The sequence below is a fragment of the Corvus hawaiiensis genome, chromosome 20, assembly GCF_020740725.1.
Source record: "Corvus hawaiiensis isolate bCorHaw1 chromosome 20, bCorHaw1.pri.cur, whole genome shotgun sequence".
Lineage (NCBI taxonomy): Eukaryota > Metazoa > Chordata > Aves > Passeriformes > Corvidae > Corvus > Corvus hawaiiensis.
In genome coordinates this window covers 10972333-11249262 of record NC_063232.1, presented here as the reverse complement: position 1 = coordinate 11249262, position 276930 = coordinate 10972333, and the positions used below count along the sequence as shown (strand labels likewise).

At 52.9% G+C, this 276930-nt stretch overlaps 12 protein-coding genes, 4 long non-coding RNA genes and 2 pseudogenes across 28 annotated transcripts; 6 read left to right on the top strand and 12 right to left on the bottom strand.

Moving 5' to 3' along the window:
- Positions 1–21448: 21448 nt before the first annotated feature.
- On the bottom strand, positions 21449–25440 carry LOC125336482. Its single transcript, XR_007207772.1, has 8 exons — positions 25379–25440; positions 24958–25283; positions 24169–24880; positions 23910–24090; positions 23763–23806; positions 23522–23562; positions 22108–23417; positions 21449–21949 (listed from the first exon to the last, which is right to left on the bottom strand). It is a non-coding gene; the product is annotated as an uncharacterized LOC125336482 (long non-coding RNA).
- A 6482-nt stretch (positions 25441–31922) lies between these two features.
- LOC125336132 lies at positions 31923–32530 on the bottom strand. Its single transcript, XR_007207674.1, has 3 exons — positions 32415–32530; positions 32256–32335; positions 31923–32178 (listed from the first exon to the last, which is right to left on the bottom strand). It is a non-coding gene; the product is annotated as an uncharacterized LOC125336132 (long non-coding RNA).
- Positions 32531–37596: 5066 nt separating this feature from the next.
- LOC125336228 lies at positions 37597–44731 on the top strand. Its single transcript, XR_007207706.1, has 2 exons — positions 37597–37675; positions 42345–44731. It is a non-coding gene; the product is annotated as an uncharacterized LOC125336228 (long non-coding RNA).
- Positions 44732–44881: 150 nt separating this feature from the next.
- Positions 44882–49909, bottom strand: LOC125336497 (annotated as a pseudogene).
- On the bottom strand, positions 49328–54015 carry BCL7B (BAF chromatin remodeling complex subunit BCL7B). 3 transcript variants are annotated; one of them, XM_048324555.1, is made up of 6 exons: positions 53869–54015; positions 53478–53553; positions 52692–52788; positions 51626–51811; positions 51341–51420; positions 49328–50965 (listed from the first exon to the last, which is right to left on the bottom strand). In XM_048324555.1, exons 1-6 carry the CDS (start codon positions 53958–53960, stop codon positions 50873–50875), a joined length of 624 nt encoding a protein of 207 aa, XP_048180512.1. In that variant the 5' UTR covers positions 53961–54015; the 3' UTR covers positions 49328–50872. The 3 variants fall into 3 exon arrangements, with proteins under 3 accessions (XP_048180512.1, XP_048180513.1, XP_048180514.1); XM_048324556.1 differs by having other exon boundaries at positions 51626–51796; XM_048324557.1 differs by having other exon boundaries at positions 53901–54002.
- Positions 54016–54547: 532 nt separating this feature from the next.
- Positions 54548–59749, bottom strand: TBL2 (transducin beta like 2). Of its 3 annotated transcripts, XM_048324887.1 has the most exons (8): positions 59539–59738; positions 59328–59452; positions 58855–59039; positions 58318–58359; positions 58075–58226; positions 56862–56988; positions 56067–56219; positions 54548–55096 (listed from the first exon to the last, which is right to left on the bottom strand). In XM_048324887.1, the coding sequence occupies exons 1-8, from the start codon at positions 59675–59677 to the stop codon at positions 54640–54642; spliced, it is 1380 nt and encodes a 459-aa protein (XP_048180844.1). In that variant the 5' UTR covers positions 59678–59738; the 3' UTR covers positions 54548–54639. The 3 variants fall into 3 exon arrangements, with proteins under 3 accessions (XP_048180844.1, XP_048180845.1, XP_048180846.1); XM_048324888.1 differs by lacking the exon at positions 58318–58359 and having other exon boundaries at positions 59539–59749; XM_048324889.1 differs by lacking the exons at positions 58318–58359; positions 58855–59039; positions 59328–59452; positions 59539–59738 and adding an exon at positions 58621–58848.
- A 313-nt stretch (positions 59750–60062) lies between these two features.
- MLXIPL (MLX interacting protein like) lies at positions 60063–79117 on the bottom strand. Of its 3 annotated transcripts, none has more exons than XM_048324966.1 (17): positions 78538–79105; positions 71649–71755; positions 71425–71507; positions 71145–71234; positions 70874–70918; positions 70377–70578; positions 69638–69715; positions 65623–65837; positions 64949–65543; positions 64269–64342; positions 63710–63884; positions 62961–63073; positions 62679–62798; positions 62348–62475; positions 61934–62057; positions 60689–60818; positions 60063–60301 (listed from the first exon to the last, which is right to left on the bottom strand). In XM_048324966.1, exons 1-17 carry the CDS (start codon positions 78831–78833, stop codon positions 60165–60167), a joined length of 2712 nt encoding a protein of 903 aa, XP_048180923.1. In that variant the 5' UTR covers positions 78834–79105; the 3' UTR covers positions 60063–60164. The 3 variants fall into 3 exon arrangements, with proteins under 3 accessions (XP_048180923.1, XP_048180924.1, XP_048180925.1); XM_048324967.1 differs by having other exon boundaries at positions 63710–63881; positions 65623–65795; positions 78538–79104; XM_048324968.1 differs by lacking the exons at positions 60063–60301; positions 60689–60818; positions 61934–62057; positions 62348–62475; positions 62679–62798 and having other exon boundaries at positions 63026–63543; positions 63710–63840; positions 78538–79117.
- A 5332-nt stretch (positions 79118–84449) lies between these two features.
- Positions 84450–101172, bottom strand: LOC125336204 (fibrinogen-like protein 1-like protein). Of its 4 annotated transcripts, none has more exons than XM_048324509.1 (5): positions 100996–101172; positions 88478–88616; positions 88106–88249; positions 86573–86638; positions 84450–85971 (listed from the first exon to the last, which is right to left on the bottom strand). In XM_048324509.1, the coding sequence occupies exons 2-5, from the start codon at positions 88479–88481 to the stop codon at positions 85343–85345; spliced, it is 843 nt and encodes a 280-aa protein (XP_048180466.1). In that variant the 5' UTR covers positions 88482–88616; positions 100996–101172; the 3' UTR covers positions 84450–85342. The 4 variants fall into 4 exon arrangements, with proteins under 4 accessions (XP_048180466.1, XP_048180465.1, XP_048180468.1 ...); XM_048324508.1 differs by lacking the exon at positions 100996–101172 and adding an exon at positions 93617–100443; XM_048324511.1 differs by lacking the exons at positions 88478–88616; positions 100996–101172 and adding an exon at positions 100865–100989.
- On the bottom strand, positions 91972–93125 carry LOC125336496 (annotated as a pseudogene).
- Positions 101173–101525: 353 nt separating the features above from the next.
- Positions 101526–145699, top strand: BAZ1B (bromodomain adjacent to zinc finger domain 1B). The gene is made up of 19 exons (XM_048324405.1): positions 101526–101747; positions 108212–108328; positions 110413–110557; positions 111343–111541; positions 115376–115497; positions 116294–116491; positions 117639–119334; positions 120703–120841; positions 121320–121450; positions 122752–122863; positions 129321–129419; positions 129836–130013; positions 130461–130646; positions 134762–134909; positions 136448–136595; positions 138771–138889; positions 141169–141317; positions 142984–143087; positions 143619–145699. The coding sequence occupies exons 1-19, from the start codon at positions 101635–101637 to the stop codon at positions 143983–143985; spliced, it is 4470 nt and encodes a 1489-aa protein (XP_048180362.1). The 5' UTR covers positions 101526–101634; the 3' UTR covers positions 143986–145699.
- A 3647-nt stretch (positions 145700–149346) lies between these two features.
- FZD9 (frizzled class receptor 9) lies at positions 149347–151569 on the bottom strand. The gene has a single exon (XM_048324912.1). The coding sequence runs from the start codon at positions 151456–151458 to the stop codon at positions 149704–149706; it is 1755 nt and encodes a 584-aa protein (XP_048180869.1). The 5' UTR covers positions 151459–151569; the 3' UTR covers positions 149347–149703.
- Positions 151570–166401: 14832 nt separating this feature from the next.
- On the bottom strand, positions 166402–186349 carry FKBP6 (FKBP prolyl isomerase family member 6 (inactive)). 2 transcript variants are annotated; one of them, XM_048324527.1, is made up of 8 exons: positions 186034–186349; positions 184655–184744; positions 183918–184120; positions 182644–182763; positions 181617–181811; positions 181219–181328; positions 177904–177989; positions 166402–166820 (listed from the first exon to the last, which is right to left on the bottom strand). In XM_048324527.1, exons 1-7 carry the CDS (start codon positions 186287–186289, stop codon positions 177938–177940), a joined length of 1026 nt encoding a protein of 341 aa, XP_048180484.1. In that variant the 5' UTR covers positions 186290–186349; the 3' UTR covers positions 166402–166820; positions 177904–177937. The 2 variants fall into 2 exon arrangements, with proteins under 2 accessions (XP_048180484.1, XP_048180485.1); XM_048324528.1 differs by lacking the exon at positions 182644–182763.
- A 4734-nt stretch (positions 186350–191083) lies between these two features.
- On the top strand, positions 191084–194434 carry NSUN5 (NOP2/Sun RNA methyltransferase 5). The gene is made up of 10 exons (XM_048324525.1): positions 191084–191201; positions 191321–191443; positions 191554–191728; positions 191807–191915; positions 192183–192321; positions 192696–192811; positions 193146–193324; positions 193405–193609; positions 193682–193834; positions 193985–194434. The coding sequence occupies exons 1-10, from the start codon at positions 191109–191111 to the stop codon at positions 194088–194090; spliced, it is 1398 nt and encodes a 465-aa protein (XP_048180482.1). The 5' UTR covers positions 191084–191108; the 3' UTR covers positions 194091–194434.
- A 224-nt stretch (positions 194435–194658) lies between these two features.
- POM121C (POM121 transmembrane nucleoporin C) lies at positions 194659–207312 on the bottom strand. The gene is made up of 12 exons (XM_048324520.1): positions 207041–207312; positions 206612–206776; positions 204401–204481; positions 203929–204100; positions 202891–202982; positions 202055–202125; positions 201221–201345; positions 200718–200820; positions 200275–200445; positions 198199–199959; positions 197229–197357; positions 194659–197016 (listed from the first exon to the last, which is right to left on the bottom strand). The coding sequence occupies exons 1-12, from the start codon at positions 207310–207312 to the stop codon at positions 196922–196924; spliced, it is 3237 nt and encodes a 1078-aa protein (XP_048180477.1). The 3' UTR covers positions 194659–196921.
- A 3710-nt stretch (positions 207313–211022) lies between these two features.
- Positions 211023–253410, bottom strand: HIP1 (huntingtin interacting protein 1). 3 transcript variants are annotated; one of them, XM_048324523.1, is made up of 31 exons: positions 253265–253410; positions 224602–224665; positions 223892–224034; positions 223255–223311; positions 222729–222809; positions 221977–222053; positions 221663–221724; positions 220289–220429; positions 219847–219904; positions 218971–219046; positions 218380–218511; positions 217653–217750; positions 217433–217505; positions 216894–217077; positions 216711–216799; positions 216504–216620; positions 216315–216416; positions 215415–215609; positions 215146–215293; positions 214968–215054; positions 214754–214861; positions 214153–214289; positions 213936–214046; positions 213760–213818; positions 213557–213650; positions 213098–213198; positions 212880–212985; positions 212628–212751; positions 212081–212142; positions 211461–211572; positions 211023–211161 (listed from the first exon to the last, which is right to left on the bottom strand). In XM_048324523.1, the coding sequence occupies exons 1-31, from the start codon at positions 253379–253381 to the stop codon at positions 211151–211153; spliced, it is 3126 nt and encodes a 1041-aa protein (XP_048180480.1). In that variant the 5' UTR covers positions 253382–253410; the 3' UTR covers positions 211023–211150. The 3 variants fall into 3 exon arrangements, with proteins under 3 accessions (XP_048180480.1, XP_048180478.1, XP_048180481.1); XM_048324521.1 differs by lacking the exon at positions 253265–253410 and adding an exon at positions 244005–244697; XM_048324524.1 differs by lacking the exon at positions 253265–253410 and adding an exon at positions 231621–231721.
- Positions 230423–237069, top strand: LOC125336216. The gene is made up of 2 exons (XR_007207702.1): positions 230423–231237; positions 235863–237069. It is a non-coding gene; the product is annotated as an uncharacterized LOC125336216 (long non-coding RNA).
- An 8768-nt stretch (positions 253411–262178) lies between the features above and the next one.
- LOC125336215 (C-C motif chemokine 5-like) lies at positions 262179–264997 on the top strand. Its single transcript, XM_048324529.1, has 3 exons — positions 262179–263786; positions 264057–264171; positions 264646–264997. Exons 1-3 carry the CDS (start codon positions 263714–263716, stop codon positions 264743–264745), a joined length of 288 nt encoding a protein of 95 aa, XP_048180486.1. The 5' UTR covers positions 262179–263713; the 3' UTR covers positions 264746–264997.
- A 482-nt stretch (positions 264998–265479) lies between these two features.
- LOC125336213 (E3 ubiquitin-protein ligase TRIM39-like) lies at positions 265480–271154 on the top strand. Its single transcript, XM_048324526.1, has 6 exons — positions 265480–266150; positions 266788–266883; positions 268692–268922; positions 269026–269048; positions 269592–269704; positions 270205–271154. Exons 1-6 carry the CDS (start codon positions 265713–265715, stop codon positions 270774–270776), a joined length of 1473 nt encoding a protein of 490 aa, XP_048180483.1. The 5' UTR covers positions 265480–265712; the 3' UTR covers positions 270777–271154.
- The last annotated feature ends 5776 nt before the right edge of the window (positions 271155–276930 follow it).

Genomic DNA, 276930 nt, shown 5'->3' with positions numbered 1-276930 from the left:
TGATGCCAGGTGCAGGTCAGGGTTGGTTTGAAATATTTTTTTAAACTATAAAGTATTCCATAAGTATGCATGTGATTTTTGAGATTTGATATATGAGACATGTTGAGCTTTTGACGGGGTACCCTTCCTTCTCGGACCAGGGTAATGGAGCAGAGGAGGCTGCCGTTCTGCTAAGTTCTTTATTTCATAGTCTCATAGTTTTCTTGAAGGCAGAGTTCAAAGGGGGTTACATGATAAAGCCAAGCAGCAACAGCAGGCAAAACCAGCTTCTTCTGTATGTTCTATATGCTCCATATACTCTATACTCTGTATGCTTTACACACACTATACACACTATACATTATACACTCTATACTATATACTATACACTCTATATTTTTTCTTACAGAAGTGTGGATTATATTTGTTAACTGACCAATAAGATTAATACACAATTCTAGTTTTTCTTTTCTTAACCTATCCTGGTCTAATTCTAACAGTCGTAAGCCTTTCTCAAGTACTACATAGGTATTACACAGATTTGTGTATGCAGTTTCTATTGGCTCTTATTGTTGAGTTGGTAGTCAAGAGACAGACACTGGAGAAATTGCAGCTTCGGAAGGATCTGCTGGAGCAAGAGAAGGATGAGTTTGCTGTGGCTCTGGAGAAGGTATGGACACCTAGGCAGCACCTGTGGGAGAGGGAGTTGTGCCAGGCAGATAAGCCCGGATGCTGTTTCTGGCAGTAGAAGAGAGGGACACTGTTGTTGTTCTTGGAAAATGGTAATCCAACCAGACAGGCTCTTTAGGGTCATTGGTCCCCATGAGCTTATTGGGAGCTTTGCCCTGGCAGTAAGTCAGAGACAGGGGAGGTGGAGTTGCTGCTTGCAGTCTGGGATTTTGCTGCTCTTGTTGTCCCATCGTTCTTTTGCCTCTCCAGGCAGAGCGGTCAGTGGCAGAGCTGACAGGGGCTCAGAACAAGCTGAATGCTGAAAGAACTGATCTACAGGCTGCAGCAGCAAAGATGAGCAGCATCAATGAAGCTCTTGCATTGGACAAAGTGCAGCTGAACAAACGTGTGGCAGGTGAGCAGAGTTGCCAGAGATACTGCCAGGTGTTCGTCTCCAGCTGCAGCTGCTTCTCAGCCTTCTTGCCTGAGGGGACAGTCTGACCAACTGACTGTGGCAGTGTTCCTTTTGTGTCTGAGCCAATCTTTCATAGTAATTCTCCCTGTACTTTATTTCCTCTATGCTTCTGTGACTGTAGCTGGAGCAAGAGAAGGAAGTTTTGTCTGCTAAAGTGGACGAGATGGAGAGAGAAAAGATCTCTGAGCAGGAGAAGCTGAACTTCTGTGAAAGAGCAAACGAAGAGCTCTGCGTAGAGAAAGCCCGCCTAGAGCAGCTGCTGAAGGAAGCAGAGGAGCAACAGGAGCAGTTGTGGATGGAGCTGAGGACACTGGGAGAAGAGAAAGCAGAAACCCAGGAGAAATTCTGTCAGGTGAGACCAAAAATGTAGTCCATCCATGTGGACATTTAGCTGCTTGGATGAGGAAAGCTTTACCTGTTGGATTCTGCAGTGGTTTTGTTGAGAGGACACATGGTAGTACTAGAGGTCACTTTGTTTGCTCCTTTTTGGAAATGTGTGTGTGCCTTGCAGAGCTGTTCTGCAGTTCTCAGAGTTGTCCTCTGCTTCTACAGAGTCTTCTAGTTCACCTTTGTTGGCCTCTTTTTTGGCTCTTGATCAGCTGCAAAGAGATGATTGTGTTGTCCGTGAATCTGAGTGCGTGACAAAAGATGTGGCAAAAGAATCAAACTGTGGCAAAAGAATCAAACTGTGTAGCTCTGAATCCTTTTTCTGAAACAAAAAACAGGTCTCCATGTTTCTGTTGATGCTTTTTGTCATGAAGTTGGAGCATGTCCAGAGAAGGGAACGGAGCTGGGGAAGGGTCTGGAGCACAGGTGTGACAAGGAGCGGCTGAGGGAGCTGGGGGTGGCTGAGCCTGGAGAAAAGGAGGCTCAGGGGGCACCTTCTCACTCTCTCCAACTCCCAGCCTTCCTATTGTTTATGTGAATACTATCTAAAAAATGTGAACAGTGTAATTCTATCTATATATTGTCTAAAGTAAGGAATTCTGTGAAAAGGTAACACTGCTGCAGCAAGAACTGTGTTTAAGGTCTCTGCTACAGCTTTTTAATGTTTAAGGCACTTAGCATATATTTCTATGGAAGTTAAAAATCTATATTTCTATTTCACTTTGCTGTGGCTTCATGTATCTCGGCTTGTCCAAAGGTTTTAATTCAATCCCTGTGCTTTGGCTTCCCTCTGGGCCTGAGTCCAGAGGAGCTTTCGCTCCAACAGAGACTAAATCTCTCGCCGGTTTTAGAGTACTGCATTGAAAGTCTGTGTGCTTTCTCTTCTTTCCCTGTTCCGAGAGAGTTCTTTGGAAACTTGTGTTAATCTGTGAGAAGGTTGTAACATCGGAACTACTGATTTCAGTGCCTTTATCTGAACTTGATATATTGTTATCTCTATTATTATTTAGATGCATTGTTTTAGACAGAACTAGGGGGCTGGAAGAGAAAAGTGAAGGAAAAAGTTGTAGAGAAGGGGCAGAGAAACTAGAGAACCTAATTTAGGATTGAAATCCATCGGTCTGCCGGTTCAGGCTCCTCGAGGAGGTGGTGAAGGAGGTCGGTAAGGAACTTCCACGTAAGCGGTAGTGTAGGTTTGCGGAGGGGTTTGGCAACACCTGTCCCGTGGACTATTTGTTTTAGCAGAGGATTAAAGATACCGGGAATGTGAAGAAGAATACTATTTTGTGTAGTTCAGTGCCAGCATTAAAGCGTGTCTTGGCCCGAGGAATGTGCCACAGCGTTTCGCGCCCCCGCATTGCTCGGTGGAGGGACCGGAAAGGGGAATCGGTTTTCGAGGAAGCCCCGGACCGCGTGTTAGGGCGGGATGTCCCCGAGCTGGCAGGAGAATGGGCAGCTGCCGTCCCGTGCTGGTGGTGTGCCCCAGGTCTCCGAGCTACGGCCGTGCTGGGCGGGGGTGATGCTGTAGCAGGGAAAGGAAGGGCCTGTGCTTTCCAAGGTGGGGTAGGAGCGGCGAGGTGCTTCGTGCTGGCAGCTCAGTTTGGTGTTGCTGATGTTTTCAGAGCTGAAGCAGATCGATTGGCCTCTGGTGCACTAGAACAGGATCCAAACCTTAAAATTTATTTCTCACTGCTGGTTACTGGGGAGTTGTGCTGATCAAGTCTGGATTTGATCTTTTGAACAGTAAAGCATACAAAAAAGCTGAATCTAAGATACAATTCAGTTTGTCCTTGCTCTACAGGATTGAAAAGGCATAGGAGAAAGTTTCACGAAGGATGTCCGGATTTCAGGCGGCTCTCTCGAAAGCTGTTTATTGCATAGGCGAGGTTACAGCATTTCAGGGAGTGGGTATCAAGAGCCAGCCCTACAGCTGCCAGCTCCGGCTGTAGGCATACCTGAAGCCGCTTTCTGTTCAAGTTACAAAGCATTAGATACTTTTCTTTGCAGAGTATCTTAATACATAACAACCAGTAAGCACCATACACAATACCTTTATATTTATAAATATTTTATATTTATATGTAGTGGTTTGGTCTAAAATACTCATTACTGTTTATCTTCTGTGAGATAAGAATTAGGAGAAATGCAAAGCAGGCACCAAACTTGAAAGAATATAAAGAAGTTTATTAACAGACCTAAAAGAGGAAAAAAAAATTATGCCACCTTCAGAACTCTCCTCCTCCCCCCACCTTCCTCCCTTCTCCCACTGACAATGTAAAAAGACAACCCTTAAGATGTTCAGTCTGTTTACCACTTCCATAATAACCTTGTTCAGTCCATTTAGAAAGAGAAGTCTCTTCTTGCTCATGCTATGAAAACATTATCACAACGAGACAGCCGCCCACTTCCAAATATTGTTCAGTCCGTTTAGGAAGAGGAGTCTCTCTGCCTGCATGTGAGTCCCTTCCCCCGACTTGCAGCTTTTCCCGCAACTGCTTTCGAGGGCCCACTCTTGAAGTTTTTTGGGGTACAATTTTAAGGTTGAGCCGTTCAGAAACAAAACCAGAGGCCCTTCTCCTTCCCTGGGAGCAAAGGGTCTTCATCATCTTCATCGTTAGGACTATCTCTGGGAGCATCTCTAGGAACTGAGGTTTCTCCTTTCCCATTTGGAGCAAAAGTCCTCATCTGGTCCATCTCTCCCTGTCCAAACTTCTCATGAAATTACAGCTGTGTCAGCATCTGCCTATCTCAGCGCAGGTGCTTTTGCTTACAAGTTGAACACTCCACCCCCCATATCTTCATGAAATGACAACGGGATACTCTGACGTATCATAGCTTCACAACAGAATTTCAGCTTTAAGCATCTCCTCTCTCTCTTCCCTCAGGTTTTCAGCTCTTCACAGCAATAAAAGGGTTAATCTCACCTCAGCCTTGCAGCTTTGCAGCTGGAATGTTGAATTTTTCTTATTGCAGGGGAGAGGGGGGAGAGCCAAGCCGCTCTGGCTGCCCACGGCAAGGCGGTGGGGGGGGTTCCATGGCTGGAACAGGTCCACGGCTTCAGGATGGCCATGGCCCGGCCTGGCCTGGCCCAAGCAGGGCCTGGCTGGGCCCGCTGGCCCCCACACGGGCCCTGCAGCCACCTGTGCCAGCACCGGAAACGAGAGAGAGCTTGGGGAGGGAGTTTGTCTATTCTTAAGTGTGGATCACAGAGGCGGTCACAATTTTAAGTGGCTTAAAGAATTGTCCATATTCAAACTGGCCAGCTGATAGGTTCTATCAGGTCCCAGAGGAAACTGTAAGCACCCCTCAGCAAGGACATCCCTTCCAGGACTATGCTTGCTAACCTATGACAGCCTATAGCCTCTCATAACTACTACCATCACCATATTATAGTCATGATTATCCAATCACAAGAGTAAGTATGTTACAATTTAAGCTTACAATTGAAAATCCCAGACCTCTCTTCCTCTTGCTACATCGACATTTCTTGTTTGCCTGTGATATCTCTCTTTTTTGGTAAAGACGTTTTCTATTTACTTATGCTCTTCTTGAGAGTTATTTACTTGGTGAAAAACATCTTTGTTTGTAGTCACGTACCTTTGTCCTCATCCTAAAAATCTCCTTCCAACTCATCTCCAACCTTTGCCTTCTCAGTTATTCAGCAATCAGTGTTTCAGCAAAACGTCTTTTACTCTATATCAAAACTTGATTCCATTTCCACCTCATCCTCAGTTTCTACATTCAGAGATCTTTCTGCCAAGCCTACATATCTGTGAAACTTTCTTGCCAAACTTTCATCCTTCCCAACAAAAAGGAAAGGGAAAGAAAGCTCTATTTGTTGGGGAGGTACTCGGGGGGTTGCATCTCGATGCATATGACCTGGACGTGTGCACCTAAGGATCCTTAAAATAAATACCAAGGTAAAATCCCTTTTCCCCTTCTAACCGTGTTTGACTCTTGATTTTAAGACCAGGAAAAGGCATCAACAGGAGTAAAGGATTAAAAGAGGTATTTGTTTGAAAGGTCTTCAAAGGCACTGGGACCTGAAGCAATTCTCAAAATGGACCCTGAGACAGACCCCAGGTCACGAGTTCTTCACTCTTTCATAGGTTTGGTTTGTTGGCATAGCAGGGTTAATTCTTCAAATTCAAAGCTTTTTCCTTCGGCTCGTTTCCCCCTTTGCGGCTCTTTGGTTTATACTTTTGGCCTAGGATGGTCTCAGTGTCCTTGGAAAGCGGGGCCAGAGAGGCTTTGTTATGTCTGCTTAGCACGAGAGAGCAGAAATTAACAGGCTACAAGAAACTTCAGAGTCACGCACCGAGCAGTACAGAATTTGAAAAATACAAAAGTGAAAACCTAAGGCATCAGACCCATGAGATAAATTGGACAATACATTACAGTTGAAATGCACGACCCCAAAGCGCTACACAATTTTTTCTGCACTGTAGAGCTGAGCTAGTGCCAAAGACAGGCCCGGCCAACGGACAGACTTCCTTTGCTGCATTAAAAACAACCTGACTTAATAGTCCGGGAAATCTTTCCGCTTTTCAAGCGCGCTAACGATCTCCAGCTTTGCGTCTCAAGTATTTTCCATGCTAAGATTGCTAACGATGCGCTCGAGGATGCTCCGTACGCCAGGCGAGCAATGGACCGGTGCCAAATTGGAGGAATCGCGTTGTGAATTCTCCCAGGCGCATTGCTTTGCCGAGACGGATGTAACGATGCGCACGCTCGTCGTAATCCAAAGCCGTAAGAAGTAAAAGTTTTTCTTTATTCTCTGCTGCTGCTCTTATACCTCTTCACAATTACGGTGGCTTATTAAGATTGGCTGTTAACAAACAATGACAAAGCTATCTAACAAGCAATGACCATTCAAGCAGTAATACAATTAGCTATACAAGCGAAAGTATAGTTGGTGACATATCATATGCACATTCCTTCTTATACGCGCTTAATGTTCCGTAACAAGAACATCTACTCCTTGTGTCCAGAACGTCTTCTTTCATCAGTTATGTTCTTGGCTTTCACTGTGACTGCAAAGTCTCATGAGTCAATTCTGACCATCTCTAGGTCTGACTCTGCGAGGCTTTCAGACCGGCCGTCAGCCTCGTCATGGGCGTGCTGGTATGCGAGAGGATACGGCAACTTCAGAAAGCCAAGATACGGCGGGAATAGGAAATGCGTACATATACCTAAACGGCTGCGAGAACCTTTAAACTTCCTGTCTTGGGGTGACCTTATGATGTGTATCCCATATTGCTGCTTATGCCCAGAAATTAATTTTTGTGCTTTTCTGTGCCTCTAAACTGAGCCTGAGAGGGGGAAGGAAAAACTGAGCAAAACTTTTTCAAAGCAGTTTGCGGCTTGTTCAAGGTCAAGTAGAGATAGTGACTTTTCCCCCCCCCAGCTGCGGCAGGGGAGCAAGGAAGCCCCAGCTCCAAGGAGACCAAAGGGAGGACTCCAATACTTTCCCAGGTTTTTCCTCCACAGCGAAACATTTTATTATTTAGCCTTATTTTCCTTTTCCCGTGTGTTTGGTAAATAAATAGTTTTATCTCCTTCACTTTCCTTCGAGGAAAATTTATTTTTTCCCGAACCTGGGGGGGGGGGAAGGGGTTTGTACCTTCTCTCAGAGGTATATTTCTAAATTTGGCCAAACCGGAACAAATTTAGTGGCGCCCAATGTGGGGCTCGAAGGAAAGTGAAAAAAAAAAACCTGTGCTAATTCCATTTTGTTTGAATTTACTTATTCTGTGTTGGAGTAAAGTAATCACCATGTTGGTTGAGTTCATAATGTCTCTCTGTCTTGATGTACTCATGTCTTTTTGGTCCTTAGGCTTCATTGAGGTACTGATTTTTTTTTGGTCCCTAGGGTTGTTTGCCTATCCACAACTTGCTCCAATCTTGTCCCTGATATGTAAATTTTACAGAGCAGGGAGACGAATCAGGATTTCTATCTTCTTGTGCTCGGTGATAATGATTTATAAGAAGTTGACAGAGGTACAGGCAGCTGTTCGAAGTGTGTATGATAAGTGGTTTCTCCGTCCTAACCCCAGTCCTAGCTTCAGTAGCCTGTTTTGGGAATTTATTAGTAATTGCACCCAGATTGTTAGAGGAGGAGGAGATGGGGTTTCCCTTCCCTTTAAATTTGATAGGTCATCTTTTGAGAATGTTCAGTTTCCCCTGGATGTTAAAGAGACCACCCTCCTGGTATTTAATCTGGTAAGCTTCCTCTATGTGCTCTGTATGTCTCGCAGCTTGTCTAGAATAAGAGCTCAGATTTCCAGGGTGACTGATGAGACACCTGACCCAGAGGTGGAACATCCTGAGTGGTGTGGGGAATGGGAGGATATGGGCCAAATCTTGAAGAAATTCTCTGACCCAATGGTTTGCAAGTTTCCCCCTGAAAAAGTTCAGAAACCAGCTGAGGTGGCAAAATATCTGAAAGAGAAATACAATGACAATTCCAATGAGAACAAGCTCCTTGCAATATGTTGGGCTTTGGCATATGCCTATCGCACATTGCAGCAGGTAATGGTAGAGAGGCAGGAAGATCAATCAGCAAAGCCTGCAGATACCCCAGTCACTCAGGCTGCAGATAAACCAGACAGCAAGCCCAAACCAGATGGAGAGTCTAAGCCACTGACAGTGGCTCCTGTCACAAGGAAAAAGCACACAACCAAAACTGATCGCCCAGTGAAAGATGATGATGATGCAGGGGAAGGGACCTCAAAAGATGCAGGGGAAGGAACCTCAAAACCACCAACGGACTCAGGCACAGAAACCATTACTGAGTCCATGTCCATAAAGGACCTTCACAGCCTAAGAAAGGATTACACCCGACGGTCCGATGAATCTATAATAAGTTGGATGGTCCGTATTTGGGATGCGGCAGGTGATGATGTGATGCTGGACGGTGCTGAAGCGAGGCATTTGGGATCCCTGTCACATGATCCAGTGATCGACCAAGTGATGAAAAGGGGGGCTGACTCTACCAGTCTTTGGAGGCGGGTTTTGACAGGCGTGGCCGAAAGATATATGTGCGGAGATGATCTCTACATGCAGCAAACCCAGTGGAAGACCATAGAACAAGGGATCCAGCGCCTGAGAGAACTAGGGGTGGTAGAGGTTATCTTCGCAAATGACCCAGGATTGAGAAGTCCAGACCGGGCCAGAGTTATTCCATACATCTTGGGCCACCAGAATACGCTTCTGCTTTAGCAATAATGAAACCGGACTACGGTGCAAATGAGACCGTGCAGGATATGGCAGTGAAGCTCCGAGCATATGCAGACTCTGTGCATGGCCCAACACATGCAAGAATCGCAGCTGTGGAAACACGTATGCAGAAAATGGAAGATAAGATGGAAAGGAATCACCAGGAGATTAAAGAGTGCCTTCTCCGTGGACGTTCCCCAGAGAGAAGGTACATCCCATGAAGTGAGCTGTGGAATTTCCTGTGTGACAGTGGGGAAAACATGAGGAAGTGGGGTGGACAACCCACTTCTGCTCTGGCAGCACGAGTGAGTGAATTGAAGGAGCGCAAGTCTCAGAAAGGAGGATCTACCAAAAAGGAAGTAGCTCCAGTTGCCTGCAGCCAAACTGCCGGAAATGATGGAAAAGACGATGGCATGTCCAATTCCCATGAAGGAACCTCTAAGATACAGGCCCAGGGAAAGAAGGATAACCAGGCATAGAGGGGCCCTGCCTCTAGCCAGGTAGAGGTCAGGGAAAACCATGTTTTTTGGACTGTGTGGATTCGTTGGCCTGGTACATCAGAACCACAAAGATATGATGCCTTGGTTGACACTGGTGCGCAGTGTACAATAATTCCATCACAGCATGTGGGGGTAGAATCTATTTCTGGTATAACAGGTGGATCACAAAACTTGACCTTGGTGGAAGCTGAGGTGAGCCTGACTGGAAATGAGTGGAAGAGACATCTCATTGTGACTGGCCCAGAGGCCCCGTGCATTTTGGGCATAGACTTCCTCCGGAACGGGTATTTTAGAGACCCAAAGGGACTCAGGTGGGCTTTTGGAATAGCTGCTGTGGAGGCAGAGGGCATTAAGCAATTGAACACTTTGCCTGGGCTATCAGAGAACCCGTCTGCAGTCAGCCTTCTGAAGGTGGAAGAACAAAGAGTACCAATTGCTACCTCAACAGTGCATCGCCGGCAGTACCGGACAACTCGAGATGCTGTGATTCCCATCCACAAGATGATCCGTGAGCTGGAGAGCCAAGGGGTGGTCAGCAAGACCCACTCACCCTTCAACAGCCCCATTTGGCCTGTGTGCAAATCTGAAGGAGAATGGAGATTGACTGTGGACTATCGTGCCCTGAATGAAGTGACTCCACCACTGAGCGCTGCTGTGCCGGACATGTTGGAGCTCCAGTACGAGCTGGAGTCCAAAGCAGCGAAGTGGTATGCCACTATTGACATTGCCAATGCATTTTTCTCCATTCCTCTGGCAGCAGAGTGCAGGCCCCAGTTTGCTTTCACCTGGAGGGGTGTGCAGTACACCTGGAACCGACTGCCCCAGGGGTGGAAGCACAGTCCCACCATCTGCCATGGACTGATCCAGACTGCACTACAAAAGGGTGAGGCTCCAGAACATTTGCAGTACATTGATGACATCATTGTGGGGGGGAACACCGCAACAGAAGTGTTTGAGAAAGGAGAGAAAGTTATCCGGATTCTCCTGGAAGCTGGTTTCGCCATTAAGAAGAGCAAAGTCAAGGGACCTGCCCGAGAGATCCAGTTCCTGGGAATGAAATGGCAAGATGGACGGCGTCAGATTCCCACTGAGGTCATCAATAAGATCACAGCAATGTCACCACCAACCAACAAGAAGGAAACACAAGCTTTCCTAGGTGCCATAGGCTTTTGGAGGATGCATATTCCTGAGTACAGCCAGATTGTGAGTCCTCTTTACCTGGTTACCCGCAAGAAGAACGATTTCCATTGGGGCCCTGAACAGCAACAAGCTTTCGCCCAAATCAAGCAGGAAATCGCTCATGCAGTAGCCCTTGGCCCAGTCAGGACAGGACCAGAGGTGAAGAACGTGCTCTACTCTGCAGCCGGGAGCCATGGCCTGTCCTGGAGCCTTTGGCAGAAGGTGTCTGGTGAGACTCGAGGTCAACCACTGGGATTTTGGAGCCGAAGCTACAGAGGGTCTGAAGCCAACTACACCCCAACAGAGAAGGAAATCTTGGCAGCCTGTGAAGGAATCCAAGCCGTCTCAGAGGTAATTGGCACTGAGGCACAACTCCTCCTGGCACCTCGACTACCAGTGCTGGGGTGGATGTTCAAAGCAGAGGTTCCCTCTACCCACCACACCACCACTGCCACATGGAGCAAATGGATTGCTCTTATCACACAGCGCACCCGTATCGGAAAACTGAACCGCCCTGGGATTTTGGAAATAATTACAAACTGGCCTGAAGGTGAAAACTTTGGTCTCACTGATGAAGAAGAACAAGTGATACGTGCTGAAGAAGCTCCACCGTACAACCAACTGCCATCAGAAGACACACGCTACGCTCTTTTCACCGACGGTTCTTGTCGCATCGTAGGGATGAAACGAAAGTGGAAAGCAGCCCTATGGAATCCCACACGACAGGTTGCAGAAGCTACTGAAGGAGAAGGTGGATCAAGCCAACTCGCTGAACTCAAAGCTGTTCAACTAGCCCTGGACATTGCTGAAAGAGAGAAGTGGCCAAAGCTCTACCTCTACACTGATTCATGGATGGTAGCCAATGCTCTGTGGGGATGGTTAGAAAAGTGGGAAAAAGCTAATTGGCAGCATAGGGGAAAACCAATCTGGGCTGCTGAAGAGTGGAAAAACATCGCTGCCCGAGTAAGAAAGCTGGTTGTGAAAGTCCGCCATGTAGATGCCCATGTCCCCAAGAGTAGGGCTAGTGAAGAACACCAAAACAACGAGCAAGTAGATCAGGATGCAAAGATAGAAGTGTCACAGATAGACTTGGACTGGAAACACAAGGGAGAGTTGTTCCTAGCTCGATGGGCCCATGATGCCTCAGGCCATCAGGGCAGAGATGCCACCTATAAGTGGGCACGAGATCGAGGGGTGGATCTGACCATGGACAGTATCTCCCAGGTTATCCATGATTGTGAGACATGCGCTGCGATCAAGCAGGCCAAGCGGGTGAAGCCTCTGTGGTATGGTGGGCAATGGTCCAAATACAAGTATGGGGAGGCCTGGCAGATTGATTACATCACACTGCCTCAAACCCGCCAAGGCAAGCGCTATGTGCTCACAATGGTAGAAGCCACCACTGGGTGGCTGGAGACCTACCCTGTGCCTCATGCTACTGCCCGGAACACCATCCTGGGCCTTGAAAAGCAAGTCCTTTGGAGGCATGGCACCCCTGAGAGAATCGAGTCTGACAATGGGACTCATTTTAAGAATAGCCTTATAAACACCTGGGCTAGAGAACATGGCATTGAGTGGGTGTACCACATCCCTTACCATGCACCAGCTGCAGGCAAAGTGGAACGGTGCAATGGATTGTTGAAAACCACTTTGAAGGCACTGGGTGGGGGAACTTTCAAAAATTGGGACCAGCATCTAGCAAAGGCCACCTGGTTAGTTAACACCCGAGGTTCCACCAATAGAGCGGGTCCAGCCCAATCTGAATCCCTGCATACAGCAGATGGAGATAAGGTCCCAGTAGTGCATGTCAGAGGTCTGTTAGGAAAGACTGTGTGGATAAATTCTGCCTCAAGTACAGACCAACCCATCCGTGGGGTTGTCTTTGCTCAGGGACCTGGTTGCACATGGTGGGTAATGCAGAAAGATGGAATGTTGGAGAAGATGAAACAGGAAAGCCTTATAAATATGATTGCCTGACAAAAGATTTTGGGAATATGAAAACTACAGGCAACATCGACATGAAAGCCACTTTTGAAATACCAAGTCTTAGTTACTGAACAACTAGAAAACAATGGTATGGCCAACTGAAGGTAATCCCCTCTTGATGGAACAATACCCTCTGCTTGCAAACAGGTCCAAGGGTCAGAGCAGACCCTACTAGCTCAGCAGAAGGGGTCCAAAGAGTAGTTTTTAGAAGTTAAGATGTAACACTCTATGGTAATATAAGAACTCTTATAGGCTGTATGTAAATGCTATAGGATTTGTATCTTGTATTAGATTGGTTAGTGACAATTAGAATATTCAGTACAGAAGATGATTTATTGTATTGTAACCAGGACTTCAGACATTCCTTTCCTTACTACTACTTCCATTCCTTACTACCTCTTCCACTCCTGCTCTTACTTCCACTCTTGCTCTTACACTCTCTCTCTCTCTCACCCGTTTACTCTCTTGCTCTCTTGGGCCTGCTCAGAGCTGAGTCTGGCAGCTCTGAGCAGTGCCCCTATACCCACGCCTTTTACAATAAACCGCCTGTGTCCCAAGACCTGCCTATAGAGATCTCTCCGTCACCGTCCCGTCTACGCCCGGTCCAGACTGAACCAGGTAACCTACAGTCTGGCGCCCACCGTGATTGCCGAGCCCACACCCAGCACCTGCAGTCTGGCGCACAACGTGATTGAACGCCCGGTTCAGCTTTCTCCATCTGTGGGACTCTTCTCCATGGACGGTAACTAAAAGACCAGTTATACCACCTAGAACGTGTCGTGAGCACTGCATACCGTTGCTGCGCATCGTAGTAGCTGGAGCTCTATAATTCTGGTGAGGCAGCCTTCGAGCACGGGGATTACCTGGAGCTCTTGGAGGGAATTGCCTGGCAGTCCTCGAGCACGGGCGGCCACTGCTGCGCAGCGGCTCCCTGGAGCTCTTTGAGGAGGTCTGCCGTATCACCCCTCGAGCACGGACACGCTGCTAAGCAGTGCTGACTGGAGCTCTGCGGAGGGAAACCTGCCGCACGCCCCGAGCACAGGCGAGTAGTGCTGAGCACCGCCCGTGCTGGAGCTCTCAGTGCGGACCCACCCGTGAGGTCCTGAGCACGGAAAGCCGTTGCCAAGCGACGCCTGAAATCGGAGCTCTGGGAAAGGACCGAAAAGCGGCGTCCTGACTGCTGAGTGGAGTGCCTGCCAGCCCCCCACGACGTACCTTTGACTAAGGACGCTGCTCCTGCGACATCATCTAAGTGAGTATCATACTGGTCTAAAAAATGGGACAAACCCACTCTGCCCATGACAGAGATCTCTATAAGCAACTTAAGCATTTACTTATAAGCTCTGGTCCAAGTCAGTTGCCTAAACACGAGCTAAAAAATCTTTTAGAATGGACCCGACTTAATTTCCCAAATGCTGACCGTTCAGCCGTCTTTACAAGAGACTTTTGGGACACAGTTGGGGTTAAGCTCTTTAATAATATCTCCTACCAGGATATGGCTGCCGCGCAGCTGCTCCCAGCTTGCAGAGCGCTGGTAGAGCTGTTTGCTGCGATGGCGCCGCCCGCAGCAGTCACCCCGCCGAGCCCGGCTCCTGCTGCGAGTCCGCCCCTTGCCGCCGCGAGCCCGCAGCAGAGCACGGCCCCGCCCCTCCGCCGGACCCCGCGGCTCCGGTACCTGCGGTCCGGCTGACTCGCGCCGCCCCGCCCCCCCGCTCTCGCGGTCCCCGCACCCGTTACCCCCGGCCCCAGCCACCCCACCGGACCCTACGGCCCCTCCCGCCGCTCCCGCCATCCCCACCCCCGCCATCCCGCTCGTCCCCCGCTGCCCCATCCCCCGCGGTCCCCGCCCTCAGTGCCAGCGTCTCCGCGGCCCCGCCCCTTGCCCCTGCCCCCCCGTGCCCCCCCCCCGTTCCCGTCATCGCGGCTCCACCCCCCCCGCTGCCGTCATTCTTACCCCACCCCCCGCTGCTGACATCATGGTGGCCCCGCCCCCCGGCAGTACCCCTGCGGGACCAGCGCCTATCCCCCTGCTACCTACGGGTGTTACCCCTCCCCCAGCCGCGCCGGTTATGGCCATGGCTGCCATTATAGCCGGCCCCCCCCAAAGCCAAGTCGCGACCCTTCTTCCAGCCCCCCAGGTCCCCCCCCCCGACACGGCGCCGATGGTAGCCATTGGTCCATCCCAGTCCGTCGCTGCTGCGTCTTCACAGTCTCCTACCGCTCCCGAACCACTGGTGCCTACAGCGCCGGCCACGGCCGCCCTGCTGTCCCCGGCACCCCCTGTGCACGTTACCGCAGGAACCCTACCCCCCCACCCTGCCGTTCAAGCGCACACAGCACGCCCCGAGTGGTCCCCCGGCCCCGCAGCACCACAGACACCTATGTCTACTCCCGTCCCTGCTACCGTTCCTCTGCAATCCCCCGATCCCGGCACCGCCGCTCCGCCAGCGCCGTTTCTGCCCGCGGCACCACCACCCACCCCAGCCCAGCCTACAAGCTCCCAGCAGCAGCACGCCACGATCCAGCCACCAGCCCTCCTGCCTCCCGCGGCCGCAGCCCCAGCCCCTGGTTCTGCAGTCCTGCCATCTCCCGCTCTGCCCGAACCATCTGCCACACAGACTAACGCCATTACAGCCTGCCGCGCGGACCTGATGACGCAACCCACGCATGCGCAATTGCTGCAACCTGCGCATGCGCAATTGCTGCAACCCACGCATGCGCAATTGCTGCAGCTCCCGGATCAACCGTATCACTCCGCTCAGACTCCTCCAACCACAGCACCGCTCCCGGGACCAGCCGCGCATCCTCCCGCGACTCCGCCGCGCAGCTCCGCCCCGCCTCCTCACCCGCCGCCACCGAGATCGGCTGTGCCACTCCCGAGCTCTGCCGTGCCATCGCTGCCCCTGCCGGGTCCCATCCCCGCGCCGCAGCCGCCCCTGCCGGGGTCCCCTGACACCATACAGCCGTATCCCTCCGCCGCCCAGCCGTATCCCTCCGCGCAGCGCAGCCTCGCCTCAGAAGCCGCGAGCAGGGGGGGAACAGAGGGCAATGATGCAGCTCCAGTGGCAGGGGAGACGGAGAGCCCCTCTGCCGGAGCTGATGCTTTAACACAAGTAAACTCTGAAAAGCAGCCAGATTTGTTTGCAATGAGCCCCAGAGTCCCGCCGGCGAGCGACGGGGATCTTGCGACCCAGAAAGAGAAAACGAGTTCTGAGAGTTTGTCAGCGCTACCTTCTGAATCAAAAAATCCTCCAAAGTGCTCAGATTATTCTAAATTAACAGATTGCCATGAAATAAGACCCCAAATCTATAAAGATGAAAGTCTTAGTCTATTAACTAAGCCTGTGATAGCTAGCCAACAGCCTGACAGTCCTAAAACGTGGGCTCCCATCCCCACTCTCGAAATTAAAGAACTAAAAAGTGCTGTAAGATACAGTGGCATTTGCTCACCGTATCTTAAGCAACTGCTAAAAAGTACCCTAAAAGGAACACATCAAACTTTAAAACGCATTTTAAATCAACAGAAAGGGGAAGAAGCCCAGGATACACCTCAAAGAAGGTTGAATAAAGCCTTGTATGTTTTTAATTTCTTGAACAGCTCTGCAGAAGAGCCTGAACCCTGCATTTATAGACATTTCTTAAACAACAAAAAAGCAAAACTGAAGGAGCACCCCCTAGTTTTAATTAAGAATCTAGCATCAGGAAAAATAGGAAGACCATATGATCTTATAATGTGGGGAAAGGGATTTGCATGTCTCTCCACAGGTGAAGGAACCAAGTGGATTCCAGCAAAGAACGTGAAGCTGTACCACGCATCAAAGCCCACTGTCAGTTCCACTTCAGCCAGTGACCCCACGAGTGGAAGCCGAGAAGCCGGCACTGAAATGTGAACCAGGCAGAACCACTGAGAGAAGATTGTCTGCCAGAAACAGATCAAGAAAAGAATGGAGTTTTAGCATTATTTGTGTAGATGCATATTGCTTTTAACCTTTTGTTTTAGTTTTTGTAGTGAAGCTTTACCTGTAAATCAACCAAAGACAAATGTTTGGGTTGCTTTAGCCAAATCTGCAGGCTCCGATACCATCTGTCTATCTGACACAAGCCCTGACAAACCTTTTTCAACCTGTTTAGTTGGAATGCCTTTTCCAGAAGGTTTTGGTAATGTTACTTTTGATAAGTATTGGCCATATGATAATCATCACATTTCTCCAACTCCCAGCCATAGACACCAAACTTACATTGATTATCTTTTATTAGCACATGGGCATGGCTGTGAAGATTTTGAAGGATTATGCTGTATGAACTTATCCGATCATTCTGTTTCCATTCACAAACAATTACAAAACCTAAGGGACCTAGCTAACCAAATTACAACAGATAACTCGTCTTGGCTAGACAGTTTGTTTGATGGCTGGAGCTTTGCACCTTGGCTAAGGGAACTCTGTAAAATAGGCTTGATTATTCTAGTAGTAATAATTATAGTTTTAGTAGCAGTACCTTGTATACTTCAGTGTGTGCAAAAAATGACGAGTAGGACTATGTCTAATATCTTAATTGTTCATCGGAAAGGGGGAATGTTGGGGAAGATGAAACAGGAAAGCCTTATAAATATGATTGCCTGACAAAAGATTTTGGGAATATGAAAACTACAGGCAACATCGACATGAAAGCCACTTTTGAAATACCAAGTCTTAGTTACTGAACAACTAGAAAACAATGGTATGGCCAACTGAAGGTAATCCCCTCTTGATGGAACAATACCCTCTGCTTGCAAACAGGTCCAAGGGTCAGAGCAGACCCTACTAGCTCAGCAGAAGGGGTCCAAAGAGTAGTTTTTAGAAGTTAAGATGTAACACTCTATGGTAATATAAGAACTCTTATAGGCTGTATGTAAATGCTATAGGATTTGTATCTTGTATTAGATTGGTTAGTGACAATTAGAATATTCAGTACAGAAGATGATTTATTGTATTGTAACCAGGACTTCAGACATTCCTTTCCTTACTACTACTTCCATTCCTTACTACCTCTTCCACTCCTGCTCTTACTTCCACTCTTGCTCTTACACTCTCTCTCTCTCTCACCCGTTTACTCTCTTGCTCTCTTGGGCCTGCTCAGAGCTGAGTCTGGCAGCTCTGAGCAGTGCCCCTATACCCACGCCTTTTACAATAAACCGCCTGTGTCCCAAGACCTGCCTATAGAGATCTCTCCGTCACCGTCCCGTCTACGCCCGGTCCAGACTGAACCAGGTAACCTACAATGGAACAACACGTTGTGTACCACAGGGAGATCTGATTGTTGGGTGAAAACCACCTGTAGTGTGAAATGCCTGTGTACCACTGCTTGCTGAGTGTCACTGTCACTGTTCGTACATAGCTGTGTGTATATATATATATATATATATATATGTATTAATGTGTGTGTAGAATTAGAATATATTAGTTTGGGCATTGAGTCAACAATATGGCATAAGGGGTGGAATGTCTTGGGGTGACCTTATGATGTGTATCCCATATTGCTGCTTATGCCCAGAAATTAATTTTTGTGCTTTTCTGTGCCTCTAAACTAAGCCTGAGAGGGGGAAGGAAAAACTGAGCAAAACTTTTTCAAAGCAGTTTGCGGCTTGTTCAAGGTCAAGTAGAGATAGTGACTTTTCCCCCCCCAGCTGTGGCAGGGGAGCAAGGAAGCACCCGGCTTGCTGCTTTCGAGTCAGCTTTTGGCCAGTTGTTTTTCAGTTTCTTGTTCTCCGGAGAGAGACTGAGAGTTGGATTTTGCTTTTCCTTCTCTGGAATTCTGGATTTTCTCCCTTTTCTACTGGACTGCTTTCAACCTCAGAGCACATCGGGAGGACTTTCCATCGGGCACAGAGGGCCTGGCCCTGGCCCAAGCCCCAGCTCCGAGGAGACCAAAGGGAGGACTTTAACACTTTCCCAGGTTTTTCCTCCACAGCGAAACATTTTATTATTTAGCCTTATTTTCCTTTTCCCGTGTGTTTGGTAAATAGTTTTATCTCCTTCACTTTCCTTCGAGGAAAATTTATTTTTTCCCGAACCTGGGGGGGGGGAAGGGGTTTGTACCTTCTCTCAGAGGTATATTTCTAAATTTGGCCAAACCGGAACACTTCCCCATAAACGTTTTAGATTCTGGGGCCTACCGGAGCCTTGCAGAAAACTTCTTCGTTAAAAATGCTACCATGGAAACAGTGAGGAGGCAGATTTCCTTGCCTCTAGCAGACTTAAGCCCTCGTGCAAGAAATGCCGCAAGAAATATATTCCTAGGGCTCATGAAAATGCTTTGTGAGAAGCAAATATTAGGAAGAAGCAAAGATCATTAAAAGAGGACAATATTCTCAAAAAGCACTTCCCCAGAGGTGCAAAGAAGTCCCCCAAAAGTTTTCACACAGCACCTAACCCATGTCTCTTTATGTGCCTCACAATTAGCTGAGTGCTGCTGCCCCAGAAATACTCTCAGGAAATTTTCAGGCACAAAAGGCTAAGGCCGTTCGGCACCTGCACGGAGCACATGTTTGCCTGCTCGGTCAAAACCGGTCGGAAACTACATATTTGCTCATAAAGCGATGCACAGCAGCGCATATTTGGGCCGCTGGGGCTTCTGCTCTGCAAGCTATCCAGCAGTGGAAATGCTCATGACATTCGCCTGCTACACTACCAACATCACTGTCATTAGGTCTCCCCCTCCTAGGATTTCTACTCAAATGGGGGGAAGAGCAACTGTGCTATGAGGAAGAACGCCCCCTCGCTAGTCCTTCAGGCACTTCTAGTTAAAAAAAAAAAAAACAGATGACCTTCTCCACGCAGCAAGGATGGATCCAGCAACTCCATCATGTATTCGATTGCAGTCTCCAGCTCTGGCGTATCACACTGGGCTAGCACATATGTCAACACAGGCAGGAAGTCATCGGCTCCATACGGCCTCCCTGGGTTGAAGGGAACACAGGCAGTGAGAGACAAAACACGCTTTTTTACTGGTTCCTGTGTTTGAAAGGAAAGCGCTCTTTTGTGCCTCCTCTAGCCAGCATGTCTGTATTACTCCAGAATCCCCTGGAGTCACCGATGTGCGGCAAAGAGAACGTCGCCTGATGCTCGCCGCATGGGAGACCGGCTCAATCCTGTCCATTGAACGAGTGCAAATCTTACGAGGCATGCCTTGAGGCATGCAAGGGAAATTTAGGGACTGGGCTCGCCTTGGCACCAGCTCAACCAGTGAACTGGTGAAGAGGCTGCCACGCCGGTCTGGCCTGACGTTTGCCTCTCATTGCCTAAGAGGTGATGAATAGGCATTTTCTTTATACGTCCAGGGATTACATTCACTTTCTGGAATTGTCCAGACACAAACACCGGTCTCTGAGTGCAGTTTCCTGCAGCAGAGAAGCCTGAATATTAAAGCCTATTGGATTTGAGAAGGAAATTCAACTCATTTCCTTAACAGAGAAGAGCCAAAACCACCAGTGAGCAAGGCCTCTTGTACCTGAAGGGAGCCTACGAGAAAGATGGGGAGAGACCGTAAGGGCCTGGTGTGACAGTGACCCGCAAAGGCCATGCTGTACCCAGGCCTGTTTGCAGTTCTGGTGCTTTTCCTGCATTTTGACTTTCTGTTAAGAAATAGAAAGTTAGACACATGCAAAGTTTGAAAGGTAGAAAGTAAGAAAGGTAGGAAGTTAGAAACAAACTGATTTAGAAGAGAACAAAGTTAGAGAGGTAGAAAGTTAAAACCAAAGTTAGACAGCTAGAAAGTTCAAAACATAGTGTCTTGGGGTGACTTTGTGATGTGTATCCCCTATCGCCACCCCATGCCCAGAAATTAATTTAGTGCCTTTCTGTGCCATTAAACTGAGCCTGAGAGGGGGGGAAGGAAAACCTGAGCAAAACTTCTTCAAAGGAGTTTGCAGCTTGTTTAAGGTCACACAGAGGTAGAGACATTTTTTTCAGCTGCGGCAGGAGAGCGAGAGTGGGGAAAGCACCCTGCTTGCTTTCGGCCAGTTTTTTATCACCTTTTTCTTTCTCCAGAGAGAGACAGACAGTTGCACTTTTGGTTTCCTGGGATTTTTTTTTTTTTTTTTCCCCCTCTGCTGGACCGTTTCAACACCAGAATACAGCAGGAGGAATGTCCACTGAGGCCTTGGCCCTGGAGGTGGGCCCAATGCCCCATCCCAGCTCCAAGGAGGGGGAAGAGAGAGATCTATGGAAAGATTCTGAAATTTTCCCAGGTTTCTCTCAGCAGAGCAAGAGGTGCTAGTATTTAGCATCATTATCCTTTTTCTGTGTGTTTGAAAGAAATAAAAACTATTTATTTAACACTTTCCTTTGAGGAAAATTTATTTTTTCCCAAACCTGGTGGGGGAGGGCTGGTTTGTGGCCTGCCTTGTCTCAGAGGATATACACATACTAATTTTCTAATTGACTAAGATAGAAACAAGGTTAGGAGCACAGAAAGGTAGAAACAAAGAAAATTCAAAAAAAAGAAAGTTAGAAACCAACAAAGGTAGAAAGAACTTTTGAAAGTTAGAAAGATATTTAGGAAGAAACATAGAAAGCCGCTAGAAAGTCAGTCAGAAATAAAGAAAGTCAGAAAGAAGGTTAAAGTGAGAGAGAAAACAAAAAGAAATAGAGAAAGAAAAATAGATTTAGAGACAAAAAGGAATAGAGAAAAATAGGGCTTGAGAGAAAAAGAAACCAAGTTTAAAAGAGAATTAGTGTTGAAGAGAAAAAACAAAAAATAGAAAGAGCTGAGGAGAACTAGAGCTAGAGAAAGACAGAGAAACAGAAACAGAGAAACAGTGAGAAAAAGAGCGAAAGAGTTAGAGAGACAGAAACAAAGTTAGAAAAAGTAAAGTGAGGAATAGACTGAAAAGTAAAGCAAAACCGAGGAGCAAAGGAAGAAATACAGCGAAAAAACTACTAAATCAAAGAAGGACAGGAAGCAAAACGGGGGGGGGGGGGGGGGGAAGGGGAGGGGAGAAGAGGGTATCTTCATTCATCTTCATTGACTTTTTTTATTTACACTTCAGCAAAACATGTGGAAATAACATATACAAACACAAGTACAAATACAATCCGTATACATGCTGGTAAAAGTCCAATTTACATACAGAGCAATACATGGAAATTCAGTGGCAAACACAAATACAGAACAATACAGGGCAATGCAAGCCAAATACATATCAATACAATAAAACAATTTTTCTATTTCTGGAAAGTTTATTACATTTTCTTTTATTGTTATAGGAAACCCAAAACAACAGCAACATGTGGAGAACATAACACTCATCCACCACCCACACCTCCTTTAGCTTACACACAGGCCCACCCTCGTTCTCATCTCAACCGCTCCATGGGATTGTGGTTCCCGGGAGCCTCCAAGTTGTCCTGCCTGACGAAACCCCGGTGTCGGCACAGTCCACACCCAAACCTTGGCGATGAACATCGCCTCGCAAACTGGCCGGGACCAAAGGAAAAAAGCCCAGGCGGAGGGGAAAATAAACCAGAACAACCCAGCTGGGGTTTTTTATTCTAAGTTTAAAAATGTGTTGAAAAACCTGAAAGGCAAAAAAATCACACACACAACGCTAGAACCAGTCAACACACACACTCACAGGCAGACAGAAGCAGAAAGACAGACACAAACTCTCACAGACAGACACAGACAGTCACACACTACACACTCTTCAGCTTACACACTGACTGCTGCCCTTACTCAAAACACTCTACTGATGAAGATGCTTCAACCCATCTTCCAGCTGCTGCTCATCAGCATCAAATGGTAGATTCTGGGAAAATCGGTAGCGTCTGTGGCTGTGGAGAGCCAAAGCCGCCTTGGAGACCTGCGAGACGATGTGAGGCAGTCAGTGAGGGGCCAAGGGCTAGGAGTTATCCCCATGCTGGACCCATAAATTTTTTACCCAAAATCCCATAGAAAAGATATGAACCTTTAAGTTTTTTAACTGTTCTTCTTAACCATAACCCTGCTGGGGCAGGGCAGCTCCAACCATAAATAGCACATGGACAAGGTGGTGCGCTGAATATAAGCAAAGATGACGCGAGGGCTTGAGATAACTCTCCAGAGGATTAATTCTCGAGCCCAATACGCTTTAAGGCGACGGAACCTACGGCACTACCGCGGTCATGTGAGGAGGGTCTAATACACTCCTTATAGAAGTCCAAGGGAATGGGACATGAAAAGAAGGCACTACCAAGAGTGAGAAGGAAGATGGATGAGAACATCTCCTGTACTTCCTCTGGTCTCAAAAAGTAAAAATGTAAAGATGCCAGCATAAGCCCGATCTGAGAAAGTACCCAAGCAGAGACCCCCTGCTGCCAATACAGCCCAGAACAATCCCCATAAAGCATCAAGACATAACAAAGCCCTATGACACAGAAGAGGATGGACACAAACTACATAACAGACACAAACTACATAACACAGAGAGAAGTTAAAACTGCCCAGTAGTTTCACCTGACGGACCCAAGATTCCTGCTGCAAGATGACCCAGAAAGCGATGACGCCAAAGGAAAGAAGGCTCTATGGCAATAGCACATGACAGTGAAACATAACTCCTTACGAGAAGTTAGTGCCAAAGCTGTTAAGAGGATGCTCGAGAAGCTCAGTAGGCCTAGAGAAAGAGGCGATGACTGCCAGGCAACCGCTCCGGACCCGAAGGCGGGCTCCTCAGGCGGAAAAGATCCACGATGACATCGAGACTCAAAGAGGGCAGATGATACAAAGCTCGCAAAAACGCGAGTATGGAACTGCTCTGCCCAGCAAAGGGTCGGGTAATGCTGAGGAGAAACCCTCTCCCTTTACTTCCAAGGGGCCCGTCCCACTACAGCCCTCTCCTCTAAGCTGACTTCAAATTGTCTCCTGTGACTCCAAAGGTTTTTCCCTTCTCCAGACCACCAGTCCCAACACTTAGCTTTCAGAGATAAGTGGACAAAATCCATCCTTGACAGAAAAGAACACGTGGGCACTGTGGACATTGGTACATTCCCTGTAGTCCGCTTTGGAGGCTGCGAAAATTAAGAAAGAAAATTCAGACTGCGATGAGACGTCCCAAAAGTGACTCCTTCTGCAACGCCCCCCTCCCTTGTAACTGCCGAGGCTCATTGCTTACTGGCTCTTTCCAAACTTCGGCTCCACACCGGCTCACGGTACCTAAGATGACAAAACAGAAAACATGACTATCGCCCTCCAGAATATTAATCCCCAGGGCTCCTCCACACTGCTGCCCCAGCTCACCTCAAATCTTCATGTGACTCTGGAGGTGACCTGGACGATACCCGCAAAGTGAACATGCTTGGCATGCTGCCGCATACCGCTCGCCTATTAGTCACCCCCCCTAAATGCCAACTCACCTGCTCGCCTCTGTTCCTTGGCACACCTAGGGCAGCGGCAGCACCTGCAAAGAAATGAAGCAAAAAAACATGCCAAGAGACGCTGAAATCACAACCTTCCCGCTCCAACTGAAGTATGCCACACCTATACCTTAAGCTTGCACCCACCTGACCTCTGGCACTCTGGGCCAGGACATCTTACGAGTGGACGGCTGAAAAGGAACAAACAACAGTGAATGCTAACAGCTGAACCAGACATTGATACTGGAGCAATACCAACTCATTCTGTCCATCAGTCACCATTCACCTCGCTCCATCGACCTTGAACATCAATATCTGGCTTTACCTCCTAAAAATAAAGACAGAGAACAATGCTGGAACATTGTCACCATTTATGCTTGCCCCACAAAGACAAATGGCAACTGACCTTCCTGTGGGAACCCCCTCACCCAGTATGGGGTGCTCTGCCACAGATTTAATCTGTCTGCATCTGAAAGAAAGTTATGACAAAAGCCAAAGTGCTGCATGATAACTTAATGGCTCCAGACATCTTGTGTCAATCTAGGAATACCATTTAGAGTCCAGCTACACCCTACATTACAAATTACAAGTCCCCACACTTTGCCCTATCACATCTATACACCAGACTATGCGGCAGGGCAGAGCAGCTCTGGACCAAACCCATGCAGGCCCCTGTGACACAGGAGATGACAAACAAGGGGGTGCAACAAAGAGAGAAAACACTCTGCAAGAAGAATGACTGCAAGCACTTCAAAGGGCTAAGGCAAAAGACGTGCAATGTAAAATGCCCAAAAGACACAGAATGCAGCATAGACAAGTGATGCAACACACACTGGGACTGCTTGGCACTGCACACCTCAGCATTGTGATCAGAAGTGAGACTTTCCCATTTTTTGGCCTAAGGGGCCCTTTCTTGGACATCCCCATCTCCAGAGCTAATTCAAAAATCCCTACTGGTGAGTCTTGACCCGGCACCTCGCTCACATCCCCTCTGTGAGGCGTAGCCCTCGACTTATCTCTCGGACATCCAGGGATGCAAATCTGTGTCAGGTGAGAAAGAAGGCCACCATGCCATCTGAGAAGTTCCGGCAGTTGCTGGGCTGTTATCTCTTAGATGGCTACAATAATCAAAACCAAACATCAAGGTGTGAACTTAGTGCCACGTGGGCCAAAACCCAACAGTTCCACTACTGACCGTCTCCTAAGAGGGCCGGGGTCCTTGGGGCGCACGCTTCGGCCGCGCTTCAAGGCTGACGCTGCCATCACAGTGCATACCTGGGTTAAGAGGAGACAAGGCGATGCAGCATTGCTGAAACTTAAGCGGGCCCTGGCTCCTCCTCTTTCCCTGACTTGCCGCAACTCCTCGGTCATTGCCGAAGGCTACCCAGACGGTACCTTCACGTGGAAAAGGTACGGGCTTCATCGCAGAGTCCCGTGATACTTGCAGAGGGCTCACGAGGACGGTGAGCCGGGTCCATCGGCTGGTTGGGGAGGGGGTTCGGTGTAATACAAGGGGACCGCCTAAAACACACAAATGACAATGTGATGTTATGAGCTGCACCAGAACTTGGCACCCAAGCAATAACAACTTTTTCTTTCCACTGGTCACCGCTTACCTCACTCACTTCACCTTGACTGCTGCTGATATCCAGCTTTACCTCCTAAAAACAAAGACAAAGAATAATGCTGTGACAGAGCCACCATTTACACTTGCCCAGAAAAGACAAACGGTGACTGACCTTCCTGCAGGAACCCCCTCACCCAGTATGGGGCGCTCTGCCACAGATTTAATCCGTCTGCATCTGAAAGAAAGTGATGACAAAAGTCAAAGTGCTGCATGAGAACAGCTCCAGCCATCCTGTGTCAATCTAGGAATACCATCTAGAGGCTAAACTACACCCTACACTAGAAATTTCAAGTCCCCAGGCCCTGTCCTATCATACCCATAAGCCAGAGTGTGCAGCAGGGCAGAGCAGCTCCAAGCCAAACCCATGCAGGCACCCATGATGCGGGAGATCACAAATGAGGGGACCCAACAAAAAGAGAGAAAACTCTGGGCTAGATAATCACAGGGACCGAGAGAATGAGGAATGAGATGACCTAGGCAAGAGTGACGGTGAGCCAATGAGGCTCCAAGAACCCTGGCAGACGAAGATGCTAACAGAAGGACTTATTCCAAGAACTGCAAAGATGGACGCCCAAGAATTGCATGGGCAGAATCCTCTAGCTATCTTCACATTCTTACAAGTCCTTATCACCTATAATGGATTGTTGCAGTGCACAGCTGTCAATGCAGCTCAGAACAAGACCTGAAAAGACATCCGACTCAACGTCGCTAAAGAGAGATGCAATTCTGATGCGCCTCCAGGCTGACAAGTCAAAGGATTGATGGTATCAGCACCACACTGAGGAACACCAAGAGGAGAGATGCTAAGTATAATGCTCAGCATTTGTGATAAGCATCTCCAAGGGCTAAGGCAAACGACCTGCGACACAAGATGCCCAAAAGACAGAGAACGGACAATAGACAAGTGACATGCATCAGGACTGCTCAGCCCTGCGCACCTCGGCCTTGTGATCAAAAGCAAGACTTTCCCTTTCTGGGGCCTAAGGGGCCCCTTCTTGGGTATCCCCACCTCCAAATCTGACTCAAAAATCATAACTCCACACCCAGCTTTCACCCCCTCTGTGGGTCGCAGCCCTCAACTTATCTCTTGGATGTCTGGGGATGTGAATCTGCCTCGGGTGCAAAAGAAGGCCGCCTCACCGTGCGGGAAGCTCCTGCCATCGCTGAGCTGTTCTCTCTTAGTCTGCTACAATAAAGAAAACCAAACAAACATCAGTGCATAAACTTTTTGGCACCTTGACCAAAACCCAACAAATCTGCCACTCACCATCTCCTAAGAAGGCCAGGGTCCTCAGGCCAAACACTTTGGCCGTGCTCCGAGGCTGACGCTGTTGTTGCAGGGTATACCTGGATTAAGAGGAGACAAGGGGATGTGGCATTGCTGAAACTTGAGTGGATCCTCACTCCTCCTCCCTCCCCAACTTGCCGCAACTCCTCGGCCGTTGCCGAAGGCTGCCCAGACAGGATCTTCAAATGGAAAAGGTGAAGGCTTCATCACATAGTCCCATAATACTTTCAGAGGGCTCACAAGGGTGGTGAGCTGGGCCCGTCAGCGAGGGGGTGCGGAGAATAAAAGCAGACCACCTAAAACACACAAATGACAATGGATGCTTAGAACTGTACCAGAACTTGGCACCCAAGCAATAACAACTTTTTCTTTCCAACGGTCACCGCTTACCTTGCTCACCTCACCTTAACTGCCAAGATCCAGCTTTACCTCCTAAAACCAAAGAACAATACTACAACATAACCATCATTTACGCTTGCCCTGCAAACACAAATGGTGACTGACCTTCCTGCAGGGACCCCCCTCACCCGGTATGGTGCACTCTGCCATGGATTTAATCCGTCTGCATCTGAAAGAAAGTGATGACAAAAGTCAAAGTGCTGCATGAGAACAGCTCCAGCCATCCTGTGTCCATCTTGATATACCATCTAGAGGCCAAACTAGACCCTACACTACAAATTTCAAGTCCGCAGGCCTTGTTCTATTACACCTATATGCCAGACTGTGCAGCAGGGCAGAGCACCTCTGGGCCAAACCCATGCAGGCACCTGTGACACGGAAGATGACAAACAATGGGATGCAACAAGGAGAGAAAACTCTCAGCAAGAGGAATGACCTCAAGCACATCAAAGGGCTAAGGAAAAAGACCTGCGACACAAGAGACCCAAAAGACACGGAACGCACGATAGACAAGTGACACAACATGCAACAGGACTGCTCTGCCCTGCACACCGCAGCATTGTGATCAAAAGCGAGACTTTGCCTTTATGTGGGCTAAGGGGCCCCTTCTTGGGTACCCGCACCTCCAAAGCGGACTCAAAAATCCCTCCCAGCAAGTCCTGACCCGACAGCCTGCTTTCATCCCCTCTCTGGATCACAGCCCTCAACTTCTCTCAGATGTCTGGGGATGTGAATCTGCCTGGGGCGCAGAAGACGACCAGCTTGCCATCTGGGAAGCTCCTGCCGTCGCCAGGCTGTTGTCTCTTAGTTGGCTACAATAAAGAAAACCAAACAAACTTCAGCACATGAACTAAGTGGTACCTCGGCCAAAACCCAAGAATTCTGCAGCTCACCGTCACCTAAGGCCAGGGTCCTCAGGCTGCACGCTTTGGCCGCGCTCCGAGGCCAATGCTGTCGTCGCAGGGTATACCTGGGTTAAGAGGAGACAAGGTGATGCAGCATTGCCAAAACTCGAGCGGACCCTTGCTCCTCTCTCCCTCCCCAACTCACCGCAAATACTAGGCCGTTGCCCGCGGCAACCCAGACAGTACCTTCCCATGGAAAAGGTAAAGGCTTCGTCACAGAGTCCCGTAACACTTCCAGAGGGCTCACAAGGGTGGCGAGCCAGGTCCGTCGGCCAGCTGGCAAGGGGGTTAGGCGTAATACAAGCGGACCACCTAAAACACACAAATGACAATGGATGCTTAGAGCTGTACCAGAATTTGACATCCAAGCAATGACAACTTTTTCTTTCCACCAGTCACAGCTCACCTCAAGCACTTCACCTTGACTGCCGCTATCCGGCTTTACCTCCTAAAAACAAAGACAGAGAATAATGCTGTAACGTAGCCACCATTTACGCTCACCCTGCAAAGACAAATGGCAACTGACCTTCCTGTGGGAACCCCCTCACCTGGTGTGGGGCGGTCTGCCACAGATTTAATCTGTCTGCATCTGACAGAAAGTGATGACAAAAGTCAAAGTGCTGCATGAGAACTTAACAGCTCCAGCCATCCTGTGTCAATCTAGGAATATCACCTAGAGCCCAAACTACACCCTACATTACCAATTTCAAGTCCCCAGGCCTTGTTCTATTATACCTATATGCCAGACTATGCAGCAGGGCAGAGCAGCTCCAAGCCAAACCCATGCAGGCACCCGTGACAAAGCAGATGACAAATGAGGGGATGCAACAACAAGAGAAAACTCTCAATGAAAAACATGACTGCAAGCACATCCAAGAGCTAAGGCAAAAGACATAAGACACGAGATGCCCAAAAGACACAGAACATACAATAGACAATTGACACGACATGCACTGGGACTGCTCTGCCGTGCGTACCTCGGCATTGTGATCAAATGTGAGACTTCCCCTTTATGTGGCCTGAGGGGCCGCTTCTTGGGTATCCCCATCTCCAAAGCTGACTCAAAAATCCCTCCCAGCGAGTCCTGACTCGATACCCTGCTTCCATCCCCTTGACTCATCTCTCACACATCCTGGGATGTGAATCCGTCTGGGGCACAAAAGAAGGCTACCTTACTGTCCGGGAAGCTCTGGCCGTCGTCGGGCTGTTGTCTCTTAGTCGGCTACAATAAAGAAAACCAAACCTCACTACAGGAACTTATTGGCACATCGGCCAAACCCCAACAATTCCGCCACTCACCGTTTCCTAAGAAGGCTGTGGTCCTTTGGCCGCACGCTTCAGCCATACTCAGAGGCTGAGACCATCATTGCAGGGTATACCTGGGTTAAGAGGTAAAGCGGCATTGCCAAAACTTGAGCAGACCCTCGCTCCTCCTCCCTCCCTCCCCAACTCGCCGCAATTGCTCAGTTGTTGCTGAAGGCTACCCGGATGGTACCTTCGAATAGAAAAATGTAAAGACCTCACTGCAGAGTCCTGTGATCCTTCCAGAGGACTCACAAGGGCAGAGAGCTAGGTCTGTCAGCCGGTTGGCAAGGGGGCTCAGTGTAATAAAGTGGAGCCCCTAAAAAACACAAATGACAATAGATGCACCAGAAATTGATACCCGAGCAATAACACCTCATTCTGTCCACCAATCACCACTTACCTCGTTCACTTCACCTTGACTGCTGCTATCCGGCTTTACCTCCTAAGAATAAAGACAAAGAACAATGCGGTAACATAGCCACCATTTACACTTGCCCTGCAAACACAAATGGTGATTGACCTTCCTACAGGAACCCCATCACCCCGTATGGGGCGCTCTGCCACAGACTTAATCCATCTGTATCTGAAAGAAAGTGATGACAAAAGTCAAAGTGCTGCCTGATAACAGCTCCAGCCATCCTGTGTCAATTTAGGAATACCATCTAGAGGCCAAACTACACCCTACATTACAAATTTCAAGGCCCTGGGGCTTGTCCTATTACACCTATACACCAGACGGTGCAGCAGGGCAGAGCAGCTCCAGGCCAAATACATGCAGGCACCCATGATACAGGAGATGACAAAGGAGGGGATGCAATGGAGAGAGAAAACTCTCAGCAAGAAGAATGACCACAAGGACTGAGAGAATGCGGAGTGAGATGACCTAGGTGAGACTGACGGTGAGCCAACGAGGCTCGAAGAAGATGCTAACAGAAGGACTTCTTCCGAGAACCGCAAAGATGGGTGCCTGAGAATCTTATGGTCAGAATCCTCTACTGCTCTTTGCATTCTGACAAATCCTGATCGGCTATAATGGATCATTGTGGTGCACAGCTGTGAATACAGCTCAGAACAAGACCATAAAAGACCTCTGACTGAATGCTTCTAAAGAGATGTGATTCTGATGCACATCTGAGCTTGTCAGTAAAAGGTCTGATGGTATCAGCACCCAGCTGGGGAATGCAAAGATGCTAAGGATGGTGCCCGGCATTTCTGGTAAGCCGGCCCCTCAAAGGGCTAAGGAAAAAGACACAAGATGCCTAAAAGACACAGAACATACAATAGGCAAGTGAGACAACATGCACCAGGACTGCTCTGCCCGCCTCAGCATTGTGATCAAAAGTGAGACTTTCCCTTTAGGTGGGCTAAGGGGCCCTTGCTTGGACATCCCCACCTCCAAAGCTGACTCAAAAATCCCTTCCAGTGAGTTCTGACCTGGCAACCTGCTTTCATCCCCTCTGTGGGTCATAACCCTCGACTTATCTCTCAGATGCTCGGGATGTGAATCTGCCTTGGGTGTAAAAGAAGGCTGCCTCGCTGTCTGGGAAGTTCCTGCTGTCTCTTAGTTGGATACAATAAAGAAAACCAAACATCAGTACAGGAACTTAGTGGCACGTCTGCCAAACCCCAGCAAGTCCGCTACTCACCGTCTCCTAAGAAGGCCGGGGTCTTCGGGCTGCACGCTTCGGCCACGCTCAGAGGCCAACGCAGTCATCACAGGGTATGCCTGGGTTCAGAGGAGACAAGGTGATGCAGCACTGCTGAAACTTGAGTGGACTCTCGCTCTTCCTCCCTCCCTCCCCAGCTCACCGCAACTACTCGGCCATTGCCAAATGTTACCTAGACAGCACCCTCGAAAGGAAAAGGTAAAGGCTTCATCACAGAGTCCCATAATACTTCCAGAGGGCTCATGAGGGCAGCGAGTCAGGTCTGTCAGCCAGTCGGCGGGGAGGTTCAGCATAATACAAGTGGACTGTCTAAAACGCACAAATGACAATGGATGCTTAGAGCACCAGAACTTGGCATCCAATCAGTAACAACTGGTGCAGTCCACCGGTCACTGCTTACCTCGTTCACTTGACCTTGACTGCTGCTATCCAGCTTTACCTCCTAAAAATAAAGACAAGGAGCAATGCTGTAACGTAGCCACCATTTACACTTGCCCTGCAAACACAAATGGTGACTGATCTTCCTGCGGGAACCCCCTCACCCAGTATGGGGTGCTCTGCCACAGATTTAATCCATCTGCATCTGAAAGAAAGTAATGACAAAAGTCAAAGTGCTGCATGAGAACAGCTCTAGCCATCTTGTGTCAATCTAAGAATATACCATCTAGAGACCAAACTATGCCCTACATTACCAATTTCAAGCCCCCGGGCCTTGTTCTATTATACCTATATGCCAGAGTGTGCAGCAGGGCAGAGCAGCTCCGAGCCAAACCCATGCAGGCACCCATGATACAGCAGATGACAAATGAGGGGATGCAACAACAAGAGAAAACTCTCAACGAAAAACATGACTGCAAGCACATCAAAGGGCTAAGGCAAAACACCTGCAACACAAGATGCCCAAAAGACACGGAACACACGATAGACAAGTGACACAACATGCACCGGAACTGCTCTGCCCTGCGCACCTCGGCATTGTGATCAAATGTGAGACTTTCCCTTTATGTGGCCTATGGGGCCCCTTCCTGGACATACCCGCCTCCAAAGCTGACTCAAAAATCCCTCCCGGTGAGCCCCGACAGCTTGCTTTCATTCCCTCTGTGGATCATAGCCCTCAACTTATCTTTCAGACATCTGGGGACGCAAATCCTCCTTGGGCGCAACAGAAGGCCAGCTCACTGTCCAGGAGGCTCCTCCTGTCACCAGGCTGTTGTCTCTTAGTCGGCTACAACAATGAAAACCAAACATCACTACAGGAACTTAGTGGCACGTTGGCCAAAACCTGACAATTCCACTACTCACCGTCTCCTAAGAAGGCCGGGGTCCTCGGGCTGCACGCTTCAGCCACGCTCCAAGGCTGACGAGGTCATCGCGGGGTATACCTGGGTTAAAAGGAGACGAGGTGATGTGGCATTGCTGAAACTTGAGCAGACCCTGGTTCCTCCTCCCTCCCCAACTCACCACAACTCCTCAGCCATTGCCGAAGGCTACCCAGACAGCACCTTCGAATGAAAAAGGTAAAGGCTTCATCGCAGAGTCCCATAATACTTCCAGAGGGCTCACGAGGGTGGTGAACCGGATCTGTTGGAGAGGGGGCTCAGCATAATAAAGAGAACCCCCTAAAACACACAAATGACAATGGATGCCTAGAGCTTTACCAGAATTTGGCACTCAAGGAATCAGTCTACCGGTCACGGCTCACCTTGCTCCATCGACCGTGACTGCTGCTATCCGGCTTTACTTCCTAAAAATAAGGACACGGAACAATGCTGTAACATAGCCACCATTTACACCTCCCCTGAAAAGCCAAACGATGACCGACCTTCCCGGGCGAGAAGGGGCAAAACAAAAAGGAAAGGCACATACCCACATAGGGTCCAAAAGTGTCGCATTAGCGTGGTAGTTTTCATCTGAGACCACTTGACCGTGACCTCTTTCTGCAAGGGTCTCTATCATATTGGAATAGTGATTTGAATGCTGCGGACCACCTGTAAAACACAAAAAAACAAAGGATGCTTACAGTTTTATCACTAATACAACATCTCTGGTAGCATCTAGTTCTGTGCAGGAATCAATAGTTATCTCGGTCTCCGGTACTCGGCTAGCTCACGGTCTCCCAGGTGCCGAGCGCTTCGTGTCTTCAAAATGAAACGAAGAGCCGAACTATGAGGTAAACATGGAGCCGAAAGTCAGGCCATTGCTGGAGCTCAGGTGCCGACCCACCTCCTCACCATGCTCTCCTGGCCTCCTCCGTTCCTATTGGGTTTACATCCTATCCCTCTGCGAAAAAAATTATTTGTCAAAGTCACTCAGACACAGGGAAAGCTTAACCTTTCCCAAGTTCTCATTTGTCAAAGCAAACCACCTAGGATCCAACAACAGCGTGCTATAAGACGAATAGCTAGAAAACTGCGAGACGCCGCCGTACCGCTCTCGCCAAACCGGCACAGTTGCTCCGTCCAAAGTGTGACTCGGGTGGCTAAGCAAAGCTAAAGCTTACCTGTAAAGTCTTCTTTCTATTCCTCCTACTCCCCCGCTCTATTCCACAGGGCGGAGCAGTTCCAGGCTAAACACAAACAACACATTATGCCACAAACAGCATGACACAAGAATGATTAAAAAAACTCTCGGGGAGAAGAATGACAGCAAGGACCGAGACAATGCCAAAAGAGACAACCGATGGCATGGCAACGTGGATGCAGGAGGCTCTAAGGAGCAGAGGACAAGATTGTAACAGAGTGACCTGTTATAAGAACGTCAGTCACGATGATCAAGATGACTGCAAGACAATGTGACGTTCAGAATGCTCCCCATATCCTTACAAGCCCCAGGACACTACAACTCACGGCTGGAAAGGATGGATGGCAATAGAGCTGGGAACAAGGCCTCAAAAGACATCCGACTCAACGTTTCTGAGATGCGATTCCAAGACATGGCCAAGCCCGCCAGTAAGAGAACAAACTATATTGGCATTGTGCCAAAAAGCGTGAACTTTTGAGAATCTAGAGATGATGGCCGACACTCACAATAAGGCCCTCCAGGGGAAAAGGCAGAGATATCTGATCCAAGGGATCCCAAAGGCACGCTAGACAACACAAGACACTAGACAACACAAGACAAACTGGAACTGCTCTGCACACCCTACGGTTGTGATCAGAAGCAGAGCCACTCCCTTTAGCTGTCCTAAGAGGCCCCTTAGAGGACATCCCTTTCCCCTCTGCTAATTTTTAAATCTCTCCCGGGAATCTCCAACCCGCTACCCTGCTATCAGCCCAGCTCCGGGCCATGGCCCCTGACTCATCTTTTGGATGACTGGCAACATGAATCCACACTGAACATGAAATGAGTCTGCCTCAGCCGGCCCCGTAACTGCTGGTTAGCCTCTTAGTCAGCTACAATAAAGAAAACCAAAATCAAAGAATGGGTTTAGTGGCACATGGGCCAAATCCCAACAAGTTGGCCACTCGCCCTCTCCTAAGTGCACCTAGGTCCTTGAGTCTGCAGCTTCATCCCTAGTCTAAGGCCGTGGCCGTTATTGTGAAGGGTACCTGGGTTAGCGAGAGACAAAGTTACATAGCATTTTTGTGAGTGCAGTGGATGCATTTGCATGCCATAAGACATGTAAATGCAGCTGCTGTGGTTGTGGAAAAACCTTAAGGGGCTCCTGAATGACTGCCATTTCCCACTGTGCTGCTTTCAAAAACCACCTCCACAGTAACTCCTAACCTGGTACCCTGCTCCCCCTCCCTCTCCCAGGGACAGTCCTCAAATTACCTATCAGAAGCCTCGATATCAGACATCATCTTTGACACTGGGCAGGTCGCTTTTGTGAGACAATGAATCTGCTGAAAAAATTTGAAGTGCCATACTTGACACAAGCCAGAATTGCAGTAAGGTGCACTGCTCCTAAAAAAAAAAAAAAAAAAAAAAAAAAAAAAAATTAAAAAAAAAAAAATTATAAAACCACCTTACCACCCCTAAACACACAAGCCAAAACTGTGAACTTAAATACTCCTTGTATTCAATGCTATCTTCTTTGTGGTGTCTTCAAAGCCTCTGTTGCTTTAGAGGCCAAAAGTAGCTACTGAAAACAAGCTGAAATAAACAGAAAGAGCCCCATCATTGAAATAAGAGAAGACCTCTTGCCCTCTTCAATCCCAGAGAGAGAATGAAGCCCCTTACAAAAGGCTGGGGTTAATATACCCCTGGCCGGGCCAGCCTCTCGTTCCCATGATGCCTGGGGAAAAGGGAAGAGGCAAATACTGCAAGGTATAAAAGCCCTCAGAGGAGCTAGCACTGTTTGGCTCCTCTGACTTAAATTCGAGGTGAGTAAAGGGCTTGATAGAGAAGAAAAATCTTCAGGGAATGACACTTTCTTTTTTGCTATAACTACATCAAGTAAAAGGACAGGAAACTGGTAAGAAATAAAACTTTGTGTTTCAGTAGTATAGCTAGATAAGTTAGATAATTTGTTGTTAACTTGCATAATTATTCCTTAGTGATTACTAAATAGTACTCTACATATGGCTAAGTAGGGTGGAGAAGAATAGTAATGATATGAGTGGTGTAACTCTCACTGGGAGCTCTAATTAGGGCTGTATACATTATAAATAAAAATAAGAAAAAATTAATAGACTCTTGGGTGGTATTAGGGTTCTGTATGTGCTGGGCTTGCTCCTGTACAAGGTATTTGGTACCAGGGCCCAGGTAAAAGCACCCTGAAATGCAGATTTAAACCCTTAAAATGCTGAAAAGAGGAGAGATTCCTTCAACTGAACCCCTTAAAAGGAGGTAACAGTAGGTGTTTGCCTCCCTTTGAACCAATACAATAGCAAATAAATGGCTTCTCCTCTTTAATTTAATCCCCTAAAATATTGGGAAAAGAGGGATTTTTCTCACTTTAAATTTCTCAAATGATGGGAAAAGGGGGATCTTCTCCTCAATTAAACCCTTAAAAAGGAAGGACAACTGAGCTTCCCCCTCAATTTAAACCTTAGGATGATGAAGATGGGAGAGTTAGCCATAATTTAAACCCATAAAATAGTATTTTCAAAGTTTTCCCCTTCTATTTAAACTGTAAAACAATGGAAAATGGGGATTCCCTGTCAGTCCATTCCCTAAAAGCATAGAAAAGGCAGGGTTTCCTTTAACTGATAGCATTGAAATTGTAAGGCAAGGGCATTCTGCATCAATTTGAACACAGACAATTATGGAAAAGGAATTCTTCCCCCTGAATTTAAACCCCTTTTCTCCTAATAACCCCTCTCTTGTCTGGCGGCACTGTGAAGGGACTGACAGAATGAAAGGAGAAAGGTGAAAGTTTCCCCCTGGCACCCCACATGCTGCCCCACCTGCTCAGGTGCTGCCCCTTGGCACGAGGGCTTTTCCCTCGGCATTTTCTTGAAGCAATGCTCCGTGCCCAGATGCATCTGGCTGCTCCCCAGCCCCTGCTGGATGCTCCAACTATCGTTCCTGGAGGGACGCTTGGGATATCCCCATTGGCCTCTCTGGACTAGCAGCTTCCTGCACAGGTGTCCCCGGGTAACCCTCTGAAAGCAGCTGGCCACATCTGGAGCTGCTGCACCTTGGAGCGGGGCGTGAGGTGGAGAACGGTCCTGTTTGTTGTTCGTTCCCTTACACAGCCCATATTCTGCCCCTGAAACAGAAGTGGTGGAACTGTGGGGATGATGGAGCGGGAGCTGCGGGCGGTACCCGCAGGGGCGGGGTCCCGGGACAGGTGCAGCACCGGGGGCTGCGGCTCCGCCCCTGCCCTCCCCCGTGTCCGCCAGAGCGCGCCCCGAGGCGCAGAACATGGGGGTCGCTCTCCTTTGGCTGTCCTGTTCCTGCCGTGCCAGGGGCAGCTGCGCCAGGAATGAGCTGTCCTGAGTGAGTGATGGGGAAAATCCTCTTGGCTCGGGCAGCTGTGGAGTCTGCGTCCGAAACTTCGCACTCTTCGCTAAGACCATGCTGAGCCACACGAGCGGTTCAGGGTACTGGGCTTGTTCAGGTGGGTAAGAGATTGAGCAGAGAACTCTTTAGGGTCTGCAACTTCCTCCCGAGGGGCAGCTCTGATCTCTGCTCTAAGTGACCAGTGATAGGACCCTATGGAACAGCTGGAGCTGTGCCAGGGGAGGTTTAGATTGAATATCAAGGAAAGGCTCTTCCCACAGACGGTGGTGGGGTACTGAACAGGCTCCCCGGGGAGCGGTCACGGCCCCAAGGCTGCCCGAGCTCCAGGAGCGTTTGGACAGCACTCTCGGGGTGCACAGGGTGGATTTGTTGGAGTGTTTGTGCAGGGCCAGGAGTTGGACTCGATGATCCTTGTGGGTACCTCCCATCTCGGGATATTCCACGGTTCTATTCCATGACTGTTGTCGGGAAGAGGCCGGCTTTAGCCGGGATTCTGTGCCCCCACGCGACCCGAGACTGTGAGTATCGCAGTCCTTTGCCCAGCGCGCTGACTCAGTGGTGGCTCAGTCTGCACGGCTGTTCCTGAGCCTGTCCCTTGGGTTTTGCTCCTCGTAATCATCCCGCACCGGGGCTTGGGGATCGCCGTGTTCAACGCACGACTCTGTTTGTTTGAACCACAGCTCCGTCCCACCGTGGCCCCAGTGCCCGCCCCCGTCCCCTCCCTTCCGGGGCGGGCGGCGCAGTGCGGAAGGACGCGGGACGGAGGAAGCGGATCCCGCCGGCTCCGCGGCCCCGGGCGGGGCGGGCGGACGGTGAGCGGGGCGGTACCGCGGCACCGGGACGGGGGTTGATGGGGGGGGGGAATGGCTCGTACGGGCTCGGGTGCCAGGGGCGATGGAGCGGGCGCTGCCAGGCGTGTCCCGCTGCGCTGTGTGGGCAGTGCCGGCCCGGCGGTGGGAGCCCCGCGGCTTGGCCGTGCCCTGAGCCCGCCCGGGCGCGGAGCGGTCGGGGAGAGGCCGGAGCGGGAAGTGCGTGTCCGCTCTGGAGGTCAGGGAGGGCAGAAAGCCCCGCTCCAGGCGCTCCGGAGTAATCCTCCTTCGCTGAGTTTTCCCGAGCCTTAGCACGGAAAACTTGGCTGCTCTCGCATTTGTTTATGGTTTGTTACAATGTGCGCGTTTTGTGGGTTTTTATTAAGATCTCGCTTGTGTGTGGCTGGCGGGCAGCGTCACCAGTACGACACCGCGATGTTTCAGCCGCCGCAGGGCAGGGTTTAAATCCAAACCAAACCCTGCTTTGGTTTAAAAAAGGGGAAAAAAAAAAAAAAAAGCCGAAAATATGTTGACATTTTTGTACGATCCTTTAAAATATATTGACGGCTTCAGTGTTTAAAATATAGTCCTTTTGTACAAGGTCAGAATCAGTAAAATATATCTACAAATTGAAGGCTGCCCCTCTGCTTTTGGCAGTAGTTTGCCATTAAGCTGGTTGCTACTCTTCCATATTGCTGGTAGTGGAAAAACCTTCTTTTCTTCCCCCCCCGAAGAAATCTGATTTATTGAGTACTGGGAAAGAAATTGCTTTAAACTAAAAGAGAGTAGGATTAGATTTAGGTATGTTCCCCGAGAAGGTGGTGAGGCCCTGGCATAGGCTGCCCAGAGAAGCTGTGGCTGCCCCATCCCTGGAAGTATCCAAACCCAGGTTGAATGGGGCTTGGAGCAACCTGGGACAGTGGAAGGTGTCTCTGCCCGTAGCAGGGGGTGGAATGAGATGACTTTTAAGGTGTCCCTTCCAACCCACCCATTCGATGAACTGCAGCAAAGGGTTGATTCAAAGAGATAAAGTTTAAATAACAGATATGGTGATGTTTTGGACATTTATGAGGAAATTGGGGAATTTCCCTTGTTTGTAGGGCCTTAAGGATGAGTCAGACAAGCACCTGCCAGGAATGACCTGGAAAGAATCACTTCTGCTTTGGAAGAAAATGTAAATCTGTAGTTCAATGTAAATCTGTGGGGATCAATAGACCACACAGATTTATTAGTAGATATATCTGTAGATCACCATGCATCTGCATCAATAGATCTGTAGGTCACTAAATGTGAATCAGTATATCTGTAACTCATTATAAATCTGTCTGGATCAATAGATCTGTACCTCACTGTGAATCTGCTTGGATCAATTGATGTGTAGATCACTATAGATCTGTCGGGATCAATAGATCTGTGGCCCAGCTGTGCAAGCTACTCTGGTTTCACAAAGACACATCTCCAGTGTCTCCTGGTGGCACTTGCACCTTCTATTTCTCCCCTTTCACTCCTAATGCGCTGAACCAACAAAGCAAGACCCACCCACAGAGCTGCACATTCCAAACATGAGCTCCGGAGTCAGACCAGTGGATCCGAGTCCATGGCAGGGGCTGGAATGAGATGGTCTTTATGGTCCCTTCCAATCCTGTTGCCTGGGAGAAGAGACTGACTCCCACCTGGCTACAGCCTCCTTTCAGGTAGTTGTAGAGTGATAAGGTCACCCCTGAGCCTTCTCTTCTCCAGGCTAAACAAACCCAGTTCCCTCAGCCGCTCTTCGCAGGGCTTGTGTTCCAGACCCTTCACCAGCCTTGCTGCCCTTCTCACCCAGTCCAACTCCTGGCCCTGCACAGACACCCCAACAATCCCACCCTGTGCCTCAGAGCGTTGTCCAAATGCTCCTGGAGCTCTGGCAGCCTTGGTGCCGTGACCGTTTCCTGGGGAGCCTGTTCAGTACCTGACCACACTCTGGGGGAAGAACCTTTTCCCCTAACACACAGCGCCAGCTGTTCCCTGGGTCCTGCCACTGGTCACAGAGCAGAGGTCAATGTGTGTCCCTCCCCACACTCCAATCTATAACCTCCCTGTACAAATCTCTTCCTTGACTTTCCTCTGCCTCAGGTACTTCTGTCACCAGTCCAGGGATTTTCTCTCTCCCAAGGCTCATTTGCTAGCTGGAGGCTTTTCTGATCCTCCCCTGACTTGTGTTCTGGAGAGACAACCTGTTACCCAGGTGTGGGACATCCCCTCCCAGAGTGGGGTTCCCAGAAGATCCCCACAGTGAGGGATGGTGTCCATGGGGTGCTGACTGCTGTGACCCACCTGGGGACAGTGGCTGCTGAAGGCACCTTCTGGAACACGCAGAGATGATGTCACAGTCCTGTGCAGAGCTTTATCAGGCAATAAACATTAACATTCCTCAGCCCCAGCTGCCAGAGTGTTGCTGGAATGGATTTGTTGCTTTTATGAAGGAGAAGATGAAAGACTGGTGGGAGAGAAGGCCCCAATAACCTGGATACCACCTGACTGAACACTCACATCCTCCCATAAAACTTCACCTCAAATGAGAGTGTTTTATACCCAGCCCTTTGTTGGTTTTGTGTGATCCAGCCTCAGGAACCAGGATCTGCAGTTGCCCCTATTTCACACAGAACAAACATTATTCCTGCCATAAACTCTTCGAGGCAGGGCTTGTGTTTTATTTGCATTCATTTGTCCAGCCTCTTTTCCAAGCCAGCTGTCTCCTGACATCATGTACTCACAAACCCCACAAGTGCCTCTCAGAGATGCCAGTCCCTGACTGATTTAACTGATAGCTTTTTTGATGCTGCTCCTCATAGGGAGGTGCAGAATCTGGGACCGCAGCAGAGGCAAGGCTGCCACAGGCCCACCAGGCTCAGCAACACTGTGTATCTCCAGTAGCTGCACATCAGCCCAGTAGCTGCTCCTGGATCTTCCCCATTAGCCTCTCCAGACTCCAAGATCTTTCCAGCAATTGGCCAGGCCCCTCTGAGCCTCTGGCAGTCAAATCCTCTGGTTTTCACATCCTTGTGCACATGCAGACTCCTGGTTCCCAAGGCTCTTACCAAGCTGGTCAGCTCCTCTGGCTGGACACTCCCTGTAATCACATCCCCACACACCCACGCAGATCCGGCCCCTGGTACGCGAGCTGTTCGCCTACAGTCCCACACTGAGGGGGGAGGGGGAGGCTCTCAGACTTCCCTTCAGAGGGAATAAACAGTCTCTGACCCAGGAAAAGATTTAGGAGTGGAGGTTAATGAGAAGCCAGGTCACAGTGTGTTGATCAGGATCACGCTACCCAGTGAGCTCTTTACATGGCCCTGGCCACTCTTGTCCCCTGGGCCTTATTTTTATCCTGTGTTTGTTCCTCTCCAAATTCCATCAACCCCTCCATTTCTCCACCTTTGGTTCTTCTCCTAAGCTTCCTATAGTAAGTGTAATGGGATCCTGAACTTCCCTTCCCCTACACTTCAGAATGTTTCCTATAAACCTATGCAGGGAGAAAGGGAGAAGAGAGAGGTTGATTGGAGAGACCTTAAAGGTCATCCAGTCCCACCCCCTGCCATGGGCAGGGACACCTTCCACTATCCCAGGTTGCTCCAAGCCCCATCCAGCCTGGGCTTGGACACTTCCAGGGATCCAGGGGCAGCCACAGCTTCCCTGGGCACCCTGTTCCAGGGCCTCACCACCCTCACAGCCAAGGATTCCTTCCCAATATTCCATCTAACCCTGCCCTCTGGCAGTGGGAAGCCATTCCCCCTTGTCCTGTCACTCCAGCCCTTGTCCAAAGTCCCTCTCCAACTCTTCTGGAGCCCCTTTAGGCACTACAAGGGGCTCTGAGCTCTCCCTGGAGCCTTCTCCAGATGAACACCCCCAGCTCTCCCAGCCTGGCTCCAGAGGGGCTCCAGCCCTTGAAGCATCTCCATGTCCCTCAGAGGCCTTTGTTGACTGGCAATGACAAAGTTTAGGTCACATCTTCAATGTGCATGAGATGTCCAGAGTTACCGAAGGACACTCCCGAGGCACAATCTATTTTGCTCCTGGAATGCAACAGGAAGAGAATCCTTTGTGTGATGTTCTGTGAATTCCCCTCTCTCTGGTGATGAGTTATCTCAGCTGTTGACTTACCAGGGTTCAGACCTTCCGCCCTTCCCAAAAACAATCTGTTTAACAGATGGATTGCCAGAGTGGCACCCTTTGTTATTCCTGCAAGTCCCTGTTGTTCTCTGTGCCTTTGTGTGCTCACTCACCCACATCTGCTGACTTCATTCAGAGCTATCACAAGAGCTCTGCTGAATGTCTGAGTCAACAAGAGATCAAAGATAAGGAGCGGTTTTAGAGCACAAAAAGCCAAATGGTATCAGACAAGGGGAATTTAGCTAAATGATCAGGCAGTGGGTTCAGACTAATCTTAAATATTTCTTTTTCACCAACAAATATGCACCACACTTGGTACAAGCTTCCAAAATAATAAAAAACTCTTCAGAGCTATTAAAACCCAATGTGGTTTATGAGGAAACAGACATGGATCCTTGGAAGTGTCACAGAAGTGTCACTGGATGTGCCTTTCTGAAGGATCTGGAAATAAGAGACTCTCCCATGATTAACCTGTTTCTCACAATTGCCCCCTTCACCCTTTTCCTCTCCTCTTCCCCAGATTAAAGAAGTTCATCTCCCCCCACCTGATGTGCCACAGACCCTTCACCACCTCCATCACCCTGCATTGGATTTTCCAGTTTTTTTCACAGGTATCTCCCAGGAGAGGGGTTGGACATCTACCAGAAGATATCAAAAAGTCAGAGTTGTCTGGGCTAAGTCACCTGACTGACTATTCCCAGCTGGGAGACACCAAACTGGGGGGTATTTGCTATTTAAAGCAGACGAATGCTAACAGGGATATTGGGATTCACTGTGTCACCTCATCCACTGAAACGGCAAAGCAGAATATTTACTGATCTGGTCAAAAAGTGTCTCACCATGACAGGAATGAAAACAGCAATAAAATACTTTTATCAGCAATTCTGATTCCAGTGCCTGATAGTGCAAATATCCCAGGCAGAGGAGAACATGGGATTTGTCTTTCAGATTCCTGGGAAAAAAAAAAAAAAACAAGTTAAGATCCTGGAAAGATCTAAAGATCTAAGAGTGTTTCTATCTCGACCCTGATATTTTTTATCAGAACATGCAAAATATTTAATGCAGATTCTCCTTGGCTGTGCCATTGCTTTTACAGGCTTTTTATTGCTTATAAACCAAATCATGTCATCGCTGATACTTTCTCTGACCCTTTAGTTAAAATGTTACCCCAAGGACAATCATATCTTTCTGTGCTCAGTTTTTGCTGAGTACTCCAGGATCCTTGGATTTGCATGGGGTGGGAGCAGAGGCCCACCCAGGGATAAGACCAACTCCATCAACACTGCCTGCAATCATTCTGCATTTTTGCCACGAAAAGCATTGACATTTCCTCCAAAAAAGCTTCATTTGAAATTAGCAAAAACTTCTGTTCTCGTCTTTCCTAGGTGGGGGGAAGTCAGAAATTCACTGATATTAAACAGACAAAAAGAAGGGTGACTGAGCACTGGAATGGACTGCTCAGGCTGTGGAGTCTCCATCCTTGGACACATCCAAAAGTCATCTGGAAATGGTCCTGGGCACTCAGGTCCCAGGGAGGTGGGACTGGATGACCACCAGCATCCCTTTCAACCTCAACCACTCCAGGATTCTGTGAAGAAATGGGTTTGAGCCGTCATATTTTTGTACATTTGAAAGGAAGAAAATTTTTTTGCTGCAAAAACAACTTCTTTTCCTGCTCACCTCAAATGCTGTCTGGATTTATCCCTTTATGGAAAATCAAAAAAAAAAAAAGGGGGAGGAAAAAGCAAGGGTTAACAAACGCTCTGAAATACAGGAAGAATATGGGCAAACCAGGACGTGATAATCGCTGGATGGGTGGGAAGACACAGGTTAATGGGAACAGAAGCAGATAAACACACCATTTCTGGATAGAAGGGATACAGGAGAGGGACTAGACGGTAATGTGGGTGGGAATTGGAAAGAAATGATGGGATTAGTATTTTAACAGGATCTAAAGCTGGTTGGTTGAGAACACTGGTGGCTAGCCTGCCCACCCTAACCCTAACCCCTAACCTTAACTTCTGCCCTCCTCCATTGCCACTGCTCTACCACTATTGTCTCCATCCTAGGAAGCACCACGGTGAGATTGCACTGCAAGCAGGAGGTCGAGGTCAAGGTCATGCTCAGGCAGGCTGGAGAACACCTTTCTGAGGAGAGAGGTCTTACCACAATGCAATTTTGCATTCTTTCCCAAACTGCATTTGTGGCCTGTCACCATCTTTGGAAGGACAGCTTGACTCGCATGCCCTTGCTGCCCTCTTGAGTGTATCTGTAGGTACTTCTGGCCATGACTGCCATTTTGAGTGTGGCATGATGCAATTTCTGGTAAACACTTGCCATCTTGAGAGTGGCACTATGAGTTTGTTCCAGGTCCACCATCTTGAGTGTTATGGCACATGGCTTCCTGTCACAGTCGCCATCTTGAGAGTGGACTGATGCCAATTCTTGGCTCCTCTACTGTCTTGAGCATATTGCCACGTGACTTGCTGCAGCCCAAACCCAATGGCACTTGGCAACAACCCTGCTCCTCCTTTGGCTCACTGCAACCCTCGTCCGCCACTGTCACTGCAACTGGGTCCTGCGCTTGGTGCTCCTGCATGCTCCAGGGCCAGCAGGAGGCTGCGGCAGGCATAGAAAGCGCCACAGTAACACTCCGAAAGATCACTGTGCGTGCCCACATTTTTTAGTTGCAGTACTTGTTTTTAGCTGCAGGTGGCATCAGCAAGTCGTTTAAGTCATGGTACATATGCCCGTTTGTCGTGGGTTGACACTGGTTAGGCACCAGCACCACAAAAAACCTATTCACTTACTTGCCCCTACTGTAGCTAAGCAGAGAAGGGGAAATTGAAACTTCATTTTTATGAGGTGAAATAAGGATTATTGAGGAAAACGGAAAACCTTCAAGGCGAAACAGGCTCAAACATACAGTAGAATAAAGAATATTTATTACTAACAGAATCAAAAGTGTAATAAATGGTTAAAAGTTTTTCTTTTGGTTAAAAAGAAGTTAATAGTTACTTGTTATACACAGTTAATAAGTTGATTATTATTGGAGTGTACGGGTGTAATGCTGCTATGTGATCGCTAGATGGTGACACCAAATGAGGGAAGAGTGGTAGGCCTACAGAAAAGTGGGGAATGTTCTGGAATGTTCTTAAGATGACTTAATGATTTATGATGTAAACATCTTGAAGGATTATTGGTTAGAGGGCAAACCAATCACTCGACGCCCCAGAGATTGATGGAGCTGAACGCCAATGAGGACCCTGGCAACGAGCCACCAGAGGGAGGATCGGAGCTCCACCAATCATAACATCAGAGGGACTATAAAACAGCCCCGGGGGCTGAGCCCCCGCGCGGCGGAGTCTTCCTGAGGAACCTGAGTCCGAAGGAACGCCCTGTGCGCCGTACTGTTGGTTTTTTTTCTGGGTTGCCGAGTGGGACTCGGGCTTATCTCAAGTCTCCGCTTCTGGTTTTTCTTTTTAAATAAACGAGCAGACTTCTGTTTCACCCAAAAAGTCCAGGCTCCGTTTATAACAAAAGTGAAAAGAATAATGAGAAACCAAAGCAAGCTTCCAGAACACCTTTCTCTTCCAGTACCTTCCTCTTTCCACCAAACTGCACAAGGGAAAAAAACATGGGGTTTTGGTCAGTGTTTCACTTCTTAAGAGTCTTTATGTTTAAGGAAAAGAGTTTCTCCTGCTGTGCTGTGGGATTCTTCCCACAGAAGATAGTTCTCTGTGAACTTCTCCAGCGTGGTGTCAAAACTTTGTGACAACAGTCCGCCCGAATCTGCTGCAGTGAAAAATATCCCTCCCGTGAATCTTGCACTCTTCCCACACTGCCTTCATGGGTCATAACAGTCATGGGGTTTTAAAGGATGAGCTATTCCAGCCTGAAAAAAAAGGCTATCTTCTTCAATCTCTAAAAGCCTTTCACGGCATCTATAAGCTATGGCACCTTCTTTTCACGAGCTGCACGTGGATTTCTGCATCCCCCATGTCCTTCATCTCATGAATTATAGGGGAAACAAATTACTGTATTATAGTCCTCACCACAGCTTGTAAGGAGAATTTCAGCTCCAGTGCTGGGGGTGCCTCCTGTGCCTTCCCCCACTGATCGTGGCGTGGCCATGTTGGCCTCTTCTCACATGATCTCACTTTTCCTTTCTCTCTGACTTGGAAGAAAGTTGGTATCAGTTAAGTTGCAGCTGAGAAGTTGACCTTGTCTGGGCTCTGCATCAGGAAAGACTTGTCCTGTCTCTCATTGTCGGCTGCATGGGTTGGTTTTTTTTTCTGATTCAGCGTGAGCCACGCCGGCTGCGGGGAGAGGCCCACCGGCCCTGCGTGGGCTGCGCCAGCTGCAGAGATTCGGGCTGCGCGGCTGCTCAGGGCTGTTCTTGGCTGCTTGCAGCTCCGGGGTGGTTTTCTCCCGGCAGCCCGGCCCCGAACCGCAGGGCCGGGTGGGGGGGGCGGCCCAGGCCTGCTCCGGGATGGGGCTCGGGGCCCCCTCCCCCGCCACCCCTCGACGGGGGAGCAGGAAAACGGAACTTCTCGCGTTTCCTCGTCTTTAAATAGGTACGTCACGGAGGCATTACCAGCTTATTTAACTGGTCTAACGACCTGTCTATCAACCACAGGCTCTGTGCCGGTCACAGAAGGTTTTTCCAAACGGCTAAACCACCGCACCATTTCTTAGTTGCAGTACCGCTTTTAGTCTGCAGGTGACACTACTGAGTGATTGAATAGCGTATATGCGCAGTATCTCGTGCTTATCACCAGGTGGCAGCAGCGATTTAAGTGCCAACCAAGAGCTCAGCCTTTGTCTTAGAGTGACACACAAAAAAGCTCTGAATACGCAGAGCTATTTTCTATTGCCTTCATAGAGATCATCTTTTCACCCGTTCTCAAGCCCTTTATTGTTTAATTTACATATACAAAAGTTACATTTGTATTTTCGAACCCTAAATATCTTGATTTTCTTTTTGAATTTTGAATTTCTTATACTCTAAGATCCTGCATATAAAACGGTAGATACAGGGTTGTATTTGGAAATCAATTTTTATAAAAGTTTATATATATAAATAAAAATTACCATTTTTAACTACCCTAACTACTGCCCTAACAATTTCCCCTTACAAACTACACCTAACCTAGCAATTCAGTGTCTCAGGGGCAGTTCAGAGGCAGCTCCCAGAAGTCCAAAGCCAGCCAGAGCCATAGCTACTGGCAGCTTTCATCTTGTAACAATCCTCCGACATTCACAATTTTAGGAGGCAGAATCCCACTTTTAGCCCCAGGAGCATGACAGCTCTTTTCCACAGGAAGGAAAGCCATGCAACGCACTATCTCAGGGGCAGTTGAGACACAGTCCCTGGGAGTCCAAGGCCAGGCAGATCCTGGCAGCTTTCATCTGGGAGTAATCCTCCAATGTTCACAAATTTAGGAGGCAGAATCCCACTTTGGGACCAGGACGCCTGACCACAAATGATGGCCCTTTTCCAGAGGAAGGAAAGCCTGGCAATCCAGTATCTCATGGGCAATTGAGTTCCAACCCAAACCACTCCATGATTCTATGATTGGTAGTGCTTCAAGAAGTCCTGTTGAACAGGTTCAGGGATAGAGGTGCCACTGCAGGCCAGTAACTGCACCATCATCCCAGTTCCTGTGGCTGGGCATGGGTCAAAGGGCCCTTCCTAGGTTTGGTGAGAACACCCAGAAAACAAGTTGATCTTTCCTCCTGAACATTCACAGCACAATACAGAAATGAAGTTGACACTAACATAAATGAAGGTTTTATCTGGGTCTACAGCTGTCATGAGCTCCACCCATTTCCTGATGCTCAGTCTTTTGGTCAGTGCCCGGCCCCAGTCCCCCACACTCTCCTCCCTGCCCACACCCAGCACCATCCAGGATTGAGGGTCACCACTGAACACAGGGCAGCAGGGCAGTTCAATGTGCACAGCATGGGCATAGCCCTGCGAAAAGCCTGCTTGGTCATAAACACCCAGGATGTGTATCTGGAACTGCACACCAGACCCAGAGCCACAGACGTGATGGGCAGACATTGAGCCAATGGTATTGGCCACTGTTTGTTCTAAGGCTACTTTCACCACGTTAGTGTGGGCTCTGGTGACTTTACCATCGTCATCCACACCAAAAACTAAATATCCACTCTCAGTGTTTGCAAAGGCAGAGACATATTTAGGAAGGTTTTTTCTTATTTATTACAAGGTACTCTTTGTACTGTATTCCTTAAATTCAATATGTGTTGCCTCTGTGAAAGCCAGGACCTCCCCAAACAGCACTTCATCTCTCTTTCTAAACCTGGCCACGGCCTCTTGGGTGTTGTGCTCCTGGATGTTCAGAGGAGTCTCTTTTGCTCCCCCATCAAAACTCAGCTGAGCTCTCTTGGGGCTCAGTCCATTCTCATTGCGGCACTTGGCAGAGTCTTTCCTCCTCAGGAATTCAGGGGCTTCTCTGGAAGTCACAGGATAAACCAAAGTGCCGGACCTATAAAACAAATCAGTGCTCGAGCTGCAGAGGTGCAGCTTTGTGGCTGCAGCTCCCTGTTCCGGGCTCCACAGCTCCATGTTTTAACAAAAAACAGCAGGTGACTCCCCTGCTGCATCCATGCAAAGTATTCAGAGGCCTTTGTTGCTGCCAATGCAACCCTGAGGCTCGTCTCTTATGTTAGTGTCACAAATGCCATGCTCCCAGAAGCAGTAATTCCTGTCCTCACTCTCCATCCTCACTATTCGTCCTCCTGAATTCAGCAATGCACACACTGCTATGGAAAAGACCTTTTGTTCTGTTTTCTGATTGCTATACTTCTTCCTTCTGGAACTCTTTCCTAAAAGAGTTAACTACAATCAATAACCAATAACTACATCACATCAGGATAGCTTGTGTTCAAATCAATCAGCAGCTGCCCCTCCTGGCTGGCCATCCTGATCCTGAAAGGATACATTATTAAAAACACTTCATGATTATCAGAGAATCGTTGGGGTTAGGAAAGCCCTTTGAGACCATCAAGTCCAACTGTTCCCACAGCACTGCCAAGGCCACCACTAACTCATGTCCCCAAGTGCCACATCTACATATCTGTTAAATCCCTCCACAGATGGTGATTCCACCACTGGCCTTGCAGCCAGAGCTGGACAGCCCTTCCACTGAAGAAACTTTTCCCCAGTATTCAACCTAAACCTCTCCTGGGACAACTCGAGACTGTTTCCCCTCATGTCACTCCTTGTTCTGTGGGAGCAGAGCCCAACCCCCACCTTGCTGCACCCTCCTGTCAGGGAGTTGTGCTGAGCGAGAAAGTCCCCCTTGAGCTCCTTTTCTCCAGACTGAGTTCCCCCAGCTTCCTCAGCCGCTCTTTATCAAACGTGCTTCGGACCATTCCCCAGCTCCGTTACCCTTCACTGGACATGCAAAGAAGGGGACAGGCACGGTATCGGGACCAAGAAAACCTGGGAAAAAAGGAAACATTGGAAAATGAAAGTGAAAATGAAAATCATTTATTGCAAGGGCAGTCAGGTCCGAGCGGGCTGGTGCGGAGGCCGCGGGTTAATGATGGGAATTGCTGGGGCGCTCTGGCACTGCCCTGAAGTCACGTCCAAAGCACAGCCCCGATCCCCGCAGCCGCGGCCGATTCCTCCCGGCCCCCGCGGCCCCTGCGGACGAGGAGCCCCGCGCCGCGGGCAGAGCCGCCCGGGTGGGCGGGGACGGCTGCGGAGCGGGCAGAGCCCGGGGCCGGGGCCGCGGTGGGAGCCGCTGCACAGGGCGGAGGGGCCGCCCCGCGCTCCCTTCCCACCCGCCCCGAGCCGGCCCCGCCGGGCGCTGCTGCCGCCTCGGCTCGGGGCCGCCCCCGCCCGCTCCGGACAGCGCCGAGCACCGGCAGGGAGGAGAGGGTGGGGAACCGGGACCGGACGCTGACCGAACTTCCCGGGGGATCGGGCTCCGGGCCGGCTCCGAGTGGCGGCACCGGGCCCCGTTTAGCAGAAACTTCCCTTGCCTTCCCTTCCCTTCTCTTCCCGCACCGCACAGCCCTTCCCCACGCCACCCGGCCCTGCCCGGCCGACATCGTGCTCTGCATCTGTATTTCAAATAGTTTAATTTTAAAAATATTCTATTCAGTGCTAAAATAACTTTCCACTTCCACGCGCGGCCGCGCCTTCGGCTTCACCAGGCTCGATCACGGACTCGGCGGGACATGCAGTGGCGGCGGGGGGAGAGTGGGGCTGGGGGGGGCAGCGGGTATTGGGGGGCGGCAGAGCCCCAGGGCGGGAGCACTTCCCGGGGTTCCTTCCCCTCCTACCCTGCCGCTTCCTTCCCCGTCCCGGGGATAGCGGGTAACTAGGCCGGGACAAGGACCCCCAGCACAGGGCAGCGGCTCCCCCTGCTCTGCCGGCTCCTGGGGGACTGCAGAACCCACGCGGCTGGAGCTGTGCCCTGTGGCAGAGCCGAGGCCAGCCAGTACCTGCCCTCCGGGAGGGGAAAGCGCTCCCCTCTCTCCCAGCATGAATGGCTTAAACTAGCAGCTTATTGCACAGCGTCCCAGTGGGTCCCTGCTGGCCTCCCCTCACTGCCCCCCACACCCACCACCACCTGCTCCCACAACCGAGTGGACACATCACCTGGAGCAGGTGGAAGGTGGCTCTCCTGTTCCCAGCACCCAGGGGAAGGGCAGGCACGGGAGCCACAAGCAGGCAAACAGCATCTGCCAGTGTCCTGGGGATGCATGGAGGACCATGGAGAGCAGGGAGCCCTGTGGAGAACCCCCCCACGCATGCAGCCCACCCAGCGGAGAACCCCCAGCTCTAGGGCAGGGAGCAGGGAGAGAGGGAGCCAATAAATAGAGGCAAATTTGCAGGTACTGGCAGCAGCCCCATCCGTCGGGCAGGGCAGGGCAGGGCAGGGAAGGGCGCACTGGATGCAAGTGGTGGGAGCCCCAACGCTGGGGAAGGGGCAGGCTGGAAGGAAGCGCCGGTCCTGGGAGGTCCAGGCGGCTCTGCAAGGGGCTGGCGAAGGTGCCGGGCCAGGCAGGTTAGCTCTCCGAGGCCGTGTGGCACACAGAGTTCTGGTCAGCACAAAATCTCTTCAGAGGCGGCGCACCGGAGTCCTCCTCCTCTTCAGTTACCTGCAAGAGCCAGAGGTCACAGGCAGTGACACTGAGCGACGCACACCTAGACAAGGCTGTGACACACCATGGGGACACCCCAGGCTGTCACCTGTGCACAGACCCCAGGGCACCAGGATCGGGAACCCACTCCAGCCCTGGAGCCTGCCAGAATTGTTAACTTTCCCACAGCCTCACATCATTCCCTCACACTTCAACACTTGATCTGAACCAGGGAATAGCTCAGGAAACCAGGAGGTTCCAGGAGCTCCCAGGGGGCACTTCGGGACTGCAGAGCAAGTCCATCCACCAAGACGTTTCTGCTACAAGGAGCAGCAACAAGGGTAAAAGGGCCAAGGGCACATTTAGAAGTGGTTTCAATTCCCCTCCCCTTACCTGAGTCTCAAGGGGGACTGGCTCTTCCTTTGTGAGAGTGGGAGGCTCATCTGCCACTTCCGAGGAAGGCAGGGAGGGCTCTGGGGAAAACAGGTGGGTCAACAAAAATGCAGACCCAGCACCCAGCTCAGTGCTAAGTGAGGACAGAATGTCCAGCAAAAGAAGTCCCCACTGCCCTGTCAGCTTCCAGCAGTGCCAAGTCCACCCACCAGACCACCAAGAGCCCTGCAAGAGCCTTTCCTGAACCCATAAATATACGTCCTCCCTTCCCAGCCCAGCACCCACCTTCCAGAGTCTCCTGCCCCAGGGTGGGAGGCTGCGAGTCGTCCGTGCGGAAGTCAGACGTGTGGGCAGGACTCATGGACTCGCTCTGCTGGGGACTGGGGCTGGAGTTGGGGCTGCTGTCCACCTTGAGCTGGTACACATCAGACAGGGAGCTCTGGTTGCTGTTCTCATCTGCAGAAACAGCACCTGGTGAAGAAGAGCACCTTGACCCAGGGGCACAAGCAGCTGAGGGCAGCACTGCAAGATGGGGTCTTGCCGTGAAGGCAGAGCACAGTCAGAGAGTCAAACAGGGAATTCACTGTTCCACATCAGCCCAAGGGCTGTCAGGCACAGGACCGCCCTCCAGAACACAGTGGGAATCACATACACAACTGGCCATGGGAGAGGGAATGCTCCTGCCCTGGGAATGAGAATGAGCACTGCCAAATCGCACATGTGCAGCTTGGGAGGGCCCTGGGCATCCAAGGGCAGGAATCTCCTGCCATGTACCAGGGTTTTGTTCCTCCTCTGTGAAGCAACACCAGGATCAGTGCTCAGCACCTGTCTCCCAATGAGGAGGCAGGCCTGCCACACGCCTTTCCAAACTGCAGACCTGCAACATAACCTCACCGCATCTCCTGGAAATGCCGGCACACTCCCGATTTTCCTTAGCCACACGAAGAGCAGAGGCTGGGCAGAAGTGTACAATCTGCTCCAGCAGTGAGTCCGGCGCTGCCGGAACCTCTCCTGACTGTACAGCGCCTGGACCAAGAGCAAGGCCAGGGACATCCTTTGCCCCTTCACACTAAGGTCCATGGAGGTTAACTGCTGGAAAAGCAAGCTTGGCTGCAGGTGGCTACTGGCCTCTCCCCAGCAGAGACTGGAAAGGGGGGAGCAGGAAACCCCACTCCTTCAGTTGGCTGTGAAGCTTCCCACAGAAGATACCAGAAACAGCCCGTTAAGACTCTCTGATAACAAAAATGAACAGTTTGGGCAGGGACAATCCAGAAGTGGATCAGCCCAACTCCCAGCTGCTGTACAGCCTCGGAGTCTTTCCCCACACTGAAGGCAGCTCAGCCAGACCCACCTTGGAATTCCAGAAGGAGGGAGGAGTTGGCAGAGGTGTCAGCTGGGAAGCCATTGGGTTCTCGGACGGTGCTGCTACTTGATTTGGATTTCTCTTTCTTGAGGACAGAAAGAAAAGCACAAACACAAGGTCAGAGGAACACAGGCTGCTCCAGAGGAGCCATTCCCCTTTCTGTCTCCAGAAGCCCAGAGGGATGTGCTCAAGCTGGCCTTTTCCCTTGGCTTTGGGGGCACATTTCTAAGTGAGAGGCAAAACTCCATCTGTAAAGAGACTGGGAATCAGGAAAGAGAGGAGGAGCTGATGCCCAGGGGGCTCAGCAGGGGCTTTGTAGTTCTGGGGGCCTCAAGTCGGCTGAAGGGGCTCGTTGGGGCTGGGGGGGGGGAAGGAGGGGGGGCCAAAAAAGCCTTGACAGGGGCTCCTGGGGCTTCAGAAGGGGCTAGGTGGAGCTTGGGTGGGCTCGGGGGGGCTCAGGGCACCTCGATAGGGCAGGGGGAGCTCGGTGGGGCCTTAAGGGTGCTCAGCAGGGCTGGGAGGGCTCAGCAGGGGCTCGGTGGCTGGCTCGGGGAGGCCTCAGCAGTCGACCTGGAGGGGACTCAGGAGGGTTTGGAGGCGTTCAGCGGAGCTGGGGGGCTTGGAGGTGGCTCGGGGGGCTTCGGTGGTCGGTGGGGCTGGGGGGACTCGGCAGAGCTGGGGGAGGCTCAGGGGTCAGCTTAAGGGGAGTTGTTAAAGGGGCTAGGCTGGGCTGTGAGCGGTGGCTCCCGGCTCGTCTCCACGAGCGGTACCCACCTCCTTACTGTCCGCCACCGGCACCCACTTGAATATCCGCAGGGACGTATCGCCCACCGTCACCCACTTCTTCTCCCTGCGAGACACAACGCTGACAGGCCAAGCCGGGCCTGCGGCACCGTGGCAACAAACCCCGCCACCCCGCCACGTTCCGGTTGGCCCAGAGGAGCATCAATTCAGCAGCCCGCAGCATCGCCCCGCCCGCCGCGCTGTGACGGGCCGCACCACCCGCCCATCACGGCCACTTCCGCCCCCCCGCCCCGCTCCCATTGGCCGCCGCCCCCCCGCCCCCGCCCGCTGGTTGGGCCCGCACTCCCGGGTCGCACCCCGCGGCGCGGTGATTGGCTGCGCGCGGGCTGCGGGGCCCTCCCCCCCGCGGGCCCGCCCTCACCATCTGCGGACGCGCTCGATGGCTGCCATCACCTTCTTGATGTCATCCTTGGCGCGGCTGCGGGTCTCGGCCCGCACCGAGCGCCCCGACATGGCGCGCGCAGCCCCGCAGCACCGGCCCCGCTGCACCCGCTGCCGCACCCGGCCCCGCGCACGCGCCCTGCGCGGCCCGCCCGCGCGCTGCGCGTCCTGCGTCACCACGCCGGACACGCCCCGGCTGCTGCGCCTGCGCAGGCGTACCCGCCCCTCCGCGGGCACGGAAACGACGCGCAGGCGAGGCGACGGTGCGCCGCCATCTTCCTTTGGGGCAAGTCCCGCTCCACGCCCCACTGAGACCACCCTGAGACCCCGGGCCGGGGGAATGGGGCCACCTTGGGTCCGCTGCACCGTTACGGCACTGCCCCGTCCCCTGCAGCAAAAACCCCAGCATTTAGCATCAAAGATTGAGCTTAGGCAGCGCCCCTGGAAAAAAACCTACCCAACCAAAAAACCTACCCTAAATCCACAAAAATCCCATTTCTAAGCTCAGGAAAACTCGTAGGCGCTGCCTTAGCAATCACTCCCATGGGATATTGATGATCCAAGCCCGTGGGAGAAAACAACACAGGACTGTGATACTGTGAGTCCCCACTGTCCCCAGCCCGGCCCTGCCCCGCCCATCACAAGAGCACACAAGGAAGGACCGGGCACTCTTTTATTACTGCTATTCACAGTTATTAAAAAAAACCATCCCCAAATGCAGAGCACAGCTGCTTCCTGCTGTACGGATAGCTTAGTGCTTCTTGCCATAGATGGCAGCCAGCGCTTTGCGAGCGCTGGAGATCTGCTGCTCCAGCCTCTCCCGCGTGGCTTTGTTCCCAGTTTTTTTCAGGATGGCCTCCATCTCCTCCACCACAGCGCGGTGCCCGGCAGTGTTGTGGAAGACACAGATAGCACGGTCCCCACAGGACACGAGATAGCGGCCGGTCGTGTCAAAGGCAAGGTCAGCGATACGGTGGCTGTGCACGCCAAGAAAACGCTCCTCCTCCTCGCCGTGCCGTGTGTTGTACACCACGATGTCTGTGCCGCCTGCCACAGCAACCGTGCGGCTGTCAGGGGACAGGGCAATGCGGCACGGCTCCAGCACTGCACACTGCCCTGTCAGAAGCAGGTATGGGTCCTGCTGCTTCTTGTACTCCACATCTGTGTCCCAGAATTTCCACGTGCCATCCTTTGACACGGTCGCCATCCTGCAGCCACAAGAGAGCACGGTGAGTGCATGGAAAAGGGGCAGCACCTCTTACCCTGCCCCACCCATGAACCAGGAATACTCTGTGGAGAGAGATCTGTTCAGAAGGGTGAGTCTGTACACACGTACAGTCCGCGTTCTCTTCCCAAAGCAAAAAAGCCTTCCACTAGACCAGGCTGCTCCAAGCCCCTTCCAGCCTGGCCTTGAGCACTTCCAGGGATGGGGCAGCCACATCTTCTCTGGACAACCTGTGTCAGGGCCTCACCACCCTCACAACCAAGGCTTTCTTCCCAATATCCCATTTAACCCACCCTCTGTCAGCCTGAAACCATTCCCTTATCTTGTCACTCCAGGCCCTTGTAAATAGTCTCTTTCCCATCTTTCTTGTCAGCTCCCTTCAGGTCTTGGAAAGCCACAATTACATCACCTGAAGCCTTTTTTTTTTCCAGGCTGAGCAATCCCAACTCTCTCAGCCTTTCCTCACAGCAGAGCTGCTCCATCCCTCTGATCATCTTGGTGCCTCCTCTAGACTCATTCCAGCAGCTCTGTGTCCTTCCTGTGCTGGGACCCAGAGCTGGAGGCAGCTCTGCAGGTGGGGTCTCACCTGAGCGGGGCAGAATTCCCCTCTCCCCTGCTGCCCACGCTGTGGGATCAACCCAGGGCACGGGGAGTTTCTGGGCTGGGTCATGTCCAGCCCTCACCCACTAGCACCCCCAGGCTGCTCTCCATCTGTTCATCCCCAACCTGGATTGATACTCGCGGTTGCCCTGGTCCAGGTACAGCATCAGCATTTGGTCTTGTTAAACCACATGAGATTCCTATGAGCAGGGAATATACAGGTGGCACGAGCCAGATTTGGTTCCCCAGGGTGGTGTTTTACTCCCCACAGCTCAGTGATACAGCTGGTACACCCTGAAAGAGATGAGCTTACATGTCCTGAGGGTAACTCAGAACAGGTAACACACACGTACCTCCTTGAGTCGTTGGAGAAGGAAAAGGATTGTACACCAGCAGTGTGGCCTTTCAACTCAAAAGCCCTGGTCACCTCCCTGAAGTCTCCGTTCTTGCCAAAACACACCTCCCACACCTTCACATCGGGGGTAAAGCCACAGGATGCCACAAACCTGCATGAAGGAACAAGCAGAGACTCTTGAACAAGGAGCTGCCTCTTACACAGGACCTGAGCAAGGCAGGGCTGCAGCTCTGCAAACCTGTCCTGACTCCTGCACTCAAGTCTGGTCAGCTGAATTTCCACTTTTCCCTGAAACCTGGCTGGTAAAGGGAACACTAAGGAAGGGCACCAGAACAACTCAGGAATGAGAAACTCTCTGGTCAAAGTAAAGGAGCTAAATGCTTTTGATCCCCAAACTCCTCACACCAGGAGCAAGGCAAATCATCCTGTAGCTGCAAGTGATTTTCCCGATAAACAGATCTCCCAGAAATAAAACCTTTAATTTTATAATTAACCTTTAAGAGGTCACAGACAAGTTCAAAGTGCTGTTTTCTTTGCATAGGCCATTTGCTCTGTCCCACCTCTGCTACCTGAGGCCAAAGCTGTTCTCAGGTTACCAGAACAGCAGCACTGAGGCAGGATGGCAACACAGGAGTGCTTGAGCCCACATCAGCTCCATCTCCCAGGGGGACAAAATACCTTTTTAAACTGTGGAACCCTCAGAAAATTGCATTACAATAAAACTAACTGCCGATGGTCTGAACTGATGCTATCTTGTGCAAAGGAGCAGCCTGGAATCCTGCCTGTCACTCACCTTCCACAGGGTGAAACTGTGGCATAGGCATTGTTCATCTGGTTTGTGTTAATGCTGGCCAGGACTTCTCCCTTTGGGCTCCAGATCAGGATGGTGGTGTCACTGGAAGCTGTCATGATAAACTTCCCTGGGGAAAAAAGGCAAAGATGAGGAGAGCCCCCAGACCTAACACTGCCATAGTCTTAACGAAGCCCCAGGACAACCTCTCCCTGCAGCTGGAGAAAACCAACGGCAGCACCAAAATCCAAGGAGTGTCAGTCTCCTGGGACAGAGTAAAGAGCAGTATCAGAAGACTCAGTTCCTGGTTATGCCTCAGTACTCCCCTGGCTCCCGAGTAGACAGCAGGCACTGAGCCCACGTGTGCCCTGTGCTCAGGACCCTGAGCCCCACGTGCAGAACTCAGCACTGGGCTGTTCCATAAACAGGCACAAAGCACACTCCACCTGACCTGCATGCCCAAAATCAGCTCGAGAATAAGCACCTTTCAAGCTGTGGATTGCAGGCAGGCAACTGAATCCCAGTCACACCACCATGATCCACGGTTGCTGGTTGTGCCCATGCTGGACTCCTGCTTGTTCCCACTTCCCCTTTGCCATCTCAGCCCAGGCAGGGAGTCGCCTGTTTACCTTCCAGCTAAAGGCAAACCTTGTTGCAGGTTTAAGTTTTCACTTTCACAGCTCCAGTCTCAGTTAACATCTTCCCTGCTCTCCTATTACAGAGGTGAACTCGTATCCACCTGCTTCCAACTGCCCAGTGGCACATACCTGACAAATTAATCCATCAAGCCCTCACCGCTAACACATAATTTCCACCCACCCACCCCCACCTCTCTTCTAGATGATCCCAGAAGTTCAAGATAGACCATTTGAACTCACTAGAGAGATTTCTGACTGGTTAAAGAGAGACTGGCGGCCCAGAGAACAGCGATCCTCTCAATATTGAGACCAGACCTCTTTGCAACAGCATCCCTGAAAATGTAAATTAAGAAACTGTGCATATCGGGGAGCTGGTTACAGGGACATTATCGGTGTGAAAATGACACCTTTTGGTTCAGTCAGTAGTAAATTAAGTAAAAAAAACCTAAGAGACTACAGAGTTCAGCAGTGGTGCTGTACACAGCCTTGAGAATGCCAGGAACTCCAACACTTTGAATCCAGTAGCTTCACAAGGAAATCAAAGCTGATCTGGAGAGGTGAGCAGCTCATTTCCATACCTGTCTCTGCAATCCCTATGTTAATGACAGGAGCCTTGTGCTTCTTTGGGAAGTCCCCAGAAGTTGCAGTGAAGGTGAAGCTGCCATCATCCTTCTTGGTCATCTTGTAGACACGAATAGTCTCAGCATTGGCCAGCCAGACAATGAAAGCCCTGTGGAGGGACAGGCTCTGAGCCTCAGCTCAGCCCAGGTCACTCAGGGGCACCTGGGAAGAGGGATATGCTGGCAGGTAAAAATATTTACAAGGGCACCAAGTTCTCTCCCTGTGTTGGCTCGACTGCAACACTGAATGAAAAAGAACAGAATTTATTACCCACACCAGGAAACGAGATCACTTCCTCTCTTTCTAAAAGAGGCCACTTCAAAAAGTCAAAACACACTTTTCCACCAAATTTCCCACCCAGTGAGAGCTCCCCCCGACCACTGGAGAGGCTCAGCAGCACATTCCAGCTGCAAAGTCAGCTGGCAGGGACCTCAATAGACACCTTCCATGGGTGCAGCAAGCTCGGGACTGGGATATTTGCCCTGAAAACCATATTAACCCACCAGGAGCTGGACTAGATGATCTCCAGAAGTCCCTTCCAACTTGAACTACTGTGATTCTGTGATTAAGTGCCATCTGCTTTCAGGAAAGGCCACGGATCAGTGATACCGTGATGACCCAGTGAGAGATGCTGCCTGCACCCGTGCCAGAGCAACACCACCGATCCCACCGCAGCTTGGCCGTGAGACTGGTGGCTCTGCAGGACATCCCGGTGCCGGTACAAGGTCCGGCCGTACCGTGAGTCGGGGCTGAGGCGGACGAGCTCGGCGTGGTCCAGCCCCACGTTGGCGCGCAGGCAGCGGTGCTCCCGCCCCGCCAGGTCCCGGGTGCTCCACAGCCGCACCGTGCGGTCCTCAGAGCATGACGCCAGGTACTTGCCGTTGCTGCTGAAGTCCAGGCAGGTGACCGGGCTGCTGTGGCCCTGCGGACAGAGAGTGGTCACGGAGGATGAGGGAGGAGGAGAGGGAGAGAGTGGGGTGGGAGGGGGGCGCGGTGGGACACCAGTACGGGGGTAGGAGGCGGACACCGGCACCGGAGGGAGAAGGGGAACACCGGCACAGGCGGGACACCAGTATCGAGAGGGACACCTGCACCGGCCCCGGCAGGACAGCGGCACCGGAGGGGACACGGTCACCGGGGAGACACCAGCCCGGGCATCGAGGGGGACACGGGCATCGAGGGGGACACCGGCCCCGGGCAAACGCGGTACCTTTAGGGCAGCTACCAGCAGCCGGTGTGCGAAGCTGTGCTGCCGCTGCTTCTCCCTGCGAGCCCTCGCCGCCGGCTTCGCCTTCCGAGGCTCCTCCGGCCTAGCATGCCCGTTCGCCCTGGGCCCTGCGGGAGTGGAGGGGCCGGTGGATCCGGTTCAGCTACGCTCCGCTCCGCGCTGCCCGGCGCCCCACCGTCCGCACGGTACTCACCGTCCTGCGGGGCGACGGGGGTCTCCCGCGGAGCGGAGCGATGCAGCACGGCCGCCAGCAGCAGGACAAGGACGAGGAGGATGAGGACGATAAGGGCGCCCGGCAGCCCCGACCCACCCAGCGCCGCCGCTGCCTCCATGTTCCCGCCGCCGCGTCAGCGACCGGCTCCAGGAGGGGGGGAATTTTCGTGTGCGCATGAGCGGCCCCAGTGATCCACGTAGGGCGGCCCCTAGTGGTGGTACTGCACCCCCCCCGCCTCGGCCGTCCCCCTTTCCAGCCACGGACACGCCCCAGCTCCCACCTCCCTTCACACATTCCCCTCCCCAGCCCCGGACCACCCCCTCCCCCCAGCCTCTCCCCTCACTTGCCCCCAACCCCGGTTTCCCTCATCCCCCCCCAGCCCCTGGCCCCCTCCCAGTCCCGGCTCTCACCCCTTCCGGTCTCAATCCCCCTCACGTCCTCGTCCCCTTCCGCCCTTCCCGGCCGTGCCCAGAGCGGCCCCGGGGCTGAAGAACCACGAGGGGTCCGTGGGACAGCAAGTTCTTTATTGCAGGGGGACGGGGGAGGGACAGCCCTCGCGCAGCCCGGGCTCCCCACGCGGGTGCCCGTAGGACACCCTGGAGCAGTCAGGAGGAGGAGGAGGAGGAGGAGGCGCCGGGGCGTCCCAGCGCCGCCACCGCCTGCGCCGCCTGCTCGGGGACACGGGCCGGGTCGCTGAGGATGGAGGTGGAGATGCTCAGCTGCCGCAGGGAGCTCAGGACGGCTGCGGGGACAGGAGACAGGGCTGGAAGGCGTGACCCATTCTGAGGAAGACGGTGCTGCCCGGCCCCGCTCCAGCCCCCGGAAATGTGGGACTGTGCGCTCCCGTAGCCCCAGTAGACGAGGTGAAGGGAAACCCACCCTGAGGGGCTTTGGGGAACGCTGAGCCTGCCCTGCCAGGACACGGGGTTAGGGTAGGGCACTGCCGGCTCAACTGGGGCGTGGGTGTGACAGGAGCACGGAAAAGCACTGAGCACGAGCCCCAGGACATTCCACAGATCAGCCCTGCCATCCATCAGGACACCCCTGTCCTTTTCCCCTGTGCCTTTCCCTCAGTCAATGGCCAACCCAACATGCACGGAGTGCCACAGCCAGGCACAGGGCCACCTACTTGGCCGAAGCGCTGGAAGGGAGCAGTGCTGGTCCAGCCAGGCGAGGGATGTTTGGGTGAGGCTCTCCATGCTGGCTGTGGACACCATGCCATTGAAAGACTCAAAGAGGGGCCGGATGATGATACTGAACTGGTGGGATCAGAGGAATTAAGGACCAGCTTTGCCATGACGATGGTCTCACTCCTCCCAGGTGTGGGCATCACCCTCCTATGGCAGCAGGACAGACTTTCTTGTCTGGACATGGAGCAGAACTGCTGGGGCTGCAGGACGGGCCATGGAACAGACCTGCTGGGTGCCTTCCCAGCACAGCACACCTGGCACTAGCCCCAACTGCTGGGATGATGGCATGAGTGTCACCTGGGTAGTCGGTGGAAGAGATGCAAAACCCCTGTCATGGCTGGGGCTGCCAGAAAAGGTTGCCGAGACAGAAGACATCTCTTCCAGAGCAGGTCAGGGAACCAGCTAGCAAAGTGCTCAGGGGCAAGGCAGGACACCAGTGTGTCCTATAATCTACCAGCCTGCAGGGACCAGCCTGGTGATTTTATGCAGGCAGTAATCCACACAGATATCTCCACCACAAGCATGTCCTGGAGCCCATGTTGGCTTTATGATACCCCATGTCTTGAGGAAGGAGCTCCCCAGCTCTGTGTCGGAAGTCACCTCTGCCAGACGTCCTGTGCCGGATGGGACCATGGGCAGCAGTGCCTTTCATCCCTCTGCCACGTGCACTCACAGACCTCACAGGCTCTGCCAGTGAGTCCCAGTATGTCTAATCCCTGCTCACAGAGGAGCAGATCCAGCCCTTTACCCACAGGTTCCTTGGCCCTTGATCCTCTCCATCCCTGTGTTTCCAGGGTATGCCATGCAATCACCAAGACCAAGCCATCATGTCCCTAGCTTTTGTCTGGACCTTTCCTAATCCATGGCTACTGCCTCTCAGAGCCAGTTCCCATGTCATCAGGGGCAATTCCCTCTGTAAGCTTAGCTCCACTTCCCTTCTCCCTGAGGACCATTTATCCAACTGGTTTTGATCCTTTGTAGCAGAATATCCCTCCTAACCACAGCACCTCAGTGTGTTCCTACCATGTGACCTTGGCTGGGAAACATCTCCCTGTGGTCTCCAAAGCCCTCAAGTCCTCCCGATCTTGAGGGACCCCAAAGACCCAGTAGCAGCATATGAATCAGAGCACCTTGTGTCTGGTGGAGGGTCAGAGGGAGCAGCGGGCACAGGCCCCAAAGGATACGATCCAGAACTTCCAGTTCTGCAGTGTGGACGAGCGAACGTACTCGTCGAACATTCTGCGCATGTGGTCAAAGCGCTGGCGCGTGATGGGCACCCCTGTGGCCGGCAGCTGCTCCTGGCACAGGCTGTGGGGCACAACCAGTGTTGTGGGGCTGTGTTTGGGAGGCTGGGAGCCACGGAGGCTCAGCAGGAGTTGCCAGCCAATGTCCCCCTCCCAGCGCAGGTATTGGGACCTGGCCCCACTCCAGGGGCATCAGCCCTCCCGCAGAGAGGGTTTGAGGAGGGACAGTCAGCTGGGAGGTGCTCCAGGGAGACCTGCTGTGTCCTGCTGCTGTCCTGGCACTGCTGCTTGCCATGCCTGGCAACCCCAAAGCAGGCAGTGCTCCCCTATCTCCCCCCACCACAGCCCCCTTACTTGATGGAGCCATTGAGCTCCTCGATCTGCTCCCGCAGATGCTGCGCTTCATCCTGCAGAGCTGCCCGCTCCTGCTGCAGCTTGCAGATGTACTCGGCTGTCTTCTGCAGGGTGGTGGCCTTGCTGACCTGGAGGGCCATGGAGTGAGAGAGGAAGGGGGCCCAGACCACCCCGGCACAGCCGCACTGTGCGCCTGCTGTGTGCTCCAGCCTCCCACACCACAGGCTGGGGTGCAGGAGAGGAGCCCTGTGCTGTGGGTCACAGCAGGGATGCAGTGTCTCCGGGTGATACCCATGTCCCTGCATGCCCAGGGCTGGCTGTGGGTGCTCACCTTGATGCTGGGCTGAGCACTCAGTGTGCTCACCAGGCTGTGCAGCATGGTGAAGCCCAGCTTGATGTTGAAGCGTCTCTTCTGCTCAGCAGAGATGTGTGTGATGCGGCGGCTCTCCAGCTGCAGGTCAGCACCGTCAGGCACCTCCCAGCAGTGGGGACAGCCATGGGCCACCAGCCCCACTGAGGACAGGCTGGCCCAAAGCTTTCAGTGAGGGTGGATGGTGTCTTGGGGGCAAGGAGGAAAGGGGGGTGCATATGGAGCTGGCAGGTCCTGCCATACCTTGCTGGACTCGGGCCTCCCTGGATGGGACATGGGGTGGTGCAGTGAGATGCTAGTGCCCAGCCTTGCAGTGGGTCCCGGGGAAGCCTGGCTGGGCTTGGGCCAGTCACTGCCTGAAAAAGGGAAGGTGCTGCTATGAAGAGAGGGATAGCAACAGTACTCATGACAAGGTGACACCAGGGTCCTGCACTGGGATGGGCAGAGAGGGGCATCCCACAGTGCTGCCCTCACCCCAGGACAAGCCACCCCACTCAGCTGATGGGGATGCTCCACTTCAGCCTCCAACCACACATTATCCCAAATCCCACTCATTTTACAGCTGCTCAGAAATGGGAAAATCTGGGATTTGACATTTTAAATTCCCATCATTTCTTGGGCTGCAAATCTCCTGGAAAGAGTCATGAGGGTTGTGGTGTTCAGTTCCCAACTGAACTGGGAACACCACCAGAGCCTGGTTTCCAGCAGCCACGCTGGTTTCTGCGGGTGAAAGCGGATGCTTCTTGCTCCAAAACCAGGCTCCGGGGTTTCAAAACCACAGTCTGACATTTTGCTCCATTTTTGTCTTTTCCTGTTCCTGCTTTTGCTGCTGGAGAAAGAGGCAGGTGAAGGGGCACAGAAGGAACCCTCCGTGCTCAACTGCATAAATGGAAATAGCCGGGATTGAAATGAAAATTCCCACAATGTTTGGTCCGAGCTCTCTGCAGGAACCCCAGTGCCCTGTGGAGCTCCTTGGGGTGCTCCAGACTCACCACAAGCTGAGGTGGGGGACAGCTGCTCTGCCTTGGGGACTCGCAGGGGGCCCGGCTGCGTGCCCACTGTGTGCAGCACCACTTGGGAAGGGCTGGAGCCAGGAGCCAGTCCTGGGCTCATCTGGGCCATTCTGGAGAAGAAGGTGGCAGGGACTTTGGGGACAGTGCTTTGCTGCTGGGAGAAGGCAGAGGGAAAGGGATTTGGGGGATGAGCAACCAGGTCGGCCATTGCCCAGGCACTGGCAGCCAAACCCCCACGAGGGGAGGGGGAAGGGGGATGTGCAGCCCCATGCCACCATCTGCAGGGGCAGCCCCAGCCCCAGGGCCCCAGGAAAGGGGCGTTGCAAGCAGGATGTCACTCACCTCTGCCTTGGTTCTTTTACAGGAGAAAAAACTCAGGCAACTCCTGCCACCCCCAGCCACCCAGCCACGTGCCCCCTCCTTCCCTCCATATCTGTCCAGCCCACAGCAAAGTGTGACCCCCAGAGCCCATCTCCATCCCTTCCCCAGCAGCAAGGAGAAGGCAATTCCCAACCCAGGGGGGTGGTTGAGTGCTTACCGGGGAGACAGGGGCTGGAGGCATGAGTCCTGCATCCATCGGGCGAGGGGTATCCAGTGCCAGGTCCTGCTTGGCTGAGGGGGCAGGGAGCAGATGGGTGCTGCTGCATGGGGCTCTTGGGGCTGGGGTGGCCTTTCCTGCCCCAGGGGACAGCCAGCCCCTCCCTGCACCAGAACTGCTGGATTGCCCCAGAGAACAGGGATGCACCTCTGGAGGGAGGAGGTGCCTGTTCTCTTCACAACAGGGATGTTCTCAGGAGCCTCGTGCAGGCAGGGAGCCCCAGCCCCTCCTCAAGCAAGCAGAGGGACATGACCGTGCCCAAGGGACCTGTCCCATCACACACCCATGGGCAGCATATCAGGCAGGACACCAGTGACCCTCTAACCCATTGTGCCAACAGGGCCATAGAGACCAGACTGGGGACACAGGAACTTCCCATCTGTGCCAAGTCCTGGGGCTGGGCCTCATCTCCCTCTGAGGCCACTGAAGCCAGGGCGATCCCTCAGGCACGGCTTCACCCCTGGGTTTGGAACTACCCCACTATGGGGACCTCCATGTGCCCTGCCCAGTATTCCCTGTGTCCCAGCCCCAGGGAGAAATGGGGTCCCTGCTCTGATCCCCACAATAGCATGCCCCCCACTTCACCCCTGTGTCCCCTCACAACCCCCCAACCCCGTTACCTGCGGTCAGCAGCTGGCTCGGGCAGGGGTTGGGCTCGGGCAGGTGGGACAGGGGGTGTCCTGGCAGCCTCCTTGCCTTGGTGCCACTGGGCTTCGCCTTGGGCCACCCACCCCCAGCCTGGGGCAGCCCCTTGTGGGGGGCAAACCTGGGGTTGCCCAGCAGGGCAGGGGGCAGGAGCTGGGAGGCAGCAGGGCTGGGGTACCCCTGGGTTCCCATGCCTGTGGCACAGCCCAGCCCTGGGATGTAGGGGGTGAAGCAAGGGCTTGAGAGAGGGGAGGCAGGGTGGGTGACAAGCGAGGGGTCAGGTGAACTGGCGTAGGGGAACTTAGAGCGGGGGGCGGAGGCAGGAGAGAAGGGGGGTTCCGGGCTCAGCAGTGGCGCCCGGGGGCATTGGATGGGAGGGACATAGTGGGGTACTGGCGGCTCCAGGCTGAGGCACTTGCCAGGGAGGTCGTACTGCAGTGTGGGCTTGTGTCGGAGCTGGGGGCTGAGGCTGCTGGGTGCCATGTCAGGGGGTTCGGGGGGCAAGGGGGCCAGGGGCCGCTCAGAGCCCAGGAAGGCGCTGTGGAGGCTGAGCTGGGAGGCACCACTGGGCTGCAGAAGACATGGCAGGGTCAGGGCAGGTGACTGGGACACCAGTTAGCCGTGGGCTACAGGCTGGGATCCCACTCACCTGGAGAAGGGTGCCAGGTAGGAGTTGGGCCTCAGGGCTCGCAGGCAGACCCTGAGCACCCATCAGGGATGCCCCACTGCTGAACAGGGGCTCGGCCGTGGGCAAGAAGCAGGATGGATCCTGGTAGCCTGGTTGTGTCTGAGATGGGGGTGGCCGGTGGCCGGTGAACATTTCTGCAGGACCAAGTGGAGACACAGTGACCGGCATAAGCAGACCTGCCCAGAGAGGAGGGGGACACCCTGGGGCACGAGGGGTGGAACCATACCCTGTTACTGGCACTCTGCACTTTTTGAGGCCAGGGCAGCTCCAGCAGATTTGCACCCAGGGCCGGCGTTGCCACATGCACAGGGGCAGGAAAACCCACCTGGAATGCCACCCGAATGTGGGGACCCCATCTCTGACACCCAGCTGAACTCCACGTGCTCCAGCCCCAGAGCTGTTCCCAGGGGTATGTGTTGCTGTATCAGCCCCAGGCTGGGGCAGGGACTATGACACCCTGGCTGGAGGGGCAGCCACAGCGGAGGGGCCGGACAATCAGGTCACGGCATTCCCAGGCCACGGGGATGGTCCCCTGGAGTGGTGGCAAGTTCTGTGCTGCCCGCTCCAGAGCTGCAGTGCGTGCAGCCTGTGGCTAACCACATCCCATGGCCTTCCCGAAGGCGAGCCGCGTGACCCTGCTGTGACTCCCGCTCCCTTCCTCTCTCCTTCCCACAACCCTGATCCTTCCGCAGGCCCAGACACCACAGCACAAAGGGCTGGCAGCTGTCTCCCTGTGCACATCAGCCCCATGAATGCCTTGGTGCAGTCCCTGCATCAGTGCCGGCTCTGGCATCGCCATAGGGAGGGTTTTTCATGGAGAGGATGACTGTGGGACAAGGATGGCACTGCCAGATGCTTCCCTGTAGGATGGATTCACTGGGTTTGCTGCCTGGCAGCTCCTGGCACAGGCTCAGTGCCTGAGCAGCCACTGGGCACAGGCACTCGCATCTCCTCTGGGAAGCACCCAGCTGTGCTCTCTCCAGCCCTTGGCTGGCACTGGCAGTGCCACCTCCAGGCCCTACTGCCAGTTCTGCCTGTTCTGCCTGCCTGGTGTGCACAGCCATGCTCAGAGCACTATCTGTGGTCCAGGCTCCAGCACCTGGGGTACCCTGGCTGGGACCCACAAAGGCCTGAGACCCTGCTGAATCTACACCAGAGGAGCAAACATGCCAGCACTGTGGGATGCCATGGGACTGGGCACAGTGATGATTCCAGCATGCCATGCGCTGCCATCTGAGGGGAACACTGATGTGAGACAGGACAGGGCCACTGCTGAGATGTCCCAGTCAGCCCTCAGACTGCCCCTTACCCCTGCCACAGCCATGGTGAATCCCTGACAGCATGGCAGGGCCATCCCTGCCCCTCCACAGGCCAGCACTCTGTGTGTGCTGCAGTACTGCCAGGCAGGAGCTTGGCCTTCCTGGGATGCAGTCCAGCCCCACATTGCCCCCACCTCAGCCATACCCACACCAGGATGTCCCTGCCACCAGCACTGAAGCTCTGCAGGTATTTATAGGCATTTGTGGTACCTAGCCTGTCAGATTTGATTGTGCCTCCCACTGTGCCTGTCAGACCCTCTTGTGCCTCTCACTGTGTAGCAGGGATGGAAGGTGGCCGGCAGTCCCTGGGAGCCCTGTCCTCCTCCCTTTCTCCTGCCCCTTCCTCAGCCCGTAGCTCTTGCTCATGCTTCTCCTCACTGTCGTATCGCCCTGTTTCGCTCCAGGCAGTGTGGCATGGCCAGGGCACAGCCCTGCTCAAGGGAGAAGAGCCTCTGCATGGTCTGCAAACCACACCTTTGGTGTCCTGTTCAAACCTGGGCGTGCTCTCCAATGTGATTGGGCTTTCCCAACCCAAGGACCCTCCAGCACTGGTCCCAGGCTTTGGGGAGAGCCCTGCAGCGCAGCAGGGCATTGCCACCCCACGGGACGGACAGCCCAGCCCCAGTGCCCAGCACAGATCCTACCTGGAGCATGGTGGCAGCAGGGCACAGGGTCGAGCTGCTCCCTCGCCTCTGCCATCAGGACTTCTCCATCTGCCTCATACCACACTCCAGTACCCGCTACAGACACGAGATGCTTCCTCATTTGGGGATTGGTTTGCAGGCGCTGACTGACAGGCACCGAGCTCTGCCGCACCACCCGACACAATGACAGCCCTGTGACCCCATGGTGCCCACCCCGCATGCCTGCCCTGTGTAGCTCTGCACGAGGCTGCTGGGCGATCCTTGCTCCCAAGCCATGAAAAGCCATTGCCTGCCCTGCTTGTGTGTGACAAAAGTGACTTTTTGGGACATAATTGGGTTGGCTGGCACCCAGCATTCCAGTCTCCTCTCCCCACAGCCCCAGGGGTACATGACGCGCACAGTGCTCAGATGTAACACATCGCCCAGGGAGCTGCTCCGTCCAGGACAAAACTCACACCGACAGGTCTCCAAGCACCCCACGGGATGCTGCTCTGTCCCAGGACACGCCAGCCTGGCAGACCAGGAGCCACAGCTGGACTTGGGACCCTCCCCAGCTCCAGTAGTGTCCCCTGGCTGAGGCACTGGATGTGGTCAGAGCAGGAAGGGACGTCTCCTTTGGATACTGTAGTCTGCAGTAAAATCCATCCCATTGCCAAGAAGCACCCTGGAGCAAAACGCAGGCCTTTTCCCAGGAAAAAAGCCAGCCTGACTGATGTATGGGTTCAGAGAGGCACCACCGTGCTCCTGCCATCTCCTGCTGAGCATGAGGCCATGCTGGGCCCTCAGAGAGGTGCTGGAACTGCTGCTGTGACACCATACAGGACCTCTTGGGGTAAGAGACACTTATCAAGTATCAGTTTGACCCACTCGGAGCTGTCACACCTTCCAGCAACCGATGCCCGCTTAGGGCACCAGGGGACAGAAAGTGAAGCACCAGCCATGGCAACAGACCCTCTTCCCAGCACGGCTCACCCTGATGGGGTCTCTGGTTGGAATGAGTTGAGAGGGTGCTGGCAGGAGTCTTCCCACCTCATCCATCCCAAGGGCATCCATGCCACCACCTGCCCTGGCACACAGCGTGCCCAGCCTGCTCCCCCCGCCAGCATCTGGTCTTGCAACACCCTGCAGCTGGTGTGGCGCAAGTACCCTTTTTTCCTCCTCCTGGAGGAAGTGGAGACGGGCCATGGAGCTCCAGGGTGCTCACAGAGGGGTCTGGAGATGCTGGTGCTGCCCGAGGCCACTAGCTATAGCTGGGTAGCCACCAACCCCCACCGGCTCCCACCCTGCACAATGTGCACAGGCCACCAGCTCTGGCATGTTTGAGGGCAAAGCTGGTCCCCAACAGTGCCTTACCCTGGCATATGGGGACACTGCTGGGACCAGGACATGTCCCAGCTGACTGCATGGACACTCACAGCTCAGAGCCTGGCATGGCAGCACGGGGGAGTTTGCCACCGCCCACTTGCTGGTGTTCCCTCAGCAGCCCCCTGCCCTCCAGCTGGACACCTGTGCCAGGTTTGTCTCTGGGCAGCCTGGCAGGGACAGTGACTTGTCCCCACGGGATGTAGCACAGCCCAGTGCAGGGTCCCAGCTCCAAACCTACTGCCCAGGCCGTCTGGGCAGTGGGGTGAGGAGGGGACTCAGCAGAACCTACTCTCTAGAGGTTTCCTCTTCCTCTGGGGGACAATTGTCCTTCCTCTGTCTGCAGCCAAAAAGAGGGGCTTTGGCACTCCTGGAAATACCCTCTTTTTGTAGAGCTCCCCTCCCACAGCTCCTGGCCAAGCCCTTTCTGACCTTCTGTGGCTCTGTCCAGGGGCAGGCAGGCACACCAAGGCTCTGCCCTCAGCCCCTGCCCATCCACGCTGCTTTGCCCATGCCATCAGATGTCAGTTCTTTCTGCCTGCCTCAGCAGCTCCCACTGCTGCCAGGCCAAATCTGTGACCCCCCCATTTTAGGCAGTCACAGGGTGCAGGGCTGGGTGGGATGTGGTATTGTATCCAGGCTGCCTCTTACCTGATATGTCCATGTCGTCTAGGCTGGGCTGCAGGGGTGCCAAATCTGGCTGTATCATGTCAGCATTCCCAACATACACTGGAAGAGGGCAGAGCTGGAACATCACGGCCCAGCCACAGCATCCCCGAGACCCACCTTGAGTGCTGCTCCCACCACTGCCCTGACACCTGGCTGGCTGCCACACCTCTGTGTCACCCCAGAGTCACCCTGTATCACTGGGCAGGGAGATAAGTGCCTACCCTGTGGAGAGCCAGGGCCATCCCATCCCACCACTCTGTCTATCAGCACCTCAAGGGCCTCATCCAGTTCCCAGGAACCCCAGTGAAAGTCTGATCCTTGGCACAGGACCTGGCTGGAGCTGCAGATGCCCCAGGGACATGGCCAGGTAGGGAGAGCAAAGAGTGGTCATGGAAGCAGGATCTGCCCTGGGGGCTGGGGCAAAGTCCTTCATGATGCCGGTAGTCCCTGGGGAGCTCGGCCCTGGGACAGCGTATGCTGATGCATAGGGAGCCACAGGAGAGGGGGATGATCCCACCCTGCCCAAACACCCCTTAAGCATCCCCTCCTCTGGTGGCTCCTGCTTGGAGCAGGACAGGAACATCTACTCCCCCTGCTCCAGCAGGGCAGATGCCAGGAGACCCTGCCTGCCCAAAAGCTCAGGGCTCTCAGGGGCTCAGCCAAGAGGCAGAATCCAGATTCCTCCTCCACATCCTGCTGAAGCATGGTCTGGGGCACCTACCATCCTCGGGGAGTGCCTGGTGAGTGCTGGGCATCTGTGTCATGGTGAAGAGGGTGTCAGATATGTCTGAGAGGAAGGCGTCCAAATCAAAATGCTGCCTGCTCCTGCGCTCCTCCTCCTCCTCATTGCCAAGCAGCATGGGCACTACGTTGCAGAAGAGCTGGTTGCACCATTTCTCCGTTGGCCTCCAGACATCCTCGTCCTGCATGAGGCAGAGCAAAGGAGCTGAGTGGACACCTTTCCGGGGTAGGGTCCATGTCTGGCTCCCCGGCTGCTCCCCCTGGCAGCTCCCATGCTCCCTGCAGTGTTTGCTCCCTCCAAACCTGAACACCTGGCACATTGCTGCTTCCAGAGGGTGAATCCAGCATCCCAGATGCTCAGCATCCCATTCCAGTGGGCTTATCATGCCCTGGGGCTTTTCTTTGCCCTTCTGCCCAGTGCAGGGGTCCAAACTGCGCTCTTTTCTCCCATTTCCCACCCTTTCTCAGCAGACTCACCTGCTTTGGACTGGAGATCTCTCCCTCCCGAGTGGACTTCCGGAGCTGGAAGGAGAAGACAGCCTATGTCACCCCCCAGGCAGGGTGGGCCTGGTCTGGGGAAGGGCAAAGGGGGCAGAGCCCAGGGGGTGAGCTAGCATCCCCCTCCCATGCTGGCAAGAGCCTGTCACGTCCTGCCCTGTCAGCCACGGCTCCAGGTTGGGCACACTGTGTTCCATCCCACTGCTGGCACTGCCACAGGATGGGGAGCAGCACGGGCAGAGCCACTCACCCGCTTCTTATAGTAGATCCTCCACTTGTGGTACTCCCTCATCACCACCTCGATGCGGCGTTTCCAGTAGTTTCCCTCCAGCACGACAGCCTGGGGGGCAGGACAGGGGGTCATGGCTGAGCTCCCCGGCCCCAGCACCCCACAGCCAGGGCTGCTTTCCTTGTACCATATCAGAAACACCTTTTCCAGCAAATCTGTGAAATGCAACATGTCCCCAGGTCCCCCCTGTGCCACACGGACCTGCTGCTGCCCCAGAGAGCTGCAAGGGACCCTGCCCTACCTCTGGTTTTCGGTGCTCATCAGCCTCCATGCCCTCCAGAGGGGTGATGAAGCCACACACAGGGTTCTTCCTCCGCTCCACATCTGCACAGGGGAGAACACAGCTGGCTGTATCCATGTCCCATCCCTATCTCTGCACCTGTACACGGTCATTCCACTGCCAGCCCCATCTCACTGGCACAGCCTGGCATCTGGCAGACAGAGTGGGGTCTGACCCATACTCACACTGGATGTACCATGCTCTCCATATCACGTTGTTGAGTCGAATTTTATCCCAGCAAAGCAGCCGCAGCCCCTTGAAATTCTTCCACTTTGGAGACACTAGCTTCCCACTGAAACACGAAGCAAAGGGGAAGCTGAGGAGCACCACCTTGAAAGATGCCCAGGGGCCACCAGCCTGGTGGCAAGTCAAGAGCAGGTACAGCCACGTGGCTCCGCTGCAGGTGCTTGCCAGGCTCCTGGGGGAGCACCCGCAGGAGCATTCCAAACTCCTGCACACCCTGGGAGCAGCACAGACCTAAACCCTGAGCTTCACAGACCCACAGGAGGCTTCTCAAACCCCTGGATTAAAGCACAGTGCACTGAGGCATTGATTCCTTGATGTTTGAACCCCAGCTCTGAGGTGGGATCCCGCTGCCCCCACCAAGCCAGCTGTGTCCTGCCCCTGGGGGACAGGAAGGCAAGTCTCCTGACCAGGTGAGATGTGTGGTGACACATGCTGTAGTGGCTCTTGCCTCATCACAGTGTTTGGGCAGCTAATTTTGACCCTCCCTTTAATGCCAGGCAAGGCTTGGAAATGCTGCCTTCAGCTGGGGCAGTCAGGGGCAGCCATCGTGGTGGGTCTGGGAAGGCAGGACAACAGTGGAGGATGTTCAGGATGTTAAGGGACATTTGCCTGTGCCCCAAGACAGACAGAGAGTGACACCAGCCCTGCCCTCAGCCAGAGCTTCCCTGGCGTCTTCTCAACACCCATCCCTGCAAACCTGCCCCCCCCAGCCCAAGCTGGGCTCCCTTCTTCTCACTTCCCGGTTCCCAGAGGCAGCTGTGTTTGTTCTGCAGCTCATCATGGTGGTGCTGGTGGTGATGCCCCTGATGGGACCTGCAGTGCAGGTAGCCTCATTTCACTCCTTGTCTTGTTTCTGTCCAGCCAGGGGACACAACACCTCATATGCAGCCCCCTAGGAGGTCCTGAGGGTCCTGCTGCCCCAGGAGCTCTGTGGGGGAGGCCAGGGTCCCCTGCCTTACTTTGGGGTCCATTTTACCTCTCTGGCTCTCCCAACAACATGGCATGGCCTCAGGGCAATGCCAACTGCTCCAGGGGTACCATTGAAAGCCAGCTGCAGGCTGCATGGCCTGGAAGGCCATGTCCCTCTCCAGCAGAGAGTTTGTACCCTAAAGATCTAAGTGCTACTTTGACTCCAAATTTTCCTTGGTACATGCATGGAGCAGGAAAGGTGGAGGCTGAGCTGGTGTCAGGGTGCTGTATCCTCTCTTCCCAGCCCCTCCAGGTGCCACCAGGCCGTGTCCCCAGGGAGGTGCTGGGGATGAGAGCTTGTGAAACCTCTAAGTGCTCTCAAATAATGATTTTGGTGGGTTCTGTTTTGACCTGCCTTGAAATCTGCCTGTGGCAGAGGGGGAGAACTGGGGACCCCTCCAACTCCAGAGCCTGATGCAGGGATGTGTCTGGGAGCAGGTGCAGGAGTGGATGGGGATGATCTCCCGAGGGAGACCTAGCCTGACACACAGCCCCAGGAGCTGGGGAAGGACCTGTGACTCCAGCCTGCAGAGAGTTAAGCCTGACACTGACCACTCCACTATCACCAGGATTTTGAACTTTCCCCAGGTGCACAAGGCAAACAGCAAGATGGTGCCAGGTGGAGGAGCCAATGGAAGGGACAGGATTCCTGGGCACATGGCCAGATCTTGCTGGTCAAGGCCACGTTCCTCACTCACAGCCAGCTGAGAGGAGCAGCCTGAGCCTGTGGGACACAGGAAGACACCTTGGCCACACATGAGGCCAGTGGGCCATGGCTAGGAGTTGCTGTGGGGCCTGGAGGCAGCAGGGAGATGCCTTTTGGCTTTACCACCAAATGCCTTTTTTCCCCCCTTAATGATCCTTTCAGTTTTGGGGCTTAACAGGCTGATCTTTGTTCCCTGTTTTGCCTTGAAAAGGGCCCCACCCTTCCCTGGGAAGACGGATGCAAACTCCACATTGAACCATGGGAAGGGTATAGGGTGCCCCAAACAGGTTTGGGGTCCTGCTGCCCTACCCTGTCACAAGGAGGGGGACACAGATCCTGCCACTGGCTACAGGGTGTTTGTGGGATGGGGTGAGGTGGCAACAGGGCCCAGCCTGGGTCCAACACCGGCATGGGTCCAGCAGCACCTTGTTTGGTCTGTGACTCATTTACCCATCCAGCAGTTTCACGTGTTGCAGTCCCTGATTTCATGGCAACACGGGTACTTTACTCTTCATCAGCAGCAAGAGGAGCAGGGAAGAGAGGAGTGATCTGGAGAGATGCAGGGTTGCACAAAGAGAAATGAGCAGCAGCTGGAGGGGAACAGCTGAGCCGAGGGTCTCCTGGCAGGGGTAACCCTGATCATCCCTTCCAAGGAGCAGCATCCCCATGAGGCCATCAGAACCCCGCTTTGTTTCCTGGGCTGTGGGACATGGCTGGCAGAAGAACAATGTTCCCTGCAAGTCCTGAACACTCATCTTCCATTTCTCAGAAATTTTACTATCAAAAGCATGCCTTTTCTTGAATTTTTATGTTTTGAAATCCAGAGTCCAGCAAAGAAAGTTAAAAATCTCACCACAGTTTTCCTTTAAACTGTCCCTTAAGTGAAAAATGGCTCTCTTCAAATCCACCTTCAAACTCTGCCATCTAAATGAGCTGGATTTTCACCGTGGATGAAACAGCCACTGCTGCAGCTCGGCTGCCTCCTGCGGGAGTTAGCTCAGTCCCAGGGTGATTTGGGGATAGTGTTGAACAAAGGTGTTGATAGACTGTGCTGGGAGCGGGACCTGCTCTGTATGTGTACTCCCAGCAGGAATGCTCTGCCTCTGGGACAGACATTTATCTACCTCCATGCAAAGACAGCATGAAGTGCCCCAGCTGAGAAGGGAAGGCATTGAAATCCTCTTGTAGAGTTGCCTGGGAAGCCAGAGAGAGCTGCAAGCCAAGCCCCACCTCTACAGCCAGTTATTTTGGTGGTGTCCGGAGGTATGACCCCTCTGTGCATGGGAACACCAGCACACCAGCCCAGCCCCTCTGCACAATCCTTGAACAGGATCAGCCCCAAAACCTTGGAGAATGACAGAAGAAAGGAGCGCAACTCCCTGCCACTAGTGACAGCAGAGCCACAGTGCAGCGTCGGTGGGTTTAGCCTGAGCATGAGCCTTTCCCACTCACCAGACCCCCCTAGAACGGAGGTCTTCTGCCAGAAAAAATGAACCGGGTTGGATGATGAACTCCAGTGAGTGCGTCCCTGGAGTCTCTGCCTAGTGTTCTCTGCCCCGTGTGCATTTAAGGCACCGTGAATTAGAGAATCAATAGCAGCAATTCCACCTCTCCCAGGGGAGACAGAGGCTGCCAAGAGGATGAATTAGTATGGAATTGGCACATGAGATGCCTTGTTTTAAATCACAAGAGGGGCTGAGTGGATACTCCAAGTCACTTCCCAGTCTGAAGAGGAGGTTAATCTCCATCACACTCTGGGAACAGCTTTGGGAAGCTGCTTCTGGAGCACGAGACAGATGTTGCCAGGTAAGATCACGAGTGACTGCAGTTTGCATTTGCCAATCTGCTCCCAGTTTTCCTTCCTTCAGGAGGAGGTTCCCCAGGTCAGTGATTCCCAACAATAAGTCACAGGAAGGGGTGTGAGCCCACCCAGGACACTGTGCAGGTCACACTGTGGTGATGGAGAGGATGAGCCTTCTCGTGCTAAGGCCAAAGTATGAGCAGCTACTGAAGAAGCTCAGCTCCACCCTCAGCTTTTTTGGGTAATGAGACACAGTCAGGTGGGCTGCAGGCAGAAACAACATTCTAGGGAAGGATTCAAGGAATGCAGGATGTTGCAGGAGAAGGAGTGGAAAAGGATCATTAAGCAGGAAGCTGCTGTAAATTACCTGGAAAATAGGTAGAAAGGAACTGCTTCATCCTAGCCTTAGGAGGAAGACCTCAGAGAGAAGAGTTGCCTCTCTTTGGGGGGTCTGAGGGAACAAGTTATTGCTGGAAGCAAACCTTGATGTGGAGGGAGTATTTCTTTAGCAGCGAGAGGTGATGCCCAGTCCTGACTATGGACGGAAGATAAGTCATATCCCCAGGATGATTGCTCAGGCTGAGACAAGACTGCTACAATGTCTGTGAAATGCACAGCAGGAATGCTGGAGAGGGGAGGAATTCCAGTTATAGCCATTGAAAGATATTTAGGGAAAGTTTAGTGAGTTGCTTTTGAAATGGTGTGAGCCCAGACAGCAAAGGATGGGTGGCTGCAGTAGTCACAGTTCACCAGGAGACAGGATAGTTTTCTGCTCTTCTCCACACTGTTATGGCCAAGTCTGGACACTGTGTCCAACGGACAAAGAGGGAGGTTCACAAACTGGAGTGATCCTGGAGGAGGATATCGAGGTGGTTGGGGACTAATATACATGACAGAAGAGGAGTGTGAGGGATGGGTTTGTTCAGCCTGAAGAAGGCGAAGAGGGAATTACTACCATCAGCTGTCCAAAGGAGGAGATGGAGCCAGGCAGTTCTCAAACATGCACTGAGAAAGGCCAAGGGGAAATGGACATGAGAGTCCGAACAGGTAAACTCCAAACTAGAGCCATGGAAGGCTGTGGGAGAGGGGCAGCCCTGGGCAGGCTGGGCAGGTGATGGGCTCACTTCTTAGGGCTCCATCCGTAGGAGTGATGGCCCTGAGCAACCTGACCTGGCTTTGGATCTAGCCCTGACCTGCATGAGGGTTGGACGAGGAACTCCACAGGTGCCCCCCTTACCACACCTTACAGTGTTTTCTCCTTGGTTAGGAAGTTAGTCTGAACTTAACTGTGGGTGCTCTCCTGAGGGCTGGAAAGTATTGGGCTGGTGACCCCAACTGAGGCTGTGCTGCCTCTGGAAACCTGGCTGGGAGGGGAGGTGTGAAATGATAGGTGGTGCAGAGAAGTATCAAATCAGATGTAGAAGTGCACCAAGAGCCTTTAAACTCCATTTTCCCACCCTGATACCTTTGTCCAGCTGCTACCTACAAGTGTGTCAAAAATGTATTAGCAAAGGAAAGGCTGAGAGAGCTGGGGTTGTCCAGCCTGGAGAAGAGAAGACTCATGGGAGACCTTAGAGCCTCTTCCAGTGCTTAAAGAGGGTCCGAGAGAGCTGAAGAAGGACTTTGGTCACAGGCCTGGAGTGACAGGACAAGGGAGAATGATTTCACAGTGCCAGAGGGCAGGCCTAGATGGGATACTGGGAAGAAATTCTTCCCTGTGAGGATGGGCAGGCCCTGGCACAGGTTGCCCAGAGAAGCTGTGGCTGCCCCATCCCTGGAGGTGTCCAAGGCCAGGCTGGACAAGGCTTGGGTAAGTGTCCCACTACATAGGAGCCAGTGTCTGCACTGCCATGCTCAGTGCAGGAAGGAAATGAGCCATTGAGAGTCCAAGGGGTAGGGAGAACTGGAGCAATGGAGCCCTGACTGCAGTGGAATGGCCAGTCCCCAGTCACACACTGTACTCCAACTGCCAGAGCCCTTGTACCCTGTCTGTTTCCACTCTGCCTGGGAGCTCCAGGGCCCAGGGGGGCACTGAAGCTGGCCTGCACCTCAGGAGTCAGAGCACTCTGGTGTGACAGTGTCTGCTCCTCGAGCCTCAAAGATGCAGGGCTCAGGTATGGAGAGAATGGGGCTGGGAGAGGAAAAGAGAGCGAGGCCACCAGTGTCTCTGTGTCCCCTGTTTGTGGCACTCAGGGGTGCCCTGCCTGACCAGGAAGCATGATCCTCACCTGGGTCACCCCACACTGAGGCTCCCTGTGCTCCCACAGAGCACTGCCTTCCCCAGCCCCTTGGAGCAGAGCTGTGCTATGCTGGCTGCTGGCAAACTGGGATGATCCCAACCACCACCTGGGATATGGTGACAGGTCAGATGTATACAACTATGTGGGAACAGGTACCCTTGGAGTGCTGTTTCTATGTCCAGCATCCCCAAGCATGTCCCGGCAGTGACCATGTTCCCTATTGCATCGAGCGTTCAAGGACTTCAAGGCAAACCTGAGAGATTCTGGATGAGGCAACCTCTTCAAGGCTGCTTTTCCGAGGATTTGCTTTCACATGGTAGGACATCATCATTCTAGGTTTTCACATTTGGACGTTTTGGGAAAGCTATGCAAGCAGTTTGGCACTCCAGCAGAGAGCAAGTCATGCTGATGCCATGCTGGAGAGAACTCAAAACCTTGGGGCTTGGCAAAGGAGAGGAGCTGCCTCCAAGAATGTGGACCATGACTGTAGGGGACACGTTGCAGTCTGTCCTGTTGTCACTAAAGAGCTGTTACTGGTCTTAGGCAATTTGGGTGGCAGGGGAACAATGCAGTCACCCATCTGATTTTGCAGGAGAGAAGGAGAAAAGCTTTCGGGAGACCTTGGACAAAACCCATGCAGTCATCCAGTCCCAAGTGCTGCTGCATGCCATGGAATAACCTCAGGACATGGGGACAGAGTCAAGGACAGAAAGCAGGACTCCTGCTCTGGGCTGGATTGCCAAAGAACTGAGTGTTAGCTGTCCACAGGGTCACTGCTGCTCTACAGAGTGTGCTAGGTCTGGCCATGGGGGAAATACAGCCAGGCACAGTGACACCAGATCTCATGGGAAAATGGAGGAGAGTCAAGCTACGTGTGAACAGAGGAGAAACTTCTTACCTGGTTCCATAGCCAGCAACCCAACATCAGCTCTTTTTCCCTGAAACTTTCCAGGATGGCAATTTCTGAGCATATGGCACATCACAGCCCATGGAGAAGAGGAGGAGGATGTCAGATGGAAACAAATTCCTGGCTGGGCAACAGGGCTCAGCTAGCCTCCTGCCTTCAGCTAGCTGGGGGTCCGTAAGACACATGCAAGGGCTCTGAGACTCACCTGTACTCCAGGCTCATGCACTCAAAGAGCCGCGTGAGGGTCGGGTCGATACTCCGGGGATCAGCAGGCTCGGGCTCAGCACGGTGGTGCCGCCGCCGGGGCAGTGAGTCGCTGTGCGGGGATGACACCATGAAGTGGCCACTGTGGATGACCTGGGAGGAGTTCTGTGCCCCAGCGCTGGGTCCTGTGCCACCCACAGCTGCGTCCTCTGAGTCAGAGTCAGAGTCAGAGACGGGGCAAGGCCCAACGGGAGGCTCCAGGAAAGGTCCTGGTAGTCCCACCTGAGCTCCTGCCATTCCTAGTGCCTACTGGGGAGCCCTTATGGATCTGACCCAGCACTGTGATCCACGTCCCAGCTGAGCCGAAGCCCTACAGGCACTGCGTTGGCATCGAGCACATGCTGTAGTACAGTACAGGAGCACAGTACAGGACACCGGCACCACACCTCCTCCTGGGCGCCTCCTCCACCCAGCCCACGCCGTCTGCTCCGGGCTTCAGTGGTTGGTTTCCCAGGGCGGATTTGCTGCCAGCCCTATTTATAGTGCTGGTGGTTGATCCCGCCCACGGCACACCATCAGCAGGACACGTCCAATGGCCATCAGGCACCAGGCACCAGCCACCAGCCACCTGAGCTTCAGCTCCAGGCCACCGTCCTGCTCCAGTAGTGTCCTGACAACTCCAGCTTTTAAGTGCCCCACACACCTGGGGAGGAGCACTGCGGGTCCCCTGTTCCCCCTTGCTGTGGCCAAGGGTTGGCTGGCAGTCGGCTCTGTTTACCCAGAGTTAATCGCTGATCCCGGGTGCCGGTGGAGTGAGGAGCAGGCAGTATTTACCCAGTGCCTCTGCTTTAATGGATCTCCCTGCACTTTCAAGGGAACAAATACAGATTAAGGGACACAAACAGGTAAAATTATAGCAACGGGCACTCAGCTCAGCACAAAGCAGGCCAAGGCACTGAGCCAAATGCTGAGCTGAGAAACAGCCCCAGGAAAACCTGCTCCAAGGTGTGACCCAGCAGGAGATGGGATGCAAACAGCAAATGTGAGAGAGAACAACTATGAGCTTGGGTATGGTGGGATTTACACACCTTGTGGTCATGCAGTCCTTAAAATCACAGAATCATAAAATTTTACAATGGTTTGGGTTGGAAGGGACCTTTAAACTCACCTCATTTCACTCCTCTTCCACTAGACCTGGGACCCCTTCCACTAGAACAAGTTGCTTAAAGCCCTGTCCAACCTGGCCCGGAATACTTCCAGGGATGGGGAAAACACAGCTTTTCTGGGCAACCAGTGTCACAAGTATTTGCTCACTGACCTGAGCCACAGAGGGACCCAGCGGATATAATTTCAGACTTAAACCACTTTTTTTCTCTCTAGTTCCTGGCAACTTCTTCCCCAGCCCCACATCCTGGATGGAGCACATATGCCTGGAGAGCACCCAGGCACAGATCTTAGGTACCTCCAATGGAGATACAGTATAAATGGATGGGATAAACCCGACATAGATAGCTGCAGGCACTGGAACCCTAATCCAGTTTGTAGATGGAGCTGGATACTTTCCATACCACCTAGGTGGGTCCAAGAAGGGTCAGCAGCTATCCAGGTTGTTTTCCAGAGCTGAAAGAAGAATATGCACAAAAAGCTGTTTTGTACAGCTTCTACACTGGTTGTTGCAAACCTCCCTTTGGAACCGTTTCTTCATTTAAGAACCATTTATTCATTTTCCAGCCAGATTTCTGTGGGTCTGTAGCTTTTTTTCCCCCCCCATCTGTGATTCCTTACAACCACCTCAGCCTGTCCCAAGCTGTCTGTCAAGATGTTGAAGAGAGAAGTAATTTTAAAAGTACTGTCTGCATACATTTTAAAGCAGTAATGGGCATGTGAGTGTCCTGGGAAACTAATAATTAGGCAAGGCACAAGGAAACAAACATGTCAGAGATAAAGATACGGGATGCTCCTGGGGACAGGGTGGGATTTTGGGGGTGTCCTGTGCAGGGCCATGAGTTGGACTTCGATGATCCTTGTGGGTGCCTTCCAACTCGGGATATTCCATGAATCTGTGATTCTATAAATACAATAAACTGAGGAAGAGTCAACACAGTTTTTAGAGGAATGTTATGACTCAGACATCTGTTCCAGCTGTTGCAAGAAGCGGTGGTGTGTGTGGACAACAGTAACCTGGTCAATATAATGTCATCCAAAAACACTTTGAAGAAGGTCTGTCATAGAATTTTCAGAGACACTGAGCTGTAACAGATCAACAGCTTGCAAAGATAAGACAAATTGGTAAAAATGCAGAGATTTCCTGTCGGATGCTACAAGCATCTCCACTGGGGCTGGAATTTTCAGCATATTCATGATATGGAGAAAAGGCTGCAAATTGGATGGTGACAGTGTTTCTGCTACAGAAAATAGTTTAGAACTGACACAGGTAAAGGTGGCTAGAGAGCACTGCAGAAGTATTTCAGGCTACAGAGCAGGTGGGTGATAACATCAGAAATTAGAATCAATGTTGAGAAGGATAAAGTGAAGCACATCCCTCACTGTACATCGGGGGACTCTAAATTAGATGAATGCCAGTCAAGAGCTAAAGGTGACTGTAAGCAGCTCCCTGAAAACATCAGCTGAAGGCTCAGGAGTGACTAAAAAGTAAAAAAGGCTCCAGATATTGCAAGGAAAATATCGCTTGCCCCAGTATAAAGCAAGCTCACAAGTGTGTGTGGCTTTGGTGCCTGGCTCAGAAAAGATGGAGAAAAACTGGAAAAGGTCACCGTCCTGGTTTGAGACCAAGTCGGAAGAACATCCAAAATGAACATCCTCTGATGGAAGGCAGGTTTCAGCCACTCCTCCCCCACCAGGTTCGGGAAAAAAGTTTTTCCTCGGGGGAGAGTGAAAGGAAAAAAACTATTTATTTAATAGACACAATGCACAACGGGAAAGGAATAATACTGGAAAATAAAACCTCTCGCTGTGGAGAGAACCTGGTAAATTTCCAGAGTCCTTTGTGGGTGTGGCTTTCTCCTCTTCGGAGCTGGGTTGGCTTGGGCCCCTCCGGGCCGAGTTGTAAGGTCTCCCGGTGTGTTCTGGTATTGCTGAACAGTCCAGCAGAGAAAAAGAAGAAACCAAAGCCCCAGGACAACAAAGGAGCTTAACTCTCCATCTCTCTCTTCCAAGAAAAGGAGCCAAGAGCCAGGAAAAGCAGGAAGGTGCTTCCCTCTGCTCTGCACCAGCAGCAGCAGCTGTCTCTGTGTCCTTGGAGCACAAACTGCTTTGAAAAATTTGTCTGGCTTTTTTTTTTATCTCTCACACCCAGTTTTAAAGGCACAGAAAAGCACAGGAATCATGTCTGGGCATAGAGCGGCGATAAGGGATACACATCGTAGAGTAATCCCAAAAGAGTCACAGAGATGAAGAAAATGGATGGTCAGAAGTGGGAATGGCACCCCTGCAAGAAAAGGGATCAGGACTGTGTTAGGAAAGAGATGAATGAGGTGACAGGCACTAGCAGTGTAGACATGGATGCAGTAGGAACAGGGAATGGTTAGAGGTGGTCATTCAGCACTTTTCAGAGCTGGAGGTTGGAGTGGATGATCTCCAGAGGTGCCTTTCAACCCTAACTGTTCTGTGATTCTGTGTTTCCAGAGGCAGCAGGCAAAGGAAGGGCTGGCATGGCATGTTCATCTCAGGATGCTGTGAAACCAGAAGTCTAATCGGTCTTAATAAGGAATTGGATAAACTGATGGAGGACTGGAACTATTAAAATTCTTTGTGTGTCCAAAGCAAAGCTGACTGATGGGAGCTCAGGACACAGGCACAAATTCACCGTTGGCCTCCCATTGCTCAGGTGGGTGTTGTTGGGCACGGAGTGAGATCTTCCAGACCCTCAGGGTGAGAGACATCCCCAGTTTGTCAGAGCCACCTAGGCATCTGTTCCTCAGGCCCATGCAAGAATGGGCAGAGAAAGTCTTTGTACTTTCCATCTTTCACTGCAGATGAATAAAAGATAAGAAAAAAAGAGCAAATTATACCTTGTGCAAGCTCACCATGTTCCCTAGGAAACAATTCTGAAGTGCTTATTAAATCCTTTTGAGAAAGGTTGAAAAATCCTAGTTTAAGGAAACATGTTGTATTCTCTCTGCCTGGAAGGAAATTTTCTGCTGTGTATTTTCTGCTTGCCCAGAGAAGATGTGGCTGCTGCATGTCTGGAAATGTTCAAGGCCAGGTTGGATGGGGTTTGGAGCAACCTGGCCTAGTGGAAGGTGTTCCTGCCCATGGCAGAGGGGTGGAACCAGATGAGCTTTAAGATCCCAAACCATTCTGTGAGTCCATGATTCTATATCTATGCAATGAGTTTCTTGGTGCTTTTTTCCTTGGATGGCCTGGCTCTCATTCCCTGTTTGAGCAGCTGGTGCTGGCAGGATCTCAGCACTCCATGCAGTAGCAGGACAAAGAAACATGGAGAAGAAAACTGCAGCCTGCAGCTAGACTCCTTATAGAATATTTCTGGGCTCTTGTTGTCTGCCAAACTTCCTTTCCATAGGAAGCTGCCTGGCAAACCCTGGGCAAGAGCACCCTCTGGGGACCAGCAGAAATGTAATGGTGAGATTACACTTCTCAAATCCCTTCTTTTCACATTGACGTTGCATTTTAAGTGGGTTTCACGATGGTGATGTGTGCTCAGTGGTTTGCCAAGAAAGCTGGGGAGGGCTGGCTCACCACACCCCGTCTCTGTTACTGTGGGACAAGCTGAGCCTCCCTGGAGAGAGCAAGAGAGGCCTGAGGACACACAGCAGCCTTGGAGCTTGTAGGATAAGTGAGGTATCACTTCAAAAATCACAGAATGGTTTGGGTTGGAAGGGACTTTAAAGATATTTCATTCCAACCCTACTGCCATGGGCAGGGACACCTTCCACTAGACCAGGTTGCTCCAAGCCCTGTCCAGCCTGGCCTGGAACACTTCCCTGGGCAACCTGTGCCAGGGCCTCATCACCCTCACAGGGAATAATTTCTTCTCAATATCCCATCTAGCCCTGCCCTCTGGCACTGGGAAGCCATTCCCCCTTGTCCTGTTACCCTAGGCCCTTGTCCAAAGTCCCTCTCCAGCTCTTCTGGAGCCCCTTTAGGCACTGGAAGGGGCTCTAAGGTCTCCCCGGAGCCTTCTCTTCTCCAGGCTGGACACCTCCAGCTCTCCCAGCCTGTCTCCAGAGCAGAGGGGCTCCAGCCCTTGGAGCATCTCAGTGGCCGCCTCTGGACTTGCTTCAACAGCTCCACATCTTTCCTGTGGTCAGGACCCCAGAGCTGGAGGCAGCTCTGCAGGTGGGGTCTCACAAGGGCAGATGGGGACAATCTCTTCCACTCAACAAAAGTCACACTGGTTAAAGATAACGAGGGGACATGGTGCAAAAGAGATTTTTCTGCATCATAAGGAGACTCACCATGAGGATGCAATATCCAATGGAATTGTCTTTCCTGTCATGGAAGGGAATGCTGTGCTGGGAGCCCAGCACAGGTGGGTGGTGCTGCCCCTGAGCTGCCTCTCACACTACCTGGATGCATGGTGGGTGCCCAACCTGGAGGGGAGGCATTAGCAGAGGGTCCCTTTAATGATACATGTCCATGTGTATCCTCAAGGCAAGAGTGTTAGCCAAGAAAAAAACCCAAATGTTTTCTAAATGCAACAAGAAATTCCCAAGTTTGAGAGCCAAGAACATTTTATTTAGGTTATTGTCTCCTACACTGGGTTTAGTCTCCGTTCTGAGCTGACAGATGCCTATTCCTCCTGTCACACACCTCATGACTCACTGCAGAGGGGCAGGAGGCAGTAGGAGGCAGGAGAGAAATCCCATGTTTCAAGGCAGACATGCAGTAAAACCATGGTATAAAAAATTGCACACAAGCATGACAAAGTAATAGAAGAATTGTTTTCAATGATTTTTATTTGCTAGCTCATGCCTCTGTATTGATGAGGAAACAGCTCTCATCTCCCTGAGCCAAAGGCACTCCAGGACTCACATGCCACTGGAGGCAATTTTAGTACATAAATACCGTGGAGGTTGGAAGCTGGAATGGGTGGCATCTGCTGAAGGGTTCTGCCTTCAAAGATGAGGATGTATCATAGAATCATGAGGGTTGGAAAAGCCCTCTAAGATCATCAAGTCCAACTGTTCTACCAGCACTGACTCTGGGAAGTAATCATGGCCCTGGCTCAGGGAAAAGCTGAGCTGCAGTGGTGTAAACCCTCTAATGCATTAACCTCTTTGAGCACTTCAAAGGTCTGAAATAGACTTTCACAATTCAGACAGTTCTTTGAATACCAATTTATTTGACTATTTCACATCTATTAAGCCTTACATGCAGGAGGTTCAGAGTGAGAGGCTGACTGTGCACTTTAGTATCTTAGCAAGATCTTCAGCAAAAATTAGGTAGTTTTCCTGAAATTAAGGATGTAATTTAACTTACAAAGCCACAGAAGTCTACTGGGTTGACCATTTCACATGTTATGTGAAGCCCACTACTGATCTGGAAACTTCTGAGTTTCCAAGAGACTGTTTCTATTATTAATGTAATTTAAATGATCTGACTCTGAACTAGAGGACACAGGCACAGCTGAGAAGTAGGGGAAATCTACAGGAGGAAGAAAAAGTGGAAAATGCCTTATTTTCTTCAGTAGCTACATATGACCAACCTCTGCAAAGACCCCCATGCACATTCCCATGACATACCTGGTTTGGTTTTGCTTTGTTTGAATTCTTTGGAGAGCAAGAATTAGCCCCAGGTTGGACAGCAAAGAAATGAAAATGCAACTAGCAGTAGGTGGTGGGTTTGATGAGGATGGCCGAGGCTCTGCAGTTCCCCTGGCACAGGCTGCCCCATGTCATGCCCCCTTTGAAGTTCAGACGCACAGAATAACACGCCGAGTACCACCACCCACCCCCGGAGCTAGTGGCACAGTTCCCGCTAGAAGTGTCCTGATCCCGATCTTTAGCAGAGAACTTCATGTTGTCGTGCATGGTCGTGGTGCCCTTGGAGGCCATGGCATCCTCTGCTGTCCCCGAGTGCGCTCCCAGCCTCAGCTGGTAGCCCTGGGACTCATCACCCAGGCTGAACAGGTTGTAGTCTGCGAACTTCATGTTATTTGAAGCATCCCAGATGGCAAACCTGACCTGGTAGACCTTCTGTCTGGTGATCTGGTGGATGTACTCAGTGCCCAGCCAGAACTCAGTGTGCACATTCCCAAAGCCGTGTTTGTAGGTGCTCCAGGACTCGTCCCAGCTGACTGGTGTATCTCTGTGGTTCCTCTGGATGACGGTCCAGCCTCCATTCTCTCTGCTCATTTCACAGTAGACCACGATGGTTTGCATTCCTGTGGGCTGGATGATGTAGATGCCACTGGAGCTGCTGGCAGGGAGCTCGCTGCAGTCCTTGGGCCAACCTGGGACATGAGAGAATGTTGGAGGACCAACAGGCACAACACTCCAGTCTGCTGTCCCTGCAACCTGGCATCCACTGCATCCCTGGGGTCAGGAAGGAGGAAATCTCATTCCCTTAGCATTGGACCCTGTGGACGGCTGTGAAAGCCCAGCTTTGCTCGGAAGGGATATCCTCTGTGGACTTGTGGCTTTTAAGTAACGGCCGCAGAGTCCTCTGAGATCACAGAATCCCAGAATGGGTTGGCTTGGAAGTAATCTTAAAGCCCATCTTGTTCCACCCCCCTGCCACGGGCAGGGACACCTTCCACTAGACCAGGTTGCTCCAAGCCCTGTCCAACCTGGCCTTGGACACTTCCTGGGATGGGGCAGCCACAGCTTCTCTGGGCAACCTATGCCAGATCCTCACCACCCTCATTGTCTGACATTTCTTTCCCATGTCCAAACTGACCCCACCCTCATTCAGTGGCCTTCATGTTTGGAGTAGCACATGGAGTTCTGCTGAGGCGCTGGGCTGGCTGCTCCCCAGGCTGATAGCCAACCTGCCACCACTCTGCCCTCATTCCCTACACCCCTCCCTGTTCCCTGGGGGATGTGGGTACTTACTTCTGTGGCTCTGTGCCTGCCGAGGGTCAGCTGCCTGGTTCTGCTGGATGATCCCTCCAGCTTCATCTGCATCAAGAAAACAAGGAATGAGAAGAGCAGCCCTGTGCCACAGCACAGAGGTAAGTCCAGCCCTCACAGGCTATTATTTCCAGCACTGAGTTTTTTGTAGGACATTTCAATGATGACACTTGGCTCATTTTTCTTTCTGTGTGATAGTTTTTGGTTGGAAAATCTTCAAAAGGATCAGAGACTAGGAACAGGAATTCTGCAGCCATCAAGCAGCTGCGTATTTGCTCCTCTCAGCAAGGAGCAGACGGCATACCTGAGTAGAACCACAGAATTGTGAATGATTTAGGTTGGAAGGGACCTTTAAAAGACCACCTAGCCCAATCCCCCTGCTATAAGCAGGGACACTAGAACAAGTTGCTCAGGGTAGTAGTGATGAGTACAAGGATGTACCAGAGAGAGAAGGATCAGGAGGATATAGACCATGGGTGCTCTCAGACCAAGATCAGACTGCTGAGAGCTGTTGCTGTTGAACCTGCTTTTCAGTGATGAAGGATTCATATGTTCATTCAATCCATAAAGAGCTCCAGAAACCTTCAGAGTGTGAAGGTGATGCCATGAAGATTTTTGCCTTTTCTTTTATACCCCTGTTATACCTTTTTACAATTTCTGTATTCCCAGTGCTTTTTCCCTACATTCTTGGACTTGTTTGTCAAGCTAAGAGACTAAACATTTTAGAAGCTTTGTAGTTAGGGATCAGTGTGCCCCAGACCCCAAGGTCCTCTCCAGAACACATTCTGTAAACTAAAATAGAACCATCCAGGGAAAGGCTCCTTGGGGACGGGGGCTCACTTGAGCCTCTCATTAAGGAATCTTTAATAGATATGCTAATTAGTAACACTTATAATGTTATACCCGATCTTTTAAGGGGTATTCAGCAGGGTGCATTTCAATGCACATCCTTAAAATAAATACCAAGATAAAATCCCTTTTCCCATTCTAACCATGTATGACTCTTGATTTTAGGACCAAGAAAAGGCATCAAAGGAGCTCACAGCTATGAGAGAACGATTCTCTGTTTAAGAGAAATCCCAGCACCCATCTCAGTAAGAATAGTTCCCTGAGAGCTTCTAGAATTGTGACCTCCATCAGTGGTTTGATGAGGTTTTGGGACTGTTTAGCCATGTGCAAGCTTCAGAAAGCATTCTGGTTAGTCACTTATACAAAGTCTCTCTGAAGTTTCAGGCCTGTGAATGGACTATACAAATATATGTGGGAAGAGAATAGATAAAGGAAGAGAAACAGTCTGTCTAGAAAAAGCTGCCACATGCAATCTTGTCAATAACAAAGAAGGTTGAATTACCAAATCTGGTGATGTTTGGTTAAGATATTAAATTAGAGGAAGATTTGATCAGGATCCTTTTATTTCCACAAGAGTATTTTCCACACCTCCCTTTCTGTGCAGAGGAGAGGGCTCCTGATGTTTGGATGAACAAAGTTTAGGGATGCAAGACAGAAAACACATACCAGGAAGAGGCCCATCAGAATGGATATTAATGATTTCATCCAAATCTGCTTTCAATCTTTCCAGGTTTTCGATGTGGAGAGCAAGAAGCGGGGATACAAGGGCCAGCATGGAGGTGAAGAACAGAGGACTGTAGTGACGAGCAGCTGGAGAAAGAACATACACAGTGAATCCGGGAATGTGAATCCTCTGGAGGAGAACTGATGTGTTGGGTTGTAGGTATCACTGGTACATAAAGATACTCAGGAGCTAGTACAAGAGGGATAAACAAAGCACAGGGACCTAAGACCTTGGAAAGAAAGGCAGGGATGCCCAGCTGCACACAAAATTCACCCCATCCCATCCCATCCCATCCCATCCCATCCCACACTCACCCATGCTGTCTCTGTTGGGATCCTGTGGAGTGGGGGAGCTGAGTAGATCTGGTCTGGTGGCAGCATGGCCAACCCTGATGTTATATAGAGCTCATCAGTGAGGTGAAGCAGCTGATCAAATAGCAGTACTCACCCATTCCTGGAAATTTATGGTCTGTTTGTCCTCTGCAGGTACCTCTCATGCACCATCTGTCGTGTTTCTGTGGTAAGGGTTCCTAGCAAATAGCTGCTGGGGTTCACAACAGGATTCCACAACAGGATTCCACAAAACCAAGAAAAGTTCCTGGTAACGGTCCTACCAGGGCCATGGGAGGGGCCCCTGGGGTCAGCCAGCAGGTCAGGGGGAGGACCTGCTGGTGCCACTGAAGCACTGGATGAAAATGGGGACCGAAAGCAGAGGGAAAGAAAGAAGAGACTCCAGCCTGGTGCTGGGGATTTACCAAAACACCCTGCACAGATGTGACCCAACAGCTGCAGCTGCTGCCTGATGCACTGGCTTTCTCTCTCTCAGAAAGCATCCGGGCTGGGGTGATGCCCACACACACACACCATGGGGGAGAGTAGGTGAGCAGGTAAGCAGAGCCCTCCTGAGCCTGTTTCTCCCCCTCAGGACATAGGGGATAAGGGCAGGGAGTGTAGGGGAAGGGGCACTGCATGACCACCAGGTTTTTGCTCAGAGCTGCCACAAAGCATCCAGGGGTCAGGAATGACCCCTGGGAAAGGTTGTTGACCTTTGCCGCAGCCTTTGCTGATGGAGGGCACAAGGTATCTGTGTCTGCAGTCCAGCTCTGTTTATCAGTGAGGTGAGATAGTCAATCCAAACAGCAGAACTCGCCCATTCCTGGAAATTCATGGTTTGTTTGCCTCCTTCCCCACACACCTTTTCTCACGTGCCAGCTGTTCTGCTTCTGTGATAAGAGTTCTCAGCTGCTGATGTTCACACAGAATTCCACAAAACCGACAAAAGCTACTGATAAGAGTTTTTCTTGGGGTTGTTAATACTTATGGGGTTTGAAGCCAAGCCATGTAGGGACATTCTGTCACCTGGCCAGGCCAGAAATCTCTGTTAGACACCCTCCAGGTCTGTCCACCTCACCTGGTGCATCACTCGAGGGGAAACTGTGCTCTGACATTACACATGGGATTCCACACACACAGAGAGCAGCAAAAGGGCCTTGTCCCCAGCCCTGACCCCTGCTTCCAGTGCCATATATAACCTGGGACTGTAGCATTTGTCTTAGACACATTTCTGGCAGCCCAATTTCAAAACAGATGAGAAAGGTCTCCCTAGCCCTTCCAGCAGCCCCCGCCCTATGCTACACAGGAGCAGGGCTGGCTCTCTGCACTCACCTGGGCACCAAGTGCGGCCCCAAAGCCGAGGTGCCAAGCTGTGCCTGACATCCCAAACTGTTGGCCCTGACTGCTGTTATCCCTCAGTGACATCTTCATCCTACAGCTATAAGGGAGGTCCCTGCAGCTGGGACCGCATGGTGGTCCCCCCCCAAACACTGCTGGCCCTTGAAGAAGCAGTGACAAGGCATGGATGGTCTTGGAAGTGCGAGCCCAGCCAGGGTATCTGGAGGTCATAAGGAGAGCTGAATTATGGAAGGAGGAAGAAGAAGGGACCGAGCCTCCCCCAGATGGTGACCTGCATCTGTCCCTTGCTCCTACCCTGCCCTCACTGTGGGACCTGCTGCCCAGGGAACCATCATCTCCCAGCACAGGGAGTGCACTGGAGCCAGATGGACACCCAGCGCTGGTGATGGACACCCAGTTCCACCAGGACCACAGCAGGAGCTGGAGGTCAGACGGCAGCTCAGGGGGGAGGACCTGCTGGTGCCGCCCAAGCACTGGATGAAAATGGGGACTGAAAGCAGAAGGGAAGAAGGAGGAGACAGAGGCTCAGTGCTGAGGATTTACCAGAACACCTTGCACAGATGTGACCCAATAGCTGCTGCCTGATGCACTGGCCACGAGAGAATGGAGACGTTCTCTCAGAGAGTACCTGGGCTGGGGTGATGCCCACCCACACACAATGGGGGAGAGCAGGTTGGCAGAGCCCTCCTGAGACTGTTGTGGAAGGGGTACTGTATAACACATCCCGGCAGAGAGCTCAGAGCTGCCACAATGCATCTAGGGATTAGGGATGGCCCCTGGGAAAGGTTGTTGACCTCAACCCCAGCCTTTGCTGATGGAGAGCACAAGGCATCTGTGTCTGGAGCCCAGCTCTGGAGCTGATGTCTGGGCAGCTCTGCAGGGAGGAGGCTGAGACAGATCCAGCTGTCACAGAGGTGTTGTGTCATGCCGGGAGCCGGGGACTTTTGACAAACCACTTCCCATAGGTGTTATTCTCTTTGATCTCCAGATGACCCTAGTCTTCCTTCCAGTTCATGCTCCAGCCCATCTGTTTGCCTTTCCCCCTCCTTCAGCGATTTTATTGACCTGCAGCAGTTGGTACATCTCCAGGAAGATTTTAACTCCTGGGCAGGTCAAATGAATTGCAGGTGATAAACGCCCCGCAGCTGGGAGATTTGGATTACTTTATTTTTCCTCAAGATAAAATCTTGAGGCCTCTTAGTATAATCTTGAGCAAAGACAAGCCACCAGATGGGCACACAATGATTAATGATGTGAGACAATGTGCTCACACAGAGGAGGTGTGTGTAGGGACAGACTTGGGAGTGAAGGGGCCCAGCATGGACACGGGAGCAGCAGGACTGGCCAGCAGCACGGTGGTGATGGATGAGTCCTCCTCCTCTTTCTCATGGCTCCTTTCCTGCAGGACTTGCAGCTCCAGGGGATACAAGCAGAAATCCAAGCTGGGGGACAGCCGTGGAGACCAAGGGAGTGGGAACGGATGAATGTGTCCAGCATCCATCCCACTCCTTTCCACCCTGCCATTTCTTTCCGGTTTGCTGCTGCTGCTGGGCTGCTTCCTGCATTCCTGTGAGCTGCATCTTCTGCACCTGGAGCACCAGGTCTTACACAACAAGCTCAAGTGCAGGGCTTTGAACTATTTGCTCTGGATGTCCTTACACAGATTTACTTCTTTCCCATAAAAACATCCTTTTGCCTCTAGACCTATAGAAAAAAAACCCCCCCAAACCACTTTTAGGAGAAACATGAGAAAATGTAAGCACAGGCTGTCCCAAAGCTGCAGCTCCCACTACCCTGGGAGCCCCCTGCTCCTGACTGTGCCCTGGCTCTGCCTTTCCTGCTCAGGCATCCCAAGGGCTGCCCAGGGATCTTGATGGTGATGGGCACTTTCCTCCCCAGGGTTCCAGGCTGGGGCACCCTGGCTTCACCAGGACCTTGTCCTCCTGCCCACCGTGGTGGGTGCCTGGGCCCAGTATGTGCGACCAGTTCCTAGGGTGGTGAGTGTGGGCACTGGGGAACAGCCAGGTTGGGGTGCAGCTACAGGGAGTGGTGGTACAACAGGTGTGAGAACGTCCTGCTCAATGCTGTACGGAAAATCACGCTATGCAAAGCCAATGTCCATAAAGGAGACAGAGGAGTCCTGCAACTTTATTTGAATAAAGGGAGGGAGTCCACTGGGGCACATGCCCACAGGGTTTTCCCTCTCAAGGTTTTGGAGGACGCAGCCTCCTTCAGTCCTAAACTCCCGGCCGCATGTTGCTGTTGCCTGAATGATTTTTGCTTTTATATATTCTCTATATTCTTTACATATATATTCTAGTTCTATTGTTGTATAGTTACACAGTTCCTAGCTAGCCCCAGTACGTTTCCCCACCCTGATAGGCAGAAAGACAAAACACATTCCAAGGCCCCTATCCTATCTTGGTTCTTCCTGGGAACCAAGGTTGAGACCAGCTCTTTGAGACACATTTTCATAAACAACGTTTAGTTCCCATCTGCGGGGGGGGATTTGGAAAGGGGTTGAACTGGGAAGAAATTGCCTCACCACTTACGCTCCTAGTTGGTGATTTTCGTCAGTTATGCTAATTTGCCCCGGAGCTGGTGGCACAGTTCCCGCTAGAAGTGTCCTGACCCCGATCTTTAGCAGAGAACTTCACGTTGTCGTGCATGGTCGTGGTGCCCTTGGAGGCCATGGCATCCTCTGCTGTCCCCGAGTGCGCTCCCAGCCACAGCTGGTAGCCCTGGGACTCATCACCCAGGCTGAACAGGTTGTAGTCTGCGAACTTCATGTCATTTGAAGCATCCCAGATGGCAAACCTGACCTAGATGGTAGACCTTCTGCCTGGTGATCTGGTGGATGTACTTGGTGCCCAGCCAAACTCGGTGTGCCCGTTCCCAAAGCTGTACTTGTAGGTGCTCCAAGACTCATTCCAGAGGATTGCTGAGCTCTGATGGTTCCTCTGGATAACAGCCCTGTCTGCCCCATTCATTTCAGAGTACACCATGATGGGAGGCAGTCCTGTGGGTTGGATGATGTAGATGCCACTGGGGCTGCCAGCAGGGAGCTTGCTGCAGTCTCTGGGCCAGCCTGGGGCAGGACAGAGGAGGATTGAACAAGCCCAAGGCACAGACAGACCTGTGGCTGACTCTGCAAGACCAAGACATCACCAAGCCCTGCCTGCCCAAAGAGCACAGATCAAGCAAACCCCATCCTCACCTGAGCATAAAACGCCCGCGTCGTCATCGTGCCCACAGTTGCACTCTTCCCCATGCCCGCAATGAGCACTCACTGAGGACTCTCTCCAGCCCATTGCAGTTAATGTCGTCCAGCCAGAGTCCCAGATCCTCTCCCAAACTAAACGCTGCCCAGGGCTGATACTGCGTTCCCCCAGCCAAGCTGCCTACACACCACAGAAGCATCCGTCATGTCCCAGGAGTCATCACACACCGTTGCCCACATGCTGCTGTACCAAACCTCTATCTGTCCCAAGTACTGGTTGGAGCCATTCACCAATCCTGCAAGTCCTCGGAGAAAAAGGCTTCAAGGAGCTGTCAGTGTGCGGACACAGACACCATGAACGGGCTTGAGCAGAGGCAGGTCTGAACACGACTTTAGAAAGACAGAGTCAGCACCAGATTGAGTGTGACAAAGCGGATCAAGGAGGGATTTAACAGGAGTTAAATGAAAAATGTTAGCCAAGTTCTCCATCCTTTTTTCTCCCTTATATCCATGTAAGTATGGTGATGAGCTTTGGTACTTACCTTCCTGGTGTCATCAACATCTGCACATCATTGTTCTCCACCTGCACCTGGCCAGGTTTGTGATGTCACCCCTTGGCACAGAAAGCACAAGGTCACTGCAGGGACACAAGGACATTTGAGTTTGCCAGTATTAGTTGTAAAATCCAGTTCTCCAGATGAATCCTTGTTATTCCAAACCCAAGGATGGAAAAAATGAGATGACACAGATGTCTTCCCATCATCCTGGAGTCATCTTCCAAATAGGTACTTCTAACACCCTTTAAAGCCAGGGAGTTTTTCATACGCACTCACAGCGAGTGAAGCCCCACGGCAATGCGGATGCCAGGACTCATCAGTTCAGCAGAACAGCACTTGGTTTGTGGTGCTGCAACACTCGACAACAGCATCTTCTTCCCTCTGCCCATAGCTTGGAAATATTTTGAGGTCAAGGCTACTCGTCTCATGAAGTACCTTCCCAGGTGTTAGGCAGCAAAGTGACTTTTCTTCCTACCCTGTCCTAGTAATTTTTCTGTGGCTACAGGCTTGGCAGGTCTCAAACAGCCCCAATGACAGCAATTACTGCCCCTTCCAGTTTCCCACACCACAGGGAAAAGCCTGCAGGTCCTCTCTAAACTTTCCTCAGGAGGAATTCAGCAGTGTCGTGGTCTAGCCCCATGGCCCCACAGTGGCAAGAAGTGATGGGTGGCCTAGGAGAGGCTCTAGTGCCTGGGGAACCTGAAGCAATTCTTCAGCAGCAACCTGGACCCCATGCCAGGAGGATGGGGTCACCAAGCTTCCCCAAAAAGGGAAAACTGATGGAATCGCAGCTTGACACTGTCTCCCCTTGGCCAGCATGGAGTGCTGCAGGGAGAGCTGTGGGATTGGGCCCTTGGATGGGCGTCTCCGGCTTCTCCCAGTTCCCCAGTCACAGAAACACAGCGCATGTGAAGGAGCTTCCCTGCCCATTCCCCAGCCTAAAATAAAATCCTGGTTTTAGGCCAGAGCAACTTCTTACCATGTAGGGGACAGCAAAGAGAGGGGAGAGGACCCTTTCCCAAAGGGATCCTTGGGTACCAAAGGAAAGGTGGTCTGGTCAGATGCAAAGGCCACCTCTAGGCCCAGAAGTGCCCACAGCACCCTACTTGTTGCCCATATGGGTACAAAGGAGCTCCCAGCAGATGGGAGGATGCCCCGTGGCTGTGTCTGACCCAAGGCAGGATTTCCCCTTGAAGACACACAACTGCAAGCAAGTGTTTCCTACCAGGAATTTGGGAAGATTGGAGTTGAGCTGCTGAATAGGGTTTGGCTGTTGCACACTCTTGGTGCAGCTGCCTGTGCTGCAGTGCCAGTCCCAAACCCTTGACTCAGGAGCTACCAAAATGTGCTAACAGGGATGGCATTACTGTCTCTGATAGTGAAACTGTGACCGAGAATATATAAGGATGTATATTTACATCTGGGATGGCCATGTACTGCCCGAGCAAAACCACCAGCCCAAAAACATGCTTCAGGCTCACAGGTATGGAGTAAAGCTAGAGCCTTTTGGTCCAGTTCAAGTGCTCACTGATGTTGGAAAGAAACAAGATTCCATCCGGCATCTGGATTAACTTCAGGCTGGAGCTGGAGAGCTGACTTGGAGTCACCTGGGGATGTCATCACCCGCAGCAAAGAGCATCTACAGGTGTCCCATGGAATCTGCACCTGTTGTGTGTGCTATGAGCCAGGAGCTGGACAGTGCTCACTACCTCACTGGGAGAGGGTCAGTGATGCTGGGGATGTTTGGGCACATTCCCTGGAAGCCTGTTGTTTTCCCACCCCTGAGAGCTCCTCAGGTGCTGCTCTGCCCACCCCACCAGGGCCTGCCTGGCAGGGACACGATGTCACCTGCAGGCAGCCAGTTCCACTGGAGTGATTGACTGAAATCAGTTAGGGAAAACAGTGACAGAAATTTTATCATAGTCTCCTTGGAATATATCGAAGCAGCATCAGGCTTCTAACAGGGTAAGTACCGTAAGCTGTCCTGCACAGGGGAGCAGTAATGGGATATGGCTTTATGCAGAAGATGGTTTGATGTATCTGGGCCACTGCTAACTAAATCCTCCCAGAAGTCCCCTCTCTGTGGCTCTTCCAGATCCTCCAGCATTAATCAGCTCTCCTTTTTCTCTGAAAGACACAAGGCAATAGGCTGCTTGCAGCTCCAAATGCAAAGCCCTGCGGGAGCTCCCCTCTGGGGAGCATCAGTGGGGACAGCAGGGTGGCAGCCTCAGCCACCCACCCACAGCTGTGTCCTGCTCCCAAGTCCTGTGTTATTTATGGAGGCCCTTGCCAGCACAATGCCCAGACAGCTGGCACAAAGTCTAGCACTGTGTGGTCCGGCAGGCATTGGGATGAGGGCAATCCCTGGTTTTGGATCCTGGCAGCTACCTTGGGTGAGGGGAGAGGCATGTTATGACCCGCATGGTCAAAGTCACATTTATGATCAAACTGACCTTGGAGCACGTGGGGCAGAGTTGGCTTCTGCTTGTTCACTAGCCCAGAGGAGCAGCATGGGGTAACTGGGAAGTCTGGATTGCCATGGGAAGGATGGGGAAACTGAGAAATTGCTTTAAGGTGTAGGAACACATGAGGAAACAGTTTTCAAGCACAGATCCCAAGAACAGCTGACAGATCAGCAGGACGCTGTGCCCAGAGATTGGGCACACTGACTCCCTCCTGTGTAAGTACAGAGAGAGTCAATGACCCAGAGAAGGGCTTTGCAAACCACCAGGTCAAACACCTCCAAGTGTGTTCGGAAGCTGCTGAGAAAATCATCAATGCAGCACTTCCTCAGGTGCCCTCAGGCCAGGCAAGCCGGGGCAGGAGCCAGACCAGCAGCATGGCCAGCCTGAACAGACCCATGTGTCACCTCTCCCACCACTCCCCATCTCCTCACTCCTCTGGGTCACCAACTCCTCAGTCTTGCTCTCTAAACACGCATGTACCAGACTTGCAAATCTGCTTGTCTCTGAAGAGGGAAAATCTGGGAACATCCCCAGGGACGCAGCTTCATCTCCTACCTGTATTCAATTCATTTGCTCAGATAAATCCCCTTAGCTCCACCAGGGTTTAACAGAAGTGGAAGGTTATTTCAACTGAGTCCAAATGCTTCTCTTTTTCCTCTATGTACATCTTTCAACTTTAGAACAGCTCTTTTAAGTCCCAGTTCTTCTTAACCAGCCTTCAGCCAGAGCCAGGCATCAAAGGAAAGACTGTCCAGCCAGGAGAGCAGGCCACCTTTTCGTCTGTAAGTTTGCAAAAGCATCACAAGACAACAAATTAAATCTCCAACTAATGCAAATATTTCATGCTGAAAGGGTTTTTCTACAGCATCCAGTCTGAGGAAGGTCTCGGGTGTGTGCCTGTACATGGGTTTATCTCTTTGTTCATACTCAGATGGCATCTGGCAGCTGTGATGTAAAGGCACAGGTCTTTTTTATCCACAAAGAAGTACTTGGAAAGAAGTTCTTAAGGTTGCAAACATTTGAAGAACAACAAAGTTTTCCATCCTTAAGTGACCAAGAAATAACTGACAACTTCAGTTCAGCCTTATACAACCATAAGCATTTGCAAAGTTAAAGATCACAAAGCATATACTAAGGAACAGAATTTCAAGAGGGGCATTTTTAGAATTGCTTATGTGGTTTTAAAGAGAAAAGAGGTTCATTCCCCAAAGGAGTTTATGGCTTTACAGCATGACTACAACCATCAGTTTTTGGAGTGCTGAACAGAGCATTGTGACAGCACTTTTCACTGTGGGACTCTGCTTCTACACTAAAAATAATCCCGAGAAGTTTGCTTTCCTGCTTTTAAGGTCAGACCTTTCCCTAGAAGATTCCCCACTCCAGGGATGTTCTTATTTAAGATGGTCTTTCTGGTTGGATCTCTTTGGGCCCAGCTATCTCCAGATTTAGAAGCTCTGTTAAAGTATATCTAAGACCTGAAGCCTCTCTGCAGGTGCTCTCTGCAGCACCACTTTCCTAACACCAACACTGATGATCATCTTCTGAGTAGAACAGTAAAGGGAAGAACTTTGAAGCTGCAGCCCCAGACGGACACCTGGGAGCTGAGGTACATCAGCTTGTGCTCAAGGAGGTGACATTGACTGATGTGTTTGTTTATGCCTTGTGGAGAGACACCTGAGATGGGTTTAACAATGGATTTCCTTGATGGGTTGAACATTTTGCTTAGCAAACAGATCGTTTCCCAATCATCCCAAGAGTGAAAGCCATTCTAAGTGTCTCCTGCTCTGTAATGGCACAGCCAAGTTTGCAGTAACCCAGATTTAGATCCCAAGTTCTTGCTGATTATCTCCAGTGACCTCTGTGAAGGGCTGAGTATTGCAGATGGCTCCAAGCACCCTTCCAGGAGCTGTGCCCCTTCCTCAGCTCCACTGTTCCTTCTTCAAGCAGAAAAATGTGCCCACTGAGAACATTACCTCCAAAAGACCGAAGGCAAATGAGTGTGGGATGGGAGACGGAGACAGGGCACTGCCCCTGAGCTGGGCCGGGAAGAGGCCAGAGAGCCCCAGGCAGGACAATGATGACTTGGGGAGGCTGGTGAAGGCAAGGGAGGATGGGAGGGGAAGGAAAAGAGCAGTTGACGGCTGTAAGTGAGGAGCAGGGGGTCCAACGGTGATTTCCATCATGCCCTCCCTGCTGGAATGCTAAAGGCACCAGCCACGGCTGGGAAGAGGCAGCCAGTGGTAAGGTTTCATGACAGTGGGCTCCATCCTCACAAAGACCTTTTCACCTGGCTGTGATTAAAGCCTTCACACCTGGAGGAGCTGAAGCTGCATGGACCTTGCATCTCCAGGTCCTCTGTGGTGATAACTCCTTGACAGTGACACCAACCCATTACTGGAGTTTGCGCCATCAATACGCACCCAGGAACACCTGCCTGCTGAGCAGATACTGTTCTCACAGCTCACCACTCCAGCTTTAGTATCTCCCAGAACAGGACAGACCACCAGACCCTGCAAACATGGCCATTTCCCTCCCCAGCAGGGCCAAACAAGCAGCCCATGATGGGATTTTCCTCTTCAGCCAATCTCTGGTGCATCTGGAGAACAGCTGCACACACTGTCCAAATGCAGGACTGCCATCTCCTGGGCACTGGGAGACAGTATGCAACAGCCTTGGAAAATCATCCTGGAGTAACTCAGAGATCTTGAGGCTGAGAAGCCGCTGTGACGGGCAGGTACTGCCCATGAAGAGAAACCTAACCTTTGGGTGCCTCAGCAGCTGCAGGGTCAATGAAAAGCTCTCTGGTCAGTGTATGTTTAACCTGTGCCAGGAATTACACACAATTTCCCAGCCTGAAAAATGACTGGGGGACACCAGACCTTCACCAGTCCTGCACCGACACTGGAAGGTTGCCATACCTCAGATCCCAATGGTTTGCCAAGGAGGAACAGGCACATGGCTCCATGGTGGATGTGCAGGGACAGGCAGCTCACCCTTCCATCCCTCCCTTTGGTCCTGCCTCCCTCAAGTCCCTGCCCTCCCTCCAGCTCCCCGAAGGCTGTTTCCTGCCCAAGGACTAGCCCTGTGCCTGCCACTCCCCAGGGTCAGACCCCTGATGTGTCCCCACAGTGTTGGAGCTGCAGAGGGGCCATATTCACTCAACACTGCCTTTCAGCTGAGCATGCTCTTCTCAAATTATACTGCTCCCCAAATTCTCCCTCAGTTCATTACTCCAGTTTTCCTTCTCCTGCCCCCTTTGCCCTGCAGCCCAGAGAGGCAGACATACACCACGTAGAATTTCAGCTCAGATACTCTAATTTCTGACAAAATGACATGGAATGAAGCCAAGCTCTATGTGAAGTACCACAAGAACCTGTTTCACTGGCTGTGAGCTAACTGTGCTTTCAAGCTACTCCTACAGCACCTTACAGGGGTAATGGCAATCCTCAACAACCATTCTTACACTCACTGATGGATTTATGGCACTAAATATCTGTTCTATCTGTTATCTGGGTACTAAACAGAATCCCAGAATCATGGTATGAGATGGGTTGTGTTGGAAGGGACTTTAAAGATCATCTTGTTCCATCCCCTGTCACTACACCAGTTTGCTCCAAGCCCTGTCCAGCCTAGCCTTGGACACTTCCAGGGATGGGGCATAACTTCACTGGGAACATGTTCCATTGCAGCAAAATACTACTACTACTACTACTACTACTACTACTACCACCACCACCAACAGCATGAGTGGACACTTACGTTACAGCATTACCATTCTTTCCTGCCTGTTTACAATGCTATGGAAAATACAGTGGATTTTTGACTCCAGCAGACACTGTGCTCTGTGCTCCGTTATGCAACTGGTGTGTTCCAGGGATACTCACAGCACAAACTTCTTCTCAAGATTACACAACACCTCAAATGAGTGTGCACCCAGGGAAGTTAACTGCTTTTAATACTTCACCAGCAGAAATGATGGGATCCTCATTCCCATAAAGCAATCTGGTAAACACACAATAATAATCTGATGATTACATCTACAATCTAGAGAATATTGTGCGAGATCCAGTTACTCTCCTATCTGCTAGGGAAACGAATAACACCATTAATTTTGTTGTTCCAAAGCATAACTGGTCCCGTTCATACATCCCCTCGGGTCAAATCACCCAGCATAAACAGCCCTCCCCATGCAGGGGGGAATCTGAGCATCCATCTGCCTGACACAGGGCACGGTTAGACTGGGTATTGGGAAAAATTCTTCCTTGTGAGAATGGTGAGGCCTTGGCACAGGTTGCCCAGAAAAGCTGTGGCTGACCCATCCCTGGAAGTATCCAAGGCAAGGCTGAATGGGACTTGGTGCAACTTGGTCTAGTGGAAGGCATCCCTGCCCATGGCAGGGGTTGGAACAAGATATCTTTAACCTCCCTTCCAACCCAAACCATTCTGGGATTCTATGATTCTAAGCAGTTTGCCAGGGCTGCTGCTTCTCATCCCGAAGCAGCCACAACAGGGCTGTAAAAAGCAGACCTAGTCCTCAGGGCCATGAACAGCAGAAACTCAGGATCCCTGGAACACATTTGCACATTAAACACAAATCCGCTTTCACAATCCCTGGGAAAGAAGTATGAGGTCACAGCTTCTGCTCTGACTGCTTTAGGCAGGCAGTGCTCGAGCTGCTGCCCCTCCAATCCCCGGTAAACGTTCATGCCACAAAAAACTCCCCAGACAACATTTCTTATAAAGAAAAAAAAAAACCACATAAACTCACAAAACCCACTCCACAACTCTCGAATTTTTGTCTTCCCTCCAATCCCAGAAGCAGCACCCACGGCGTGGCTGGGCCTCCCTCCCCACTACCCTACAGTCCCCAGGCCGCGGTTCCCGCCTCCTCCTCCTCACCCGCCCCGGAGGCCGGCCCGCCAGAGCCGCCGCTCCACTTCCCCGCACAGCGGAGAGACCCGGCGCCAAGGGGGCACCGAGGAGACGGTGAAAGGCCGCGCCGGCGGGCCCGGCCCGGGGCTTCCGGAGAGGGAGGCGGCAGCCGCCACACAAACCCCCACAATGCCCCGCGCCAGGCGCGGAGGACAAAGCCCGGCGGGCGGCCCCGCCGCGGTACCCGGATGGGCGCGAGGAGGGGCGGGGGCCGGGACGCACTCTGATTGGCGACCGCGGGGCTGGGGGGGCCGGGGTGCGGTTTGATTGGCCGCCGCGCGGCAGGGGGGGAGGGCGGATAACGGGGGGCCACAAAATGGAGCCGCGCGCTGCGCCGCCACTTACATAACGCGACCTCTCACCCCGCCGCGCCGGCGGGGCGGGGCTAGGCGGTACGATTGACAGGCCGTGCGGCCAATCCGCAGCCGGCGGAGCGGGCGCCCAGCCAATAGACTCCCGGCGCCGCGGCGCGGAGGGTGGGCGCTGCGGGGCGGGGCGGCACGGCCGGGGCGCGCGCGCGGGGCCGGTCCCGCCGCCCGCCGTGAGGGGGAGCGGAATCTCCCGCCATTTTTCAACCGTCCCGCCCGGGCCCCGCCGGGTCTTACCATGGCGCCGCTACTCGGCCGCAAGCCGTTCCCCCTGGCTAAGCCACTGCCGCCGGGGGAGCCGGGCGAGCGGTTCGTCATCCCCCACACGCAGGAGGCCTTCCGCACCCGCGAGTATCCGCTGCACCGGGGGGGCCGGGGCGGGTCCCGGGCCGGTGGGGCCGAACAAAGCGGTGGTGGGGCCGGGCGGGGAGTGGGACCGTAACGGGAGCGCCGCGGGCGCTGCACCGGGCTCGGCGGGGTCGTTGTTCCCTGAGGATCTCCGGAGCAGGTTCCAGGCGGACGGGGGAAGCGGGACAGCAGCTCCGCGGGCTGGAGCGGACGGGGAGTGGAGCTAACGGGGACCGGGGACCGTCAGAGCGGGCTGTGAGAGCGATTCAGGCACTCCTGGAGCGGGTGCGGACATTGGGGTCCCGAGGGTCAGGAGGACACTGGCACTGGAGGCTTCCGTAGTCCTTAATTTCTAGACAATTAAACAGTGGCAGGAGCTCTCCTTGTGTACATCCCAGGATTTCATTCTGAGCATATCTCTTCCTCGGCTGCTTTTGCATGAAAACCACTTTTCTCTCTTTTTTTTTTTTTATTTCTGCGTGTGACAGCCGTTGATCGCAGGAAGTGGCCGTGGGCCAGGCAGGTGACTGTCACGGAGCTGCGCGGCAGCAGAGCCGCTGTCCGGGTCCCCAGCAGGGCTGAAGGGACAGGACCTCGGCGCTGTAACCTGCAGACTTGCTGCTTCAGAGGCTGGGTTGGTGTTTTCTGTTACAAAGATCAGGATCTGAGTTGAGAACTAAGGAGAGGGAATGCATGGATATAGGAAGGAGGTGTTGGCAGTGTGGAAGACAAAGGGGCTCCAGAACTTCCACAGTCCCTGTGTTGAAGAGTGTCTTGTTTCTGCAGTGAGCAGAACAGGCAGAGAAAGCCCCTAGGAAGGATTAAGTGGCTTTTGAAGAAGAAATGCATCTCTCGAGTGCAGATAGGCATTGTTAATGCAGTCAGCCCAGTAAAACAAGGTTAGGTGGAGTGTTGGAGACTTGCTTTTTAACTGTGTTTCAAATTAAAGCATTCAGTCTGTGATGCCAACCTGCTCTTTTTGGTGTATGCAAACTGAAAGTAGCTCAGTCATCCACCTGACCAGGCAGTTCTTTCCCTGTGAGGAAGAGTTGAAGCCTAAATACTACTTTTGCAAAAGAAGATGTGTCTTTAAGGGTCATCTGCCTTGTCGGAACAGCACAGGGGAGTTCTGGGGTTCCTTCTGAGAGCACCGGTTTTTTGGGTGGCTCCTGTGGATCTTGTGAGTAAGTGGAGGACATGTTTCTGCAAACACTTGGGTGGTATTAAAATTAAGGGGAAAAAAGGATAGTTTCTCATCCTGAGGGGGGGGGTGTTAGCTGTATGATCAGAAGGAAAGAAAAAACAAAGGCAAGCACTGAGGTTCTGGAGAGATGCTCTTCTCTTGGAGGAAGTACTTCATGGGGTGCTGTGGGAGGCAGCCTGGCATGTTCTAGAAAGTTCATCTTGGCAGACAGACGTCATGAAGCTAAAAAGAGAAACCAAGCAATGCTGGGTTTCTGTCTTGCCTTGTTGACTGTGTATAATATATGCTAGGCCAAAAGTGGAACAGAAAATTGCAAATGAGCCAGTAAGCTGGAAGGAGATGTTACCCAAGGAACACTTGGAGGGTTTTTTTGGTCACTTCTATTTCTCCTACATAGTGTTGGGGAGGAGTGCCTCTGGAATATGGGAAGGGCCTACTGAGAGTGTGCCAGGAGGTACCTGAGTCTTCACCCAGTGTTACTTATGCCAAGACCTGGCAGAATATATTCTCCTGAATTTTTTTCTATCTTGTGAAATTATTGATCAGCCCCTCCCCTAAAGACTGTGCAGGTTCTTATAACTGCACAACTACAAGCGAGGCATTTGAAAGACACCAAAAGTTCTTAAAGCTTTTTTTTGTCGTTACAATTTGCAGTTCCTGCAGACTGGGTCGCACAAAAAATGGAGACTATGGTGGTGTGCATGAGGAGAGACATCTGCCCCTTGGGTGTGTGTTATGGAAGTGTCTGGCAGCAGTAGGAGTGGAATAAGCTCTGGTCAGCAGAGCTCAGGTGTTTATTTGAGTCTTTTTTTCCTTCATAGCTTTATGTGGCTTCCTTTGACTGCCAAATCCTGCAAAAACCTTCTCAGAGAAGCCCTGCTGTGTAGAGCACTTTGCATCCTGGCAAAGCCTAGGGCCCTGCTAATCGTGTGGGTGTGGGGATGGCGATTGCTGGGCAGCCAGAGATAGACTCATCCTTGCAAGAGCTCAGTGGGATCTGCTCCGAGCTACCTCAGGTGTCAGGAAAGTGCTTTGCATGTGTACGGTCCTGTCACCAGTGCAGCTGGTGCTGCAGGCTCCCAAATACCCAGTGTGTACCCTAGTGAACAGGTACAGCCCATGCTCAGCTGTGGGCATGTAGGTCTGCTGCAGCATGGTTTGGAAAACTGCTGCTGGATCAGGAGAGATGCTGGGTTCAGAGAGCTCAGCCAGCCTGGGCTGTTCCAGCCAAAGTTTTGCCTTAGCTTCCAGCGCATGGTTTTGGGAAGCTGTATTGTCTCCTCTCCAGATAAAAGCCTGCTGTCTCTCTTTAGCTAATACTTCTGTATGGTGTCAGTGCAGGGAAGAAGAGGGATTGGGCCGGGTTTGGCAGGTTAAAGGCTGCTGCTCACATCCTCACATGTGTTACTGGCCAGACAAACTCTGCCTGGAAGGTGGCAGCACCAAGGCACTGTTCTGTCACGCTCTCCAGTTGCAGAAGAACTTTGCTGCACATCCAGGGAGTAGTACCTTATAAATGTACCCACCTTTCTGGCAAGTTTACCTTCCTGGCTAATACGAGTGCAGACAATTCAGATACGAGTAAAACTTTTTTGGAGTTGATATTAATGCTCTCCCAGAAATTACTAACTGAGGAAGAAGTAAACTTTTTATTTCCTTAGCTGCTCTTTTGTGCAGTGGATAACTTGGTTACTTTTAAACATCTTTCTTTAAAAGGGTCCCTTGTTTCTACTGTAATTTTGTTTGTACTTTAATTTTGCTGCCTTTCAGCATTAAGTGATCTGCAGTGGGATGCAAACAGATGTGATGTATTAACAGCTATGCAGTGGGTAGTCAGCAGTTTCATTTAAAATACACGTTATTCATAGGTTTTTGGGGAATGTTCACAAGTAGCTGGTGTCCAGGGGTTTTTTTATTTATTCCTGTGTTGGGAATTTTTGGCAATGGCAGCTCCAGCTGTGTAGAGGGATGGGTTGGTTATAGCATACCAGGGGCGTGATGACTTGCAGTCCTGGATCAGACCTGCTTAACAATCGGAAATTTTTTGGGTTTGTTTCCAGTCTGAGTGGAGAAGACAAACAGCGTATATGTAGTGGAAAGTTTGAGCTATAGTAAACTTTGCAAAAACATCCTCCTGCATTTTGGCTTTGTGCTGGCCCCAGGAATTCAAAGCAGGACCTGACCTGGAGGTTCTGGCAGAGCACAAAGGCAGGGTCAGCGCTGTGGGACGAGTCTGGAGCCCTGGGTAAGGAGTGTGTCCAGGGTCAGTGTTAGATGAGCTGACCAGCTGGAGGTGGAATTAAATTGCATGGAAGAGGCAGATCTGAGCTGAACAGGGAATTGCCATTATCTGTTGCTTCTAAATTCCAGGCTGGTCTGGGAAATTTGAGTCCTGATATGGTGAGGTTAAGCCTGTTCTCATAGATGTGTAGAAGGAGGGGAGCATTCATAGGGAAGAGTCTCTTGGATCTCCCGTATCTACTGATATGGGAAATGATGTTAGGGGAAAAAAATGTGTCATTCAATTATGTTTCAACTGGAGATCAGCATTTATTTGCTCTCCTTGCTGGAAGGAAGGGAATCTCTTCACAGGTTTAGATAAGAGGAACTTGATAAATGTCGGGGGGAAGTAGACCTTAATTTTATTTTCCAACTGTATATTAAATGTTTGATTGTAGTTAGGTTTTTTCTAAGGCCATGCTTTGAACCCTTAAGAAGTGTGTCTTTCCTTTAGTACTCATATTGTGGCTACTTAAGTCCTGCATGTCTAGGTGGTGTCCACAGATGCATGGAAGGAAACCGAGGGGGAAATGCAGAGGGATTGTTGGATGAAGCTGGAGATGACTGCCACTCCTGCATTTAAGCTTCTGTCTGCTGTGAGGATTGGATTTGGTTTTAATGCTGCTCTTTGTGGGAGAGGCACAGGAATAAATAGTATTACGGTTGCAACTTAGTCATTATTAAAATGATTAATTGAATCATAGAATCTCAGAATGGTTTGGGTTGGAAGGGACCTTAAAGCTCATCTTGTTCCACTCCCTGCCATGGGCAGGGACACCTTTCACTCGACCAGGTTGCTCCAAGACCTGTCTAACCTGGCCCCAGGGATGGGGCAGCCGCAGCTACTTGGGCAATCTGTGCCAGTCCCAAGTTGCTGTAAATTCAAAGAGGATTCCTAGTTTCTTGTTTGATTTTATTTTTTACAGTTTTTTTCTCTCCTAGCTCAGCATCACTACAACAGGCATCAGAGTGACACTCCTGGGCTGGTCAGTGTGGCTTTGCAGATGAGCTCCCTGTGAGCTGTGGTTTTTCCTTGGCTCTGCTCCACCACCGTGATTACACTTCCTCCCCCCTGCCCCACAGCACCTCTTTTTTATTTGGAAAATTTAGCATCTTTTAAACCCCAAGGAGGGTAGGAATGGACCAGAGAGCTCAAATCATAGTGGGGTGATGACTTGTCAGGTCTGTTCTGCTGAGGAGCAGGAGACTCCACAAGTAGGATGAGCTGGGACACCATGGGATTTCTGCTGGATTTTGCAGTGTGCTTCAGGAAAAGGGAGTACTGTGACAGACTCTTCTGGAGTTGGCTCTGTTCCTGGTTAATATCCTTGCATAATGCTACTTGCTGTGGCTGCAAGTTACTTGTACATCAACATCCATAATGCAGCTGCTGTACCTCATTGTGCTTTACCTTGGGGCTGTGAGGAAGCATCTAAGGAAATTTGCTTTGCTGGAGTTGTAATTCCTAATAGGAATCTTAAAAAAAGGAAAAAACCAGGTTGGTAGCACTAAAACGTTCTTGAAAGACAAAACACGTGTGAGACGTGCTGAGCGCTTTGCTGTGGCTTGTGGCTCTGCTGTGCAAGAGTGTAGAGCAATCTGCTGTTCCCACAAGACTCTGAGAATCGCTGCTGGTGTGGCAGTGGGCTGAGCTGTGGCTGTACCCAGCGTGCCTTATGCTTCATGCTGGCTTTGCCACTGTAGCGCATATGCAGGAGGAGCAAAAGGTGCTTTTCTTGCTTCTCTTAGAATTTCTCCTCTTAACTTCCCATTGGAAGGCATATGGCAACTTGATCACAGGGCAGTTGGTGTGGATTTACACCACACTGATAATTGTGCCTGTGCATCTTCTGTCCATAGGGAGTGTGAAGTAGCTGCTCTCTGTTTACCTTGACCGTTAATCACCACTCAGGTGGAGCAGGGAGAACAGCCAAAGATGCTCACAGCAGAGTGGCTAACCCCTGTGATTTGCCCAGGCACCCTTTAATCATGTAATTCCACCTGGAATAACATAACCTTGAGGCAGGTTGTGGCACAGGAGTGTCAGCACCTGAAGGGAGCCAACAAGAAAGACAGGGACTTTTTACAAGAGCATGAAGTGACAGAACAAGTGGGAATGGATTCAAATTAAAAGAGAGTAGATTTGGATTAGGTATTAGGGAGAAGCTGTTTGCCGTGAAGAGGGTGAGCCCCTGGTACAGGTTGTCTAGAGAAGCTGTGGAAGTGTTCAAGGCCGGGTTGGACAGGGCTTGGAGTAACCTAGTCTAGTCCCTGCCCATGACAGGGGGTATGGAACAAGATGGACTTGTAACGTCCCTTCTGACCCAAGCTATCCTGGGATTCTGTAATTCTATGAAACAGGTGATGGAGTTGGTGAGGGAGATCCTCACGTTGGAATGCAGAAGGCTGCTCTTGTCGGAAACCAAAGGGAAAAATGGCCGTTCCAGGAGTTCCAGTTTCAAATGGTTTAGGTTTTTTTCTTCGAAAGATCGGGGGTAATGGGTAGCCTGGTAATTTGCGTCTGGATTTTGTAACACCACCATAAGGCATTGGTAGTAGCAGTGCCCCAACAGTTATTGTCAGGGATTTAGTAGCAATCCCTGCTGTATGTCCTGCATGTGCCTGTGACATTGATTGTACTGTTTTCCAGTGTATCAGACTGGAAAAGCTGAAAAGTAAGTTAGCAATGCCGTGAAACCTTCAGCCATCTGTGTTCCCCTTGTGCAGTGCAGCTGAGCTATTGGTGGTGTGGAACCTCCTGTGCCAGGATGAGCAGGACAGGCATTTTGGCCTCAGAAAGCACCGGTGCACTGGATTTAGCGCAGCATCCTCATGGTAGTCATAGGGTCAGACTGTACTAAAGCTGTCCTTAGCCTTTGTGCACTCCAGTCATAAGAGTTTAATTAAATATTACTGGTTTGTGCTATGGTGATTGTGCTCTCCACTGCATAAATCCTGTTTTCCTGAGCTGCCACTCTTTCAGAGAGTACGAAGCACGTTTAGAGCGATACAGCGAACGGATCTGGACGTGCAAGAGCACAGGAAGCAGCCAGCTGACACACAAAGAGGCATGGGAGGAGGAGCAGGAGGTTGCTGAGCTGTAAGTACCAGTGGAATCATGGGTTTGTGCCTGTTTTTAGGTGTTGGGCATAAGAGTGGGCTTGGGAATGTGTGTGGCTAGTTTGTGAGGTGAGGTAAGGAGCTGTAAGGAGATCTGGGGATTCTGGAGTTGAAATAGAGTCCAAATTTTATGCCATCACTAATGCAGTTGGGTAATTTACTTATTTAGTGCTGTATCTTGGTATTACTTGAACCAAAATAGTTCAGCATATGGCTCTTGGCATATTTTAAAGCCCCTTGAGTAATGGGAATATTTCAGAGGGGAAAATAACAAATCTTGAACAATGTAAAGTAAAAATAGAGTAAAAATAGTCTGTTGAAGTGTTTGAGATCAGCCAGGTCCGCACCTGTAATTATTTTCTCCAGATCTGCTTTAGAGTTATTGCACTAAATAAAAAAAAGCTATAGTGAGACTTTGGAGAATCTGCTCTACTTGAAACAACAAGAGTCCTTGCTCTGTGCAGATTGTGTTCCTCTGGGCTGCTGTGGCCCTGACCACCTCCTCTAGCCCACAGGAATCCTCGGATGAGATCCAGCATGGCCCTTGTCATGGAAGTGAATTTTCTGTAAAAGTGCAAGTCCTTGTCTCAACCAACACATAAAATTTACTGTGTGATTACCAAGTTGCAGGAATTATGCCAAACAAGTGACGTATTTCTCCATTCTGTCAACTGATGACTTGGACTTCTGTGACTTTTTTTCTCCTGGATTTAAACTGCAGAGAGTGTCAGGAGTACCATCTAAGAGGTGGAACTTTCTGCTGCTTCTCTTCTCGTTTCTGATAATTGGTAAAGAGTTCACAGCCTTCTCCTAAGGAGAAATTCACCATCATTTGTGATTACTCACGACCTTAAAGTCAACAAATAAGAAACCCATTTGCTAATAGTCCTAATTTCTTTGAGGGGTGACACACTACTGCCTTCAGGCTTTGCTCCCCGGTGTTCTTGTTTGAGAGGGCAGTGCTGAGCCAGCTCCATAAACTTACAATCCTGAGTCAAAACCCAGTGGTCTAGTGCTACTTTCTTTTGGTTATCCATGTTGGATTGATTGACCACTTCTGCAAACCTTAAGAAATGTCAAAGAAATAGAAATGGGAGATTGCTCAATAACAAATTTAGCTATAGTCTCTCTGGCGGGCGGGGGGAGAGCAGGGAAAGATTCTGTGCAATGAGATTTTGGTCTTGTCTCTTTGAAAGAGGATGAAAAGCTTCCCAGGCAGTTTGTCTGCTTTAGTACCTGACACTAAGCTGGATAAAAAAGTTCATTTAGACAGGTTGCTGAAGGAATACATTTGCTTATGGCAGTTGTAACACAGCACATGTAGCTGAGGGTTCTCAGCCACGGATCCAGGAATCTGGGAAACTGAAAGTGCTTTGGAAAAATGGAGTATTTTGTTCCTCCTTACGGTAATTTGAAACGGACTTCACTTTTTAGCCACGAGGCTTTATGCAACATATTTCTTAGTACCCCTGTCAGCTACCTGACGTCAGCTTTTAGAAGGGAAAGAAGGGAAGTAATTCCGTCACAGTCCTTTCTCTTCTTGGAATGAAAAAAGTTTGAAGATCATGATGTCGTGAAACACATATGATATTTTTCTCTGGCGAGATAATTCAATTGTGTAAACCTGCCCCTGTCTTTACTGTGCTGGCAGTCTTGTTGGGGAAAGAAGGAAATGCTTAATCTTCATCAGAATCATGGTGTTATTGGAAACAAACATTTTGAAGGAACAAGCCTCAGGATAATTGCATCATCTTGGTCTATATTTAATATCTAACAGAGAAGCAGTAATAACCATCATGAAAGGGTTCACACTCAGTGCTGCTCTTCCTGAGTGTTTACAGTATTCCTTCTGGGAAGGACCAGGACAATTGGGATTTTCATGCCAGCTAACACCTGGGGGAAGGGAGGGCAGCAAAAAGCCCTTGGATGTTTCCATGCTAATGGGGCATCTGCCTCAAACATTGTTCTGGCTGTTAACAGGAATTCCTGGAACTGGGAAATGGGAGGCTACTTTGCATTTGGGCTTTTATTCCCTGAATAATGAAAATTTCTGTGCTTGCTCAGCTTAAAGGAGGAGTTCCCTATCTGGTATGAGAAACTGGTCCTGGAAATAGTCCACCACAACACTGTGTCATTGGAAAAGTTGGTGGATGCAGCTTGGTTGGAGATCATGACCAAATTTGCAGTGGGAGAAGAGTGTGACTTTGAGGTAAGAATATGTTTTCTATTTTATCCCATGCTTCTGCACAGGGCTAATTCCAGATAGCTAAAGGCAGGAGATGGGAAGAGTATGTTGACCACTCAAGTTATTAGAAGGGTGTGAAAATTTATTCTCTATAGAACCCCAATGATAGCACCTGCTTTTGGATGGAAAATGGTTCTGTAAGCCATACTTCTAGTGGAAGGTGTCCCTGTCCATGGCAGGGATTTGGAACTGGATTATCTTTTAAGGACTCTCCAACTCAAGCCATTCCAGGATCCTGGAATATTACCAAGAGAAAAATGACTGTGTGCATGGGAAATAGATAAAATGGTTATGCTGCTTAAATATGTGATGGTCTGTGTATATATAAATACATAATTAAATTCAAAGAAATTAAAAATTATCTGTCATAATCTTTTTACCTGACACATAGCCAGAAGGAGCAGTAGTCCGAAACAAATGGAGCTTGAAGTCAAAGCCTAAAAATCTCTAAGAAGGCTCTGATTTGAAAATTCCCTCCAAAACTGGGAATGTTGATGAAAACTCAAACTTTTTTTTTTTTTTAGTGTTGTGTGTGAGCAATGTTTAGGGCATAGTCTCTAAACTGGGGTTGCTGTGAAACACACTTGCACCTTGTGCACATACTGTGTCCTTAGGCTGAGAAAGCAGCATTGGAAAACCCTGTGGGTTGGGAGTTTTGCTTTGAGGTCATCTTAGCTCATATTTTTCTCTTAAGCCCATTAGCTCACCTGTCTTGTTCAGGTTCAGTCTTCACCAATATTTCCATGCAGGTTGGTAAGGAGAAAATGTTGCCTGTAAAAGTTGTGAAAATACATCCCCTGGAGAAAGTTGACGAAGAGGCCTCGGAAAAGAAGTCTGAGGAAGCCTGTGATTCTCCGTCCAGTGACAAGGAGAACTCCAGCCAGGCAGCCCAGGACAACCAGAAGGAAGCTATGCTGAAGGAGGATGACAACAGGAGGGACAGTATGAGTAAGTAGTGAGCAGCTTGGCAGTAGGTAGCACCTGGCAGTGAGTATTGGAGTTTATGTGCATGTTGGGGCTGGGCTGTGAATGTTTAAACAGTCTTGTGTGGTAAAAATCCAGAAGTTGTCCTTGTTAGTGGTGAATTTTTGGGGCATCACTGCTGTTGGCTTTCAGCTGTTCTTGCCTGTTCTAAAGCAGAAAATGTGCTGTCATTCTAAGGTGTAATACCAAAAGCAGTGCATGAAATGTGTAAACTTCTAAAGTATAGCAAGTGTATTTTAAAAAAAATGAGGGGAACAGCAAAGGTTCATTCAGAATTACAAAGTTCTGCTGCAATGTTCATCCTCAGAGGAAGCCTCCCTAGTTCTAAAGTGTGTTTTTTGGAGTCAGAGACAAGCTCTAATTCTCTTTGTCCCCAGTAGTTACAAAAAATAAGAGACTTATTTTCATTTTTAGTTTATTCTCTTTCCAGTTTTCATATGGCAAGACAAAATATTTTTTTTTGGTAAGAGTTCAAAATAAAGCATCATTTGAAACCTTGTTCCCCTTTCACATGTTCCTCCTTGCTGCAGAGCTAAGTAGTGGTGTCCAAGGCTTTTCTTGACTCTGAGAAGATGTTGTTGAAAGAAAAAAAAAAACCACCAAGCAAACACTATAAGCTTGTCCTGTGCAACTTCTTAAAATGGAATTATAAGATTCTTTAAAACAGATTACAAAAAGTGTTTTCAAACAAACCAACCCCAATCCCACGATATAGTTCTAACCTGGAGAGCTTTATTTTAAAGTCTCATAAATGAATAAACTGTTGGCATTTGTAAATAGTGACTCCAGCATATGGGAAAGTGTGTGTAATCTCCTCTGATGTGGGGAAGAGGAAACTTGGAAAATAGCCCAGCAAGCAAATAGCAAAGTCAGGAGTAGAAAAGAGGTTCTACTAAGGTCTAGTACTGAGCTTAATAATTCAGCTCTTTCTGATGGGTACTGGGAAAAGTTATGAGCTGTTCTGATTTCATTGCAGTGCTCTGTATAATCAGGAAGCAAAAGAAAGGTGTTTCAGAAACAATCTGGCCTTATACACATCATTTTTGAAGCAGCGGTTGTGCTTGGAGAGGGGCTAATGATGCTTTATTTATTTATACATGTATTTTTTATTGAGTGGTGGTTATCTCAAGATGCCGCATAAGAGGCATGGGAAGTACCTTTTACTTAAAAATGCTCAGTGACCAAATTTACAGCAGCAGTTTTAGATCTGGGTGTTTGAAAAAGATTTACCACGATCCTTTGTGCATTGGTGTGCGGTATTCCAGCAGCTGTGGGCATTGCCAGTGCAGCACTCCATGATTGGGTACTGCGGGAATGAGGGTTCCTGCTCCTGTTTCAGTCTCTGACTCAGTTGGTTCTGGCCCGTGTGTAGTCAGCTCTGTAAGCTGGGACTGTTCTGCTCTTTCTGGAAAAGATGAACCTCAACATTTTCCAGCTCAAGATGCTGGCAGAGTCATAACCTAAGCAGTAAACACTCATTCTTTTAACTCTTCTACTTATACATATGCTGTTACTAAAACTATATTTTATTGCTAATGCTTTTATATTCTGGGTTATAAGAGAACATAGGCTCACAGTAACATCACTGAAACGAATTATTCCAGAGTGCGCTAATATAGTTACATAGCATTTCTTACAGTTACACAGCAGACTACAGAAGTAGGAAATGCTGGCTTGCTGACTTGCATCCACAGAGGCTGGGGGTTCCCAGCCACACTGACCTGGACTTTTTCTCTCTAATAATGTTCACACGTGGCCACGTGATGTGGGTTGAAGTCACTACACTAGAGTGAGTAACTGAAAGCAGTAACAAGCTCTGTATAACCGTGATGTAAGAGCTGTGTGTGCCTGTGTGCACACGAGGGGGCAGAGCAAACCTTGGCAGTTCTGTTAATACTTGTGTCAAACCTGCTGGTTTTGTTGGAGGAGAAATGGGGCAGAGAAAGATGGTTTCAGTCTCTCTGCTTAGGAGTCTACTCTCCTTCAGAAGCTGAAAAAAAGGCTTTATACCAGCTCTGTTGCATCATTTGTGCAGTCCGAAGTGACTTTATATTTTTAGTTGCTTAGGGAATGAACTCTGGATAATCTGCAGGAGCAAGAGGAAAGGCTAGATTGTCCTGAAAATTGATGGTGAACTGAAGGCAGGTTCTGTAGCTTGAGCTGGACTTGAAACCAGTACTGCTCTGGAAAATCCGAAATAAAGTCAATTCAGGAGACAACACAATATAGATGCTTTAGAAACACAGAATCAACTGTGTTGGAAGGGGCCTTAAAGACCCTCTCATTCCAACCCCCTGCCATGGACAGGGACACCTTTCAGTAGACCATTTTCCTAGGAGCTCCATTCGCCTGGCTTTGAACGCTTCCAGGGGTAAACGTATGTTTTATTACAATACAAGGCACCAACAAATTGAGTTGGCTTTTTAAAATTAACTTTAGGATGGAATGGATAGTAATTTCTTCTTCCTCACCCAAATATCCACGTGGTGTTTGATGGAATTCCATATAGTCATCCCTATTTGTGGAATCTAGAAAGTAAATCACAAAAGAAGAGGTCTTGGGTTTATACCATGTTAGCTGTAATGGTGCTGGAGCTTCAGTGCTCTATTATGTGATGCTGAGATCTATATATTTAAGTTTTATTTAGGTTTAACATCTGTAGAGGAATTCCTTGTGGAGCGGGGGCATAGGATACCCCAGGAGAGCTTGGGCATCCCAGGGCTGTTGCAGAAGTACCCCTGACGGGGCCTCAGGCTGAAGATAGGCTTGCAAGGCACCTGCTAGCCAGCAGCCTTGAACAGCCTTGGGAAGAGGTATACACTGGTCAGCTCCCCCGCTGCTTAGAGGCTTTCTCATGGGAAAGAGGCGTGAATTTTGCAAAGTATAACTTGGTGAAGGTAAACAATAAAACTGGAGCACGATGCTCAAATCGTATCGGTGTTCGTGTCGTGAGTCCGGCTGGCTCTCCTGCACCTGGGACACCCCCCCTGCTAAAAACATCTGCTTCTATTCTCTGTATATTTAGTAGATAATTACTCTTATCCCTCATCCTCGCTGTATTGTTTTCTTTGAATCCTAGGAAGAAATTCTTCCCTTGGAGAGTGGTGAGGCTCTGGCACAGGTTGCCCAGAGAAGCTGTGGCTGCCCCATCCCTGGAAGTGTTAAGGCCAGGTTGGACAGGGCTTGGAGTGCACTGGTCTAGTGGAAGGTGTCTCTGGTCTAGTGAAGGGGGGTGGAGTGAGATGAGCTTTAAGGTCCCTTCCAACTCAAACTATTCCATGATTCTATGGTAGCCACAAACGTAAAACATTTGGAGATTGCTTTCTTCTTAAGACAAAATTGAGTCAGCGATTCCTGACATGGAATTATTTCAAAGAAGGCATGGCAGAGGCAGCCTGGGCTGTTGGCAGGAGTTCCCTAACCAGGTTTACTGGTTGGTTTATGGAACCTGTCTCCCCTTCATAAATCTTACAGATATTTTCTACCTTTGCACAGGTGGTTGCAGCTTACTGTCTGCAGAGAGATGAGTTTAAATGAAGATGGTCCTTTGTACTCCCTGAAGACAGGTGTTACCTCCTTAGTTCAGAGCTGGTCAGGGCCTCCATTTCCAGCCTGTATCTTCCAGCTATTTCTAAAACCCAGTTTGGGTTATTTTCCTAATGTTCTAGTTCAACCAAACACTGTGCAGATAGCGAGAAGTAGGATGCCCAGTCCAGTGGTGGTCTGGATTTTTGAACTTTTTTTTTTTTTTTTTTTTTTACTGTAACAATAAGACAGTGTCTTGCCTTCCTTTTTCAGATGATCGAGCACGTAGGTCTCCTCGGAAGCTTCCCGCTTCATTGAAGAAGGAAGAAAGGAAGTGGGTTCCACCTAAATTCCTGCCACACAAATATGATGTCAAACTGAAAAATGAAGATAAGGTAAGTCGTCTGCTTGAGTTCTTTCTCTTACAACATGAATATGGAAGTTTAATTAATCACTGTTGGTGATTATACAGCACAATGTAGTACTTTCTTGCTGGAGTCATGGTGCTGGATGTGGGATAGTTGTCTGAGGCTGAGCAGCCTGGCTGTTTCTATCTGTAATTAGGTTTTGTGCATGGAAACACTTGGTACCATACACACTGAGTCACAGATCTTTAGTGTGGTTGCTGTTAAGTGCCTCGCCTCTGGTCATGCAGTTAATGAGACCAGTGAAATCATGAGTGGCAGTTGTTGCTCTTGTCCTAACCAAGCTGCTCTGAGCTGGAGGTGGCAGTGCTTTGGGAAGCTCTGGGTAGCTGCAGCACTGCTCTATACTTTTTGTCTGCTCTTCGCTAATTTGACACGTGAGGCAGTGCTGACCTCAGTGAGTACCATGTGCAGAGCTGCTCCTCTGGTCTCAGGAAAAAAATCAAGCACAAATACGTGAAAGCTTTAAAGTCAGTAGCAAGCACAAGCTGGAGGAAGGTCAGAGATAAAACAGTGGGTTTTGGCAAAAAATCTGCATGATACACCCATGGTTTTTACTGTTTTGACTGTCTTATTCTCCTACCAATCTCTGTGTGTCTCAGTTCTGCAAGTTCTGTTCGGTTTGGGTCTTTCCAAGAGAGCTTTGAATGAGCTTAGAGTTTTTGGACATGAAGAAGTACAATGATCCTGGTTCCTTTTAGCCATATGATCTGTATTTATATGTGGGTAGAAGTTAATCATTAACAGTGTGTCTGTTATCTCCAAGATCATCAGCAACGTTCCAGCAGATAGCTTAGTCCGTACAGAGCGTCCTCCCAACAAGGAGATCCTGAGGTACTTCATCCGTCACAATGCGCTACGTGCTGGCACGTGTGAGAATGCCCCATGGGTTGTGGAGGATGAGTTAGTGAAGAAGTACTCTCTCCCCAGTAAATTCAGTGACTTCTTGCTTGACCCACATAAGGTAAGAACTCCTAAAAGTACCTGGTTTGCTTTCTCACCCGTTCCTTGGGTCTTGGCGGAGACCTCAGTGTGCTGGTTGGGTTTTAGAACCACAAAATCATTGGGGTTGGAAAAGCCCCCAAAGATCATCAAGCCTGTTACCCAGCACCACCAAGGCCACCACTAAACTGTGTCCCCAAGTGCCACTTCCACATATCTGTTAAATCCAGAGGGAAGCAGAACAGGAAAACCTACTCTTTTGAAGGTTGACCTTTTGAGAGGTGACATGGCTTGAACATCTGAAACAGTGGTCTGCTCTGAAAATTTGAGATGCAACTGCCTTTTAGTTTTTCCAGTAGTTTGCATTGCTTGTCTACAAGTAAAGATGTGATTTCCTGGTGTAACAGAAATGGGAGAGCCACAGTCCTTATGTGGTAATGTCAGGTATTGGGCACAAGAGCTGGATGCATGTGACTTCATGAGGCCTGGTTCGTGTACAGGGCTGCTTTGAGTGATGCCAGATACTACAAATTTAGTATTGAGTACGTACGCAGCAGGAATGGGTTCTTCCAGCCTTTTGTGCTAACCAGCCAAATATAATATTAACCAACTAAATGCTGTACTGTGAGATACAGGGTTTTAAAATACATCTTTTGGTGTAGAAAGCACTATTTTATTCATTTAGTAAGCTCATTTTTTCATAGACTCTGTCAAGTGTTGTTCTAAAACTAGAAGATAAATATTTGTTCAGGACAAGGGGGAATGACTTCAAACTCACACAGAGTAGGTTTAAGTTGAATATTGAGAAAAAATTCTTCCCTGTGAGGGTGGTGGGGCCCTGGCACAGGTTGCACAGAGAAGCTGTTGCTGCCCCATCTCTGGAAGTGTCCAAGGCCAGGTTGGACAGGGCTTGGAGCAACCTGGTCTAGAGTGAAAGGTGTCCCTGCCCATGGCAGAGGCTGGAACAAGATGGTCTTTATGGTGCCTTTCAACCCAGGCCATTCTCTGACTCTGATTATGATTGCAGAAGCCTATTACCCTTAATGCAATGAGCAATTTCATTAGAAAAAACATTAAAACATGGGCAAAAATAATTGATAGAAAGAGAGCTAGATAACCTTTATTTACCTTTCAATAGTAATACAAAATCATTCTTTCTTTAATTTTAGTATATGGCTCTCAACCCCTCAACCAAGAGGAAGAGCTCTCGGTCACCTGACAGAAAGCTTCCTAAGAAATCCAAAGCAGATGGGCCTTCCCTGGGACAGCCACTGAGTCCAACCCTGTGGTGCCATGTGCATTTGGAAAAATCTATAATTGGCTCTCCGCTGAAGGTGAAAAACTCTAAGAACTCAAAATGTCCCAAAGAGGAGCTGGAAGAGGTGATGAAAATTGTGTCACCTGCTAAACTTGGTTCTAACTTTCACATTCCAAAGAGGAACCGACTAGGAAAGGGCAACAACAAATCCTTGGACAAAAAGCAAAGAGGCAAAAGGGTTCTGAATGGGCAGAAGTCATCGGGGAAAGCAAAGTCTCCCAGGAAAGGCTTGAAGACCCCGAAGATGAAAATGAAACAAATGACGCTGCTGGACATGGCTAAAGGTACCACTAAGGTGTCCAGGGCTCCCAGGAATTCTGGAGGCACCCCTGGATCTTCCAGGAAACCCCAGAAACACCTGCCTCCTGCAGCGCTCCATCTCATTGCCTATTACAAAGAAAACAAAGACCGGGAAGACAAAAAAAGTGCTCTTTCCTGCATCATCTCCAAAACAGCTCGGCTGCTCTCCAGTGAGGACCGTGCCCGTCTCCCCGAGGATTTGCGGGGCTTGGTACAGAAACGCTATGAGCTCCTGGAGCACAGGAAGAGATGGGCCACCATGACTGAGGAACAGCGGAAGGAGTACATGAAGAAGAAAAGGGAAAAGCTGAAGGAGAAACTGAAGGAAAGAGCCAAGGAGCGGAAGGAGAAGGAGATGAAGGAAAAACTGGAAAAACAGAGGAGATTTGAGGACCAAGATCTGAAAGGGAAGACATTGCCTACTTTTAAACTGGTTGATACTCCAGAGGGACTTCCTAACACACTTTTTGGGGATGTGGCCATGGTGGTGGAGTTCCTGAGCTGTTACTCAGGGTTATTGATGCCAGATGCTCAGTATCCCATCACAGCAGTGTCCCTAATGGAAGCCCTTTGTGCAGAAAAGGGAGGCTTCCTGTACTTGAACAGAGTACTGGTCATTCTCTTGCAGACCCTGCTGCAGGATGAAATTGCTGAGGATTATGCTGAGCTGGGAATGAAACTTTCTGAAATCCCACTTACTCTGCATTCCGCTTCTGAGTTGGTTCGCCTGTGCCTGCGCAAGTCAGATGTGCAAGAGGAAAGTGAGGTCTCTGATAATGTAGATGAAAGTAAGGATTCAGCAGCTTTTGAGGATAATGAGGTACAGGATGAGTTTTTGGAGAAACTGGAGACATCAGAGTTCTTTGAGCTGACTCCTGAAGAGAAATTGCAGATCCTTGGAGCACTGTGTCACCGGATCCTAATGACGTACTCGGTGCAGGACCACGTAGAGGCCAAGCAGCAGGCCTCAGCTGAGCTGTGGAAAGAGCGCCTGGCTGTCCTGAAGGAGGAGAACGACAAGAAGAGGGCAGAGAAACAGAAGCGAAAAGAAATGGTGGCCAAGATCAAGGAAAACGGGAAAGAAGAGCATATGATGGGAAGAAATGAAAAGAAAAAGCACGAGATGATGAAAATAGAGCACCGGGTGGAAATCGAAGCTGATGATATGATCAGTGCTGTGAAGAGCAGGCGCCTTCTTGCCATCCAAGCCAAGAAAGAGAGGGAGCAACAAGAAATACAAATGAGAGGTAAGAAAAATTACCTGGTGAGTAGAGTGTTTGTGTGTTGTGGAATAACTTCATGGCAAAAATGACAGCCTGTTTTCAGAAGCATTTTCTGGTTTTAAGGGATTTGCTCACTGGAGATTTATAATTCAGCTGCTGCGGTTCCTACGGCAGCTTAAAATTAGTACATTTAAGAAAAAAGAATACCTACTTCTAGTTTTCTATCTGTGGGTGTCTTTTGTTCAGTACCTTTCTAACTATGGCAGGCCCACAGAGGTTGGACAACACTATCTGTTTTGGTACAGAAAACAACCAAGAATTTCTTATGTCCAAACATCATCTCGTTCTTGGGTACAGAGGAGATATTCCTGCCTAAAAGCAGTTCCTATTGCTGCTGCTGGCTCTGCTGCTGTGCCCATGGTCAGGTTGTTGCCAGCAGCCCTTCTCCCAGACCAGGATGTGGGCAGTAAATCTCAGTTTACTGTTTCTTGCTTTAAAGAATTAGTTATGGAGCTGTATAAACTGTCCACTCAAACCTCTCCAAATCATGAATTGCAACACCAGACTTTAAGTAGTGCTGTTTGAGGAGTATGGATGTAAAGAGAGAACGCTTCAGAATTACAGTTAAGGGGGTTTATTGGTTGTAAATGTGGGTACTGGGCAGACAGAAGTAGACAGTGTAGCTCATCTAGGTTGTTATTTCCCTTCTGAAACAAGTGAGGGATGAGCATCCCTCGTGAAGCCTGGCTTTTGCACCTTAGCTGGAATGTGGGAGTATCTGTTCTGGGAGACCAAGAATCACAGAATGGTTTGGGTTGGAAGGGACCTTAAAGTTGATCGCGTTCCAACCCCCCCTTCATGGACAAGGACACCTTCCACTAGACCAGGTTGCTCCAAGCCCCGTCCAGCCTGGCCTGGCACAGGTTGCCCAGAGAACCTGTGGCTGCCCCATCCCTGGAAGTGTCCAAGGCCAGGTTGGACAAGGCTTGGAGCAACCTGGTCTAGTGGAAGGCATCCCTGACCATGGCAGTAGGGTTGGAACAAGATGATCTTTAAGGTCTCTTCCACCCCAAACCATTCCGTGATTCTGTGATATGACGGTTTTTATCCAGGATTTCTTCAGCCCTGTTCGTCCTTGCACCTTGAGTTCTTCATTCTTTTTATTTATATATATATATATATATATATATTTTTTTTTTTTTTTTTTTTTTTTTTTTTAAAGAATGGTGGGCAGAAGGTAAACTGAAGAGTGTAAGGTTGTAAAGAATGTTAACTAAAATCCCTGATAAAACTATTTTTTTTTTACTCCCGTGGTCTAGTAAAATAAAAGACAATATTGATATCTGGATGCAATAAAGGAAAGCTAATGCTACTCTGTGCTGATTCCAACAGTGAGGATGGAGAAAGAAGCAGAGGAAGAAAGAATTCGGAGGCATAAAGCTGCTGCTGAGAAAACTTTCCAGGATGGAATTGCCAAAGCCAAGCTGGTGATGCGCAGGACCCCAATTGGCACTGATAGGAATCATAACAGGTGGGAAAGGAAATGACCGTGGGCTTTCATCTCTGCCCTGAGAGAGGCACTGTGTCAGATATGATCCCCCAGGAAGGGATTGATAGGGAGGGTGCATGGAATTGCGGAGGAGAGAGAAGGGGAAGGTGTTTGTGTATATGGAGTGTAGTGGCTGGTTACATGCCCGGCTTTTTGAGGCCTTCCCATGGAGGTCAGGACCAGTGGAGGTTCAGGTGCTGGCATTGGGTGCTCAGGAACCTCGTTAGCATTTTTTCTTTTTTTTTTCATGTTTGTTGCACAGGAATGCTCTTGGAATGGATTCTAAGCAAAGCTTTTCCTCTTTCTCAGCTGTGCTAATATAAAGATATGCATGCATTCAGCTTTTAGTGAGTTGAGCACACACAAGCTTCTCCCCTTGATGCAAAAAAAATGTGTGTGTATGTGTGTGTAACTAGCCAGAAAAGGAGACAAGATACCTATTAACACACATTTCTTACAGGTACTGGCTGTTTTCAGATGAGGTTCCTGGCTTGTTTATTGAGAAAGGCTGGGTACATGACAGTATAGACTACAGATTTACCCTTCCCCACCAGAAAAAGGAAGATTCGAAGAAGGACTGCAGCCCTGGAGGTATGGTCTCTTGAGGGTATTTCCTCTGCTCTATCTGATTGTTCAAATGGAGTCATGAGTGTGAAAGAACTGTCTAGTCCAAGTGTCCTCATGGGGATACTCTGATTTAAGCCTTCTTTTAACTCTAGAAGCCTGCACACAGGAGGTGCTGGTGATACTTCCCTTCTGCTGCTGCAGGTCTGGAGACTTGCCTGCAGAGTTCCACCTAAGGACTGTGGGATGTAGTCTCTCCTAGAAGTAGCGAGGTTGTTGTCAGTTGATACCATCCCTCTGGTTCACCCTGACCCTGCTGAGTTGCAGCATGTCAGACCCTTGCACAGTTAGCCTGCTGTGCTGCAGAGTGCGGATGTCCATCACAGTGCTGATACTCCACTGGTGCCAAGACTCCCAGATCAGCCTGTGGAATAGTAACAAGCAGGGCAGTCTGTTAGATATGCACAGCTTTGCTGATTGAGGTTGTTTTGGCAAACATCCCTCTTGCACTTCCTCTCAGCCTGCTCTTCACCTTTGCTGAATGTACAGGTGAGGTGCAAGGGACTTGCTGAACTTGTAGTGCTTCCTCTGTGATTTTGCCTGGCTGACGTGGAGCCTGGGTCCTGGAGCCTTGCAAGCTTGGACATGCACAAAAATCCATCTGTACAGAGGGAAACTTAACAGTTCTGTGTGGAAGTAATTCTTGGGACAGAAGACCCTGCAATAATCTGACTCAGCTGAGTTTCAGTTGCGATCATTTCTTTCTTTTGGAACGTCATATTCTGGCACTGAGTCCATCTGCAGCAGTCCTGCATGGGAGAGCTTACGGAGTTAGATCCAAGCCCTCACCTGGTAGGATCGTCTTAGACAAGGGACAGACTTGTAGAGGAATGGAACAGGGCAAATCTACAGTGAGATCCTTCATCCAGGTGTAACTTTACAGCCACCTGTGTCTTGGTGACTGATTGAGCTGGAGGTGCATCATTCCAAGCTCCTCCATGGGTATATTTTCTTACGTGAACTCTTTCAAATACTGACCAGCTGTTTTCATCTCTCAGCTGCTACCCCAGCCAATGGGCAGAATTTCAGCATGTTCGTTTGGAAACATAACAATCAAAGGCGTAAATGAGCAGAGGCTTAAATTCATGTCAGAGTGTTCATCTCATGTCTGTGATGCTCAGAAATAAAAACTCAGGCTGCTTACACCTCCTTTGGTTCTCAAAGTGCTTTGTCAGTATACAGCTAAAAAGTGAAACTAGTTTTATCTATTTGGAATGGTAGGAATGCTGCTCAGAAATCTACCTGAGCCTTGTGCATTTCTTTTGCAGAGAAGCGGAAGAGCACAGGCAGTGACGGCCGAGGGAACAAGCTGCCCCGCTCCATGCCCACCACGGACCTGCCTGCTGAGACCACCACTCCCAAGCAGGGCCAGAACTTATGGTAACACACACTTTCATGGCTGCAAAGTACTTCAAGTGTAGAGGTCAAGGAATCTAGACAGATTTCTTTTGCTAAACCCTGCTACAAACCTGTTTCTCTTTCAGTGCTGAGCAGTTGGGTTGGTTCAGCAGCTCACCAGGCCTCTGTTGCTGATATTATTACTGCCCTGCTAACAGGGCAGCCAGTCCAAGAGCCAGTGGAACCATTTTTCAACCTAATCAATCATACAAAGCCACTATAAATTTAGCTGTTAAGATCCTTCTTTAATGTATTGCTTTTTAAATATTTTATTCTTCCATGTTGACAACCTGTTACCCCTTTAATGCTTCCCAATTCCAAGCAGTGTCTTCTAAGTGAATCAAATCTACCCTTGAGCATGTTTGATTGTAACTTGCTCCAGTAATTGGCCCTACCAGCGGCCTTAAATTCTCCTGTGTTGAATGTTGCTCTGTGTCGTAAGGAATGCTCAGCAGTGTCCCCATGCTAGAAAACCCTGGCTGAGCTTTACCTGTTAGCTGCTGTGGAGCACTGTGTATTTTTTTAGATAACCCTGAGGATAACTGTCACAAACTATATGCTCCTGCAGCTCCCATCTTAGCAGTGCCCGTCCCCCAGAGTTCCACTGCTGACACACAGAGTGGGATTGCTTGGTCTTTGATAGATAGAGTTCAACTCGTCTCCAAAGAATAGTTGCCAGTCAGAACTACTTTACTAAATGTGTACCTGCTCCCCCGCCAGGAATTGTAAAAGAGGCTGAAATTGTGGGTGTCTTGATTTATCTGAGCCATCAGCATTGAGTGCTGACTCTTGGTATTGCTCTGCCGCTTCTTTGTCACGGCAGCAGGTCATAGGAGATTACAGAGTTCCTGTGCTTTCCTTCACTGCCCCATCCTCCCATGACAAATCCCCACCCTGTTACTAGTCTGGGCCTTGGCACATCTTGCCACGTGGCCAAAATTCAGGCAATTGGGCTTTCCTAGGGAATGGGTGCTGCACAGGGAGTGTGATCCACAGGGAAGTCCTCTGCTCTTCCTAACTGCCTCCTCTAACACCTGATCTTCATTGAGCAGAGATGGCAAGGTGTGTTCCAGGAGAAGGACCAATTCCATAAGGAAAACAGTACCTTAAATTTAGAGCACATATTGCTAACACTGAGGGCAGCATAGAGCCAAATTGGATGAGTTAATTAACACAGAATTCCTTCAACTTGTGACTTCAGGCTGAACTTGAAAAAGCACAGTATTTGATCTGCTCAATCAGGTTGGCAACTCCCAACAGCATTCTGAGGAAGATCGGTGTGGTGACAGAGACAGGAGTGCTGTATGGTGTAACCAGTCACAGCCTGGGAGGAGCAGCTCTTAGAACCAGGTCCTGCATGCACTCAGTGCTGAATTACATTCTGTCAGAAGAGCTGCTTTGTATGGAGTGACCATAATGGATGGTATTCTCCTTTTATAAAAGAAAGCAACAAAAAAAATTAAGAAGCTGCTTTTAAAAAAAGCTTACAGTGGCAGCCAGAAGCCCAAAACGCTTTCAAAGAGATTTGCCTTAGAGTTTCCATACTAAATGGTCAGAGCAAGTGCTGCCTCTTACCTTTGGAAAAAAAAAAAGAGTTGAGGAACTTGGAAACAAAACTGTAGCAGCAATAACAAAACATTCTGAGTGTGGTTCACATCAGGATAAGGAAGCTGTTAAAAGTAAGAAAGCCTACTTAAAACCTGTGGTGAATCTAAGTGAAAGATATAAAAAGAATGATAAAGTGAAGTACAGACTAAGGGCAAAACAATTTTCTTTTCCCCTTGGGGAACAATCCTTCTTCACAGAATCTATTGTTACAGTGTCTGTCTTAGGAGAAGAGGGAAGCTCTTTGCATGAGAGCATAATTGGCTGAGAAATACTAAATAAATTACAGAAATACTCCAGATTTGTATATTCAGCAGGGAGATGGAGAGCAATGCTAGAGGGAACTGGGGAAATCTCGTAAAGAGGTTTTCTTTGATAGAGAAAGGAGGGATCAGGAAATAAAACTGGCAAATGGCTGTTATGAAGTAGAGAGGAAAGTGCTGCAGCTGAGGTGTACAACTGGCTGCTACCAACTGCTGTGGATCTGTGAGTTGCACCTGTTCGAAGCACTAGTGGACAAATTGCTGACACAGGAGTTCACTGAGGAGTAGGAAGCGCAAAGGTAATTGTCCTGGCACACGGCAGAGTCCTCAAACCAGCAGATGCTGCAGTCTGAAGGGGTAGGTTGATGAACTGTCACTGCATACCTGCTCTGCCTTTTGGCCACTTGGACATCAGACACTGAGCCGGGGGCGAGGGGCGGGTTGGGTTTTGGCCTGGCTGTTATGCCACAGTGTCCTCAATGTCCGTCCTTTCTCGTCCCTGCTAGGAAGGACTTTTAAGTGCTGACAGTCACAGCACTTGCTGGTTTTTCATGAGGGTCTCATGCCTGTGTGCACTGTTCTGCCAGGCAGGGGCAGCAGTGCAGGTGGATCTGAGCCAGGCATGGGCCTGGAGCAGGGGCACAGAGGAAGCTTCTCAAAGGACACATAACCCCTTCTATTTGAGTGCTGTGCTGGCTGCCTCTCACTGACTGACAGAGCACCCAAAGCCATGCCTGCAGCTAAGCAATAAGGTCTCTCAGCTGAAAGGCTTTTCCTTAAGGGTCTGGAACTGCTTAGAGTTTGTTTGCTAAGTACCTGTCTGACAGCTGCCACCATCTACATGTAAGCTTCCACAGAAAGCCAAGTGACAGGCTGGGAGCTGTTATTTCAGAGGATAGCCAGGAGCTAGAACTTCCCTCTGAGGAAATCCATATTGCTATTCCTGTGTTTCCCTTTGGGGCCATTGCCATTGATCTCAAGGACTGCTCTGAGCATAAATGGTTACGGAAGAGTCTCCTCTTTGGCTGCTTTTTGCACATTGTCCTTGGACACCCTGGGGAGCCCCGAGACCACACTGAAGTCCTTGGGTATCTATATGTCCTGTTGTTTAGATACAAGGACTTGTCCAGCTGTAACTCATAATTTTGGCACATGCATAGGAAGTTTCATTTCTTTGTGTTCTGCTTTAAGTCCTGCTGTTTGTTGGTATGTGGGATTGAGTAGCCTCACAGTGCACATAGAGCATCTTTAGCTTTACCCTTTTATGCTTTAGAGTGATGAGACGTTGCAATTAAACACCAAATTAACTCTGAATAGTTGTATTTCACAGTCCTGCCCATTTTTCTCTTGAGGATGGGAGCTGGTAGGGCACTGATAAAGGGAGAAACAGATTTATTCTTCTATCAAGAGTTACACAAACAATATCTCAAGGAAGTGGTTCTGCTTTCAGTACTTTGTCCCCAAAAAGAAGACGGTCCAGTGTTCTGTCCTGAAAGTGCAGAATCATAAACACTTGGTTACTTCTGTCTTCTCCAGACAGATGGATCACTCCTCTCTTCACCTTGCGCTCCACTTGCACAGATGTTGATCCTTATTAAAAATCTCCTTGTTCTGGGCACATGGGCTCTGAAGAAGTCACTGTCCATACCGTAGTGCTTGTGCGCTGTGTACTGCTTGGTCTTTCCTGCAAGAACCATGGGGGAATCACAGCCTTGGCAGGATATTAGCATGCAGGAGACTTCTTGCTCATCCTGGTCAGAAAGGAGTTGAATTTTGGACACAGTGGCATCTCTGCAGAGTAACTGCCATTGTTCTTCATCTATTAGGAATTCAGCATGGTATGGCGGGTCCCCTCAGCAGACAATTTGAGTTAACCATGAGTGGGTGCTGACAGACTCCATTCTCAAGCCTATACTCTACAGATGGAGTTCCCTTGTTTCCACCAACCCTTCAGAGCAGGTACTGGTCCTGGGCTCCTCTAGATGTTGTCCTCTTAATTTCGTCGTTCCTTAGTCCAGGTTTTAGACCTTTCTCTGTCCCTTTCAGCCTGTAGCCTGAGAACAGGTAGGAGTATTCAGCCTGAGTGAATACTGGGAGCTCCTTTTGACTTGATGCTTGTGCCATTTGTCCCTTCTATTCTGGTTGCTGACCAGCCTGTTGGCTTGTGCTGCCGGAAATGTCAGGAGAGAATCTAGGCTGTTCTTCAGGAATGCAGGACACCCTTACACCAGTCAGGATTTCCCCCTTGTAGATCACTTTGAAGAGCCCTACCTGGTCTTGACTTTCCCAAAGGGATCTTTCCCATCTCCCTCTGGAGTGTGTGATTAAGCTGTGTCAGGCCACATGAAGGGCACCAGCTGTCTTACTGTAAGACTCTGTAAGACTCACTTTTGCCTTCCCCATTTAAAATGCCAGCCCTGTCTTACCATGTCCATGCTCCCAGCCTGGAGGTGGTTGAGCTCCAGTTGGAGGTGCAGGTAGTTCCTACAGGTAGGGAGTGCCTGGAGCTACTTTGGGAAGCAGGAGCTGTGGCTGCAATAGAGCAGCAAGGGGTCACTAATCAAACTAACATGATATCTCTGATGTGTTTGTATTTTGCAGATCAGGCTTTGAGTTCAGGCTTAAGTAGATCAGTTCCCTCTCCCAGAAATCCCAGTCCTTACTCTCAGGGTGAATTGGGAAGACTTAAGTACCTGTTGCAGATGTTCTTCCTTTCCTGTCCTGTGTCCTTTTCAGCAGGAACGAAGTTGTGCCAGGGCTGAACTCTGGCCTTCTTCAAAGAGTGGGAGCTGCTTTCTGCAGCTGCCCAGCATCCTGTGTTGTCTTCCCACCAAAATACTGGAGTATGCAGTAGCTACATGATGACTGTTTTCAGTGCCCTTTCCTTTTTACAGTGTGATGAAACAGTGCAGTGAGTTCCCCCCTTTGATTTGTCTCCATGGGAGAAAACAGGGAAGGCTCAGGCAAGGTCATCTTGGACATTTTTCTAGCTGGATTCCATGGTGTATCACCAACAGTGTCTGATGTTTCATCACAACCTGGGCAGCCCATCTCAAGGTGTCTGGGAAATACTCCTGTGCTGGGTATCTGTAGGGCAGGTGGTTTGGAGTGTGATTTGTGCCATTCCCAGGTGGTGACAGATTCTAGTGGGTGATGGATATCTGAAGCTGCTGTGTCCTGTTCACAGGGAGGGGTGCAGAGAGTAGTGGTGCCCAAAGGTTTTGATCTCAGTGCAGAGTGAGGATGCTCTGCAGGGTCAGATGTACTGAAGAAGGCGACTGGCTAAAAAACATTTTCCTTCTGTTGTTGAGCAATCAATCCTATGTTTTATTAGAGTAATGAGTTTCCTAGCTGAATGCAAATTGTGAGGCCATTGCCCTAGTAGTAGAACCATACTAGAATTATGAAATATTTTCAGATATGATATTTAGTAAGTATTTCTGCCAGAAAAATAAGCATTGTGGAGATGGGTATTCAAGAGGAGCCACAACAGTATCTTTCTCTAGTTGTTGCTTGGCTCATCTGAGCTTGTGCCCAAGAACAAAGAGTAGATCTGGAATCTTCTGGTAAGGATCACAGAGTGGTCTTTTGCAGTTGTTTCCATATAAGGTTGATTCTCCTATCTCCTGTCTTCCCTCTTCGAATGAGCAATCCTTTTATAGAAGATAGGGAATTAGTCATATTTTCTGTAAACGACCTCTGAAGCTCAGGTTGAATCCCCATCCCATCAGGTGAGGAGGCTCCATGGCTTCCTGAAAGAAAAGAAGGAAGGCACGGAATTTCAGGCTGTCTTAAAACTCATTTAAATGTACAACCCAGCATGCAAACGTGATTGTGCTCCGGAACTGCAGAGAGAATACCTGATTTAGAGAACTCTGCAAAAGTATTCCCTTTTTAGATTGGACTAACTGTTGATGGCCATAGCTGTCCTCAAGGACTCCTGAGCAGGAAGGTTTCAAGTTAATGAATATGGTTTTCAGATTCTGCACTTGAGCTTTCAAGTTTGGGCAAACTTAGAGAGCAGGGCTTGTGCACTTGAAGAGACAGAGCCTGCACAGGCACACAGCTCCAGCAGCAGCAGTTGTGGGATCAGCCAGGACATCCCCTTTTTAATCTGGGGACTTCCAGTTAATGAAAGAAAGTATGATTAAATTGCCATGCTCTCAGTGTGTAGTGTGTTAGTCTTTTCTAGTACATCTAACACGACATTCAGATGACTTAAATGAACTGCAGAGTAGTGAATGGAATCACTGGGGTAGACAACTAAATTCAAATGCCAACATTTTAATAAATTTAATGGGGAAATTACATCTGTAAACCAGTTCTGTGTTTATTTTGATTCTGTTTTTCTTACCCTGGAATTGGCTACATTTGGGAACCTTGAAACGAGGCCAACCTGAGTCAGAATTCTTCTACTAGCATTCCTGGAAGTGTTTCACCTTGCTCCATGGGGTCAGGATATAGGTTACCTCTTATCCCTGCCTACTGATCCTTGGGAACTACTTAGAAGAAGAAATTGTATTCTCACAGAGATACCTTAGGTGATCTTGGTACATTTTTCTATCTTTCAGGTTTCTCTGTGACAGTCAGAAGGATTTGGATGAGCTGCTGGATTGCCTGCACCCCCAAGGAGTAAGGGAGAGCCAGCTCAAGGAGCGCTTGGAGAAAAAGTGAGCCTGCTCTTTGTTTTTCTGTGTGTGCCTTCTCCGAGTCAGAGCATGTCCTCAGCACAGAAATCCCTGCCATTCCTGGGGCAGCATCCCAGGCTGGGCTTTGATTGTTTCTGTGCTGAAGAGGGGAAGACATTGAGGTTGAGTAATTGCTGGTTTTTCTTGGGCAGTTTCTTGATAAATAACACTCTGAACGGTGAGGAGGTTCTGTCAGTCTTCAAATTGCTCCTTGAAACTAGGAACAAAGGCAGTGCCAGTTGCTCTGAGCCAGAACTGCCACGTGCCTTCATGTGTCTTTCAAAGAACGTTCTGCACTGGTGGAGCTCATAGCTCCTGGTGGAGACCATTGTCCCAGAGCCTGCCCAGCTTCCAGGGCAGTGCTCTGCCTGTACTCAAAGGTTGGTTTGATTTTCCAGGTATCAGGACATCACACATTCCATCCATTTGGCTCGGAAACAGAACTTGGGCCTCAAATCTTGTGATGGCAGCCAGGAGCTGCTGAACTATCTCCGGAGTGATCTGATTGAGGTTGCAACGCGGCTGCAGAAGGGAGGCCTGGGATATGTTGATGTGACACCAGAATATGAAGCAAAAGTGAGTGAACAGGCAAAGTACTGAACAGGACAAGTGTGAGATGATAATTTCTGTGGAAGGTCTTCAGTCTTTTTTTCTCCTCAGACAGGAGGAGCAGGAGATCAGTTTTCTCGTTTGTCCTTTAAACAATTATTTCAAGATTACACAGCGGATGGCTTGAGGTGTAGGTGGGTCATAGTGTTGGAGCTGAGTGTCCTGTTCAATTGTCCTGTTTCCATATTCTCATGACAGGCTTCTCTATGGAGCAGAACTCCATAGCTGATTTTTGTCTTCTATATCAAAGCCAAGCATGTCTTGTTGAGACAGCAGCAATAGGCTGATTCCATAACCAAGTGTGGCAGGTAACCACACTGCATTAGATACCACAAGTGTCCATTTGCAGGCCCACTTCAAGCAGCAGAGAGAGTAATATCCAGCTGTTACAGGGTCGTATCCTCTTCCCAACAGGTGTACTCGCTGGAGAGCCTAAAGGATTTTGGAGAGTGTGTGATTGCGCTCCAGGCTGGTGTTGTTAAGAAGTTTCTGCAAGGTTTCATGGCCCCCAAGCAGAAGAGAAGGAAACACCAAGGAGAGGATTACATTGCCAAGGCTGAGGAGATAGATGAAGACAAGAAAATGGCAGAAGAAGCCAAGGTATTGTTCACCTCAGGGCTCTGTTTCGGTCTTGCAGTAGAACTCTTTCAGCAGTAGCAGTACATTTCATGGGGTACTAAATCTTGAGCAGCTTCCTCCCATTTCAGATTTATAGCTGAGTGGGTTTGATGTTTATGGGGCCAGCTGTTTCCTGTTTATTTTGAGGAGTAAATGTATGGGGAAAATAAAAATCATAGTGAGGAGTTACTTAATTTTCTCTCTGGGAATAGGAAATGGGTCAAGTTCCCTCCATACAGTTCCTCTTAAATAAAAGTACATTATGGAGTGTTTTCACAGAACTTAACAAGAGTCATATCTGTCAGAGAGGACTGATGGTGCTTTGGTCCACAAAGAGAAGGAGAGACATGTTGAGGTTCTGGTGACTGCAAGGGAGTGAGATTCAGGTAAATACCACTTTAGGCAGAGGGAGATGCAAGTTGTTGTATGTGTGGGGGCACTTGGAGAGATGTCTGGGCAAACAAGCTGCATGTGCCTCCAGAAGAAAAGTGGTATTGTGGGTCTAAATACATATCCCTCCTAATCAAAGGGATGGAGAAGGGCTGCAGAGGATTGGGAAGGGTACTGCAGGCAGTTCTGCTGCACCAGTGTTTCACCCTAACAGAGGTACTTGTGTTCAGGGGTAGTTTCTGTGCACTAAGTTGAACAGGACATGAATGCCCCATGAGAAGACTTTTCCCACTGCCCTCAGCTCTGCCCTGACTGATCACTGACTTCAGCAGAAGCAACAATACCAGAATTGGATCAGCAGAAGTACTTGAAAGCCCCGGCTTAAAAAAAAAGAAATATTAGGTGTTTACCTGAAAGAGTAGGTGGACAAGAAGGGTGGAGAGAGACTAATTTACAAGACCACATAATGACAGGACAAGGGGGAATGACTTCACACTGATAGAGAGTGGGGTTAGAGTGGATATTGGGAAGAAATTCTTCCCTGTAAGAGCGGTGAGGCCCTGGTACAGGTTGCCCAGAGAAGCTGTGGCTGCCCCTGGATCCTTGGAAGTGTTCCAGGCCAGGTTGGACAGGGCTTGGAGCAACCTAATCTAGTGGTAAGTATCCTTGCCTATGGCAGGGGGTTGGAACAATATGATCTTTAAAGTCCCTTCCAACACAAACTATTCTGGGATTCTATGACTGATGCTGGGGGTAGTTTTTTTGGTGTGGGTCTGTGGGGTTTTTTTAAAGCTTCTCTCAGTACATGCTGAACCCTCGTTTGAAAATCAGGTCTTTGCTAGGCTGTGCCGTTGCTGTGTTAGCAGGATAATTTGGGTAGGCAGTAGAAATTTTCGCATTCCTCAGTTCTCCTGAAGTATTTAAACTTTGCTAAATTTGAATCTTCCATCCTAAGTGCAAGGGCAATGGGAGGAGGCTGTATCCTGAAAGCTCTCAGCAGAATGGAGTGCTGTAAAAACTCGCTGAGGTCTGAGGCAGAAAGGGCCTGGATCAGCACACTTCCTGTTTCTACAGCAGCGCTGTGTTGTGCCGTACTCCTGTCTGCCTTGCACCTGTAACCATGAGGGCTGTACCTGTAGGGCGCACTCAGGGTAGCATCAGATTTACTACAACACAGTCCCAGTGTGTGATTGTGCAGGTCTCCCCCCCTCTGAACACTGGCTTTAGTGTCATGCCAATGCCTCTGGAGCATTTATTTATGTAGTGTGGTGCTTACTTTATCTCATTCAGACTTTTCTAGACCTTTGTGGTAGTACAAGCAATGTTCCAACTTTTCTGGGGTTGTTCGTTGGTTTGTTTGGTTTGGCAATTCTTTTTTCCCCTCAGTTTATCTGGAATAAGCTTTCTTTTTGCCAAAGCAGAAAACCTTTACAGATAACCTTGAAAGAGCAGCCTAGTTTTTAGATACAGTTATCTGATGAAAATCCCAGACTGCCAGGCAGACTGTTCTGAAGAAGAATCTCTTGCATAGGCCAAGAATTATGAAACCTTTTGAGCACTGCACTGTGACCACATAGCAGGTAAAATACAGCATAGCCGCACTGGAAAAACACAGTCAATGTACGTCCAGACTATAGAGGAAGAATTGCAGCCCTGTGGTATGGGTATTTCTCATTTTCCCTGTGAGAAACAAGTTATGGCTTAGCAGGCACCCGTTTGCTGACATAATTGTCTGTACTAAGGGTTCCTGCTGGCTCAGCTGCATTGCTGGAGCTCACACTGCTGAGTGGCAGAGGATTGCTGTGAGACCTGGCTTGTGGCTGCTCCTGAAAATCAGGCTGGTGCCTCTGTTGATGCAAACATTCCCGTTTCCAGTGGCAGTAGCATGCTGGACTATCCCAGAGCAGGACAGGGAATATGTGACCTCTTTGCAGCATGGCATTGCATCACAGCAGTCTGAGCAGAGTGAAGAACATGGGTGGGTTACAGGTAGATTATTGCCCCTGTGACCTGAGTTCAGCAGTGTATGCAAGGGCAGAGTCAGCCTGCACTTGCAGGCAATCCCTCAAAGAGTGGCTTCAAAACCAAGCAATTCCAGTTTCAGCTGTTCCGAGGGATTTCAGCTCAGGTTGCCAGATGAGAGCCTTTCTATCCAGAGGCTTGTCCACCTTTACCAAAGAAGGTGTTTTCTGTTACTCTGATGTTGACATGTGACGGAGGACTTCTTTTATTTTGGGGGTTGTTTTGTTTTCCCTGCTAGATTGCTCCTATCCAGTCAGGAGGGGATTTAAGTAACTTCTTCCAGTCTCCTATTTTGCCTTGTTGGCAGCTGGAACTCCCTTGGTACTGGTGCTGCTCAAATGCCACAGTCTCCTGATGCTTGGGAAGCAAGGCTAGAAATCTGTTAAATTCCACAGACTTGGGGAGAAATATCTCAGCAAAACTTGCCAACAGCTTTTGCAGATTTATCTTGGCCCAGCAGTTATCCAGTATGTTAACAGCAAAACCCATGGAACAGTTCCTTGGAAAATCAATTACACAGTATGCGAAGCACCTCAACAATGTTCTGCAAAAAAATAGTACAGAGCTGTGTAACCTCCACAGTAGGCTGGGCAGCTTTCTGTTTGTCTCCGGTGGTTCTCCAGGATCCACACCAGCAACAACACCAGGGATGTTGGCATTTCAGAACAGTTTGTGTGTTTTTCCAAGCATCTAATGTATGCTGTGCTTCCTCAAATTCAGTCAGAGGAGAATGTGCAACTCTGCAAAACTCCCGGGTTTTGTTTGGCTCCCAAATTGCTGTCAGCTGCAAAGTTTAGATTTTCCCATCTGACACTTCACTGTTTGTTTTTTCATTCTCCTGGGGTAGAACATTAACTTGAATCCCATTATGTCCCTGTCATGTCTGACCTGTCGCCTCATTGTTGCAGAGCACAGAATTACCATTGGAGTGGGATACCACTGTGGATAACTTTTGTCCTGCTGCATTTCCGATTTATTAAAATGGTATTTCCAAACCTCCTGAGCTGGGTGTGTGGTTTCCCAATGGCCTTGCTCTGTGCAGACCCTGGCAGCTGCCCTGGTGCAAAGCGCAGCTTTGATGCTGTCATCCTCATTCCCAGTTTCTGGGATTTCAGGTGAACTGAGGCCATCTTGTCTCAGGGAGCAGCTGGTTTCATATTTGAGGGGTCCAAATGCCTGTGCAGTGTGATTGTAGCTGGTGGCACAGGGTCCCCTCTGCCACCTGAGCAGCTTGGGGACCACGAGGATGTTGCTGTAGTCCAGGTGCCTCTGTGGTACCCACTGGAGGGCAGCACAGGCCACTTCAATCCTCCTTCCACTGTGGTTGCCAGCTGTTCCCTAACTTTCATCCCACATTTTACAGTGCTAGATTTCTGCCTTTTATTTTCTTAGCCTGCCGATTATTTGTGTTAGACCTTCAGAGCAAGAATTTAGTGGAGTTCGCGTAGGTTGATTCAGCCTGACCATGAAATGCAAAACGGTTGACTCTTACAAACAAACTGTCTGATCCAGGGAGGCTGGATATGGATAAACCACAACCAGGACTGCTGAGGTGACACAGAAGGAAAGAAATATCAGAGTTGAGCTTTGGTTATGAAGGGCCCCAGCTAAGGGATATAAAAACATCTTTAGACTGAAGTGAGCTGTGTCTGTGCATCGTTGTAAGCTGTTAGGTTTGTCTGCAGGTTGCTTCAGCCATGGAGAAGTGGAAGACAGCAATCCGTGAGGCCCAGACCTTCTCCCGTATGCATGTACTGCTGGGGATGCTGGATGCCTGTATCAAGTGGGATATGTCAGCAGAGAATGCCAGATGCAAAGTGTGTCGCAAGAAAGGTATGCATTCCTGCCCCACGGAATTCCTGCCTGTGCAACAGTTGGATGCTGTCACCTCTCTGCTCTGCTTAGGCAACGTGTCCTTGTAGTCTGTCACTCTGACTGTGGCTGTATTTTAAGTTCTGAATGTCAGGAGTTACAGTCAGCAGCACTGATCTCTCAGAAACATTTGGCCCCGACTCCAGTGAACCATTCTTACGTAACCAGTACGCAGTATTGCAGAGCATTGCAGAGCTGCTATCCCCTGGATGTTTAGGGTACTTGGACAGAAGTCATCTACAAATCCTTCCGGGAATACTTGTGCCACTGTCCATTCCCTAGTTTCATTTTTGGAATGATCTTTGGGTCTCTGAGCCTTGTCAGTTAATCGTGTCTTTTAGAGAAGGAGCAAGCAAGGAGACATTGGGAAGGTTATTATGGGGAAAATGAGGGGGGGATGTTACTGCTCTGAGGCGAGAGTGGGAGCAGAACTGTTCAATGAGCTGGGGAAGTCACCAAACCGGTGACGAGGGAATACTTTCTCTGTGTGCACTGTAGAATGAAGGGCTTTAGAGTCTTCCAGGTGGAGGGGGAAGTAGAAGGTGTGCCAGCATAGACGGGGTGCTGGTATTTGTTCTGCCATAACCTCTCCTGTTGGATGGGAGCCTGGAGGAAAGAGCCTGGTGGTGCATTCTGCCTCACCACTTTTGTATTTGCTGAAACTGTAGTGGGAAATGAGGGCGGGCAGAGCTCGGGGTACTGTTGGGCAACTTTTGTTTACCAAAAGGCTTTGCCATCCACCCCTTCAGAAAAATAAGGGCTTAACCAGTGCAAAATTTGCCTTCACTGCGGAATCCCGGGTATTCCAAACCAGTGCCAAAACTATCCTACCTGCCATTGAGAGGAGTTTCTAGGCAGAAGTAAAGGGGGGGGGAGGGGCATGCTCACCTGAGACTAACACGATAGTTTCACAGAAACTAAGAGCTGAGATGTTAGAGAAAGACATGCTGGCAAAGTCCTCTGCACTTTCTTTTTCCACTTCAGTAAAAGAAAGCTGGCTCGGGACTGTCTCCGTGTTTCCCTTCATCAGTGGGAAGCACAGAGAGAGACTAGTCCTGCTGCATACTGATTTTCAGTGTAGCCTTGTTACCCTGAGTAGAAAGAAGATACGGTGTAGGTTAACCAGACTGAACATAGAACAAGTATAGCTGCATTTTTAGCTTACAGCTCTGGGGCATATTTGTAGCAAACTTCTCTTTCCCCATGTTTGCTGGGTGAAACCTCTTTGGTAGGTTTCTATCTTTGCCTCCAACGAAATCTTCGCAGGGTGAGGGACTTCGCATTGGTTTTGTTCGTTTTTAAGTGCTGCTCTTCATAAATACAGTGGTGGGACAGAAGGAAGGATCCCCAAGGAAGGCCATCAGAGAAAGGGTCCCTGCCCTCAGAGGGGACTCTGCATCTTTCCTTTGCTTAGTCTTGCCCTCCAGCATTGCAGCAGCTTCTGCCTCTCAGGTTGAGTGAGGCTGTGGCCTTGTTACAAGTCAGCTGCACTTTCCTAGGTGAGGATGACAAGCTGATCCTGTGTGACGAGTGTAACAAGGCCTTCCACCTGTTCTGCCTGCGGCCAGCACTCTATGAGATCCCAGATGGGGAATGGCAATGCCCAGCGTGCCAGCCTTCGACAGCCCGGCGCAGCTCACGAGGCAGGTGAGTGACCCTCCTGCCCTTAGCCTTGTCACAGCACAGTCCCCGCCCTGTTTTCACAAGACCCAAACCAGCCTGGAGCAAAGCCCCTTAAAAAGGTTTGAAATCACCCAGTTAAAGCAGCACTGGAACAAAAGAAAAGCAGTTTTTTCAGGATGTAAGTTTAGCACACTTGTGTTGTACAGGTTCATGAGTTTTAATAAATAACTCAGGTTTGGAAATGAAAACATGTGCAAAACACCCACCAAAATTAGCTTCACTAAAGATTGTTGTTTCCTTTGAGCAGCTGGTTGGGTTGTTTCTTCATGTAGTTCGTGGCTCTGCAGTTCTGTGGGTCCCTGGGCTGGGTTACTGGGGTGTTCTTGTAAGCTAGAGCAGACATTACTCCGGGCTGCAGCTCAGTCCCTACTCTGCTACTACAAATCAGGCTACAAAATGCCATTCTAATGGTTTTCTGGACCTGATAACCGTAGCAAGACAGGAGCACCTTATGATGTGACAAAGGGAACATGATTTGAGGAGGTGTGGCAGATATGACTAGTTGCCTCCTGACAGCAAGGGGTTGGATTGGTTTATTTGAGTTGCAAACTGGAACTTAAGCATTTTACAGTGAGTGTCCTGTGCTGGTGGTGACTGTGCTGCATCTCCCCGTGTGTCAGTGACGTGAGGCTGTCGCGTGGCACCTGATGCAGAAGCAGCCAACAGATCCTCCCTGGCAGAGCAGCAGCACAATAAAGGTGTGCCAGCCAGTACTGTGCAGGTGGTATATGGCCTTAAAAGTATTAGTTACTCCCTGGACACCATTTAAGAGTTCTTCAGGCTTGTACAGAAATGACAGGGCTGCAAGGCAGCTGTTCTGGCCTGAGTTCATAGTTACTTTGATGTGACAGAGTCACCTGCAAGCTGCTCAGCTCCTGGCCCAGAGCCATCAGGTGGGGAACACCTCTCCTGTTATCTGCTTCTGCTCTTGTCTTCCTGGCTGAGGTAGGAAAAGAATGTCAGCCTGGCAGATCTTTTACCCCCTGTGCTGTGGAAGTTTTATTCCTTCTATTGCTCAAGATCCTCTTTCTCTAGGGTATTTAGACTCCCACAGCAGCTTTGCCTGTGTCCCCTTTTGCCTGTGCATGCTGGCTTTTAATGGTCTGAATGAGACCCCACCTGCAGTGCTGCCTCCAGCTCAGGGATCCCCAGCACAGAAGGGACATTGACCTGTTGGAGCAAGTCCAGAGGAGGCCACCTAGTTGGTATGAGGGATGGAGCACCTCTTCAATGAGGGAAGGCTGAGACAGTTGGGATTGTTCAGCCTGGAAAATAGGAGGCTTTGGGGTGACCTAATTGCAGCCTTCCGGTACCTGAAGGGAGCCCACAAAAAAGATGAAGAGAGACTATTTACAAGGGGGAATGGCTTCCTTGACATTCTTCCTTGACAGAAGGCAGGGTTAAATTGGATATTGGGAAGAGATTATTCCCTGTGAGGGTGGTGAGGCCCTCACAGGGAATAATGCCCAAAGAAGCTGTGACTGCACTGTTCCTGGAAGTGATGGAGCTTGGAGCAACCTGGTCTAGTGAAAGGTGTCCCTTCCCATGACAGGGGGACTGAAGCAAGATGGGCTTTAAGGGCCCTTCTAACCCAAACCATTCTATGATTCTATGAATGATTGAACAGATACAGGTGAGAAGCCAGAATGTGCTGGGCAGGGAGTCTGGGTGGCTTCTGACTTCAGAACATGAGGAGCCTGATGTTCTGTTCACCAATCTGTTTCCCATAGTATAAGGAAACCAATCTGTTTCCTTTAGTATAGGGAAAATAGTCCAGCAGGAAGAAGACTCCCTGTTGAAACTCTTTAGGCCTGGCCTGCAGACCTGGGTAAATAGCAGATCATCCTCTCAGGGAGGAGTAATTACACAGCAGTCACAGTCTTAAAATCTGCTGCCCCATGGTCATGGTGTCTAGAATACCAAAAAATACCCAGATTCAGCTGTTGGGAATTTTCAGCCCAGATGTTTAGCCAGGGAAGTGCCCTTTGAGCTGTAGCTTACAACTTGTTACTCTGGAATACAGCTAATTGCCTTGGGCTGAGCCTGGTGTTTGTTGTACAGCCCAAACAGTACCAGGGGCCTGGGGCCACCGGTGCCCAGGCTCTTGTACCACAAACATGTACACCTGCCTTTCTCTAGGAACTATGCAGAGGATTCTGCTGAAGATGAAGGTGAAGAAGGTGAGGAAGCTTCTGATGAACCAGATGCTGAGGAGGAAGAGGAGGAGGAAGAAGACTATGAAGTTGCTGGACTAAAATGTAAGGGTTTGACCATGTAGGGAAATAACAGGAAATAGTAACCCTCTGCTTTCAGCGTCTGAAATACGGATCCTATTTGGGACTTGTGCTTTTCCTCATGCAGACCAGGTATAAGACTGGGAGATGTCACAGGCGAAGGCTGTGGCTGTGCTGTGGTTACTTGGGGAGCTGGAGTGAACCCGTGGCCATTTGTGATGGAGTCAGCACTAGCAAAGATTGAAACTGCTTGCTGCCCAGTCACTCCCTGGGAATACTGATGACACTGTCCCAAGGGCTGAGAAGGGTCAGCAGAGATTGCAGTGGGGTGGGGAGGTCAGCAGAGCCAGGGCAGCACCAGCAGTTCCTGGGATTGGCAGTCTCTGTGCCTACAGGATTTGTTGTACACTGGAAGCTGTTTAAATGCTTATGGAGCTCTCACCACAGCCCTGTCTCCTTGCTTTTCTTTTTCCCACCAGTTCATAACTCCTTGAGTGCAGGACTTCTATAGTGATTTGGCAAGGAAGCATTTTGAAATAGGAGGACTGGCACTTCGTCTCTTTATTCCAGTGGGAAGGCACAATGCTCCTGGTGTAGTGTGGCCTGGACCACCAGCACCCTTTGGTTGCGTACAGAGACCACTTGGGATTCATAACTGGAGCATTCCTGGGCAACTGGGAGGAATTAAAGACTATTTTCTAGACTCCTCAATGCCTGCTTCTTCACCTAAACATATTTAGTATGTGTATCCACTTTGGTTTTAGGGGAGTTTGATTCAGTCTCAATTGGGCAACTTGCTGCACTGAAAAGCTCAGTCTGAGAATGGCACACTGCCAGCATTTGCTTTCTGTCAAACTGTCCTTGACTGACATAACGTTAACTGCAGGTTGTCTTAAACAGGGCAGATGGAATCCAAGGACTGGGACCCAGAGGATTATCCCATGTTCTTTTGCGGGTTTCCATCCAGGCCTGAGCCTTTATTCCCTTGCTTTATTCTGGTTTCAGGCTCACAGATACCACGGCTATGCACACTGCTTGTTGTCCTGTGGCATATCCATGTCCACACTTGGAATGTGTTCAGCCTGTGTTGCATGGCCAAGGCAGGAGCTGAGCCAAGCTTTCCAAACAATAGCAAAAGAGGGTTACAGTCACTAAAAATAAAGTGCTAAATGCAACCCCTGGCTTTAAAGAGCATTAGCATGGAAAGGTCACTGTGGAAAACTTTTGTTTTAATAGAGAAGTCACATTGATCCTCATGGCGTTTATCCTGAGGGATCTAACCTAGAATGTTGGATTGTCAGACATTTAGCACGTGCTGCATGCTTAACACACAAGCGGAGTGACAGCAGGCGGACGTCCCGAGGTCCCGCCACACGCCCAGCACGGGGGGCCCAGCACGATGATTTATGGGACAGGGCTGGATCAGAGGCTGCAGCTGAGGTATCCAGTGTGCTGGATACAGCTTGCTCAAGGGTTTGGGATCAGGTGGAAGGGGTTTGACTTAGGAAGGCAAACATATTCTCCTCATACAGAGGGTCATGGGAGAAACTTAAGACAAGGGAGTGCGTCAGCATGCTTGCATTGCCACCGGTGTGGAGCTCTGACAGGCAGACTCACACAGGCAAGTGCCTTTCTGTAGGATGTAATGTGGCAGCCCCAGTCTTGGGGAATAAAATCCCATTGTTTCCCACTTGCAGCACGTGGAGCAGCTCCCAGCTGCAGTAACTCGACACTCCCCCTGCACACAGTTCCCTTCTCAGAGGCCTTACCCTTACCAGCTGGCTTATCCCACTGTGTGGGCTACTTGGAAAAGTACGCATCCCAAAAACAGTGAGGAGCAAAGGGGCAGCAGGAAACGGGAAACTCCAGGTTTCTGCTCCTGGTGCTTTCAGAGGGTGTGTTGCAGTGCTGTTTTGACACAGCTGGCTGTCCTTGCATTGCTTCCCTGTCTCTCCCTCAAGCCTTGATGTTGTTGGGGTCTCTTGGTGCTGCAGGCGGAGGGGTTTGCTGTGACCTGCAGTGGATGATCCCAGAGCTCCCAGGTCTCCCTCGGAGCTTGAGGATCTGCTGTGTGTGAGTACTCTTTAGCAGCAGGCTTTTGCTAGCCATGGCCTCTTCGGGCAGGAGGTGATGACCCACAGATCCCCTCTGGAGAATGTGTGAGAGCACAGCTGGCATGAGGCCGGGTGGTCCCTGGGCTCACCAGCCTGAGTGAGGCTCAGCCTGGTGTGGGAGGCAAAGGGCTGGTGGTGTCTGCTTCCAGATGCACCCAGTCCTCTAAGCCCATGGCTTATCTGTTTCAGTGAGGCCCAGGAAGGCAGCCCGGGCCAAGCAGGGCTCCATGTACCCCTCGAGGCAGGGAAGGCACCAGAGGAAGAAGCAGGCACTACACCCTGTGCGGGGACCGCGGCAGCGCACAGCACCTGTCAACGGCGCAGACATCGATGAGCTGGTAAGAGCCAAATTGCTCCCTGGAGACTGCTCACATCATGAGTTATAAACCAAACAGGTGGCACGCTTCCTCCCTCCCCTTTGCAGAGAAATACCCTGAGTCCTGGTGGAAGCCCAGGCTGGGCTGGGTTAACAAAGAAGACATATCCTTAAGGGCCCGCTGCAGATGGAGTACAGATATGCCAGGCATCCCTCCCCAGCCACTTTCACACATTGTCCCCTTGAGCAGCAGGCAGCCTGCAGCTTGTTAAAGGGTTTTAAATAGTATCCATATGTCTGCGGAGAGGTGGGGGAACTGAGGGGGGTCCTGGATGGCCAGGGAATGCCAGCAATGCTGGACCCTTGCTCCCCAGCCTTGGCTGTTTTCTGACAGTTGTTGTCCGTATGGTCACTCCCCAACTTTCAGGACATAATTTGGCTGGTTTAGGTTTCACTTGACATTTAAAGAATAAAACCATAGGCTCCTGCACAGAGCAGTCTGTGCATGCTGGGCGGGGGGAACTGCAGCGACTGTCTCTGGGGAGCAGCATGCCATGGGGGATACGTGAGGATACTCCAGCCCCACAGCCACATCACAACACCCTGCAGATCTGCCGTCTGTCCCGTGACAAGCACTAGCGGTGCTGGTGTGTCCTGTCACTCCCCTTTTTCATGGTCTGTGGGCTCACTGCTGTTCATGCTAGGTCTGGGGGACTGGCTTGTGGTCTGTGTTAACACACTGTAGGGCAAGCAAGCCAGCACAGAGGGATATTCCAGTGGGGCAAATCTTACTGGAACAGCTGGGTCAGGGTCTCTGACAGCACACTGGCTCAGAGAAGAGGACTCTGCCAGGATTTATCATTTGTCCTGGGAAGAGACCAGAGCTGGGTCAGAATAGTGAGTGCCCTGTGCTGGGGAGCCTTCCTGTCATTCAAGGTTTCCTCGGCAGTGATGGCCCACGAGCTGTGCTCTGCGAGCTGAGGGGATGTCCCCATGCTGGGCGTGACCTGTGCTGGGTCCCTGGGCACACAGCTGACCTTGTGCTGAGCCTGCACAGGGACAGCAGCACTTGGGGCACCAGCTGCTCCCTGGGATTCGAAATGGCACAGCCAACTCTGCCAGGGCAGAACAGCAGCACAAGTGCTTCTCCCTATGCCTCGGGTGCTGCCTGCCACAAGCGCAAGAGAAGGCAGGGAGAGGGAATTCACATTCTCCATTTGCTGGTATTTATTTTTTGGCTGCTTGTTGTGGCCATATTGTCTTTGAACTTACTTTGAAAAAGCCGCCTGCCACCAGAGGAGAGCTGGGCAGTTCGTGAGCCATTCCCACCAAGCTCCTGAATGGGGCTCCTGTCCTGAACCCAAGCGGCTGCTGCATGTCATAATCACAGAATGGCCTGGCTTGGAAGAAGCCCCTAAATGCATCTCATTCCAACCCCTCTGCCATGGGCAGGGACACTTTCCACTAGACCAGGTTGTTCCAAGCCCTGTCCAGCCTGGCGTTGAACACTTCCAGGGATGGGGCAGCCACAGGTTCTCTGGGGAGCCAGTGACAGCCCCTCACCATGCTCACAGGGAAGAAATGTCCTGGCTGTGCTAAGAACCAGCTCCTCTCGCCTCAGGGCTGTTTGCTGAACCCCAAAGCCTGTAGCGGTTCCCTCTTTTTACCAACACCCTTTGTGTGGGCAGGTCCTTCAGACAAAGAGGACAGCACGTCGCCAGAACCTCGAGCTGCAGAAGTGTGAGGAAATTCTCGGCAAGCTGATCAAGTACCGCTTCAGCTGGCCCTTCAGGTGAGGGCAAGTGGCGTCCTCCTCCTCCTCTGTGGGCAGGACTGGCCGCAGGCAGTGTGGGGCTGTGGGCTGGCTGTGACACAGTCCTGCCAGATCCACCTGGGAGACTTAGGCTTCCAAAAGCAAGTCATGTGTGGGAAGAAGCTGCTCCAGAAGAAGCCACCATGTTCTCAGTCTTCAGCTGGACTGAAGACGTGATGCCCTTCTGAGGTGGCAGGCAAGGGGCAAGGAGGTAGGTGTTCTCTGCCGCCTCCAGGATGTTTGGAGCACTGAGGTGCTATGACTGAGGGAAGGTATGGACCTTCCCCATGCCTGAACCGGCTCCCTGGGCTCCTGTCCTTCCCATTCCTGTGCCGTAGGCCTGATGTGCCTGTAACACATCATGTTGAGGTACTGCTTGGGCTTGTTGCACCACCGTGGGGCTGCAGGTCAGGGGTGTCACAGGAGTGAAGGGTTGGGGGGACCCCACTTCTCTGCAGTGGTGCTGGGGTCGGCATTCCCTTCCTATCCCTGTGGCTCTTCCTTTGGCAGGGAGCCAGTGACCACAGAGGAAGCTGAAGACTACTTTCAGGTTATCAGCAACCCCATGGACTTCCAGACTATGCAGAGCAAGTGCTCTTGCGGCAATTACCGCTCCGTGCAGGAGTTCCTCTCCGACATGAAGCAGGTGTTCTCCAATGCCGAGCGCTACAACCAGAACGGGAGTCATGTACTGTCCTGCCTGGAGAAGACAGAGCAGTGTTTGATTGACATGGTGCACAAACACCTGCCAGGCCACACGTATGTGCGCAGGAAGCGCAAGAAGCTCTCTGCCAGGTGCCAGGGACTGGAGGAGCAGGAAGGGGACAGTGAGTCAGAGCCCCTTGAACATTCCCGGGGGCGAAAAAGGAAGAAATGAGGGATGGGGAGGCTAGGGGGAGAGCCAGAGCTGGAGCAGGCCTTCTGGTGCTGCCAGGCAGTCGGATGGGTTGTCTGGAGGGAGTTGAGAAGCAGCGGGCACTTCTCTATTAATCCAGCCTTCCCTTGGGCCCATCCTAGTTTTAATTTTTCTGCAATTTCCTCAAATATTTCGTCATCCATTAAGTGGCGATGACTTAATGCTTCCTCCAAAATCCACAAAGCTCTTCACGAGTCTGTCCTGCCAGGAGGGGAAGGTGGGAGGGCAGGGGGAGGGCCTGGCCAAGCTTGGCTGAGCAGAGGAACACCAAGCCTGCTCCAGCTCAGGCACTGTCGGTTTCCTGGAATGAATCGCTTCCTCCCCTCTGCAAGCAGCTGGAGCGCCGTGGGACCGTCTGCTGCCAGTCATGTGAGCACACCAGCCTCAAGCTGGTGCAGGGGTCGGGTCGTGTTGCTCCACAGAAGGACTGGGTGCCATCAGGCCAATGGGCTACTTGGGCTTGTATGTATATATTTATATGGTGTTAATTCTGAGCCCTGATGCCGGGCTGCGTGGGGCGAGCAAGCACTTAGGTGTACCGCGGTCCGGCTTTCACCAGCATCCCAACACCACTGCTCCAGGGTGCTCCTGCTTTCCCTTGGGGAGCAATCCCTGGAGGTCTCAGTCCAAGGAGGGCTCTGAGCTCAGCTCCCCACCTGTACATGCCACCTGGACCTGCATGCCGTCATGCAGCCCTTTGGATGCCCCGAGTGCCAGCAGCAGACTGGAGAGTGTGACTGTCTGCACAGCCCAAGGAGAGCTCCAAGGCCAGGGGAGCAGCAGAAACATGTGCTATGTAACTTCTTAAATTAATTTTTTAGTTGAAAGTGGCTTGTTTCTAGCTGTGATCTTGTACAAAGAACACCTGTAAGATACCCTTGTCTTGCTTTGGCACATGTACAGTTTATATAAAATCGTGTTTGCTTTATATTTTCCCCCTCTTTAAAACTCATTTTCCTACCAGTAGCAGGAGTTACATCAGGGACTTTGGGGGGAGGAGAGGGGGATCCCAGTCCCTCTCAGCCACAATCTCACGACATTTTCTAGTAACACCCTCGTTCCTGTGCCACAGCCCAGCACCAGCTCCTGCTGTCCCACATGCTGACTTTTTCCCTAAGAAAGAGGTTTGTTTTCTCATTCTCTCTTCCTCTCCATCATGACCGGTTTGGATCATACAATCAGGGCTTGAACTTCTTATCCCAGAATTGTTTGATTTGGAATAAATGGGCTACGGGGCTGTTCAGTGCTGGTTTTATAAGAGCAGAAGCAGCTGCTGTAGCTCCTGGGATTTGAGAAGAAAAGAATCATTGATTACAAATTGCAGCCTAGTTTTGTGAACTCTTTAGGTTTGGGGTTTTTTTAAAACAGGTATTTGTTTTCAGTTCTGGACTGTCGATGACTGCAGATGAGGCAGGTTTCCAGCCCCTTCCCTCTCCCCAGCCTCACGCCCTGCCCCACAGAATAGCACTGATGTTTGTATCTCGCACGTCCCTTCAGAGGCTGTTTTGTCCTGTTTCCTAGAGAACATTTCCTGCAGGTCCTATATGGTGGAACCTTTGGAACTGCACGTTTTCTAAAAATCAGTGTCATTTGGGGGGAGGGGGTTTCTGCGAAGGGCTGTACTTGTAATAAATTGGAAACTTAAGAATAAACATTATGTACTTGTGTTTGTAAACCTGGCTTGTGTGAGTTCTTTGTGGGTCCCTGTGTTGGTGTGGGATTGTCTGAGACGGCTTGCCTCTGCCTTCCCAGAGCTGCCATTGGACATTTCTGGAGGGCAAATGGAGCTGTGGAGTAAGGGAATGGTGAGTCAGGATCAGGTCAGCTTCTGAGACTGTGCTGGTGTGTTCTCACCCTCCCCAGGGACAAGGGAACAAGGCTGTGCTCTGCCTGTCCCTGGAGTGGGGAGTAGTCCTTCTTGGTCTTTGTCCCTTGCATGGTGCCAGTGTGCCAGTTGTCCTCCTGTTCCATTCAGGGTCGCACTGGGTACCCCTGGAGGGACTATGAAGGGTGATGGGGAGTTGGGATGTCTGTTCTTTCACCTCCCAAAGCCTCTTCCCTCCTCTTGGGGTGTGTTTTGCAACCAGAGCCATTCTTGAAGTAAGGATTATTGCTGCTGTGTCCCAGGCCCCCATCCTGACCTCCGGCAGCCCAGCAGGGACACTTGGAACTCCAAGGGCAGCACGGCTGGAGCAGTGATGCCCCAGTGCTCGTGACAGCTCGCAGCTGTGACACAATAGGTTTGGCCAAAGCTTTTCTTGTTTCTGCCAGGAGGATGAGGGTTCCTGGGTGTCTTCATCCTCGTTCTCACTCGATCTGAGTTGGGAGTGCTCCACCACGCCCCATACTGCTCAGCAGGGGAAATCCTGATGGGTTTGAGGGCTTGAAGGCTCTCGGCAATGGACAGATGCTGTTTTCCCTGGAGAAGCCTCATCCCTTCTCCACAGGAGGTGGTTTAGCTTGCTGTCCATGCAACAGGACCTGGGTGAATCTGAGTGACTGGGACATTTCCAGGCCTCAGCACGGAGATCTCGCAGCAGCATCTGCTCCAAGACCTTTTTGGAGACTTGCTTTTTATAGCAGTCCCTCCATGGCATCAGTGTCCTGTGCAGGGCTATAAATAGCTGTCCTCACACCTGGCAGGGCACTGTGGGGGCTTGGCGGGCAGCCGGGGCCCTGCTACCACCATCACCAGCCCTGCTGCACCCACTGCCTGCAACAAACACTGGGGGCTCCTATGATTGCTGGAGTTCCAGCGTGGCCTTGAGAAAATGAGGCCCAACTTTGGCCCCCTGGGTTTCCTCATAGCTTAATTCTCAATAATTAATTAATAGTCTGGGTAATGGGGTTTTGAGCACATTCCCAGAGCACAGTGGCTTTCCTTTTGCTACTCAAACCTGGAGGGAGTGTCTATCTATGTGAGGGTGGATAACCTCCATGGCTCAGCCAGGAGTGACGAGACTCCTCTATGCTGAGCTGGACCAGGACCTCAGGGTATCCTGGGCCCATTCTCACCCAGCTGGCAGCCCCAGCTCAGCCTCTGTAGCCATCCCATCCCACCCTCTGCACCCATCCCACCTCAGTCTCCACAGCCACCCCAAGCCAGGGGCTGCCCTGTGGGGCCTGGGCAGGGCTGAACCCCACTTGTCTCTTGCTGGGGGGCTTCACTGGAGGCAGGTGCTTGGTGCCCTTGGGGCTGCTCTGAGGAGGATGGAGATGGGATGCAGGGAAGAGCTTGGGGGGGGGGGGGGGAGGGGGCGGGGGTACAGAGGGAGGCTGAGCCCCACAGCACGGGGTTGAATGAAGCTGTGACTAGGAGCCAGTGGTGTTCCTGGGCCAGTCCTTCCATGTGACAGCTCCGCTTTGCAACAGGCTCTGTGGAACTGTGTCCCAGCCATGCTCAGCTCTCAGGACTGGCAGCCTTCAGTGGAGCCAGCTGGGCTGCCGAGGCCGATAGTGGGCAGTGGTGGGTGCCGCTGGCCCCCCTCGGGCCCGATAGCAGGGGCCTGTTGGGACGGGTTATCTGGGTGAGCGCTCCAGAGGCAGCCGCTCCTTGGCAAGCGCTGGATGCTCAAGGGCAGCCTTGTCACCAGGGGTGCCGCCAGCCGGGCACCAGCACTGGGCCGCGTGCCTGGCGCACAAGGTGAGCCGAGCTGGCTCTGAGCTTAGCACCCGGGGCAGAACACAGGGAGAACATGTGGCCCTGTGCCCCCTTCCCAGGCAGCCCCCACCCAGAGCCATGCCCAGCTCCCCAGCTGGACTTTGGAGCCTGTCCCGCAGCCAATATTGACTCTCCTGCCCCAGGTCACAGCCCTTTTCTCTGCCCAAAACAAACCTTCCTGTGGCAGTCAAGGGAGCTCCAGAGGCTGCAGCCCACCAGTGCTGGGGACAGGTGGGGTCCTTGCCCTGGCACCATCATCACCACCAGCCTGGGGAAGGGGCTGGATGCCCACCAACACAGCCAGGGGTACCCAAACCTGGTGAGAGACCCTCGGTGTCCCCCCAGTGACACCACATGGGCACTGGGGACTCCTTTGCACCTTCACACCAGCTCATGGGGGAGGAAAAGGCTTTTCTCAGCTCAGTGACGCGACTTTTCCTGCCTTCCTGGCATGCCGGGGGTGGCAGGGAGAAGATTAAAGGTGCTTCACCGCATCAGTCCCCGCAGCACAAAGCCCTGGCACAGCTCGATGGTGGGTGAGCGGCCCCTACTCCAGCCCCTGCCCCCACTCCAGCCCTGGGGCGGAGTCTCGCCCCTGTCCTCCAGCCACAGTTTGATAGTCTGAGCCCTAAGGGCTTCGTCAGAACGGGGGCCGAGGGCTGTTGGGGTGAGCAGTGAGTGCCAGGTTGAATGCTGGAGAGAGGGTCTGTTGCTGGGTTGTTGCTACCTGGGCAAGGGTCGACCCTCCCTGGGGCCCAGCGCTGCCCAGACTGCAGGCTGGCTAATTAACAGGTAATGAGATGATGGACAAGTCTGCGCCTCACTAGAGCTGTGTTGCCCCTACAGCTCCTGCCTGCCACAGGCGCTGCGCTGCCTATGCCCCTGTCACAGCCCTCTGCCTGCTTCTCTTCCCCAGCACTGGGAACCCCCGGCACATCCCTGGGGACAGCCGGGCAAAACAGCCCCACCAAACCCCTGCAGAGACGAGCTGGCCCCTGCCAGCACCTCAGGATGTCTCGGGGAAGGGTGGGCAGTTCCCCTTCTCCGAGCCCCAGCAGAGTCACCCTCCGGTCTGCCCTGTGCCCGCCAGCCCCGGCTCCCCCCGCCAGCCCCGCCAGCACCAGCTGAGGCTTGAATTTCCCTCCGGACAATGGGGAAGGCGAGCTGGGATTGTAACCAGAGCGGGGGATAAATAAAGCTGCCCAGAAGTTTCCATTACCCGCACCTCGGGCTTCTGCGGGGGACATCAAAGCTGAGCCCTCTCTGCCTCAAGGTCCCGTGCCCCCAGCCCATCTCCCTGGCCCCTGGCCTGCCCCCTCAAAGCCCCTCAGCCGGGCACCGAGGCTCCGGCAGCCGATGGCACCGACACAAATCACCTTCAGAGCATGGAGTGGAAAAGATGATTCGTAAGTGTGACAGCACAGGAAAACCCTCCTCCTCCTCCTCTTCCTCCTCCTTCTTGCCGGGAGGTAGAACCGGCCCCAGGGAAGCCACGGAGGGGAACTGGATGGAGGCACCCGCTGGTACCATGCTCCTGCCAGAGACAGAGGCATGGCCCGGTATAGCTTGGCCCGACCCGAAAGCCCCTAAACTGGGGGGGGGGAGGCTCTTGGGGGAGCTCTTGACCCCCTGGAATCCCCACAAACAGCACCAGGCTCGGATCAAATAACACATCCAGGGTTTATTGTTTTTTCCATTCCTCGCAGCTAATGATCAAAAAAAAAAAAAAAATTTAAAATAAATTACAGAATTAAATAAACACGGATGGATTATTCCTCTCCCTGCCCCATCCCCACCATCCCCCAAAGAAAGCGTTAGAAGAGTCACTGGATTTGGCAACAGCAACAACAAAACAACCTCTAGGAAAAAGCAGCTACTTGTCAGTGAGTGGTGCTGGGGGGGGTCCCTCAGCCTCGCCCCCCTAAACCTGGGAGTGTCCCTCCTGCCCCCACACAGCCCTTGCCCTTGCCCCTTACCCGTGAGACCACTTCCCCTGGCGTGGGAGGCAGCCCTCCCCTCTAGACGTGAGTCGGGTTGTCCAGGTACGGGTCCGTCTTGGTCATGTGCAGCATGACTGTGGGGGCTTTGTAGTGGCAGTGGCCCCCGCCACAGCTGACCCCGCTGCAGGGCTTGCCCCGCGTCCTCATGCCCAGCCGCCTGTTGCACAGGCTCTGCCAGGTCTGCAGCGTTTTAGAGCTCCACACCCACACCCCACTGGTGATGCCCACCACCAGCGACATGAAAATCTTTAGCATGAAGACAGCCACAGTGGGCACCGAGGCCTCAAGGGAGCAGTTGGCGGCACGGCGGCCGGGCAGGCGCAGGCAACCGCGCTCCAGCGCCCGCAGCGTCCAGTAATCCATGTTCAGCCGCTCATAGAAATAGCAGACAATGACACAGGTGGCAGGGACAGTGTAGAGGATGGAGAAGACCCCGATCTTCACCATCAGTTTCTCCAGCTTCTCTGTGTTGGTGCCGCCCGTCTTCATGATCTTCCGGATGTGGAAGAGGGCAACGAAGCCAGTGAGAATGAAGGAGGTGCCGATGACTAGGTAGCAGGAGAGGGGGATGAGGACAAAGCCGGTCAGGGCGCTGACGTCCATGCTCCCCACATAGCACAGCCCCGTGAGCTCATCCCCTGCTACCTTCCGCATGGTGAGGATGACAATGGTCTTCATGGCTGGGATGCCCCAGGCGGCCATGTGGAAGTAGCTGCTGTGGGCCTCGATGGCCTCATGTCCCCACTTCTTCCCGGCAGCCAGGAACCAGGTGAGGGTGAGGACAACCCACCAGAGAGAGCTAGCCATGCCGAAATAGTAGAGGATGAGGAAGACAATGGTGCAGCCTGTGCTCTCCAGCCCCTCCTGGATGATGTAGAGCTCACCATTCTCCCGGTCGCAGGCGATGTTCTCGGCCCCGGCCACAGAGCGGATGATGAAGGCCACAGAGTAGACGTTGTAGCACATGGAGAGGAAAATGATGGGCCTCTCAGGGTACTGGAAGCGGTGGGGGTCAAGCAGAAAAGTGAGGACGGTGAAGGCAGTGGAGACAAAGCAGAGGGTGGACCAGACAGCCATCCAGATGAAGGCGAAGTCCTTGTCCTCCCGGGACCAGTACACATCCACCCCGGGGGAGCACCTGGGTGCACACGAGAGGCTCTTCTCCACGTACTGGAACTTCTCAGGGTTGTCACAGGCCCCCAGTCCATTGGGTCCCTGTCCCTCAGTAGCTGTGCCAGGTGGCCAGGGCCGGGGGGCCACGGGCAGCATCCCCTGTCCCTTATGTGGCTCGGCAGCCGAGGCATTTTCAGGGGCCTCCATGCAGAGGGCATTGGGGTCGTTCTTGGTGGGCAACCTGCCGCAGTCAAGTGACTCAGGCCAGCCGAAATTGAACTGTTCCATGATGGGGACGCACTTGTGGCGGGCCTGCTCACACATGGGGCGGCAGGCAGGGATGCTGGCGCTCACCTGGTCAGTGCACATGGGTGCGTAGAGGGAACAGAGGAAGAAGCGCAGGTGAACGTGGCAGCCGTACTCCACCAGCGGGGCGAACTCATGCAGCTTCAGGGCGGCCTCACGCTGGCTCTCGTGCCCCAGCAGGTTGGGCATGCGGGTCAGGTTGTACCCGATCCCCCGGCACATCGGGATGTCCACGGGCTGGCACCGCGCCGCGCGCCCCCGCGGGCCCTCCAGCCCCGCCAGCTCCAACCCGCGACCGCCCACCCCAAAATGCCACAGCACCCACAGGGCCACCCGCAGCCGCGCCGCCGCCATCGCCCGCCGCCCGCACCGGCCCCGCGGCTGCTACAGCTCCGCCATCGCCCGGCCACGCTGCCCTTGCCGCCACGGGGCCGATCGCTGCGGTGCTGGAGGCGCCGCGCCGGGGCAGCCCCCGGCCCCGGCCCGCGCCATGCGGCGGCGGCCCCGCCGAGCGCCCCGCGCCGCCCCGCGCCCGCCGACACCGGCAGCGCCCGCCGAGCGCTCCCGCCCCGCCCCGCCCCGCTGGGCGTGTCCGGGGGGGCGGACGGGACGGGGAGGGGCGGGGGGCGGGACCCACGCGGGGAACGGGCACTGGAGCTCCCTGGCACTGGGGACACGCGGGCGGGGGAAACGCAGTCTCCCCCCCCACAGACACACACACACAAACACTTACACAGGTACAGGTGCACACGTGCGCTCTCGTGCACACACTAATAAGCACGTGTCCATGTGCAAACACACGTAACACACACACACACGCTGTCACACATTAATACACGCACACACGTGTACATACACGCATGTGCACACCCTTACATTCACATGCCCGCGCACACACACTATCGCACATTATCACACACTAAAACACACTAACACATACACGCAGGCGCATGCACACACTAATGTGCACTAACACAGACATATCTACACACTAATGTGCACACGCACACACATATTAACACACATGTCCATACCGTCTGCACGTCCACGTGCACGCACACATACGCTCACATGCACATGCCCACACACAGGTACGCAAGCACAAACACGCTAACACATGCACGCACACACACATACATGCACACACACTAACATACACATGCACATATACTCACAGACAGACACACACGCACGTCCACACACTGCCAGACAGGTCCCGCACACCCACAGGGGCGTGCACTAGCACAGGTGTGCACACATACACCTGGGCACAGCAATACACCGTGACCTCACTGCTGCCCAGACCCGCAGGGTGCTGCCAGGCCCCCGTGCGCCTGCAGGGTGTTCGTGAGCGGCTGAGCACACCTGGGCACACCTGGGCACACCCCAGGGGCTTGCTGTCCCTAGGGGAGGGACCCTCTCCCCGCAGGGTGAAGTCCCTCAGTTTGGGAACACAAACTGCCACTTCTGGTCCCGCCACTGAGAACTGGGGAACTCACAGCACGTGGCACAAAGTGCCTGTGCCCCTGGGGTTGGGGACGTGGTGGGACAGTGGGGACTCCGGGAAATGGCTCAGCTCCAGTGCCCACAGCATAGGACAGGAGAGCCGCGTCCCCGGCTGAATGACAATTCAGGGCAGGCACAGGGCAGAGGACAGCAATGTCACTGCAAGGCCAGGGCAGCTCCTGGGAGGTGACACAAGTCAGGGTGGTCAAGGCGGGGCTGTCAGACCCCAAAATCCAATGTCCCACTCACAGGGTGACAAAATACATCCAAGGCATAGGGAGGTGTTAAAAACACTCTGGGGGTGACAGCACCCCTGAGGACAGGCTTTGCTGCACAGGCCACCATCACAAGGTGCCACCAGCAGCCCCCCACTCCTGGGAGCTGCCCATCCCAGGTCAGCCCGGATTGCTCTGTGCCATCTCCAGCACCCGTTTGGGAGCAGCTCGTCCACCCTAGGGGTGATTCCAGCAGGATCCCGAGGGACACCCGGCATCCAGTGCCTGGCTGGCGCCAGGGGGTCCGGGCATCCCGCCATTCCCAGGCATTCCCACAGCCCTGCGATTTCTTTAGTAACAACATAACAACCTGTCAGCGCGGCCCCTAATCGCTGACACCCACTGTGCAGGATCTAAACATCCCGGTCCGGCGCTACAGGGAAATTCCATGGGAGCTGCTTATCAGCCATGTAATGGAGGAGGAGATAAGGCGTCACCCTGGAATTTCCCGGTAACACGGGGTGTCTGCACACTGGGCTCCAGGGCCCTGGGAAAGGGGTTATTGGGGGATATTTGGGATTATTTGGGATGTTGGGAGGGCTTTGTCACCTTGGCCACCAGCTCTGAGTGGTTCCAGAAGTCACTGTCCCATGTACCCAGCAACACGGAGCAGCTTCAGGGGACTTTGTGCTGTGGGTTAGGGCCACACGCACTACGAAATGGCTGTTTCAGGGTATTTTGTGCTGTGGTGCAGTCCTGGGGAAAAACGGTCATGCATGGCTGAGCAGCAAAGTGATGAGGATGGAGGTGGCACCTGCAGTGTGCTGGGAGATTTCCCTGGTCCCTCATCCCTCCACCCGCAGTGCGCTGGGACCTTTCCCTCCGTCCCTCATCCCTCCACCCCCAGACCCAGGGCATGTGTCCTGTGTGAGGTGAGGGACCCAAGGCTGCCACTGCCACCACTCCAGGGCACCCCAAACACAGCTCTGGTCACTGAGGCTTCACTTCAGGGAATTGTTTGCTAAGGAAAACTGGGAAGCATGACCTGGAAAACCTGAAACGTCGCTGACCCAGGCCTGGTTGCCCAGTGAGGGTCCTGGATGAGTGGTGGGCATAGGCAGGGGCTGGATGAGACCTGGGGTCTTAGCCCCACCTTCCTGGTTCACCCCCTTGGATGTCCTCCCACCTTCCAACCTGGGCTGTGAAAAGTTAAGGGGGGGGGGGGGGGGGAAAGGGGGCTGCACAAATAAATGTATTTTAATTTAATTTTGCTTTAATATGTAAAACTGTTGCTCTTGGCTCCTGTTACTGAAGACTGGCCAAGAGCAACACAAGGATTTTTGGAGTCAAGGAGCTCCTTGTAGAGGTGTGGCTGCCCCTCACCTCTGCCCTGCACCTTGGGGGGCTCCTCCCTCACCCCATCCCCCTCATGGTACTCCCTGGGGCGCCCAAGCCCTGCCTGAGCCTCAGGGACCTGCAGTGGCAACAGCAAAAGAGCAAAGGAACCTTCCCGGAGCTTCATCTCACCCCAGAGGTGGGCAGGGGGTACCACCAGCACCCCAAGCCTTGCCCTTGCATTGCCCCACTGCCTGTGCCTGATAGAGAAGAGCCCTGTCTTTGCCTGCCCGCACGCCCGGGGAACGCGGGGACGGGAGTGGGGACATCCCGGCCATGCACAGAAGCCGAGATCTCCAGCAGGTCTGGGAGCCCCACAGTGAAAACCCCAGGTAGAGCAACAGAGAGATTTACGGTTTTGGAAGTGGCCCTGCGCTGTGGATCCAAGATCAATAGCATGAAGAAAGGGCTCTCAGAACTGCACAGGAATCCTGCCCGCGAAGCGGCCAGGCAGGCGAGCGGGACGGATCGCCGGAGCCCGGGAGCCTGTGGTTCCTGGCAGAGCTTTGCCCCATTTCCTTTCTTCCCGTCAACAGCGCCTGAAACCTGTGCGAGAGCCTCGGCAAGGGGAGTGGATGGAAGGAAAAAATACGCTGGCTGCCCGCCCCCGGGTACAGGGGGGCTGCAGCAGTACCCCTCTGGCTAGCCATGGCAGGGGGGACGGTGTCTTCATGGGGGGAAGGGCTTGGGGGATCCCCTTGGCACCAGAGGTAGGGACAGCCCTGGTGGAAGTCAGGGAGGGGGCAGTGGAGGTGGGGAGGAGGTGATGGAGCAGAGGAGGGAGTGGTGGAGAAAGGGAGGGCATGGTGGAGGTGGGGAAAGGGCGATGGAACAAGAGAGGAGGCAATGCATGTGGGGGAGAGGGAGGGGAGAGAGGATGGGGAAATGGAACTGGGTGAGTGATGGAGTAGGGAAGAGTTATGGAGGTGGGGAGGGAGCAGTAGAGTAGAGGAGGGGGTGATGAAGCTGGAGAGGGGGCAACAGAGCCTGGGAGAGGGTGATGGAGCAGCGAAGGGAGTGATAGAGCAGGGCAAGGGAGGAGGTGATTGATCCAGGGAAGAAGTGATCGAGCTGGGGAGAGGGCAGTGAAGGTTGGGAGGGTCAGCAGGACAGGGGAGGGGGCAATAGGGCAGGGGAGGGGGTAATAGGGCAGGGGATCGGAAGATGGAGTTGGGGAGTGGGCAATGGATTTGGGAAGGGGTGATGGAGCTGTGGCAGGACTGTGGGTGCTGCTCTGCCCAGCCTTGGCCAGAGCAGCAGGACTTGTTGCAGGGAGGTGAGGGGCTCCATGCCAGCACTGCCCTTGCCTCTGCCCTGTCGAGTCCCAGCTCCCCAGTGGTTCCAGTTCCCACCAGTGCCTGGCTCGTAGAGAGAGGCAGGGGCTGGGGTAGGGAGAAGAATCCACCTTGCAAGGACAGGCCATGTCCAGGGTAAGCCAGGGCTCCAGGCACCCTGTGCCCTCCCTGCCAGCTTGGAGGTGGGAGATAGCACAGTCCTGCAGGGATCTGGGAGGGATAATTTTTCCCTTCCTGAAGAATTTCACAGGAATAGCTGTGCAAAAGGCCAGTGGCTTCAGTTTCAAAGGGATGCCAGTGCCAGGCCAGATGGGCTGCTGAGCAGGTGGAGGGGTCCATCCTGGGAGCAATCCATGGGGCTGTGGGCTGGCACCCACCCGGCCAGAGAGGCAGATTACCCCTGCCCTGGCCACCATCTCCTTGGGGACACCAGGAGCACCACCAGGAGTGATCCTCAAGCCCGAGCTCCTCCTACCCCTGGGCACAATTCTGTGTGATGCCAACGCACACGCGTGTGCAACAGACTGTGCTGTCCACAGGGCAGCTGATCTCTGTGCCCCTGGGCAGGTTCTGTGCCATGGGCAGGTGCAGTAGTGGGGGAAGATGGGGATTTTGGGATCTGGTCCCCAAACAAGCAGGTGGAGCACAAACAGTGTCCCTTGGCAGTGTCTCCAGGCAGTGCCCCAGTCACCTCCTGGCCTCTGGTTCCGTGCAGGTGTTTGTGGTTACAACCCAGCCCATGGGCCACCCTGCTGTGGCCAGGACTCAGGGACACAGGCTGACATGTGTGACACTGCCAGGGATGCTCACTGCAGCCTTGTCACCCCATCACCCTGCAGCTGGGGAGCTGTGGGTCCTGCTGCCAGCCAGCCCCCCTCCCCAGCCCTGGCCACAGGATCCCTGGGCCGTGGCGTCCCCATTCACACAGCAGTGACATGAAGCAGGGAGGAGACACACAGGTCAGGGCATGACCCCTAACCCCAGGATCCCTGGGAGCCTGAGGGACCGGCACAGGGATGGGGACCACATGCAGCTGTGGGAGTCAGGGGATGGGGCAGGAGGACAGTGATGTGTCCCAGTGGAGCCCTTGTTAGGAGAATGAGGAATGAGAAAGGACAATGTCCCCACCTCACCCCCAGTATTTCAGCTGGTGAGTGTGGTGGTAGCACAAGGGGCTGCTTTCAGCCTCTGGTGGCACTGAGACACTTGACACCAGCAGTGGGGACCTCTCCCATCAAAGGGGATCCGGGACTGAGCCACATCCCACCCTCAGCCACCTCGCTCACCCCTGCAGACCCCTTCTGGGGGACAAGAGCCAGGTGAGCCCTGGCAACAGCCATTCACTCTGAACCCTACTAATGGCAGCAGCTGCAGATTGGAGCAGCTGCCTGAGAGAGGCAGGTGAAGGGCTGGAGTTCCCTCCCAGCTGGCTCAGCCCTGGGAAGAGCTGCTCATACAGCCCCATGCCAGGTCATGGGGCCACTGTGTTCCCCCCCAGCTGATCTTCAGTGCCCACCTCTGTTTCCTGGCAGCCCAAGGATGGGCCGAGGAGGTTCTGTGTGCTGGAAGCAGGCTCCGAGGTGCTCCCAGACAACATCCCAAGCCAGCACAGGAGCCCTTTCACCCCCAGCCCCACTTGACCCCTGAAGTGAGGTTTCTTCCCCAGGATGCCCCATCCTGGGGTGGGTGCCGGCACCAGGTCCCGGTGCTCACACACACACTCAGCCCTTTCTTCAGCCTCAGCCACAGGCTCGGTGCTGGCAGGAGGCTCCATGCTGCACAATGCGCCTCCTTGTTCGCCCGGCCCAGGGCTGGCTTGTGGGGAATGGCAGGGAATCGCCTCCGTTTCCTGCTGGAGTTTTATTACATTCACCGTATAAATAAATAAATACGATCCAGAGGAGAAGGGAGAAGCACGGGGCAGGCTGGAGCCAGAAAGGACGTGGGCTGGGGCTCAGCCCCACAGCACCAGGACTGGGGGCACCCTAGGAGGGGGCAGGGGATGCCCCATAGCAGCTGTGTCCTGGGATGTCCATGCTCCCTGGTCCCTCATGCCTTTCCAAGGAGCAGCAAAATCCAGGAGGCAACCACCCGGTCAGGGACTGTGGCCACCAGCCCCGCTACTTGACTGGAGGAAAAACCTTCTCCCAAGCAATTTGGGAAGAGTGGGAGCCCCCTCAAGCCCTGCTGCCCCCTGATGAATTGCTGTGGCACACTGAATGGTGCCATAGGCCAAGAACCTCTGCAAAGGTTCAGGCTTTTGTGGGCTCACAGGCTGGACACAGTCAAAGCATCCCCTGGGAAGAAGGAACTTCCTTACAGAGCTGAGCCACAGCCCACTGTACGCTGCAGGAGCAGGGAGGGCTCTTGGAACCTGCTGGAAATGGCTTTATCACACCATTGACTTGACCAAGCTTCCCACGTGGTTGCCAAGACCAACCACATGGCTACAGTGCAACCCCAAGGCTCTGTCACCTGCCACCTCCCCTGGGTGTCCCACAGCCATGGAGGGCTTTCTCCAGACCTTGCCTGCTGGCAGTGCCATTGGTGCTGTAGTTCTCCAGCTGCACGGACCAGGAGGAAGAATCCTGGCTTTTCCAGGGCTCTTGGGTTGGGTTGGTGTCAGCTCCCCCACCACAGCTCAGCCCAAGTGCAGGGAGAAGGTGGGAGCAGCCCCAGCTCATGCTCTCCTGTCTTTGATACCTCCAGGTGAGTATTTCTCTTCTTGCCAGTTACTGGACAGAGTTATCAGTGATGGGAAGCCCCATATTGCATTTCTCCCTTTCTTTCCAGGCCCCAAACACCTTCTAGTGGGTGGCATCCCAGTCTATGGCAGGAAGTTGGAACAAGAGGATCTTTAAGGTCCCTTCCAATCCAAACTATTCTCTGATTCCATGGAAGCAGCCCATGTTCAAGCATCATCCTAATGGTTCCTATCCAAGGCTGGGCCACTCCTTGCTCTGGACAAACCATCTGGCACCAGCATCCTCCTCCCTAAGCTGGTTCCTCCTTGCGTTACTACCTCTTCTCCTCCTCTCCATGTGGAGAACACTAGGAGATCCTCACCTCTCACCTGGCCAGAGGAGAAAGGAGAAAGTTCCTCAGACATGTCAAAGCTGTTCACCAGAGAGCTGCCACAGTGCAACAATTCCATCCCCACCTTCCCTGGGCCCTCTCTGGAGAGGAACTGCTGTGAATGAGCTGCGGCTCAAGGACCTGAATTTTCCAGAGCCTCATTTCTCAAAGAACAGAGCCTAATGTCCTGGCAGTGCCAGCTCAAGGGACACAGAATTTTGACAAGTTTAGGGCAAAGAATTTTCTGCTCTGCTGGAGATGGACCCAGAGCCCTTCTCTCCCTCTGCCTTCCATCACCCACATGGTTTGGGTTCATGTCCAAATGGGAGGTTCCTGATGGGTCACTTTGCTCTTCATTGTCACCAGCTGGTCAGATGGGCTCTGACACCCCTCAGGGATCAGAAAACCCCTCACCTGCCTGGCCCCCCCAAACACTCCACTGGGGAGTTCAGACCTGATCCCAGTCTCCCTGGGGGAGATGGGATTTAGGCACAGGGAATCCAAACCAGCAAAGAATTACACCCCAGATGACCCAAGTGCAACCCCAAGTGCGTTCCAGACAAGCAAGGTGACCTCTTGCCATTGCCCACTCAGACCAGTCAGGAGCATGTCAACTCTCCCACCTCCCCAGGGCACCCATCCCTTGGGGCAGCACTGGTGGATGCAGGCAGGGAGCTGGAGGGGTGCATCCCACCAGGGAAGGACTTTTTACTTGAGCGGCACCAGCGTGACCTACTTCTATCTCAAAAACATCCTTATACACCAAGATCTCTGAAAATATTCAAAAACCCAAAGTTTAACAAAGAAAGCAAGCAGCACCATGGTGGGTGAGTCAGCTGCTCCTTTTCTTTTCCAAAAAACAGCTTCACAAGATGGAGCAGTGCCTTGTCAGGTCCATCATCATCATCACGGCACCAGGAGCTCAAAACAGCAACTTGGAGTGGAAACCCTCAGGTATGTCAAACAAAAACACGATTCCCCGTTCGCTGGCTAATCCTGTTCTCCTCGAGGGGGAAAAAAACACAAAGCTCCCAGATTTATTCAGCCAAACTCAGCACTTTTGGGTTTTGCTGATGGTGTCTAAATATAGTTTGTGAGAAACAAATAATCTTTCAGGGATTTTTGCTACCTCCATCTCTCCAACCATCTTGTTTAAAGGTCAGCGGCTGCAGTGAGGGCTCTCTGGCATCATTGGGCAGGAGCCTGGAGGAAATGAGCTTTTTGATGTGTCACCAAGGCTGTGAGCTTGGTCACCCATCCCTGGTCTCCTCCAGCAGTGCTGGGGTGGGCTCTGGGGTGACTCCTCTCTGTCCCCATTCCCAAGTCCAGCCTGTCCCTCTCCGGGCCCTGCAAACAGCACCAATTTCCCCAGAATGTGCTGGTCACTGGAGGAGATGGGCAGGGAAAAAGCTATTATTGGGGAGGCCGACAGCTGGAGGTGACATCCCTGGAAATGTTCAAGGTCAGGTTGGATGGGGCTTGGAGCAACCTGATCTAGTGGAAGGTGTCCCTGCCAATGGCAGGAGGTTGGAACTGGATGGGCTTTAAAGTCCCTTCCAACTCAAACCATTCTGTGATTCCATGATCTCATCCCAGAGCAGATCCCAGCTCCCTGGGTGCCCTGCTGAGCATCTTCCTCTGATGTTCCTGCAAGTTCCTGGTTTTGCCCTGCCCCAGGGTGCTCTGAGTTATCTTTCCCCTCTCACCATCCCTAATCCTGCCCTGTTCCATGGGAAAAGAGCCATGGGCAGGGAGTTGTTGCTGGCTGGAGAGCTGAAGGTCCCACCAGCTCTCCATACTCCCAGAATCCAGGGCTGGAAAACAAACATGCCTCCAGGTCTGCAGCAGAGCCTGGCCTGAGGGAACACCACATCCCATGGCCTGAGGAAATGTCACATCCTATCATCCCGCTGTGGCTGCCTGAGGGTTGTGTTGGCAGCACTCTGGTCAGAATCCAGCTGCCCTCTTAGGTGAGTCCAAGTGTCTCTGCAGCCATCTCATGGCTCCCAGTAATACAGGTTTGCTGCAAACACCCCAGGAGCAGCAGTGCGGTGTCTGAGTGGGATTTGGGATACCTGTGTGCCATGAAGGATGGCCTCGGGTGGGAGGGAGCTGCAGCACTGCAGCAAACCTATGTCCAGCTCTGTGCTCCATGTTCTGGTGGATCCCCTGGCACCTCTGTAGCATTCCCATCACACGTCAGCCCCAGGGGTGCCAGCCCATCCCATGAGAGCTGAAGGCCAGCCTGTGATGCTGCTCTGCTTCCCACCAAACTCCTGTCCCCAGCCACCCTGAGTGGGGACACTTCTCAGATCCATCGGGTTTTGGTGTGTGCCCATGTCCATGTCCCTGCCATGGGCTCTGCCCTGGCAGGCAGGGCACATCCCAAAGCCCCCAGCGGCCCCACTCCCCTCCCCTCCCACCACATTTTCCACTCTCACAGCAAACCTCCAGTGCAGGAAAATGTGAGGCCATGGAAAACTAAGCCCGTCCCTGTCAGCCAGGCCACATTCCTCCTTCTCCTCCTCCTCCTCAGCCCCTTGACTCTCAAACCACAGGTTGTCCAGTTCTGGGATCTCCAGTGTCCCACCCCAGCTGGTTGCCCACTCCCCCTGTGCCGGACTCAGAGCACCCCGAGCTGAAGTGAGCCTGTTTTGGGGCTCACTGAGGGTTTTGTGGAGCAGCCAGAGCTCCAAGGGTGAAAGTGCTGCTGGTGAAGCCCCAGTGGTTACCCCATCCACCTTTCCCTGTGTTGCTCCAAGCCCAGGCCCTGCATCAGTTCCAGCCTTCCTGACCCCACACTTGGGACTGGTCCCTATGGCATCTGGCACATGAGGCCAGGGAGACACCAGTCTCCCTTGCCTCTGGCCTCACCAAGGGGAGTAGAGCTGGGAATCACCATGTCCCTGACTCTTCCACACTGGAATGACCACAATCTTTCCCTTCTCATTCCTGACCCAGGTCAATATTCCACCCTCAGCTTTCAGACCTACGTGCAAAATCTGAAGTCTCCCTTTGCCCACATAACTCCAGAACCTTCTCTACTACCTTCTCCAGGATCACCCCCCAGAGCCTGTCAGGCACAGTTCCTGACTGGCTTTACACAAGAGGATGCTCTGTACTGTGGGAGGCGGGGGAGGCACGAGGATACATTGAACACAAGATGTGCATGGGAAGGGGTGGACGAACCAGCAAAACCTTGGAGAAAACAGCTCAAATCTGATTTATTTTTTCCCAAAACCTGGAAAAAGAAGTGCAGGAACATCAGAGAGCTCCCACTTCCCTGCCAATGTCAGGACCAGGTGAGAGGTTGAGGATGCATAAGCTGGACCCCTCCCAAAGAGCATCCTTACCTGGGAGCTGCATCATCCCCAGGGAGCTCCCTTGGGCCCTGCTTGGATGGGAATGCTTCTGTCAGCTCTGGAGCCACAGCTGTATCCTGAAACAAATGCTACTTGTTCCCAGTTAAGGACAGACCTTGGATACTCATCAGCACATGGTACCAGCCCTAATGAGTTTCACAGGATGGCTGGGAATGGGGGCAGTGGAGCTGGGGAAGGCTCCTGCTGCTGGTGTCTGCCCCGAGAGGGGAGATTTGTGTCTATGCTGCTTTCAGGGAAAGGGAAAACGAGCTTTGGGCTCCCCTGGGCTTTCATAGCAGCTCCTTGAGGGATGGAGCAGGGATGTGGGGGTCCCCTGGGATCCCAGTGCCCCATAGCAGTAGTGCAACGGCCAGCCCAGGGGACCCTTTTGCCCTGGCCAGTGTCACCCCCACCTCCCCCTGCTGTGATTGGCTGTCTTAGAGCATCCCGAAAGTTCCTGGGGCCAGGACTGGGATGGCACAACCCCACAGGCAGCCCCAGCCTGGGATATTCCCAGCTCGACTGGGCTAAGGACATTAAGTGATGGCATCAGGGGCTGCATGACCCTGCAAAACCACCCAAATATGGCAAACAACTGAACCTTGGCTGGGTTGTGGGTGCCCTTCAAGGAACTCAGGCAAGAGGGAAGCAGAGCTGTTTCCCCTGGATCCCAAAGGCTGAGCCAGGCTGGATGCTGTGCGTGTGATACCACCCTCACTGCTTCTGCAGCTTACAGGGATTTTCCCAAAGCTGGAGGAAAAAACTTTACAGAAGCTGCAAAGTCATGAAGAGCAGCAACACAAGATGGCAATATGGGGGTCCAGCTGCACCCGATGCCCTCAAACCCACCCAAGAGAGAACAAGCTTCCAAAACCTGGCAGATGCTGGAAACACTTTCAGCACTGAATGGGGACACATGGGAATCCCTGTGGCTGGGTCCCAACTTTGCTGGAGGGGTTTGCACCTGGAAACACCAGCCCAGGGCACTGGGAGCCCCTGGGAGCATCTGCTCTTCTTGGTGGGGATTCCCCTTGGTGACCACAGTGTGGGGAGGTGAGGTACCCCCAATCACCCTGTAAGCAACAGCCGCCTCCTCCATTACCCAGCCAGCACTGCCGGCACGCTGGGGAAGAAAGGAATTTCTGTGTAAATCCCATTTACTGTTGGGTTTCTCACTTCCCGTCCAGTAGACAATCCCAGCCCTCAGCGCAGCACTGCATGAAGGGGTGGTTTAATGTATTTTTGGAAGGAGAGGAAAAAAAGGCCCTCTCTGAAAAGAGCCTCTTTCAGCTAATAATGAAGTGAATATTATATTAAGAGTGAAAACATATTCAGGGGAACTTAGAGAGGGAGACAGAAAACCTTTTCATAACACTCTGGCCACAAACACAACTGCCAATTAAACTGGCTTCGCTCTCCGGCTGGTGCCAACACAAACGAGGGGCCAGGAGCAGAGCACGGAGCTGGCGTGTTCCGTGCCCGGTTGGGCTTGGCCATGGCTGGCAGCACAGAGGGGTTTCTGCTTCCATGACTTTCAGAGCCAGCCACTGGAATAAAAAGGTGTGAATCCCTTGTTCTGACCTGGGGAACAGATGCCCAGTGAGGTGAGGGACTCCAGTGCCATGGGAGCTCCTGGGTCCTGTCCCAGCCCAGAAGAACAGTGTGCCTAGTGACTCAAGGGGCTCCAGAACCCTAGGGAGTCCTCTGCCCCTATACCAATCCAGGGGATCCAGTGCCATGGGGACCCTTGGTCCCTGCCCACAGCCTCCCCACTGCCCTGTCAGCAGCACAGGGGTGGTGGCAGCTGCTTGAGCCCCCAAGCCCCTGGGATCAGCAGGATTGCTCCTGGCCATGGGGAGGGTGCTGAGTAGCTACCCAGGCTGAGCTGATGGGACCTGCATGCATGCCAGGAAGGTTTGGAGAGGTGCTGCATCTCCCACTGCAGCACCCTGTGTCTCGGAGGAACCCTGTGACCAGCCTGCATTGTAACAGAAGTGCCACAACCTGGAGCACCTTCCAGCATCCCTATTTCACATGCTCTGGATGTCTCAGCCCAGGTTTAGCACAGCCATCTCATGTTTTGGTTGCCTGCCAGCGGTCTCAGCCCACCCTTGTCCCTGGCAGAGCACAGCCTACAGCGTGGGAGGCACAAGGACACCCACCCACACGATCCAGGATTTCTGCACCAACTGCCAGTGGAGGGAACAGGCAGGGAGTGGGATCTCACTGCCCTTAGGTGTTCTTGGGGGTCAGTGGTACACAGGGGAGGAGAACATGATGGGAGACGCTCAGATGACATACAAGGGGTTGTGATTCACACTTCACAGAGGCTTTACCTTTGCAGCCCACGGAGCTGCTGGATTGATGGGTTGAGGGTACATGACATTTCAGGTTTGGATAAACAACCATGCCAGGAAAACTTCACCTGAGATCAGATAATCTTGGAATTGAGCAAACCCAGTACAGCTGCAGCGTTGCAGGTTGATATTTGATAAACCCAAACTGGAAATACAAGACCACTGCAGAGCTGGGACCAACCCTCAGAACAGCTTCTTCGGGGAACACACTGAAGATGTTTGTCAAAACCTATTTTATGGAAGGGGGAAAGGGAGGCATTTTGGCCAAAATTAAAAATTCCAGTAGGAAACTTTTCTCCAAGTCGGTATTTTTTGACTACCAACCCAGAAGTGTGGTTCTCTGTAGAGATCTTTGTCTCTTTTGCTCAAGGACTAATATTTCTGCTTTAATGCCAAGTCAGGATCCAAACACACCTCTGATTTTTCCCAGAGGCTAAAAGATTGTATTTCATTCTTTAATAACACACACACACACACAAAAAAAAAAAGCAGCTCAGGAAAGTAGGTTTTGGCCCTAACTTGGTAAATAAAAATGGAAAAATGCACTTCAGCAAGGTCTATTTCACCATGGGAAATCTCCAACAGCAACAAACTGCCTGTCAACCTGCAGAGGGACTCTGGGTAAAGTACAAGTAACTGGCGTGGCCTGGATGACAGGGAAGGGTGTTCCTGCAGTGCGCACCACCAGCAGCAGGACTGGAGTGGACCTTCCAGAGGCTTGGAAAGCTCCTCACTGCGCCACAGCAGCCACACCACTCCTACACTTCAGATTTAGCAGATGAAATGCCTTCCTCAATGGGCTTTGTCCCCACAGTTTGGGGTCCAGGAGAACCTGCCTTTCCACGGTCATTGGTGAACAGGGACGTGCCAAGTTTCCACTCATGGATCCACGGTTGTTTGACCCAAGGGCTGGCAGGAAAGTGCCAGCACAGCCCAGTTCAGAGAACTCCAGGGAGGCACAGCTGTCCCCTTCTGGAAAACTTGCCTTATGTCTTCAGAACTATCTTATCGCAGGAAGCACAAAATTCTCTGCTTCTTGTAGGGAAGAGGCATCAATTCCCAGAGTTACTACAAAATTTGTGTAGAAAAAGACCAATATCCAGATTTAAAGGCCATCAGAAAGGAGTCCCGAACAGCGCTGGGAAGGAGGCATTGCCATCTAGTGTCGGGCTAGGAAAGGGCTCAGGAACACACTCGCCTCCAGCAGGAGCTGGACTGGATAATCCTAGTGGGTCCCTTCGGCTCAAGATATTCCATTCTTCTACAATTCTCCTCTTAGTGCCAGCCCAACCAGTACTGACTGGGGAGACAGTTTTAGGCCCTTCTGAGAAAGAGCAAGGCCAAGAAGATGGACAAACAAGGCCACCTGTGATGCATGGATGGCTGGGAAGCCCTGGCTGGTATGGCTGTGGAAGTCACAGAATCATGGAATGCTTTGGGTTGGGAGGGACCGTAAAGCTCATCTTATTCCACCCCCTGCCATGGGCAAGGACAGCTTCCACTATCCCAGGCTGCTCCAAGCCCTGTCCAACCTGGCCTTGAACACTTCCAGGGATGGGGCAGCCACAGCTGCTCTGGGCACCCTGTGCCAGGGCCTCACCACCCTCACAGCCAAGAATTTCTTCCCAATGTCCCATCTAACCCTGCCCTCTGGCACTGGGAAGCCATTCCCCCTTGTCCTGTCACTCCAGTCCCTTGTCCCCAGTCCCTCCCCAGCTCTCTTGGAGCCCCTTTAGGCACTGGAAGGGGCTCTAAGGTCTTCTTGGAGCCTTCTCCAGGTGAACACCCCCAGCTCTCCCAGTCTGTCTCCAGAGCAGAGGAGCTCCAGTCCTCAGAGCATCTTTGACTCTGCATTTATTCAGCCACAGCCACATGTTCTGAGCACACAGAGTTCTGGAGTTTGCTCCAAAGCTGGTATTATTCAGTAATTTTAAATCTAGCATCAACATTCACAGGAACACTCAGCCAAAACAAAGAGCACAACAACCTGTTGCCCACGAAGGGAGCCAGCTCTACAGACCCCATTCTAAATTCCAGCTCCTTTAAGGCATTAATCACTCTTGCACAATGAATTGGCACAAGTCCTGCCAGCTTTAGCGCTCAGGTTGGTTTATTTTCTCAGAACAAAAACATCAAACATAATTTTTTAAAGAACAACCTGTATAAATAGAAAACTTCATGGCATCCGTCTCCCAACTTGTAAATTCTCTGAAAGCAGCCCGGAATCTATCTGCAAGGATGCCAGGAAAGAGTTTTCTTCAAACTGTGTGCATGGGAGAAGAGAAGGAATTTACACAGACCCTTTTCCTCTCTCCAACAGCAGGACTTAATTATTCTGAAAACTGCCTCAAAACATGGCAAACAAACCCAACTTCAGGAAAATCAGGTTGTGTATAAACCCAGAACCTTCACTTCAGTCTCTCAAAGTAAGACAGTGCTCCTGCCCCTTTTCCCAAAACTTGTATGATGCTGAGATCTCTATGTGCCAAGAGCTGGACAGCTGGAACAGTCCTAGGATGACAAAGTGTCACAGTCAGTGTCTCCCCAGCATCACCTGTACAGTTTATTTAATTTCAGCACTAAATGATCCATGGTTACCAGCACACACCTCCAGCGGTCCTGAAAGAAACACCTAGGATTGCATGGATTAGCACAAGTGGAACAAACACAGTGAAATCCCCCTTAAAATCCATTCAACTTCCTCATGAAAGACTTGCAGAAACCTGAGTATTAAGTGACAAGAGCTAAAAATGAGCCAGGGCCCCCCAGGGAAATCCCCAGAGCACTCCTTGGGCCACCTCCCTTCCTACACAAGGTCATCCATGCTTCCCCATCACTTATGCTTTTCCACCCTGGTTCTGGGAAACTGAAGCCTGGATACTTACTCTGCGTTTGGGAGAAAGGTGAATCTTGTATGAGACACAGGAATTTCTCATCAATCCAGATTTCTATTGTTTCTCCCCGTATTTTCCTGCTCCCAGCTCCTTCCTGTTGCAGGACAGGAGCACTGGAAGGACTGCCCATCCAGCTGCACCCCAGCAATGGATCACAGAGCACTCCCAACACTCTGGGTGTTGTTACCTCACCCCACTTGCAGTTGGGTCCTTGACAGTCTTGGAGCCCATATACAGCAAAACCTCCTTCTTTCATCTTGGCCTCCACCCATCCCTCCCCTTCTTTAGAGTAACCAGAAGGAAACCAGTACCTTGGTGCAGCATCAGCTTGGTCTGGATAAGAACCAGGACTGTTTTTAAGTGGTGATTCCTCCCTCCTCAGCTCTAAATTTCAAAGGGGAACCTCTTGGGTCACCTCTCAGGACTTGGCTCACCTACCTCACCTTCTAATGGCTTCACTGACCTTGTTGCTAAAAGTTCACCTGCTCCTTCAGTGCCTCTCCCAGGTGGGCTTTCCCTCTGCTCCTGCAGAAGCAGCACCTTCCCCTCTCTGGTCCTCAGACAGACTTAGCACCTTCCCCTGTGCCTGGTGCCACAGGGCACATCCTGCTGCTCTTGATGTTGCTGCAAGCGGCTCCTCTCAAATACCAACACAGAAAAACTGATACTGGAAGTATTTCCCCAATTTGTCAGCACAAAAGGCACCAAAACACTGTTGGAACATAAGCCTTGTCCCCTCTGTCATCCATAGGATGACCAGCAGAAGGAAAAATAGAATAAATGAAAAAACCAAGAAAATCCTTGGAAACCTTTCCCCAAAACAACTCAGTATCTGTCTCCTACAGGAACTCTGAGGATCAAAGGATCCCATCCAAAAGGTGCCTGACCTGCTCTCAGCTCAGGAATACCAGGAGCCCAAACCCATTTTTATACCCTTCCAGCATCTGCAGGCCACCACAGCTGGCCCAGCCAGCTCAGCTACAGTGGCCATTCCAGCACACATAAATCAAATTAGTGGTAGCAAAATAGAGAAGCCTGTTCCTTAGAGGATATCGAGTGACAGGCTGCTAAGCAGGAGGCAAAAAAAAAAAAAAAAAAAAAAGCAGGAATTGTGAGGGAAATAGCCTCTTTACGGACTAAAAGAGGAGAAGATGAAGCATCACATGATGCTCAAAATCCACACCTCATTCATTAAACATCCTTGAAAGGCACCACAGGATCACGGGATAATTGGGGCTTCGAGGAACATCAGGACTCTCCAGCCCACCCCCAAAGACTCATCCTTCTGCTGACCCCGAAGCAGTGTGAGCTCAGAGCCACACAGAACCCGTGATCAAGGGCCACCCTGCCAGAAAACCGGGTCTGATTCAACACCATGTGCCTCTTACAAGGTCTATCCCCAATTTAAAGTTCGGGATAATAAAAGCATAAAAGAATTGAGGAACTTTCAAGACTGCCAGAAACACAGGAGTGAGACTTCCAGCCTACCACAAACTGGGATTTAGCGCAGTCACTGTCCTGGTTCATCCACACTCACCAAATCCCATGTTACAGCCTCATTTAATAGGCCCCCTTGTACTGCCAAACCTTCCAAAACTGGGGGTACACGAGGTTTCTGACACACAAGATATCCATAGTCAGTCCAGGCTGGCAGCACTTTCCAGGAGAAGGGGGAAAGGAAGTCCATAAAGAAGGAAAATTACGGGAGGACACTTCAGCTGACTTCCTCTTTGAAAATGAATCAGAGAGAGAAACACTTAAATCATTTCTCCAGTTCACAGAAGAAAGTTCTATCAACCAGGAGAAGGAAAAAAGGGCTTCAAATGGGAAAAAGAAATCCTTATCCTTGATGTGCTACAGTGTTCTGTGCATTGTTAGACGAAAGCATCCTTGCTTCTCCTAAAATACAACTGACTTCCACTCTGCTCCTCGTCAGTCTAATGCCATCCCCACGCAGCACTTCCTTCACATGTTCCCAAACAGGAATACTTCAAAGCTGATCACTGGATGCTCCCACCAGCTGTTAGCTGTGGTTTGGGGTGTCTTAACTGGGAACAAGCCTACAGCTGAGGCTTCTTGTGCACCAAGAAAATAAAGGATCAGACCAAGAGGTTTCTGGTTTTGTGGCTGCTATTTGAAGCAATAAAATCTTTACGTGGAGCTAATTAAAAAAATATTCAAACTGAAATCCTAAAGCCATCTCAGGGAGTGTTTGATCAGTTTACCTCTTTCATTTCCACCTACCGGCTACACAATCAGAAGAGGAGGGGAACCACAGGGCCCTGCAGACACAAGAGCTGGATGGGATTCAACACCAGTGGTGCTCCTGCACGGAGGAGAACGACACACTCCAAGCAGAACCCTGCTCCAAGATTTGTTTCTTTCACTACAGCAGGTTGGCAGCGACTCAGCCACGAAGCCCAGCAAGGCACACTCGGGCTTTGAAGGTCACACACAAGCCTGTTGTGTCCCAGCTATTTTAACTCATCCTTTGGAACTACAAAGCTGATCATCAATTCACAGGAAGCAACAGGCCCAGTCATGGGTTATTTATAGTCCCAGTCACCTTTACTCTGCATTAAAGCCACAATTAACAGTTAATGCTTAACTAAAGCTTTACAATTTGTCTAAGCCGCTTTTTTGCATAAAAACTGCAGGTGCATCTTCTCCCTTTTCTGCCTCCATCTCTAGAAGGGCTTGAAGAGAAGCACCAAACACGGAAGGTAAAGTTCCTGTCAAAACACGAGGGAACTGGAAAACTCAGAATTGTGCACTTAAACATTGCTCCTGCCAGTTCAGCCCTCACTACCCCCATGGCTTGAGGCAGCAGCTCCCAGCAGTCCTGCACTGGGATAACCCTCAGTGAGAAGAGTGCTCCTCAAGGCAAGTATCCAAGAAATCAGGTTGGTGGTGGCAGCCTGGAAAGCTTTTACATCTCAGAAGAGTGACCTCAAAGGATATTCAGAGAAATGCAGCCTCCTCTGTTAGGGAAAAGAGAGCACCTTCTCTTCAATGTTTCTGTTCAGATCTAAATGGGACTCACACTGAGTATGGAGAAGAAAGGAAGGGAAGTTGTGACTCAGTAGCCAGAAGGATAAAGCACATCCTACACCACAGCTCCACACAAGCCTGGCTGGGAAAGCAGATGTTATGTGCACACATCAGCAAAGAGCCAAAACCTTGAACAGCAATTGCCTGAGAAGCACTCTTCACTCAAAGCCTGACCAGCCCCACAGGCACTGCCTCTCTGGAATGACACTCTGGAGAAAAACCACCACGACCAGGAAGGAACAATCTCGTGGACCTCACGAGAGGTTCCTGACAGGCTGCAGTGCTCTGGAGTGCCGAGAAGAAATTCCAGCAGCACCAGGGTGCTCTCAGCAGCTGATAACACGACATGCTGGGCAATCCACCCTGACACCAGGAGAGGAAGAGCCATTTACAATGCCAGCCTGTCCTGATTTATTTGGGCATCCCAGGGAGCCTTCTCTGAGCATGTGACATGCCTTAGGGAGAAAATTCCCTAATTAGGGACCATTTATATGCTCTCTGTGGAAGTGACTCTGCAGTCAGCCATGCCCTCTTCTTTTCTCTGTAAGTGCTGTTCAGGGATGTCCCAGCTGTGAGGGCTTCAAGTGGCCACTCCAAGGGTTGAGGTGGCTGTGGATATATTTTCAGAGCATGGCAGCACACAAGCACACAGACACTCACCCTTCCGACATCCAAAGTCAGAGCCTGCCCCATCACAGATGCCCAAATCCACAGAGGAAGGTGGAAGGAACAGATATGTTGAGGTGGAAGGAACAGATATGTTGCTCCTCTTTTCTAGAGCCAAGCTACATGAACTTCAACTGCTATCTGAAGATCTGCACTTACACATTGTTTTCCTCAGGACTGTTTCTTCCAAGTCAATTTGTCAAGATCCTCAGCTCTGCAAAGGATCCACAGTGAGTTCCAAGAGCTGCCTGTATGCCAGACAGACAGCTCTGTGGCAGGAGGAATGCTCCAGAGATCTGTAACAAGTCTTGACTCCAAAGGCCCTGAATGCTGATAACATGTACTAACCATCCTGAACCTGAAGTGATGGAAGCAAGAGCTGTCAAGTTTGCTTAGATCTGGGGTAAGACAAGGATACATAAAGCAAAAACGAAGAACAGAAAGCAGAGTTCTTTCCCAAGCACACCTTTAAAAAAAACCCCAAACCCTTAAAACAGCACCCAGCCAAAACAGCAAAACTTGTTCAGAGAGCAAGAGGTCTCACAAGAGGAATGATTATGGGAAGGTGAAAGAAGGGATGAACCCTTCAACACACACTTCTGACTCAGGAAGGACTTTACCCAGCAAGCTGAGGCTGAAACTGATCCTTGGAGCAGCTCCCAGTCCTTCAAGAGCTCAGATAACTTCTATGACAGTAATGTTCAGCATTCTATGGAACCAACAGCCCCTGATAAAGCAGGGTGGGCTGCGCAAGAGGCACATTAAGTTCATGTCTATCCTTACTGGAAGTAACTCTTGAGCTCTGAAAACCAACTCCCAGCAGTACCAAGACACTCCCTGCATCTGAAGCAAAAAGCCCTTCCAAAAGCTCATTCCCTAAATATGGAGTCCTTGTTGGGATCTCCTGGTGCTGACAGCCAAAAATATCATCTGTTTGCCAAGTGCTGCTGACACTGTCAGACACAGCCACCAGTGCCCAGGTGCTGTTCCAGCAGGGATGCAGCCCCCAATTCCATCAGGTGCTTTGTGCTGCTGACAATGGAAAAGACACTCCAATATGGAGCAGCTGAGGGAGCTGGAGGGGCTCAACTTGGAGAAAAGGAGGCTCAGGAGGGACCTTCTGTCTCTCCACAGCTCCCTGACAGGAGGGTGCAGCCAGGTGGGGGTTGGGCTCTGCCCCCAAGGAATGAGGGACAGGACAAGAGGGAACAGCCTCAAGCTGTGCCAGGGGAGGTTTAGTTGGGATATTCTGAAATTTTTTTTCACTGGGTGGTTAGTCAGGCACTGACACAGATGGCCCAGGGCAGTCAGAGTCCCCATCCCTGGAGGGGTTTAAGAGGTGTGTGGATGTGGCACTTGTGGACATGGGTTAGTGGTGGCCTTAGCAGTGCTGGGGGAATAGTTGGACTCTGTGATCTTAGAGGGCTTTTCCAACCTTAATGATTCTGTGATTCAGTGATTCTATGCACAAGTGAACAAAGGTGAACAAGGGTTGGGAGCTCACAAACAGAGGAGTGTTTCCCAAAACCACAGTGAACACTTTTGAGGGCCCTCAGCACTTATTTCATTAACCTCAGCTGTCTCTGTGTCATCACAGCTACTGCAATGCCCAATTAGAGCATTTAAAACTCTGCCCAAGTTTGTCAGTGTTTCAGTGCTCACTGGACCAGAGAGCTGGCAGGTCTCAGGACTCTGACCAGCACCCTCTCATAATCAGGAGAGCACTTCCCCTGCAGGGTATCAGGACAGTAATAAGCATCCATGATCATTTAAAATCCCTGGATTAAAGACTAAGAAAAACAGATAGGACAAAGACATCTCTTCTGTTGGTTCAAAGGGAAAGTCAGGAGCCTCCAAAGCAGCAGGACTGATGGCCAGACAGAGCACAACCCGAGGCGTAGAGAAAGGAGGCCTTAAAAATTATAACTCAGAGAAAAACTTAGGATAATCATGTGCCTCCTTGCTGCTGGAAGTGAGGGCTAGTGACTCTGAGTGCTCTGCGAAGCTAAAACTTCATAAAAAAATTCCCATCTTACACATAGCCAATTCTCTTTAAACTCCACCTGCATGATAAACCAGGTGTTATCATGGGAATGAAAAGAGCCCAGCACCTTCTTCATGTTCTACTGATTTGTAACACGAGAATATTTTATATTAGAGCTGCTGGCAAAGGCTCTGAGAAGTAAAGCCTTACAAAGGGATATCCCTTGGGGTCTCAGCCTAGCCTTCACCAGTCACCAGTGCCAGGTGACCTTTAGCAGGCAGGAGCTGGAAGAGAACAGAATCACAGAAGGTTGGAAAAACCCTCTAGGATCAAGTCCAACCATCAATCCAGCACCACCACGTTCACCACTAAACCATGTCCTGAAGTCTCACATCCACACTTTTTTTGAACACTTACAGGGAGGGTGACTCCACTACTGCTCTGGGCAGAATATTCCAATGCTTTACAATGAAAATCCTTTCCATGAAAAGAATTTCCCCAAGATCCAATCTAAACCTCCCCTGGTACAACTTGAGGCTGTTTCCCCTTGTCACCTGAGAGCAGAGCCCAACCCCACCTGGCTCCAACCTCCTGTCAGCAAAGTTTCCTTTCAGCACTGCAGGCAGGTATCTGCTCCTACCTCACCTGGGAGCACAAAGGGGAATCACGGGCTTTAGGCACTTCCCAAATCAGAGAGAAGAGCCCAGGGCCCATCCTTGGTTGAGGCTGGAGAATCAATACTTCACCAAAGCCTTGAAGGACAGGCACAGAGGGACACTGGGCTATTGCACAGGTCTCTGTCCTTTCCATTTCACATCATCTTGTGGCTCCTAAGCCCTGGCCGGGCCTCCCAGTCTGGGCAAAGCCAGCCCTAGTGCATCCAGACCCATGTCCAGTACGCCCACTGGGAAAGCATATCAGGGATCCCTAAAACCAGGTGTTGCGGTCATTTCCTCAGTTTCCAGAAGTGATCAGAGCCCAGGATCCTTCCAGAGAGGTATTACAGGTACTACTGCAGGCCAGAACTGCAGAAATTCTCGGAAAAAAGCACGAGATGCTAGAAGAGGAGAGAGCTGGAGGGAAAACAAAACCCCCAACCCAACAACCTCATTAAAGCTTCTCTCCTTCCTCTGCTTAACAAGAAGAATGCTTAATTAAGTCCTCCTTCAAGCCTTCCCCCTCACCCAGCAAGGCTCAGCAGAAAGCAGAGATTTAACAATTTCCTCTGCAGCACAGGACACTTCAGTGGGACAGGAATTTGCTTATTCTAAAGGCGCAGTGAATTGCTGGTTCTCTGTTGTTCAGCCGCAGTGGGGACGGACAAGATCAGCAGGAGGTACACTTCAGATCTGCTCAGGAATATGAGAGAGCAGGAGGGGAAGGAAGCAAGTTGCTGTTTATTCCAAGTCTGGAGCTTTCCCAAGGCAGAAGTTTCACTGTGTTATGCAGAGACTTCTCAGTTTATTTGCAAGTCTCTTGCAGCTTACTAAATCAGTTCAACTGGCAACTGCTGCTGCTGATTTTAAGCCAAATTATACTCACTCCTACCTGGTGACACAGCCTCAGTTCTGCAGCCAGTTCTCACCCATTAATGCCTCCGGAATTGGTAGAACTTGCTATTTAAGGCAATCACCAGTTTGACCTCAAAGTTACTGTTTCCTGTCATAATTTCAGCCTTGTTTGTTTTCACTGGAACACCTCCCTGTGTGTTCCCACCTCCTGGGACCACTTCTCCTGTGTACTGAGCTGAGATACATTATTAGAGACAAGCTTTCAACTCTGGCTCACTTAAAATCAAATATAAGAGCTCAGAGACTCATCCTCCTGGGACAGAACTATCACCAAGGAGCCTCTACTAGAATCCAGACATTCCTAGGGAATTTGTCCCCACTCCTCATGATTTAGTTCTCTTATGAAGGACCACAGCAACACAACAACGGGAAATTTCTTTTTTTTCTGATGGGTCTTTCAATCAAAACAGAACACAAAGCTCCAAAAAGCCAGAGGCCTTGGCCCACCATTTGGCAGTTTAGGGGACACCAAGGAGGACTTCCAGTTTTGGACATCCCAGGAAACTAGGCTCGATATACCTGCACCACACAAAGTGAACAGAGGCAGGTAAATAAACCAAACCCTGAGAGCGGCCAGCGTGAGACTCAAGGGGTTTACAAGGACCTGCAGCAGGATGGATTCAAAAAGGAGTTTGTGCTTCTATTTCTCCCTCTGAGTACTTCTGAATTCCCCTCAGAAAGCAACACAAGCAACCTTGCATTTCACCAAAGGGAAAATCTATTCTGACCTGAAATTCCATTGAAAAGGTAGAAAGTGTGTTCTGAGCAAGATGTTTGTGGCAATTAGAAAAACTGGGCTCTACAGTTGGCAGGGGATACAGAAATCATGGGATGATTTGGGTTGTAAAGGACCTTAAAACCCACCCAGTTCCACACCCTGCCACAGACAGGGACACCTTCCACTAGACCACTGTGCTCAGAGCCACATCCAGCCTGGTTTTGAACACTTCCAGGGATGAGGCAGCCACAGCTTCTCTGGGCACTGTGTGCCAAGGCTTCACCACCCTCACAGGGAAGAATTTCTTCCCTATATCCAATCTGAATCTCCCCTCTTTCAGCTTAAAGCCATTCCCCCTTGTCCTACCACTGCAAAATCCTTTGCAAAAATACCAGGCAGAAGGAAGATGCTCAGGTGTACCCAGGTCTGAATGTAATTATACAAAACAGCCCTGGATTATTCAGGGCAGAGAAATGAACTCTGTCCCTGGAACACAGCAAGGCTCACCAAAGGCACAGCAGTCCCACCTGGGAAAGAGCTCTGAAGCAAGGGATGGATGCAGCAATGTTCAGGAGGGAAGAGATGCCACAACTACAGCTCTGAGTCATTCAGGAGCTGGACCACAGATCAGCTCAGTGCTCAACAGCAGCTGCTATTTGGGGAGGTTTTCTGTAACTTTTGTGATTCCACTGGACCATTAACCATGGACTGCAGGCAGCATTCCCAGCCCACCTCCTCACTCAGTGTCTAACTCAGAATGGATGAAGCAGGCCTGCCAAACTGCCCCAGTACAGCCTGTGCCCTAAACTTAACCGGTACAAAGCTGTTAGGAAACACTAAAGAATGTTCTGCCTCAATTCTGACCAATTCCCAGTGCCTTTGACAGGGAGCAGGAGCTCCTGCTGGAACTGCTTTGCTCCTCTCTGAATGTGTAATGAAGTTTTAAAGCAGCAGCCCAACCTCCAGCTCCCACAGGGCCCTGCAGGAACCTCCTCCAGCAAAGGACTCCTTTTGCCATAAATGAACAGTAGATTTTTATTTGGGTCTCAGTGATTTATGTTCATCTGGAAGACTTAGTTTCCTTTTAATACTGCAACAAAACTCAACTTCAAGGACGCCTGGAAATATTTTTGACTGACAGCTGTCCATCATCTGTGTAAGGTGGGAGAACTCCACACATAGGAGTCAGTGGATAAATTGGCTGATAAGCAGTTCAGCCCAGCCCTTAAGCTTGCCTCCCTTTCCCTTTGTACTTCTCAGTCTCCTCTAACCAAAATCACTGGTTTACTTACACCAGATGTGTGAAAATCAGCATCTTCACAAGATGCTTTTTGGGAAACAAGAAGCCCCACAACCTTCCCAGGGGAGGACCCGTCTGGTGCCCCAGCAGATCACCACAATCACCCCAACTCGCACCACAAACCAGGCTCAGCTGATCCCAGAGCCCCACAAGAAGCTTCCCAGGTCAGGCACCACCAGGAATGAGACCCGAGGTCCTACAGGCTTCCAAATGGCAACTTCCTGAAACACAGCAAGTGGAAAACCAGAGCCTCTTGCCGAGTCCAGAGCCACAGACTTCCTGCACAAGACCTTATCAGACCTTACATCCCCTTTCAGAGCTCCTTTCCTGGGGGCAGGCACCTGCTAGCACATCTAGTAAGTCCCATCCCAAACCCAGGGCAGCATGACTTGTGCTCTGAGGCCACATGTCCAGCTCAGACCAGAACATGGGGGCAGCAGGAAGGGTAAAGGCTCCACAAGGAGGCACATCCAGCCAAAAGAAGGTTGTGCTCCTTTAGGAAGCAGCGTTCAATCCAACCTCTTCCTCAAACACTGCCTTAGCTTCCTCACAAGCACAAAGAGACAACCTTAAAACACCAGAGCTGATGGAAAGGCTGCCAATACTCATTTTCTACTAGCGAAGAGGTATTGCAGGAGAGACAACAGTAGCAAACTGATGGCCCTGTGCTGGGGATGGTTCATGACAGAAGGATGCTGTCATTTTCCAGAACTCTTTCCCTAGGGTTTCCCCCAAAGCAAGAGACCGGCAAAGATTTCCACTCCTGCCTGCACTCCCCTGAAGATTTTGAGAAGAAAAAAAGAATGATCAAGGAGCCTTTGTGCATTTATAAACCCATCAATTTTGCTAGAAGATTTAAGGCTTTAAAGAGTCCAAAACATCTATTTGAAATTTTCTATCCAAACAGACTTTTTAAATACTTTAAAAAACCCCAGAAATAAAGTATTTAGATTTTTCTGAAGTGAGGCATTCCAACAGCTCCAGACAGAAGCGCTGGAGGGGAGGAGGAAATCCAATTCTTAAGTTTGACAGGAACTTACTTTTTTTTTTTTTTTTTCTCCTTCCTTTTAGTTGGCAGGGAAACAAGACTACAGAGCTATTTCACCCCCGGATCTCATCAGGAATAGCTGCATTAAGCAGCACAGGAAACAACAAACCAAACATACTCAACTGCTGGCAGATCCAGGTCCCTGTCCCGCACAAGCTTTGCCTCACAGGAAAGATTGTCCTAGCTGATGATGCAGCAGTACTCCACCCCACCTTCCACGCCGTTCCTCTCCACACGCTCCCACCACTTCCCATTTTGCCTCCAAAACCCTCCCATGCAGAAAAGAAGCAGGTTCCCCACGTGAGAACAGTACAGGCATGACAGGTTTTGGGAGAGCTCAGGTTTTTTCAAAACCTGGTTACCTTGATTTCTTCTCAGGCATAAGAATTGAGAGGGTCAAATACTTGGCAGCACTTCTTTCTCCATTTCCATGTACTCCCTGTAGTATCTGCAAAGTAGAGCACAGGATGGCATCAGGGGCTGGAGACTGTCTGTGCCACCCTCAGTGTCACAACCTGAAAATGATGTTATTTTTCAGATATAAATAAATTAACATAATGGAAGAGTGTGCTGGCAGCAGAGACACAGCTCCTCCAAGCCCTTCTTTCTGCAGTGTCAGGGAAGGAGAGCAGGAAATGTCACATCTCATCCCCAGACCTTGGGTCTCTGCTCTGGTGGGGACTAATTCGACCATTTGCCTTCTGTGAGACAGGTGCTTTCTCCACTAGTTTTGGAAGCATGGGACAGTGCAGAGGAACCCCATCCATGTGCTGTGGGATACTTTTGTGTCTCCTTATGCAAGTTCTTTTAGCACCCAGGAGACACGCAGGCGTCCAAGTGCCATACACCAGGATATCCACCACGGATATAGGATCTGGGCACAGGGTGGGCAGGAGACAGCAGGGATTTGTGTCTGGACTAAGTGGATGACAAGGCAGATGTTTCCTCCTTTGTTCTCTCTTCCTTGCCAGTGTCACAGGATGGCAAAAGCTTCCCAGTCTGCTCCATTTGAACTTCTCCAAGCACAGCATCCTCTGCTCCCTGTGCTCTCACCTCTCTGGTAAGAAATCCCTGAGCTGGAGGGTGACTCAGTTTGGGAACACCATCCCAGGGATCAGTGGCTGCCCACAAGTTCGGCTCTCCTGCATCTGCTGCCATATAAGGCCAAAAGCAAAGAGTTTTGTGCAACACACCAGAACTAGCCCCAGTGAGAGGCTGGCTCAGGCTCTCTCAGCCCCAGCCCTCAGCACCCTTGAGGCCCAGAACCTCAGAGGGTGTGAAATCCCGGCACAGCAAATCTCTCCTGGTAAGTCTCAGACAGATGCTGCTGATCAAGGATGCCCACCTGAGGGTGGCACATTTCCACAGCTATGCCAGCAGGAAATCCAAGAGCCCCTTGTTTGGAGGAACAGATTCATGCCAGATATCGGAAGAACCCCATTTCATTCTATTTCTTATGCAAGCCTTCCAATAGAATTCCCAGATCCAGCAGCAGAATTTGCACCAAAACCACCACAGCTCATACCAGACACATTCTACGTACCCCTCACCCTGGATTCTGCCTGTTGTTCTCCAGGGAATTTTGCCAAGAACCTGTTTCAGCTGGTAAAGAGATGCATTCCAAAGCTTTGTTTTAGACAGCAAAAGAGAGCTTGCTGATTACCACACAACATTGCTTTTAACGAAGTATAAATGTACTCAGTAAGGAAGTGAAAAGCCACTAAGAACAAGATTTTGATTCATATTCCATTTCTGAAGCATTTGTCAGATCACCCCACAAGTTCTCAGGCAAAGGCAGGCTGGCAACATTACATATCTAGCCTGAGGTAAAGCCTCATTAACAACACCCAGTAACATTTGCTTCATCCGTTTCACACTAATTCCACTCTTTGTCATAGGCAAAAGACCCCACCTGCAGTGCTGCCTCCAGCTCTGTGATCCAACATCAGAAAGACATGGAGCTGCTGGAGCCCGTCTGCTCTGGAGCCAGGCTGGCAGAGCTGGGGCGTTCACCTGGAGAAGGCTCCAGATAGACCTCAGAGCCTCTTCCAGAGCCTAAAGGAGCTCCAGGAGAGCTGGAGATGGGCTTTGGACAAGGGATGGAGTGACAGAACAAGAGGGAATGTCTTCCCACTGCCAGAGGGCAGGGATAGATGGGCTATTGGGAAGAAATTCTTCCCTGTGAGGGTGGGGAGGCCCTGGCACAGGTTGCCCCATCCCTGGAAGTGTTTCAAGGCCAGGTTGGACAGGGCTTAGAGCACCCTGGTCTAGTGGAAAGAGTCTTTGCCCACGGCAGTGGGATGAGCTTTAATGTCCCTTCCAACCCAAACCATTCCATGGTTAAAAGCAAAAAATACACCAGTTTTAAGAGGCAGCAGAGCAGGAACTCCAGGACAAGTGGTTTAACGTGCACTCAATTCTCACACACGCGCACTCACTTAACATGCTGCTCTCTCCAGAGCTGGAGCTGACAAAGACAGAAATGCCTTGTTGCTTCCTGGCCACACCACCTCAACATCATTAGCAACTTACCTACCAACGTATTTCAAAAAAATCTAAGTGAATACATGAGGCTTCTAGAATCAGGCCTTCTAGCACTGTACATGTACTAGCCTCCAAGAGCAGCCAGACAGATCTAGTCTAGAACTCCCCACCCTCACTGGACAATTTGGTAGCTCCAAACCCAGTGGGAAATCAGGATGAATACAAGAGATTCATTTCAAATTTCCAGACCAGCAGCTAATACTGCCTTCAAGCTCTTTGTACTTCAGAAGTAACAGAACAAATCTGAAGACTTGATGTTATGACAGACTATTAAAGACAACATGGATACAACACAGGACAGAACAGCCCTCCACCAACATATCTCCTGGTGGAAGGCTGGCTTTTCCAGCAGCACCAATCACTCTTTTTAGATGTTACTGGTGCCCTTCTGCAAGTGCCGGGCAGTGACATAGAGAAGAGAGTTCGTATTCAAAGGCTGCTTTGTGAGCTCCAGAGATGAGGACAGCATTGCTCCTGCCTCAGTGAACACTGCCAGGAGGACAGCACACACTTTTGGGAAAAAGCTAATGCTTCTGGTAGTTTCAAAGGAAGAGCATCATGAGGGCACAGACAAGCATTAGTCATGTTTTGCTGGGGCATGACTAAAGTTGGCAGCATAGTCCTGTACTCAGCCTGCGGGCAAAGGGAGAGTTTGTCTTCAGGGCTGTTCACTTATTATCTCCAAGATGGCAAGAAATTCTCTTTTAATGAACATTAGTATTGTGCATTGAAGCACGTGCAGTGCAGAAAAGCTGCTGAAATTAACCAACACATCTTAAAGGGAATGAAAATCATACTTATTGAGAACATTAACAGCTGGAGCACCAGCCACTGTATATCACTGTGTTTGAGGCATTTTAGTAGCCCCCACATCCCTGTCCTCACAAGTCAGGTGACATACATTGCACCAAAGAAATATATGGAAAGGGTGGGCATTCCCAGCTCCTCACTTGCAGCTTTCTGTGCCTGAAAAATGTCTCAAGCTGTTTTCTCCACATGCGTTTTCCCAAGCGCTTATTAACCCAGTAGTTTGGGGTTCTGGGTTTTTTTGAACATTTTAAATATTTTGGAATGGGTATTACAGCCTGTCCAAACACTCTCTCTCCCCCAGGGATGGAAACAAGGGCTCTCACCTTGCCAACTTCTTCAGCTCATTGTTGATATCACGGTTGAAGGGCTGGATGCACTGAGCTCTGGTCAGGAAATCATGGGATTTTCTGTATTCCCTCAGGTAGAGACAAGCCTGTCATGGAAAGAAGATAAATGCATCACAAAATAAATACAGACCCACTGCCCTTCTTCAGGACTCATGCAACAACAAACATTCCTGAGAGAGAGCCAGCTAATTCAGGAATATCCCAGGAAAAGCTCCATGTGATGCATTTCCAGAGAGCCAGACTTTCCAAAAGGGCAGATGCAGACAAACCACCTTGACTGCTGCAACAGCCCAGAATTCAGGGACTCTCCTCAGTTCATTCTGGGCTCCCTCTACAGCCAGGCTGGGATGTTCCATGATGATTTATTTGCCCACCTGGCCACACCTGAACAGCGCTTTGGCATTTCCTTGGTCCATCTCCAAGGCTAACTCCCCGTATTTCAAAGCTCGGTCAGCACGTTCCATTTTCAGGTAAGTGAGTGAGAGATTCAGGAACAGCAGCAGTTTTGAAGCGTTGATCTGACTCTGCTCTGCCTTACTGGAAGAGCTGCGACCCAGGATGGAGAGGGCCTGAGCAGAGAGGGAAAAAACAGCCAGTGCACAACAAATCCATCATGGAAAGTGAGAAATCCATCTCATCCAACAGCTACACCCATGCTTCTGTTCACCTAGGTCACTTGCAAGTAATAACATTCAAAACTCTAAATACAGGGCATGGCATTCTCAGCATGACTAGTCACCTCAGCCATATGACTACAGGCTTAGGAACTTACCAAGGAAAGCAGCAGAATTTTAAAAAACCAAACTACACCCAGGACTCAGATTTTAAGGACAAATATGGAAATCTTACAGGGAAGAAGACAAGTCAAATTACTTTTGTTTCAAAAATACCAAGGAAAAGCAACTTTGAATCACCTCCACCTCTGAAAAAGTAGCAGATGCATTCCAGTTTGAGAATAACTGAGCATTTACCCTGCCTGGAGAGGGAGCTGAAGAGGCTCAGCCTGGGGAAAAGGAGGCTCAGGGAGTACCTTCTTGCTCTCTACAATTCCCTGACAGGAGGGTGCAGCCAGATGGGGGTCATTCTCTGCTCCCAGGTAGCCCTCTGGATGTGGCACTTGTGGGCATGGGTCAGTGGTGGCCTTGGCACTTCTGGGGAACAGCTGGACTCTGTGGTCTCAGAGAGCTTTTGCAACCAAAATGATTCTGTGACTATTCCTTCATTTACCACTGCCGCTCACACAAAACCAGGTGTGGAAGCCCTGTTCTTAAGTAACAAACTATGCCTGGAAAATACCACAAAGTTACTTGATCTCTAACCTGTACCTGTTGTGGTGAGCTAAAATAATCCCTTCTTTCACAGCTTTCCCAAAGCACACCCCACATTTTCCTGGTGCCATACCCTCTTATATCTGCTCTTGGCAATCTTGAAGCGCTGCTTATAGAAGAAGTAGTTGCCAAACTCTCTCTCTGTGGCTGCCACTTTCAACACCTTTTCTAGAGGATGTCTATCCTGCTGCTCCTGGGTGAAGAAATATCTGAATTTCAGTTCAAACACAAGAAAACAGGCAGAGAACTCAGACAGGACAGTCCTGCACAGCCCCACCATTCACAGAGCAGCAGCCAGGTCCTTGCCAAGGCCAGGCCATCACCATGTGGTATCTCTCCAGCCAGGCTGAAATGTGACAGTGTTCTTCTGCTGGTTATTCCTAGTAAAGAGGTCAGGAAGCTCCCCAGGCCCAAAGAGGGACTGAAAAAAGCAGGAATGCGTCCTTAAAACTTGCCCAAGTCTTTCAGCACACAGCTGAGTTAACACAAATGCAGCCACTAGCAAAAAGCTGCTTGAAAGGTTCCGTTGCTCTAATTGCTCTCAGGCCAGCTCTGGGACAGCCTGACACTCCCAAAGACACCAACCAGCAAAACAAAAAACCCCAACAATAATTTTAAAAAAAGATGAAAATGGAGAGACAGGATTTCTTCTGGATCTCTCTCTCAGAGAGAGATCAGTCAGCCAAAAAGGGTGGGCAAGGAGGGAGTGCAACAAGTGTGGCTTGCTCACAGGGCTCTGGGGGAAAATTTGCCTGTGCAGAGGCTGGAGGGACTCCCCCATTAGCTTCTGCCTCCCCTCACTGACCCACAACCATAGCCCAAAGCCCCTGACATGAAAAGGTGAATTAACACTAGTACAGTAACTCACCAGGGAGAAAAAGAACAGGAAAAGAACACTTGGGAGAGGAGCCAAGAGGCAGAGACAAAGGGTGGGGGCTGGTGGGGCGCTGGAACACTGCAGACTGAAGAGGATTGTTACATACAGCTCCTTATTGTTCCTTAAAGAAATTCTTGGAAGTTGGTGCCCTCTAGTGCAACCATGAGGGGTTTCTGGTAAAACTAAAAATAAATGAGAACCATTCCACTGCCTCCATCCAGTACACAGGAGCAAACAAAGGCAGCACCCGCCTTCTCCCTCTGCATGGGAGGGCAAACAGAGCGAGGCATGGAGAGACACAAAGGGCAGGTAGGTATGTGGATCAGAGCAGAGCTGGGAGCCCAGGGACTGGATACTTGCACCTGCATTCACCTGAACACATGCAACACACAAGCCACAGCAGCTGGGAGACAGGACAACGATGGTTCACCCTCCAGATTTCGGTCTCAAGTGATATTAAGGGAACTCACATAAGTCAACTCAAAGAACGCGTCGCATTCCTCTGAGTCTATGAAGTCCAGCAACTCCACCTTGAAGAGGACCGTGGTGTTTGGGGGGATGGAGGGGGGACAGCCCCGCTGGCCGTAGGCATATTCTGGTCTGAGGACGAACAGCGCAGTCTCTCCCTTGGTCATAGACAGCAGCCCGATCTCCAGCCCCCACAGTGTGATGTCTGTCACAACAAGGGGTGGCACAGGTGAGGTTCACAAACACCAGCTGCCCTCACACACCAAACACTGATTCCTCCTTAAGCAGAAAAGGAGAAGGAAAAAAATCCTTGGGAGCTCCTGTCTCAGTAACTGCAACAGCCAGCTGCTCCAGTAGGGATTATTGGGGCAGCCTGCTGTGGGACTGAGCACATGGTATCACAAATCCAGAGTGGGATGAGTTGGAAGGGGCTTTAGACATCATCCAGTCCAAGCCCTGCCAAGGGCAGGGACACCTTCCACTAGACAAGCATGCTCCAAGACCCGTCCAGCCTGGAAAACACCTCCCTACCACCCTCAGGCAGAGGGTGAGCAGGTCCAGATTCCATCTCCTGTGTGAATCAGGAGGATTTTGGGCTCCATGAACAAGCGTTAAAGGTTTCAAACAACCTAAAGACACCAAACAGCATTTAAACTGAAATGACTTAATACAACCCCAGGTCCCAAAATGTCTTAATACAATCCTAAGCCCCAGGACAAAGTTTGTGGCTCAAACCTACCTTTTCCAAGTTTCATCAGCCTTGGATACTTGCTGCTTTCATTTGAACAGAAGAGGTTATTCCAGTTTCCCAGGTACCCGGAGTACTTCACTGTGCAGCCCAAAGCAAGGAGTGGGGAGAAGGGAAAAAGCAAGAGTTTGATTTCATATCCCACAATGGCAACATCAGGAGCACACCAGGAGTTGTAACCACCCAGTTATCCTGTTTCTCTTTTTCTGTTCTGCTATAGAACAGCAGAGGCAGCACAAACCCTTGTGTTTTACACCAAAAACCTGGTCACATCCAAGCAGCCGAGTGCTGTTTTAGCATCACTCCCAGACAAAGCAGCTGCTCCACGGTCCTGAGCTAATTAAGAGATGTGATTTTGCACTTTTAAGAATTGGAAACTTCAGCTGAGCAAATTAAAATTCCCCAGTTATATGCAGAAACACTTCAAAAGTATTCCCTAACCAAAGCTGGAGCTCTGGAAAGACGAACAAGGGGGAAAATGTACCACCAGCCCAAGCTCTGCATCTGTAACTCCAGTTCTGCCTCAGAAAATACTGTAATGGGCCCTGCACTTCAGGAACCACTTCCAGCTTCAAACTTCTGTGAGCACAGGTGGGCCCTAGAAATCCTTCTTTCCTCAAGGTCAAAATCCCTTTTCATTTAATGTGTCAGCCACAAGAAGTTAAACAGGGTATCAAACTGTTAAAATACTGGTAAGGAGAAGAGACAGTCTCTGAAACAGACACACACCACGGTATAATACCAGCACTTCTAAGTCCTTGTTGTGGTCTTTGTCAGCCACCGGCACCTCAGCATTAGAGGCTTGGGGGATCTTTCCCAACAGGCTCTGCCCTGTTTCCCTCAGCACCTGCTTCAGGTCCAGCCACACAGAACAAACCTCACACAGGCGACAACAGACGAGCACCAGACCCTCACTCCAGCCCACACTTCCAAGGATTTTCGCTGTCGTAGTCCTGCTGAACACAGATTAAACTAGACAATTGCTATTTAAAAGCTGCTTAGGAGATGGTTATCGGTGCCTGAACCACCTGTGCATTCAGGAACAGCATTACTGCTCCCCGAGGCAGCCAGGCGAAGCTCAGGCAGCCTCGCTCCAGGACACCAGCCCTGGTGAGACTGAGAGAATTGTTTGGGTTGGAAGGGACCTGGAAGATCATCCAGTCTAACCCCCTGCCCATGGGCAGGGACACCTTCCACTGGAGCAGGTTGCTCCAATCTGGTCTTGAACATTTCCAGGAATGGGGTAACCACAGCTTCCCTGGGCAACCTGTGCCAGAGAACTGAGACATCCTTAACAGGGGTGCCCGGCCACGGCCAGGGGACCTCCCACAGCCCACAGGAGGCTCTGTAGCCCCCAGACTCGGCTGTACCTGCCACAGAGGCGGATGGGGGCACGGGCTGCCCGGTGCCGGGGCGCAGCTGCTCCTTGCGCACCCCTCCATCGCTGGTCAGGTCCTGCAGGGGCTGGAGAGACGCCGAGGCCACAGACAAAGAGGGTGTCGAGGCCGGGGTCAGGGCCCATATCGGTGCTGGGGCGGGGGTCAGTGCTAGACCCCACGTCGGAGTCGAAGCCGGGTCCAGGTCCGGGTCCCACCACCCGGCCACGATGTCCTCCACACCCGCCATTACGGCCACGCCGCGTCTCCTCCGCACCTCACCCGCTTTGCCAGGCAGCGCCCGCCACGCACGGCCCGCCAACCACCGCCCGCCAACCACCGCCCGCCAATCAGCGCCCGCCAATCAGCGCCCGCCAATCAGCGCCCGCCAACCAGCGCCCGCCAGCCACCGCCCGCCAATCAGCGCCCGCCAGCCACCGCCCGCCAATCAGCGCCCGCCAGCCACCGCCCGCCAACCACCGCCCGCCAACCACCGCCCGCCAACCACCGCCCGCCAGCCACCGCCCGCCAATCAGCGCCCGCCAGCCACCGCCCGCCAGCCACCGCCCGCCAACCACCGCCCGCCAACAGTGGCGCCTTCAGCCAATCACGCTCCGAACAGCAACCCCGTCCCAACGCGCGGCTTTAGAGCCACGCGGGAAGGACACGCCCCTGCGCGGCACTGGACCAATAGGAGGTGGAACGTCACGGAGCGCAGCAGTGCATGCTGGGGGATGTAGTCCACGGCGTGCACTGCCTTCCGTACGAACCAAAAAACCCAAACCAACCCAAAACTCAAAAACCAAAAACAAAACCTCACAAAAGCAACGTCAAAAAACCCAACCAAACTACAAAACACCCCCCACAATACTACAAAAAAAAAGCCCCCCAAACCAAAACCCAATCAAACAAAACTCCAAACCAAACAAAAGCAAAAGCAAAACCACCCCCACCACCAGCCAAACAAACAGAAAACCCCAAAGCAAGCAACCAAACCAACAAAAAATCACCACAGGCAAAAAAATCCAAACTAATTTGGAACAAGTTTGAAAGTTCAGCTTTCTTCAGGCAACTGAAATGATATAAATGCAAAACAAATGAGAATGCAAAATAAAAGCAGGAATTTAGCTGATAACAAAGTGCTTTGGTGAGAACATTCCCTCTGTTGCAGTGGGGATAAGGGAAGTCCCACGGGGATTTGGGGACCCTGGCTGCTGCGGGAGGCAAACACGGCCGGCTCTTCTCTCGGTCCTGCCCAGTCATGTGCTGTGTGTGCCCACACGTGGGTCCATGCAGCCCTTCCTGGGCATGTAGGGACAGGAGAGGGGGACAAGAGCCTGCCTGGGTCTCCCTGGGAGTGGGAACATCCTGGCAGGGCTGAGGCTGCAGGAGGAGAGCTGCTGGGGTCCCCATCCTGAGGATGAGCTACCTTGTCTGACCAGGTCACATCAGCTTGGCCAGGAGAAGCCGAGGAAAGTCCGTCGGATCCATGCACTGGGAGAAGCAGAGCCAGAGAAATCCGTGCAGGCCACCTGAGTGGTCGGGTATTATTTGGGTGTCTGGGAGGTGTTTCCTGTGAGCACAGGGAGCCCCTGAGGCTGGTCCCTCTGCTTGGGGTCCTGGGATATCTGGTGGACACTTGAGCTTCCCTTGGTTCCCCCCACAGCAATGCGCCACACCAGCCCAGCTCTGGTCACAGCCTCCCCTTTCCCTGGGGAAATAACCAAGTCCCTGGCTTCAGGTTTGTGTTCTTCAACTCCAGGCCATGTGTGTGACTTGCCCAGGAATCTGGCAGTTCTGTCCCACTGCGAACAGCAGGGAAGGCAGTGCTGCCTGAGCCTTACAGCTTGGAACACGCTGCCCTGTGCTCCCTGGGGCTGACGGGAGAGGCTGGGATTTCAGCTCACATCTTTTGAGGGTGCTGGCCCAAAGCATGGAATATGGAAACAAGTTTCAAGGGGGTGAGCTGTGCCTCAGCTTCCCAAATCCAGCATCGCCCTCCACCTCCAAGATAAATGTGCTTTTTGTGTTTTCCTTCTGCTTTTTGCTTAGATGCATCACTTGGGTGATGCCAGTCCTTCTGAGGATGTCCATGGGCTGAGATAACCCCAAAGAGATCCGTGGGAATTCATACAGGGTCAAGACTGGGATTTTTCAGCAGAAAATCCCTCCTGGCTGCGTCTGAGCCCTGGCACACAGGCAAGACTCCACTGCAGTCTGACATCCCTGCCTGGGCCCAGGTGGGAACAGCTTGGGGGTGACTGCTGACACCTTGGGCAGATCCAGGACACATGAGTTTTGTTTGGAGTTTTAATGATGGGTTTGCAGCTGTCTGCGCTGCCAATCTTGATCTTGGAACAGGACTGATCTCCCACCAGTGTTTCCCAGCCCAGATCCATGTGGGAAGGTGGCAGGATGGCTCAGAAGACAAACATCAACAAGCTGGAGGAGCAGCTGGTCTGTCCCATCTGCCTGGACGTGTTCAAGAAGCAACTGATGCTGCAGTGTGGGCACTCGTCCTGCCAGCACTGCAGGCTGTCCCTCCCCAGGGTGCTGGAGGGGCAGATCCTGTGCTCTGTGTGCTGCCAAGCCAGGGCCTGCAGCCCCCTGGCACCCAGCATTGTGCTGGCCTGTGTCATTGAGGTGCTGTGGAGCCAGGGCAAGGGCAGAGCTCACCTCAGAGTCCTGCCCAATGCATCCCACAGATGCACAGGCATAGAATCATGGAATGGTTTGGCTTGGAAGGGACCTTAAAGATCATTTCATTCCAACCCCCTGCCATTGGCAGGGACACCTTCCACTAGACCAGGTTGCTTCAAGCTCCATCCAACCTGGCCTTGGAAACTTCTAGGGATGGCAGCCACAGCTTCTCTGGGCAACCTGTGCCAAGGCCTTTTCACTCTCACAGGGAAAAATCTCTTCCATATATCTAACTAAAATTTTCCCTTTTTCAGTTTGAACCCATTTCCCCTTGATCTATCCAGTTCCTGATGAAAAGTCCTTCTCCAGCTTCCTTGTAGCCCCTTTCAGATACTGGAACTTTCTCTTCTCCAGACTGAACAGCCTCAGTTCTCTCAGCTTGTCTCAGTTAAGGCTGTGGCAGAGTTGTCCTCCCATGGAAGCTGTGGTGCTGCACAACAAGCTCCATCAGTACAGGAGAGTCCTTTCCCTCTCCTCCAAGAGCATAAAATGTCAGCCTTGACCTCAGCATCCCCATCCCCAGTCTGAAACACAGCTTACCTGCCTGGATGTCCCCCTGGAAAGGTCTGTATGCCTGAACAGGGTGAGCCATGAGTGTTCAGGCTCTTTGTGGCACATCCTTCCAAACAGAGCTTGAGGTGGATGGGCTGGTTGCTGGCTGAGACAGGGACCCTCTCTGAGACTACGAGCACAGCCGGAGCTGAGTGGGCAACCATGGTGCTCTGCAGGATGAGGGGCTGCTGAAGGGGGAAATGGGAGCACAAAAAGCAGCTGAAGAGCTGTGTGCAGGCAGCAGGTCAGTCCTGGTCTTTCCAGCTGCCCAGGGCTGTGAGCCAGCATGGGGGACTGTGTGCCTAGCCTGCTAGGGGGGGACACTGCCCAGGGCCATGGGCTGAGGGGAGCAGGGCCACTCTGCACACAGCCCAGCAGTGCCTCTCCAGTGGCTCCTGCAAACTGCAAAGGGTCACCAGGGACCTGCTCCTTGGTCCTGTCACCAAAATGCACAACCAGCCTGTGCCGACCAGAGGCCAGGGCATAAAATACGGCACCACCAAGGTAAATGTTTGTTCCTGCATCCCCGCCAAGCTGGGGCTCCTGATCATGCCTTTCCATGGGTTCAAGTATTGTAGAATCAATGTAATATCCTGAGCTGGAAGGGACCTACACGGATCATCGAGTCCAACTCCTGGCCCTGCACAGACACCCCAACAATCCCACCTTGTGCCTGAGAGTGTTGTACAAACACTCTTGGAGCTCTGGCAGCCTTGGGGCTGTGACCATTCCCTGGGGAGCCTGGGCAGTGCCCCACCACCCTCTGTGGGAAGAACCTTTTACTGATACCAACCTAAACCTTCTCTGACAGTGACAGAGCTCCAGCCATTCCCTCAGATCCTGTCACTAGGATGAGATTCTTACACCCTTTGATTGTTCAGGTACAAGATGACTGATCCTCAGCACCCACTGCTAACCCTTCAGACACTGCAAAGCAGCTCTTGTCTGTCCCTGGATCCAGGTGTCCCTGGAGCTGGTCGTGCTGGAGTGACTGATCCTTCACACCAGACAGTGCTGGGACAGTTTCAAAGCCATGTCCAGGTGGCTGGGACACTGCCTTATGGTGGCTGTCCTGGGGTATCCTTTGCCCTCCATGGACAGCTCTGAGCTTCCCAGAGCAGATCCCTCTTTCCCAGAGCAGATCCCTTTCCTGGAGCAGACCCCTCTTTCCAGGGCTGGGCATCCTTTGCTTTGTTTGAGTTCAGCATAAACACCACCAAAGTCCACAGTAAATCCCCACCAACCCATCACCCACAGAGTATCACAAGGTCTAGCAACCAGTAGTAACGTCAGCGTGCTTCCACATGCAGGGACCGGATGGGGTGTCCAGGGTGGTGACCGGAGTCGGTGACCAGGGTGACTGGGGTGATGGAGGTGGCTGGGATGGCCAGGGTGACTGGCTGGTCAGGGTGGCTGGGATCACCAGGATGAACAGGGTGATGGGGGTAGCTGGTGTCACTGGGCTGGACAAGGTCACTGATCATGGGGTGCCCAGGATGATGGGGGTGACCGGGGTCACTGGCTGGCCGGGGTGAGCAGAGTGGGCGAGGTCATTGTGATGATGGGGTGGCCAGAGTGACCAAGGTGGCTGGGATCACCGGGGTGACCGGGGTGACTGGGTTGGCCGGGGTCACTGCGATGATGGTGTAGCCAGGGTGACGCGGGTCCTTCCGCCGGCGCTGCCCGCCCAGCAGCGCCCGCACGGCGCCCGCCCCGCTTCGTGCCCTCGGCCCGCTCCCCGGGCAGCGACCCCGGAGCGGGGCCGCGCTCGCCCCCTGTGGCCCCGGAGGCCCCGGCGGAAGCGGCGCGGGGCGCACATGGCGCTGTACAGCGCGGCGGCCGCGGTGCTGGCGGGGCTGGAGCGCGGCGAGGGCGGCCTCAAGAGCCTCGTGTACAACAGCGGCTTCCCGGTGCGCCCGGAGGGGACGGGGGTGCGGGGCGGCCGGGGGGGAATCCCATTCGGGAGGGTGCGGAGGAGCCCTGGAGCCCGGCGCAGGCCCGGAGGCGCTCACCGCTGCCTGCCCCGCAGCACGTCCGGCAGCTGTACGCGCTGGTGTCCGAGACCCTCCGCTACGCCTCGGTGCTGGAGAAGCTGCTGGATGGAGCCGCGCTGCTGCAGGCCGAGAAGAAGCTGCCGCCGCAGCTGGCGAAGGTACGGGGAGTCGCGTAATCCCTGGGCCGCGGTGTGCGGGATTCGCGGTACCCTGAAGCCGCGGTGTCCTGGAGCGGCGGGGCCGGGCTCACGTCGTCCCCTCCCCTCAGGTCCTGGTGTACGACCTGCTCTTCGGCAAGGGGCTCAAGTGCGGGGGCCGGTGGAAGGCGCTGGCCCGGCGGCACCGGGCGCGGCTGGAGGCCGAGCTGGCCCGCATGAAGGTGCGGCACAAGGTGAGCCGCAACGAGGACCTGCTGGCCTCGGAGCAGGCGGTAAGCCCCGCAGGTGAGTGGGCTCGGGCTGGGTGGGCACCCTGTGCTGGGAGCAGTGGAGGGCCGCGTCTGACCTGTCCAGCGCCTGTAGCCTCCCAGGTCCCACGCTACGTCCGGGTCAACACCCTGAAGACTTGTGTGGACGATGTGATCGACTTCTTCAAGCGCCAGGGATACACCTACCTGGGCAAGGCAGCCAGGTGAGTATTTCTTTCTGCTATGCTGCCTTTCCTGGGATGTCAGCAAGTGGCATGGGATGAGGTCTGGTGGGTTGAAGGATTGCTGAACTTGGTGCTCAGGGTGGTTGGGCTGGGGTCTCAATCACCCCCCATTCTTAGATGCTGCCTCTCTGGGTGCTGCCTGGAGCTGGAGAGGAGCTGTGGGATGAAGGGGGTTCTCAGCCTGGGCTCTGCTGTAGGCACTGGGATTAAGACTTTGTATTCATGCTCCCTATGTCTCATGGGCAGTGTGGAGGAGCTGAAGGCCCTCTCCGGAAAAAAATTCTTGTTGGATCTTCATCTCCCGGAGCTGTTGGTTTTCCCTGCGCAGAGAGACCTCCATGACAACTTGCTGTATACTTCAGGACACATAATTCTGCAGGACAAGGTGAGGGAACTGGGGAGCAGGAAGTTGCAAGGGCAGGAAAACTACCGACAGGTGGAAGGGTGAGCTCCTTCCACAATGGCTCAACTTGCTGCAGCATTTAAGTCTAAGCAGAAACTGTGGGACTCCCCTGAGGCTTTGCTTCCATAGTTTGAAGGTTCAGGATGAAATCCTGGGGTATAAAACCCCCTGTGGGAGCTGGGGACCAGCAGCTGGGAGGAGCAGGGGACTGTGGGTTGGGCAAGGCTGTTGGTGGAGGGTGGTGGTGGCCTTGGCCCTGTGTCATGGTGGTCCCTGTGACCCCACAGCATCAGCCATGTCCGAGGAGGGGCCAGGTGTTTCTGCCCACCCCTTTGATGGTCTTTGCTCTCTTGCAGGCCAGCTGCCTCCCTGCCTTCCTCCTTGGCCCTGCTGCCGGTTCCCACGTCATCGATGCCTGTGCTGCCCCTGGAAACAAGACAAGCCACCTGGCTGCCATCCTGAAGAACAAGGGGTGAGGGCAGGGCTGTGTGCAGGGGTGGAGGGAAGGGGGGAGGTGGCCCTGGTCCCCCCGAGCCCACAGAGAGCACAAGAAGGTGGCAGGAAGAGCTGCAGCCTGTCACCAACTCAGGTGAGCTGGTGGCTCTGACAGTGCTGGGCCACTGGAAGGACCTGAGGGGACATGAAGTCATGTAGGGGTTCACTCCCAGCCTCCCGGCCCTGGCCCTATTCCATACCCCTGCCAGAGGGGAGGCAGCTCTCAAGGTCTGCCTGCCCAGTATTTGAGTGTTCCTGGGGGCCAGGTGGTCTGTTCACAGTCTCTCTTGGGCGCTGGGCTCTGCCTTCAGACAGATCTTTGCCTTTGATGTGGACCCCAAGCGCGTGGCCACCATGAACACGCTGCTGACACGGGCAGGGGTCACTGGCTGCCAGCTGGCCCAGCAGGACTTCCTGACTGTGGACCCCAGAGACCCCAAATACAGCAGGGTGACCCACATCCTTCTCGACCCATCCTGCAGTGGCTCAGGTAATGTGTTAGGCTCCAGCTGCTCACCTGAAGCTGGGCTGTGGGTGTGCAGACCCCAGGTGACAGCTCCTGTCCTGCAGGGATGGTGACCCGGGGGCTGGGGCAGGAAGCGGCCCCGAGTGCTGAACGCTTGCAGGCACTGGCTGGCTTCCAGCGCCGGGCCCTGAACCATGCCCTGAGCTTTCCAGCTCTCCAGCGCCTGGTCTACTCCACCTGCTCCCTACACCAGGAGGAGAACGAGGATGTGGTGCAGGCTGTGCTGCAGGAGTGGGGCTCGGCCTTCAGGTAGGTCTGGCTCAGGGAACTTGGGGGGCTGTAGGGGCAGGGTTTGGTGCTGACCCCTTTTCCATGCTGCAGGCTGGTGACTGCCTTCCCATCCTGGCCCTGCCGAGGACTCGCTGCCTTCTCTGGAGCAGAGAGCTGCCTCCGTGCTTCCCCTGCAGAGACCTTCACCCATGGCTTCTTCGTGGCTGTGCTGGAGCGGTGCAGGGAAGGGGCTGCTGCTCCCAGGTGAGAGGGGGCTGTGGGGGACTCCAGCTACTTCTGGGGGGCCCCATTGCCAAGGTCAGGGCTCCAGGCACCCAGGGGAGGGTGTGAGGGGACGTGGCTGTGGGAACAGAGGGCACTGGTGAGTGTGGCTCAGTTTGCTCTTGTCCACAGCTCCCTGCCTGCAGTAGCCAAGGAGAACCCACAGCCAGGAGAGGGAATGGAGCCAGGAGCAGCTCCCAAGAAGAGGAAAAAGAAAAAGCAGCGGGTGAAAGAGTGAAACATTTTCTGGACAGACCCCTTCACAGCTGGGGCTGTGGGGAACACACACTGGCCTGAACACAAGTCAAGCTATGTGCCAGCTGTAGTCATAGTGAGAATTCTGTAACACCGGGGACTGAGTGCCAACACTGGGACCAGCCTGGAAGGGGCAACTGCTCAGCCATGGCTGCTCCTTGCAGCCAACCCCCGCTCCACACCCTGCAGGGCTGGGGTCCTCCAGCTGGATTAAGGGTGGAGTATCATGTTTCCCCTCCAAAAAATTCCATCCCCGAGCCTGATGTGGAGCTTTGAAAAAACATTTCACTGTAGGGATGAAGCAGATTAAAAATTTATTTCTCTTCACTGTCTTTTCCAGGGTGTTTGTGCAGTCCTGCCCTGAAATTGCTACTGCTCATAGTAGAGGCAAAATGGGGGCAAAAAAGTGAAATACTACTACTACTAATCCTGTCCGTGCATCTGTCTTTGAATTGGGGGAGCAAGGACACACGAGCCAGAGGGTGCTGGACCTGAACCCCACTAGCACCCTGGGAATCCCAGCCCCAGGAATCGCACACGGGCACAGCCACGTGAACACAGTAATTTTATTTGAAACCAGGGACATAAGAAGCAAGGAAACAAAAATTGCACATTCACACTAAAATCCTCATCAGCCACACCAGGAATGATCCAAGTCTTCAAGTCAGTTAAAACGCAGCCTCCCCCCAAGCACAAGGGGCTCTCCCAGCAGGGCCTGTGTGGCAGGGAAGGGACAGCCTGGCTCCTCACGGGTATGTAGGACTACCTGGGGCAGCATCCAGAGCCAGGGTGCCCTCAGCCTTGTCCCAGCTCATCCCCATCTCATCAGAGCTGACCTGGCCAAACCCTGGCACCTCAAGGATGGGGAGTGGGTGCTCTCCTGGCCCAGGGTCAGTTTGGCAGGCACTAGCCCCTTCCCATCTGCTTCTTCCAACACCAAAGACACACTTTCCCAGCCTGGCTGCTCTCGGCCCACTGCATCCTCAGCCATGCTGGTGGGTGATGGAACATCCTCACCAGCACCTGCAGGCCCTTAATGTCCCCTTACTATGGGGCTGTGTCCCCTCTGTGCCACACAGAGCCCATCCTGCTGGGAGAGATGCCTCGATCCTGGCACTCAGCACCGTAATGTGAGAGCTCCTGCTCCTCACCCTCAGAGAAATAATTAAAAAATAAAAACAAACAAAAAAGGTTTAGTCACATCCACATACGTCACATTTAAGAGGAAGGGGATGATGTACAGCAGGGGGGAGCATGGCAGAGCCTGCAGGATGCAGCTGCGTTTCCCAGCACAGTGCATTCCCGCAGGCACAGCCAGGGTGGGAACAGCTAAACACTAACAGCTGCGGGACTGGCAACTTCACTGAACCAAGCTTGAAGGAATTTGAAGGCAATTTAGCTTAAATATAAAAATAAATTTTTATTTCATTAAAAAATGTTTAAATATTTGTGATTTTTTTTGGTTTTTTTTTTTCTTGCTTTTTTTTTTTTTTAATTTAGACCTCAGCAGACACACACACTCACACGGCTCGGAGAGTAAAAACCCGGCAGCAAAGCACTCCTGGGAACGGAGTGCCCATCCCTCACCTGGGGCAGGGCAGGGGGTGGCTCTTTGGTGACCCCCAGCTCTGGCAGTCTCTTTCCACAGGAGCTCCAAGGCAGGGAAGGGTGAGATTCCCACTCCTGGCTGGATGGGGACAGGGGAGGCAGCACCACAGTTCCTAGGAGCTAGTAAAACCCACAGGGATAGAGATGAGCTAAGAAATGAAAAACAACTTGGATTTGGGATAGGGGGGAGAATGCATCTGCTCTGGACTCCTTGTGTGAGCAATTCCAGATCCCCCTGAAGTGGGGAAGAGGTCCTAGGAGAGAGGGAAAGGGAGTGGAGAGACTGCCAAGGTTGGAACCCCCTGTCCTAGCTGCCTTCCAGTAACGACACGGAAGGGACAACTCCCCAGCACGAGCAGCCACGCAGTGATGCTACTGTCAACACCCAATTAGCCGGGGCACATCTCCCCCCAAGGACTGGTGCCCCCCAAAAAAGAAACTCCAAACAGCAAATCCGGCATAACCAACATGCCGCCACACACACGGTTCAGCTCTTCCTCCAAACTCGATTCAGTGAGTGCAGGAACAGGAGCACAGATAAAGCAGAACGGGGGAGCAGGGTGGGGGCAGCCCACAGCCCCATGGAGCAGCGGGAATGGGACAGGGGTGGGGGGACCCCCATCCTCACCCCGTGCCTCCAGCCCAGGTCCCGGGCTATGGCATGTCCTCAGCTGGAGGTAACAGGACATTAGGCCCCAGTGAGGAGTGTCACCTATAGCTACACCCATGTCAGTCACCTGTGGCACCGAAACAGCGCCAGGCTGGAACCAGCCCTGGTTGTGGGGATGGAACTGTGTTCACCAGGCCATGGGATGAACAATGGGAAAGATTTTGGGACCTGGTGAAGATGGTGTCTGACAGCAGCTCAGAACCCCAGCACGTCACCAGTCAGGCTCTGAGTGGGACACAGCCACGGGGCTGGCTGAGGGCTGGGGAGGGGCACGGGAACAGCTAGAAGAAGCAAATGGGGAGAAATTTACACATTATTAAACATGGCAAAATAAATTGAGGAAAAGAACATTGCGGATATGTACAGAGATTTGTCCAGCCTTGGCTCTGGAACTGTTCAAGTAACAAGAGTTTGGTTTATCCCGTCCCAGCACGGTCTCCGGTGGGTGTCAGGGGATGAGGCCTGGTCCCACCACAGGGGCAGCTCCAGCCCAGAACCCCCCACACGTGGGCCAGCGGAGCCCAGCAGCACCAGGGTTACTTTTTGCGGGTGTGCTGCCTCCGTGCCTGAAGCCGTTGGCGAGTGCCCATCTTGGATCCTGCCCCGATGGAGAAGGTGGGGGTGGATGAACCTGGAAGCAGAAAGGTTGCTCAGGTCTCTGTAGCTTTGGGATCAGCGTGATCCTCACCCTGGGAGGAACGGAAGGCTTGGCATCCCCCAGAGTCCAGCAGGTACCACCTGAGCCATCTCCCAGAGCACACCTGGCCCTACCTCTGTCCCCAGCCCGCGGGGACACCAGGACCCATGAGCTCCCCAAGGCTGGAGCACCAACTCCCTCCTTACCAAAGGAAGTGCCAACTCCTCCGAAGCTCGAGGCAGGAGTGCTGGGTGTCCTGAAGGAAATGGTGCTGCTTCCATTGCCCACGGCTCCTGGGACAGGTGTGCTCTGCCCAAAGGTGGGCACAGGAGCTCCTGGAAAGCAACAGGTCACTGTGAGCCAGGGTTGGCAAAGGAGAAAGAGCCTTTGGGAGTCAGTGGCACCCAGAAGAGGCACAGCATGCCATCTGGGGGCTGAAGCACCACAGTCCATCCCCCAGGACCAGCCTCTGCTCCTGAAAAGCCCTTTTAATGCGTAAGTTACACTTTGGATAATCCCTGGGCTCTCCCAACAGCAGGGCTGCACAGAAGGATTTGCCAGGGAGGAACAAAGACCTTGGCCTTTCTAGATCAAGGAGTTGCTCACTGTGTGGGTTTCAGTTCTGTGGGAGCTGGGAATATCCAGTGAGGATCTGAAGTGTTAGGGAAACCCTGAGAGCAAGCACGAAGTGATGGCAGCCATTGGCTGGCAGCATTCCAGCTCACCAAGGCATTCCAGGCAGCTGTTAAGGACTGGAATGATTTTGGCTCCTGCAGGACACTTGGATGGGCAGAGCTGGGATGCTGGTGCCTTTGCAGGGGCCAATGAACAGAGTTTAGGGATTCCCCTCCCCAGACAGCCAGGATCCTGACAGGCAGTGATGGGAGTGTCTTCCCTTTGTATGGCAAGGCTCAGCTCTGCATAACAGGGGCACTGGCCTCACCAGGACTGTGGACCCCAGGAGCTTGGCAAGGTCCATCAGGACTACTACTGCCCAACTCGAGACGCCCAAGATGGCTTGTTTGCCCCCACCCCCATCCTGGAAATGTTCAAGGCCAGGCTGGACAGGGCCCTGAGCAACCTGGCATAGTGAAAGGTGTCTGTGCCCATGGCAGGGGGATGGAACAATATGATCTTTAAGGTCCCTTCCAACATGACCCATCCATGACGACTCACCTCCAAATGCAGGCTTGCTGTTGGGAGTGCTGGTCATGGTGAAGGCGAAGGGCGTGCTCTGGCCCTGCGCTCCCAGCGCGCTCTGCGGCAGAGATGAGCCGAACGGCGCTGCTGCTGGGGCTGCCCCGCTCTGCCCAGCCCCAAAGCTGAAGGCCACGGCCGGGGACCCGCTGCTGAGGCCCGGCGTACCCATCCCAAAGGCGCTGGTGGAGGGGCCCGACTGGGTGGTGGCCCCGAAGGTGAATGGAGATGGGGTGGTGCCAAAGACGGCGGCACCGGTGCTGCTGCTTGTGGTCTGGGTGGTGGAACCAAAGCTGGATGTGGTGGAGGTGGCTGTTCCAAAAGAGAACACCGAGGTGGTGGTCCCAAACGCTGCCTGGGTGCTGCTGGTGCCGAAGGAGCCCTGGGCACTGGTGGTGCCGAAGGCTGGCTGGGCACCACTGCCAAATGCTGGCTGAGCCACTGACTGTGCCGGGGGGGCTCCAAAACTGAACTGGGGGGTGAAGCTGATGGGGCCAGCAGCAGGCTTGCTGGCGGGCACCTGGCTGTCAGCAGCCCCAGTACTGAAGGTGAGCTGGCTCCCAGTGCTGGGGTACGGTGGCGGTGGCTTTGCACTGGCACTGAAAGAGCTGCCAAAAGCTGAAACGGAGGAGCCGAATGTCAGTGGCGCTTGAGCTGTGGTGGCTGGGGCCGAGGAGGTCAGTGTAGTGCTCCCAAATATGCTAAAGCCCACAGTGGTGGCAGCAACTGTTGAGTTTGAAGGTACCTGGCCAAAGGCAGGGCCTCCTGGGACACTGGTGGTGGCAGTGACTGTGGCTGGAGGCGCCTTCCCGAACTGGAACACAGGCCCTGGGGTGGCAAAGCTGGTTTCCGTGCTGGGAGCAGAGCTGGCCAGGCCCCCGAACAGGAAAGGCTGTGTTGTGCTGGTGGAGGTGGCAGTGGTGAGAGTCACACTGGCAGCAGGGCCAGTGGAGGCAGGCGGGTTCAGTCCGAAGCTGAAGACAGGTTTAATGGTGGCATCCGTGGAGGAACTCTGGGTGGTGGCTGTTGTAGCTGCAGTGGTGAAGATGACGTTGGGAAGACCCGTGAATCCTGCCAGAGTAGCTGTGGAGGCAGTTGGTGGCTCTGAGGCTGGCTGTGCCACGGGTTTGAAGGCGAAAGGAGAAACTTTCGCTGGAGATGAAGCGGCAGTGATGCTACCAAAGATCGGCTTGAATATGGAGGATGTGGAGGACGTCGAGGCAGGGCCCGAGCTTGCAGACACGGTGGCTGTAGTGGAGGTGACAGCCGTGCAGGCTGCTGTGCTCTCACTCTTTGGCACAGCACCGAAGATGGGTTTGAAGATGGGGGTTGTGGTGGGCATGGCAGTGGGGGGGGTGGGCACAGCAGTGGCTGTGGTGGGCACAGCAGTGGATGCAGTGAGTGTGGCAGTGGCTGTGGTGGGCGTGGCAGTGGCCACGGTCACTGCTGGCTGGCTGGCTGGAGGGGTGTTCAGCATCCCAAACAGGATGCTTGGCTTTGGGAAGGAGGGAGGCTTGCTGGGGGTCTGGCCCAGCTCGGTGAACACAGGAGGGGCCAGGCTGCTGGGGGGTTGCACCGCCAGGGCAGGGGGGGCACTGGGGGCAGGTGTGCTCAACACAGGCATGGGCTTGGTGTCAGCAGAGATGGCAGGCAGAGAGCTCGACTCCAATGACACAGCAGGAGCAGGTGGCTGTGCAGCTGATGGAGGTGGTTGGGATGCTGCCACAGCTCCAGTGGAGTCTGGAAAGGGGAGAGAGCTTATTTACGGACAAGGGGGCACCTTCAGCAGCTCACCCTTCTGCCAGGTACCCACCCACTGCTGCAAAGGCTCCCGGAGCAGCACCCACCACACCCAAACCTCCATGCTTACCATAAGCCTCCAGCAGGACCAGGGGCTCAGCATTCCCAAAGGTGTCCCCTCAAGCCCTGCCTGCCAGCTCTGCTGCCAGCAGAGGGTTTTGTCAGCTGCCTCAAGCAGAGGTAACGAGGAGTTCCCATTGCACCTGCCCAACTCTGCTGGCGTTACACTGTGCCAATTCTCCCCCTCCTCCTCACCTGATGCTGTGGATACAGCCTGGCTGCTCTGCATCTTCTTCAGGCTGTCCAGGAGTGAGGAGCTGTCTGGGGCAGGAGCTGTGGAGGCAGGCATGGGCCCAGGGGAGGTCACAGCAAACGCCAGCGGCTTGGACACAGGCACTGTCTCTGCAGTGGTGCTGGGAACTGCATCTACAGGGAAACAGCAAGATATAAGGACTCACAAGTGGCTGTGATGAACAAACCCTTAGCAGAGCTTCCCAGCAGGCAGGGAAACTGCACCTACACCCTACAGCCCTGGGGAACCTCACCCAGCACCACATGGCATGAGATCTCCTCAGCTGGAAGGCATCAAGAGCACCCCCAGACCCGAGGCACCACTGGCCCAGGAGCTTCCTTGGCCCATGCTGCCCTGCCAGACCTGGGCTTGTTCCTACCCCTCCACAATCCCAGCCCATCCTTACCAGCCTTATCCTCCAAGACACTGTTGAACCACTGCAGCACTGCCTTCTTCTCTGCATCCAGGTCCTCTGAGGTGATGGAGTAGCCCAGCTGAGGCGGCGGGGGCTGCCAAGAGAGAGCAGCAGCAGCTTAGCTCCTTCCCAGGGAAGCAGGCAGAGCCTCTCTGAAGGTGTGCTGGCGACTGGCCGTGGCGAGCCCTGTGAAGCAGGTGGTCCTGCCGCAGCTACCGCGGAGCTCCGGTCCCCAACTCTGGTGGGCCCCCGGCGTGGCACTGAGGGCATGGCAAGCCTTCCCCAGGCCATTACCTGGTCCGGCAGCAGGCAGCACAACCACGCACAGCCCACCAGACACTGGGGCTGGGGAGAGCGTCACTTCCCACTCGGCCAAGGACGGGGCCTCCTTCCTGAGGGCAGGCAGGTCAGTGTGCCCCCAGCCCTGCAGAAATTGCAGTGAGCACATTCTATTGCCAGAGCGGGGCCAGAGGGGCTGTGAGACAGCGACGTACCAGCACCAGCTGGTCCCCACGGAGAGACGATAGCAACGGGATCTTCCGCTTGCGCTTCCCACTGCTCCCCGATGCGGATGGTGGGCTCAGGGAATTCTGCTTCTTCCACACTGGTGACTCCACCACTATAGAAGGAGACAAGTTAGGCCAAGCTCTGGGCAGAGAGGTGTTTGGTTGTAGTGACAGGGTTGTCCCTTCTGGCCCCGCTCTGGGTGGCCCCGCTCAGAGGGCAGAGCCAGGGGCACAGCTTGAAGCTGAGGACAAGGTTGTGATGCCCTGAAGAGCAGTTCCACATCCAGGAGGTCTGTGACAAGAGGCTGGCGGGGCTCTGTGGGGCAGTGGCCCCCTCCCAGCTCCATGGATGGTGCCAACACACTGCCTACCCAAATCACATGCCACAGCTGGCACCCTATCATGGGGGCCCACCTGCCACGGGCACAGAGGATTTCCTCTCCATTTTAGCTGAGGAAGCATTGGAATAAGCTCAGACTGGAATTTGGTCAGGGTGCTATTCATGCCACAGCAGGTTGTGGACTAAGGCTGACACCTGACCCGTGCTGGGCTGGGAGCTGGAGTTCCCCCTTGCAAGCCACCTCCCAGGCATCTGCTAGCACCCCAACACTGTCAGCATCCCCTTATCACTTGGAAATCCCACTAGAGCAGTCACTGAGGCCAGCAGAAGTGCCACTGCCTTGGGAGCAGCACATGCCAAGTTTCCAGGTGATCTCTCAAACCATTCCCACTGCAGACCTCAGCTACCTCCTGTCCTGCTCTCTTGCTTGCACTGGTAACCCATCCAACCTGGGTGCAGTGTCGGGGCACACCTACACTTACCTTTCTCTGTCTGCAGCTCCTTGTCTGACTTCACTGGGGTGGAAGCATTGGAACGAAGTGACTCTTCTTCCCTGTGTAAGCAGGAGAGACAGTTAGGGCCAACCCTGGGCTCAGCCCTGTCCCCAGGGAGCAGGATGAGACTGAACATGCTGAAGATTCGCACGAGGATCCCTGGTGTGTTTATTTGCCTCCTGTGAACAGATCTCAGGACAAAAGCTTTGCCCAGCTCCAGGCAGAGGAGTTGCTTCCTGCTCCAGACTCAGCTTGGCTGAGCCTGTGCACCCTCTGCAAGACGAGTCAGCCTCAGGAGAGTAGCTGGGGTCCTCAGATGGGAGTCACTGCCCCTCACAGGTTGGGCCCACCAAGGTGGTTGTGTCAGTTTTAGTTCTGACATAAGCTCAGGCCTCTCTGACTTGGCAAAGAGGAGAACACAGGCTGTGCTCCAAGGCAGGCATTAAAATACAAATACTGTGATTTGACTTTGAGATGGCAAAAATCAGGGCCTGTCTCTTCCCAATGATCCAGCAACCAGCAACTCAGGCCATGCCAATGCCACGAGGCACCATCGCCACTGCTGCAACCTGTGCCCGTAAGTCTCTGACCCGGCTTGGGAGCGGGCCGGGGTGGCACAGCTTGGACGTGCCACAGCATGACAAGGTGGCCGGGAGACCAATTGACACAAGTGGGTCTCCTGATCGTTATGTCTGGGAGAGGGGCCTGGACTGTCCCAGCTCCAGTGGAAAGTGGGACTTGCATGCTAGGATGGCTGGGAAGGACTGCTCTCTTGCCGGCTGGCCATCAGTGAGCAGGCACTCACCAGGTGACTGGCTGGTTACCTGGCTTTCTTGAGAGGCCACTCCGGTGTCTGGGGGCGGGAGGACGCTGGGCTGGACAGTGGGGAGACGCTCACACCACTTCTCTTCCACAGCTGGAACGCAGAGAGATACCAGCAGTAACTTGGCGTGGGGCTGGCAGAGAGCACAGCCCCTCTCCTCCCTGCTCACTCACACTAAGCCCCATTGCCTAGGGCCATAGCTATTGAGCCCAATGAGCTGAGAGCCTCTCCTGCTTCACCACCACTTATCTCCCTCCACATTTTAGGGAGCACAAAGTCTGGCCACCCCAAGCTGAATCCACATGGGGAACAAGCAGCCTCCAGGGCCTTTACAGCCCTGGCTGAGCACAGGGAGGGAGGACACTGCTGGGCCAGCCTTCATGTGACACAGGCAGAGGCCACCCAGCTGCTTTGGACACCCTTGTGTGTAGGGCTGCTCTGGCGGGAGCCAGGACCTCCTTGCCAGGAATTCAAAGCACATGGATCCCAATGCAAGGGTCAGACTCTCTGCAGCCCCAGCAAACCCCTCCCTCTCACCGCCTGGAGCAAACCTTTCCCCACACAGACAGAGCTCCACTGGCCATGTCTATGTGTCCCTTGCATGTCTGCAAGCCCAGCCAGGCCACAAGCAGTGCTCCATCATAGCCAGCAGCTGGCATCTGGGTCAGAGTGGGAACACACGGCTCCCACACTGCTGACTCCAGCTGAAAGGATGTCAGCACAGCAAAACCATTTTTTTTTTTCCTTTACCTGGATCTATCCAGTCTAGCAGACTGGGCAAGGAGGAGGAGGGAGGGGAAAACAGTCGTGTTCTTGGTTTGGTGTAAAAGCAGCAGTACAGCTCAGCCTGAGATTCCGCCAAAAACCACATAATTGCTGCTTGGCCCATGGCCCACAGCCCACCTGATCCCCAGGGTGGTGAGACTGCCAGCCTGAGCCACACTGGGTCTAGGCCTCCAGCCACACCAGTCTCCTCACGAGCCCAGAGCTGGGATTACATGGGTGATCCCAAAAGAATGTCAAGCTACTGTGTCCCTACCTGTGCGAGGCCCCGGCTGGAGCTGTAGGAGCTGGCAATGGCGTTGCGGATGGAGCTGGGGATCCCACCAGCATAGGTGTTGTTGAGGGAACTCATGGAGGAGGTGCGAGACCTCTTGTTGGAGCAGTCATCGGGGCAGTGCGAGATGAGGCCCCTCTTCAGAGAGCCCGGCCTGGAGGGGGATGAAGGTCTGATTTGCCCCTCACCGCTCCTGCCCACCAGTCCCTTCCATGCAGGGCAGGTGGAGGAAGGCAATCTTGCTCCTTCTTACAGCACAGGGCTTAGAAACGACCCTCAGCAGCAGCACAGCCCTGCTGTCACAGGGTGACAAACTGAAGGGCACAACCACAGCCTCCCTTGCTCTGCCCCAAAGCCAGGCTCTGCAAGCAAAATCCAAACCCCCTTTTCCAGATCCCACAGACATTTTCTCCCTCCCGTCCCAGGAGCTGCTTTTGGCCCATTGGGCACTTACTTGGGTATGAGAGAGGCAGGGGCACCATTGGCTACCAGTGGCTCAAACGCTGACTGCCCACTTCCACTGCTGTCGTGGCGCCTGTGGAAAGAGAAGGTGAAAGCCTATGACAGCGTGGAAGGCTCTTCCAGCCTGGGGAAAGGCAGGCTGAGCACCCAGAGAGAGATCAAATCTTGTTTTTTTCCTAGCACAAAATGCCTAGGACAGAGCTTTCCCCCATCTACACCCTGCTGCAGATTTTCTCTGTGGGCCTGTCCTCACTGACTCTCACCCCAAACACCAGGAACTCCCCCAGCTGCCTCCTGGGCACAGTAGTTTGGTGTAAGAAAAAAAATACAAATCTTCGCTTAAATCCATTACTATAGGCCAAAATACTTCCAGAAATGAGCTGCTGAGTCCTTCTGAACAGACCCGAGCTCTGAAACTCCCACCTCCGAGCTCTTCCTAACCAGTGTCCTGGACGGTTCAAGTCAAAAACTGAACTCCCCTTCCCACTATGATTTCATGAGGATCTGAAGTGTCAAAATCACAGAAGACATGTTGTGTTCCCTGCTGTGAAATGGAGCTGGAGGTGTAGGACAGCCCTGTCACTTGGCCAGGAGCTCCCCTCAAGCCCAGAGCATGCTGACCCCAAGGCACAGGTGATTCCACACTCTCCAGCTGACACAGCTCCTTTCTGTCCACCAAGTACACGGAATTTTCTACCTACAAGCATTCCTCACACTTGCCAGACATCAATGACTTCAAAACTGGCTTTTGTGGCAGAGCTATGTATTGCCACATTAAAAAAAGTTTAAAGAATAATACCCTGAGCTGATCCTGTCTGTGTACCCATTCTGTCGTCACCCTGATTGGCTCTTGTGGGGCTCAGATCCAGTGAGCCAAGTGTTCAGAGACAGGAACTCAGTGCTGGAGGAGGATGGTGTGCTCTGCTTTACCCTGCTCTGCTCCCTGGGTCACCTCCAGCAGCAGCCCTGGTGCAGGACAATGCCCCAAGCACTGCCCAAGCATTGTCTCAGCTCCCCAGCCCAGCCCAGATGGAACAGCCTCCATGGCCACAACTAGGAAGGATGAAGCAACTGTTGGAGCAAGTCCAGAAGAGAACTACAAATTTGCTAAGGGGACTGGAGCACCTTCCCTATGGAAACAGGCTGAGACATCAGGGGCTGTTCAGCCTGAAGAAGGTTGTGTGGAGATCTCAGCAGCCTTTCAGGATCTGGAGGAGCCTGCAAGAAAGCTGGAGAGGCACTGCATCAAGAAGTGCAGTGATAGGACAAGGGGGAAAGGCTGCAAAGTGAAAGCACGGTAATTTAGATTGGATATACAAAATAAATTCTTCCCTCAGAGTGGTGAGGACCTGGCACAGGTTGCCCAGAAAACCTGTGGCTACCTCATCCCTGGAAGTGTTCAAGGCCAGGCTGGACAGGGCTTGGTGCAACCTGGTGTAGTGAAGAGTGTCCCTTTCCACGATAAGGGGTAGCTCATTGGATGAGCTTTAAGGTCCCTTCCAACCCAAATCATCCTATGATTCTATGAAAAACAGGAGGATGGGATGGCAAGGCAGTGCTGTGCCTGGGTAGTTGGAAAGGCTTTGGCAGACCATGGCTCTCAGGATTTACTCCTTGTCCTTCCTAGAACACTGGCGAAAACACAGCACTCTCCCTCCTCTGAAAGCAGGGATGGAAGTTGCTGGCCTTGAGTAACAAAAGCAGCAGTGCCTCGTTTACTCTCTTGTTTCACCTCCTTCTGCTAGATCAGCTCCCAAGGGAAGCGCACGGAGCTCTCCAAATGCAATGCTTCCACCCGGTAATCCCGTCTCTCCTGGGAGCCCAGGGCTGACGGAAGGACGGAGCCCACGGCAGATACCAACACTTCCCACCATGCTTTCCCAGTCTACAAGCCTCCGTGAGAAGCCACTTCCCACAACACATCCCAGCCAGGCAGGGGAACACACTGGACCCACACCTAAACCACATTCCTTTGACCTCAAAACCTTGGAGGACTTTTGGATGCAGCACCAAGGGCCGGGTGATGGATGGGGTGTGCTTCCTCTCCGCAGTTCACTTCTCACAGTACTTTTCCAGCCCTGACTCCAAGTCTCATGGGGCCTGGCACGCTCTGGGACACATCCCATTCATCACCTTTGAAGCAAGAATCCCATTTGTGACCTTCCCAACGCACTGGCTGCAACTTAAATTGCTGCCTTTTTACCTTCTCTTGCTCTCCTGATCATTCCCAAAAGTCTGGTCCTCTTCCTCCTCTTCCTCCACAGCCCTTTTCCTGCTCTCCCTGATGGCATTCAGCACAGTCTCCTTCGCACACGGGTCAGGGCTGCTGGTGGCCGGGAAAGCCGGAGGCGAGATCAGCTGCTCCAGACTGCGGAACAGAGCAGAGTGAGGTGTGAAGCAGGCTGGGCTCCCCGGTCTGATCCCCCCACAGAAGCGCGGACACGGCTCTCCCACGCGGCCCTTCCCGGAGGTTTGGACAGCACCATCCTCCCAGCCACATGGTAGCACTCGGGATGGGATGTTGATCCCGGACACAGCACACCGGCTGAGGGCTACCGCCGGTGTGTCCTGGTCCCCATCGTGGCTGATAACCGGGCTCCCCCAGGTGTGTCCCGGTCTCCCCCATACTCACGCCGGGGAGCGGGCGATGCCGACGGCCGGCGGGGCGATTCTCACGGTGACGGGGCTGCGGAGCGGGCAGGCGCGGCGGGCCCAAGGCGCGCTGCGGGGCGAGCCGCCCTCCCACCGGGCGGCGGACAAGCACAGCGGCACGGCCGGCCGGGTCTGAGGCAGCGGGTACCGGCGGCGCGGGGCCTGCGGCCGGCAGCGCGGAGCCCTGCGGGGACAGAGCGCGGTCAACACCTCCGACGCGATCTGGAGCTTCCCCGCGCGCCCTACCCCCATCTTCCCCTCGCTTACCCGGGCTGGGGGCGACGCGGCGCGGCCCTCGCGGCCGGGCCCCCGTTGGCGGCGGCTTTGCCGGGCAGGCGCGGCGCGGGCGGGCCGGGCCGCATGGCGCACCAGGCGCCCGCCGCGCCCAGCGCCGCCGCGCCCAGCAGCGTGCCCCGCAGCAGCAGCCAGGCCAGGGCGAGCGCCAGCGCGGCGGCCACGGCCAGCGCGGCCCTCACGGCCCCATCGCGCCGCCCGCCCGGCCCCGCGCCCGCCATCGCCGCGCGCCCGCCGCTCCCGGCGTGCTCTGCGGGGCGGGGCGGGGGCAGGGGCGGGGCTTAGCAACCGGGCAGGAGCTGCGCGGGGGGCGGGGCTTGGGGGAACGGGGCCGGCCCGCTCGGTACGCACTGCGGGGGCGGGGCTCGGGACACGCCGGGCAGGCGGGGCTTCCCGCCTCGGCGCCGCCGGTCTTGCCGCCGTGCACCGAGGGGGCGGGGCCCCGCGGGTAGGCGGGGCTTAGTGCGCGCGAGAGGAACCGGCCCGCTCGGCGTCAACGCGGGGGGGCGCGGCTTCCTGGGGCGGAGCTTCCGGTGCCTCCCGCGTGGATGGGCGGGGCTCCCCGGGATGGGCGGGGCTCCCCGGGATGGGCGGGGCTCCCCGGTGAGCACGGCCGGTTCTGCCCCCGCGGGCTCCCGGCATGCTCTGCGCGGGGCGGGCGCGGCTCCTCCCGGCCCCGCCCCGTGTCCCCATCCCGCCCCCGTGACCGCTCCTGACGCCCCTGTCCTCCCTTCTCGTCCCCCGGCCAGGGTCTCGCTCGTCATTCATCACCCCTGCCCCAGGCCATGTGCCCCTGTCCCCACCCGGACCCTCGGGCCTGCTCCACCCCCACCCCTTCCCCACCACGTCTTCCTCACCCAGATTCCAATTTCTCCATCTACTACTCCAATCCACCGTCCTGTTTACCACCCCAATCCCCATGTCCTCCTTCTCCCGGTTCCTGTGTTCCCATCTTGTCTCTTACACCCCCCCCTGCATCATTCCAGCCTCTGTGTCCCCCTCTCTGCCCCTCCCTATGTCCCCCTCCCCATCCTGTCCCGTACAGCCCCCCCTACACCATTCCAGCCTCTGTGTCCCCCTATCCCCGTCCCTGCATGTCCTCGCATGTCCCCAGTCCCAACCCCGTATCTGACCATGCGGCCCACGTGCAGAACACGTGGGCACAGTCCTGCCTGTCGCCAGTCACCACCGTGTCCAACCTGTCCCCTTGTCCCAACTGAAGGGTGCCACTGCCACCACCCTGCTCTGAGGACAGAGCAGTGGGAAATTCACTCTGGCTGGCTGTGCCCTTAGGGTCCTCAGGAGACATGGCTATCCCTGGGGATATCCCCGCTGCTGCAAGCCAGCTCTGTCCTGCAGAGCAGGGACCATGGCAGGCAGCGACAACAGCAAGGAAAATGACAGGAGCCTTGGCAGGGATGGTGGCTGTCACGGGGCTTTCCGCACCTCAAGGGTCTGGGTGGCCCTGGCAGGGCTGGAGGACACTAGGTGCTACCCAGGATGGGTTAACCATGCTTAGGAGGTGACATTCCCCTTAGATCCCTGTCTGGACTCCATGGGCCACCCAGCAGCAGGACCGCCTTGCCATGACTCTGCCAGGGTGAGCCTACAGCCCGGGATGATCTGCATGGCCTCCCCACTGCAGCATCACCCCCCCAGGAAGGGACTGGAGGTCAGGAGGCCAAAGCCACCCGTGCTCCTTGGGACTGGGCAGGGACCAGGTCCTGGTGCCCTCTCAGCAAAAAGATGTGACATGCAGAGTGGCCATGGGGACACACAGGTGTGGGACAGGGGGGGCAAAGGCTGGAGGTCATCACCAGGACAACACCTGGGTCACCTCGACACCAAGTGATTTTGGGGGCCACTGAGCACACTGAAGGGGTCAGAGCCCAGGACCCTCTTGTGACACAGGTCCCCTGCATCCCCCCCCAAGCTGCGGGGCTGGGCTGAAGGCTTTATTGAAAAATCCAAAACAAACAACATGGTCGTTATTATCATACAATGAAAACTCAAATCAACCTGCCCTGCATCCCTGTCACCAGCTGCCAGCACCAGGGACACCGCAGGGACCCTCCTCCCACACCTGGCTGAGATACAAAAGGGACAAGTGGATTTGGGCGAGAACAGTGCCACTGTCCCCCAAGCCCCCGCTGCCACTGTCACCCCCATGCTGCTCCCCGGCCCCCAAGGCCTGAGGTAGTTGGTCGTGCAGGCGAGACTCCCCCCCAAAAAAGTGGGGAGGGTTTTGGGGCTCCCTGTGTCCTGCAGGAACGGGATGGTTGGTATTGCATCCTAGGGGAGCCAGCACGGGTTGAGGGTGGGGAGGCAGCAGGACCCCCGGGGGCAGGTCCAGGTCCCTCTGGCGGGCTGGCGCACAGAGCGGGTGGGCTGGCAGCAGGGCTGGTGGAGGACATGGGAACAGCGGGTCCCTGCACGCTGGATGGCTGTGTGGAGGGGTGGCAGCTCCGAGGCCACGGTGGTGGCAGGTCCCACTGCTCCAGGTGCCAGCTGGGTGCTGATGGGTGGGCGCCGTTGGAAAGCACGTAGTGACAGCCCAGCCCCTTCCCAAAGGGAGAAAGGCCAAATCCTGTGCTCAGCACCCCGAGTGGAGGGACACTGGCCCCAGCAGGGGCACCAGCAGGACCATGGGGGATGGGGACATCGCTGCCTGGTCTGACGTCACTGTCTCCACTGCAGCGAGATGAGCTGGGGGGCCCGGAGGTGGCTGATTCCCCCCTGCCCTCTGAGCCCCCTGCTCAAGGCACAAAGGTTCCCTTGCTGGTGCCAGCCCCATGGCCACCCCTGCCCACAGCCACACTGGCCCTGGTCCCCCTGCACCCAGGAGGGTGGCGGTGGCACCAGGGTGGCACCAAAGTCAGCAGGGTCAGGGAGTTGTTTGCTCTGGCTTTGGGATGCTCTGGTTTTGGGGCACCCTGGCTGCCCCCCAAACCCTCTGTGCTGCTGCCCTAGAGTCACCCCCCATCCCCAGGAGCTGGTGGCTTGTGCAGTGGCACTGCGGTGGCCCAAACCCGCACCCAGCACCTTGCGGAGGGCTTATTGCTGGCATGAACACAGTGATCTGTCAGGGCAGAGCAGCCCAGCTCAGGTGGGGCTTGGAAGGTGTTTTGGGGACCTGGAATGAGGCGCAGGAGCTCATGGCAGCACCGCTCCTGCTGCCACCCCTTTCCCAGCTGTTCCTGGCACCCCGTGTCACTGGCCAGGGTGTCCCATGGGAACACCACCTCCCAGCCTGCAGTGGCCAAAGGCACTTGGTGCCCCTGCCGAGTGGGAGCACACTTAGCACCAAGCCTAGCAGCACCCCGAAAGCTGTCCCCCACCCAGTGGTACCCCTGTGGCCTTCAGCATGCTCATTCCTGGGGCGGGGGGACGTTCATGTCGAGCCAGGGGCTGGATTAAGGCTGGAAAAGCAACGAGAGGCAAGAGAAGCCCGACCGCTCTCGCTCAACCAGAGACGGCTCTAAGAGTTCCCATAATCTGTGCAAAAACAAAACTAAAGGGTTAAAGACCCCCGCGCAGACACCTCCCCCCGCCCCCAGCAGCTCTAATAAATACAGGTGCGGTTTGCGCGAGCCCTCGCCCCGGGCCCGGGCTCTCGCTGGCGGCTCGGCTCTGGTGCTGGAGGCGGCTCCTGGGGGGACACAGGGGATGTGTGCTTCAGGGGGGCTTCTGCACCACTTCCTTGGGGATCTTGTCAAAAGACTGCACCAAGTGGGGTCCCAGGGGTGTCCCCCGCAGGGTCCCTGCTGTCCCCCGTGGGCTGCTTCTACCACTGGTGCTAATCTGCAGCTATAGGCGGGAAGACAGGGTCAGGGGGTGCAGTGTCCACCGGCATCCCTCTGCCCCAAACCGCTGGGACCACAGGGCTGCTCTAGCAGCACCTGGTGGCCTTGCCTGGGGGTGATGCAGATCCCACAAGCTCGGGTTTCTCCACATAGGATTTTGCCCATGTGTGCCAACTATCCCCAGGCTCATGCCAGCTGCAGCAAAACCTGCTCACTGCCATGGATGGCAGGCAGGGCCTCTCCATCCTGCCCCACCTTTTCTGGGAGCAGCTGCCCAGCTGGAGCAGGGCTGGCACCACTCACCGTCCTCCTCCCAGCCTTCCGCCACTCCAGCCAGCTCGTAGTGCTTCTTGCGCAGCTCCCCCAGCTTCTGCCGCTCCTTCTGCAGCTGGTTCTCCAGCTCCAGCACCCGCACCTGGGGACATGGCCCAGGACATGCCCAGCCAGCACCCTGGTACGGCGCTGGGCCAAGCACTCCCCTTTCACACCCATTATGCCCCCAATGTCGAGCCCAAAGACCACAGAGGTGCATCCCACGAGTGCACCAATGACAAGCAGACCTGGGGAGGGGATGGAGCTCAGGTAGGCACTGCTTGTGCAGGCAGGTGAAGGCGCAATGATCTGTGTGGGCACTCCAGGCAGGGGAATTCCCCAGAGCTGCCCCATGCCAGGTAGAGGTGGGTGCTGTGGGTAGCACACAGGGGACCAGGGTGGCCATGGGCTGCTATGCCATGATGGGAGCAGCACAGGGGAGGGATCAAGGACCAAGTGCATATGACTCCTGGGCAAACACCTTGGGCCTCCCCTGTGCTTGTGCTACCTGGGGGCAGCTGGGCATGGTGACCCCAAATTTGATGCCCCACCCTGGGCAGCCCAAGAGAGACATGACCAGGTGTTTCCCAAAACATGTGGGAATTTCCTACCTGTGAGTCCATCTCCTGACGCTTGATCTGGGTGAGTGTCATGCCGGAGAAGTCCATGCTATCTGTGGAGAAAGACACCACCAACCCGCCTCAAGCTCTGCTCCCCACTCGGACCCCCTGGCAGCTCCCATACCACTGGCAGGATCTGGCATCATGGGATATGCAGGGAGGGAGTGAGGGGCAGCCATGGGCAGAGACCAGAGGGGCACAACCAACCAAGGGTGGTGAGTGCCAAGAGCACTCAAGGTTTTGGGGTCAGGTGTGTGCTCCAAGCATTAGGACCAGAGGAAACGACCTCAAGTTGTGCCAGAGGAGGTTTAGGTTGGATAAAAGGAACAATTTCTTCACAGAAAGGGTTATTCAGCACTGGCAGAGGCTGCCCAGGGCATGGTGGAGTCACAGCTCCTGGAGGGATTTAAAAGCCATGTAGATGTGGCACTTGGGGACATGGTTAGTAGTGGGGGAACAATTAAACTCAATTGTCTTAGAGAGCTTCTCCAACTTAAGTGATTACATGATTCTAAGATCCCTGCAGCCCAGCACTTACCTTTCTCCTCCACCTGAGACTTCCCAGCCTTGGTGGAGGCCACCACACTGGCTGTGGCCTGGTTGACGCCCCGGGACGCTTGTTGGAGCTTGCAGAGGTTGGCGCTGTCTTTGTCTGCCTTCACCTGCCGGGACAGTGAGGAGGGGTCACACCCCGCCTGGCAAGCAGAAGACCAGCCCCACGATTTGGGGTGACCACATGGTGCCCCAGCATCACCCTGAACCATGGGCAGGGGAGCAGCCTTGCTCCTACCTTGGAGGCTGCCACCAGCTGAGCGGTGCTGGCCGCGATCTCCCGGGAACAGACCATCAGCTCCTCGAATGTCCCCTTGCCTTGCACCACCAGGTCGGCAGCGTCACTGCAGGAGAGCAGAGAGGGGCTGGAGCATCGTCCCACCATCCATGTCCCCTCCCTGTGGTGACGGCAGGACTCTGCCATCCTCTCCCCGCTCTGGTGACAGTGGCACTTACACCATGACAGTGGCACCCCAGCCCACTGCCTTGGAGGCGGAGATGAGACCCTCGGTCCAGCGTGAATTCTTGGCATAGAACTCCTTGGGGGATGCTGCACCCTGCCGTTGGTAAAGGCACAATTAGTTACTGGGCACCCCCCGACCCCTGCTCTGTGGGGAAAGGAGGAGGTCAAGGTGTCATTCAGGATGTGTGTGGGAGCTGGAGACACACTGAACTTGGGGGTTGTGGGGTCCCCCGTGTGGGAAGGGAGATCAGGGATCACCATGACACCCCAGGAACCATAACCAGGGTGAGACTCTAGGGTTGGAGAAGAGCTCCTGGCAGCTGGGGGGGGAAGTCCCAGTGGGCCAAGGGTTGGAGCAGCACATCCCAGCAAGTGCGCAATGAACCCCAGCTGGACAAGCACCCGTCTTCATCCCTGCCTGCCCCCTTGCCTGCATCCCTGTCCCAGCTCACCCGTCCACTCTCCACGATCTCTCTCTGGAGGTCCTTGGAGGCCAGGACCAGGACATGGATGGCCTGCATGAGGCCTGTGCAGGAGCCCAGGATCCTGCAAGACAAACACCACTGAGCCCCACCTGTGGAGCAGCTGCCCTGCCTGCAGCACCTGTCCCCATCCTGCCTGCCTGGCTCTGTCCAGTGCCCCGACCACCACTCACCTCTCGTTCACTTCCAGTTTGACCCCAGTGTCACCAGCCCGTGCCTTGCTCAGCATCTCCTGGTTGAGGGGAGAGAGGCTGTGCTCAGCCCAATGCGCCTCTCTGGCCTCTCCAGCGGTCCCAGCAGGCCCCCAGCACGGTGCCTGTGGGCACCTCTCTGCTCATGGTGACCTCACCTCAATACGGGCAGATGCCGTTTCGATGGCTGCGGCTGTTGCTGCCATCTCCTTGTCCACCAGGTCACCCAGCTCCTCCTGCCTGACGTCCAGACCTCTGGGACGCAGCTCCTGGGGATAGGATGGGATGAAAGGGACTGTCCAGGAGCAGTACAGTCCCTGTGGTGGTGCCTGCCATGGCCTGATCCCATCCCACTAGCCCTCCTGGGGCACCCACCTCCCCAATGGCGCTGATCTGGCCCAGGCAGGCTGTCACCAGGCTGCAGTCAGCACTTGCCACCGTCCCTGGGTCTTGCAGGGCGCTGAGGTAGCTCACAGCCGCACTGCCACACTGCTTGCACAGCTCCAGCAGACCTGCATGGGCAGCATGGGGGGCTGAGGGGGCCACATGTGGGGAGGAGATGTCTGGTTCCTACCCACCACAGCATCCTACCTGCGCTGGCCTCTGCCTGCCCTGGTTTCTGCCCACTTCAGCACCCTACTTGCCCCAGCATCCCGCCCACCTTATCCCAGCATGCTGCCATGACCCCTGCCCACCCTAGCCTCTGCTCACTCCAGCATCCTCCTTGCCCTGGCCTGTCCTGGCACCTGCCCACCCTGACATCTGCCCACCGCAGCCCCTGCCCACCCTGACATCTGCTCTCCCCAGCCCCTGCTCACCCTGATCCCCTGCCCACTTTGGCCCCTGCCCACTGAATTCCCTGCCTACCCCAGCCCCTGCCCACCCTGACCCCTACCCACCCCCACCCATGCTCACCCTGATCCCCTGCCCATTCTGACCCCTGCCCACCCAGCCCCTGGCCTGGGGCAGCACTCACGGTCAGCAGGCTCCACAGGGGCCACATGGGAGGTTGCACTGCCCTGCAGGAGCGTGTCGCTGACCAGGTGGGCAAAGAGGGCCAGGCAGGGCAGCAGGGAACCCACAGCTGTGGCAGGACAGTGAGCACAAGCCTCAGTGCCCACCGTGCTGCTCACCCGCCCCGCATGCCAGGGCTGCCCCTGTGCCCCCTGCCCGGGGCTGCCACCTCTCACCTGCGCCATCCAAAAGGTACTTGCTGTGTGCGTCCCGCAGCCGCTCTGCGCACTCGGAGGCTGCCAATGTCCGGGACAGGAGGCAATCTGCAGGCAGACAGCAGGCAGGGCTCAGCCGGGAGCACAGGGAGCAGGCAGGCTGGGGTAACACCAGCTTTGGGAGCAGCAGGGGCGTCACCTGCTGAGCCGGTGCAGCTGATGTGAGCAGGATCCTCCATGCGAGTCAGGGCGTCCTGCACCATGCGCTCGGCCTCGCGCGCGGTGCCCTGCAGCAGGGACAGCTGCTCCTGGGCCAGGCGCTGCTGCAGCGCCCGCTCTGTGCTCTCCTGCTGGGCCAGAGCTCGGCTCAGGGCCCCTGCTGGGCCACTGGGCATTCCCTGCACTTGGCCCCACTGAACCCCTCTGGTCTGGCCAGAATGGGGATGGCCATGAGGACCCTCACGGTACCTTGTCTCTCAGCTGGGTCTGCAGCGTCTCCAGCTCTGTCCTGCTGTTCTCCTGCTCGCTGCTGAGCGTGTCCTGAAGCTGCTGCAGCTCAGCCTGCAGAGCTGCCATCTCGTCCCTGTGCTGCTCTGCTGCTCGGCTCAGCCTGTCCCTCTCCTGCTCAAGGCTGGCAATCCGAGTGTTCTGCTCTGCTCCTGCCTGGGGGGGCATGAAACAGCAGTCGGGGCTGTGCCGAGGGTGAACTTTCCAGTCTGGGGACTCATTCCAGGCTCGGGTCACCCTGACTGTCCCTGCTGGGTGCACCATGGCCTGTGCAGGCACAGCTCCCCACTCCCCCAGCAGCACTGATGACCTTACCTGGTGACAACTGAGGCTTCTGGGGAGCCCTTTCACTTTTGTCAGTGAAAATGCATTTTTATCAAGACTGTCACCATCCTGATGGAGGACTGGATGCAGGGTGGTGCCTCTGCCCCATCCCCATCCTGCTGCTGAGTCTGCCCACTTCATAGATGGGTGACTGCATTTTCCTGCCAGCTTCTACCCCCTGCAACGAGTCCAGGCACCCCTGCTGTCTTCCACAGCTCTGCAGGCATGGGATACCCTCTGGCACATCTTGCAGTGTGATGCCACACTGCTACCTGGGCTTAGAGCAGGCAAAGCTGCTGACTGACCCTCTTCTTCCAGGCATTTTATTCCATGATCCCTGCTGCTGGAGCCCATTGGTCCACATACCACCACACCCAGGAGTGTGAAACCCCCTTGTGTGACATCAAACCCACTCAGATGTGGGAAAGAAGATGACAGGGAGCTGGTTTTGAGGTCAGTGGCGGGTATCACCTCTCGAATGGGTAAGGCCTGGCTACCCAGCCCAGAGGGGTGCTGGGGGCCCCCATGTGCTCTCACCTGTGTGCTGGACTCCAGTGTGCCCTGGACCACCTGCAGCTCCTGTTTGCTGGCTGCCAGCTCCCGCTTCAGTGTCTCCAGCACCTCTGCCTGCTCCTGAGACTGCAGCAAGGGGAGAGGTTGGCAGAACTGGTGCCCCATGGGAAGCCCGTGCTTATCCCTGGTGTGTCCCCCCCCATCCCTACTCACCTTCCTCTGTGCCTGCTCGCTCAGCCGCTGGAAGGAGTCCTCCAGCTCCTTTTTCTCCCGCTCCACATCCCCCTGGGCCTGCCTGGCCACTGTAATCTGCTTGGTCACCTCTGCGTTCTGGCGATGGCAGAGAATGAGATGAGCAGCCCATGGTGTCAGGGGGCATGGCTGGGAGAGGACATGCTGGGGGGGGTTTGGGGAGCCCACCTTGCGCAGCAGGTCGGCGTGGTTCTGCACCAGCTCGCTGTACTTCTCCTTCAGTTTGCTGTAGCGCTGCTCATTGGCCTGTGCCCGTCCTGCCACACGCACAGTGACACAGAGCTGAGCACTTGGGACCCCCCAACTGGGGCTCACCCCGACCCCACGCCAGTGCTGGCACTTCCTGCTCACTCTCGATTTCCGTCAGGCTCCGCTGAGCCTTCTCCGTGTCCTCCCGCTGCTTCTTCAGCTCCTCCAGCTCTGTGCGCAGGAACTCGCTCTCATCCTGTGCCTGCTGCTTCAGGTGCTGCTGCTCGGCCAGCTCAGCCTCCAGCTCGCTGGCACGGCCACGCAGCTGCACTGCACCCCGTGTGCTCTGTGGGGACGGGTGGGGGCTGACGATGCTGTTCAGTGCCCACCAGGACCATCCAATGCCCACTGGTACCATCCAATGCCCACCAGTACTGTCCAGCAGCCCCCCCATGGGTACCACCCTGCAGGCCCCCAAGTGCATCTTGACAAAGCACAAGGATGCTGGGCAGTGGGGCTGAGCCCACCCCCCGGCAGGGATGCAGCCCCCTGGCATACCTGCGGACCCCCTGTATGAGGGAGGCCACCGGGAACAGGGCAGGACAGAGATGGGGTCACTGTCTTGCCCACCCAGGGACACAGCCACCAGCCTACCCCACACTCCCAGTGGGTGTCATCCTGCCCACCTGGCTGTCACCCACCTCAGCCTTGAAGTTCTCCAGCTCCTCTTTCAGGCCTGCGATCTCCCCGTAAAGCTGCTCAATTAGCCGGTCTCTGGGAAGGAGAGACATGGGGTACACCCTCAGTGCCATAGGGACACAGCCTGGGAGGGGAGGTGTCCCCTGTGCCACCATGGCTGCTCCAGGCAGGGAGCTCCCGGTACAATCCTGGCCGCTTCGCAGCATCGCCAGCATTGCTTACTTGTCATCCTTGCTCATCCCATTCTGGCTGTTGAAGTTGAAGGGGTCGCAGCTGAAGGAGCTGCCAAAGATGTCATCAAACTTGTTGTCAAACAGGCTCTGGGGGAAGAGCAGGACAGACCTGGAGTGACCCCACTACCACTTGGGAGCCCTTGTCCCTCCATGTCCCCAGTGTCACTGCCAAGCCAGCCTATGAGCTGCCTGGACACTGGGGCCCCGCTGCTCCCAGGGCACTGAATGTTATGAACTTGATGAACATGGAGCATCTGTAGTCCATCCCCACCTAACTCCTGGAGGGAGAAGATCCCCAAAGCCACATCACTGCATGCTCCCTCCCCTCCGCACTCAATGCCTGGGGACAACCCTTGGTAGAGAGCAGGGTAAAGACCTAAAGGTCTCCATGGCAATGCTCGAAACCAAACCTCTCCTTGCCCATCACTGGAGGGCACCACACCATTGAGCAGCCACCATGAGAATTCAGGCTGGCTCAGCCCTAGGAGCATCCAGATGGGACACCCAGCATGCAGATGGGATATGCAGCACCCAGATAGGACATCCAGCACCCAGACGGTCACCCAGCACCAGATGGGGCACTCAGCACCGATCCATCTCTTTGCAGTGACACTCCCCAGTTCCCAAGGCCATCCCCACTGTCTCAGCCCTCACCACAGTGTGGGTTTGGAGAAATAACCCCAGGCTCAGCGCCAGAGAGCCCCCACCATCCTTACCTGCGAGGCTGTGTCCATTTCCACCAGGTCTGTGATGGGCTCACTGTCGGGCGAGGAGGCCTCAGCAGGGATCACCACCACGGGGCTGATGTGCTCTGACAGCGCAGAGGCACGCAGGAAATTGGGAGGGTTCTGGGGAGGGAGGGGAGCAGGGCTGAGAGGGAAACACTGGCACTGCTGCTGGGCTGAAGGCACAGTTGTTTGAAATCCTGCCCTGGAGCTCAGCTGGCCCATGCCTTGACCCATGAGAACAGAGCCAGGACCCACAGAGATGGAGTCAGGATGCAGAGGAATAGAGTCAGAACCCACAAGGATGGAACCAGGACCCGCAGGGGTGGATCTCAGCAAGGGCTATGGATCAGTGAGAGAGGGGATCCCAGCTGCCAGTCAGAGGGCAGCTCCATCCAGCCGGATGCCACCCAGCGAGGGATACAAGAATGATCCTCAAGGTCCAGGAACCCCATGTTGCCACCAGACCTAAGAAGCTGGGCAAGGCAGCAAGAGGCTTTTTTTGGCCATCTGCCAGTGCCAGTGGCCCCACTGCTGCCCCTGGGCACAGGGACAGGAAACACGGGGACTGCAGGGTCTCACCTCTGGCAGCTGCGGGATCTGAATCAGCCGCTTGAAGTACTGCAGGTTGCTGGAGCGGTAGAAAAGGTCCTTGAGCCTGCAAGGGGCAGGGAATGGTTAAGGATGGCTCTTGTCCAACCTGGACAACCCCTTGCCTGGCTCCAGGAGGTGTCACCTGGCCACTGTATTGCCTTGGAGGGGAAGGCGTTTTGTGCTGCCACCAAACTCAGGGCAGGTGTTGGGAGCCAGCCTCCCACCGCTGGAGGGTTTATCCCATAAATCCCCAGCCTGATAGGCAGGGAGAAGGACCTGGAACTTGAGCAACCTGGTCTAGTGGAAGGTGTCCCTGTCCACAGCAGGGGGTTGTACCTCATGACCTTCAAAGGTCCCTTCCAACCTAAACCACTTCCTGCCTACCCAAAGTTTCCAGGAGCAGGGGGCTTCCTGCCTGGAGCCAACATCTCCACCCTCACCTTCAGTTTCTACAGGAGCATCTTCCCCAGAAGCAGGGTACCTCCCTCCAGGACTCCCAGTTTTGGGGAGGAGGGACAGTGCCCAGCTGCACCACTCGTAGCTCTCACCTCTCCCAGTCACCTGAGCAACCTAGTCAGGATCTTGGCGCTCTTGACCCCTGTCCCAAGGTTAGTCCCTGGGTGGTCAGAGCACAGCCAGCCCTGCTATCTGCTCTTTGCAGTTTGTGACCTTGAATCAAGCTGTTGCTCAGTACCATGATATCCTCCCCTGGCACCATGACATCCCCCCCCCGCTCTCGGTTGCCAGCTGTTGTTTTGGTTACTCATGTACCAGAGACCACAGCATGTCCCTGCTCACTCATTTTAAATCTCAGTGCCTTGGGAGCGCTCCCAGAGCACCGATGCTCTGGGTATGGGCACTTACTTTCGGAACTGCTCCAGGAAGCGATCCCGGTGGCCCTGCAGCGTATCCGCCGGCAGACCTGGAAGAAGCAGCAAGTAGAAATGCCAGCGGGTGTCTTCATGGATCAGGGAACAACCCATCAGCACAGCCACATGGAGATGGCTCTTTCCCAGAGATGGCCACCCTCCTCTGGGGGTCCAAATAATCCAGGCAGTGTCCTGCTGCAGGAGGGGATCACACCCCATACCCCCCAGGGCAGAGAAAAGTGTGGGCTGGCAGCTGCCACAATTCCAGATCCTGAAGGATATGGGTTTTGCACCTCCTTGCCATGGTGACTCCCTTCACCCCCCAAAAGAGGCTGGGGAAGAGGTGGTGGTGAACAGCCCAGGCTGAGCAGGGTGGTGGCCCCAGTGCCTCCCTCTGTGTCCCCCCTGTCAAAGGCAGTGCTGCTGGGGGCACTCACAGGAGTGAAGCTTGAAGAGCAGCTTGACGGTGTAGTCGTAGAGGTGGCTGCAGTCCAGGATCACCTGGATGAGCGGGGCCAGACGGCACTGCCCCGCTGCCGTCACCGACACCGAGCGCGACATGTCCAGGGAGCTGAACACTGCAGGGAAGGAGTGCAGGATCAGATCCAGCAGCACCAGCAGCACCAGGAGGTGCCACACTGTGTCTGCCAAATCCACAGATGTCATCCTGAGCAAGAGCCGTTCGCCTGGAGCAAGATACCCACTGGCCCTTGGGGACACAGCCTGCTGTCCTGCAGCTGTTTGTGAGCTGAGTGGGAGGGGAAATTCCCACCCAGGTCTCCCACACAGGCCTGGGAACACTCCAGCCTGGCACCATGGGCCTCCAACTGGGACTGAGCCCCAGCCATGTACCTGGGCAGAGCTGACACGTGACTGCTGTGCTCTGCCTGTCACTGTTGTCCCACTGGCACTCGAGTGTGCTAGGTGTGCCAGAGGGAAGATGCTCCAAAACCAGCTGGGAGCAGCTGAAGCCCATCTCATTCCAACACCTTCCACTAGGACCAGAGTGCTCCAAGCTCTATCCAACCTGGCCTCGAAACACTTCCAGGGATGGGGCAGCCACAGCTTCCCTGGGCACCCTGTGCCAGGGCCTCACCACCCTCACAGCCAAGAATTTCTTCCCAATATCCCATCTAACCCTGCCGTCTGGCAGTGGGAAGCCATTCTCCCTTGTCCTGTCGCTCCATCCCTCGTCCCCAGTCCCTCTGGTCCTCTTGGAGCCCCTTTAAGCAGAGGAAGGGGCTCTGAGGTCTTCCTGTAGCCTTCTCCAGGTGAACACCCCCAGCTCTGCCAGCCTGGCTCCAGAGCAGAGGAGCTCCAGCCCTCGGAGCACCTCTGTGTCCTCCTCTGGACTTGCTCCAGCAGCCCCACATCCTTCCTGGGCTGACGACCCAGCGTGGGCAGCAGGTGAGGGGGGGATTCTGCCCCTCTGCCCCGCTTAGGGCAGAGCTGCCTCCAGCCCTGGTGTCATCAGCCCAGGGCATAGGGGGTTTCGGAGCACACACGGCTGGGGCACGTTGAACTTCTCATCCTCCAGCACCCCTAAGTCCTTCCTGGCAGGGCTGCTCTCCATCCCTTCATCCTCCAGCCTGGACTGATACCAGGGGTTGCACTGACCCAGGTGCAGCACCTTCCACTTTGCCTTGTTGAACCTTAATTCAGGTGAAGTGCCCATAGAAGAGCTGAGCTGTGGTGCCCTCAGCCAACATCCCCTGTCAAGAGCCTCCTCCAACTCGGATCAGCCCCACGAAGGGGCTGGACTCCTGCAGATCTCTCACTCCACCCTGTCTCAGAGTAATGCAGGGCTTTACCTGTCTGGAAGAGGTTCAGCTCACACTCCAGGTAGTCAAACATCTCCACCGTCAGCTGAAAACTAGGAAACAGGGTTGAGGATGGTTGAGGACTGTCCCCAAGGCCACCCACGAGCCTCAATCTTTGATGAGGGTGCTCTAGTGTGGATGCACCAGCCTTGCCTGAGGCTCTGCCCGTTCTCAGGACCTGCCACAGGGCAGGGGGCAGGAGGAAGGTCCTGTCCCTGCTTGGTTATGCTGCCGGTGGGGTTGGGGAGATCGTGTCCCCCACCTGCACCCACTCCCTCCCTGACCTTCCCCTGCCCCACACTCACAAATTATTGACATCATTCTCCCCAGCCTCATCAAGCTGCCGGTCAGACATCTGGAGATTTCCAGGGAATCTGGGATTCTGTGGGAGAAACAGGAGGTGGGAAAGGGTTCCAGAGGCTCTCCTGGTCTGGCCACAGCTCTGGGAGCACCAGAGCTGTGATCCTGCAGCCTCAAAGTCAGCTCCTGGATGAGCCAGGGGAGTGATGTGGGGGAAAAGGGAGGTAACACAGGGTCTCTGAATCCTGGGTGACCACAGCATCCCTAATCCACAGCATCTGTGCTCTTCCCAGGAAGAAAAGCTGATTCTCCCTAGGTTGAGAAATCTGTCAAGCAGGGAGGAGATGAGGCTGCCAGCAGAGAGCTGGACGGGATGGAATGATATCTGCCCCAGGGGGTACCCGCTCTGGCATTTTGGGGAAGGTCATATCACACTTCCAAAGCAGGGTGATGGGCACAGAAAACACCTCTTTCCAGCACTTTTCCCCCTTTCCCCATCTAGGATAGCTGGAGGTGGAAAGGGAGTGTGTGTCTCCTACTGCTGCAGCCCACCAACTCCCAGCCCAGACCGAGGAGCCCTGGGCCACCAGGAATCCTGCCACCCCCAAAGCATTGGTCCTTGGGCCATTTTTGACGGCCATTGGCAGCTTCGGGAATATTTCATGGATGCAGCAGGATGACCATACCGGTCCACTGCTGTCACCCCAGTGCCCACCCCTTGCTACAGCCCTGGGGACAGGGATGGGGTGGGGCTTACCTTGGTGTGAAATTCCATCTTGGTTCTCAGCAGTTTGAGGTAGATGCTGCAGAGCTGCCCATAGCCCTCGTTCAGGTGGCCCTGTGGGGACCCCAAAAAGCTGTTGAGATCCAGGACAGGCTGTCGAAAAGCCTTTTTCTGCTGCAGAATGACTGGCCCCTCCCTTATCTCCCCAAAACCACAGCCAAACCCTCCTTGCTGGCACCTGGATGCAGGCTGGCTGTACTGAAGGGATTTGGTCAGACCTTCTCATCACCTTCTCTGCATGTTTCTATGCTTCATTTGACTGTCAGAGCCGAGTTTTTAGTGGGTTTTTGCCACGAAACAGGAAGGAGGCATTTGATTTTGGTGGAAGGGAACACCGAATGCAATTGAAACCCAGCCCAGGTAGGTGATGACAGCCACAAGTCAGCCATGGCTGCGCTCCACTTCCTGAGAGAGGGAACCCCCCAAGCCTACACCCCCCCAGCCTAGCCAAGGGACCCCTGGGATCTCCCCATCATGGCTGGCAGGGTTGGTCACTTACCCACATCCTGCTCATGTCGCTCAGCTCATTCTTGTATCGCACGGAGTCTTTCAGGACCTGGAGGAATGATGGTGACAATCAGTAGGCAGAGCACCAGGACACGATGCTCCATACTTGAAACCAGGAACTGGGTGAGAAATGGGGAGGTCTTGATGCATTCCCAACCCTTTATCGCCACTGCCAGTCCTGGGTGCCTCAGCTTTCCCAAGGAGGAGCCTTGCTGACGGCTCCTGCACCAATGCCATTGCCAGGCGCTGAGCCATTTCCTCTGGCACTGGCACTGCCGTTGGCACTGGCGTTTGAGGCACACAGGATTTTGGGCAGGGCAGCACCAGGAGGGCTCTGGCACCCAGGACTGACCTGCAGGAAGGCACTGACCCTTTGGAAGAGCTCTAGCACTGGTGTCCACATAGGACTGACCCCCGGGAGGGCACCAACCCTCCAGGAGGGCTCGAGATCCAGTCCCTACTCAGGACTGACCCCTAGGAGGCCAGTGACCCTCTGGGAGGGCTCCAGCTCCAGTCCCCACCCCGGGACTGACCCCCCAGAAGGATACTGACCCTTCAGCATCTCCCATCACCCAGTGCAGCCCTGCAGGGGAAAGGATTTGGCCCCAAGCTGAGCTTTGGGCACTCACATTGGAATGTCCATCCCGGAGGAGCTTGTGGAACACATGGCAGAACTTCCAGCAGAGCACAGCATTGCCAGACAGCGGCAGCCGGTTCACCACTGACCAGAAGGTCTGTGCTCCCTTCTCATGGTGTGTGCCCAGGATGCACGGTGCTGGTGGTCAAGGAAACACTCCTCTGCCCTTTGGTGATGGAGAATGGCCACCCAAAGACGGCTGCACCCGCAGAGCCCAGGGGGGCCAGGCCACCACAGGGAGCTAATACTGCCCACCCCAAGCATGTGCTGTCCCCAAAGTGGCACAAGCTACCCTCTCTCCCACAGACTTGCTCTAGGAGCACCATGGCACATGCAAGGCTGGGGCCGTGCCTCCGTTGAGCCTTCCCAGGTGTCTGGCTGGGATGCTGGGGATCCACTTTTGGTGGCAGTGTCCTAACCTGCTGCGGGCACCTTCCCCTCTTGCCCTCTCATGGGATGGCAGTGCTGGGAGCACCAGCCAGGGCACCTACCAACATTCAGTGGCTGTGACAGCAGGAGCAGGGACCCTGTGCCATGCTGGAAAAATATCCAATGTCGTTAACAGCACTCCAAGGTCCCATCCAGCCTCCCCAGCACCCTGGGCACCTCTCCTCACACACCCTCTTGATGCTGTCCCTTTTCTGGGCAGCCCCAGCCCCGCTCCCACACTCCTTGTCCCACGGCCAGCTTTGAGAAGGATATTCCTGGCGTGTTTCTCCTTGACAGCCACTTCCTGTGCATTAATGGCCTTATTGATGCTGACGGTCTGCAAGAGAGAAGTGATGGAGGGGGGTGAGATGGGGAGGGTTGAAGCTCCCTTATGGACCCCCCCTTGCTCACTGAGACCCTTCGGCTCTGACAGCACCTGCCAGTGGCTGGGTCCCATCCAGGTCCCCAGTCCCTGCTTGTGCCAGCTGGATGCTGACCCTTCCCGGATGCCTTTCTGGGATGCAGTTGGCATCCGCCAGGTTCAGCTGCTGCCAGGACTCATTTACTCAGGATAATAATGATGCAATTAAAGCAGCGCCCACAAAGAACCCTCTGCTGCCCTCACAGTGGTGGGACAGGCAGAGGGAAGGCAAGTCCCTCTCCTGCCCTTGGATTGTGGGCAGCAGCTGGTGGCTCCTACCCCACTTTTGGCAGGGCTGAATGGGGAGGACAATTTGGGGGGGCATCAAGAATCAGGTAGTGGGATGGCAAGACCACTGTCAGGGCTGCCTGGCAAGGTCCTGGCTGCTCCATGGATTAGGGCAGGAGTGGAATCCCCAGGCAGAACTGGCCATGTGGGTGTTGAGGACCCTGGGGAGTCCACGCTGAGGAGCCTGGGCACAGCCAGCCACCATTTATCCTATGGAAGGCAGTGGCAGCTACTGGAAAGGTTTTCCAGGCAGGATTTTTAACTCTACCCCATTTCTGATCCTACACAGGGACACAATGATGCCAGCTCAGGGTCACCCTCTCCCCAAGCTCCCACATCACCAAGTGCTTCCCTGGCACCTGCTCCGTGAACATCCCGCTGCCAAGGGAAGGAACCGTCTGGCTCAGCACTGCCAGAAGTAGCTCATTACTGATATAAACCAATTAAAGCTGTGAGATTAATTCCAATGCCTTCCTCACTGCAATCCTTGCTGCAACTCTGCTTCCTGGCCCTCTCTGAGGTGGCCCCATATGGCTTCATCTCTATGGACCCTGGTGACTCTGTGCTGAGCGGGACTGCAGGAGCCCACAGGAGCCCCAAATGTGGGAGGGGGTACAGCCCAAACCCCCAGGAAGTCCCTCTGCCACCAAAACATGTGCCAGCTGGAGTGGGAATGATGACGGCCTGAGACAGATGAGACCCCGCTTACAACTGCACCCCCAGCCCAGAGCCAAGCACCCTCTTAGCTGAAACCGTGTCTGGATGTCCCAGTATGAACCAGTTCTGCTGCAGGGATGGTGCTGCTCTGTGGTGTTTGCAGCCCCATCCCTATTGGCTCTGGGTGGAGAGCATGGAGGTGACCAGTAAGGACCATGGATGTGACATGGGAGGTCATCAGCAAGATGAAGAAGGCTCATTTTGAGGTGTCAGGGGACCCAGATTGCCAGTTGCAAGACACCCCTCCCAGGCACCCAGAGCAGAACCTGGATCTCAGCTTGGTTTTTTAAGGAGAGCTGAAAGGAACATCAGCAGTGGAGAGACCCATCCATCCCTTCCTGAGGAGCTGGATGGAGGCAACAGGCTCCCAGCACATGAAGACAAGAGTGGGAGTCACCTCTGCAGCTCTGTCTGTCCCAGCAGCCACAGCCCCTTGTCAGGAAAACCATAAAATTAAATTCAGCATTAAAAAATGCTTGGGAAGGTGCCTCTGCCAGTCTGGAGAGGGATGCCCATGTCCCAGAGGCTTGGAGCAGGATGCCTGCATCCCAACAGCCATCTGTGACACGTGCCTCAGATCCAGCTCCAGGGGCAGCTTGTCCTCATCCAAAATCCCAGTCCGCAGCCCCAAAGACGCAGTCAGGACAGCTGTGATGAACCAGCCAGCACAGCGAGGAGTGCCAGGATTGGCATTTAAACGCACATTCCACCTCAGAACGGAATCCTGGACCACAAGGAACAAGCCAAATGCAAAGCCAGAGCTGGGGAGTGGAAGCTCATGGCCAGAGGTGGGATGTAGACACCTCTCTCCTGAAGCCAGCACGTGTCCGCTCCTGCCGCCCTTGAACGACGGGATCAGGGGTGGTCTCCGGAGGGAAGCAGTGCTGCATCCCTGGGAAAGCTAGAAATGGAGCTCCCAGTTTAACTGCTCTTTCGTGCCAGCTTTTCCTAGCAAAGCAAGGACACTTTTTTCCAACCAAGGAAGCCCCAGTGACCTCCCAGCGTGAGGAGACACAGTGGGAGGGTGACAGGGGCCGGCAGCTCCTGGATCCGGGCAGGGACCTCCCGGAGCTTCCATCCCCAAGTTCCTCAACTCCACTTGAAGCACATACAGACTTCCTTTCTGGAAGGCAGAAGGGTTTTCCGAGGAAAAGCTGGATCTCACTTTCCTGTCCTTGTGGACACCCCACTTTCCCACTGCATCCCCAGGAGTGCAGGGCAGGGGTCTCATCCTGGGAGCCAACTGGGACATGCCCAAATCTCCATACCAGTGTCTCTGGCAGCGCCCACATCAGCAAACTGGGAGAGCACGGAGCAGCAGCAGGAAACCAAAGCTGGAATTGTCAGCTCCAGGGGACAAGTGGGGTCAGGGAGGGTGATTTGGCTGCAAAATCGGGTCAGAATGGAGGGAAATTTGGGGCTGCCTGGACAGCAAGCCCAGACCCCTTCCCCACAGAGGGTCTTTCACCCTGACTCAGAGATCCCACTTCCCACACCTGTAGTTGACGGAATTCTAATTTAATTATGAGCTTCCAACCTATGAGGGCAACTTCTGACCCACCAGGACACATCTGGGCAGCACTGCTGGCCCAGCTCCAGTTTTCTGAACAGGGCAGGGGACATGGGGGACATGGGGCAGCCCCACGCCCCACCCTACTGCTGGGACAGGAAACCCTGGAGTTTCCTCTTGTGCAACAGGCCAGGCGGGAAGCGGGACAAGAGTCCAGAGGGGCCCATTGCACAAGGAGAGGTGTGAGGGTGACACTGCCATCCGGCCACCCTGGCAGAGCCACAGGGCCAGGATGTGGGACTGAGCTCAGTGGGGCAGGACCTGGGGCAGGGCTAGGCATGGGGCTCTGCCAGGCTGGACAGTGATCCATGGATCAGGTCTCATGTCACCTCTCTGGGCGTGTCTCTGCAGGCTCCAGACAGGGACAGAGGAGCCCAAAACTGCATGGAGGGAGAGGGTCAGGATGACAGAGGCTTTCTGAGCCCTGACACACACTTCCCTCTGTCACACACACCCTCACTCCCCACCAGTTCACCCCAGATTACGCTCTCACTCCCTGAATCCAAAATTTCCCATTTGGAGGCACAGAGCCAAGCTTGGCTCAGGAGCAGCACAACGCCTTCCCGCTTCTTTCATTTCCAAAAGGAAATGAGTGTTGATTAAAGAATCCAGAGCTACTGCAAATTATTTGGAGAAACTGAGTAAGTCGCAGTGCAAATCCTCTCAGTAATGCTCCCTCATTTCTCCTTAATTCCTTTCTATAAATGGAGAGACGGGATGGAGCATACCTCCGGAAAACCGCTCACAAGCCCTGCAGACGCAGGAGCTTTGGAGAAGGGAGTGAGCAGGGAGACTTGACTACAACAAGCCTGGAAAAAAATCCATGGGCTTAATTAAGATGCAAACCCCAGTAAAGCAAAGCTCAGGTCAGGCCCTGGAGGTGTGCAGGACATGGGACGCAGGCAAGCTCTTCCAAGGGCACATCTCTCTTTAAACATCACCCACCACCGGCAGCTAGTGGCAAATCCCAGCCTTGATGGGGCTCAGGGAATGGTTTTGTCCACCAAAATCCTGGAGCAAAGCCAGCTGGGTAATACCTGGGGTGTACAGTGCTCTGCTGAGGACTGGTGAGAGCTCCTGGGGACAACTGGGGTGGCTGCAGTCCCCCCATGCTGGGCACCTGTGGCCTGACAGCAGCAGCAGGAGCAGGGAACAAGCCTGGCTTTGTGGCTGCCAGCAGCCGGAGGGAAAGGGAGCCAGGAAGGCAGGAAAGCAATGCCGGCAGGGCTGGCCAGCCCCACAGGATGTAAAATCCAGGGATATATTTCCGTGTATTGGATAGGAGGATGCTCAACCTGTCTTCCCACTCAGTCCCATGGGCTTCCTGTGAGCAGAAAGTCAGAAGACATGAAAAATACCTTCCCACCACTTAATCCAGGTTATTTGGCTGCATCTGCTGCTGAATCCATGAGTCTGGAAAGCAAGTGCTCCTCTCTTGGCTAGCTACATCCTGGAGCTGCTCTGGGGATGAAGGTCCTTGTCCAGGCTGTGTGAATATCTCCCGGAAGATGCTGCTGCTCTTCTCACCTCCTGCTCCTTCCAGATGAGAGTAATTCCCAAAATGACACAAGTCTCAGATTTCCCACTGCTTGGCCCATAAAAACAACCATTTTTCCCAAACCAACTACATACTCCAGTGATAGAGACCCCAAAACCTTGCTGCATCCACCGGGGTCACTCCCAGTGGTAGTGGCTTCAGATGTCCCTCTCCAGGAGGACATGCCGATGCCACCAGCCCAGATGCAGGCAGGAGCAGGACCAAGGTGTCCAGAGACAGCCCTGAATCCCAAGTGATAGCAGTGTAGGTGTTTGGGGTCACCTTGTCCCACAGCCTGCACACGGAACACCTCAAAAGAGAGTCAGAAGATGGCAACAGGCTCTGTGAGCCACGCTGGAATCCAGTGGCATCACCATGATGCTCTTCTTAGCAGAGACCCTGCCCTGGCATTGCTGCCGCCAGGTCTGCTCTCCTGAGGCCAGGAGGATGATGACTTCAGATTGATGACACCACCAGCCCCTCCGGCACTCAGCAATGCCCGATGGAGCGTTACAGAGCTCTTCCAGCACAGGTGGGGTTTCCAGGGAAAAAAACACCTGAGCCAGGAAATGGAATGGCGATATGAGGTTCAGAGGTCTCCAACCACGAGGAGACATGCGAGGCTGGAAGCTGATGCCTGACTACTTGCACGCCTTTGCCTTGAGAGCTGTAGTGCTGTTATCCCACTAGGAAAACCAAAATAAAGTTGTAGGATGTCCATTTGGAGTGTGCCTGGACAGCCCATTCCACCAGCTCCCAGCTCCTCCTGAGGGTAGCAGAGGTTGGGATCCACAGGGGGATGCACCCATGAGCTGCGTGTGCAAGGACTTGACCCACTGTTGGCTCTTCCAGAGCCTCCAGCGAAAATCCCGAGTTCCGCACCATCAGGAGAGACAGGGTAGGATGAGACAGTGTGATCCAACTGCTCCTCCACCTTCGAGGCAAAGGAAAAGAACACAACCACCCAACCAATCTGTGGTGGGTCCCAAGGGCTCCAGTGAGATACTTGATGCCAGCAGGGGAGAGCTGGAATGACCCCAGGGAGGGTTTGGCTCCACCAACACCAGGGACGAGAGCTCACCACAGTGAACGCATCACTGCCCACCACAGGGAACCAGCAACTGGAGTGCTGGGCAACTGGATTTGTCCAGCCATAAACAACTTACGCAGTTTAATTACTTGGACATGGAATTTTTAAATCCAGTTTAAGGAATGTGGACTTTTCCAATACACAGATAAACCTTAGGGGAAAAAAAGGATAGTAAGGAGCAATTTTGGGGAGAACAGCTGGCAAAAAGCAAGGCTACAGAATCCAGACCTCACAGGGACCACTAGAGAAGCTGACACTGTAAAGCTCAGAGCCCAGGCTGCTGCTGGCCAGCACTTCCGACCCCACAGCACAACCAAAGCCCATCACAGGGGGCTGGATCTGAGGAGAGGCAGAAATGCAGAGGGACCCCAGGACCCCCATCCCTCTATTAAAACATGCACATCTGCTCATTACTCTCCTCACTTAATTACTGCTCAAGGCACTCTGTCAATCCTGCCCCATGTGCCCAGCTGGCTTGGCCGCAGCCAGAGCCTTTCTCATGAGCTGCCCCAATATCCAGGCTTTTAATTCTAAATGGGGATTTTATGCAAAGATCATCTCTTCCAGCAGTGGTGACTTCTGTCTGGGGAGGGAGTGTGGCTGTGTCTGACAGTGTCAGTGGTCCAGCAAGGTCTTCCACCACCTACAAACGTTCCTGAAACATTCCCAGTCATGCTGACCAGAGTCTTCTGCTTCCCAGCAGATGCAAGTATTTGGGCATTTTTTGTAACAGGAGGAGATAAAGGAGCGAGGATGGAGAATTTGGGGAGCAGATGCAAGGAGCTCACATCCAGATGTGCATTTCTATGATCAGCTGCCATTCAGGACCCATCTTTCTTGGGAAGCGTCACCCCGGCAGGAACACGGCGGTGCTCATTGCACTAGCAGGATATTCCCAAATTAAGCTGGGATCTAGCGTTGGTGGAAATCGTTCCTTGCAATGCTTCTGGGTGAGCAGCAACTCCCGGGAGGAGGATGGGGCAATCCCTCCCCTGTTATCCCCCCAGGACGTCTGGATCCTGCAATGGTGCCAATAGCAGCCACGACCATGTGGGCTCAATGCTGCATCTGAGGGACCTGCCGGAGCACCGGGAAAAGCCAAATCCCTCTTCCCAGGAGAGCAGCGCAGGGGTGACCATGCTCCCTGTAGAAACGGACCCTAAAAACCCACTTCTTGCCCCAAACTTGTTTCCATTCCTTCTACCTGGGTGAGGGGCAGTCCCCATGGGCCGGAGGAGCTGTGACAGCAGCACTGGACATGGCGACACAAGCGCGTGGAGATACAGGTATGTGGGGACACAGGTGCTCCTGAGGACATGGGAACATGGATGCATGGGGACACGAGTGAGTGCTCGTGGGGACACGGGTGCTCGTGGCACGGCCTGAAGCCGGCCGAGCCGAAGACTGGGGGAACACGATTCACACGGGTGTGTGGGAGCGAACCCGCCCCGGCCGCAGCACCACGGAGACGAGCCCCCCACAGATGCTGGCGGGTCCCCCCGCCACACGAACCATCCCCGCTCCCCGCGATGTTCCTCCGGGAACCGCCGCTATCGGGGGGAACGAACTTCCCCGGGAAGGAGTTTCCCTGGATGCGAACCTCGATTTCAGGAATGAGCCCGGGAGGGGCGCGAGGGTCCCCGGGGGGTGGCCGTGGCCGCGCACTTACCACCTTGCCCAGCTCCATGGCGGGGGCGGCGGGGGCTCGGCCGGCTGCGGGCTCAGCGCGGCGCGGCGGCGGCGCCCATGGCGGCGGCCCCGCGGGGCGGCGGCGCTGGAAGGTTCTGCCGGGCAAAGGCGGCGGAGCGGGGCGGGGGAGCGGGGGGGCGCGGGAGGGAGGGGAGCGGGGCGGGGGCGCGGGGGGCGGGCGCGGGGCGCGCTCCCGCGAGGGGCGGCACGGCCGGGGCGGGGGCGCGGCCGCGGCGCTCGGCCGGAATCACAAAGGAGCCCGCGGGGGGCGGGCGCGGGGGGCGCGTCCCCGTCCCGCAGAACCGCCCGCCCGCCCCCGCCGCGCCCCCGCGCCCGCCCCGGGGCGGTGGCAGAGGGTACCCGGGGGGAGGGTGGCTGCACGGTGGGTGCGTGGGGAGCTCCGCACCTCTCGGCGCCGCCGCCCCGCTCCATCTCCTGCCCCACTGCCGAGCTCCATCCAGATCCCTGCTTCATCCCCTACACGACTCCCACCCGAACCTCTGCCCCGCTGCCAGATCTGCTGCCCCATCCCTGGCCTCCTGCCCCATCCCCTGCCTCATCCCTCGTACCACCTGCACCGTCCTGCTCCATCCCCCGCCCCACCGCCTGACCCTCTACTCCACTGCCAGACCCCTCTCTTACTGCCTGTCAGACTCCCTACCCCTGTGTGTGTCCCCATGTCCATTCCCTGTCAGCCCCCCCCTACTCTATCCCCTGCCCCACCTCCTGCCCCATCTCTGTGCCTGGGGGTGAAGCTACACCGGTGGATCTGTCTGGGACCTGCCCAGGGCTCCCTTATTCCAGAGCCCACTCGGCTGCTGGTGTCTTGGTTCCAACAACAAAAGCAATTAAACCAGTGTGGTAACAAGCCCCTGGCCCGAGCCCACCCCACAGGCAGGCACAGCTTGCTGACTGCCACAACCACCCTGCTGAGGGACAAGAGAACATCCAGGCAGGAGGATTTTGGTTTTTCCCAGCTCCTCCTTGTGCTCAAGGAACATTTTCTGATTGGAGGCACAAAAGAAACCCAAACAATTCTTCTATTACTCAGTGAATCTCCTAAAAGCAATCCCAAAGCACTGGCGGGGCCCTTGGCTTGCCGGTGGAGGAGACGCTTCAGAGCCCGAAGAACGAAGTGCTGCTGCAGGGCCAGCCCAGCCAACACACTAATCCCTTGGGATTACTGCAGTCTAGTCACAGCTCAGCCACTTACTCCGGGATGGTGACTTGGCCTCTCTTAATGAGATAACAGGATCCCACATCCCAGAGGGGACAGAGCACTGCCACCCCTGCACTCTCCCAACACCCAGCTCCGCAACCACCCAGTTCATCCCAGCCTTGGGGGAGCTTTTAGGGCCAAGACCAGGCTGCATTTTCCTCAGGTAGCTGTTAAAGCCCCTATGAGATCCCTGGGATGGACAGACAGATGAACGGAGCACTGCTTGGCAGCACTGCTTGTCTCAGAGCACACAGCTCACAGGTTTTTTGCTGGACTAAATATGTTTTGCTGGACCAGATGGTTTTAAGCAGCAGCCAAATTCCTTCGGGAGCAGAGTCTGGATCCTGTTCTGAGCCTGGGAATGAGCACGGGTCAATGCTCTGCGATCAGGGCAGGCACCTGCCCCTGTTGCAGGTACCTGCTCCTGTCACAGGTGCCATCATGGGGCCAGGTTTTGTGCCCTCCCCCCAGTGAAGCCTCTCAGCATGAGACTCCCAGCCATGTTCTCAACATGAAAAGTAAGAGCATGGATCCTTGCTGTGCAGCCCACCCACCAGCCTAGTGTTCCCCCCAGCTTAAAGGGATCCTGGAATTAATTAATTCCCCCTTAGCTGGGTTTAGCATCGCTCTGAACTCAATGCCACGACTGCTGCTGCCTGCTGCCCCAGGATATCCTGGAGGTGCAGTCCAGAATTTCCAGGGCACCATCTCTGGAGTCACCAAGAAGCCAAGCCACAGCTTCCAGAGGCCACAGTGCTGCAATTAGCACTTGGTCATCAAGTATTAATGGCTCATTTGCATGAAGAGACCTTAAGGCAGGTATGCAAAGAGCACAGCCAAAGCCAAAGAGCATCTGGACTAAACCCAGTTCCTCCCACATGCACAGGATGGATGGGACTTTCTCTACAATGGCCCCTGCATGGAAAATAGCCTCTAAAAGAATAAGCAGGATACATCCATTTTTTCATAGTTAGTGGTGACATGCTGTAGTGCCACTGGAACCCGCATGCAGTCATGCCAGACTGCCCACCCCCCACTCACAGGCTTTGTGCTCCCAGCATCCCTCCTCAATCCCCCAAATTAAAATCAGCTCATCATCATTAACCTTATTTATCCAAATCAAGCTTTCAGACCAGCTCCCCCCTGAACAAAATGCTCAGCTCAGGGGGAAGGTGGTTATAGCTGCTATCCAGGGTCTCCTGCAGAGCTGGGACATCCAAGTATCCGAGGCCACTGTTGTGTATTCCTTATGGCTGAGCTGCTCCAGCAAGCCCAGAGTTTGGACACCACCAGGAAGCACTTGGGGCAAAGGCAGAGAGCTCCAAATCCACCTGGCTTCACAGCATGGGGGGAGCTTCAGCCAGGGGGCAAAACTAAGAGCCAAGGCAGCTCGAGGAGAAAATCTGGAAATTAACTTAAAAGCAATTTTGGGAGGATCCTCAGAGCAAAGGGAAACACCAGTTCCAGAGCGGCCAGCAAAGCTGGAAGCACTGAGCAGGAATGACAGCACCCAACCATTCCAGGGCTCAAGAAAGGCCAGTGCGGCCTATGGGGACAAATCCCACCACTTCAGGGATCCACTGAGGTGGAAGGAATTTCATGCTCTTCCCAGGAGAGTTCCTTGCTGTGGTTCACTGCATCACTGTGAGGACACAAGGGTGAAGAGGCATTCCTTGGCCCCACTCTGCTCTTGGATTATTCCCAGGGGTTCCCCCGAAGAGCAGGGGATATACAGAGTATCCCAGTCAGATGTGCAAAACCACACGCTTCATCTCAGGCTCCAGCAACCCTCTCCAGGGCTGCATCCTATCTCCACAATTCGGGATGTGCTTGCAGAGGCCCTAGCAAGCCTCTCCAGGTGGGATGGAGGGAATTAGGAGGGATGCACTGATGGGGCTGCTGAACAACTGCAGGGCATCACAGGCACTGCCTCCAGTGGGGTAGGAAGGAGCCATTCCCACAGGGAGTAGTGAGGGCTGCTTCCCCAGAGAACCAACCAGGGGGGAGGCAGCTCCTTGCTTCACCCTGTCTCCTAAGGGCCTTCATTCATCATCCTCTGGTCTGATCTGGAGAGGTGGAGATCCCTCCTCTCCCCCTGGCTGTACTGAATCTCGTTGGGTGCTTCACTCCAAGTCCCTTTTCTCCACCCTGGAAGCACCCTCCATCCTCCTGCAGCTCCGTGACTTTCCTGCCAGCTTCCAGGATGGTATGTGTGGTCCGGATCACGACGGATGAAAAAAGAAGAGACAATCAGCATCTTCCCCCACCCGCCAGAGGCTCTGCAAGCAGCTTTTAAACTCTACTTCAGCAATCGCCTCCCATTAAAATGATGGGAATTAGGGTAAAATGTCTCAGCAAGTGTGGGCTTTTGTCATTGCAGCCCAGAGAGGCTCCTCGGAAATGCTCTCTAAGGCTTTGGCTTTTATTGCTTTTACATCTCTGATTTCTGTTGGAGCAAATCTCCGCCTGAGCTGATGCTCAGGGCAGGAGTGGGAAGCCTGGGCCAAGCTGCTCCAGAGAGCATTTATGTGCCTCTCAAAGGTCTCCTTCCCTCTTTTTTCCTCTCCTTCTGTTCATTTTACCAGGTCTAAAAATACTCTACTAAAAACCCTCTTCCCCTGCAGCCGCCTCCCTCCTGGATGACTAATAATATCTGTTGCTCCCTCTTGATCTCTCTGTTATTTCCCAAGTCTTCCCCAAGGAGAGGAACCAAGTCGGAGCTGTGCTCTCAACCAACCCCTTAGATTCAGACTCCTAAATTCATTTTCCTCAGAGAATGGTATTTTTTCCCAGCTCCTCCAGTGTAGGAGCAGTTTAAACCCAGCTCCCCAGCTCACCATAAACTAATTCTGCTCCACAGCTTACACCTGCCCAATGCTGCTGAAGCACTGTTCTGATAGGGGAGCTCCAGGATCCTGGGATTTTCAGAGCTCTAGGTAGAACAGCAGGTTCACTGGGAAAACCACCAAGCACTTACAAAACAATTTATTGTCTGTTTTTCAGGTTTCAGCTCTTTCCAGCAGCTTTCCAGCCCTGGAGCACTCCCTTGGGGGATGTGCTGAGGAGGCTGGGTTAGGCTGAGTTTGGTGTCTGGATCATCCTTGGAGCTGCATGAGCAGCACTGGCTGTGTGAGGAGCTTGCATTTTAGGAGCAGGGAGTGAATGCTGGGCACCAGCAGTGTTTGGGATAGTGGGACTTAGAGGAAAAACCTGCCTTGCTGTCACCACATTGGTGGCAATGGCTTTTTTCCCCACTGAATGGGATGTTAGAACATTCTAACAGGGATCAGCTTTCCTGCACTGCTCCATGTCTTTCCAAAACAGAGCCAAGACCTGCACCAGGCACCTTCCCCACTGCCAGCACCCTATCATGGATTAGTCAGGATATAGGGATGGAACAGCACTGGCAGGAGCTGGAGGTGTGATGAGTTTCTCTGGACTCGGACACTGCAGTACAGCCAAATCCCTCAGGCCTGATCCCAACCCACTGTGATTTTCCAAAGAGATCCATCAATGAACAAGCTCTGGAAAACCCTCATGCTGACACTGGTGATGTAAAAAATGTCTCCAAATGGTCACTGTCCTCATGAACCAGCCACTTCCAGCCTCAACCCTGCACTGCATGGAGGCAGATTTAAAGGGTGTTTGGCTGCTCCAACACTTCTGGAAATCCCCCTGGCTGGCTAATGCCCAAATCTTGCAAATCTTGATTTAGGAAAAATATCCGCTTGGGAGCAGTGCTTAAAAAGCTCAAGGCCATTTTCAAATCCTTGTAATGCTGCAGTTTCCTGGACATGTGAAAGCGAGAGGAAAAAGCAGATCAGTCTGAAGCAGGCACGAGGCCAGGGCTGGCGGCTGTGCCCAGGGCTGTGCCGGCACAGAGCATGCAGGAGCAGGCAGGAGTGGGCAGACCGGGGGCTATTTCAGCACCAAGCTCTCCCAGCTGCTCACCATGACTGGACCAGCATGGAAAGCAGGGAGGAGAGCAGCCCTTCCACATCACCCCGGGCAGGAGATCCATGAAGGGCTCCCAGGGCAGACCACAGGATCCTCGTGGACAGAGGGCTGCGGGTCGCTGCCAGCCCCGTGTGCGGGCAGGGAGCCGAGCTCCATTATCCCTCCTGCCTTTACAGGAAGCCACTTGGTTGTGTTGTCAATATAGAGATTTTCTTTAAAAAAATAAAAAGCAAAATCTGGGTTCATGGTGCCATTATCGATCATTTGGTATTTTTAGCTCCTTGTTCAATCCATCCCTGTTGGTGTTACAACAACCACACGGCCCTGTGAAACACGGCTCAGTGGGGCTGCTCCAAGGTGAGCAGGAGCTCAGAGAGCAGCAATACAATGCCAGTGGGATTAAAAATGCAAGAGGGAAAGAGAGAGGTGGGATAAGCAGCATCCTCCCCCCTCGCTGCTTCCAACTCCTGCCAATGTTTCAAGGAGACAGGTAGATCCTCCCATCCAAACCAGGGGCAGATGAAACTCCTGTTTCCTACCTGGTGTGGAGGGTTGGGAACCCATAGAAAGGGTGAGACTGAGCTGAGTGGTGCCATTGATGGGCTGGAGGGAAGGGAGGACATCTACAAGGTGCTAGACAGGCTGGAGCAGTGGGTCCATGTGAGCCTCATGAGGTTCAGTCAGGCTAAGGGCAAGATCATGGACCTGGGCCATGGCAATCCCTAGTGCCAGCAGAGACTAGGGAGGTCTGCGGTGACCCCAGAGGTCTGTGAGGATAAACACTCTCAGCATCTCTCTTCATCATGGGGCCATTTACCCACCAATGGCTCCCAACTTTGTCCTCTCTTTTCCGCTTGCAGCCCCTCCATATCCTGGATCCACTGACTCCATAGTGATTCAGTGTATTCCACCATCACTGATTTCATAGATGGTGGATGGAGGGATGGATGGATGGATGGCGGGATGGATGGATGGATCGATGGAGGGAGGGATGGATGGAGGGATGGACAGATGGATGGACGGATGGATGGATGGATGGATGGAGGGATGGAGGGATGGAGGGATGGATGGATGGACGGATGGATGGATGGATGGATGGAGGGATGGAGGGATGGAGGGATGGATGGATGGATGGATGGATGGATGGATGGATGATGGAGATGACCCTGTGGAGGAGGACTGGGGGATTCTGGTGGGTGACAAATGGGACATGATCCAGCCATATATGCTGACAGCCCAAAAAGCCAAGTGTCTTCTGAGACCCCCCTGGGGCTGCCTCCACCTCTAGGGCCCCAACACAGGACAATGATGTTAAACTGAACAAGGGTGGGGTCAGGTTAGACATGGGAAAGAAATGCTGGACCATGAGGGAGGTGAGGGGCTGGCACAGGTGAATCATGGCAGTGAGATGTAAACCTGCACACTTAACCTCTATGTGACAACTTGCTCATCATTGCAGATGTCTCCTGGGTCCCCTGTGGCCCCATCCTTACATGCAGGTTATCTGGGAACCCTCCTGGGAACCCCAGGCTGGCTCTTCCTTTGCACACACACAATGCTCTGTTGTGGCGTCGCTTCCTTCTTGCCTCACATTGACACCACCGATATGAGACAACGCCCAGAAGAAGGAGACAGGGTCAGCAAAGGAGACAACTGTACTGGGAACTGGTTCATCTTGCCATGTCTGACCCTTGCTGCTCCCTGGGCTCACAGGAAGCAGAGCTCCAATGTCACCCAAGTGCAAGCCCCAAAGTTTACAGGGGTCAGTGCCCCCAGCAGCTGTCCCCATCCATGGGGACGTTTACCCCCAGCCATGAGTCCACTGACCCCCCCATCAACTTTGTCCTCCCTTCTCTACTTGCAGCCCCTTCCATATCTGGATCAGTGTCACCAGTGACTCAGAAGATGGTTGATACATCATAGAATCCCAGAGGGATTTGGGTTGGAAGGGACCTTAAAGCTCATCTGAGTCCACCCCCTGCCATGGGCAGGGACACCTTTCATTATCCCAGGTTGCTCCAAGCCCTGTCCAACCTGGCCTTGGACACTTCCAGGGATGGGGCAGCCACAGCTGCTCTGGACAACCACCCTTGCAGGGTAGAATTCCTCCCTAACACCCAATCCAAACCTACTCTCTTTCAGTTTGAAACCATAAAACACATCTCCCACTCATTTCCTTTTAAAGTTGCCAAGTTCTGCCCTGGAGACTTCATAAATGGGGAGTTGAAGCTTCATGTGAAGCACAGTGCCAAAACACATTCAGCGTATGCTCTCAGGTGCCTTCCTCCCTCTCCCAAAGCATCGTGAGGCCCTTGTGAATCTCCAAACATTTGCCTTAGGTGATCCTTCAGTTGCACCCTCAGAGGAATCACTTTAATTATCTGCTTTTGTTTGTCCCTTGAATTGAGACAGCAGAGCCTGGCAACACCACTGCCACATGTGACGCTCAGCTCAGTGTCCAGCCCATAACCACCTCCCAGGACCTTCCCAAGCCTTCTCCTGAGCTTTATATCCATGTGAACCCAGACAGGGGAGCAGGGGTACAGTACAGGCACACACACCTCAGCACAAGTCTTAAATGTGAACGGTTTTGTTGCAACCAGATAGCAAAGGGGGAACAAACTCGCCTGAAGTGAAACCACTGGATGCAATAGGTTGGGAAATGCCACAGCACGTGTTTTCCCTGCACCAGACCACATCCCATGAGGCCAGCCCCTGCCTGCAGCCCCCTCAGCAGTGCTGGGGCTGTAGGGGGATGTGGATGCTGCGCCTGCCTCTGGCTAACAGGCAGCAGCCGAAGTATTTATAGGAAATATGCAACATACTTCCAGCATGGGGGCAGTTTCCAGCCCTGAGCTTGTTCGTATTTAAGTGCCGTGTGGTTGCAGGGAGAGGTCGGAGCAGAGTGGGCGATGCCGGCTCGCAGCAAAGCTGCCTCCTCCCAGGGCTCCCACAGGTTTGGCTGCTTGCTTTGGCCCCAGAGGCCACTTCCCAACTCTCTTCCCCCCACCCCAGCTACCGAGACCCCGTCCACCTCCCTGTGTCCCAAACAGCTGCTTCCCAGAAGGGCTATGGAGCCATGGGCTTTAGAGAGCTGCAGGTTTGCAGAGGGGCCAAGGGCTGGTCTCTCTCCCAGCAGACCCAGCAGGATGGAGGTGCCCAGTTCAGTCCAAGGGAAAAATGCTGGAGCAAGTAGGTGTCCAAATGACAGCTAAAAATGACATGGTAAATTCCCCGCCTGGCATCCCCTCATATGCACTAGTGCCAGGATGAAACCCCGTAGGTGAACCCCAAGGGCTGGAGCCCCTCTGCTCTGGAGCCAGGCTGGGACACCTTGGGGTGTTCACCTGGAGGAGGCTCTGGGGAGACCTTAGAGCCCCTCCAATGCCTAAAGGGGCTCCAAGAGAACTAGAGAACGACTTTGGACAAGGGCCTGGAGTGACAGGACAAGGCGGAATGGCTTCCCACTGCCAGACGGCAGGGTTAGATGGGATACTGGGAAGAAATTCTTGGCTGTGAGGGTGGTGAGGCCCTGGCACAGGGTGCCCAGGGAAGCTGTGGCTGCCTCATCCCTGGAAGTGGCCAATGCCAGGTGAGGTAGAGCCTAAAGCAACCTGGGATAGTGGAAGCTGTCTCTGCCCGTGGCAAGGGGTGGAGTCTTTAAGGTTCCTTTCAATCCAAACCATTCCAGGATTCTCTGCCATGCGAGTTCAAGCTTTCCTTGTGCTCTTTTAACAGTCCCTGCTCCTGCATCTAATGCCTGTGGCTGCTCCTGCCACAGGTGATGGGTCTTGCAACAGCCTGGTCTCTCAGCCTGGCTGAGAGCACCTAGCACGCTGCCTGCTCCTTGGGTGTGGGAAGGGCCTGGGCAGGCGGCAGGGCTGGAGCAGGGATCTCCGCTGCGACCAGGGTGGAGCCCGAGGTGGAAAAAACCCAGCACACAAAGGAAACTGTGTTTCATGTGTTATTGCCGCCTGTCTGAGCTGATCGAGGAGGGAATAGCAGCCACGATTCCATGCAAAAGGCTGCAAAATCCCTTCCTGAGATATAAATATTTGGTTTTCCTCATTTTCCTTGTGTGGAAATAAACACCACTGGCTGGAGTGTTGCCAGCATACTTTTGGGCTCATGCAGCCCAAGGAGAAAGGTTGCACTGTCCTGCCCCAGCACCGAGGATGGAGGGGCACTAAGGGCATGAAACCCAGCTCTGGGTGTGGAAGACACGCCCATGCCTCCCGGAAGCATTGGGAAAACGGATGGGAAGCACTTGGAATAAGCACAGACTATAAGATGCAGCTCCATCGAGAGCCTCTCTGGCAGCAGGGGATGCCCCTGGTGTTGGGAGCCACTGGTTGCCCATGGCATGGAGGGCATCCCCCACGTGTAATTCCACAGTGGAATGGGTTGGGCGTGGAGGGCTGTGCCTGCCACTCTGTTCCCTGCTTCCTCTGGCCCTACGAGCAGGATGATACATCTTCCACAGCAGAATGAAGGCACGAAGAGGGGCGCCTGAAGGGCTCTGCACCCCAGGGATGCCCCTGCTAGAGTTCATCAGAACAGAGGGAAGGGCAGCCCCGGGATTTCCATGTTGTTCCAGGAAAACGGGGTTTAATGTGGGAGGGAAATCTCTGCTCTCAAATGCAAATCACAACGCGTGGAGCACACACAATACCATCGACGCTGGCAGAGGGCTCTGAGAGACACTAAACGCACCCAATTTCCTTCTTTTCCAGCAATTCAGCAGCCGTCAGCCACTGCCAGGGGGCCCAGCCCAGCACAGGGCACCCTGGTCTTCACACCCCCCACGCCACTGCCCCGCCCCCAGCACATCCTCCTGCTGGGGACATGTTGTGCTGGGAGGTGACAGGGTTGGGTGGAGTGACACAGGGACAAGGCTCCTGGGACACAAAAGCCACGGGAATCAGAGTGGCTTCGGAGAAGATGATGGATGGCTAAGCCAGGCACCAGCCCGGGGACCGTGGGAGCTGCACCCAGCACTTCTGCAGAGAAAATCCTCCGATGTTCCGATGATGTTCAGGGAGTCAGGACTTTTTTCTTTTTTTTTTTTTAATAAATAAATAAAAATGTGCTAGAAATCTGCTGTATGATATTATCAGAAACAACCCAGAGAGCCCTGACACAGCCCAACCACCATGGCCAGGCCCTCTGCTGTACCCTGGTGAGGCAGAGAAACAAATCCATGTGGGGACAATCGGTGGGAATTTCCAAATGCTGCTTCCTTCTGGAAGAGCATATTGAACCCAAACACAGGACCAGGAACACCTGCAGAGAAGAAGCAAAACTCCAGGTCCTGAAACACCCAGGCTGTGGGACCAGCCGGGGATTGCTGTGTAAGGAGCTGAGCACCATCCTTACCCTCCAGGGCTGGGAAAGGTGGAAATACCCATGGGAAGAAGAAGCAGAAGACCTCACCATGGCTACACCCCCTGTTCATGAGATGCTTGCTGTTTCCCCAGGCAGAAATCTCAGCACTTCCTGCTGCAGCTGGAAAGAAAGAATCCCTTGGAGGTGCTGGGACTGGGTTCTCAAAATTTGCTTATTATCCAAAGAAAGGGCCTGACAGACTTCACCCCTCTGACAGGAATCCATAGTTCTTAGCATTCCCACAATATGAAAAATCTCTTTTCCCTGCTGATGGGGAAGAGAAGTTGGATTGCAACTGCTCACAGAGTTAGTGAATGCGGCAGAAAGGGAGGAAAAAGGGTTAAAATTATTAACGATCTAACAGGAACACTGTCTAATTGTCATTTCCATGTGACAGCTGATTAGAAGAAAGATTGGTTCAGATTTGATCCCAGATTTATTTTTCCCTGGCATGTCCCTTTCCCAGCTCACAGAGATGCTGGTGCACACACACGGCACCCTGGAGGCTGACAGACAAAGGACAGCAGGGACCCAAAGTGGTTCTGTGCTAAAAGAACTCTCAGAGTGGAAATTGCAGCTAGGGTATGCCCCTACATAGCTACTACATAGCTAGTACCCTAGCTGCATACTACAATAGTATCCAAATATTAAGGGATTAATGGAAAAGTCTTGAGGTGACACAGTTAATTATGCCCTGCTCCTATGGGAGAGAGGAGCTGACCCCAGGATGCTGTGGATGCTCTGCAGCTCTGTCCACATGCCCCTGCCCTAGCATAGCACCATAGCCAAAATCCCATATAATAACGGGCTGGAAACCACAGGTTTTGTCCAACAATTTCTCCTCTTTCCTTTGCTCTGGTTTATTCTTGTCCGTGCTGCTGCCAAAGCTTTTCTTCCCTCCCCGTAGGCAGAAATTCCTGGATATTTAGTCTGAGCTTTTTGCCCACCACTCAGAAGCTTTGGCAAGTACCTGATCGCTCCTCCACCCCCCCAGACATTACTAATTCCTCAGGGAGTTCTCCTGGCAAACCAGCCATGTTGAGGGGTGAAATCTGGGGGTTACAGAAAACACACGAAGGGCTGACAGACCCCATTCCCTGGGGAAATCATCTCGAGGAGGCTCAGAGGTTGGTGTGAGGGCACTGGAAATAAGGCAAAGGAGAAAGAAGACCCAATGTGAATGGAAAAAATGTGGGTGGTTCCCAGCTCTGTGCCTGCAGCAATGGGACTCTTCAAATTTGGACATTTCAGCTAAAAAAATAAAAAATCTGGAATGCAGGAGCAGAGAGCAGCCCTATTTCTAGCTGTGACTCCTCCCTGTGTGCTTGGCCTCCCAGACGACTCAGAAACTCAAGGCACTTCTTCCCGAGCTATAAAAAGAGCTGGAGTGGGACTGCAAGAGCCAGGAAGACAAACAAGGGAGTAGTTTACCCTCCTGTTGAGGACATGGGTGAAGTCGGGAGAGGGTCTTGCTCAACCCACCTTTTGAGGTGCCCCCAAGGAAGGAGAGTTGTGGGGCACAACAAAAATTCCAGGCTGGATCCCACCCACCAAAATGTTGTCTGTGCCGTATCCCAAGGCACCCCACCACCTCCCATCCCTCCTGTGTGAGGAGAAGGTCCAGGACTGGCCCCATCCATCACCCCAACACAACTCTGGGTTCCCTGTGCTTGGGGAGGGTCACAGGTACCATGGTGATCAGGGACAGGGCATGGAGTGTCCCCCGGGACCACAGGGTGGAAGAAGCTCCATCAAACTGCAGCTCCCCTTTCCCCAGGCTGCTGAAAGGGTTTACAGCCTCACCTGACACCTGTTCCATGAATCCCAGCAGGACAGGATGGACTGTGCAAGTTCCAGGTGACCATAAACTTCAGCAAATTCAGGAATACCCACCTTTGCCCTCTCCAGACAAGTATTTACCTCTGCAGAAGCAGCCAAACCTTGCAGACTGTCGGAACATTTCATTCCCGTTTGTGAAGTGCACAAAACATTCCTGGCTGGAAAAACACCACCAGGTCACTGACTGGGAACAGAGCCACCAGGAGAGATGAGTTCTTCAATGGCTTCGCTGACTTAGTGTAGAAGCAGCATCTCTTCTGGGAAGCCATTCCCAGCCTACACTGACTTCTTCAACACCCCGAAAGTTGAAGTCTTCCTCTGCCACCACTTCAGCATTCCCTTAAGACCTCAGAAGATATCCTCACACCACTACTGGTGCTGTGTGACTTTTCTCCTGAGCAGTTCCAAGGGTTGTAGAGCTGGACTGGGTGGTCCATATGGAGCAACCTGAAGTTGGCACACTTGGTAAACATGGTTCAGGAGAAGGACAACAGATGGGACAAGACAGCATTGACTCAAGCTGAACCAGGTGAGGTTCAGGTTGGACACCAGAAAGAATTCCTTAATGGAAAGCATTGTTCAGCATTGGAAGGGGCTTCCCAGAGAGGTGGTGGAGTCCCCATCCCTGGAGGTGTCCAAGGAATGACTGGACATAGCACTCAGAGCTCTGGGCTGGGTGACAAGGTGGGAATCAGTCACAGGCTGGACTCGATGACCTTGGAGGTGTCTCCCAATCCAAATGATCCTGTGATGCCCATGGATCAACAAGGTGAGGGCACCAGCGTGACCTGCTGCCAAGCCCATGGAGATGCTAGACTGCTGATCCATGCTTTATTCAGTGGGATCCAGAGGTTGCATTTATTTCATTTAGAGATGGGATGCAGAGGTTGCATTTAGACCTGGATGAACTGTGACTTCACCACGGTCAGGTTGGGGATCTGAGGGTCACATCTGGCTTGTGCAAAAGATGCCAGTTGCTCTTTTCAACAGTTCAACAGAGCCCTCCTGTGCTCAGGTGCCTGACCCTGGAGAAAGATGTCCCTGCCCATGGCAGGGGATTGGGACTAGATGATCTTTAAAGGTCCTCCAGCCTAACCCCAATGTTTTAAGAGTCTCTCAGCACATGGAGCTGCCTTTTGTAACTGAGGAATCTCAGTCCCTTCTTTGGTGGGACACTTCTCCAGCTTACCAAGCCTCACACCAATGGAAAGCATGTCCTGAGGGTTGGTTGTGGTTGTGGCTGGTGCTGTGCGATGAGGATGGGCTCAGCTCTGTAGCTGCTGCAGAATCAGACCCTGGTCACGGCTTCCAACAACATCTTCAGGCCAACACAGGGTGTCAGTCCCCACCATGGGCTGGGCTGGGTATATCTATCAGGTTTGTCCTGGAGTCTGTGTGCTCCACAGTGCTCAGCACTCACTCACTGATCCCTTCCTGTCCCTTGGTTGTGCCAGTTCGGTGCTCCAACAAGAAGGTGCCTTTTTTCCCACCAATGCAGAAAGTACCAGTCCAGTGGCTGGCAACAGTGTGGACTGAGGAATTGGGCAGCTCCAGAGTTGGCTCTAGCTTTACTCAGCTCATAGGGAGGTTGTCAGGCTGGTTTGATGGTTTGGCCATGAAACTCAGGTTCAAGGGGAACTGGGGTTGCCCAAATGTACCATATGTGAAGAAAACCCTTTGTTGCCTGGCAGTGAAGCAAACTAATAAAACCCTGCTGAGCTGTGGCTACTTTATTCCAAGACTTCCATAATTTTAGATGCTATATTTGTCTAGTCTGACTGGTAGCTTTATGTGATGACAATAAATCCCAGTTTAACATCATCAGCCTGTGCCCTTCCCCAGTGGGTGTTTGGTCCTGTTGTGCCAAGTGCTCACCATGCAGGAAAGAGGAAATTTCCATCAGAGGAGGGATCCTTTGGGAGAAGTGGCTTCTCTCGCCAGGGCCAGGTTGGAGACTTGCTGCTTATTGTTCCCATTTGTCTCTTTTATTGGAATAAAAGATGGATGTGAGCAGCTCAGCGTTCTCGAGAGAGCCTGTGGCATCGCGTTTTATTTGAATTAGCAGATACTAGTTGGAAAATAGTTTTTTCCAGTCTTTGTGTTCACATGGAAGTGAACAAGAATTCAGGGTTTTGTAAGTGCAAATTGTGTTGCAAGGTGCTTGTGCCAGAACCTCAGGGACACCCAGGAATTGTCCCTTCTCCTTCTGAGAGCCCAGAAGACAGGGGATGGCATCAGTGGGGAGACCTCAGCAGTCATGGCCCACTGGGACTCCTAAAGAGCACAAGGAAAGCTTGAACTCACATAGCACAAATACCGGACTGCTTTGGGTTGGAAGGGACCTTAAAGATCACCCAGTTCTACCCCCTGCCATGGGCAGGGACACCTTCCACTAGAGGAAGACCGGGCTGCTCCAAGCCCCATGCAACCTGGCCTTGGCCACTTCTAGGGACGGGGCAGCCACAGCTTCTCTGGGCGACCTATGCCAGGGCCTCCCCACCCTTACAGCCAAGAATTCTTCCCAGCATCTCATTATCTATCCACTCTCTGTTGATCTGAAGCCATTCCCCCTTGTCCTGTCACTCCAGCCCCTTGTTCCAAGTCCCTCTCCAGCTCTCCTGGAGACCCTTTAGGCACTGGAGGAGCTCTAAGGTCTCCCCAGAGCCTTCTCTTCTCCACATGAACACCCTCAGGTATCTCAGCCTGTCTCCAGAGCAGAGGGGCTCCAGGCCCCAGCACATCTTTGCGGCCTCCTCTGGACTCGCTCCAACAGCTCCACTTCTATTCCTGGAAGTGTCCGAGGCCAGGCTGGACAGGGCTTGGAGCAGCTTGGTCTAGTGAAGGTGTCCCTGCCCATGGCAGGAGGTGGAACAAGGTGAGCTTTAAAGGTGCCTTCTGACCCAACCCCCTCGGTGAGTCCATAATAAACTATTCAATGTCTGTGTATGCATTTGATAAAATAATTCACTTTTCTCCTGTGGACTGGGATCATTTACCCTGCCCTGTGATTAGCCCAGAACAGCACACAATGTATAATTAGTCCAGCCGTGGGCTGGACTCACACATCCGGGCTAAAACACCGGCTGTACTGCCTGTTGCTGCTGTCACCCGGGGAACAGGCTGTCCCCAGGAAGTTTTATTTGGTGACTGTGCAAAATAAATCAGCCAAGCTGGTGGCAGGGATGAGGGCCAGGATCCAGCCCTTCCTCCAGCCCTCATGCTGCTGCATGACCCCCAGCTGCTGACGCTCTGTCCCAGGTTCAGAGGGTGCAGAGCCAGCAGCAGGCGATGGGATGAGGGTGGGGACAGAATCCAGGTGCTGGGGTTTGTGCTGCAGTGTCATGTGCTGGACGGTGCTGGAGCAGGCGATGCTTATCCTGGCCCCATGTCACATATATGGGATGATGCAATGGGCTGCAATGGGCACCTTCTCCCCATCCTTGGATTCTCAGTCTTCCAGCCAAAATTGGCCCTTCTGCAGCTCCAGCCCCTGTCCAGAAGTTTTTTCTTCTGGGAGAGCAAGGCTGGGATGAGTCACCCCCTCCTCATGACAGGTGCCCACATCCTATATGCCCTTCCCCACTGTTTTCCCTGGACTCGGGTCATGGCCAGTGGCAGCAGAGGGGACCACACTCAGTCCAGAGTCCTCTGATAGGAAATTGAGTAAAAACCCTGCCTTCCTGGCTGTTTCTCCTCAGCTCTGCAGATGGATGGAGTTAACTGGATAAGAGCCCCCCTGCACCCCTCAGGACATCCTTGGTGGGAAAGTACATGCTGAGCGAGAGGCAAAGGGGTTTTTGGGGCAGCAACATCCCCCAGCATCCCTGTCTTCCCACTTGGCCTCTGGTGTAATTCAGGGCAAGGTTCCCCCCTTGTCACTTGGTGGTCCAAAACCATCATGTTTTCCCAGCTGCAGAAGCTCCTGGACTCGGTGGCAGTACTTTCAGCACTAAATCCATTCATCCTCCTGAGGCTCAGCTGCTTCTGGAGTCCATCCCCACATTAAAAAACTCAGATATTTCTGCATCTAAAATAGATACTTCTATATCTAAAAAAACCTCCTAAACCCCTCCATCCCTGCGTGCACTGATGAGAAAAGCAGCCCCATATCTGGTACAAGACAAACTATTTTCTTTCCCTGGGGATGGAAATAAGTTTCTAAGAGGGACTCGCTGAAAAGAGAGGAGATGACTCATTACTTCACTGCTAAAGCTGTATTCAATCCCCAGCACCTCTAGTTCCCAGTAAAAGCCAGGAGACCGAAAGCATGGGGGTTTCACACAGCACAAAACCCAGGAGTTCCTTTTCCTGGAGATGAAAGGGCCATGAATTAATCCCCTCTATCACCTACTCCCCCAGGATGGGCTCAGCTGCCTTGAGCCCTCGCTCCCCACAGCCAGGAGCTATTTTTTCCTGTTCTTGATAGTGTCAATATGTTTCTTTAAATATCTTTTTGGAGAGGCTGTATATATATAGCCCCACTCTGGTGCTTTGAAAGGAGCCTCATTTCCTGTGTAAGAACTGAAGTTCTTGGCAAAGCTGCTGGTGGCTGCAGCATCTGAACCACAAAAATTGTTTTTTTCAGTAGTAAAATGGTATTTCCTCTGCAACTGTGAGTCGGACCAAGCTGGGTCTGGTCTGAAACCAGCTGGGCTGCTGTGTCTGGGAGATACAGATTCACAATTATAAAAATGATGGGAGAAAAGGATTATTTGCATTAATGGGGCTGTGATGCTGCCCAGAGGTGGCATAGCCCATGGCAGGGACTGGATGGGCACAAAGCTGCTTTTAACCTGCATTTGACTGTGAAAAAGTTTGGTTCACACATCAAAAGGATTTATTAACTGATACTGGGGGAGAAAAAAAAAATCCATTTAATTTGCACCTGATACTTTTTTCTCCTTCTTTTGCACCATCTCTCTGCACCTGGTTTTGGAGAAGGCTCCTCCAGCAGCAAGGCAGGAAGCAAAACAGCTTTGCAGCCCCTGAGGGATGGCTCGTGGATACTCAGGACCTTAAAACCTTCCTGAAGAGATGTGGCATCAGCTGCATTCAGAGTTCTGCATCTCCTGACATGAAAATGCCACACTTTCTCACTGGGAAACCCTTAGCAGGAGGGTCTGACATCCCCAACACTACCCTGGGGACTCTGATGGCAGTAGTGGAGATGCAGCCAGGTCAGCAATCACCTTCTGCTGCAAACACGTCTTTCCAGGGTCATTTCTGAGTCATAAATTGCTTTTATTGCTGCACACAGTGCTAAGGACCCAGCGTGTAAATGCGCCAGAGGTAGTGGCGGCTGTGGGCAGCCCAAGTGGTCCCTGTTTCCCTTTGCTACTCCATGACTTTCCCAGAAAAAAACTGCCGCCAAAGAACCTAAAATGCAAGTTTTTTAGGTTTTCTGCAGGAATTTCAAAGAAGTGTCTCCTCTCAACCCTCACCCTTGTCAGGATGGATCACCCTTGGAATTGTCCCTATGCCACAGGGACCATGCTGGGCATGCAGCCACATCTGCTGGCATAAAGCCCCAGCAGCCATGAGCTCTGGGGAACAAACATGGAATTTCTGTAGCTCCTCCACAGCCCCAGACACTGTCTCCACCTCATGTCCTCATCCCTGGGACACAGCACCAGCTCAGGACAAGGCAGCCTGCAGTGGTGTCGGACATGATGGCTCATGGTGGAGCACAGCCGGGCACTGGAGCAGTGCTCAGGATGGGAGACACAAGAGAGTTATTTGGTGACTGTGCAGCCCAGGAGATGACATGCCACCACAACATGCCGCTTCCCTTCCACCAAAACCCACAGGGCAGGGACAAGGACTGAAGCTCAGGGCACATCCTGCTGCAACTTCAAGGGCACTTCCCTCAATTTTGATGTCCGAGCATTTTTGCCCCTCTCCAGTGATGGGTTTACAAAAAGAAGGAAAGGGTTGGTGCAGGAAGAGCTGAGCTGTGTCAGGAAGGAGATCTCCTCCAGCCTTCCAGGAGTCAGATGCTGCTTTGCTTGGGAATGTCATGCACCACCTCTGGGAGTCTGCAGCTGCACCCGCACTGATGCCCTGCTGGCCATATCTCTGCTGGGAATGAAGGGAAATATCCCACAGCAGTCCAAAACATGAGTGAAGGAGCAGGAGAGCCTGGGACATCACCCTTGGAGCATCATCCCTGCCCCGCCGAAGTCCTGTGTCCTTCCAACTCTGTTTTCACCCTCAGTGCTTTGGCTCATCCAGTTGATGAATATCCAGTCTTTGCCAACCAGCCAAGCACAGAAGAAATTTACCTCCTTGGCTCCATCATGGCACAAGGATGTCTGCTGTGGACAACTACAGTGTGGAAGGAGGAAGAAGGAGGGAAGATCCCAAGCACCAACCTAAACAAAGAAGACCTTCCCTACAGAGCTCCAGCACCAGGACATGCCCCTCAATCCAACCAGGAGAACTTGGAGGGGATGCAAACATCAGACACCATATGAAATACAAACATCTGTCTTAAAATACGGCAGAATTTTCACTTTTTTTCTCCTCGCTTGGTGACCTTTGCTGTGCCCAAAGATTTGTGCTGAGGTTGAGGTGATGAGTGGTGGTGAATCACCATGTGAAACTCCAGCAAAGGGGGCACATTTGCAACACTCATACTCCCACAGCAGGGCTGCACCCAGCTCATCCCGACGGCAGCAGAACTGCAGGATTTGGTGTCCCTGTTGCTCAACTTCCCATGAAAATGATCAGCATTGTCAGGAAAGGAAAAGAGGAGCCCTTGGCTGTGTCTTGTTCTCCCTGAGCTGCTTGTGCCCAGCAGGCAGCAAGGACAGCATGAAAGGAACACCGTGCCTGGGCATGTCCTCAGGTTTCCCACATTTGCATTCCCAGGAAAATTGAGATACTTGAACAACTGTAGGAGCAGAAGAGAGGCTACCAGGAAATTTATTCCTGTTTGTCTCCAAGCCAATAGATGGATGTTGTCAGGGCAGAGTCATTGTGCAATGTAATGACCACCGTGGAAGCGTCCCACCGCCATGGAACCATTCCATCACCAGTTTACCACCACCATGGAAGTATCCCACCACCACAGGAGCATCCCACCACCATGAGAACATCCCACCACCAGACCTCCCCACTACTAGGGTGTCCCACCACCACCACAGCTTTGTAGGGTGCTCTTGTTCTTCCAAACTAAGCTCAGACCACAGAAATTGGGTGGTGTCAACCCAAGCAGGTGTTCCTCAGGCTCCCCAAAGGCCCCTTTGGACACACTTTCTGCCTGTTTGGGCTCTTTTAGCCCAAAATAGGCTTTGCGGTGTATGTTCTGCTGCCCTGAGATAAGGAGATTTGGAGGGGAGGAGGGAAGGAGTCTGTACATGCTGAAACACAGGTAGACTTTTCATTTTAAAGCCATTTAACAGATGAAACTTCTCTTAAAAGAAGTCACTTTCAAAAAGAAAAAACCGCAAACACACACAGTTTCTCTAAAAAAAACCTCAGAAAGAAGAAGTTGGACAAAAACTGGATAACCAAGACCTAAGGGGTGCCTGGCAAGTTCTCTAAACTAAGAGAGAGAATTATGCAAAAAAAAAAAAGGAGGGGGGAAATAAAAAAATGAGTGAAAAAGGGAATTGCATGGAGCTGAAGCACAGAAGAAGGAAAAGCCAGGCAGAGCCATGCTGTGTCATTAGTCTGGAAATCAGATGAGGAAGATGAAATCCAGCTTGCAGGGATGGAGGGAGTGTGTGCTGCTCCACTGCCCTCTCCACTCAGCCCCTCCCGGAAAAGCACGAGTGTCAGGGGGAGCCCGTGAGAGCTCCAGGCATCCCATGGGGCTGTTGCTGACACAAGGAGATGGCAGGTTCCAGGAGCAAACCGGTCCCAGTCCTACCTCTAGCACTATGAATAAATAATTGATGTCTGAGGTAACCTGAGCGGGAAGGTGAGCAGAGCCCTGCACATGATCCTGCATCCAACCTCACATCCTGGTGGGTTTTCTTCCTGCAAAATCTCCTCAGACCTGATCCTTGGTGTTAATTTCCATCCTTAAGCCATCTCCCATGTGTTTTTCCCACTCTGGTCTCATCCAAGTCTGCTCCCACTGGACCTACTTCTACCCTGCTTCTGCCTCAGTTTCCCTTCCTCTCTCGCAGAAGGTCTGGACAGCTCTGCCTCACTGGTATTTTCCATCCCTGGACATGGAGCAGGGGCCAAGCTGTCCCCAGCTCTCCCTGCTGCCATCCCTCCCTCTTCACCCTCCCCATGCCTTGTCCAGGCATATCCCCAGCTGCTCCAAGCACATCCTTTCCTCAAATGACCAGCTTTTTCCACCAAAGCACCCCTGCTGCTCCTCCAGCTTGGTTGCCACCTTCTCTCTGTGCAGGACATCAATCCATCACCTAATAACGCCTGAGTGAAGGGCTCCATCCGGATATTCTGGATGCTGCTGAGGAGCAAATTCTGTCTGCTTTTCAACATGTCGGTGCCTCTTTCCAGGAGCCATCCACAGAGACAGACCCTGTCCCCTGCCCTGTCCACACCTGGTGTCCCTGAGGGACACAGGAGCAGAACCCAGTGGGGTGACTGACTCCACTGGCCAAAGAGCCACTCCATGTACCCTCCAGCCAGCGGAGACACAGGCAATGTGTGCCCAGGGTGGTTCCAAGGACAGGGTGGCACTGTTCTGGGCAAGATGCCCGGCTGTGGCTGGGCTTGGAGACCCGGCAGCCCAGGCCAGCGGGTGAGTGTGCCCTGGCCCCACTGGTGGGGAGGCCAGGCTGAGCAGCTGGGCTGGGGCACCCCGGGTGCCGCTGCACCCTGATGTCCCCGGGCTTTCCTCCAGGGCCGCGCTCAGCCCCAGCCAGGGGGCCCGGGGGTCCCCATCCCCGTCCCCGCTGGCGACCCGCTGGCTGGGTGGGGCCAGCCCCGTCAATCCCCACCTCCCTGGGGCAGCCCCGCCCGCTGGCGCCAGCCCAGCTCGCCCAGGCCGGCCCAGCCAACTCCGCCCCTCGTGCCAACCCCAACCTGCAGGGCAACCGAGCTGTGCCCGCCCCCGGCACAGCCCCGCCCCGGCTCACCTGGCTGAGCCCGCCCGCTCGGCACAGCCCCGCCCCGCCGTGCCCACTCCAGGTACCTGTCGGGCCGCTCCCATCGCACCCCGCCCCAGCCCGGCCCCGCCCCGGCAGCTGGCACCTTCCCTTCCTCGCCCTTCGCATCCCCGCCCCGCCCTGTTCCGCCCGCAACTGGGCGCGCTCGAAGCTTTCCCGCTCCGCTTCCAGGCCGCCGCCGCCCGCTCGCCGGCTCAGCACCTTGGGCAGCGGGTTGGACACCTGCTTCATAGTGCTGCTCACGCGGTCCATGGCCGCCCCGGGCCCGCCGCCGCCCCGGCCCCGCCGCCCCGGCCCCGCCGCCCCGCTCAGCGGCGCCGCCGCACGGGCCCCGCGCCATTGGCCTGCCCACCTGCCACTCACACCCCGCGGGCACCGCCTTTACCCCGCAGCTCCGCCCACCTTCCCGGCTTCTCGCTCTCATTGGCTCTCGGCAATGCCACTGGGGAGGAGCGGCGGGGAGGCCCAGCCCCTGTGCGGCAGGTGCCAAGCGCATTGGTTCGGCTCAACGTCACTCAACGTTGGCTCCCGCCCCCCAAGAGTCCCCGGGCGCTGTGGCCGCGCCTTCGCGCCGTTCCCTGCTGTAATTGGCCCACGGCCCTGCCGCTCACACTGCGGTGCCCCGCCCTGCCCCTCACGGGTGCGGGGCGCGGCGCCCCCTGCCGGTACCGGGGACTCCGCCGATGCCGGGCCCGCGCGGGGATCGGGCCGCGCTCGGGCCTCGCCGGGAAGGGCTCGGCCGTGTACGGGGCGCCGCCGGGGCGTCCACCGAGCCCGGGGGCTCGGGGAGCCGCTGTCGAACGGCTCCGAGCCGCGGCTGAACCATCCGTGCCCGCACGCCTCGGGGGTCCTTAACAGGCCGTGCGTGTTGCCTGCGAGGCTGCGGCCCCTCAGCCGGGCCCAGGGTGTGACCAAGGGGGTGACATGGCACCAATGCCCCCTCTCTTGCTACCCGTGTCAGGCCCAGCCCGGCCCCTCTCGGCGCTGACCGCCCTTGTCAGGCTGTGCTTGGCGCACCGGGTGGTGCAGGGCTCCCCAGCCCTGCCTGGGGCCGGGGATGGGGAGGCGGCTCCGCCGTCCGTCAGCGGGAGCAGGGCCCCCGGCAGCCTGCGGGATGAGTGGGGCTTTTCCTTTGTGGGATCCAGGCTGTGGGTGGGAGCTCTGGAGGGGGTGCTGCAGGCACAGCTGGCAGAGCCCAACAAGAAGGGTGTAGCATTGGCAGAGGGGCAAAGTGTGGTTACAGGTGTCTGAAAAAGAAGAGAGGTGAGAGAAGGATTTTGCTTCCCCTGAGCAGCTGGACTGTACTTTGGCATAATCTGATCCAAGCCTATGCCTTGGTGGTCCCACCACTCATCAGAGGTTTGTGTAGGGTTAGATTGGATACTGGGAAGGAGTTTCTTGGCAGTAAAGGTGGTCGAAGCCATGGCACAGGTTGCCCAGAGGAGCTGTGGCTGCCCCATCCCTGGAAGTTATCCAGACCAGATTGGATGGGGCTTGAAGCAACCTGTTCTAGTGGAAGGTGTCCCTGCCCATGGCAGGGGGTGGAACAGGATTGTTGGAAATGATACAACTTCTAAAATTTTTAACTAACTTTAGTCAGAGGCTTTGTTCGTCTTTGCCCAGGGGGAAGGGAATGGAAGTTTCTTTTCGAGAGACTGTTCCCTGGGCAAGGCCCGATGAACTTAACATCTCAATGGACTGGGAGCTGCCAGAGGATGCACAAGAGATAAGCGACCATTAACGAACACCAATGCCCGAACATCCTTCCTGGTGTGTGTGTCGGAGACACCTGGTCTAGGAAAAGATCATAAGAGAATGAATAAAGAGGACCTGATTAGCATTGAAGTCAAAGGGATCAATAACAAATAGGAAACCAAATGCTAAGAACCACTTGAGACCAATAAACATTGAACTAATGAATTTCTCTGGGTTTTGACTGTGTAAGTATGTGAAAAATCTAGGAGAGAGACACCTGTGATGGAATGATTTTCCTTGCACAATCCAGCCAATGTGTGGATAAAATGATTTCTGTTGCACATCCTGGCCAGAACAACATCCTGGCCAGAATAAAGTAATGCTTGAATTCTCTAACACTAAAAAATGTTGGAAAGGTTTTGTTTTTCCCACAGTTTTGGTGATAGGATGAACTTTAAGGTCTCTTCCAACCCAAACCATTCTGGGATTCCTCAACATGGTGAATTGCTGACTCCTTTAATTTTGACCAGGAATATCATCCCATTCCAGAGGCAAATTTCTCACTTGGAACATTTCTGCAAAATTGGGAGAAATTACTTTTTTTGTGAAGGGACTGAAAACTGAATCCCCAGAGATGGCAAATGGGCTGTGCTAGGGTCATACCAGCTGGGTTCCTGCATCCTTAAAAGCAGATCATAGCAAATCAGTGACTTTGCTCCAGGTGGGGAGGAACTGTGCGAAACACTGCTGTGGTGATGGGGCAATCTGGGAACAGCTGTGTAGGATGTGAGCTGTCAGGAGCTCTTGTGTAAGCAATTCTTCCAGCATATCTCTCTTTTGTGGCTTATTTTTCAGCTGAAATAATTGCCACACCAGGACCCTCCTGGAGCTGCCCAGCAGGGTATGTGGCAGGCTGCTTGCATCATAGGCCTTCCCAGTCCCCGTGCATTGGGTATCAAATCCCAGCTGATGGGAAATGGCCTGCACGGAGCAGCGAGGCCATTCCTCCCACTGGAGCTTGTCTCAACTGCCTGTCTGCATTCTCCTTAATGTACTTTCTGGAAACCTGCCTCCTTCCTTGGGGCTGCTCCCAGGGGAGGTTTAATGGGTTTGATTCATCCACTATTGCAACAAGGTGATTAATAATTGAAGAAATTATGTCATTGCTGAGTAGAGATGGAGGAAAGGAAGAGCAAAGGAGGGCACTGGACAAAGGACAGTGGTGTCCTTGTGATCTGGACCTGTCCCACCCTCCACCTGGCTCAGAACATTCTGCTTCCAGAGAGCATGGCAAGGGACCACAAGGCTGAGGTCTGGTGTAGCTGCTCCCTCCTGCTGAACAGCAGGGTCACAGCCTTTTCTTCCCTGGCCAGGGCTCAGTGCCCACTCTGGGACCTGGGCAGGAGCAGAGGAAGGTGCTTGGATGTGGGACAAACCAGGCTGTTTCTCCTGGCTGCTCCTGCCTCCTCCAGGAAGGGACTGTAACAGGATAGAACTGGGATCCAACCCATGGGCTGCTGGTCAGACCACCCTGGGCTGGCTCAGTCCACACAGCATCCCTGCTGAAATGTGCTGTGGTGTTCTGCAGGGATTTGAGGGGCTCCTTTCCAGTGGGAAAGTGTGCCTTGTTTTCAGGTAGCTGAGAGGGAAAGGCACAGAGCTGTTCCTGTGGAGTGTCTGTTCCTCTGCCTCCAGTTCCATGGGGAGATGATGGGGAAGGGCTGGAAGTGAGCAGGGTGGCGGTAGAGCAGATTGGGCATTGCTCTTCCTCCCCAGCAGGTCCTTTTTGGGATCCGTGGCTGGGGTTCGCCTGCTCCAGTGCTCTGTCCTGACTCCTGTCCAAGAGGCTGGACTGAAGGGTGATGGCAGAACCCCTCATGGGGGTGTCTGGCCTGTGTAGGGACAGACATTGTCTGGGCATGTAGAGGACAATGTGTGCCCTCTCTTTTTTCCTGCTCAGCAGAGTGTGGTACCCATCAAGCACTGCTCAGGTCAGGCAGGTGGGACTGGAGCTCCTTCCCCTCTTGCAGGGCTCCACACGGCAGTTCCCTCTTCCTGCACCATGCCCAGAGGCTCCTATCCACAGGACCCTTAAAGGGCATCTGCTCCCATTCTGTCAGGACAGCCTTAACCCAAAGGGGAAGGACAAGTGGCAGGAGAGGGGCCAGAAGGGACTGCAGGCGCTGTGGGCCCTGCCTGGGGCTCAGGGATGCTCTTTTCCCAGGGGCTGGGAGCTAGAGTCTCCTTTTCCAATCCCCTCCCCAGCCAGAGCTGCAGAGTCCCAGGGTGCTGTTGTAGCACTCATGATCCTCCCATGGCCTGGCCTGGGCTCAGGGAGAGCACAGATCGCCCTTGTTTCAGCAGGAAAACAGAATCACAGAGCTCCAACAGTCCTTCCTCTGTTATCCTGCTGGCTGTGCTGGAGTGGGCAGGCACAGGGCTCTGTGCTAAGATCCTGCTCTTTCCCCCTTGGAGGTGAGAAAAATCCCCTTGGAGGTGAGAAAAATCCCCTTCAGTAGTGCCTTCACACATTCCAAGGCACGCCATCCTGATCCCACCTGAGCAGATGAGCCATCCCTGGGGGGCATATCTGGAAAGGGCAGTGGCCATTTCAAGCCTTCCATAAACCCAATCCTGCAGCCCCAGATGCAGCCCTGCCCTGGTGATGGGGTTATTTGCTCAGACTGTGGGATAAAAACAACTTCTGAGCCAAAGTGGCCACCTGGAGAGGGCAGGGTAGTGGTCCAAACCCAGCAGAAGGGTCCCTGGGGAGCAAAGATTGTGCCAGGAGGAGCAGGCATGGGGGCATGGGGAGGTTGTTCATTTTTTGATCCCATGTTTTGAATGCTTTGGGCAAACCAGATGCTGCTGCTGAGTCTTTGCTTATGCTCCCAAAGAGACCCTGGGCTGCTATATGGGGCAGGGACAGTCCTGGTGCAGGACCTGGGAGAGCATTGGAGGCAGAGCAGCCTGGGATTGGGAGAAGGTCTTGGAGAGGACTGCTTGGCTAAGGCACTTGAGGTCCATGGGGCCCTCACCTCTGTGCTATCTAGGAGGAGGTCTCCTACTTGCCCAGGTGTTACAAGGAGGGCTGTAACCCCAAAACATCATCTGCTGTGTTTTCTGCATGGAAGCCTCAGCAACTGCCTCTGCTTGCCCAAGAATTCAAAAGCAAAGCTGAACAGGTTTCCAGAGCAAAGACCTGAACAGGAGAAGACCTGAACTCCACAGGGGTGCTGGGCTGCAGGGGCAGCTGCCTAGGTGGGAAACCGGCTCATGAGAGGACCTGGAGGTGGGAAGTGTTTTTGCCACTTGCTGGAGAGCTTCCCTTTGGCATGGCCAGCAGGTCCAGCTGGAGCACCCACCGAGCCCAGGTCTCTTCCAAGGCAAGGCATGGCAAACTTGGTTTCACAGAATCAATTGGTTGGAAAAGACCTCTGAGATCATCAAGTCCAACCTGTGACTGATCACCACCCTGTCAATTAGACCACGGCACTAAGTGTCACATCCAGTCTCTCCTTAAACACCTCCAGGGATGGTGACTCCACCACCTCCCTGGGCAGCCCATTCCAATGTCTGATCACCCTTTCTGTGAAGAAATTCTTCCTAGTTCTTCCTTTATTTCTGTGTTGTGAGCTTTGGCTGCCAGAGCGGGATCACCGAGGAAAGGATTTCTGTGTGGGACTTGGGTGTCCTACTGTGTAGCTGGGTGTAGGAGCCCTGTGCTGGCTGCAGAGCTGTGTTGGGAGAGCACAAGGCAGGCGCTGCAGCAGGGCATGGGCATGGATCTGGAGAGCCAGTATATCCCTGTCTTCCCTTTGTGATATGGGAAACGTTCTGGCTCTCTACAACTCCCTGGCAGGAGGGTGGAGCCAGGTGGGGGTCGGGCTCTGCTCCTAGGGAACAAGTGATAGGACAAGGGGAAACGGCCTCAAGTTGAATCAAGGGAGGTTCAGGTTGGATATTAGGGAAAATTTCTTCACTGAAAGAGTGGTCAAGCATTGGAACAGGCTGCCCAGGGCAGTGGTGGAGTCACCATCCCTAGAGGGCTTTAACAGAAATAGAGATGTGATGCTTAGGGCCATGGTTAGTGGTGGCCTTGGCCGTGCTGTACTCAATGATGTTGGAGGTCTTTTCCAACCCGAATGACTCCATGATTTCTATGATTTCCATGATCCAACATGCACCAGTGCTCTTGTCGAACGTTGTTTTCAGGATTCCTGCAACTCCATGGCCTGACTTGCAGAGGTCCCCTGTACCTCCAGCTGACAACAACAGGCGGCAGAGTGTGCAAGGACAACGCAGCCGTCACGCTGGTGCTTGGCAGGCTCAGGTCCTGCCCATCTCAAACCCAACACTAAATGGTTTTATTTTCCTGTCTCTGAACCATGGCTAAACCTGTCACGCTGTGCTGCAGCTGCTGGACAAGCCCTGCTCAGCTCCAGGCCAGTGGCTGCTCAGTACTGAGTGCAACACTGGGGAAACAAAGTTGTCATGTGGCAGAGGCATCATTTGGCTGTCCTGGGAAGTACCATCACGTTTCTGTGAGGGCCACATCCCAACATGGCATCCAGCCACCTCCTGCTCCTTAGACTCTTGGTCCCGAAGTGAAGTTTTTATAGGTGCCCCAAATTTGTCTTGGAAAATTGCGAGAACTGCAGCAATGTATTTCTGCCTTGCTGTTTGCTTAGAAACTGTTGGTGTCTTTCTGCTGACATTTACCAAAAATATTTATCTGGAGGCACATCCTGATGTATAGATTTCAGTCCAGGGATTTCAATGCAATTTCACAAGCTACTCTGTAGCCCTGATGGTCCTGTTGGACCAGTTGTCCTGGGGAATCAAAGATGAACAGTCCCGGAGGATGTAGACTAAGGATCCATCTAGACCAGCCTTGATACCTCCAGATGTGGCCACAGCAGACCCCTTGAAGAAACAGACCAATATTTGTACTGCCACCCTGGAGTGCACTTCCAGCCCCCAACCATTCTCATTTTCCAAATCTTCTCAAGCTTATCGGTCTGAAATCCAAGCTCGGACTCAAGGAAATTTCCTTGTGCTCACCATGTCCCTTGGCAAGGAGCTCCTCATGTGAAGAGCTGCCTCCCTCTGTTACTTTTGAACCTACCTCTTGCCTGCTCCATTGAATGATCTGTAGTTCCTGCTCTGGGACAGACAGTGACTATTCACTTTGTCCCTCTTTTTAGGCCACTTATCATCTTGCAGACTTCAATTCCCATGTGGAAAGTCTCAAGTCTTCTTGAAAATACTTCTTCTCATCTGAGATCTTGCTTGGAGCTGCACCACCCCAGGATCTCTGGCCCCAGTCATTTTCTTTCTGTTTCCAACTGATTTGCTCACAGTTAAACTCCGTTTCCCACATTAGTGATCCGGCAGCTCCCAGGAGGACTGTGGTAATGTGATCCCCCAGACATGACTCCAGCCCAGGAGGTGGTGGTGTGGTGGAGGCTGCCCTCAGGGCTGAGCAGAGGCTTCCTCCCACATCCCCAAACTGTCCTGGTGATGGATCCAAAGACATCGTGTGTGGTCTCTATAGCTGAAACACACCATAAGGCAGAGGTTTTACAGACTCCATAAATAGCCACTATTTAGGATGTATAATATGGAGGAGGTTTTAGAAATCAAAATATTTAGAGATTTGCATTATTTGTCTTGGCAGGAAGGAGCAGCCAAGACTGAAATACAGAATCTTTAAGGAAAGAACAGAGTTGAGGAAAACAGTGAATAGGGGAAATAACAGAGGTGTTGAAACCTCCAAGAATTCCTTTGGGATGAATAAAAGCAGGAAACACAGCACGGTGTATCTGAAAGGAGGGAGAATTCATTGACAATGTTGAGGTACATTTATATTCCTGCTATAAAATACTGATTTTTCAAAACAAATCTTGACATTTTTATCAAACCTGCAATTGAATGTTGTGGAACATCCAGAACACTCAACTAAAGCTGCTCTGAGCTGGGCTGTGTTGGTGTGAGCCATCAGTGAGCAGGCTCCAGCTCATTCCCCAGTCTGTTCTCCTCCTCTCAGTTTTATTCTGGTCCTTGTGCAGAGATGTGTCAGAGCAGTGTAGGGTTGGTCCGAATGAAAATTTGGGCAAGTTTGTTTCTGCATATGCTGGTAGAAATGGAAGGAGTAGGGGATGGAAGGAGTAGATGTTTGTGGCACCTGATCTTGGAGGGCTTTTCCAACCTTAATTATTCAGTGGTTCTGTGATTCTGTGACTCACACTTGAGCAATTTATTAACATTGCTCAGAGAAGACTGTGACAGGTTCAGAGATTGCCACTGATAATAACCGACTGCAAAAATATTGGAGTCTCCTGACCTCCCTCCCCACTTCAGCTATATTTATATTATTTTCTTGGGAAACAGTAAAGTTACAGTTGATGTCATTTACAGTTTAGGTGGAGTTTGAGTGACTTTAGCTATTAGCATATGAAGAAGTGTGAAAAGTAATATGTATTTCTGAGTTGAGCAAAGTTCAGCTTTCGATTTCCATCTAGATCATTCCTTTGTCTCAGTTCCCATTAGCTGCATTGTTTGCCTGTCCACGACACTGCTGTGTCACTCCATCCTTTGTTTTATATTTGCTTTGATTTCAACAGAGAATGACTGCAGTGCCTCCGTGCTGCTCCATCCTTTGTTCCATGTTTCCCTTGGAATGGCACGCCAAGCTCCATCAGCATTCCTGCTCCTAAGGTGTGCAGGCAGTTTGTCCCTGTCCTTGCACTCCTTCTTGCTGAGCTTCGGGTTTCGGTCCCCTCACACCTTCCTTGTCCCACTGTGTGCAGTGTTGGGGGGGAGTGGATCCAGGGCGGTGGTAGGACCTCATGCCCTTGGAGGTGCCAGGTTTCATCCCAGTATCTAAATGGGCTCTGGAACACAGGACAAGGCAGATCATGGAGCAGGAAGGATCCTACAGGAATCCTGAGCTCCTCAGCTATTTGGAGCAGGGTATTCCGAGTCCTCTTCACAAGTAAAACCTCAGCCTTGATTCTGGCTGTCTCAACTGACTCTCACTCTGGGAGTTTAACCTTTTAGCAGGAGCTGGGATAGAAGCGAGCCAATACATGGGGAAAGAGCTTCAGAGAGGGCATGGATGTGCCAAGGCTAAGCTGGGGACTGGGCTGTGATGGCAACAGAGAATCCATGGGCTGTATGGAGCCTGCCTGACTGCTGTGGGAAGGGGCAGGTATGTCTCTGCTAAGGAAATGTCTTTTCAGAAACCCAGCAACATGCCCTGTGCTCCCAGGGCTCTGTGGGCAGACCCTCCTCCGCTGCCCACTCCCCAGGTTTGTACCTCCCTGGCACCAAGGCACCACGTGTGGTCTCACCCAGGCTCAGTTTTGCTCATGCTTAGTAACAGAGTGTTGTAGTGAGAGAAAAAGCTCTGTATAAAACAAACCCCACCACGGCACCAGCCTGCACCCTCTAATGAGTCTGGCTCACTTTTCCATGGAGTTCAGTCTCCTAAGATGTGCTGATTATCGATCACATGCCCTGGAGCACTTGGGAGCCCCAGGCCTGGAATCCACCCTTCTTAATTTCCCTATCTTAATATCACCTATCTTAATTTCCCTTTGAGTTCCTCCTCTGGGTTCCTCCAAGAAGCCCCACTTTGGTTGGGGAATTCTATTTTGTGATCATCCTCCTCCAGAGAGGAGCAAGACCCCTTTTGTTACTGGACCATCAGGAAAGGCAGCCTGCTCCTCTGGCTTTCCCACTGTGGCTGTCTTTGTCCTGCACCCAGACACATTTCCTAGCACCATGGAGACCTCGCTCTTCCTCCACTCTCCTGAGGCTCTGTCCACAGACCTTTGCCTGGAAAACAGCAGAGCCCTTCTGGAGGGATGTAACATTTCCAACAGTTTTTCTGATAGTGCAGACACCATTCTTGTCCTATGCAATATGAGCTAAATCAGCCAATCTTTTCTCTGTGTGTGTTTGGCAGCTGGGACAATGACAGAGCAGTGTCAAGAGGGTGCTAGTGCTACACTGCTGGAACCAGATAATCATCTGAGTCAGCTTTGCTGTGCCAACATGGTCATGAGCTCCTAAAGTTCTCTGTAGGCATCAATGGCTGATTCCCATGTCCATGAAGAACTGAGTCCTATTTTAGCTGTCACTGGTATTTGGGAAGCTGTGATGTAACAGAACCAATTCCCTAAAGACTTGCTGGAAGGGATGCTCAAGCACAGAAGAGGAGCCCAGGTCTGGAATGGCACCATGCTCCACCCTCTGCTCTGCACATTTATGCACCGATGGCCTTTGGCGTCCCACGGAGGAAGCCCCCACTGCAAGTGGGACCCAGCATGGCTGGGTGGGCACATGGGTGGCCAGCCCGACTCACAGATTTTCCCTGCTCCAGTTGCTGTGGCAGAGGTGAGATCTCCTGTTTGTCCATGATGCAGATGTTCCGGGAAACACAAGTGTGTGACAAGCATGGTCGTCCTCCATCCATTGCTGTGACTTCTAGGCAAGTGGTCAACCTAATGATCTTCTGAATCGCTCATTCTGGGTTTTCTGCAGAGTCCTTAGGTCAGGGGAAAGAAAATGACAAGCCACGTCCTGTTCTCTGTCCTCTCATGGTATCATATCATTCATGGTATCGAACCCGGTGCCATATCAGGACACTGCTCTCATCGGGGCTCTGGACGGTTTCCTCTGCAGGGCTGTGTGGTATCCTTGACACTGCACTTTTTCCATTGTGTCACGGCTTTCAGCAATGTTTCCATCATGTCTCCATCCTTGGTTGCTCTCTCCCTCTCTAAAGAGGGCTGAACCCAGGGATCCCACACTAGGCACCGCAAGGGACACTCTGCAACAGTCCTGCCTGACTCCTACAATTCATCTCCACCCACCAGGACCATGAAGACCTTCACAGCAGCCCTTGCTGTACTTTTTGTGGCTGTCTTCTGCTACCAGGCTGCCTCTTCTCCAAGTGAGTCCAATCTCTCCTCTCCGAGGAGCTCTCTCCTCTTTCTATCTGTTGCATAAGGTCTAGTAATGCTTGGCAGCTCTCTCTCCCCAGCATCTGCTGCGGGAAAGGACAGGCCTGTCTTACCTTGGCTCCCTGAGGGGAAGGTGGCTGTGGTGGGAGGCCACTCTGGAAGCAGCACTTCCTCCAATGGGGATCTTCTCATCTTCTGACCCTATTTCTCCCCACTGGCACTTTTCCTGATCTGGTGTAATCAGAAAACTTCTCTTCCAGTTTCTCTCAACTTTTATGGTCCCTGCTGTGTTGAGTACATCACCAGACCATTGCCCTTGAGCCTTGTGGTGAAGTATGAGCACACAGGCAGACACTGCTCCCCACCAGCTGTGATGTGAGTAGATCTCCTGCCCTGTTTCTGGGGACCCTGCTTGTCCTGACAGTGTCAGGGAACCCCACATCACACCTCATCCTGACAAGGAAAAGCACTGGACAGGGCTCTCCCGTGTGAGGAGAACAGCCTGGGAACATATCACAGGACAAGCCCACATCCCAGGCAGCCAGTTTGTGGACCTCCCTATTAGATTTGAGCCAAAAGAGCTTTTGCTGGTCACGCCCCTCACCCCAGATAGTGGGACCCAGCCAGCACGGTGTCCCAGCTGTAGAGATGCTGGGGACAAAGTGGCTTAAGTGACAGAGAGCAGGATACCTCTAATGACATAGACCCACCCCCACTCCATTTTCCTAGGGCTGTTTTGCAGCCTGTAGAGCTGTCTGGCAGGGTTCACTGGTGGTGTGGAGCAGGTGGTCCCACTCTCCTCTCTGTCTTCCTTTCCCTCTCCTTTCCTCACTGGATTTCCTTTTCCAGATTTACCACTGTCAAGAACAAGCTGGTCTGTGCCAACCTGAATGACAAGTGGGTCCAGGACATCATGAATCAATTAAAGGACAATGAGCACAGTGGATGAGCAATACCCTGCTCTCTCCAAGCATCACTTCTGCAAGGACCTGCTCTCATGGACACCTCTGAGACATATTCCATTTTCTCATTGCCTGGGAATTTGGCAGGGAGGGTATTCAACTCAGTGTTTAGCTCTTTTATTTAGGATTATGCAAAGGTAGTCTTAATTTATTTGGCATTTTCAGTGAAGCCCTTCATTCTCCTTTGTACTGAATGTGTTAAAGTTATTGTTGTATAATAAAAAGGAGCAAACCCTGCAGCTTCTCCCAGTGGTTCTTGGGATGCTCCGCAGAGACTGGGGTGCGTACCAGCGGCTGGGAGGGGATCAGGGCTGACACTCGAGTGTCTGTGAGTGATGGGGCGACTCCTGGCTGTCCCCTAGCCCCTGTGTGCATGCATAGGAGAGCATTTCTCATCCTGCCTGTCCCTCCTGCCTCCTGCCCCGGCACATTCCCAAGTTCTCAGCTCTCTGCAGTGAGTGGGTGTCCCGGGGGATGTTTTGGCACAATTGTTGGTGTGGTGAGGGGTCCCCGACCTCGACCAGCACCTTTGGGCAGCAGGCAGGTGCCACAGGGGCTCCACGGGCTGCTGGCTCAGCCAACACCAGACCCGACCCCATCTCCACCACCGTCCTGGCCCGGGGTTACCTCTGGGCGCGGGTTATTTCTGGTGCTTCCTAATCTGTCCCGCTCGCCCCGCGGGCTTTTTTCTGGCTTTGCCCCGCCGGGCTGGAGGCAGTCCCAGCCCCTGGGGCTGGCTGCAGCTGTCCCGGCCGGTGCCAGCTCCTCCCCCCGCCAGCACGGAAGCTCCGTGGCCGGTGCTACCCGGCAGCAAGGCCGGCTCGTCCTCCAGGCTTTCATGGCACTGCCGCCCCTTCCTCGCCGTGGGGCTGTGCCAGCCGTGCCTGCCTGCGAGTCCGCCTTTGCTGGTTGACGAGGGGCGAGGGCAGTGCCCGTCGAGAGCACCGGGCCCCCATGGCGCTGGCAGGTGCCCTGGAGCGGCTGCAGGAGGAGGCCATCTGCCCCATCTGCCTGGAGTACATGAGCGAGCCGGTCAGCATCGACTGCGGGCACAACTTCTGCCGGGGCTGCATCGCCAAACACTGCCAGGACAAGGGGCTCTGGGCCGACGGGCCCTTCTCCTGCCCGCAGTGCCGGGCCTCCTGCCACCGCAGCGGCTTCCGACCCAACAGGCAGCTGGCCAACATCGTGGAGAGCATCCGCCAGCTGGGGCTGCGGGGCGGCCTGGGGCCCGAGCTGGAGCCGGGCACCCCCCTGTGCCCCCAGCACGACGAGCGCCTGAAGCTGTTCTGCGAGGAGGACGAGGAGCCCATCTGCGTGGTGTGCCGGGAGTCCCTGCAGCACCGCCCGCACACCGTCTACCCCATCGAGGAGGCGGCGCACGTGTACAAGGTAGGGCACGGTGGCGCACCGGGGGTCCCCGTCCTGCCCCGAGGCACTCTGGCACGGGGGCGTGCGGCCACCGGGACCCCAGCATGCCCAGTGGCACCGCTGGCAGAGCAGAGAAGGGGTGGCACAGACGGTGACGCCCCCCCAGCCGCCCTCGCTGCAGGGATAAGGCTGAACCCGCCTTGTCTCCCAAATTGTCGATGGACCCAGGCTCACCCTGTCCATCCAGTTCAGGGAGGCAGCCTGGCTCCCTGCCCATTCACAACCCCTGGAGAAGCTGAGCCGCTGGGTCCCTGAGGACGTTTTGCCTCGGTGGAGGGATGCTGGCACCCAAACCCCACATCCCAGCAGTGATCCTGGAAGTACCACCATCCACCCTTCATCCCAGCGTTGAAGGAGGGCTGTCACTTTGCACTCCAGAACCTTAATAGTGAGGAAAAACATAGGGTAGACCCGAGGAGCACGGGGAGGGTTAATGCTGCGAGCAGAACGAAGAGCGCAGCTGCTTGGTTCCGGTGCCAGTGCTGGCACCGCCTGGCACCGGGTCACTGTCTCCCCCCAGGCAGAGGGGACCCAGCCAACCTGCAGTGCTCAGCGGGTGCTTGGTGGGGTGAGCTGAGCCCATTTTTCCTCTTCCCAGGTCAAACTCCAGAAATCCCTGGAGAATCTTTCAAAGGAAGTGGAGGAGGTGAAGAAGCGTGAGTCAGCAGAAAGGATGAAAACCCAGGAGTGCAAGGCAGGTGCCTGTCTTAATTCTTAAAGAATGAGCTTCAGAGATATCAGGATTTTTAAAAAAACACCCTGAATGGTCTTGTCTGGGAACACAGATTTGCCATAGTCTCCAGGCTTGGACATGTCCCCGTGTCCCGCTGTCACATGTAGGAGCAATGCTGGAAGCCAGGCTCAGTAACTATGTGTGGCTCCATAAAAAGGTTTGCAAGGAGCAGCATGCCAGATTCCCTGGAATCATGAGGACTTTGTGCTGGTTAAACAAGGAGACATGGGCTATTTTTTATTGCCCTTTGTTTTACAACATGTGCTTGAGTTCCAAGCCAGGCATGAGCTGTGTGGTGAGCTCTGCTCCACAACAACAGGGACCAGAAGTGTTTTCATAAGAAAAAAAAAAGCTGAATTACTGCACCTCTGCCCGACTCCAGACAGTTCTGGGAAGAGCAGATGCCAGCAAACAGCTGCGTTTCAAGTCCCTTGGGGTGAAAGCTGGAAAGTGAAAGTTACTGTAGAAAAGGAAATGAAACTGCTGGATGAGTTATCCAGCCCTGAATGTGAGCTGATGGTTAATCAGCTCTGGCAGGGAAAACAGGCTTCTCTGAACTCCCCTAGTTTTTGCTCAGCTCCCTTGCCTGTGGCAGTCCAGGCAAGTGGTGTTGGGTTTTGAGGAAGTCCCTGTGAGCCCTCTGTCCCCCCTGGGGCTGGGATGGGGCTGGGGATAGAGACTGTGAGAGCTGTGTCACTGTCCCCCCATCTGCCTGAGTCAAGGCTCAGGGCCGTGGCTCAGCTGCCTCCAGCTTCCTCTGGTTGTGCTTTTAGAGCGAAAAGAGCAAGAAGTCCCTTGTGGATAGTGGGGGGAAGAGGCTATTCTGGCTTATCAAGTCTTCATGACTCAGGTCCAGGAGTGATGTACTTGGATGGAAAAAAAATGAAGTTCAATTTCCTGTCCTTCATCTTCTTTGTTCTGAGGTTTCCTGGCCCAAGCTCACCGCAGCCTGTCTTTCTGCAGCTCCAGGTTTCCAGCTAGTTTTTAGGGCTGAGGTGAAAAACCCTAAAGCACTGGCAGAGCCTGCCTATTGCTGGCTCTTCACCTTATAGTGAGACCCAGGGAGCCCTCCACAGCCCTGGGGCTTCTTTACATGGCAGAGAGAGGAGAAGAGGGAACTGTTTTAAACTAAAAGAGGAGAGATTTGGATTAGAGATAAGGAAGAATTTCCTCCCTGTGAGGGTGGTGAGGCCCTGGCGCAGGTTGTCCAAGAGAAGCTGTGGCTGCCCCATCCCTACAAGTGTCCAGGGCCAGGTTGGATGAGGCTTGGAGCAGCCTGATGTAGTGGAAGGTGTCCCTGCCCATGGCAGGGGTGGAAGCAGATGGTCTTTAAGGTCCCTTCCAACTGAAACCACTCCATGATTTTATGGTTTTTCCACCTCTTGCCCTTTACTGGGGATTTTCCCAGCATTTTCCATCTGCACAAGCAGTGAATTAGCCTGGATTTGGCTGGAGGTATGAGTTGTAATAAAAACCTACCGCGACACCTGAGGTCACTTCCTTGCAGCCCAACACACCCCAGACATCTGGGGTCCAGCTGAGCAGAAATGCCCTAGGCAAAGTCCTGCTGCTGGTAAACTGAGGATGTGAAGCAGGAACTCCAGTGAGGTGGAAGCACAAGTTTGCCTCCAGCTGGTTTTTAAATTCATGCACTTATCACAAAAATGCAGTGTTTTCCCAGGGCCTGATGCTGGGCATGGATGCCGGAGCATCCGGCTCTGTCTCGGCTGCCTGGGTAATGTTCACCCCACGAATCTTCTTATCCCAAGGAGACAGTGAAGAAAAAGCGGGAGAGGATTGTAAGTGAGTTTGGGAAGCTGCATCGGCTGCTGGCTGATGAGGAGAAGCTCCTGCTCCAGAAGCTGGAGGAGGAGGAGAAGCAGATTCTGCTGCTGATCAATGAAAACCTGGCCAGGCTGGTGGAGGAGAAGTGCTTGCTGGAGGAGCTGATCCTGGAGATAAAGGAGAAGAGCCAGCAGCCAGCTGATGGACTGCTCAAGGTCAGGCTTTGCCACCAGCACCACTAACTCAGCCCCAGTGCCTTTGTCACCTGGGTGGGTGCTTGGCCCAGACAAACCTAGAATCATTTTTGTTATCTTCTAGGACATGAAAAGCATCCTGAGCAGGTGGGTGATTTTTGCTGGTAGGTGCCTTGATTACTCCTGGCAGGTACCCATGGTTATTTCTGGCAGGCACCATGGCTGTTCCTCCTACTGTCCTCCAGGCTGCCTTCAGGCTCTGAGGCAGATGTTTGTGTCTGTTCCATCCCGTCCTCCCTGCCCAGCATCTGCTTTGGTCCTCCTGGGATAGACACAGGAGGGACAGAGACAATCCCTCAGAGGATCCATCCTCTTTCACAAGGGACTCAGAGCCAAGGTCTTGCCTGGCTTGTGACATGAGAGATGTGTCCCCTCCTAAGGGATGTGCTGCCCAGTGGCTTTGCTCCTTCCTTCCCCAGGCCTGGTACTCCTGCTCCCTGTATTGTTTAACTCTGATCTCACTTGGGTTGCCAATATGCAAGTAATTATCCCTAGTGCTTTTCCCAGCCAGAGCTCCAGGGAGGCGATGGATCTATGGAGCCAACAAAAGGGCATTAACTCCACTCCCCAGAAGAGAGGGGCCATGGTGCAGGCTCTGGATACAGCCCATGGACATCCCTCTCTTCTCAGGTGTGAAAGGGTAAAGTTCCAATCCCCCCAGGCTGTGTCTGTGACCCTGAAGGAAAACTACAGCATTCCTGAGCGCTGCCTGGGTATGAGGGACATGCTGAAGAAGTTCAAAGGTAAGGGGGCTGCTTTTGTGCCAGCTCCTGGCACATTTGGGCTCTGGTTTCCCCCAGTACCCTGGGGCACAGGGAGGTTTTTCCAACAAGCTTTGTCCAGCTGCTCCCAGTTTGTGCACAGGCTGGTTTCATGGTGAGAAGACCTTTGTTGTGGTCTTGGATGGATTGTGAGGGGACCCTGAAGCCCAGGATGTCCCTCAGGGGTTTCAAGCACCGTGTTGTCCGTGACCTTTTGCTTTCAGTGTTGGCTCTTTCTGAAGCTGCCCTCATTCTGCCCTGGCTCTGCAGCTGGACACCAAATATTTTGATGTGGCTGATTTTCTATATTGCACTTCCCCACTGCCAGGCAGCACTGGGAGCTGTGAAGAACCACGAGCAAATAATGGTGGGAGGCGGGATGGTTTGGGAGAGCCCAGCATCCAGGTCACAGGCACCTGCTTGTGTCCGTGCCTGCAGATGCCTGAAGCCTTGTCCATCCTTCCACCCTTCTCTCTCTCCAGTGGACGTGATTCTGGACCCAGAGACGGCGCACCCAGACCTCACTGTGTCTGAGGACCTCAAGAGCGTCCGGCGTGGGAGCAAGAAGCTGCTTCTGTCCCTCTTTGACAACCCCAAGAGATTTGGCACCACCCCGGTGGTGCTGGGCCGCCCGGGCTTCTCCTCGGGCCGCCACTACTGGGAGGTGCAGGTGGGAGACAAGCCCGAGTGGGGCCTGGGGCTGTGCCGGGAGGCTGCTGGCCGCAAAGGCACTGTCCTCTTCTCCCCCAACAATGGCTACTGGGTGCTGCGGCTGCAAAACGGGGGCACCTACGAGGCTCTGACCGTCCCTGTGTCCCCCCTGACCCTGAGTGTGAGACCCCGGCGCGTCGGGATCTTCCTGGACTACGAGGCGGGAGAAGTCTCCTTCTACAGCGTAAGCGACCGCTCCCACATTTACACCTTCACTGACAAGTTCTCGGGCAATCTCCGGCCTCTCTTTTTCCTGGGTGCCTTTTTGGGGGGCAGAAATGCAGAACCCTTGGTGATCTCCTGGGTCAGGGACCCCCAGGGGACTGGATGCATCATCCTGTGACAGTGGCTGCCCTGGTTTGTCACTGGTGGGCAGAGACCTGGGAGCCCAACCAGCTTCTCCCTGTGAGTGGGGCAGCACTAGGCAAACACCTCAGTGCCTTGGTGAGTGTCCTGGCAGGATTCTCACATGGTCCTGGCTGCTGGGGTGACCTGCCACGTGTGATAACCACCACGTGCCACATGTTAGGAAGGCACTTTGCAGCAGGGATGTGCCATAACCCTCTGTGCCACTGACGGGGACAGGGGAGTCCCCTGGTCACTGATGCCCTGATGCTCATCTCACAGGCTGCTGGGGAAGGGTATGTGCTCAACCTGCCGTGTAGTGCTGACTTTGGTGTGAATTGTGCTGGAATAAGGCAATAAAGGCTTGATTTGGGGAGCCTTGTGTTGTTAATGGTGTGCATTTGTGGTGCTGCTACTCCAAAACATCTCAGAAGGCAAAGGGTGCTGCAGGACCTGGTCCTCTCCAGCCCAGAGAGGGTCCTTGAGAGATCCCACTGTGCTGTCCATGGGACACAGCAGCACCCTCCAGGCAGGGATTTGGGAGTGGCAGCTGCCTGTATGGTGGCTTCACTCCAGCCTTGTGGTGCTGGGGCCTGGGGTGAAGAGAGAGGATGTCTCTGTGGGTGTGGGTGTTCCCTGGACTGCTCTCTCTGGTGCCCTGGTCAGAAGATCCCCTCCAGGTCTGGCAGCTCCAGCCCCTCCACCCCCCTTCAAAACCCCGTGGGTGGGAAACCTCCAAGAGTGGGGAACTGCCCTCCACAGGGCATGGGTACTTCAGGGCTGCAAGGGAAACCAGGGAAAGAAAAATAGCCCAGACTCTGTCTCCAAAGTTCACCTTTGGTCTCTCCATCCCCTGAGACATCCCTTCTCCTCCAGGCTGTCTTGCTGCCCCAAGGCTCTTGCCTTGAGCGGGCTGCCAGTGTGTCACTGGAGGAAAAGCTCATCTGAACCTCAGTGGGGCCATGGTCCCTTTGCACAGGATCAGGAGGCAGGAGACACTGCCCTGGGGGGCCACCAGCCCTGGAATACCAGCTGGAGTGGCTGTACATCATGTCTTTCAGACAGAAATCAAGAAGCTGCTCAATTTGAAGTCTGATTCAATTCAAATAAAATGAGATTTGGTAAAACACAGTCTGAAATGCTCAGCACAGTTTATCAGAGTCCTGGACTGGTTTGGGTTGGAAGGGACCTCAGAGCTCATCTCATTCCACCCCCTGCCATGGGCAGGGACACCTTCCACTGTCCCAGGCTGCTTCAAGCCCCAGTGTCCAACCTGGCCTTGGACACTTCCAGGGATCCAGAGGCAGCCACAGCTGCTCTGGACACCCTGTGCCAGGGCCTCCGCACCCTCACAGGAAAGAATTTCTTCTCATATCCCATCTAACCCTGCCCTCTGGCCGTGGGAAGCCATTCCCCCTTGTCCCGTCACTCCAGGCCCTTGTAAATTGTCTCTCGCCGATTCTCTGGGGATATCCTGGATGGTGCTTTAGGAGTCTTCTAGTGAAAAATTAGCTGGACTGGGAGAGCAGTTCCTCTTGGCTGAGTTTTGCTGTGTTTTGGGGAGTCCCACACTCCTTCAGGATCTTTCTTTTGGAGGCTGCACAACAGAGAGAACAGACCAGTGAGACAAGCTCAGTCACAGCTTTGCCATGTCCCAGGAAGGAGAAGGGTGATGGGTCTCACTGGGTCCTGCAGTGCACTGACACCCTGGAGGTATCACATGGAGATTGTGACCTTACATCCGCTCCATGGGGAGGGGGTTTATGGAGCCTGAGGAGATAAGGAAGAACATGACCTTTGATGCCTTGACAAAGGGCTGAAAACAGAGGCAGTTGGTGGGGGGAGTGGTGAGGACAGCCACGGAAACCTTTTGTGGAGGGAAGGAACCAGGGTAAATGTCACTGAACCAGGGGTGGTAGGAGGTGATGGAATAGAAACTGTCCAGAGCAACCTGACCCTAGCAGGTGACAGACAAGTGGCACTTGTTGCAGTGCTGGGGGGGTAAAGGGTTTCCAGAAGAAGCAGAAGGAAGTGCAACAATTCAGAGACCTTGCAAATCGGGGAAGAAATGAATGAGCAGAAAGGATGTGAACTCACCCCAGTGCAGGATCTGAAGTGTTTCTAGAAGTCATGAATCTGCCTTTCCTGGGAAGGACAGTGGAGGTCAAAAGTATGAGATAGCTCTGAGTAGGCTCCCAGATTTTCCATCTGGTGGACTCTGCATCACCTGCTACTGCTTGGGGCAAATACCAGTCTGCCCTCTGATGCCCAGACTGGTTGGCAGTGGGCAGCTAGAGAGCAGCTGGGAGCACTGGGACCTGGCTTTGGGAGCTCCCTGCTACCTTGAAACTGATCCTGCGGTGTTTTGCATCAGGATTTCTGTCTAAGTCATGGCAAGTGGAGTTTGTCACTGTCCTCAGTGGCAATGCTCTGGCCTCCACGCAGACCCTGTCCTGCAAGGACCAGATCCTGCTCAGCCTCATCCAGAGGAATGGCTGCACAGCACAGCAGAGAATCATAGAATCATGGAATTGTTCAGGTTGGAAAACACCTCTAAGGTCATCGAATCCAACTATTACCCCAGCCAAAGACTGTTCTGTTCAAGGCGTGTGGTTTGGCTGAAGGAAGAAATCCCTTGGGATTCCACATCTGGCAGAGTGACCATGGATTGGGTGTTACTGTTTTTCTGAGCAATCAGTAGATTAAAGTAACATTTTTGGGCTCCTGAAGCAGTTTGGCCACTCCGAGGCACTGGCAGTGTCCCCTGTTAAGATTCAGCACAGTTAACAGAGCTGCAGATTTAGAAATGTGCTTTCTCAGAAATGTTGCATCTTTCCCTTCTAGAAGAAAATGCTTCGTCATCTCAGGGGGATATGAGTCACTGTCTGTGTCTTTCTAAGAACTCAGCAGAACTCCTTTGGGTCCTTGTGGCCACTTCTGCCTTTTGTTGGCTGTCAAAGGGAAGGTGACAGCCAGGCACAATTTCTTCTGTAATACTTCTGTGTCTTCCTTAGCCCTGGAAGTCTGGGATATCTCACCACTTTAGGAAAACACTACTTTTGTATGCAGCACACAAACCCATCCCCTTTTACACTATATTTTTGGGTTCTGGTCCCTCAGAAGTGACACACCCCCTGCTCGTGGTGTCTCTGGGAAGAGCCGTTCTGGATGCGGGACTGAGCCTCCCCTCCCTGTGGCAAACCAGGGCCCTGGGATGGGGAGGAAGGCATGGAATTGGCACTTCTGGGTGCACAAACATATCTAATTCCTCTCTGAAAAGTGGAGATGTAAAAGCTCAGACCATGAACCTTGACTGGCTTCAATCCACATCCTCATCAGCACAGTCCAGCTGCTCCTTCTGTGAGGTGCTGGACTCCAGCCTCCAACTCCTCTGACATTTGTTGTGCCTCAAAATGCCTACAGACACACTAGAGTGATGTAAACAGCGAATATAGAGAGATGTGCACATATATTATAATAATGATATTCTTATCATAATAATGATTGAATTTTTGTTCACAGCTAAGCTTGCCCAGGACTTTTGTCAAAATAAATAAGAAACCAAAAAAACAAAAAAAAAAACCAACCCCCAAAAACCAAAAAAAGCATTATTTTTATATACCTTGTACAAAACATTCAGTAAATATCACACTCTGGTTTCAGGATGACTAGTCTACAAATTCTGAAACCCTTGACAGCATTGTTCTTGTTTTGATCTGAATCCAGAGAAAACTCCCCAGAAAACCACCCTCCTCTTGGTCCCAGCCCCACTTTCCTCTTCATCTGCTGCCTTGGGCTTTAGGGTCCTTTCCAGCTCAGCATATTCTGTGATTCTGGTGTCCACCTGCTTGAGCACCCAATGAGGTTGTTTCTGGGAGGGATGAGCACCATAATTAGCCCTGAGCCCTGGGCATGAGCTTCCTAGGGAAAAAAAATTCTTTACTGTGAGAGTGGGCAGGCCCTGGCACAGGGTGCCCAGAGCAGCTGGGGCTGCCCCTGGATCCCTGGCAGTGCCCAAGGCCAGGCTGGACATTGGGGCTTGGAGCAGCCTGGGACAGTGAGAGGTGTCCCTGCCCATGGCAGGGGGTGGAACAGGATGAGCTTTGAGGTCCCTTCCAACCCAAACCATTCCATGATTTTATGATTCTATGATTCTGTGGCCCAAGGGTTGCACAGTGTGAGGATTTCCTTGCATCACTCAGCCCTAGCAGCAAAATCAGCCTCAAACAGCTGCAGCAACAGCAAATACACCCAGCAGGGTGATGCCTGTGTGAGGATTTGAGCTGATGGCGCCATGGGTACTGCAGCCCCTGCCTGCCCTGGGCCACTCCTCATCCTCTGCAGAACGTGCTCAGTTCTCGCCTCTCTGCCGGGGGTGTGGAGTTACAGCTCCTCGCCTGCTCCTCGCTGGCTCCTCTGAGCTGCCGCACGTAGGTGGGTGCAAGATCAAGAAAGACATGAGCAATTCAGGGCTGCTGCAGGCTCCCGGAATAGCGGAGTTCGCTGAGGTACCCCGGGGCGGGGGCAGGCGCTGCTGGGGGAGGCGGGGGTGCGCCCCGGCTGCCCAAGGACGCTGCACAAGGGGGGGTTTGCCGCGGGCTGCAGCAGCGCCCGGGCTGGGTGATGCTCCCTGGATGAGCCCGTGCCCTTCCACAAGATACCCCAAGGCTGTGGGACTGCTCCCGGTACCACGGGGGGAGCTGGGGCTTGTACCCAAGAGGCACTGTGGGGGCTCAAGTGATTTTGGGATAGCTCCATCACAGGTCTTCCCCCTTCTGTCTCCTGTCTCCTGCTCCTGCTGTTCGCTGGAGTGAGGGCAGCTCTGGGCACTCGGCTTTGTGCCAGTCCCAGTCCTCAGGGTGAATCTATCCAGCAGCACCCAGGGTGGCTGGTACCCAGTGGCCAAGATGTTTTCCTGGCCCTGATGATTCCTCCTTCTGGAGCTGGTCCTGGGGTGTGCAGGGTCTGGTGAGTGCAGGCTTTCACCAAGCCACCACATTCACATGCGGGTGGTGATGTCCATCTGAACCTCCCAGCCGTGGGCTCCTTCCCCTCCCAGCAGCATCTCAGGGAAGGGGGCTCCTGTCTTGCTCTCTACCTCACTCCCCTCCTCCCAGGGTGCTATTTTAAGCTGGATGCAGTCAGCACTGGGGTGGGATGACTGATGGGATCCACACAGCCCCGTGGGCTGAGGAGCCGGGGGCTGCAGTTCCCCAAGTGAGGAGCGATGCATTCCTTCCTCCCCCAGACACACCCACGGCCCCCTGATCCCTCCCAGCCCCACCCGAGCCTCCTCTACCTGCACATCTCCCACCCGCCCTGTGTGTCTGCCCAAGGTCACCTCTCCCCAGGGCCACCTCCTGCTCTGCTCCCCTGTGTCCCACTGATGTTCGTGTTTGAAACCCCAAATCCAGTATGGAAATGCAGTGGGGTGAGCTGAGTCTTTTTCCTTGGACTGCACCAGAGATCCAGGCAGGAGGAACCCAAATCCTCCATGCTGATCCAACAGAGCCTGTCCAGAGCTGATCAGAGCATCCCAAATACCATCGGTGGTGTGGGAAATGCCATCAAGGATGTGAGAAACACCTTCACTGAGGTGAGCTCCATCTCCTTCAGCTCCAGGGGGGACCAGTGGAGACGTTTCCTTGCAGGGACAGGTCCTGCCCTGGGCTGCGTCTGGCATGGTCATCTCTGGACAGGCATCTCCAGAGATGAGCAGGTTTTGGAGTCAAGGTATTACTGAGAGGGGAATATCTGCTAAGCTTCATGTCCCAGCTAAATGAAAGCTTTTTGAAATAATTCTAAAATTCTTGCAGTGAAACATATCTTTTCCACCCTCAGCTCTGGAAATAGATGATCCATTTTTCCTGCAGCTCTCAGAAAGCTTTCCCTAAAACAGCCAATGTGTTAAATTTCAGCCCCTAAAGGTAATATTTTGATTGACTATAATGGGGCCAGCAGTGGAATTTAATGAGCTTCCAGTTGTCATAATTAATGGAGATTAAATACCTTATAAAAAGCTTGAGACAAGTTACCTGAAGGCAATCCCTGCCCTTCTCACACCTCCTCCTTCATGGCTTTTCTCATTATTATTTTGCAAAACAGTATGTTCAGACACAGAAAGTTGTGGGAGTTTTGACAGTGTGGAAAAG

Bases quoted from the DNA above. Each gene is read 5' to 3' on its own strand.
- LOC125336213 (XM_048324526.1), top strand. From the start codon at position 265,713: ATGGCGCTGGCAGGTGCCCTGGAGCGGCTGCAGGAGGAGGCCATCTGC. The intron at 266,884-268,691 runs GCAGGTGCCTGT...TCTTATCCCAAG, and splicing joins TGAAAACCCAGGAGTGCAAG to GAGACAGTGAAGAAAAAGCG. The intron at 268,923-269,025 runs GTCAGGCTTTGC...GTTATCTTCTAG, and splicing joins CAGCTGATGGACTGCTCAAG to GACATGAAAAGCATCCTGAG.
- FKBP6 (XM_048324527.1), bottom strand. From the start codon at position 186,289: ATGGCGGGTGTGGAGGACATCGTGGCCGGGTGGTGGGACCCGGACCTG. The intron at 182,764-183,917 runs GTGAGTTCCCTT...TTCTTCACCCAG, and splicing joins CGTTCTTTGAGTTGACTTAT to GAGCAGCAGGATAGACATCC. The intron at 181,329-181,616 runs GTGGGCAAATAA...TTTCCATGACAG, and splicing joins CGCTGTTCAGGTGTGGCCAG to GCTTGTCTCTACCTGAGGGA.
- TBL2 (XM_048324887.1), bottom strand. From the start codon at position 59,677: ATGGAGGCAGCGGCGGCGCTGGGTGGGTCGGGGCTGCCGGGCGCCCTT. The intron at 59,040-59,327 runs GTACCGCGTTTG...CTCTGTCCGCAG, and splicing joins TGCTGGTAGCTGCCCTAAAG to GGCCACAGCAGCCCGGTCAC. The intron at 58,227-58,317 runs GTAAATATTTTT...GTCCCTCCACAG, and splicing joins GGAGAGAACTTGGTGCCCTT to GGCTTTCATTGTCTGGCTGG.
- HIP1 (XM_048324521.1), bottom strand. From the start codon at position 244,166: ATGAAATGTTCCGACAGTCTGCAAGGTTTGGCTGCTTCTGCAGAGGTA. The intron at 224,035-224,601 runs ATATCCTTCTCA...GACCACCAGCAC, and splicing joins CAAGGAGAAACACGCCAGGA to CGTGCATCCTGGGCACACAC. The intron at 220,430-221,662 runs GTAAAGCCCTGC...CCTTCCCTGCAG, and splicing joins GCTGAACCTCTTCCAGACAG to TGTTCAGCTCCCTGGACATG.
- FZD9 (XM_048324912.1), bottom strand. From the start codon at position 151,458: ATGGCGGCGGCGCGGCTGCGGGTGGCCCTGTGGGTGCTGTGGCATTTT.
- BCL7B (XM_048324555.1), bottom strand. From the start codon at position 53,960: ATGTCGGGGCGCTCGGTGCGGGCCGAGACCCGCAGCCGCGCCAAGGAT. The intron at 53,554-53,868 runs GTGAGGGCGGGC...TGTGTCTCGCAG, and splicing joins ATCGAGCGCGTCCGCAGATG to GGAGAAGAAGTGGGTGACGG. The intron at 52,789-53,477 runs GTGGGTACCGCT...TCTGTCCTCAAG, and splicing joins CGGTGGCGGACAGTAAGGAG to AAAGAGAAATCCAAATCAAG.
- MLXIPL (XM_048324966.1), bottom strand. From the start codon at position 78,833: ATGGCAGGAGCTCAGGTGGGACTACCAGGACCTTTCCTGGAGCCTCCC. The intron at 69,716-70,376 runs GTAGGTGCCCCA...GCCCTCTTCCAG, and splicing joins CCAGGCACTCCCCGAGGATG to TGTATGTTGGGAATGCTGAC. The intron at 60,819-61,933 runs GTATCCTTTGGG...TGATCCCACCAG, and splicing joins AGAACTGGAAGTTCTGGATC to TTCAGTATCATCATCCGGCC.
- BAZ1B (XM_048324405.1), top strand. From the start codon at position 101,635: ATGGCGCCGCTACTCGGCCGCAAGCCGTTCCCCCTGGCTAAGCCACTG. The intron at 111,542-115,375 runs GTAAGTAGTGAG...TTCCTTTTTCAG, and splicing joins CAACAGGAGGGACAGTATGA to ATGATCGAGCACGTAGGTCT. The intron at 138,890-141,168 runs GTAAGGGTTTGA...TATCTGTTTCAG, and splicing joins TGAAGTTGCTGGACTAAAAT to TGAGGCCCAGGAAGGCAGCC.
- LOC125336204 (XM_048324509.1), bottom strand. The intron at 86,639-88,105 runs GTATGTGTTTTC...TTCTTGATGCAG, and splicing joins TTCTGATGGGCCTCTTCCTG to ATGAAGCTGGAGGGATCATC. The intron at 85,972-86,572 runs GTAAGTACCCAC...CTCATGTCCCAG, and splicing joins GCAGGCACAGAGCCACAGAA to GTTGGCCCAAGGACTGCAGC.
- LOC125336215 (XM_048324529.1), top strand. From the start codon at position 263,714: ATGAAGACCTTCACAGCAGCCCTTGCTGTACTTTTTGTGGCTGTCTTC. The intron at 263,787-264,056 runs GTGAGTCCAATC...CTTCTCTTCCAG, and splicing joins CCAGGCTGCCTCTTCTCCAA to TTTCTCTCAACTTTTATGGT. The intron at 264,172-264,645 runs GTGAGTAGATCT...TTCCTTTTCCAG, and splicing joins TGCTCCCCACCAGCTGTGAT to ATTTACCACTGTCAAGAACA.
- NSUN5 (XM_048324525.1), top strand. From the start codon at position 191,109: ATGGCGCTGTACAGCGCGGCGGCCGCGGTGCTGGCGGGGCTGGAGCGC. The intron at 192,322-192,695 runs GTGAGGGAACTG...GCTCTCTTGCAG, and splicing joins ACATAATTCTGCAGGACAAG to GCCAGCTGCCTCCCTGCCTT. The intron at 192,812-193,145 runs GTGAGGGCAGGG...CTCTGCCTTCAG, and splicing joins GCCATCCTGAAGAACAAGGG to ACAGATCTTTGCCTTTGATG.
- POM121C (XM_048324520.1), bottom strand. From the start codon at position 207,312: ATGGGGGTAGGGCGCGCGGGGAAGCTCCAGATCGCGTCGGAGGTGTTG. The intron at 199,960-200,274 runs GTGAGGAGGAGG...TCCCCTTTCCAG, and splicing joins GGCTGTATCCACAGCATCAG to ACTCCACTGGAGCTGTGGCA. The intron at 197,017-197,228 runs GTAAGGAGGGAG...TTCTGCTTCCAG, and splicing joins AGGAGTTGGCACTTCCTTTG to GTTCATCCACCCCCACCTTC.